General features: G+C 40.5%; 1 protein-coding gene and 1 long non-coding RNA gene across 2 annotated transcripts; both read left to right on the top strand.

Moving 5' to 3' along the window:
* The first annotated feature begins 34199 nt into the window (after window positions 1-34199).
* LOC129180460 (uncharacterized) lies at window positions 34200-61590 on the top strand. Its single transcript, XR_008570153.1, has 4 exons — window positions 34200-34281; window positions 40239-40359; window positions 51628-51721; window positions 60523-61590. It is a non-coding gene; the product is annotated as an uncharacterized LOC129180460 (long non-coding RNA).
* An 83717-nt stretch (window positions 61591-145307) lies between these two features.
* On the top strand, window positions 145308-263599 carry galnt9 (polypeptide N-acetylgalactosaminyltransferase 9). Its single transcript, XM_054773168.1, has 11 exons — window positions 145308-146213; window positions 160633-160813; window positions 170797-170963; window positions 182070-182244; window positions 201477-201674; window positions 218971-219088; window positions 247545-247730; window positions 249996-250133; window positions 252744-252839; window positions 260445-260612; window positions 262753-263599. Exons 1-11 carry the CDS (start codon window positions 145973-145975, stop codon window positions 262897-262899), a joined length of 1815 nt encoding a protein of 604 aa, XP_054629143.1. The 5' UTR covers window positions 145308-145972; the 3' UTR covers window positions 262900-263599.
* The last annotated feature ends 24759 nt before the right edge of the window (window positions 263600-288358 follow it).

Raw genomic sequence — 288358 nt, 5'->3', positions numbered from 1 at the left:
CCCTCCCATGAAAATAACACTTACCACCAGTGTCTACAGAAGTGAGACCACATTCTGTAATATACTTGTCGATGACTGTAGTAAGCAATACCGAATAAGCTGAAGTTGAGATTGCCAAGCAAATCTTCCTTTATGATGTATAACGGAGTCTTAACAGTTCATGTCTCTCGCCAGGTTAAAAAGGGACGGCCCAAAAATAACAAGACAGCACCATGAACTGATAACAATGATGAGCAAGACATAGAGAGTCATCAAGTAACTAACATAGCTGTCTGGCTGACAGCGGGGGTGAAATGACAGATACAAATCCTGCTTTGTTGATCAGCTGACTGGTCACAGTAAGCAGCCTGACAGGATGGCAAGTGAGGGACTGAACAGGAAAACAGAGGCATGCAACAAGGGTCCTGGAGGGACAACTGACAGCGTATGACAGGGAAAATATAAAGTGGAGGTATATCTGACGTGGAAAGGAAAGCTGAGTTAAAATAACCCGTCCTCAAAGAATTTTAAATATGAGAAAAAGGAGTGCATTGTAATTTGAAGACAAGAGCATTTAGGGTTAATACTGTAATAATGAACTGCGGTGTTATTGATGGACATTATGAACATAATATACCAAATAATATACCAAAAGCCTTGCTGCATAACATTCTGTATTACCTTGTGAAGCTGTGTTTTCAGCTTTGCGCGTCCACACATGTTCGTCACGATTGGGGATGTGTTGTGGGACATTGGCACATTTGCATGGAATCCATGCAAGTGCATGGTAATCTTCTCCTCTCGCAACATTAAGAATGAAGCACAGCGGATCCTCACACATTTGCAGTTCAGCATTTATGGCGCCGCACATTTGCAGGTTGTGTATGTTTATGTTAGGGGTGCAACAGTACAGGTAACGCACAGTACGGTCCGTACCTAAGTATTGGAGCTACTGTTTCAGTACGTTTTTTTTTTTATGCATAAAGGGTGATAATTCATTTATTTTTAATAAAGTTTTTTAACTGAAATGCAGGTTAATACTTGCAGCGTGCAGAACCATTCTCATCTCTACTGAACAATGGCAGCACGCTGCATCCTGAGCATTCCTCTCATTTGACAATTGACCAATCTCACCCAGATTCACCTCTCCCAGTCGACCTTAAACGATGTGGATGTGGCACTGCCCGTTCGTTTCCCCATAACACGAGTTTGCGAGCAGCATGTAGCTTAACTCTGCTGCACTGTCAGCTATACGCTAGCTTGCAAAACAGCGGCATGCGCTACGTAACGCGCTGTTCATTAATTGATTGGCTGTGTACGTAAATATGTGCAAACAGGATCTTATCATTGGCTGGAAAGCGTTCGTCCTTGCATTATATGTTGTTCCCGCTGTTTGTCGCCAGTTACTCACGTTGTTGCATTACAAAATGGTACAGAATAAATTATGTGTTTATTTTATTGACAGTTCATGTCGGAATTTATTTTGTGCGGTGCATAGATTTGTTGTGCGCTGAGAAGGCTGGGGCACTGTGCCATTGCGCAGGCGTGCAGCTTAGAGGGAACATCGCTGATACATTTTATAATTTTAACTGCATTTAATAAACATGTGAGGCATATTCAGTGCAGTGTTGCCAACTTGACGACTTTCCAAACCCTCCTGGTGGCATATTTTCTAAAAAGTGACAAACAACAAATCCAGCAGATTTTTCTGGCGTCGTTGGAGAGTTTTCTGGTAGAGAAAATACGTATTGTTCTGCAGTTTCTGTTGTCACTCAGAGTGTTGTGTGCTGAGAGATCCGCCCCACCCCGAAGCAGTAACCAGCGGTCAGTGTGCAGTCAGCTCCCGTGGCACACTGAGAGCGTAGTGGAGCTCTACGCATCCATGAATCACGCGTACGTGAGGTGCGATGTCGCAGGGGTGAATCTCTTCCTGTTTTACAGAGCGGTATCTTAAAATATAAATGCTTCTTAATCTTCATTAAGCTACTACTCATTACATTCAAGCCTCATTCGGTCTTGGCCACTTACCTGTCTGTGCGTCAAAACGTGTGATGGAAGAATGTTGTGTGATAAATTAAACAAGTAGTCCTAACTGCAAGATAAAGGGTGGAGGCTGGAGGCAACCCGGGTGTAATTTTTACGCTGTCTAGATTCTGAGAGGCACTGGTTGAGATAAAATATTGAAATTATTTTATGAAGCGATGGCCAATTTTAAATTAACAAGAAGAATCAGGTTCATTTGTAGTTCTGCACGTAATTAAGGTGTTTTTACTCCCTTTTTGTCTCTCCTACGATGTCATACTTTCTTCCTACAGCATGGAACAACATCATATGCAAATAATATGCTAATTTTCCGATGACATCATCAAGCAACTTTTAAGACAGCCAATATCTACTTTTCTTACTGAGGAGTTAGCAACTGTGATTTAGGGTTTAAAACTGGATTGTGTCATGAGTGAACAATGACAATTAAAGAGAGAAGGGCAGGGTTATGAACATAATCACTTTTATTGCAAATGTTGATCCAATTATCTGTTACATTTTCATGCTAGAATATGAACATATGATTGCTTTGTCAACATTTTGTTTGGTAAGTGGGCTGAATGCCAACTTCAACAAGACTCATCAAACTGCTTTTTTCACTGATTACACGTTCTTCATATTTACGTATTTGCATTCGCTATTTGAAAATACTTAAAATTGCTTTTGCAATCACTCTAGTACTTGCTTCATCGCAAGAAGGTTCCAAGGTCGAACTGGGATCCGAAAACTTCTAGAGTAGGTGTCAAAGGTTTGGACACAACTTCTCATTCAATAACATGGCAAAGTGTCTCCATACTTGTGGCTGCCACTGTATGTTAGCTTAGTTTAAGACCCTGACTTGCCCTCAATCTGGGAATTTGTTGTCCAAATCAAGCCCTTTTGTAGCCCAATTTCAAGATGACCTTCTTACTTTGTAATCACATCTGATTTCTAGTTGGTCGTTGTTTCTAGGGGAACAAGGAGCCATCGACAGCTCCTAATTAGTCAGAGGATGATCTGATGAATTTCTGGAAATGTGTCTTGCACATTAGAAGCCAATAGAAGCACACTAGATTTTATATACTGTTGTTTTATTTCCCGGTCACCGATGCAAAAGAGATTAACAGAAGGTACTAATCACAACACAAGGGAATGTGTGTTTTCTGGCACAGATAATGGCACCAACTATAAGTATAACGCAAGCGTTTTGCTTTGTTTTATATGAATGGTCTAAAAAAGTGACGGCTAAACTGTCACTCTGTCTTCTTTTCCTTTCGGCTTTTCCCTTTAGGGGTCGCCACAGCGAATCAATTGCCTCCATCTAACCCTGTCTTCTGCATCCTCTTCTCTCACACCAACTACCTTCATGTTCTCTTTCACTACATCCATAAACCTCCTCTTTGGTCTTCCTCCAGGCCTCCTGCCTGGCAGTTCAAAACTCAAAACTGTCACTCTGTGACCTTGTGAAAATTTTGCGTTCTTTTATCAAAAGCTGAAATCCTGGTTGGATGGTACGGTATAATGTTGTGCTCGCACTTTTCTGTGTAGAAATTATTAGGTCGTCCTATTCAGTAAAAGGGCAAAATAGACGCTTCAATCCAAGGAAAAGTCTATTCATGCGTCATAATGAAATACACATCATGCAAATTTGCCCTGCGTTACACAGAGTTACATTAAGACAGTCACTAATAGCATAGTGATTCACTTGCCTGCTTTCCATTGTACTTCCCCCTCAGTGACAGTATGAATGGTTGTTTGTTTCTATGTGTGCCCTGCAAATTGACTCATGACAAGTCCAGGGTGCAGTCTGCCTTCCGCCCAAAGACAGATGGGTTAAACTGTGTATGTTTTAATTGCATAATAGACACAATCCCATTTTATCACATACACGGGTAGAGCGGGCTGATTGGGGTACCTCCTGCCCATTCTGCGGCGCTTGTCCGCCGGGCGGGTTTGGGATGTGGCTGTGGACCTGTCTGCTGGCCGTCGCAGCCCGGTGGCTCGCCCGGGGTGGCCTGGATTGTGGGGTGTTTTTGTCTGGTTCGCCTGCCCTTCCCTGGGGTGGGCAATTAGGGCCGGTTGATGCAGGGGCTTGCGCTGCCGGGGTGTCTTGCGGTGCGCCCCTCGGACAGACCTGGACCGTGGCCACTTCTGTGCGCTTGGGGGGTATTTGGCGGTCTGTGCTACTGGTGGCCTGCATGCTGCCGCTTGGCTGCTGTGGGGCCGGGCTGTCTGGTGGGATGGGGCTTGGTCTTGCTCGTGGGGACTGTGAGCAGCGTGCTCACTGTTGCCGGGTCTGCCGAGGGTGTGGCGCTCTGCCGGGCGCTTGGTTGTTTGTCGCCGCCAGTCTTTGTGCTTTGCTGTTGTTGGCGTCGTTGCCTCCGTCGAGTCTGTCTGCGGGCTTGTCGGGAGTGGTGCTTCGGTGTGTGGGTGGTGCACCGTCGGTTCTGGGGGCGAGTGAGTGGTCTGGCTTCCGGTGGCTGGTGGGGTCCGGCGGCTGGTCTCCTGCTGGTCTCGCTGGTTGCTCGGCCTTCCCATCGGCTTGGAGGTGCGGCAATCCCTCTCCGGGGATGGCTTTTCTGGCTTTCCTCCTCGCCTGCTCCTCTGTCTGCCTTGCTGGTAACGTCCTGCCGTTGGGATGGGGCGGCCTGGGGTTTTGTTGCTCCCCAGTGGTCCGCGTTCTCCACGGCTCGGGATCTGGGTTGTGGGTCTGGGACCGCAGGATCCCCTACTCCGCCGCGCCCTGGTCCCCAGCGGGGGATGTCTTACGACGAGGCTTCCGGGTGTCGGGCAGTCGACCACGATGGGTGTGTGTGTGCTTGTGGGCTTTTATTGATTGATTTATTTTTTCTATTTATTTATTTATTTTATGCCTTTTTGTTATTAGTATTATCATTGTGGTTGTTGATATTATTTTGTCCTCTCCGTCATGGTCTTTATAGTCATTACAGACATTTGCTGATGTAGTCCTGTTTGTTTCTGTTGTTTTGTTATTGTTAATTGTTGTTGTTGCTGTTGTCCTTGTCTCTCTGTTTATTGTCCACCTCTAGTCCCCGCACTCCCTCCTCTGTTTTCTTCTCTCTTCTTATCTCGCCCCTCCTGCTCCGTTCCGGACGCTCCAAATTTGCATAACAACAAAACATCAAAGTTAAATAAATTCTGTATAACAGGGGAAGTGTATGTCACACTTTTTCCTGGCAGAGCAAATCTATAAGGGCATTTAGATCAACAATACTACCTGCCGTAATGGCAGGACAGGACAAAAAAAAAAAAAAGCGATGTATCGACATAGAAAATTTATGGATGGATGGATTACATTTAAATCTACATTTCAATTTATATTGAAATTTAAATGCACCAAACATCAAGATTCCACTTTAGGTTGGAGTTGGGGTTGTTGTTTCTTTTTTATGTCCTTTGTTAATTACATCAAATAAAAAAAAAGGAGATTCCACTTTAGGTTCAACTTAGTGGGGATCCTACTCTAGTCTGCATAGTTCAATGTGTATTGCATGTGACTTTTTATAATCATCTATCATGCATCATCAAAGCTCTATTTAAATCAGTGTGAGCCTTAGACACATCTTAGATATATTAAATGTTTGGCATAAAGTCTTTTAATGGTAATGGAATGAATGCAAAGGGTCAATCGTCAACAAAGCTGGTATTTACACAATGACTTCACTTCATTTGAGCATCATTTCATTCCTAAACAAATATATCATTTTAATTCCATCCTTGGGCTCCACGATTTCATAATCATCCAAAAATGAGTGCTGCTGATTTTACAACTGATTAAAAGTATCTTTAATACTGTCCTCACAAAAGACCAGCAATACTTATAGAAAAAAAATAGGGCTATCAAAAATAAAGACGTATTTATACATTTTTATAATCCTGAATGCCCGATCCCAACAACTTATTTATACGTCTTTTCTATACGGAATGTAGCATGCAGAAGGTTACGCACTGGAGGGAAATTTTGACGCATGCACACACATCGCTCAGTTCCAAATGTGAACATTCAAACTAGTTCAAGGTGATATATTTGTAAATAAATTGTTATTTTGATGTAAAACAACCTTTTTGTGTTGTTTATATTGGTATAGTTGAGATATTTCAGCTATCGCACAAGCAAAACATATTTATCTCAAAGTGAAAGTTATGCTTAAAATGTATATTTCCACAAAAAGCTGTTTTTCCTCCCTTTTCCTGTTTTGTTGTTTTCCTGAAATGTATCTATGTAACTGCTGATTACTAAAGAAACACGGGAGTCTAATCTTTCTTTTGGTAGGTTCCATGTTTATGCAGGCATAGAACACAGACAGTTGACAGTAGACATGTGATTAACTTGATAAAAAAATGTAATCGATTGATAGCACTGAAAAAACCCTGTAAAACTGTAAGATTTCAAGATCATTAATAGACAAAACAGTAATCCAATCCCGAGCAACACATGCTCAATTAAGGAATATGTTATAATAGCGCTGTGTTGTTATTTTGAGGGGGATTTTAAAGTTCTTTCTGGAGGTAACAAATAAAACATACTGTAGTTCTTGCACCAACACAAAAAATATATTCCAAAAAACAGTTAAATGAGGTCCACTCCACAGTATTTCCAAGTTTCTTATTGCTGGCAGTGCTATAAGCTGAATGCTCAATAAATCCATCGGTTTGTATTCCCAGTGGCTCTGGCAGCTCCATTAGTCATTTACCAGCATCTTCGGCGTTAGCTGATGGCTGATTCACTCAGTGTTGCTTTAGATAGCTCTGTCAATCTGCAGTGTGATTGTGGCCAGATGCACAGTGGGTTTTACCTTTGAACCTCCAGCTCCTTGATTGTGATAAAATGCTGACACGATGGACTTTTACCCCCTGTGTGTCTCTCTATGATTGTCTCTGAAGTCCAACCTCATGTTTTACTGACTTCTTTCAGAGCCAGATGACCAAATAATTCGTGCTACTTTTAGAGTTTCCATATTTGTATACAAGTGGTTGTCAATTTATGATGCTCCATGTTAAATGATTCATATTTGTCCCAGTGTGAAACGTTTGAAAAGGAAAAATACAAATCAGAGCTGGGCTATGAAGTCGTTTCAAGTTCCACTACAGCCCAAAGTATAGAAAATGGGATTGGATGCTGAAGAGCTGCCAGTTTGGTCTCAGATATTCCAAGTGTCCTTGAACACAGCCCCCCCCCCCCCCCCCCACACACACACACACACACACACACACACACACAAACACACACACACACACACACACCCCCACCCCGCCTGCCAGTGGTGCTCGTTGAATGTCTGACTAAATGGCAGCTCATCGTGTGTCTGGAAAGACACATGAACATAAATTATTTCTGTCTCTTCCTTTGGTTCCTTGTCACACTAAAAGTGAGTGAGTAACTGGTCATTTTTTCAACAGGAGAAGAGATGATACTGAACTTCACGTGCAAGTTTCCCATTTTCTGTTAATACCATCAGTATTGAGATCCTTTAGGGGCGCTCAAGCGTCAAAGCAGACCTAACAATAACATCCCATAACAAGCAACCGTTATGGGTCAGTAGTGTTATTTGTGTTCATGTCTAAATTCCAGAGGTCAGTGAACGCGCCTTAGGCGTTACTAGGTGTGACAGTGACTGTGTAATTAGTGGAAAACAAAGAAGTCCACACTGTGTTTGGTGCACATGTACAAATACTGTATACTGCACCGATGCACATGTCACAGTTTGTCAATAAACATTCTAAGAAGCTGTAGTGTGTCTGTCAGTTTGTATGAACACATATCACGCACTGCATGGTTTAAGATCTCTGCCAACTTTCTCTTTGGAGTTTTTGTGGAGCTCTGGTACAGCATTCTGACTAACGAGAGATTGCATACGCTTTGTGTTTTATCTTTCAACATGCTATTTTGAATAAAAGATATTCAAAATATTGGGCGCTGCATCCATGGTTCATTTAGGACCTCGTTAATCTCATTGGTAAATTGGACATTACATCACATATTCACTGATTGCATATTTCTGCTAATTATCGGGCAAACTGATCAGATTGGCAGAAAGTCTAGTTGGCAGGACATTTGAATAAGGTCCATAGTGCAGTATTTATATTTTAAAATCACATTAACAGGTTTATTTGTTATCGAAATTGGGTTGGCCACTGATGATGGACCTGAGAGAGGGCCATCAGACACCTTTGATGGGCTTAAGGTCAGGTGTTTCAAGTTCTTCCATGCCAAACTCATGGACAAACCTTGCATTGTCCGCCGTCGCATAGTCATGGTGGAAGAAGAAAGGGCGTTCCCCAAATTGATCCAACAAAGTCACTGACTCATCAACAAGATGAGGAACTATTATTACTATCCAGGGGTAACTAAGGGCAGCTTTCTGCTGAACAAAATTGTCAATTTTCTGCAAAAAAAACATGTTTTGACCAATAATCTGCAAATCTGTGCATGCTGAATGGTGACTGTGCAGGGATCCACTGTATATCCATCCCTTCAGACATTTCACTCATGATTCATGCATTCATGATATAAATGATAATCTCACATGGAGTGCTTTCCACTTAACAACAACAATGGCACCCTGCACTCAGAAAGTGTGACCACGAAATAATTAGACTATTTTTAAATGCTAATCGCAGTGAGTAGGAGCTATTCACAGTAAATGATGGCTTAAGGTTTAGCTTGCTACATTCACATGTCCTTGTTCTGTATTCCTGCCTTCTCCTTGTGTTTCTTTTTCCTTAGATCCCCTACTCCCGGCTGGAGGCGGAGCTGCTGGACGCACCTGACTCCTATTACCACCTGCTTATTTATGCCTAGTATTGCCAGCTGTGAGACGACGGATCATTGCACCAACTACCACAAACTCTAGAGCTTTGTCTCGTTAGCTGTTCCGTCTACGCTTGTCCCATTGTGCCTCCAGCAGCTACCTGCCCCTGCCAGGTTAACTTTTTGTTTCTCATGGTGTAACTTTTTGCCATTGCAACGTTTTTGGTCCATTAAAGACTCCTACTACCTCCACTGCCTCTCGCCTCTGCATCTGGTGTCCAGACACACACCTCAACATAACATATCTAAGGACTGCGAGGCTGCTCGGGTTATGTCTTATTTCAATGGGTGTTGAGTTGGTAATCTGTATATGTTGATAATATTGTAAACAATTATTTGATGCAGGCTTGCACATCAAATGCATCTGTTTACAAACTGTTATTTCTGATGAACAAATGAAAAACAAGAACCATGAAATTGTCGGTGGCCTTTTTTAGTTGAAGCGTGATGGTTTTCATAAGGGAGAGCTGTAGGTAGTACTGGTGTTGACCCACTGTTCTTGCTGTGCGTGACCTAAGCACTGATCCAGTACGTGCATACAAAGACGTTACGTTATTTACAAGGCAGGCGTCTATTCTTGAAGAAATGCTGGAAATGTATGTCATCTTTGAGATTTAATGTGCTTTTCATGAGCAATGAAGCCATCATTCCCTCTCAAAATGCACCATCTGTCAAACAGATTACTTTTGCTGCAGCAAGTGAAGTAATTTAATGGCAGTCAGAAAAATGGAGTGAGAGTGGGCTAGACTTGTAGTTTTTAGATAAGCCTTCAAAGTGTGTGAAAAAGACCTCCTCCGCCTTATCTTCCAGTGCTTTGTTCATATGAAGCTGTATTCACAGCTCTATACAAAACCATGCTGGGCCTGCAGGGGGATACAGGTTGCATTGAGATGCCACTTGTTCTACCGAAACAAGAAAAACAGAGGAGATCAAGGTTGCTATCTTCCCTCTACATCCTGTATTGCTGTGACAAGTTTATCTCCAATTTACTGACTTAACTGGCATGACTTGTAATGTAATAGGCAGTACCAAACCTATTTTACCATGGATTGCAATATTCAAATACATTAAAACCCTGATTAGGATGAAACAAAATATTACATTATACGTTACTATTACTGCCTTGTAAACATTTTCTTGGGACTGAATAGGTTCTGTGTTAGCATGAACAATAACCATGATCTTGACAGTACAGCAATATGTGAGGAATTCAGCAGAGGGTCCAAGACGAGCTAATAGACTGGGCGCTCTTTTTGGCTCAAGGGGGAACACTATTCAACATTCACTTTAAGCAGCTGTAGTGCTTCTGCTTTACACCACACATCTAATCAATCTTATTTGGATTGTGGTCTGTCATCTCAGGCACTGAGGAATTGACCACTATGCCGTATATTTGCCTTTTATGATTTGAGCCTTTACTGAAGCACTGATGCACTCTACTGGGGATGAGCCAGATCCTCGTTTTAGACGAGTATCCGTTACGGATAATGCATTTTTGCCGAGTACCAGCATGATACGAGCACAGCTCGTCATTACCTGTAATCGTAATGAAGGAAAATCCTCATTGGGTAACTACTTATACAGTATATTCCCTCTTTACGCTCAGTGATTGGCCAGTCACACACAGCAACCGCCCCTCTCTAGACAGACTCCCTACAGCCCGAGAGAGGAGTACGCGGTGCATTTGACAAGACAGAGTTGAAAACAGCTCTTGTCGCGTTGGTCACCGCCTCCACTCCGGATGTTTTTTTTTTTTTAGGTTTTCCTCAGCTCAGCTAAAGTTACTTGGTAAACTTGTTTTGTTACGTACGCGGTGCATTTGACAAGACAGGGCTGTAATCGGTTCGTGTTGCGTTGGTCACTGCCTGACCGACTGACTGATTATTTCCCTGTTTGCCATCACTGGATGTTGGCATGAGTCACCAACTTCCCACAGAGTCATTAAAAAATAATTCAATAATAAAGTCTGACAGTTGACTTACGCACATACCCAGTACACACATAGCTGAATAATACAACAATAAATATAGCAACCTCTGATCAATCCATGTCAATTTCAGACTTAAAATAATGTACCAGTTTATGCCCCACCCACTCCGAGTACAGATACGGATACGGATTATTCAGATACAGATACAGATAGTGGCGTACTTGCTCATCCCTACAAAAGAGTGACATTATTCCGCTAAAACAGCTGTCTTCAATTAAAACTGAGTAAGGTCTGTTTATGCAGTTTTGTTTACCGCGAAGGTCCGAACCTTATTTTGCCTTACATTGCGTCAAACAGACTAGCTCAACCCTGCACATCACCCAGCAACCAGTCCTTCTCAAATACTGCATACTGGGGGCCAAGCGCTCGACAGCCTCAACTCACCGGTTCGTGACAAATGGAAAATATAAATCACGCAACCGCACAACACTTAAAACTTTTAGCATATCGGTACGCAGAGTGAAATTATGGAACATTGAGGAAGGAAATCAAACATGTACCAATAAGCCAGTTTAAGAAACAGTTATGCGAGTGGTATGGAGGAAGCAGAACGTTGAGAACCACAGTGTCATATCATTTGTGCTGAATTTATTATTATTTAATGAAAACGACAGTGTCTAATTTCTTTTACCCTCAATTCCTACATGTATTATTATTTAATAAGGTAATATCTAACACATATTCTGTATTAATTTACTATGTTTCAGTTTTTAATATGGACACTGTTGAACAGAGGAAGTGAACAACTATTAGGAGTTGCTGAGACTCAAACAAAGGGTAGGAATAAATAAGCTCTGCTTCTTTTTACTCCTTTTCAGACATGCTGAATTGTGACACTATAAGCATGTCTGAAATAAACTAAACCATTTTCATTCAGTGTAAGAACTTTAAACAAAGTAAAACAGACTTAAAAGGCACCGGCATTTCCGTCACAATGGGTGCTGCCACCGGCAACATGGCATCAGGGCATTTTCTTCTTTTGAGGTGTTGGTGGCTGACTGCAAATACGACCCTGTCTGCCTTGATTAAACAAAAGCAGAGGAACACCGTGGAACATCAGTTTGAAATTGCGCGGCACACAGACGTGCTGGCATGTGTGCTTGATGCAAATCTACATGAAATTAACCTTTGTTCTGCATGGCAAGAACATTTTGGAAAAGTCACTGCAATAAAATATCCTGTCAGCTCCTTTAGTTTCACCTCTGAAAGGCCCTTTTTTAAATCCCATTTGAAAATTGTAGTGCATTGCATGTTTATTGAAATGTGCGGTGTCACTAAAGCGATTTGGGGTGGTAGTACAGTACATCCCCCCTTTTCTGGGGGTTACCTACCGGGACCACCAGTGAATGCCCATAAATGCCATAAAAAAATAATATTTTTGACACACGACTCGGCCAGCCCCCAACCTTTCTGCTAGCTTGACATTGGCGATCTTCGATTTTGGATCGACCTTTGTAATAAAAGTGACTGTTGTAGTTAGTACAGGGTCAGGCAAAATGATCTGACACATTTGTAGGTTAAATAAAAGGCAAATAAAGTAAAGAAACAAGAAAGTGTTTTTATTTTCGAAAAGTACATATAATGCCATTCTGTTTCATTATGTTTTAAAAATTAAATCAGTCCAATGGGATCCATTATTGTCCACACACTCAATGCAGATCCAGTAGCTCTGAAGTTGGTAACCCATAACAAGATGGTGTTTCCAGCTGGTACGGGATCATGTCTGCCAAGATTGAAGTGCAAACGGAACGCTCGTTGTGTTGCAGTTACAGATTCGTTTGTTTTGATAAATGTTTCCACAATGAAAGCGCGATGCTCACCAGTCCAATTCATGGCAGCAACTGAAAAAGAAACGAAAAACAATGGCATCATAAAGAAACAAAGCAAAATTGCATTATATGAAAAAAATGGCATTATATGTACTTTTCGAAAATAAAAACACTTTTTTGTTTCTTTACTTTATTTGCCTTTTATTTAACCTGCAAATGTGTCAGACCATTTTGCCTGACCCTGTACATTAAATTCAAAGCTAGAACCCTCTCCATCTCTCTTCAATTGCCATTGCTCACGAGTGACACAATCCAGGTTTAAGCCCTAAATATGCCTCACACACTTATTAAACACATGTTTAGTTTCCAACAGTGGTACATGCATGCTATACATTTCACCTGTATTATTACGTATTTTGAAATGATTACCGACTTACGATGAATGTGTTTTCTGTGAAAAAAAACGGCCTATTTTCAGAGGAAAAAAAAATGTAATTGTTTGTTTTTTGACACAAAATCGCTGTGTGTAGGAGCGAGCAGTAGTTGTCCCCGCTTTCTCCATTTGCTCGTGTAATAATCATATTCAGTATCTGTGTATGTAATGCATACAATACCCAAAGCAACACCTAAGAGACGGGAATAACAAAGGTATACCAATTACATTTAATTTCGGGTCATTTGCATTGTTGCATTTCCGCATATGGACACAAAAATCAGCCACGTATCTCATACTTTCAGACCCCTGGCTTTATGTTGCCGCTGCAATGACTTGCTGAATCTATGCTGTAAATCAGGGGTGCCCATTCCGTTGATTGCGAGCTACCGGTAGATCGTGAAAGTAGTGTTGGTCGATCGCATAAATGTCGCTTTGGAGATGTCACATGACATCAGTCAGTTGACATTAACCTCCCCTGTGGTTCACTGGTGCTCCTCCCACGGCAAAGAAAGTGGTGAGCAGACGTCTCAAGCTACACACGGAGATGCAACTTTCATCTTTATTATTCTGATTACGGATAAAGTAACTCAGGGGTCAGATGTCCATATCTATAACAAAAGTTATCAGTTTATTTGTAACCGCTAAGTATGCAGTAAAAAAGTCAGTTGTTTGATGGCTTTGCTTTGGTGCTGAACTCCACTATAGAAATGCGGGTTTTGTACATTTCCGCCTGTTAAAATGTTATTTCATGAATAACTGGAAAATGTGCCCATTGCAGAAACCTTTTGAATATGTTGCTTTGACTTCGGCTGCATTGTCTTTTGCATAATCATTTTCATTTCTTGTATATCTGTAATGTTTGATAGCACATGCTAGCATTTGCAGTTAGCTAACTTGACGCAAGTGTGTGTATAATGAATGCTGCGTCGCTATTGAGGAATTGAGGAATTGTGTGTAATTATCTTTATTGCCATATAGAATTGAATTGTTAATTGTTGAATGACATCAACTACTTTGATTATCTGTAAGCGTTGAAACTGTGAATGTGAAACACTAATCATTAGTATTTAGTGTAGTAGTTTCAAAGTTTACCAGTTAGCTTTTATTATTATATATATGTTATATGTGTTATAGTAAGAGATACATCATGCCGACTTGTAACTTGTACGCTAAAAAAAATGTGTGCACCCGATATACCGATATTTATATATATTACAGATTTATATATTTCTAAATACATTTTCTATGTGTATAATAGGACGTACATCTTTGGGACTTGGTCATTTTAAAAGTAGCTCGCAGGCTGAAAAAGTGTGAGCACCCCTGCTGTAAATCAATGGAGAGAGACACACAAAACCCTTCAGTGTGCCAAAATATGATGTCTAGCTTGCTCCTTGAATAGCCTAAGGAAGCATAAATTGTACAAAACACACACACAAGTTCATAAATATACTACATAAATACTTATACCCTGACCTCTTCAGAAAAAAATGAAACCAAATCAAATCTCATTCATCTTAAGTTTGTATTCATTTATAAATATGTGATAATACAAGTAAAATGTCCGAAATACATGTACTGTACCACTGTTAGAAATCCCACAATTTTTACATGTTTATGTATTTATGCTTCACTGATAATGTTTCATAATCAAGTTGATTGACACTTTGCACTCTGTTTGGTGTTCCTTGAAGGCACTGTAGTTGTATGTTGTCAGACACAACTGTTTTCCGACCTCAGACCTTGCAGCATGGTGAACATACAGTGGTGTGAAAAAGTGTTTGCCCCCTAAACGTAATAAATGGTTGGGTCACTCGTAGCACCTTACCACCTTACCTGTAATTAGTCTCTTACAGCGCTGTGGAGGAATTCTGGCCCACTCATCTTTGCTGTAATTCAGCCACATTGGAGGGTTTTCCCGCATGAAGCGCCTTTTTAAGGTCATACCTTCAGCATCTCAATCTCAGGATTCAGGTCAGGACGTTGACTAGACTACTCCAAAGTCTTTTGTTTTTCTTCAGCCATTCAGAGGTGGGCTTGCTGGTGTGTTTTGGATCATTGTCCTGCTGCAGAACCCAAGTTGGTTTCATCTTGAGATCACAAAAAAATGACCGGGCAGGATTTTTTGGTAGACGGCGGAATTCATCGTTCCATTTAACATTTAACATTTAACATTTAACCATTTAGCAAGTCTTCCAGATCCTGAAGTAGCAAAACAGCCCCAGACCATCACACTCCCACCACTATATGTTACTCATGGTATGTCGTGGATTATGTAGATGCAGCTGGGAGAAACGCCTTCTCTAGCCAACTATCCGCTAGCGCTAGCCTAACGACCAGGCTAAAGTCTACACCCTGATTCCGATTCCATCTGTTAGAGCATTCTTTAGTGGTGAGGGGGTTGGGTTCTGGGAATTGATCTTATCATTACAACACTCACTTTTATTGCAAGTGATGATCCGAAATCAGAGCATCAACGTCAAGCTAGCAGACGGGTTTGGAAGGAGAGGGAGTGAGCCGTGTTATTTGGGGGTTTTAATTACCATTAACCGAGGGTCCCGGGTCGTAACCCCCGCGAAAAACGGGGATCTACTGTACAACAATTGCTACAGACACAGAATCCTGGGTATGTCTTGAATCAGAAAGTTCCAATATTTGTTAGTAATGTTCGCTCTTAGCAGGTCTGATGGTGATAGTGTTGCTTTGACAGTATAATTGATATATGAATCGAGTGTATATGAATAAATATATGAATTATATAATCTGTTGTGCATTATTTAGAGGGAGAAGGAGATCATTTCAAACATGGGCCATCTTGATCACATGAATATGAATGTGCGTGGTGTTTGCTTGCTAGTATGCCTCAATGCATTGTGTGTGTGTGTAGGTGTGTGTGTGTGTGTGTGTGTGTGTGTGTGTGTGTGTGTGTGTGTGTGTGTGTGCATGAGTGGAAACCACCTGTGTTTCCATAAGAGGTTGTGCTCTTTTTTTCATTGGGAGGCTACAGGGACTGTCAGAGGAAATGCCTCAGTGAGAAGTTAGGTTACAGACGAATAAATGTGTTTTTTTTTGTTCTTTAAACTACATGGCAGTTGGACTGAAAGTGATGAAATAAAATACACTCAATGTCAATACATGGTTAATGGTCAAAAATACTGTCTGAACCTCCAACGGGCTTGGCAGCTTGCATGGATTCAGCCATCATATACGTACATTACTTATGCAATGTATGCTATTTTGTATCCCACAATGAATCTCACATGCTGTAGGCTGCTATACACCATACACCATGAGAGTACCTTGGGGTCTTTAATATTTAAAACCTCAGAATGTGCTTTTCAGTGAAATCATAGCTCGTGAACACCACAAGGACATTTTCATAACACAATATTTTGCACACACTGAGCTTCAGGGAGAAATCTCCTATGAGTTAAACAGCCGAATGTCCCGAATCACTAATATAGATATGTGGAAGCACAGTAGCGCTTATTAAAGTTTGATGCAACACAGAGGTGTTGCAATTTACCTCTCATAAAATTTGCCACAGTTGTGTTTGTGTAGTGACACTGCCGCACAATACTGTACAATGTGCCTAAACTTGTTAAAACCTTGTCCACTTTAACTCCTTCATCTAAAACCTTCCTCCTGCATCCTCTTAGGTTTTCCTGCATTGGTGGAGCTTTTGTTGTTGTACTTGTTTGACTTGCTTTCTAATTATTGTGTTAAATGTATCTAAAATTGTCAAATTTTAAGACCAGTGAAAAAATTGCAAAAATTTACATTATGCACTGTTGGATCTTAAAAGAAAACTGCACTTTAAAAAAAAAAAAATTGCCCATCATCCACAATCCTTGGGTGAGACATGAACACATATGTCTTTCTCTCTCTGTGCGTTCTAAAGATATAAAAACAGATAAAAAGAGACCGCTCAAGTGGTCTTTTTTACGGCATCTAATGGGATCCACCTATGCCACCTATTAAAACACCTCCAACAACGTTTTATGGTTTTATATATATGCTGTGACCATGTAGTAACGGGTACATTCATCATGACATGTAATACCTACAGTATTTTGTGTATTTTGTTCATTACCGGAACTTCCTTTCTCGGCACATTGATTTCACATAGCAGCATAGATACAAACACCTACACCTAGCGTTAACTTAACAAAGTCAAATCTAAAAACGCAATAGCACTGGCGGCATCTCGAATATGTAGCCTTACCTTTTGGTTGTGGTCTGAGGCGCTGCGGGCGAATCTGTGGTTGTTAGCCGGTGTGGTATGGCTAAGTGTCATTGCGCCAGTAATGTAGTTCGATCGGCGTAACAATGTTAATAATAACAATAACAAAGTCACTGTAGCTTGGTTAATATGCACGTCACATTATATGTAAATGAAACATTGTTGCCGCTTTTTGGAGACTTTTTCAGGTGACTTTATTGGCGGAATAAGTAAGTCCTATACGTGCAGTAAGGAGCTGTCTCTTTTTATCAGTTTTTATATCTTTCAAACACACAGAAAAGAGAAAGATGTGTTCATGTCTCACATAAGGATTGTGGATGATGGGCAAAATTCCAAAAAAGTGCTGTTTTCCTTTAAAGGTGATTTCAAAACATTGGAATTTTCTCGTACTTTTTGCATGCTGCATGGGTGCTCGTCTTCCTCCAATTGTACAAAAACATGAATATCACATTAATTAAAGACTCTCACCTGCCTGCAGGTTTGAATGTTTGTCTATGTGTCAGGCCTGCGATTGACTTGTGATCGGTCCAGAATGTTCCCTACTCTTGCTTTAAATCAGCAGAGATACGGACAACATCAAAGTTGCTGAGGAAATAATCTGCAAGGATTACTCTTATTTTCCACCTCTGCAAGTGTCAGAATACCAGGAGTGACAAAGACGGCGATAAGGTATCTTCAGATCATAAGATTATGAAGACCACATTATATACACAAGCAGGTAGGCCCAGTGCCTCATACTTCCCCATATTACCTCCATTATTCTGCAGTGAGATATTACTCTTGCAGTTGCTGGATAAAAGCAGCCATTGCCTTTTGTCAGATCTCAATTTCAGGCCTCACACATGTAGCATCCGAAGACCCTTTTTTGCAGAGGAAAAGGCAAATGCTGCAATTACTGGTCAGTTCTGTTTGTGTGTTCTTGATGCAAAGATTGTCCATCCATGCATCCATCTTTTTCTGCTCATCTGAGGTCGGGTCGCGAGGGCAGCCCAAGCAAGGATGCCCAGACTTCCCTCTCAAGGCGTTCCCAGGCCAGTTGAGAGACAAAGTCTCTCCAACATGGCCCGGGTCTTCCGCAAGGTCTCCTACCGGTCGGACGTGCCCTGAACACCTCCCCAGGTGTTCACTCTCTTCATCGGAGTGTCCAAAACATGTGGCCATAAGTCCGACGACACATCAACCATCAATCATCGCACTGCAGCCCTGGGTGTCCTGGTGCCAAGTGCACATGCTTGAACATGGTGCTCATTATGGACAATCTGTGATGAGTGTAACGGATGCCAGCCTGTGAGGCTGCGCAAGTGTACCTTGGTAAACCTCACTCCCTCTGCCTTAAGAGCTGCGCTGAACATGCGGTCGACAGTCCGGGCTTTTGGCCGTGTGGTCAGCGCTCTTGTCTCCCATTGCGAAGGTCCTGTTTTCGAGCCCCGGTTGCGGGCAGTGCGAAGCAGTACGGGTTACATTGGTGCCGTGGCCTGGATGGGAGTGAGGTTTGAGGGGGTGAGCGTAACGGATGCCAGCCTGTGAGGCTGCCCAAGTGTACGTTGGTAAACCTCACTCCCTCTGCCTTAAGAGCTGCGCTGAACACGCGGTCGACAGTCCGGGCTTTTGGCCGTATGGTCAGGACTCTCGTCTCCCATTGCGAAGGTCCTGTGTTCGATCCCCGGTGTGGGCAGTGCGAAACAGGGCGGGTTACATGAGCATAGAAGTCCAATAACAAAACACTGCCTGGGTTCAGACCAGGGGGACCGTTCCTCCCAATCACGCCTTTCCAGGTCGGCAGAAGAACAAGGGAATCGCCCGAAGGAAGCACTCTTCAGTACTCCTTCTCCCTCTAAGGACTCCAAAAAGGACGGGTATTCTGAACTGTTGTCTGGCACATAAGCGCAAACAACAGTCAGAACCCATCCCCCCCACGGGAAGTCGGAGGGAAATTATCCTCTTGTTCATCTCTGGTGAGAAGATGCATTTTATTTAGGTTTTCTATTTTTGTCATGTTGTTAGATAAATTAATAATAATTGTGAACAGCCCCAGGTGATGTTGTAGTGTAGATGTTTGGAGTTGTCTGACCCCTTAATCACAGAGCCGTTCTGTTTATGATAGTTACGTTTGGCTGAGTGCCAACTGTGCAAGCACTGGTGTACTGTCACTAACTCCCCGTTGTTCAAAAATATACATTTTTATGGCCGTATCAATTACTTGTGGTTTTCCGCCATTCGCTAGTGGTCCCGAAACATAACTGCAATCTGCTTTACTTAAACATCCTTTAGTTTTATGCAGTGTTCCTCACCAGAGCAAGGTGCATCAAGATTATTATATTATTATAAAGCCTATACATTTGAGTCAGGGTTGCAAAATGAACTGGGAGAACTCTTTTTTTCTTTCTTATCAGATTAAAGACTGCATTTGCTACTTGTATTTGAGATACTACATACAACCCATCCTTTTAAGTGGCACTGGTTGTCATTTTAACGCCCACAAAAGAAACATTTCTGTGTACAAAACGCAGAGCTCTTAGGCTATGAGACCTCCTTCAAGTTTTAAGGCTGGAGTGAAGGAGAGATGTGTGTTTGTGTCTGTGGGCAGAGGACGTTATTTTACCTTGGCTCACATCCACAGGCGCCATCAAAAAGCAAACCCCTCACAGCCTGACTCACTGATAATCCATGATGGAAGGCGTTTCAGCCAGTGTGTATATATATGCTGTCACATCCCATTGCTCTGAAAATGTACCACTTCATTCACAACTGCTAACATTTCCTCTTTTAAAATGGTAAGTGGGTGGATGGTTGCTGACTCTTAATCTTAATCTACATCTGCATAGTTGCACTTATTGTGTTGGGCCTTGCAGCTTTAAATAGAGCCAGGGGCTAGGTGAGTATGGCTGGTAATGGCTGGGCATTGATTTATGAGCATAATTACGGGTTATAATCCTTAAAATGAAAAACAGTATTTTTAAAATACCTATTAATATTATCTTAGTCTTGCATTAACGTAGCATCCAATTAATGAAGGTTTGCAGATTACATTTACCAAACTGTTACAGACATTTTGTTTTAGAATCCATTACCTTGGCTTTTGCAGCTTCTGTCTGTGTAGTGTACTTTTATCCCAGTCAATGCCTTGTACGACAGTGCGCTTAAAGGGGCCCTATCTTGCTCATTTCAGGGGCTTTTAAAATGATATTGGATCCCAGTGGGACACTGTAGTAACACTTCTTTTAATAAAATACTTTTAATAAAATCTCAAGTTGTACACAGCCGTCCCTAGTCACACGCTTCGCATTTTGTTGTTATGATCACCTGCTGCGGCGCCATGTTCTCTCTCTCTCTCTCTCGACAGCTGGGCGTGCTACAGGAGTTGGGACAACTGGACACACCTGCATCTAATTGGGCCTCACCCTACTTAGGCTGAGTAGGGGCAGCTGTGAGACGCCGGTACTTTGTTTTCCATGACTGCTCAGACAGCGCACTCGCGGCCCGCCGAATTGCTATTTTTCAAGCCGGCGTCTCGACAGCTGGGAACCTCCAGTTGTCCCTAACCCTTTCACTAAAGTTTTGAGTTTGTTGTATCTTTTCCTGGGGCACCGCAAGCTGCGGACCCCAGCGCTTTGTGTTACATTTTGTCACTGCCTCTGTTCTACTCTGGACATTAAAGAGCTGTCAATTCCTACACCTGCCTCCGCATTGTGTGGTCCACCAAGCACACCACCGTGACATTTAAAAATATATTAAATATCAAAAATATATTAATTAATGAATCACACTGTTTCGGGGAATATGAATATGGCCTATTCTAATTAAACAAAATATATGTATTTATTATTTAAGCAAATTTGACAAATTTTTTGCAGAGATTAAGCATTTTCAAGCATAAAAATGAATAAAAATGAATCTACAGGCCGCACGGTGGTCTAGTGGTGAGCACGTTGGCCAACACAGTAACAGCTTGGAGATCGGGAAGACCTGGGTTCGATTCTCCCCTGGGCATTTCTGTGTGGAGTTTGCATGTTCTCCCCGTGTGCGGGTGGGTTTTCTCCGGGCACTCCAGCTTCCTCCCACATTCCAAAAACATGCATGTTAGGTTAATTGGCGACTCTAAATTGTCCATAGGTATGAATGTGAGTGTGAATGGTTGTTTGTCTATATGTGCCCTGCGATTGGTTGGCGACCAGTCCAAGGTGTACCTCGCCTGTCGCCCGAAGTCAGCTGGGATAGGCTCCAGCATGCCCCCGCGACCCAATGAGGAAGAAGCGGTATAGAAAATGGATGGATGAATCTACAACTATAAGGCATTCAGAAGGCGCATTGAAAGACACTGGGCTGATATGTAGTGTTTTATGTGACTGTAACGTTCGGTGAAACATACAAAGCGCCAGATCAGCGGAACAATAGGCTTTTATTGCATTTGAATTACAGTAGAACCTCGGTTAGCATCCGTCCCGGTTGGCGTGTTTTTCGGTTGACGTCGAAAATTTACACCACAATTTTGCCTCGGTTTGCATGCATACTCTGGTTAGCTTACAATATGGTGTGCGTCTTGTTTTGCTGATAATACACCGCGTGAGCCCAACTGTGTTCTTAATGTATTTTTTCATCACAAAACGTCCTTCCTTGTTAGCATCCTATTAAATAGCTAAACAAAATGGCAACCGGAAACGGAAGTTTTGTTGCCTGTCTATGATGTCATCAGTGGTTGACTCGCAAAAATGTTAACACCAAACCCGTTTTCATGGTTTTACAATTATAGTTTTACATGCATAAAGCAATTCTAAATGCATATAAATGATGACTGAAAGGTATAAATGAACATTTTGGTTACTTTTACCTTCGTTAAAGACGTGACTGTTCAAAGACACGATGTGGCAGCAAGATCAACTACCACCACCTTCCTGTTTTCAGTCCCATCAAGAATCACGTCTTCAATGAAGGTAAAAGTAAACTTAAATGTTTAAATGGTCAGCGCTCTCGCCTCCCATTGTGAAGGTCCTGTGTTCGAGCCCCGGTGCGGGCGGTGTGCGAAACAGGACGGGTTACATGTATTCATCTTTTGAACGCATATTGTTTTGAGAAGCCAAACCCTTTACTTAATTGTCCCCAGCAACTTAGTGGAACTACGTTCTTCATCACGGAAATCTGACCAGAACTTGACTTAGGAGACCAAGTGGGGGGTAAGTCGCTGTTATTGGACTACACTGCTGATGGGGATGTCATACAACGCCAAATCCCTTTAACATTTTTGGCGGGGTATGGGGTGTTGTTTCCTGTCATAGGACACTATTAATGTAACCATATTCAAAAGGTCATAAACAGATTTTCTATGCTCTAACCATGAAAATATTCCATTTATAAATAAGGAATCTTACTTTGTAGAAATGTACCTATCGCGGTGGGGTCTGGAAGCAATTAGCCGCAATAAACAAGGGATTATTGTACACAGTAAATCTGCATTCTTCTCTTTTTTGCCGACATGCTCGGATTCCGCAACCTACTGCCAACCACGCCTACTCTGTTGCGATTGGTCAGAGTTCAAAATTGCAGGTTATTAGATACAATTGGATGAATATTGGTGAATCTGGCATCAAATTGTGCTTTGACCATGAAACAGCTGTCCATGAAGTGGCGAGAACAGAGGGGCAGTGACCGTGATGTTGGTCTTTAGCCTCGCAGTAAACAAAAACTCTTCCCTTTGCGCCCTTACCCTGGTTTAGAGACACAACTCTTACATCTGAAAAAACTATTTCTGGCTGCCATTTTCAAGAAAAAAAAAAAAAAAAAGCGGTACTGAGCAGCAGTTACCAATAACACCCGATAAGTTGCCATACATGGACTTCCTGTCCATGTGAGCAAATGTGAGCAAATCTCGTGAAGTTCTCGTAATTGACCGTTTATGAGATTTAGGAGTGGAGTAAAAAAACGTAACAAGGGATAATTTAAAAACACACCACCCTCATGATATGGTACTTCCACATCATGTAGAACAAGAGTACAACAATTTAAACATACCGTATACATGAGTCTGAAAGGTTGGAAATGTAGGTATGGCCCCTTTAAGTAAACAGACTTTCTGCTTTGTTGGTTTAGCTCTGTAAAATAATCTGCATGCAATTTGGAAAAAACAAACAAGATCTAAATTATGACCATATTGGATTTAAAGACCCATTGCACAGTGAGGTGAACTTCTTTTCCGCTGAGGTATGCAATGCATTCCATTCCCTCACTTGGAGCGTTAGAGCAGCCAAGTCTGTAAATAATAAAACTGTTCTATGCCTTGATGGAACATTTCGGAAGGGTCATTATTGTGTGTGTGTGTTTTTTTTTGCTTTCTGATACTATAAGTGCTCTCAGGGTATCTCACCATGCTTTCAAGACAAATGCCAGAGAAAGATCAATAAACTTTTCCTCTTTAATTCTCAGTCAAGTGTCTAGGATATATGAAGATTGAATAAATGAGCGCTGCATGCAACACTCTCCCTCTGCCCATCATTGATCATAGCTCATCAAAACCTCATTTGGCGAAAGTGTGGTTTCCTCCACACGATCTAAAGTGACTACACGGTCAATTAAGCTGAGAATAAACCTTCATGTGGCTGTTGAGTGTTCTTGTTACGACACCATTGATGACAAGGGACTTTGAATAAGACACAGATGGAACTCGTGTTGATTAATATGTCAGCAGGAGGCTGGAAAACTACTGTATAGCTCTCTCCTTACTTTACGACAGCCTGGAAAGCAGCAGGCAGATTTTAATACAGTCACATCAGAAGATGCAACGGGACATAATCAACATTCCATGTCAATCTTCTCATACTGCATCTTTGATCTTTTTTCAGGCATCACAGTTTATTAGGTGGGTTGTCACCTTTAGTCATACATTTGTTCAATTTTAATGGAAATATGCAGTGTGAGGAGAAGTGTTTGATAAAGTACATTTTAGTAGTCAAATTAACACAAGTTGCCTGGCAATAATATGATGGATGGTATGGGTAGATGTGTTTGAGTTTAATTGAATACATGTGGTGATACTTGCCCGGATTTCAAAAAGGATCAGTCAAGATCTAATGATTAATTTTCTCCCTCCGCATATCCAGAACATCACACCGCTGTGAAATTCCTCACTGAAATGACTGGTGCAACGGAAGCCATACTATCTGTTTTTTTATTTTCCACAGTGGCGAGACCGCTGTGGGCTTCCCAGTTCATTTCTCCTTCGTCCATTCCATACTTCTATCACATTTCTTGTTGATTTACTTTAGGCTGCATAAATGTTTTTATTAATGCAGCACTGCCCCTTGTATGATAAATTGTGGGACATTTCACTGCAAAATAAAAACCTGTTGGTGTAATCAAAAATAGATCATCCTCTCCAGGGTAAATGCAATTAAACTTGTAGCCTCTGAAAGAACCAGTGATGTGTGAAAAACATATTAACTTTCTGCTTTTCATTTCATTTATGTATTTATTTATTCTGAACACTGAGACATTTGTTTATGTTTTAACTTTTGGTGGGCTGCTGTCCCTTCCTGAAGGTTATAATTAATCTACCTTTAACAATTTTCCCCTGACTTTCGTTCATAATTTGACAAAAGTGATTTATTGCTGTTGACTACTAACACAATAAAGTCAAGTTGCATGTAGTAGTATTGTGATTTATTAGCAAAGTAGATGATTAGGAATGTCAATGTAAACAGTATTAACCGGACCAAAAAACTACTGTAAATAGCTAACGGTGCCTAATTTCGGTGCTGAAATTAAGCAAAGATGAAGAACAGAATTCTGAACAACATACAACACAAGTAAGTTGCTATACTAACTTCATTTAGCTCCATTGGTACATGACTCTTGTATGTAGGACTAACTAGAAACAATGTTGTAACGGTGGTCCAACATCACAACAATTGTGTATCAATTATCAATTTCTGCTCCAATTGTGTAGAATGTATTCACTTAAAGTACTGTTTAAAATCTTGCAATTTTTTTCACACACTTGCAGCCTTTATTTCATATTGGTGAATTTATGATATACAGTCAAACCTGTCTTAGCGGCCACCTTTATAGAACGGCCACCTGCCTATAGCGGCCACTGAAAAATCCCCCGCAGAAAATTTACGTGTTATAGACCCTGTGTATAGCCGTCACCTGTCTAACGCAGCCAGCGGCCACCCATTTTGTATCACTTTGTCAATATCTGACCGCATATAGCAGCCAAAATGCCGACTCAAGCAGAAGCTTCATGCACGAAAAAGTTTTGTTTTTTAAGCAATGAAGCCGTCGTGTGTAGACTGCACAATCATTCACAAGATCCACACAAACTGTCAGTTGTTCGACATAAAAAAAAGCCGTTTTCTTTGGAGCTTGTTGCAGACAGTGACACCGTTTATTTCCTGGTGTGAGACAATGTGCACTGGTCAATACTGTAATGCCGCTTGTTGTGGGGAAGGAGAGACTCACGTCGCTGAGGCACTTTAATTGCTTTATTAACAGCGGTTTATTAACCTACAGCAGTAGTTCTTTACAACTTTTATCCGCAGTCCCACAGTGACCTCTACTGGTTAACATTCAAAATGGCCACCAACCTGTCTATAACGGCCACCTGCCTACAGTAATGGCGGTTCTGCAGCCATGGATGTAAGGCAATTTTGGCCAATCAGAAGCGTCAAAGATGACATTTCCATAGGCGGCAAAATAACACACATGGCAAGTAGTGAGAGGAAATACATGTGGCCCGACAGTGAAGTAGAGATACATTTAAGTAGTCTATTTTCAGTGTGTATTTCAGAAGTGTAGTTTATCGATCAAATGTCAGTGCTGAAATAACCCCGTGTGTCTGGCTAATGGCCCTTGTTGATTCACCTCCATGACAGTAGTTATGTAGCACAAAACAGGCATATAAAACAAAGGGAAGCTTTCAGTGTGTAGGTGAAGCAGCTCATTCAAACGCAAACTCAGTTAAACAATGTCCTTGATGTGAAAATTCGCACACCATTCTTCCGAAATAACAACTTGCTTGTCAAAGTTGTCGGATCAGGTAGAGGAGAGTAAAGCAGCAGGAGCAGCAGCATCCTTCGAGGACCATAATGGCACCATTGTTTGTAAATGTGACGCGAATGTTGGAGTGTGTTTACTCTTAAACATGCAAAAGGTCATCTCAGTATCTTGCATCTCAGCAATGTAATGCTTGCCATTGCACACATAAAAATTATTGTTATTGTTATAATTGTTACCCCATCTTACGGTGACACGCCAAAAACTCTTTTTCCGTGTCTGTACACATGTTGAAGCCGGAAAACGCAATGTTTTTCAGGACAACAACATATGTTTAAGTATTGACAAAAACCCAAAACATAATATTTGTATTAATTTTTGTTTTTTTTTCATCTGTATTCGTGTGGACACCATATGCTAAAAGTCAATGCTGGGTGTTTATCACGCTGTGCCTATATTCTCCTTAAAATAAACCAAGAACAGGGGAACAAATTTCATGCCCTCACAAGATGATGTCTTGGAAAAAAATAGTTATCTTTCCATCACCCTCTAAAACGGTATGAGCATGAAAGCACATTACTACCTCTCCAACACACTCCAGCAGTTGTTGTGTCTTGAGGACAAACATCTGTGGATTGGCCCCACAGGAATAACAAGCAATAAGCTAAACAGCCTTGCAATCAACACTGAAAAACTCAAAGCGAATCAGACGGTGCACATGGATAGACTTTCCTCCTGTCAGCACCAAGAATACATCGTTTATCTCCTACCAAACCAATAAAACTAGCCAGTATTAGATGTTAATTTCCCCTTTACTTCAATTGAATCTATATACGAGTAGACAGCAGGTAAGAGAGGAAAATAGAAGGAAAAAGCAACTGAGGACTTACCTCCCACCAAACCCTAGAAGAAGTTAATCTCGACTGCCGTGGGAGTTTTTCATTAGCTACGCAATCTGTTGAAGATGTAAGCTAAGTAATATTTGATGACTGCGGGTTCTGAGCCTCCAGGTCACACTAAGGATAAATATTGGAAGACTTCACTGGACCTACTGCTCCTCTAAAGCTTTAGATCCACCAGACTTTAAAGGTATCTCATACGACAACTTAGCGATAGTCTTTGGGGTCTATTATAAGAATGGATTTGTACTCCCTCATTTTCGCGGTTCATCGGCTCCAGACCCGACCGTGATAAGTGAATATCAGTAGGATTCCTTATTTATAAATGGAATATTTTTGCAGTTAGAGCATAGAAAACATGTTTACGACCTTCTAAATAATTTTTTTTTTACAATATTAAAGCCCTGTAGACATGAAATAACCCTCCTACAGTCACCTTTACACCCGTATTACCCAATTTAATAGACATAATAAGAGAAAATAAGACATAAATAAGACTTGTGCTTGTGTGTGTTGCTATTAACGTGTACAGACGCTCAGGGAGCTGAATGAGGGCAGGACAGGAAGTGACGTCAGGGGTTTAAAGTTTAGTTTTATCTTGCCGTGGATTACAGCCGCAACAGTAGCCCGTTTTTATGAGGCATTACCGAGCCTGTTGTGAGATAATTCAAACCTGAAATAAAAGCCTCTTGCTCCCACGATCAAGTCCGGTTCTTGTGTGTCTCACTGAACATTACAGTAGCATTACTGGCACCTAGTGACCAGTGTTAAACACTACATCTCATTGCAATATATTTCAATGCGTCGTCTGTAGTAATGTACAGTAATGTACCTCCCATACCAGACTCCCATACTCTAAAGTCGATTCTCAAATAACACTTTGATACTTCAGTCATTTGAGGTAATGTATATCATTAACAGGAACACAGTGGAAAGTAACTAACTTATTGAGACCTTGTCTAAATGATGCAGTTGTTCAAATGAATAAATTACTGTGATGCAAAACATGCATGAAGTATTGCCTCAATTTCTTAACATGATGCTCATTAGCCAGACTGGATGAAATGTCCAGGGTTTACTATGCCTCTAGCCCAAAGTAGTGATGTGCGATGATGTGCTGGTTTCTTTTCTGATCCGATACTGAGTAAAATTCAGGCTCATATCGGCGATACTGATCCGATACCAATATTTTGTGCAAAATACACCTAATGTGTCAGTTAAATTTGAAAAAGTAGTGTATATCAAATCATAGTTTGGGTCCTAAAATAAAGAATTTATATTGATATTTTGATCTGAATGGATTTTAGTGCCTAACGATCTGGTATCGGAAGTATCGGTATTTTAGCATCGATCCGCACATCACTAGCCCAAAGTCACCTGGGATAGACCCCATCTGACTTGTTACCCTGAACTGGAAAAGCAGTAGAACATTAATGAATGAATGAATGAATGAACATATGGAAGTTGGCCATGGCAAAGCATACTTTTTTTAAACAACTAAGGTTGTAAGTAAGCCATTACAATGCAATAGAATTGTTTGTTTGGTTATGTTTGTTTGTGAAAAAGTACAAACGCTAAATAGAAAGTAGGCTGGTAATGTGTTTGTAAAGGCCATCAGTGCCTTATAATTAAGTATACTGTATCATGCTTTTGACTTCAGCAGTCGTTTTTATGACAGTCAATCAAAACTAATACAGAAATAGTGCAACACCGCACAGAAACAGTAATATAACTAATTACTTTCACTCAAATAAAATATATTACATTTTACACACACACAGAAACATTATGGGCCACCAGTTGGTGTCATATTTTTACGGAAGCTTTATATGGAAGGGAAAGGTGTGAGTCTGTAACGGCCTTGTGAATTATAATGAACACATGTTAACTGAAAAGTCATCTGCACCGTTGTGTGTTCTTGATCCTTGGTAACTTTTAATTAGCATTTGTCCTTCAAACTGGTGTTCCTCACAGCTTTTAAGGCCCTTAAGCCCCTTGCAAATTATTTATAAAAGACCAGGCAATCATAGTAATTGAATTTGGCCCTGGGCAGTGGGACTAGCCTGACCCAACTGCAGTGTTAATTTTAAATGAGGATAAAAATATTACAGCATGATAAAGGTTGACACTGGAATATGAAAATCATGCTCTTGCTGTTCAAATTTTCTTTTGTTTTAATTTTCATTTTACAATTCCTACATTTTTATGTCATGTATACAACTGGGAATAAATGGCAATAAATACATTTTCTCTGGAATATGTATATAATTGTCTGAGCTTTGGCCACACCAAAAAAATTGTTTCACTTGATAAGCTAATGCTGAACCTTATGTAACCCAGGTTAACAGGATGCTCATAAAGTAAAAACATGTTAATAAAAACAGTAAGGAACACTTTGATTAAAAAGCCAATATACAGTATGAGTCAATATGCTTACGTAATCTTTAAAAATGTGTGTATTATTGAATTTTGTTTTAAAACATGTTAAAAGAATGCAAATTCATTGGTTACCTTTCACATTTGAACTGATATGGTACCAATTTTGTTTCAATTTAAGATATTTATCTCTCAATATGTAATCGTCCAACTGTTTATATTGTAACATCACAGTTGTTTCACAAAATTATTCAATATGAAAACCATTAACTACAATTAAAGGTCAGCTTTAGGTACTCATATTTCTTTCCTTTCCTCTCTGGAAAAATTGTATGATGGGGTTCTATGGAGGGAAAAAGCTTAAAACAAATGAGCAAAAGAGGATGGAGTAAAAATAAATAAAGGTATAATACTTTGCAAATTGAGGTAATACAAACTGCAAATGAAAGTGAAGCAACCATCTTTGCTGTGAAATACATTGACTGTATCTTCGTTCCTTGTGGACTTTTTCAAGAACGGTAGGGGTGGATTGTGGTGATTGAATAGCTTTGTGTGTTGAAGAAGATGACGCTACATGGATTAGCTGTGAAGCCATCCCTACTAAAGCCGACGCTCCAAGGGATAATATAACTTTCAACAGCTCTTTCGTGTTGTCGGTGATGTTTTAATGTGTGTTTAAATGACATCTGCTTTAGTTCTTGTGGTTGTGGTGCTCATCAGGAGCATAGAAAAAAAAATCGCCTCTGTAAATTGTACACTATACCAGACAACACATTACAATAGCTTACTGCTATGTGGCAAATTATATATAATTGCTGGATTGCATGTCAATTACATCTAAAGTGTTGTATATGGAGATTTCAGTCTTTCTTACTTGCTGTTTGTGAAAGTTCCTTTTGTCGCATTTTTTATGCAATCTGCCAAAGTGTTATTGCTGTATACTGTAGTAATTACTGACTAACAAAATACACGCCTATGATTTTCAGTCAATTTTAATTAATTTGTGAATACAAAAATGATGTTTTGGTGTGAAAATATGGCTGTTTGATACATTTCTACTCAACAGAATGCATCCAGGCATCATGTCACATATTAAGTGTCTTCTTCCAGAACATGCTGACATTTGTTAAACATGTAGGTTTTATTGTAGCCATATACTTAAAAAATATTACTTTTTTTCATCTTCTGTAGCTTTAATTTGTCTTCTTGTTGGTGTAAACATCGCTCCCTTCCTCGACCTTTTCCTCTGGCTTTCAATGGGAAAACCCTGCCTTGGTTAGAGTCCGTTTTGGTTTGAGTCGGACATTCTGGAACGGATTAAGGACGCTAACCAAGGCACCACTGTATGTGTCATGTTCTGCTGGAGCTGCTCTGCTGAACCTATCTGATACCTTTTTGGACTCCAGTTTTGTTGATAACCATAAGCTTGCAAGAATTAAACTTCACTCAACTAAAGAGGTCCACTCATTAGATGGGCGCCTCCTGGAGCTGGTTACTCACCAGACCGAGTTACTCTCCTTTCAGCTCTCGGGTAATCATCATGACACCATCTGTTTCGCTATTATTCTATCCCAATCCTGCTGGGTCTCACCTGGCTTAAACTGCAATCCCTCCATTGATTGGGGCAAGACTACAGTTAGCAATCGGAGCTCCTTCTGCCACGCTCATTGTTTAGTCTCTGCGGTACCAGACACGTCGGTAAGACTAAGACTGTGGCGGAGGCAATTGATTTGTCCAGCATGCCCGTTGAATACCATGACATCCATCAAGTATTTAGCAAAGACCGGGCTCAGACCCTGCCCCCGCATCGGCCTTACGACTGTACCATCAACTGCGACTGCGGACGCTCCTTTACCTAAAGCTAAGCTTTGTAACATGTCTAGCCCGGAACAAAAAGCATTGAAAGACTACATCTTGTCTCTGGCCGCTGGCCTCATTCGACCCTCTTATTCGCTAATGGGGGCAAAGTTCTTCATTGTTGAGAAGAAGGGTAAGTCTTTACACTTGTGTATTGATTATCATGGCCTCAACGAACCACAGCAACCTTGCCTACATCAGGACGGCACAAAGACTCCCACCATGCACCATTGGTGCTTTTTTCTGACCCGGTTTGACTTCTCTATCACCGACAGGCCTGGCTCACGCAACACCAAACCCGACGCTCTCTCAAGAATATTCGGCCCTACTAAGGTGGATGACTCTCCAGAGACCATTATACCTGTAGCCCGTGTGGTGGGGGTGCTCCAGTGGGAGGTGGAGAGAACAATGTCTGATGAGGCAGAGCTGGAGTGGAGTTTCCTGAGGGGTGTCCCACACACAAGCTGTTCGTGTCTGCAGAGGTGCCGTATGAGGTTCTGCAGTGGGGACACTCTTCCAAAGTGGTCTGTCACCCGGCGCGTCTGGCACGCCCAGTTTGCGGTCACCTAGAGGTTTTGGTGGCCTTCAGTGACCTCTGAGGTCAAGTAGTTTGTCACAGCCTGCTCCGTCTGTGCCAGGAAAAAGTCCTCTCATTATCTGTCTGCTGGGCTACTGCGGCCGTTGCCCATTGCCCCTCACCCTTGGTCACACATCATATTGGACTTCATCGCTGGCCTCCCAACGTCTCGTTGCAAAAAATTCTTAATGTGGTCGACCACTTCTTGAAGATGACACACTTCATTGCTCTGTCCAAGCTGCCATCATCCCTGGAGACGGCCCAACTGCTGGCAAGACACATGTTCCGCATTCATGGCATACCTCTGGACTTGGTTTCTGACAGGGGCCCCCAGTTTGTTTCTCGGGTGTAGAAGGCCTTGTGGAAAGTGTTGGGCATGTCGTTCAGCTTGTTCTCTGAGGGTACCACCCTCAGACCAACGGCCAGACGGAGCGGGCCAACCAGGACTTGAAAGCCGCACTCACCGAGCAGGTGAGGGTGTTGTGGGCATACTGGGAGATGACTGGACCAGGCCTACAGGTCCTGGATAGCTCTCTCTGTCTGGCAATTGGATTGGGGTTTATGACCCAAAGACAAACTCACTGAAGCCCCCAGCACCTTGCAGAAGGCCCTCCAAACGTTCGAGATGAAATGCGGACCTCTGTCTGAAACCAAGTTAGTGGGTATGCCTTGAATCTGGGAAAGAGATGAGAGAAGCTTAGGCAGGGCGATGAAGTGAGTCATCTTAGAAAAACGATCCACCACTGTCAAGACAACATTGTTCCCTCTGGAACGGGGATGGCCAGTGACTAAGTCCAAAGAGATGTGAGACCATGGCCTGGGTGGGATGGGTAGCGGCTGCAACAGTCCTGCAGGAGGATGATGGGATGCTTTGCGCGGGCGCAGACGGAGCAAGCAACGTATGAGTACGCGGGTATGACTCACGCCCGGATGACATGCGACTTTGGACTCGTGACGCCACTGCAACACCTCAGACCAGAGTTCAACAGGAACGCACAGCTTATCAGGAGGACAGACCTTAGGTATTGAGGTGCGTCCAGCTGCGTCTCCCACCCTTCTCTCCACCTCCCACTTGGGACCTTCAACTACCCAGGCCACAGTTATAACAGTTTCGGGGCTGGTTTCATCAATGGTAGTGCTGTGAATTCTGGAGAGGGCATCAAAGTTGATGCTGCGGGAACCAGGTCTGTAAGTGATTGTGAAATTTAAGCGAGTCCAAAACAGAACCCATTTTGCTTGGCTGGAGTTGAGTCTTTGGGCTGAGCGAATGCACAGGGGTGAAGTTTCATCTGCGCAACGCTAAGAAAGGAATGCTCCCACTCCTGAATCAGATGCGTTGACAAAAAATTCGACAGCAGGGTTAGGATGAAGTGAGAACAGGAGCGCTGGTAAATAATTTTTTGAGCAGCAAAAAGGCTCTTTCCACCTCTGGGGTCTAAATGAAAGGACCCTGAACAGATGTGAGTCTTGTCAGAGGTGCGAATGAATCGCCTGTAGAAATTAGTAAAGTCCAAAAACCTCTGCAAGTGCTTTCTTGATGTAGGAGGACGCCAGTCGGCCACCGCCTGGTTCTTGGCGGGATCGACACGAAGCTGACTTTTCTCCACTATGAGCCCAGAAACGAGATGGAAGAGGAGTGAAACTCGCATTTCTTGGCCTTAACGAATAGACGGTTCTCCAGTAACCATTGTAAGACCAGAAGGACGTGTTGTGTATGTTCATGGAGGTTCCTGGAAAAAAGCAGAATGTCATCCAGGTAACAAAGCAAAAACGATTAATCATGTCGCAGAGTACGTCATTGATAAAACTTTGAAACACCGCCAGGGTGTTAGTGAGACCGAAAGGCATTACGAGATATTCAAAATGACCCATCAGCATGTTAAAGGCGGTTTTCCATTTGTCCCCTTCTTAAGTAAGTCTAGTTTGGAAAAAAAACAGTGGCAAAGTGGAGAGATGCAAAAGCAGAATCCATACGGGGAAGCAGCTACTTGTTTTTGATGGTTATGTCATTACGGCACGATAAGTGTTTTGTCCTTCTCCTCTACAAAGAAAAACACGGCCGCGAGGGAGGATGAGATATAATGCTGAAGGGCCTGTTGGATATGTTGTATAATTTGGAGTTAGGTAGGTGTTGTAAATTCCCTCGTAATTTCATGTTTAGTACAGGCACTGTTCAGGGCAGACTTAATTTGTGTTTTGCACCAGGCACCTTGCAGGGCAACTAAGGGGTCCTCAGTAGGACCACACCCTAGTAATCCAGGCATGTTCGAAAGCCTGTGCTTGTACTCTATATGTCTGTCCGCGTTAGTGACAAAGGTGAGTTAATGTGCTGTTAACGATCGTTCGCGATCGTATTTATACGCAAATTAGGCGGTATCGCCCATTGTTGTGTGTGCGCCTGTCTGTGTACTATGTAGACGTTTTGAAGTGCTAGCTAACCTGTTGGCGCCTATTTTGTAGTGAAGCCAAGTATGTATGTGTGTAAATTAGCATGTGTTCCTCTAAAATAGCGATTTACATTTCTATGTTAATGTTCATTCATTACAGAAACCAGACTTCTTGAGACATCACTCATTACAGATTAACCTGTTGGATGGAAATTGGACTGTAGATAAATGAAGTCCATATAGTTCTGTTGCTGTGTCCAGATTGGGCCTTATCTTTCCTAAATACTAGTTTAAAGTCATGCTATATGACACTTTCTATGCTCTAACTACAAAAACATTTGATTTATAAATAAGGAATCCTACAGTGTGGCAATTCATCACGGTCGGGTCTGGAACGAATTAACCGCAGCAAATGAGGGATTACAGTAATTTAGATTTGATGTACACCAAAACCCAATTTACATCACAGTCTCAGAACAGAACTTATAGATAACCCGAGGACAGCCTGTATAACACATAGATGCTGAGTTCATAATAATTTAGTTACTCTAAGTTACTCAAATTGAATGGCCTTTTTGCCCAGGAAGTAGCAAGTAGTCAGAGTTAATGTCTTAGTCAAGGTATAGCAATAGCTTGACTAAGCTGTGCAGTTAAATGTACCGACGGTGGAAAGTTCCATGAAGCTGAACTGTGAACACAGCAATAGAGTGGCAACCCCAGGAAGGTGTGTTAAAGTAGGCCAATCAGACTGTGGGGATTGGCTGGTTTGAGTTTGAGAGTTACAAAGGAGGCCAATACATACGATGATTACCAGCTATTCTATTCCACTGCTGGCAAAGCCTGCCTGGCACATCTGTCAAATCAGAACCTCAGACCTGGAAGTTATACCACCCCACAGAGTCCTGCTCTAGATATGTCATTAAATAATGTTCAGTGCCTGAAAGACCCCCTGTAATGTAATATACAGAATGTAATGTTAGAATGTAATACACAGTACCTGTAAAGGGGATTAATTATGACAAGGCTTTACTATATCTTTACATTTTAAGTTGAACTCAAAAGTCACTGGTAGTGTAGTGGTACATGGATGATTCATGTACTACCAGCATTGGATCGAATGGGATGTGAGTGTGCATGGTTGTCTGTCTACTGCAGGGGTCACCAACGTTTTTCCTTGTGAGAGCTACTTTTACAAAATGAAAATGGCCAAGAGCTACTCATTTTTGTAACATTTATTTTCAGAGCTTATTTTAAACCCAAACAAAGCGAATATGCTTGTTTTACCAGAACATTAACAAAATGCTGGTGTCCACAACTCACATCTTGTATTTCAGAATGCATTTCTTTCTACTGTTCTTTCATTAGTAACTGAAAACCTGAATGAAAAGCAGGCTTGCGGGCACCTCATGTGGTTGTGGGGCACCACGTTGGTGACCCCTGGTCTACTGTATTTTATTGTATTCCCTTTGCCACTCATTATAAATAGCTGTGTTAGACTCTAGATTCCTTGCCATTCTGAAGAGAATAACCGGTAGAACATTGGATGGATGGAGTAACTCAGAGTATGAACTGAATCCACCAAGCAATACCCATAACTATTCAATAAACAACCAACAAACATGTCTTATCCAAGGGCTTATGCATACTGTAAAGTGAACAATGAAGAGAATGGCTTTATTACGGTGGGAAATGATTAGTTTGTTTTGAATGAAATTATTGTATGGTGTGATACAGTACAAACAATTCACTGTCCATCACTCATCACTATCCATTAGGGCCATCAAAAGCATAAGTTGCTGAAGTGCTTCTTCAAGAAAGTGGTTTATATTACTTCTATCAGTGTCACTGCAGTTTATTCTGCCTGCCAATCAAGTCATTAAAGTGCTATTATAATGGCTTGAACTGGACTTGAGTTCTAAAAAGGGAAAGCAGTGCAGGAGTGCTTTTAATCCCCAGCCTTGATAATGGCCACATGAAGGTGAACACCTGGGTTGCAAAATCATTTTTCAGAAGTCAATAGGAACATTTCTCACATGATATATGTATATTAAATATATCTACAAATATTGGTTCATATGCAAGTAAAATGAGAGGTGGATATATCGAGACACACAGGAGCTTGGTAACGCGGTTGCTAAAGTGTGGGTCAATTAGCCTTGTGCCGTTGTCATGTCAACTGTGTGGAGGTATTGTAAAGAAGAGAAAAACGTATAACATGCCAAGTGCAATCAGTGCGATGCGAATGTCTGAAGGTGCGGTAGCAGCATTGGACAGTTCAACAACACAGATTTGGATACAACATTTGCAAAGGCATTAAAGTAAGGAGTTTTTTCAGGTAACAAGCGCTAAGAAAAATGGTGAGTGGCAGCGTTGCAAAAATGTAAATAATTATTGTATTTGTAGTGCCAGCGCTGGATTGATTGATGTTTATTCCTAATGTATTAACAGGTTAAGTCTCAAAATATTTATAATGCAGGACCTTGATACACGCTGATTAAGAAGATTGATACGCTGTTCAATGCAGTGGCTCATCCTGCACGGCGTACAGGTGCGGGCGCTGTTCTGCCAGTGGATGCTTTTTTCCAACATTGCTGTTGGTTTATTTTAAGGTTAAACTACATTATAAGCAGTGACATGTGATGAGGTCCATGGCTGGTGAGCCACTGACTCCTTTGGAGTTTTTTTTTTTTTTTATGTTAATGCAGTGGAACTTCGATTAAAGTCTAAAATTTACTCCACAATTTTGCCTCGGTTTGCATGCGTTCTCCAGTTAGTGTACAATATGGCACACGTCTTGTCTTGTTATTCATATACTGCATGAGTCCAACTGTGTTCTTAATGTATTTTTTTAAACAAAAAACATCCTTTCTTGTTAGCCTCCTATTAGCGAGCTAAACAAAATTGCAATCGGAACCTCGTTATGTCGCCCGTCTATGATGTCATCAGTGGTTGACTGAAAAATTTTAACACAAAACATGTTTTTAGAGTTTTACAATTATAGTTTTACATACATAAAACAATCGTAAATCCATATACAGTAATCCCTCGCTTATCGCGGTTAACTGGTTGCAGACCCAACCACAATAAGTGAATTTCCTTTTTACACCGCATTGCGCAGGTTACAGGATGACTGCACGGACATAAGAGATGGCCGCCGCTCATCGCACGTAGCGAGCTACCGAGCTGACTATACTGCTCAAAAAAATTAGAGGAACACTTCAAAAACACATCAGATCTAAACTGGGGGAAAAAGGATCTTGAATATCTTTCCTGATAATAAGTGGGTGATGTATTAGTAACAAAATGATGCCACATAATTTGATAGAAATGAAAATGATCACCCTATAGAGGGGGGAAATCAAAGACACCACAAAAATGAAAGTGAAAAAATGATGCAGCAGACTGGTCCATTTTGCCAAAATGTCATTGTAGCAACTCAAAATGATTCTCAGTAGTTTGTGTGGCCCCCACGTGCTTGTACGCATGCCTGACAATGTCGGGGCATGGTCCCAATGAGACTACGGATGGTGTCAGTTTGACAGCTTGACACAGGTTACGCGTGTTTGATCACTCACTTATCAAACCTATTGCTGTTTGACTTTTCTTGCATCTCTGTTTACACTTAGCTAGAGTTTTCCGCCCAGCTTCTCGTCTACGGACTCCAGTGGCATTTTGCTTTTAAAACAACCAATGCGGTTAGTTTGGAGCTCGTTTTTGTTCCACAGGGAAGTGGATATGGGGTACGTACGAGGCACGGCAAGGAAAGGCTAAAATCACAAATCACAAAGGGTAAAATCACTTCTTAAACTCATTCCATAAAAACATGAAATCATTCTAAAATTCCATAAATCATTCCATAAAACAAAAAACAAAGCAAAACAAAAAATAATAATAAAAATGAAGAGTGCAGATAAAATACTTTCAGTTGTCAAATGCACAGTTTAATAGAACTGTTTTCAGCGTTGCCAAAGTTGAGGATTGTCGCACATCTTCTGGAAGACTGTACAGCCTCACCGTGTTTAGTCCTTACTCTGGGCACCGGCAGGAGACCAATTCCTGAGCTTCTCAGAGCCTGAGATGGTTTATATGGCTTTAGCGTGTCAGAGATTTACTTTGGCGCAAGATCATGAAAAGACTTGGACACATGCAAGGCTGTTTTAAACAAAATTGTTCAAGTTTCACTGAACAATTTTGCTTTCTTGTTGTCATTATACTGAGTATGTCTTGTCCTCAAAACACTATTTGTGTGTCATTGTTTAATTAACATAAACACATAGTGTGCCCAGCCTTATGATGGTGATACTACAGTATAGCAGGGGTGTCCTAGCTTGCCAGCTGATTTTAAGTAGCTCACAAAGGGTCAAAGAATATTTGCTTCTAGTCTTAGTAGTTTTTTAGTATAATTTTTCAATTCAGACCTTTATATAATGACAAATGACCACAAAATAGTATAAAGATGATGGACACTCTGTTTGAGTGGAGATCAGTAGTTAACCATTTAATGTTGCCAGTCATAAATACTTTAATACTTTATTGACACTGATACTTGACACTGAATTTATTCTGTTTTAAGTTAAGCAGGACAGATTTCTATCTAATAAATACATTTATTTGTGTTATTTTATTCTGTTAATTTTGTTATCTTGAACTAAAAAATAAATTATTGAACAATTTACAGTAGTTCCCATGTGTTAGTATTACTCCAAAACATGCATCAAATTCAATTCAGGTTTGTGTCAAATATTACAAAAATTGTTTTGCAAAAATAAAGGTAAAAACTTCCCCAAAAAACGATCTGCACAAAAGTTCATTTTTTAATAATTACATATTTGCTAGAGGCCCTTTGAATTGTATAACGGTGGCCTTGGCCAATAGCACACATCATAAATAAATTGAAAAATGTACAATTAATCCATGTGTATCAGTATCAGACGATCTCACTCATGGATGATCGTATCGGAATTGGCAGCATAAAACCCTAATTGAAGCATCCCTAGTTCTTAACGTAAGAAATTGTTTCAAACAAATTGGGGAAGAAGGATGAAGTAAGAAGTCAAAAACTTACCACCTCCACACGGAATGGGAGGGGAACTTTTTTCACTCTATCATGTCGAGCATGCCATGGCTGACTCCATGCACCGTTGTATCTAGTATAGTACTGTAATATGTCATCAATGTAACATGGCTGCACACTGGATTGTCAACAAGGTTTACACATGCAACACACACGAGAAAGGCTTACCTCTGTCAACGGCGTGCTGTCATCCGATGGCACCAAGCCAAAAGAAACACATTCTAATATAGTGCAAACACTGTATAGTTTTATAGTGCAAATCGGTGCTCTTATGGTGGTCAAGTGACCATGGACAGTATTAAGTTGCTCGCTGTTTGTTAATATATCTCCAGATAATATTCCATGTGCCATATAAGGCCCATTATGTTTACTGGGCTTATTCTTGTAGGTATTGATGTTGGTTGAAGTAGGTTTTAAACCAAAACATACAGAAGTACGAAAATACCCCTTGTCATATCTATTGGTATGCCCGAGTGAGGGGTGGGGGAGTGTGTGTGTGTGTGTGTGTGTGTGTGTGTGTGTGTGTGTGTGGGGTGGGGGGTGGGGGGGTAAAGAGAGGGTTTCTCCCTGTTACTTGGTGGGAGTAGGTCCGATCTGAAGCAGGACTGGTTCTAGACATGCACATATGTGGAGGCAGTCAGAAATATGAAGGGGGCATTCTGAATGTGCTTGTATGAATTGGAAAAGCTCCCACTGGGGGAAAACAGCTTTTTATTAACTATTCCCCCAGTTGATTGAACAAATATATTACATAAATATATAAACTTTTGTTTTGAGTTGTCTAACGGGTCGCTTTCTTTGTTTCCTCAAAGTCTTTTCACAGCCCAGGTGGCCCCCGCTCCCCTCCCCTTTGTGGGAGCAAACCATTTTAGGTAGGGGGCCCGATCTGAAGGCTGTTGGAGCTGGAAGTGGAAGTTGGAAGATACATTGCTGGTAACGTGCGCTTGTCTATTTTTATTTAAATTTTGTCCTGTAAATATTTTTTGCATGTACAGACTGTTTCCACTGGACATATTTTTGCACCGCTTTGCACTGTGTGGGACCTTTTGGGTGTAAATAAAACAAAACTCACTCCCGCCAGTATAGACTGAGACATCATCTACAGTTTTTGAGTTAACTCGTGAAATTTTGTGTCAGAAATTGGATGATGGTGAATCAGTAGCATACAGGGCCACACACTCACATACAGGAGCCCATGGCAGCTGAGGTCAATGCAGGTGCGCTGGACTCTGCATTGGAGGAGGAGGACAAGGGTGGCCGCACCCTCTGTGACCTGGGAGGCAGTACAGCCACTGCTCCCCATGAGTATTTTTATGGAAGGCCAGCAGAAAAGAGAGCTAGCAGAGGTGTTGGCAGAACTCAGAGGACTGAGGGTCTCAATTCAATGGCAAGCAGAGAGAGTTCAGGAGGACACACCCCACGCTGGAGCACTGAACACCCTGGGAAGGTGCCAGCGCTTTAAGAAGGTGACTGTTCACGGTGAGCCAGTAACTGCTCTACTAGACTCTGGTAGCTCCTGCTCACTAGTCTGGAGGGATTTAGTGCCAATGGGCCTGGTGGCTTTGTAAGTGTATGGGGACAGACGTTCATACCCGATGGTGGACATTACGGTTGTTGTGGATGAACAACCCGTCGTAATGACTGTGGGAATGGTGGACAATCTGCCTGTGGCAGCCATTTTGGGATGGAAGGAATGAAAGGAATAAATGAACATTTAAGGTTACTTTTACCTTCATTGAAGAGGCAACGATGTGGCAACAAGATCAACCACCACCACCTTTCTGTTTTCAGTCACGTCAAGAATCACGTCTTCATGTATACAAAATCCAGTCCAACTATATAACAAGAAAGGAGAAAAGAAGGCTGTTACTGGATTGGAATTGGCCAATATACAACGTTGCAGTATTGTTATTGGACATGAAGGAATGGTATCGGGTTTTTGAGGTGGAGATGAAAAAGTTGAATCGCTAATTTGGATATTTCTATAGCCAAATGTCTATTTGGATACTTATCTTGTTCATTTATTGCTGCTGCTAAACTTTTTTGCAATCGTTTTTTTATTTTATTTTGTATGCGACATAAGGAATACAATTGAAAAAATATGTAAATATCCACATCATCCATAATCATCAAACAACAGATACATACTGTACATCCTCATGCAAAAATGATGGGACAATGACATCTGTTCATAATTTTAATTCCAAAGAAACAATTGCAAAATGTGTGTGTGCATGTGTGTGTGTATTTTCTCCTGAAATCTGATGAGCAGAGTTGGTTGTTTAATTGCACTGCACAGATATGTGTATATAGCAAGGCCTGGAGGTCAGCGTGGTAAACAATACTCTCTGTGATAAATCCCCATGTCTGTTCTGAGTGTGTGTGTGCCTAGCTCTTTTGATTTATTTCTTCAGAGAGCTTGAGGAGAAGGCAAAGAGAATACACAGATAAATAATTCACAGGGACGTTAACATCAAAGAGGGCCGCGGGGAAACAAAAACACGGCCATTTGGGTCGATGTGCCGTTTTGGATTAAACCAGAAACAGTATATGTGAGTGTTTCATGGAGCCTGGCTTTGCAAAGCAGAGCGATAGAGAGGTTTGTTTTGTGAAAAGGGGGGACTGCTTCAGGTTGTGTGCTAAACACATACATTTACCTGCTCTATTGCACGAGTGATGCATAATCAGTGACACGGAATTGATGATGGCCGGATCTCCTTAAGGAAATCACTACTTGTGCATTGTCTGCTGTTTACGTTTAAAGCCTTTAGGCCCAAATGCATAGACAGCAATCCCTTGTTTATCACAGGTAATTGGTTCCAGAGCTGACCGTCATATGCGAATTTCTGCAAAGTAGGACTCCTTATTAATAAATAGAATATTTTCGTAGTTAGAGCATAAAAAACCTGACCTTTTTTTTAGCATTGTTAGAGCCCTCAAGACATGAACTATCACCGCATAGTCACTTTTATATTCATATGACCCGATATAGTAGACATAATAATAGAAAATTTGACATCTTAGATATAAATAAGACATAACATAGACTCACAAGTTAGCATTGACAGTGTACCTCCTGCGGTGGCCTTTGTCTCATCAAATGTAACTTTACCGAAACTGCTGCTGCGGCTGCTGTTTGTGGTTAAGGAGAGACTCATGATGCACTTCAATTGGTTTATTATTAAAAAGCGGAGAACACATATGCAGTGAACATGCACTCTGCACACTGCTAACACACATCACACACATCACTTCCCAGAATGCACACACAAGTCAGATACTGTATTACACTACATACAGTCAAACCTGTCTTAGCGGCCACCTTTATAGAACGGCCACCTGCCTATAGCAGCCACTGAAAAATCCCCCGCAGCAAATTTACATGTTATAGACCCTGTGTATAGCAGTCACCTGTCCAACGCAGCCAGCGGCCACCCATTTTGTCTCCCTTGGTCAATATCTGACCGCATATAGTGGCCAAATTACCGACTCAAGTAGAAGCTTCATGCACGAAAAAGTTTGGTTTTTCAATCAATGAAGCCGTCGTGTGTAGACTTTAATTACTGAGTCCTAGCTCAGTCACAATCATTCACAAGATCCACACAAACTGTCAGTTGTTCCACATAAAAAAAGCCGTCTTCTTTGGAGCTTGCTATTTCCTGGTCAAACATGTAACTTTAAGAGCATTTGCACCAAAACATTACCGCAAAGTAGGCTGGGAACAGGACGTGCTCCCAGCGACGCTACAATAAAAAAAACATACGCTAGCATGCATGCGGCAGCGGGAGTAAAACTGAGTTCGGTTGTACTTAATTGAAGTATTTTAGAATGTACTCACGTTATTTTTCATCAATCCTCATCCACAAATCCATCAAAGTCCTCATCTTCTGTATTCGACACAAAAAAGCCGTCTTCTTTTCCGTTCGCTACTAGTCCGTTAACTTGTCAGTGTTATTCAGCTCCGAAGCAAAGAAGGAAACTCTCCTGTTGCTTCTGCCAACTTTATTTATTGAACGCGGCCACCAGACAGCAGCTCAGAACACACACACATCTCTCAGCATCTTCTCTCCTTCCTGCTTGCCCACAAGGCAAAGGTTAAACAAGCCCCACTACATAGCTGTCCAGCCAATGCCTGTAACAAGTGACACCGTTTACTTCCTGGTGTGCATTGGTCAATACTGTAATGCCGCTTGTTGTGGGGAAGGAGAGACTCACGTCGCCGATGCACTTTAATGGCTTTATTAACAGCGGAGAACACTGCAGGACTTTACATCCACGCCAACATAAACACACTTCGCAACTCTCTCCAAACTCACAGCTAGCACTGAGCCTAGCTCTCCTGCTCGGGACGCCCACCGTCACTTCCCGTCACTTCCTGATGAACTAAAGCTGCAATGACACTCTGCCGTATAAAAAGTAAAATATTAAAAACAAGCGTAAGACATTACTAGCACAGCTTTGTTCTGTGGGTCGTGGATATAGTCTATCAGTTATTATTAAGCCTCTAGCTTCCTTTTAGTAAGTAAAAACCTTGGCTATGATTGCACTACATTGTCATGTAGACCTATAAAGTACACTTGAAAGAAAAAGAGGTGAATAAATGTATTGCAACTGATGTGAAACTGATGAAGGGTAGGATTAAATAAGCTTTGCTTCTTCCTACTCCTTTTTGGACATGCAAAATTGTGAATTGTACTATGTGATGTGCTACTGTTTTGACTCATGCATGTTCAGGATGAATTAAAACCATGAACCATGATGATAACAAGCCTAGTAGTGCTGTACAACTTTTATCCGCAGTCCGCAGTGCCCTCTACTGGTCAACACTATTATTTTTTTCCCCCATTTTTTTCTTTTTTTTCCTCTACTGGTCAACATTCAAACTGGACGCCAACCTGTCTATAGAGGCCACCTGTCTATAGCGGCCACTTTTGCAGACTCCCTCTAGTGGCTGCTATAGACAAGTTTGACTGTATCATGTCTTCTGAATGCCTAATATTTGTGTTTTTGTTCATTTAGCCATTTTTATGCTTAAAAATACTTAATTTAATCCAATAATACGTAAACTTTCATTACTTATGCATATTTTTTCACTGATAATAGGCCGTAGTCACGAAACAGCAATAATTTATGAATTATTTTAATTTGAAAAACCGTGATAGAGGGAAGCCGCAAAATTCGAACTGCAAAGTGGCAAGGGATGGCTGTAAATATCATATACAGCACAGTACAGTGGATCTGTGAACATTCGCGATTTAGTATTCGTGTATTTTGGTCAGAGATTTTTAGTAAAAAAATTATTACTTTTTTCTCTGAAAAAAGTTTTTTTTCCCCACATCTCATGCACCACAAGAGGAGATAATTTATAACTACGTGATAATAAAGGTAAAATGTACAGCATACACTGTTTGAAAGCCCACAATTTTAACATTTTTCTTTTACAGTTTGTCTTTATGCTTCAATAATATTAATATTAATATTTTTGAGATGTCACACTTTATTCAGTGGTCCTTGAACACACCATAATTTTGAGCTGTGAGACACAAAAGTTTTTTTGAGCTACGGAAGCATTAAGCTTCAACAGTCAATCTGGCATCAAAACTTGCACCGAGGTATTATATTACTTTCGGCCTTCTAAATATGTTTTTTTTTAACATTATTAGAGCCCTCTTGACATGAAATAACACCCGTATAGTCACTTTTACACTTATATTACCCAATATAGTAGACATTATAGAGAAAGTATGACATAAAAGGCACAAATAACATATAATATAGAATCGTGTCAGCAATGGTGTTGGATACTGTATATCACAACATCTTTGACTGTGTCTTCGAAATGCCTTATATTTGTATTTTAGTTCATTTAGCCATTTCTGTGTTTGAGAATACTTAATTAGGCACAACATTTGCAAAATTGGCTTTAATAAGCATATTTTTCTGTCTAATAAAAGGCCAAATTCAACCACTAAACAACGATGATTTAGTAATACATACATTTTTGAAAACGCATCATAGCGTGGAACTGTGAAATTTGAAGCTTGAACTGTGGAGGGATTCCTGTATCCTGCATCAAAGGTCTACAGGTCTTACAGAGTCCCTGAATCTTGAAAAATCTCTGTGGATGTTCACTTACATATTCATTCATGTTGACGTTCTGCTTGACAGCATGCTTGGCAGGCACATGTTTCCCACTCTCCCAGTCATGCCTGATATCGTTTATGAATTTATGAGTATGAATAATGTGTCTTTCAAGATAATAACAGTACTGTATTTGCTCTGAGTAGGATGTGTGAAGCATTTTTTACCATTCAGACTAAATTTGTAGCTGTATAAATCCCATGAGCCCCTGGCAATTTTCAGGGTAATTTCACTTCTTTTATTTGTAGCTCTTAGTCATTAGAAAGGATAGCTACAGTATACACAGTAGTGTTGGTTATGCAAACATCATTGAATGGAAAAGGAGTTCCAGACTACAATGAATGCACATTTTTAGTCAAGTGAGTATTTTATTATCTATGGACATTGTCCAGCTCTAAACAGTAAAATCTTGAAGAGTATATTATTTTACTGAACGGTACTCTACTGCTTGTACAAACTGAGGGAGGGTGTTGCCTAATGTAAATAAGACCTAATATTAATGTGTACATACAGTAATTATTAGGTTGCTTCATAAGCTCAGGTAAAATGGGACATAACACATTTATGCAAATACTTGCGAGTCCTTTAGTTTGGAGACAGCCACGGCTCTCTATACAGTGGAATCTTGGTTAACATCCACCCTGGTCAGCGTGTTTTTCAGTTAACGTCAATTTGCGTACATTTTAGAGTACATTATGGCGCTCGTCTTCTCATGTTAATAATAAACTGCATGAGTTCAACATTGTTCTTGACGTATTTTTTTTTAATCACAAAACATCCCGTTAGCATTCTTAGCTTGATAACAAAATGGCTACTGGAACCGTAAGTCAGCTATGTTGCTCATCTATGATGTCTCAACACAAAACACGTTTTTACAGTTTTACAGTTATAGTGTTAAATGCACAAACAATTCTGAATACACATAAATGACAAATGAAAGGGATAAATGAACTTTTAAGGTTATTTTTACTTACACTGCAGCGAGGTCAACACGTTCTTCATCAACCCCACCTTCCTGTTTTGCCATGAGTTATTTCTTGAATTCAATAGTGTTTCATTACCTTCTTTATCAAAATGCTGGCACTTGCAACTTTCTTTGGCTCCATTTTGGGATATTGTTGAGGTGAGAAACACTATTGAATTAAAGTAATAACTCATGGCAAAAGACGACGGTGGTGTTGGTGAGGAAGGTGTTTATCTTGCTGCCAGATGGTGCTTTTTGGGAACAATCACGTCAAGAATCATGTCTTCCATGAATGTAAAAGTAACCTTAAATTTTCATTTATCCTTATCATTCATCATTACCATTCATCATTTATATGTATAGATACGCATTTCAAATTGCTTTCTGCATGTAGAACTAACTGTAAAAATATAAAAACAGGTTTTGTTTTGACATTTTTGGCTTTCTGGAAAGGATTAATTGGATTGACATTATGTTTTATGGGAAAAATGTATTCGGTTGGCGTCAGTTTCGAGTCATGTCATGCGCATGCCAAAGCACAAGGCAGCACATCAGCCATGGACTGTTAAGGCGATCAGAAGCGTAGACGGCACAGTAACAAACATGGTGGTGAGTAAGGTCCACCAGCGTCTCGGAACAGATTGTATTCAACCTCAGAATTTATAGTGTACAGTACTGTAATCCCTTGTTTATATTATTTACGACCTTATAATTATGGTTTCTAACATTATTAGAGCCCTCTACTAGCTGCTAGCGAAATAGATTTACTTTTCAATAGTTTATTTTACATTTGTACCATGCTTTGAAGTGTACTGTAGTTCATTTATCGGTCAAGACAGAACTCCATTGGTTGTGACGCTATCATTGCTGATATTATTCTTTCTGTCTGGCAAATTGTCCTTGTTTAAAGGGGACCTATTATACAAATTTTCGGGCCTTTGCTTTGAGTTCTGGACTCCTATAGAGCAACTACACACGATAACCCGCACAGAAAGCTTTCTAGGTCTTCCAGACTCTGCGCCTCTTTCTGCAGTGTTTCCTGACTCCCGCCCAAACGGTCGGTGTAATTTATTCCACCCCCAGCCTTCCTCCAGGTACACCTTCCGCCGATCCCACTCCGCTGTGTTTGGTCACACTCCCAAGCACTCCCGAGGACTTCCGGACAGCTGCAAACCCCTTTTGTCCGATTACTTAAACAAAACAAACACAGTTCGGACACTGATAAATTGTTACTTACAGCTTGCTCTTCTGACTCTTCAACACAACCAAGTAATGTTGGAAAGGCGTCGGACTTCAGCAACAGTTTGGCGGATAGTTCAGCTTCGTATTGGCCCATGTTCACAAAACAGTCCAGTCTGAAATTCCGACTGATGAGCATATTTTTCTCTTGCTGGCCGGGAATTAGCAACTTCAACTACGACTGCCTGATGCTTGCCTCTTTAGGCACACCTGAACAAACATTTACTGGGACCCATTGCTTGACGTGCTAACACTGTTAACAGAGTGAAGCAGAGCGGGGGTGATGGGCATGCCAATATAAGGAAGTCCGGGTTGCATTGACATCAATTGAACTCAATGTTAAAAAAAAAAAAAAACTGTAAAATACAGCGTGCAGAGCCGTCCAAAACTCCTTTCGGGGCTCACTTCCAAATGCGCAAACATCATTATCTGATGTGTTGGCATCGTTTAACACGAGAATACAACATTGTAACAGCATTTATAGGTCAGAAAAGAGGAAAAGCATAATAGGTCTCCTTTAAAAAAAAGTCTACATGAGGCAGTTCCTCACCAGACATGAACCTCACCTCACCTCATCTTTTACATTGAAAAATACAATATTTCATTTGCTTTACATTTACATTTTTGTTCACTTCATGTGTAACGAAAAGAATGGAAGTTTTTGAAAAAAATAAAATATCCATAAGCAAATAGGAGTTAAAAAAAATACTGTAACTGTATGTAGCTTGTGCAGTGTTGTGGAAAAAGGAGAAATAGTGTGTTGGCCACACAGTCAGGAGATCATTATTCTCTGCCTCACCTGCCTTTCCTGACCACACTTCACAGGTGTGAATGAGTTATCAGGAATACATATGGAGAAAGGTAGGGTTAAAATAGAACAACAGGCACAAATTGACTTCCAACGACTTGAAAAATTAAATATGAAGCCAGCAGGAATTATCATCCTCTGGCAATGTATTCCAGAACTGCAACTTAGAGTTTCTAGAAGTACAAGATGTCAAGGGATGACAGACATGACCAACGTACAGAAGGCCAAAACATAAAGATTCATAAGTAGTGGTAGTATCAGTGTTGGAGCTGAAGTGATATAAGGTGGTATTATTAGATAAGCCACTTAGACCTTTTCAGCTTTTAGATGAGGTCTAAATAAACTCCTAAACTGGCGGCCAATTTCTACAAAACACATCCATCTAGGAGTTGCACGGGATTCTTCCTGTGCAGCATTCAGGAAAGCCATGATCCTAATGCAGGAAAATGCTCCATCACATAAAGACACTTGATTGCTTGGCTGGTGAGCAATAGTGAACAATGTCTGACTTCCTCACTTGACCTAAATCGTGTTCAGAATTTGTGCACTCTACTCAAATGTCAGCTTTACAGAGAGGGAAGATGATCTGCCTCCTGGAACATTATTTTGGAGGATGTGGCTGCTGCTTCAGCCATTACTGATTATACAGTATATTGTGTGTTTCGTTTTCCACAATTAAGTCTTTATTTCATCATAACATTGTATTCAATCTATTTTGTGGTTAAAAAAGCACAGAGAAAAATGTGTAAGACAAATGCAAACAATAAAAAAATCTGTCAAGAAATGCAGTAATCCCTCATTTGTTGTTAATCGGGATAAGCGAGTACACCACTGTCTGTATCTGTATCTGTATCTGTATCTGTTCACACATCTAAATGATCCGTATCTGTACTCGGAATGGGTGGGGCATAGACCAGAAGTGGGCATGGTTTAACCGGAAATGTGTGGGGGTTAAATCGGTACATTATTTTAAGTCTGAAATTGACATTGACTGATCACAAGTTGCTATTTTTATTGTTTATTATTCAGGTCTATGCGTACTGTGTAATTTTTTCTCGTGTATTTAACGCATACGCATCATGGCACGCTCTCTGTTATGGCGACAGACAGCGGCACAGTGTAGCGCTCCACAGAGACTGATGCTCTTTTATAACTTTATTCTGATCTGAACACCTCAACAGCAGTGCAATTCAAACACAATATATGTATTTCCATCGCTAAACAAACTAAATAAACGTCTCTGGTCCGTTCGTCATTGCAATGACACTTCCTCGTTGTCACAAGACAGAGATGCTTTCATAGACACTTCGAACATCACAACAGCGTCCTTATTATGCGTGTATGTGTGGTCTAAATCGGGTCACCAACAAAGAACCACATGAGTTGCCCGCCAGCCTGTTCTAAAGATAGCTCAAATAGTACCACTTACCTGCGAGCTGCATGTGATTTTTTTTTGGTTGCTATTCTTGTTTAAATCAGTAGTGGTTGCATTATCCGTAACGGATACTCATCTACAAAGAGTATCAAAGAGTAGTATGTCGGTGGAGTTGAGATTGGCATAGGCAGGGGCGCCGCCAGGAATTCTGGGCCCCAAGAAAAATGGGCCGCCAAAAGGCAGCGGGAGCAAAACTGAGTTTATTGAAGTACTTAACAATGTACTCGTGTTATTTTTTGATCAATCCTCATCCACAAATCCATCAAAGTCCTCATCTTCTGTATCCGAAATGAACAGATGGGCAAGTTCTCCATCAAACACGCCAGGTTCCCTCTCGTCATTGTCAGAGTCAGTCTCGTTGCCGTGCGGCTCCTCAGAAATGATGCCGGCTTTTGCGAAAGCTCGAACAACAGTGCAAGCAGACACGTTAGCCCAAGCATCCACAATCCATTCACAAATTGTGGCGTAACTCGAAAGGCGCCGCCTCCCAGTCTTAGTAAAGCTGTGTTGGCCATCTGTCATCCATCGCTTCCACGCCGGTCGCAACTTCACTTTGAACGCCCTGTTTACACCGATGTCCAGCGGTTGGAGTTCCTTCGTCAAGCCTCCCGGAATGATGGCAAGCTCCGAGTTCATTTGCTGCAACTTGGTTTTTCACAGCGGCTGTGAGATGGGCGCGGATGGAGTCACGGATCAACCGGGACGGTGAAGCGTGGAAAAAAACATCCGGTCTCTTTACGTACCCTTCACTCAGCCACGCTCTCATTTTCTCCTTGTCCATCTTGAATTCCCTCGCGGCTGCTCGATTCCCATGTACTGTACCTCCACGTAACTGATAGCTTACAGTTTAAACTGTGCTTTGTAAGCGTGTCTCTTCATAGGTGCCATTTTTGGGGGTCCTTAGCCAAACCGATGTTGTTTGGCACAATGCACATACCGGTACTATATACCTACCGGGGGCGTGCCTTTAGCGTCCTCTTTCACGCACACCCTTCCCCCTTTAACGCAGTCACGTCCGCCTTTCCTCTATATAAGCAGTGTGTCAGCAGGAAATGCTTCCAGTCAGTCAAGAGGAGCGATCATCAAAGTCACACAACAACACTTACAGATTTTGGAACTCAGTGCACACATAAGGCGCGTGGCATTATAAGTTGACCCGTCCATTTTGGAGAAAATGTAAGACTTTTAAGTGCGCCTTATGGTCGTGAAAATACGGTATGTATTGCGCAGTGATAGTGCCAACTATCTTGTGTTTGCCTGTAAGTGTGTTGTACATTGTTATCTGTTTTATACATCAATCAAATGCTAAAATGGGATGTACATCATATTTGAGGTGTTTATAGTTGCCCTAAAAATTGCTAATGCTAATCGCTAACACTAATAGTTAGCATGTTTATGGCCTTCTATACAAGTTAGTGCTGAGTCAGTGCATTTGTTTGAATGCATTTCTTCCATGTTTTATGTCATTGTTTTGTCATTTTACATCCTGTGTAAATCAAATTTTGACATACTTTATTTCTGTATGTTTAGTTATAAAGTGATTCATGTAAATGCTGTAAAATGGAACAGCATAGTCTTTATTTTGAAACTGCTAATTGTCTGCTGTGCTAGCAGTGTTAGCGGGAGCAGAACAACAGTGATAAGAGTGAAGTCATGAAATTCGAACCGTGACATGGCGAGGGATGACTGGATATCCAAGTGCTGGAGAGTAAGCTGCAAACACACGCACACACACACACACACACACACACACACACTGCAAACACACAGCGTTTGCTCTCTGAATTTTTATTTCATTTTTTTACTTAGGAAAAAAAAAATACTTGATTGATGTTTACGAGTGGCTTATGGAGAAATGTCTTGGTACACACTCGCACACATGCATTTAAAACCAGCAAGATTGAAATTAAAATGTTTCTATAAGAATGCAGTTCTTAAATTGGCATGAATTGAATCTGCCACTGTACAGTATGTTTAAAACTGGAAAAATGCCCTTTCTGTTCAATGGCATGTAACTAAAAAAAAGTCAGTTCTTCCTGTCAGCCAATGAGACCCCATCTGGCCCTCCAACCAAGCTCGGTTTGATGCTTGTGTGTTTTGCGTGTGTACGTATGTATTTGTGTGCTATTTTTTCAGTTCCCCAGCACCTGCCAGTCCCATCTGATCCTTCTTGTCCTCCTCCTAGCTCTTAAAAAGTACACACTCAGCAGAAATATAAACTAGGGCTGTCAATCGATTAAAATATTTAATTGTGATTAATCACATTTGGTCCATAGTAAACTTGTAATTAATCACAGAGAGAAAGACTTTTTTTTTTAAATCTTTAGTAAGTGTATTGTTAGGGTTTTGACAGGTAAGAATCCCAGATGCAGAGCCACTCCGCACAGTTTGAGTGCCAAAAATAGAAGTCATTTAATGAACAAAAATTCAATGGTCTCCAATGCAAAATATGATAAAGAACAACAAACTGAGATAGACGGTAAAAGACAGGATAGTAAAAAATGCAAACAGCAACAGGTAAACCAGTAACTGGTCAAAAATACTTAAGCAACTAAGAATGAAAAATAGGAGCCAAAAAGAAATTCTTACATGACCAGGGGCCTCATCTATAAAGCTTGCGTACGAAAATGGGGCCGAAAAGGTGCGTACGCCCAGTATGGTGCCTATAAAAACACAACTTGACGTGAGAATACACACGCCGCTACGCAACCTTTGTAGTTGGCTTACGCACCTTTTGTAGACATGGCAAAAAAGGCGACGCACATTTTAAGTGGGAGGTGAAATCACATGTTAGAAATAAACATGCAATGGAAGCCAGTAAAGATTCATGCATCGTTGCATGTAAACATCACGCCATTATTGACTTAAAAACATTTGTGGAAAGTGTTATTTGACATGGCACTGATGAATATCATTTGTCATTTATCATAAGCACCATTACGCACAAGCATATTGTATCCCGACTAAAAGATATGTGAAAAACACAACGCAGCGCTTGAATACGTCATTTTATTTAGAACTATAATAATATTATGCGTTTGATTAATATTAATCATAACAAACACCAGGTTGTCGATTAAATAATTCTGGTGATTAACTTTACAAGACAGACTGCTAATATGTCCCGTGCTCCGTTTGTCGCTTTTGTTTGGATAATCATCATTGTTTGGCTATCAAAAAAATAAGACAGATTTTCGTTGCATATATCAAGTGTGTCATCAATAACAACATTCACTACCATAATATACCTAATATTTTGAAGGTGTTCATGTCATCAAGTTAAATATTTTTAAACTATCCGTCTGGAATTACAGCAATTCATTTTTGACATAACTTTTGAGTCATTGCGTGTACCTTTAAATTAAACAGATTTTGCTAAATTTATGTTCATCTAAAATGTGGTATGAAGTAGGAAAAATCTAGAAACATGCTTACAAAAAATGGAAATGTGTGCCGTCATGTCCGACCACTTTTTTAAGTTCTGCGCCCTGTTCCACTGACGCTGTTGACAGCAAACAGATTTCCACCTCAGTTTTGGTGAAGTTCCGCTTCTTCGGCTTCTCAGCACTGAGCGAAATGCAATCAAGGGTCATTAAATGTGGACGCTGCATTAATGAGTCACTCTGCATTGACCATTTACGGCGAACTGAAGGCGTGGAGAGGGCGTGACCTGGGTTGGAGTTGCGTACGCCACTTTTTTTAGGTCTGAATATTTTTTTCCATACGCACATTTGGGGTTTCTGGCGTACGCAGACTTTTAGTCAGATTTCTACGCACAATTTTATCGATGAGGCCCCAGGATGGTGTCACAAGGTACTTGGAGGACCGGAGACAAAATGCAAGGCTGGAGAGAGAACAGGAACTACAACAATCAATGGGACTTTGAAATTAATCGCCATTCATCTTATCACTCTTCAAAGAAAATAAGATGGACAAGTTGTGACGCGATCATGTTGTTGACACATGGCTGCATCCACTGGGGGCTTCGCACACCTCAGCCTGCCCCCTGCCCCTGTCGCCCCATAAGTGCTCAAAGCCGGACAGGCCTTGATCCCTCTCCACCCTGGTTCTCCTCACCTCCTGAGCAGCACCCCGGCTAAAACAGCGAGGTGTTCTGCCTGGACACATACCCAGTGATACCCCACACAGGGAGGGGAAGTGTGGAAGGACCTGGGGCCTCATCTATAAAAATGCGCGTGGAATTCTGACTAACGCCAGAAGCCATATGCCAGAAACACAAAATGTGTTTATGCACCAAAAAAATCAGAATTATAAAAAGTGGCGTGCGCATACATTCACACAATTTGTGCTTTATAGATCTCCAAAAGATTTCCACAAAGATCTCCCTCTCCACGCCTCCACTTCACCATAAATGAATGCAGCGTCCATATTTAATGATCCTTGATTGCCTATCGCTCGGTTATTCTGAATCATGGCTGCTGAGAATCCGAAGACAAAGAAGCGGAACCTCACCGAGACAGCGGTGGAAATATAAGTTGGAAAGCAGGTGGCCCGAAAAAACATTTTATTATATTATTTATTACTATAAGGCTATTGAACCCCAAGATGCAGAGAAGGACACAACGGCTGGAGTAACAAAAAAGGGTTTATTACAAAAAGTGACTTCCGTGGACGAAAAAGGCAACACTGGTAGTACAAAAGGTGTGTAGTCCATGAACAAAAGTCCAGGGCAACGCCACTGGAACAAAAGTAACAAAAGTCGCTCCGAGCCAAAACGTGCTGCAGGATAACACACAAGCAAAAAAGCTAAAATTGAAAACGCTGCTGAAAGTCGTGTAGGAGTAACCGTAGCAGAAATACGCTGAGCACGATAATACCCACTACGCAGGTAGGAACAGAAACATGGTCGCAATGAGCACAAGCTAAATGGAAGTCTGGTGGCACAGGTTGCATGGAAGTCCAAAGGAACAATCTGGCGATTAACCACCATTTCCCAATAGCTTATCAACGTGCTGGAGTAATTTGTTGCAAGTGTGTGCAGACAGCTCCGTTTCCGCAGGTCAGTATGTACGACGGCGGAAAGCAGGCAGGCGGCAGCAGAGCGACAACACAGAACATGACAGACACAGCAGCGGCATTACCAACAAGAGTGGCAGCACGTAGCGTCCACTGTCAACGGCAGGAGTATTATTAGTAGCAGTCGTATTATGAACTGATTTTCCGTATTGCTTACAGTGAATCAAAACAAAACAAATTCCCAAAACTACATAACTCATTTGTGGAAAAAGAACATTCTTAATAGTAACTTTACACACATGATGGTTATTGTAATCATTTATTAAGCAGTGAAAGACAATGCAAGTTAATTATCATATTGTATTGATAAACCATTAGTCTTCTCCATTGCATGCTAACATGACTTCACTTTACCACTTAAAATGTGCGTCACCTTTTGCCATGTGTCCAAAAAGTGTGTACACCAGCTACAATGGTGCTGCGCACATTCTCATGTTAGGTTGTGTTCTTATAGATCACATATTTTGCGAGGAAAACGGTGTACACAACTTTTCGGCCCCTTTTTGTGCGTACTCAAGCTTTATAGATGAGGCCCCTGGGCTTACAGCAGCCCGGAAATCGTGTGTGGAATCCGGCCAAAACGGCAAGCGGACATCATAACCTTGGAAGCTCGGGGGCTTGGCTCTGGAGCTCACACTTAACCAAACAGCACAGCGAAATACATCTGTATACGTGTTAGTGAGCACTTCTCCTTTGTTGAGATAATCCATCCACCTTCATAGGTGTGGCACATCATGACACAGGTTAAACAGCTGAAAGGTGTGCCTTAGGCTGGCTACAATAAAGGGCCACTCCAAAATGTGCAGTTTTATTACACAGCACAATGCGAGAGGGCTGAGAATATTAGTCTGTACATATTTATGTGAAGCTACACAGCTGTTTCAATTCAGACTGCTAGAATGCTATGCATTTTGAACATACTTCTTAAAAGTTTACATCCTTCACAACCTTGTAATGATCGTTACAAGGTTACAGCAGCAGTCAAAGCCAGTTATTTTGTAATGGAGAACATTATAGAAGCAACATGAAAGATTATAGAAAGGCAAACCCTTGCCCTTACGTGGACCTCCTGAAATAGTTCCAAATGGAAACAACTTCTCATCATTTTAACAGCTCTCAGTGAACAATCATTGGCTAAACTCCTTTTCTTCATGAAAGTTTCCTGCAGCATTCTGCCCTTGAGGGTGAGGCACACAACTCTACATCTTCTGTGCTTACTGAGCTGGAGCGAAGCATTCAGTCCACAGCTGGGAAAGAGCTGTACAATATACACCTATGATATAAAATGCTAATTTATCCACAAAGGTTCTTTTTAGCAATTATGTCAGTAAGGGCATATCACTTGTGTGGTAAATGTTAAAACCTGAAAGTGATCAAATCCACAGTGAATACAGCTTTAGAAAACTGACAAATCAAGGTTTTGTTGAAAACTATTTGATTATTTCAAAGCACATTCACTCATTAATTTTCTACCGCTTATTCTGTTCAGGGCCACAGGTGAGGTAAAGACTATCCCAATGGACAATTTAGAGTCTCACATGCTGCAAGCTTAAAGCTGTGTCAATACAGTATATGGTGGGCATCTTGCATTTAAATACAGAAAACAGTTCAACAAATCTGAAAGAAAGAAGTTTCACACAATTCAAAGTCAAGAGCAATACCTTTAGTCTTATACAATATCAGAAACTATTCTCAGTCATGTTAATGATTACAATCTTCGTAATACGTCTTGAAACATTTCTATGAGATGGTATGACTCATATACACTGGTATGTTTTATACGCGATAAAAAGAATGTCATTGCGTGAGCAGGTAATGCAGCTGTCCATCATAAAACGATAACATTGACAAGAACACTATGACGGTTCCCAGCATGCACTTTGTGTTCCAGCTGTGTCAGCAGCATTTCATTTTTTCTTTGCTTCAGTGGAGCTGAAGCACAGCTGTGCTACACAGGAGCTGTTAATTTTTGGCATATTGCAACAACATTGACTATGGAATAATTCAGTTTCTTGGGGAAAAAGTGGGGGCGAGATCCTGTCCCAAGTGGAGGAGTTTAAGTACCTCAGGTCTTGTTCGCAAGGGAGGGAAGGATGGAACGCAAGATTGACAGGCAGATTGTTGCGGTGTCTGTAGTGATGCAGACTATGCGTCGGTCCATTGTGGTAAAGAGGGAGCTGAGCCGGTCGATTTATGTTCCTACGTTATGAGCTTTGAGTAGTGACTGAAAGGACAAGGTTGCGGGTATAAGCGGCCAAAATGAGTTTAGGGTGGCTGGGTTCTCTCTTAGAAGTAGGGTGAGAAGCTCTGTCATCCGGAAGAAACTTGCAGTAGAGCCACTACTCCGCTTTGAGAAAAGCCAGGTGAGGTGGCTCGGGCATCAGCATGTTGGAGAGACTATGTTTCTCAACTGGCCTGGAAACGTCTTGGGATGTGCCGGGAGGAACTGTGTGGTTTGTGAGTAGCACACTCTTCTGGTGAATATATATAATAGCAACTGAGCTGAACAAATATCGGCAATACAGGAGGCTTATTAATTACTTACATTTGTAAGATAATCCACGTTTTTTTTACAAATGGAGAGTAGCAATAGACTGACAATAAAATATAAATACACCCTCCTTTTTTATCCAGGCTTACTGAAAATTAAGAAACATTTGAGGTTTAGATCTCGCTGTGTAAAACAGGATACATGATTCATTTGCACTTTTGATGCGTAGAGCTCCACATCATGCTCTCGGAAGCTGACGGTACACTACCAGCTTGTAACTGCCTTTGGGCGGGGTGGACCTGTCAACAGCATCCACTGCTGCTCAGTGAGAACACAAAATGCAGAACAATACATAGTTTCACTTTTGAGTCCCCAAATACCAGAAAACTCCCCAGCGCCACAAAAAGTCTCGAAATTTGTCGCTTTTGAGAAAATATTTTGTCGGAGGGTTGGAATGTTGCCAGATCTAGCGACAAAATTGCCAAGTTGGCAACACTGAATGAGGCTAGTTGACAAACTCTTTTTGGCTTCTAAATTAAGCACACCTGGAAGCTATTATTGGACCAAACCACCTCAGGACTCAACTCAGGGGTGTGAACCCGTCACAGAACGACAAATGAACACATTTATCCTCTACAATGATTGTATTTAAAGAATGTTAAAAGAAATATAAATATGGTATGTTTGTATGATACTTTTGTCAACAGTATTCAACAGTCAACAGTATTGTCAACAGTGTTCATTTTCAAATGTATTTGGCCTGCCAAGTGGTACAGCCCGTGAGGCATATATATGGGGTGGCATTCTTTCTTTTGGCCACTGACTGCTGGGGTGTGAGGAGGACATTACCTGTTCTCCCTAAGGAAGTAAAGTTGTCTTTTCTTTTTTGGGTAAAGTATGTTTGTTATATTAGAGCTTTGGTTTAATCAGATTTAATCAATAATTTCCAAATCCAAACAAAATCACAATTTTTCATAGATTATACTGTGTGGAGTTGAAGACCGTCCACATTGACAAACCTATGGACTCATAATTGTTACTAAAAAAATCATCCAAAATGTGGAAGCACTATGAAAAGGTTAACGATTACTCCAGAAAGTGAAATGCAACTTGTCCGCAGTGTCTTAAACATTTTATCATTTAAAACAGGTAGGGCTGTAAAACCAACTTAATTTTATTTCCCAACAGTGGATTTTAATGCAAGAAATGAGGCCGCTAACAGAGTTTTGGCAAGTTGTCTTTTATTGTTCCTATTCTATGTACACTTTTCTGATGTGTGCAACAGTAATGGGAAACTTGATTCCTTTTACTGAAGTGAGTTCTTATGATTTACTCAATCCACTGAAGTGAATCAAGTACTCAAAGATATAAGGAGCCAAAGAAAGAAAGAGCTAAAGAAAGAGCAGGTGTAATATAAACAAGTGAGAGCGTTATTACAAGGACTGTCAAAAATAGTGCATTAACAGTGGTAACTAATTTATTTACGTTGCATTTTTTAGCATAATTAATGCATACGCATCATAGCAAGCCATGCCTCTCTGTTATGATGACAGACGGTGGCACAGTGTAGCTCCCCACAGAGTCACAGAAAGTCTGCCTCATTTATAACTTTATTTTGGCCTTACCATATCAACAGCAGTGCAATTCCAACACCATGTATGTATCTCCAACTCCAAACAAATATGTCTCTAGTCTGGAACGACACTTCCTCATTGTCACTCTACTATCATGAGATACATTCACGGACACTTAGAACATCACAACTTTATTATGGATGTATGTGTGGTCTCAATAGACAAAAGAAAAGAAAGATAGAAGAAAGAAAAGACAAAGAAAAACAATAAGTGGATATTCTTATCCTGTACAATTTTCTGCCTTTAAGTATGCTCGGAAATCCCAGAAAATGAACTCTAAACTTGAATTCACCTTACGTTACGTGGTGTCTTTGAATGCAACCCCTCATTGCTCATAACACGGATAAAGTGTTATTCAAATGTAGTGGAAAACACAACCACTCTTTGCCTCGTTGAGGCTCTCGCTGTTCATCAAGAATCCATTCCTGCTGAGTTTGAGGAAGTGGAAATTCAAAAGTCTTCTCACAGTTCCCAAACACAGTAAGGATGAAATAATTCAACTACAAAGAACTGACACAGTCAGCGGTAACATCCTCACACTGATTCAGTCAGTAGAGCTGACACGTGCCAGCCTGAAATTTAAGTCACCTGAGTGCCAACTGATGCTTAAAGACGTGAGTCGTCTTGAACTGCAGGATGGTCTGTTGTACAGAAGACAACAGTTCTACAATAAACCAGTTGCGTCTGTGTAGGCTCTCAGTCGTACAGGAGTTGTCCATCGAGGGAAAGGCTTCTTGAGACGTCATCTGTACTTCTGTGAAGAAGGTGTCGGACGTTTCGCTCCTCATCCGAAGAGCTTCGTCAGCGAACTAATAAGTGCTGGTAGCCTAGGCCTTAAATACAGTAAGAGTGGGCGGAATTGGTGTGCCAACACCCTCCTCCTATTGGTTCCTTACACTAAGCCTGGGCGGAGTAGTGGTATAATCCTTTCCTGCTATTAACACCTCCAACAAAAGGGAAGTGTCGCTCCCTGAGTTGGGTATGAACGACTCTGATACTGGCTCGTTAGCATCTATTGTTCTGGCTCGGCTCTGGCTTCACCTCATTTGCAAGACTAAGAGCTGTGGGTTTTGGTCTCAGTAACCTGCTAAACACAGGGTCCAAATTAAACCTCAAACCACCATTCCGATTTAATGATGGGTTCTGTTGTTTGACAAAAATAGCTTCCTTTACTCCTCTTTCAAACCATCTGTTTTCTTTGGCCAAAATCTTTACATCGCTGTCCTGAAAAGAGTGATTGGTTGCTTTAAGGTGTAGATGTACTGCTGATTGCTGATTGCTGATGACGTCTCAAGAAGCCTTTCCCTCAATAGACCTGTTTATTAAAAGTTCCTGACTATGCCCTAGAGTTCCGCCGGCTCGCAGCGGAGAGCGACTAGAACGCTTTGCTGGACGACTTCTCCTTCAACCCCGCCGACCGTATCCAGGAACAGATGATTCCGCTGCAACCCCCCAACAACCTCGACGACCTTGTTGCCCTAGCAGCACGCATTGAGAGGCATCTTCTGGACCGGGAGAAGAGGTTCCAACAACCATGACGCAGCGCTGCCTCTGTCAGCCGCAGTGGCCCCAATGATCTCCACAATGCCCGTCAGATGATATCCAACGTCAGTTCCCCACCAAGACCACCGCTGGAGGAACCCATGCAGCTCGGAGGAAATCATCTCACTCCAGCCAAGAGGAGTCGTCGAATCAGTCTGCGACTTTGCATCTACTGTGGTCGGGCAGACCACTCAATCTCCCAATGCCCCCTCCGCCCTGCCAGCTGTCGCTCTCAAACTCCACACACTCCATGACCCAGCTCCCCTATGGCTGTGCCAACTCAGCAACCGTCTTCTGCAAGTCAGACAGCTTCTCATTTTCAACTATCTGGTGCACTTTTTGGGGAAGACAAAGACTATGTGCACTTATTGACTGGCGCTGATGACAATGTAATTGACAAATCCTTTATTAAGTGTTTTGTCATACCTGTCTGCCTCGATCTGGAGTAGTCAGATCTCTTGATGAAGGTCACCTGGCGAGCATAACCCACCAGACCAATTCTGTCTCTCCATGTGTCCATGTGTCCATGTGTTTTGAGTCCATAAATTTTCTTATCATCCCCTCTTGTTCCGCTCCTATTGTGCTCGGGCTTACCTGGCTTGCTAAAAACAATCCCCACTTAGACTGGTCGAAATCCATTGTCAGTAAATGGAGCATTTTTTGTCACACCCATTGCCTCAGATCTACTTACCCCAGCTCAACGACCCTCTCACAGTGCCGTCCCGGAAGCAATAGATTTGTCCACAGTTCCTTCTGTCTACCACGATCTCCGGGAAGTGTTTACTAAGGACAGTGCTTTGTCTTTACCTCCACACCGTCCTTATTATTGTAGCATAAATCTTCTCCATGGCACCGCACACTTACCGTGCACTTAATGACATCACTATAACGAATAAATACCCTCTTCCACTTGTTGATTTTGTCTTCAATTCTTTCCATGCTGCTAGACATTTCACCATCTAGTAAGAATATGAGAGGGGGATGAATAGAAGACTGCATTAACGCACCCCTAGGACACTTTGAGTATCTTGTGATGCCATTTGGACTTATTAATTCCCCCGCTGTCTTTGAAAGCTTCATCAATGATGTCCTCTGGGATATGCTCGGCCGCTTCGTTTTTGTTTACTTGGACGATATTCTTATTTTTTTCTCCTACGATTGGCCCACACCTACATCAAGAAAGCTCCTTCAAAGGTTCCTGTGCTTTGCTAATTTCTATTGCCACTTCATTTGCAACTTCAGTCGGGTTGCAGAGCCTTTGACTAAGCTTACATCCACTCAGGTACCATTTACCTGGACCCAGAAGCCAACACCTCATTTGTAAGACTCAAGCATTTGTTTACTTCCAGTCCTGTTCTTGTCCATTGTAACCCAGGGTTTTATTCATATTCTATTATATATTACATACATAATTTTATATTTCATATATACACACAGTCTACAGTCGACTCTACAGTCTGCTTATAGTCATTATCAATGTGGACATAAAATAAGTCCTCTCCATTGCGAGACTTTGCATGGTTGGCACGTGACATCATTTACTACAAAGAACACCAAGTTGCTCTAAATGCTGCTCTGAAAAAGGGAGGAGTCAAGGCACCCGACACCCACCGGCACTTGTTAAATCAATTCTGCCGTGGGTACTGGGCTTGATTGCAGAGCTTCAGCTCGTACGAAAGCTGAACCACCCACCTTTGCTGAGTTTATGTTATTGTCACGAACCGAAGAGGATCGGGAAGCCACAAAGACCTTCGTATGAAGCAACACTTGGGAGCCGCACGGCAGAAAGCCGCTAAACACGCTCAGTTTGCATGTGCTGATTTTGATGATGGAGGAGCAGTGACTAACCTAACGAACATTACTCAGCTGCTGTCACGACAACTAGCGGCTGTACAACAGCAGCTGGCGATACACTCCTGATCAAAATCTTAAGACCAGTTGAAAAATTGCTACAATATGCATTTTGCACATTTGGATCTTAATGAGTTTTTAAGCTACAATATGCAAAAGAAAGAAGCGGGAGTGAGACAAAAAACATTTGGAACTTGTAATTTAAACAAAACAAAAAAAAACTGAAATAGGTTGTTTATCACCTGAGACCACAGGCTATGAAAGCCAAAATCTGCTCAAAATTTTCATTTTCTGTCAGGCATTCACAATGTCATGCCCTCCTGATGGCTAAAGCTAAGAAGCCTTCTCTTTTTGAACGTGGTCGAATTGTCGAGCTTCATAAGCAAGGCCAAGTGAGGACGTACCTGTAAAACAGACTTTAACCAAGGAAATAAATTTACCTGACAAGGAAGTGGAAATTCTCACCAATGTGCCAAATGGCATATTGACGAACACAGATGTGGCACTGGACCCTGGCGAGGATGGTGAAGCGACCCAATCTGAGTCATCTGTGGAGCCAGCGTATAGTTCTGCTACTTCCCCTAGAGTCCTAGCAGCTGAGGTTGCACCTAGACGTTCAGGTTGTCAGTGCAAACCACCTAATTGTCTTCAGTATTCAGTCCTAGGAATCACGTTAAATTCAATTGTGCAAAGCCTCTTTCATGGTTTGTCAAATGCTTATACCGAGGTTATTAGGCATGCAGCTATGGCAAATACTGCCACATACAGTAGTTGTTACTCACCATGCAACGAGGACGTGCAGTTCAAGCCGATGGAAGCCGATTTATAATTCAAGCCGATGGAAACAAACTTAACCCTGATGAAGTGGAAACCAGAGGAAAATTATCATCCCAGGAACCTCTGGAAAACATGGAACAGGCTAATGATAACATCGGAACTGACGAAATAAACATTGAGCAATAAACAACTGGATTTGAGGCAAACTTACCTGACTCACCTTTGCAGAAGTTGCTTGCAACAGCAGAAGGAAGACAAAAAAATTGGTTCTGAAGTGACTGTAGAAACCCAAGAAACCAGTCGGTGTACCAAACCAATCTGACAAGTTAACCAGACTAACGTGATGAATCTTAGGAAGAGGATCTCCAATCAGCCACAGCTAGTGTTGAGCCCCCCTGTTGAAGCAAGTAATGATATCTGACAAAGTTTGTGAGAATCTCCGGAGATCTGAACACTCAAGAAGACCACTTCAAAAGTTTGCTTACCCACAATTTGGGATTGCCTTAATCTCTTTTGACAAAACCTTACAAGAGGGATTTAAATGAGCTTTGGTTGAGGCGTATAAAATAATCATATGTTGAGAGAAGCACATGAAGGGACTCTTGTCATTTAAGAAGGGGAGGGTGTAACTCAGCTAAAGAAATAGCAGGTTTAATATTAAAAAATGAGAGCGTTAATAGCCATTGTGTGTTATTTTTTATGTGAATACAAAAGACAAAAAGAAGTGTGATGAGAGGAGGAATCCGAATTGTTTCGTGTTTATCCAAGTTCAGCTGAAAAGAGCCGAGTGGCCGACTTCAGCCAAGTCGTCATTTCCGCCAAAGCAATCAAGAGTGCACTTTGAGAAGTTTCTTCATGTTGTTGCACGCAAATGCACAGAGAAGAAAGTTACGAAATATAGGGAAAGTTACAAAGTTGAAAGCGCCAAAGTTAGTTACCAAAATAGGATTGTATTTCCAAAGTGGACGTGGAGAGGAGCCAGACACTTGTGAGGAGCACCGCTTTGTTGAGCTATTCTTCGTGTCTCGGTGAGCTGGCTCCTAGCATTGTTGCTAGTGTTGTAAATTAGCATTGAACTACCTTGTATTGCGTCACTTGCAGTCGCGTTGTAATGTCTTTATTTATATCTTAGACATAAGAATGTTATTAGAAATTGTGTTACATTTAAATAAGCAACATGCTGTGGAACTTACTTGTTGTGAAGAAGTTGTGCAATGATTATTTAATTTACCAAATTCACAAAATGTATTTTACTGCAAAAGTAAGATTGCCAAGTGTTACTGTGAAATGTGGACTATTGTAATTGTATACTGTTAAACTGAAGCAGTTTAAGCATGTTTTCATGTGCTATTTGTTGTTGATACTCTGAGTATACTGTAACAAAGTAATTTGAATATGTGAGAATATGTGTATTTAAAGCTTTAAACTGATTAGAGAATGGCAGATAATTTACATAGCTGTCATTTATCACACACAGTGTTATTTTGATAATGTGATTTAATAATCTTGTACAACGTAACCTGGAAAAAAACATCTTGTGGTGTATATGGAATGTCATTTCAAGTACATGGAAAAGAACAGTGATGATTTGTGTTGTAAATGCAGGTCAGGTTTTTTTGTGTATTGGACGAAACTACACTCAGAAGATGTTGCACGGGTTCAGTGGTTGGAGAGCCATACCCAGTGACTTGGATCGTCACCTCTATATTGGATTTGGCAAGAGAGATCGGAGAAGATGCCTAATTCATGTGCTGCGTGGAATTGAACCAACCGATTTACAGCCCAAACAAGATCTCACAGGATTTTCTTTCAATGGTATGACTGAAAAATACTTTTGATCGTATTTGGCCAACAGAATTTGTTGACTTTGTGGCATATTGCTGTGGCATAACACTGTGGATTTTCCCGGTGAAACCAGCCTCCAAAAACTTAGTGGAAAGGCTCTTGATGAAGCTTGGTCCATTTCTTTGCATTCATTTACGGGGCAGACCTGACACGTCCAAACGCATCGCTGCAACAGGCCAACCCGCTTAAAGAGATGTCTGCGTATAAATGTCTATTGGATTCTCCATGTGTTTTTTTTTTTTTGCGCATGCGCTCTGTGACACTGATTCGAGTTAATCGGATACATAAAAACTCAAGTTGGTAAAAGGCATTAAGTTTGGCATCACTAGAAAACAAGTCAACATAAGACACAGATAAAGCAGAAACAGAAGGGCACATATATTATAATGTCAACCACAGAAAAACCCACAGTCCAAACAAAGTAAACAGTCCAAACAGGATTCTCTTGATTATCACACTAACTGTGTATCATAAATACGAACAATGTACCACCAAACCAGTTTATCCTTATTCCACTCTGTTTCATTCTGCTTCCTTTTGTGTGTTATGACTCAATATATTCGTTCAGGCTTCATGTATTACACTGAGCCATTGAGATGCTTTACTGGCCATAGACAGCGTCCTAAAATGCCCCGCTGCTGCTGCTGTTACCATGACAACCCAAGGAAAGCCTGGTCAAAAAACACCCCACTTCATTTTTCCTAACCTGCCTAGTGAACATGATCACTTCTGTGAAATCTGCACCTGCAGAGAGCCAGTGTTGATATTTTGGATGTTTTCTGCTGAACACATAGTGGAATTGATTGCAACGGAATCCACCTCCAGCCTTTTATCTAATCAAAAGGGATGGGTATTGATCTTCTTTCAAATGGAGAGTGAAAGGAAGTTTATCAGAACAAAAATAACAATGTTAACCAAGACAACATCATTGTTACTTTTGTATATATGTACTATTCATATACTTGTATGTGTATATATGTATGTATATATATATACTGTGTATATATATATATATATATACTGTATATATATATATATATATATATATATATATATATATATATATATATATATATATATATATATATATATATACATATACATATACATATTTACATACTCCTTCCTGAGCCACCACCTTATCGTGGTAAAGGAGTTTGTGTCTCCCAATGATCCTAGGAGCTAAGTTGTCGGGGCTTTTACGCCTGTCGGTCGCTTTTACGTCCCTGGTAGGGTCACCCATGACAAACCTCGGTGAGTGACCAGACAAAGAGTGGCTCAACAGACCCCAATGAAGATACACAACTTTGGACCAAGATTTCCCCCCTCCCATGAGCTCACCATTCGTGGGAGGGGCCAAAGGGGTTGGTAGCAGAGTGAGCTGGGTGGCGGCCGAAGGCGGTAGCCTTGGCGGTCGAATCCTCAGTTGCAGAAGATAGCTCGTGGCACGTGGAATGTCACATCTCTGGTGGGGAAGGATCCTGAGCTGGTGCGTGGTGTGGAGAAGTTCCGGCTAGATATAGTCCGACTCACCTCAACGCACAGCAAGGGCTCTGGAACCAGTCCTGTTGATAGGGGTTGCTCTTTATTCCAATCTGGCGTTGCCAGCAGTGAGAGGCGGCGGGCAGGTGTGGCAATTCTAGTGCATGGGAGTGGGCAACCAAGCAGTTTACACGTGTTTTGTGCATTTGGAGAAGGCATTCGACCGTGTCCTTGAGGAATTCTGTGGGGAGTGCTCCGGGAATATTGGGTACCGGACCACCTAATTCAGGCGGTTTGTTCCCTGTCTGACTGGTGTCAGAGTTTGGTTTGCATTGCCGGCAATAAGTCGGACCAGTTTCCAGTGAGGGTTGGACTCTGCCAGGGCTGCTCTTTGTCACCAATTTTGTTCATTACTTTTATGAACTGAATTTCTAGGTGCAGCCAGGGTGTTGAGGGGTTCAGGATTGCAGGATTGGGTCTCTGCTTTTTGCAGATTCTGTGGTCCTGTTGGCTTCATCGAGCCGTGACCTTGAAATCTCACTGGATAGGTTTGCAGCTGTGAAGCGGCTGGGGTGAGAATCAGCACCTCCAAGTCCGAGTCCATGGCTCTCAGTTTACAGGTCAGTCTAGGTTTCTACCCTTGCCTATGGTCATAAGCTTTGGGTAGTGACTGAAAGGACAAGATTCCGGGTACAAGCGGACAAAATTTGTTTTCTTCGTAAGGTGGCTGGGATGTCCTTTGGAGATAAGGTGAGAAGCACTGTCATCTGGGAGAAGCTCGGAGTTGAACCGCTGCTCCTCCTCATTGAGCCACATGAGGTGGCTTGGGCATCAGGTCAGGATGCCTCCCAGATGCCTCCATAGGGAGGTGTTCAGGGCACGTTCAAATGGTAGGAGGCTTCGGGGAAGACCCAAGACACATTGGAGAGACTATGTCTCTCAACTGGCCTGGGAACGCCTCGAGATCCGCCGGAAGGAGCTGGACGAAGTAGCTGAGGAGAGGGAAGTCTGGGCTTCCCTGTTTCGGCTGCTGCCCCCGCGACCCGACCTCAGATAAGCGGAAGAAGATGGATGGATGGATATATATACATCCACCCTCATCCACCCCCCATCTCCCCTGGTAGCGTGGGTGGCTGTTCATCTCAAGCTCGGGTCCTCTACCAGAGGCCTGGTAGCTTGAGGGTCCGCTCTTCGGGACGGAGATGTCTGATGTTTCTCCAGGTATCTGCTGGAGCCACTTCTCCAGTGTGGGGGACCCGGCCCCCAGTGCTCCTATGACCACCACTGTTGCGTTCACCTTCCAGGCTCTCTCCAGCTCTTCCTTGAGCCCTTGGTATTTCTCTAGTTTCTCGTGTTCCTTTTTCCTGATATTGCCATCATTGGAGATATCGATCACAATGGCTGTCCTCTGCTGCTTGTCCATGATCATGATGTCCAGTTGGTTGGCCACAACAATCTTATCGGTCTGTATTCGGAAGTCCCACAGGATCTTAGCCCTCTCATTTTCCACCATCTTGGGAGGTGTTTCCCATTGCTATCTAGGGGTCTCCGGTCCACGTTCTGCACAGATGTTTCTGTACACTATACCGGCTACTTGGTTATGGCGTTCCATGTATTCTTTTCTGGGAGTACACTTTAGCTGGGTTTCTCGGCTTCTATTTCTCTTGTATATCTCCTCAGTCTTGATGCCAAGGCTTGGAGTTTTTGTTTGGCAGTTTCCAGAGCCTCAGGTATGGGCATCTGACTGTACGTCTTGGGTACCGCTTTTCTGGTTGCACCTTTCTGGAGGTCTTCATTTGTTTTTTCTTCAGCCATTCAGAGATAGACTTGCTGGTCTTTTGGATCATTGTCCTGCTGCAGAACCCAAGTTGGTTTCAGCTTGAGGTTACGAAAAGATGGCCGGATACTTTCCTTCAGGATTTTTTGGTAGACAGCAAAATTCATGGATCCCTATACCACAGCAAGTCTTCCAGGTCCTGAAGCAGCGAAACAGGCCCAGACCATCACACTACCACCGTCACACTACCATATCCTTGGTATGATTTTTTTTTTTCTAAAATAAGGCGTTGCTTTAATGCTAGATGTAATGGGACATACACCTTCCAAAAAGTTCAACTTTTGTCTTGTCAGACCACAGAGTATTTTCCCAAAGGTCCTGGGGATTATCAAAATGTTTTCTGGCAAAATTGAGATGAGCTGTCTTCGAACTCTGCCATGCAGGTCGTTTTTGCCCAGTGTTTTTCTTATGGTGGAGTCATGAACACTGACCTTAACTGAGGCAATCGAGGCATGCAATTCTTTGGATGTCGTTGTGAGGTCTTTTATTATCTTTTGGATGAGTCGTCGCTGTGCTGAGGGGGTAATTTTGGTTGGCCATCCACTCCTGTTAAGGTTCACCAGTGTTCCATGTTTTCCCCATTTGTGGATAATGGCTCTCACTGTAGTTCGCTGGAGTCCCAAAGCTTTAGCAATGGCTTTATAACAGACTTTTCCAGACGGATAGAGTTCTCTTCGTGTATGCGTGGGTTTTCTCTGGGTACTCCGTTTTCCTCCCACATTCCAAAAACATGCATGTTAGGTTAACTCTAAATTGTCCATAGGTGTGAATGTGAGTGTGAATGGTTGTCTGTATGTGCCCTGCGATTGGCTGGCGACCAGTCCAGGGTGTACCCCGCCTGTTGCCTGAAGTCAGCTCGGATAGGCTCCAGCATACCCCCACGACCCAAATGAAAAGAAGCGGTATAGAAGATGGATGGACTACTGTATATTCTCAGCATGTTCACCAGCCTGTCTAATTGAATGCCAAATCTAAGACTGGAATAGACTCCACAGAACATCTTTTTCTGCTCCATTAATTAATTTATTTATTTATTATTAGCCTGCAATAGATGTGAGATGCAGACTGGAAACCCAATCACCATCTGGTGTGTCAGATGACTGTGGTAGCACTCAGAGACAAGTTTACTAAAATTGTGTCAGAATACTTTGACCTGAATGCAGTAATTCAGGTAAGTATTTTTTTAACTTTTCATCCACCTTGGTATTGTACCTTCAAATAGTTTACCTGGAGTAAGTGTGCATGTGTACAGGTATGCCTCAACCATGAGGCAAACCATTGCATCAACAGTGTGTTTTTTTTCCTGTTGTGGTCTTAAAGCTCCACCAAATCTGTTTGACAGCTCTGAATATGTTGTGACCTTTTCTACAATACCACAGAGAAGAGGCTGCAGCAAGGGTTTGGTTCAGATCAATATTAATCAATTTGTCAGTCTGTTAACTGATCAAAAAAGAAGAACCCAGTGCTCAGAAATAAATGTGGCTTCCAGACGTCTTTAATTTGTTATAATAGGAGGCAGAGGAAGCAAATCTAATTATCTTGCTTTCCGTCTCTGATTCTGCCTGTGTGACAGATACAATTTGAAGCCAAGAGGGGTTATTTAAGGAGGCCCACCGCCTTCTTCTGTTTTATCCTGTCAGCTGGATTCGATTTGGAAATTGGACCGTTGCTAATCAGTTTTACGCTAGTCAAGCTCTCATGTGTTTGTGTCCCTGAACACCCCAAGAATACAAACTACAAGAGCCGCATAAACGAAACATTTTAAAAGGAGTTCCACATAAGCTTTTCACAGTGATGTCTGCTGTTCAATTTGTCAGAGGAGGTCAAAATAATCAAACATATGTTGATACACTGTAGATTTCAAGCTGAGATGAGATGGGATGGCATCACAGTTCTGCCAAAGCCATTTGCAGAACCAATCCCTCAGATCAGCTCTGTAGCCCTTGAATAGTTCCAGTCCTTTTACTTTGAGATGAATAACTGGATTGAGGATGTATGACGTTGTGTAGGGTTTCTTGGCCTGTCACTTCGCCCTTTCAACACACAGGAGCACTGTGGACCTGTGCTGGAGCTGCTGAGCACTGTGCCCATTTATCAAACCCAAAGGTCAGGAGCTAAAACCAATTCACCCACATGCTCCCCTTGTTGCTCCGAAGAGTAATGAACATGTTGGTGGCGGACCAGGAGAAACCCAACTGAGAAGCAGTTCAGAGGGATTTTTTTTAAATAAATGCAATATGGTGGTTCTGTGAAATGATTCATTTCTAGAAGTGAAAGCTGTGGCTTTATTGTGTAGTTATCTTGTCTTTGCTTTTGACTTCGCATCCCCATGAACAAGAGGAGATGAAAGTGAATGGAAAGCAAATATAGCCCCCCTCCTCTGATCGGGTTTGAAGTCAAGAAGCACATATCTGCTGTGAAGTCTGCAGGCTCAAATATTAATCAAAAGAAGAATACAAAAACCTGCATGCTTTGTCGTTACATGAAAGAAACAAATGAATCCTTATGTATTCTTAACTTTAAAAACTACACTCAACAAAAATATAAACGCAACACTTTTTGCTCTCATGAGTTGAAAAACCTCAACTTTTTCAATATACACAAAAGGCCTGTTTCTCTCAAATATAGTTCACAATTCTATAATCGGTGTTAGTAGCACTTCTTTGCCAAGATAATCCACCCACTTCACCCCTTGTGGCATATCAAGATGCTGACTAGACCGCATAATTATTGCACAGGTGTGCCTTAGGCTGGCCACAATAAAAGGCCACTACAAAATGAAATTTGTGAAAAGTGATTTAGACTGATTTGAGAGAAATAGGCCTTTTCATGTATAAGCTATAGTGAATGTGTTCTCTGTATTTAACCCACCCCTCAGGACCTGTGGAATCAAACCCAGATCTTGCGTCATCAAGCTGGTCAATGGAACTGTAAATTAACCTTACATGAATTCAATTCCCTCACAGGATTGGTAAAGTATATATCTATCAATGATTTGTTTGTGGAGGGAAATCGGAACAATCGCAGAAAACCCATGCAGTTGTAGGAAGAACATCAAAACTCCACACACAAAGGCCGAAAAGTTAGGTGTCACCAAGATTAAATGTCATTGGACTACACTGCTCATTAAGAAATTGGTAACATATCAAGGACATTTACTGTATGTGCACTGGTTCATATAGCGGACTTTTGCTGATGCTGGCTTGGGATAAATTCTCTAAATTGAACCACAATTTCCCATGATTAATCTATGATCAATTCACGATGTAGTCGACCTTTCACAAAGAGGCAGTTGTCCGCTCACATCCCTGCAGTGACCCTTAACAGGATAACCCATATACTGTGGAAAATGGATGGATGAATCTAATAGCAATCTTAAAATCCCATAAAACAATGCCGCTTAGGGGCTGTAAGCAATAATCTGGCTGCAAGGGAACTGCTATGATCTTCTGGTGATGTCATGACATTATTGATCACGGGTGAGCCGGAGCCAATCCCAACTGACGAGAGGCAGGTTATACACTGGACTGGTCGCCAGTCAATCACAGGGTACATGAAGACAGGTATTTCGTCATTCGGAGGCCCAAGTCAAACCTAGTTATTGGGGCCAATTATTTATGTATTTTTAATGTTTACTAAATGTGAGTATGTAATTTAGGCCACTTTTTTCCTGTTACAGTTAAATCTGTTAGTTATCAGGTTAAGTTGCTAATTACATAGCCATGTTTATATACCCACCCAAATTATTTTAAATATTGCTTATCATCTACTAAAAAGTATGAATATGACAAAACTATATTTCCTGAGCTAGACAAAGTCTCAATATACTTACATCTTTGTGATGAAAAGTGTCACTCTCAGCTTCATCTCGAAAACTACTGCATCCTCGGCTGACACTCATAGTAGTGGTGCTGATGCCTTTGTGCGTCTACATTGTTTTGATTGTGAAAAAGGTTGACACCTTCAGTAGTTTTGATCAAATCTGTTTGTTTTCCTCTCACCTTCTCCTCTTCTCCGCTCCACTGGGGAAACTCCGCGCCGACGAGGTTGTTTCTCTCCCATCTTCCGGAATCAATTTGCACATTCACAGTAACATGAAATAGTTCAGTGCATGAGAAGGGAGGGGGAGCGGTCGAAATGATCATGATAGATTATACATTTGGATGTAGTTTTAAGCCCGTGAATTAAGACTAACATTCTCATATATACTTTAAATCTAAGAAAAAAAAATCAATTATCAGTTTTTACGAGACGTTTGGGGGTCCCTGGAAATTGTGAGGCCCTTGGCGATTGCCTGTGTTTGCTTAATGTTAAGTCCACCCAGGCGCATTCATAGCTTTCAGTATAACATGCATGTTTTTAGACTGTGGGTAGAGAACACATGCATGAATTTGAACGCAGAACCTCCTGACTGTGAGGAAAGGTAGCGGTTCTAACCACACTGCCACTCTGTCAATGAATTGGATCTTCTTCCAACAACAACAAAAAAAACCCTCTGATATTACAGATGAGTGTTTGGTCTGAAGAACAATAGCTGCACGAACGAGCTGCACAATATTTATGACTCACCCTGAATCTTTTGAGGAATGACGATTCTGTCAGCATTGTTGCGGAATAGTATTAGTGTTAATGACTGACACACAATGACCTGTTTTTTGTCTGATTCCTCCCACGAATCAAGTTTTTTCTTTAGTGATATCAATTCATTTGTGATGTGTGTCTTTGAGATGTACGCTCTTCTTCAGTCCATCTGCCGTCCCTCAGCTGTCTGCCGTCTATCTGGAGAGTGCCCTGACACTGTCGCCAAAGTCAGCATCCTCCCGTGCACTGAGAATCCAATGACTTTCCCCTCATCCATTATTGAGAGGCCATGCGAGGTGCCTGGAGAGATAAAACGAATTAGCTGGAGGTATTAATAGCTGTCTAAAAATACAGCTGCAGGTCTATTTCAGGGGCTCTCAGGGGAAAGGTGTTGCTGCGGTCTATTGTGTTTGACATTTCTGGATAGTACAATCATGTGAAAGTTTAAATGTCATGCCGAGAGACAACATCATCGTTCAACAAACACCCGTGGGAAACTTAACTATCCACGACTGTGTATACAGTATGTTACTCTTTTCAATTACTCTAATCATCTTATGTTCAATTCTGCTCCACTTGACAGATCCCTGATTAAATTAAAACACCTTTCTCCACTAATAATACCACAATCTCCTGGGCCATCAACTGCCAAATAACCAATTCAGTTGAAGGGAAAATGGAAGATGTCAGAAAAATGTAGGGTCTTACAGTCCAACGAATACAGACACATATCAAATGTAATGATCTAATATTTATATAATATGGATATTTTTTAATGCATTTTGGCCTCTCATCCACACGCACACGGAGGTTTTTGTCCTCATTTTGGAAAATTCCGGCCAGGGTGAAGATTTTTAAAAACTCCGGCTTGAACTTATTCGTGTGGATGGCGAAAACAGAGCTTTTGGCTTGTTGCTGGCAGATGACGTAACAATTACTGTACTTGTATGTGCCGTTATTTCCACATTAGATAAGTATAATTTAATGTGTGCAATGGCTAACATAACATTGTGCTTTCCAGCGTGCTGAAATGACTTTTTGTGTGTATAAGAGTAAACATATGCATACTTTTGCTTTTCAACAAAGGATGCTATACCGCTGCTGTTTTGCTCGCTAAACGGCTTTGACACCCCCGCCAACGATGGCAGTTCGGGACGAGACTCGGTTGGACCTCTAGTTGGACCTCTAGCTGTTATTTTGGACGAATGGCGTGGGAATGCTAGCAGGGCAAGAAGCTTGTGATTGCGTTTGACTGAGCTGCGTCGCTCGCTAATTGAAAGCTTCCCTGTTATATACCGTATGCCTGCCTTGTTCTGCATAACTATTGTTGTGGAGGCAAATAAACAAGGACAATTTGCCAGACACACAATTATTTCAGCAATGACTGGATCACAGCCGATGGAGTTCTTTCTTGAGCGATAAAATGAACTACACTAGCGCTGTAGTGATAATCAACATCTGCTACATTTTGATAAAGAACATGTTTAATCCATTTTCAGTTTTATATTCAATATATTTTGCTGACAAATGTGAAATAACGTACTCAAAAGTATCGCTACTTCGCTAGCAGCCCACATGTAGCTCCTACTGTACATCGCCGTGTTTGTTATCATACGTCTCTGGAAATGACGTCATCTGCGCCTGTGATTGGTTAAAAGCGCCGTAACAGACCGTGGCTGCAGAGCCCCCTTACTTTGGCATGGGCATGGCAGCCTGCATATGGGTATTTGTGTGGATAGGAATATCCACGTCACCGTGTGGACAGAGATTTTTGTGACACCAGAGAGGGGCAGATATGTGTTTTTGAAAATATCCGTATTCGTGTGGACATGGCCTAAATGAGTCATCATTGTCTTTCTCCTGTGTCTGAAAAGGCCTGAGGACCTAGCGTAATTACACTATTTGTTAACCTGTTCAGGAGGGATAGCGTCCTAGCCTTTGTGGATTGATCAGGTATCCTCAGGGTGCTGTTAACACACACTGGAGATGGCAGGAGTGCATCATGCCTGCTGATAAGGGCAGGTACTTCAGGGTGGCAAATGATGAGGAGGATAATGACATTGAACTGCACTGTGATGAGCAGTACTCCCAACTTATGAAGATGTATAAAGCTATGAGCTCACTCACAAGCCATTATGTTGAGACTTGCACTATTCAATTTGATAACCTTTAATTTAAACAGGAGATCTTCTGGAAGTCTTGTTCTTTTTATTAAATGTATCATCTTCAAGTGCTCAGAATGACAGCCTCACCGACACTTTATACACTTTTTGATGACCTCACATTAGCGGTTGAATTGGACAATAACCTCATAGGTGTATTCGGAAAAAAAAGAGAGAAACATGCCGTCCAGACACATATTAAGGAACAGCTACAATTTGTTGTCAGTGGTAGAGCAAAATTCCAAAAGGAGATAAACCAACCATGGTCCAGTAGTTATCTACTGCCGAATCGCCTATTCACATTGTGCATATTTAGGGATAACTTAAATAGAAAGTGGTTTGATGGCGCTCTGAAGTCAATTCACCTAACATGAAGATGCTTTGATAAGCTGTGATGGCGTGTAGCTGCATGTTCTCTAAGTACAATGCTGTATCCTGTATGCCTGTAATTCTATCTCAACGTGTAAAAGAGAGTCTGTTTAATAACTGAGAAAGGCATATTATACTGTTTAGACTATCAAAAATAGGGCTTTTTATGAGTGTGTCCATTGTTACAGTTTTTTCGCCATTCGCTGGGGGTCTTGGAATGTAACGCCCACAAATAGTGGGAATCTGTTGTAAAAAAAAAAAAAAAAAGAAATAGTGTGCACTTTGTCTGATGTGCAGGGTAATATGCTGTATCTCAACTAGTGCTTTTGTTGATTCTGTTAAGGGTCTGAGGAAACCTGTTTATTTTTATTTTTGTTTTCTGAAAAAGGTCGTTCTTTCCGCAGAAAAAAACATCTCATTCACCAAGTTGGTAATAATATATAAATAGAGTGGAACATTGGTTAGCGTTATTAATCCATTTCACAGATCTGCCACATCCAAATGTGGTGTTTGCGTAGTGCATATGTACTGTATGTCTGTGGGAGAGACTGTGTTAGGTTTTGTTTTTCTGCGCATGCGCGCTGTGGCACCCAACTCGAGTGAATTTAGTGAGTGACTCATAAAACTTCAAGTCAGTAAAAGGAATCGAGTTTATCATCACTATTAACCAGGGAGTACATTAACAGAGGTTCCACTGTATGTGATAATACAGGTAACATGTAAAGCGTACATGTACTTTTGTTAAAAAGGCCACGATTTTTACATTTGATGTATTTATGCTTCACAGATATTTTTTCTTCAAGCACTGAGATTTCGCACTCTCACACGATAGTTGCTGTGAGACCCAAAGTACCCATGGGTGTGGCTATTCTGTATACTGCCTATGCATCTCTATATACAGTAGTACCTCGCATAACGTAAACCTCCTTTTACGTCATTTCCGCTGAACGTAAAGAATTTATGTAAAGTGTTTGCATCGTATTAGGTAAGGAATTCCATATAACGTAAAGCGTCAAGTCGGTGCAAGCGACAGAGAGACTAACAGAGTACACTTGGTGACGCCTTCTGACGCTTCACGCTCTCATTGGCTGATTATCGGGGCACCGCCTACGCTCTCATCTCATTGGCTGATTATCGGGGCATTTGTGTGAGAGACATGCTGCTCCCTTTAACTCCCTTCCTCATCGTAGTCGCCCTTAAACTAGTTTGTACGCATTGAAATCTCTTCTTAATTTTTTTACTTTTCTTTGTGTTAAAATTACCGTAGTCATGTGCCCTAAACCAAGTGTAAGTGATAAGAAAAAAAGGGAAAAGTTGTCGATAGAAACCAAGCAGGAAATTATACTCCTGCCTCCACTTGCGTGCTCCTGATCAAGACATCTCGTGAACGGTAAGATTATTTTTGCTTTTCAGTTTTATTCATTTACACTAATCTTATTTATTACCTTATTTTATATTGGAATGTTACTCTACTATGTTTATGCTAACGTTTTCTTATATTTTCCCACCATATTTGGTGGACTTTGAATATTTGGAAGGGCCAAAGGTGGTGAGTTTGGGAAGATCTTGGAACGGATTAGGCTATTTACATGTATTTTACGCTTCGTGTAACATAAAAACCCTATAACATAAACGTTCTCGGAACAGATTATTTACGTTGTAGGGGTGTCTACTGTATAGTACATTTATAGTTTGATATTCCCGTCAATGTGAATCAGGCCTAATTTGCTGGCCATTTTGTTGTCTTCCAAATTGGAAAGGCACACATCTGTGGATATAAAACCCTCACAACTGACAAAACGCATTAAAGACCAATGAGATCGCAATGAACTGCCTGAGGATTGACAGCATTAGGACATGGAACACAAACGGGTATAGCAAATCACAACTTAATGTTCTCAAGAGAAAAGTAGCCTCTATAATTCTTAAATGACTGACATTTGGGACAACGCAATTGAGCAATCTGTGGAGAAGGCCCTTGTTTAGCGAGGTTAACAACAACGCAGCAAAGGCTGAGCTCTAGAGATCTTGAGTGCAGAGTGGGTAGAAGGTGTATCTCACATTGAATGTTTCTTTTACTTTTACCTTTCAATCTTCCTGCCATGCCTGACTATTCTCCTCTGACCCCGAGTCATTAGTAAGGCATTTTTGTTACTGTGGCCAACACTCAAAGTGGATAATTTGGGTTTTTCAGATCATTCTTTCTAAACCCTTGAAGTGGTTCTGCGTACATCGGTAGTTTCTCAATTTATTTTTTAGCTCGTCAGGCTTTTCAGTCACTTTACTCTCCATTCTGATGCTTTTAGCAGATCGCCTTGACCCTACATGCCTAACAACATTTGTGCCATTTGATTGGCTGCTATTTGACTTAATGAAAAGCTGCACATAAATAAAGAGGCCAGTAATTGTATTTTCTCCCATGTATGGTGTGGCTCAATAACTCACATAAAGGGTTTTTATCCCGCCTTGAACATTAGGTGCTAATTATGTTTTTATGCACAGCTAAAGCAATAGCTCAGCTAAGACTTCTCGCAATACTATAATCCCTTGTTTAATGTGGTTAATTGGTTTCAGACCCGATTGTGATAAGTGAATTTTTGCGAAGTAGGATTCCTTATTCAAAAATGGAATATTTTCGTAGATAGAGCTTAGGAAACCTGTTTATGACCTTCTAAATATGTTTTTTAACAATATTAGAGCCCTCTAGACGTGAAATATCACCCCTATAGTCACCTTTACACTGGTGTTACCCGATATAGTAGACATAATAACAGAAAAGAAACCATTTAAGACATAAATAAACCTCGTGGTCCTGTGTGTTGCACTAAATGTGTTTCAGATGTGTGGAGGACAGGAAGTGATGTCGTGGGTTCAGAGTTGAGTTTTAGCTTGGCATGGGTTACGGCGGCAACAGTAGCCCAGGTTATTATGATGATTATGGTATTATTGTTCTGCCTGAGATAAAGATATATATATATATATATAATTGCAAAACTTGCAAAACCATGATAGAGTGAAGTGGCAAAATTCAATCCAAATGTGGCGAGGGACGTTGTATAGTATTTATGGTTGTCTCTTTTTGTCATAGGCATTATTGCCAGCGCGGTATGTAAGGTTTTATCCCAGACAACCCTTGAGGTTATTCACAAAGAACGAACCTGGTTTCATAAAGACATGCTCATAAGATGTTCTCGACTGCTTTAGCTATCCATCTAATACACTAACAACCCTCAAAGAATATCAGAAATAGCTGCAGGGGTATCAGCTTCTCTCTCAGCACTGAGCACTTCTTTATCCTGCCAAAATTCATCCGCTATGCTTTCCTTCTCCCTTAACTAAATCCGTCAGCCCCTTTACAATGTACTGACAGGCCTCCTCATTCAGCATCATTTGATTATCAATTCTCATTCCACCAGCTGTGGCTAAGCTCATTTCAGATTTGGATCCCTCACTTCAAGCAGGCATAGATCACCTGTCACTCTGCAGAGCTCGGTGGCAGACAAGGACAGGAAGCTGTCAGAGGCTTTGGGCAGTCAGCCAATGATCGAAAAATGACTTATTTTGTGTGCTGAAATGTGGATGTATGCCAACATGGCAGACACCAGATGACTGCCACGTTTTCTCTGTGTGGGTGATGCGGGAGGCAAGTATAAAACAAGTCTTGCGTACAAAGCCTCTGTCTGTGTGTGACATTTGATTATCATTTGATTGGAGCGGATATAAAATCACATCGGCGATGAAGCAATAGTTAGTAACAAGCAAGAGTAACACAGCTCAACTGTTGAGCGGCTTTGTTTGCAATCACATCTGAATGTGTGTGCAGTGATTGCCAGAAGTTCTTTGCCACAGGGGACATCTCACTTATAGGATTACCATAGTCATACAACTGGGGAGACATCCAGTATTATCATCATTATGAAACACTTAAGGATAAGTAAAACACAGCTAAACCCACTTCTGCTTTCCCTTGGTAGCTTAAAAAGCACTGAAATCCTCCTTTGCTCTCTAGCCAGTAATGGTGCGATTCAGGATGCATGGACCGAGTGAAGTGAAGTGCTTTTCGTCTCTCAGTCATCCACTTTCACGAGCATGCCACGTCACTCTTTTGGCCTCTCGTTCTCCCTCTCGTCCTCAATTGACAGACAGCTCCTCTGTTGTATTACCCCATACTGTATTTAAGTCTGAGCTGACAGGAGGAACACCTAATTTTACTCCCTGCCTTGACATTAAAACTGCAGCTGTCAACATGAAACAAGCCTGCACAGAGAAAGAACTGCCTGCAAAAATGTTTCAATGAACTCTGAGCCGGCTTGCACCCTGCTGAATAAATACTATTACTACATTAATACAAATAAATACTAGTTGTTTTTTAACACAAACTGGCAGTTGCAAACATACTGTACACTTGCAGTAAGCACCCCATTGAGACATTACTACAATCTTTGTTAATACAGCGGTAGTCATTCCTCGTTTATTGCGGTTGATTGGTTCCAGACCCAACTGAGAAAAGTGGATCTCCACAAAGTCGGATTACTTATTTATAAATGGAACACTTTCGTAATAAGAGCATAGAAAAGCTATTTACGATCTTCTAAATATGGTTTTTAACATTAGTGGAGCCCTCTAGATATGAGCTAACACCCCTATGATCACCTTTGCACTCGTATTACCCATTATAGTAGACATGATAATAGAAAATAAGACATAATAGTTACAACGCCCTGATGTCATCAGCGTTTGACTCTCCAAAATGCTAAAACACAAGACGTTTTTATCTTTTTACATGCATAATTCGAAATGCATATAAATGGCGAATGAAAATGTTAAATAAGCATTTAACATTTCTTTAAACTTAATTGAAGACGTGTTCCGAGACCTGTCCTGTCAAGAATCACATCTTCAATGAAAGTAAAAGTAACCTTAAATGTTTATTTATCCCTTCAGTTCATCATTTATATGCATTTAGAATTGCTTTATGCATGTAAAACTTCGAAAACGTGTTTTGTGGTAACATCTTTGAGAGTCAACTTCCAGTTACGGTTGTCATTTTTTTCGGAAGCTAAGATAATACATTAAGAACGCTTAGTGTTTTATATGTATTTTGAATTGTTTGCTGCAAGTAAACCATATAAAAACATGTTTTGTGTTAACATTTTTGGCTCTTTGTAACAGATTAATTGTATTTACATTATATCTTATGGGAAAATTTGATTTGGATAGAGTCCTTTTCGGTTATCAGACCTTCTGGAATGAATTAATGATGCTAACCAAGGTTCCACTGTATTTTGAAAAAACGTGATAAAGTGAAGCAGCGGAATTCGAAGCGCGATGTGGTGAGGAATGACTGTACCTCGGTTTGGTAGGATTCAGTTTTCTACGAAAATTATTGCCAATAATATATGTTGTTTTTTTGTACACTGTACACGCTCAAACTGCGCGCCTAACAAACTACTTGACTCAGTCGACATTTTCAAATCACAACACACCTGTTCAAAACTGCACATTCCACATTATTATTATTGTGGATGCTCTATTAGAATTATTTTATTGCGTGTAAATTGACCTTGGGTGTTTTGAAAGGAGCCAACAAATACATATGTAAATAATAATAATACCATCATTATTATTATCATTATCATTATTGTTAGACCAAGTGTTAGACCAAGAAACTTTGAGACAGTCTTTTTTTTTTGTATTGAGTATGGTTACAAAATAATCCACCATGGGGCCAAAAAATTTGCAAGTGCCAGAATTTTGTCAGGGTTCCAAGTTGACACAGGTTGCAGAGGGAACAGTTTAAGGGAGACACATTGCAGATAGTGAGCCGTGCCAATGTGTATAATGATGGTTGTAAGTCCTGCTTAAGTTTACAATAGTCAAAGTGAGCAAGTATACAACTTAAACCATCCACTCTTTAAACTTAAGTTTGTAAGTTTAAAAAATAAAAAAAACAAAACAGACTAGAATGAAAGAGCATCCGTGCCACCCTTTCTTCGCATCTCCCCCCACTGATCGCTGTGTTCACCAACAAGAGTCTTCAATAAAGGTAAAAATGATGTTGAATGTTCATTTGTCCATCCATCCATCCATCCATCCATTTTCTATACCGCTTCTCCTCTTTTTAGGGTCGCGAGGGTATGCTGGAGCCTATCCCAGCTGACTTCGGGCGACAGGCGGGGTACACCCTGGACTGGTCGCCAGCCAATCGCAGCATTTCATTTGTCATTTAAATAAATTTTGCATTGTTTTCTGCATGTAAAACCATAATTATTCTTTATAAAATTTATTTTGTGTTCATATTTGTGGGTGTCTGGAACGGATTTATTGGATTGTCTTTATTTCTCATGAGAATAATGTATTCGCTTTTGGTACGATTCTGTTTTCGACAGATTAATAAGGAAAACCGAGGTACCACTGTATATGTTAAGTTTTATTGTGTAATCCTGTGTCTATTTTGTATTCCATCACACTGGTAGGTTTTTATTTATGGGCACAGGAGGTATGCAGCGGGACATTGATTGTGTTTTCTTCCATGGGTGTTTGTGAACAGGGAAGGCACTTCGCTATAGGCAAGCCCTGTTCTCCAGGGTGGGCCATTCTGGATGCACAATAGTGCTTCCCATTTCTTGACTCAGACCTTTTTAGAGACTGAGAACAATCCATAATCCAGCGGCGTAATCTCATCCCCTCTAAACCTAAGCACAACATCCACAAGGCGATGTGTTTCAGGAAGGAATTAGAAAAAGTGCCATTTCCTTGAAAGGCTCTGTGTTGTGATTTCCATGGCGTGCTTGTCACTTTCTCTTCGGAGGCTAGTGGGGGGCAAAGCCAGAGGAAAAACATGTCAACCTCTGACACATTTCCTCCAATGGTGCATGTACAGTAAGATTAACAGAGATTTAAATAATTCAACGTGTTTGGACTGCCAAAGCTACATAATCAGCTTGCAAGCTCAAGCAGTTCGATAGTGTTCAGTAGCATGGGGGGAGACCGATTGCTCTGTCCACATGCATAATTACTGTAAGGAAAGGAGGGGGGTATGCTTTGGGGGAGTGTCCTTTTTAAAGATAGATCCAAGATCATATTTGCAACCATATATTATGTCTACATAGAGGATATTTTTGTGTAATGACAAAAGAGGTCTGAAAGTGGAGTTGCTTCAATGGGATGTTGTCGGTGTTGTGCTATATTCTCAGCACATATGCACACACAAATAAGGCTGAGTGAGATTTATGGCTCCATGTGTTTTGCATTAGTAGAAAGTTACTAATAGATTATCACAGATGGAGTTGTGTATATCCGTATTAGTGAATCAAGCATGATTTACCATACTGTTCTCATTATCCTCTTAACAGCCCACAACAAACTAACATTTTGTGTAATGTGTGGTGAATTATTATCGAAAGCAATCCCTGTTGCAATTTAGCATCTTTGAAAGACATACAGACATGAAACCAAAACAATAAATCAGTGTGTCAGCAAGACGGTTGACCAGTGTGTGTATGACCTTAACCCCTCCTGTACTGCCTATGGCTTGTCCCCTTCCTCCTCCCTAAGTGCAGGGACCCAGATGGCATCAGGCAGCAGGGCGAAGGCCCTTCTGTCTGCTAGATTGACAGCAGCTCTGTGCTGGAGGCTCATTACAAGGCAGCAGTCACAGCAACAGCAATGCAGCCTCCAGATGGTTACAAGCGGCTAAATACAACCAAGTGAAAACACTAGTCTATGTGTGAGCACTTCATGTCATCAATGTGTGGCAGAACAACCCTAATTGTCTCTGGTGTGTTGTCACTGAAATGACAAAACATGAGCGTGTACCACTCATGGTTAGTGTGATTACAAGAAAAACATTTGTAAATATATACTGTACAGTAGAAATAACTAGAAATTACTAAAATAAAATCATTTACTATTTATAATAATACTATTAATCATATTCTATTAATAGTTATACTACATATATATATTAGGGGTGTAACGATTTATTCACTACATCAGTGCATCGATTTATATATCTACGATTCAACTTCATCGATCTGGGTTCTCAAGTTTCCATTCAGGACTTAATATATATCGATCAAACATCGTTTAAAAGGTAATCAATCAATTGAATCGATACAGTAGATGCCCCTACAACGTAAATACAGTAGATGTCCCTACAACGTAAATAATCCGTTCCGAGAACCTTTATGTTATAGGGTTTTTATGTTATACGAAGCGTAAAATAAATAGCCTAATCCGTTCCAAGATCTTGCCAAACTCACCCCTTTGGCCCTTCAAAAGTCCACCAAATATGGTGGGAAAATATAAGAAAACGTTAGCATAAACATAGTAAAGTAACATTCCAATATAAAATAAGGTAATAAATAAGATTAATGTAAATGAATAAAACTGAAAAACAAAAACAATCCTACCGTTCACGAGAAGTCTTGATCAGAAACGCAAGTGGAGGCAGGAAGGAGGAGGAGGACTAGCCTGAGTCGAAACGCAACTCAAAGAGTCTAAGAGTCAGCTGGTCTCACAGACAAACGCACACGCACTACACGATAATGCTGTTTGCAAAATTTTAATTTGTAACTGAACTTAATTGTTTAAGTTAGTTTCAGGGGGACTACGAAGAGGAAGGAGTTTGAAGGGACAAGCCTGTCTCTCACACAGACTCACGTACGTGCTGTATAACTCAGCCAATGAGATGAGAGTGTAGGCGGTGCCCCGATAATCAGCCAATAAGATGAGAGCGTTGGTGGTGCCCCGAAAATCAGCCAATGAGAGTGTGAAGCGTCAGAAGGCGTCACCAAGTGTTAGTCTGAACTTGCACCAACTTGAGGCATTAATAAAGTTGATTGAAAAAAAAAAAAAGACTTGCACTGACTTGACGCTTTACTTTTATATGGAATTTCTTCTGTAATACGAAGCAAAAACTTTACATAAATTCTTTACGTTCAGTGGAATTTATGCAAAAGGAGGTTTATGTTATGCGAGGTGCTACTGTACTAGGAAATGAAGAATTGGATTTGAGCATGTCAGGCTTTATATGGATGTGCTTTTTTTTAGCACTTTTAACGATAAAGATGTTATCCATGTATGTGGTGGTCATGGGAGTGGTAGTTGAACTGTGAAATACAGTTGATTCGCTTCTTCTTCTTTTGGTCAAGTTATTCACTTCATTCAGTATTCATATTTAACTCATCTGGCATAATTTGAAAGTCCTTTTAAGTGACATTTATGGGGACAATATGCAAAATAAGGACGTTTTGTACGCCTCTGAACAATATGGTCCAGTAGCAGTGACGCTTAGTGATGTCATCATCCAGCGTGGCGTGTCCAGGACAATAGGAGAGAGAAATAGGAGGATAGGAGCGAGCACTTCCTGTCCTGCGCTCTTACTTTGGTGGGTTGCACTTCCTGCTGGGAGGAAACGGCAGCAGCTTTACCCCAGGAGGTTTACTTACCTGCTGCTACTACCAATTGTGTTGTTTTCACAGAGCCTTTTCCTCTGTCGCCTTCTGTTTTGTTCCTGTGCAATTGTGAGTGCCTGTACCTGTTCGTGCATCATTAAAAATTTTCATTCGCACACCGCTGCCTCGTTTTCTGCATACTGGGGGTCAAGCTTCCGACACCGCCAGACCCTGACAGAGTAAGAGCACAGGACAGGAAGTGCTCGCTCCTGTCCTGCGGAACATGACAAAACAGTCATCAAATGCACTCTTTAAGTCCTATAAACAATACTGTATATACGGTGCATTTTTTTTGTCAGAGCTCCATTTAATTTGTCAAGAAAACAGACTCCACAGTGACAGGAGAAAACAAGATGTTAAACAAATAAAGTCAATCACTAATTCATTTGAATTGAAATGACAGGGATACAATTATGATTATTGCATTCAAGGACCAAAGAACTACTAAATATTCTGTTTGCATCACGGCTTTTACTTGCAAGCTCAACAGCAACGGCAAAATGTGAAAGATCCTTACAGCTGTGAAATAATCTCAAAAGGCATAAAACACAGTAAGAGATTACATTGCAGCAAATTAGCACTCAGCGCAGCAATCCTGTTGGAGTCCATTTTCAAGAAAGGATGAGCCAACATTAGCGCACTTAAATGAGGCACATGCATCACACTATCATTGAACATTTGGATTCTTTCTACTACTTCACACAAATGTGAGCATTTTTACAAATGTAGGAACACATCATCAGTGCAGATACATTTTCTGACCTCCCTCGGGAAAACTGCAATGTCTGAAACAATACAGATGGTGACGCACACACAAACACACGTTGCAAAAAGTCAAGCTACACTGAACAGCCTGAAAAGCTAAAAATAAACTCATGTCTTTCAGACCAGGAAGTGTATCATTTGTCTCAGACAAAACTGTTCTCAAGGTAAACACAGTAAAAAAAACAAAAAAAAAGTCACATTTCCCATAATGATATATACAGTCATGGAAAAAAACACCCTTGTTTTTTCAGTTTATTGATCCGCTTTAATGCCTGGTACAACTAAAGGTACATTTGTTTGGACAAATATAATGATAACAAATATAGCTCATAAAAGTTTCATTTAAGAGCTGATATCCAACAACCTCCAGGTTTTTCTTGATAATAACCAAAATCACTTAAGTTCTTACTTGAATAGCTACAGTGTAGCATTTACTCTTACTCTTATGAGCTATGTTTGTTGTCATTGTTATATTTGTCCAAACAAAGGTACCTTTAGTTGTATCAGGCATTACAATGAACAAGAAACTGAAGAAACAAGGGTGGTCTAATATTTGTTTCCATGACTGTCTGTCTTTCAAATACTGTAGCTACATGTCACCAAATGATTAGCAGTAGCAGCTACAACGGCTGTCAATATTTTATCATTTTAGTTTAGTTTTAGTTTTTGTTTCAGTTTGTGGAAAGTCTGTCTCAATATCCATGGTTTTAGTCTTAAAATTATTAAGACAATTTATATAACTTTGCCTGTCTGAAAACATTTTCGAGGCCCTTGTGTTGCTTTACAGCACAGGCCCCTAACTGGCGGACCGGCATACTAAGTCCAGATCCAGACCTGGACCTATAGTGAAGGAATTATTTAAGTATTTAAAGTTTTGAACGGGTGATTCTATTTTGACCAGGTGGCTTTTTTAGACTTTACAGTATCGGTTGATCGGTTCAGGAAATCAACTGACCAATTGCATGCGAGTTAAGCCATCCGATATGATACTACTCAGCCAATCAAACGTGTGCATTCCAGGCGCTAAACACAGCAACTCCAAATACAGTAACAGACGATAGACGAGTGAACAATACGAAGAAAGAAGAGAGAAACTAGTGAGACGTGTGAGCTGGTCACAATAGAAAAATAAATACATATGATGCTCTCTAAGAAGAGGAAAGTGAGCAAAAATAGAGCTTTAAACGCAGAATAGACATACTCATTTATGTTCATTCTTCCCTCTGGAAGCACAAAACCAGTTTGCCCCATATACTCAGAGACCGTGGCACTCATAACAAGTGGCAATGTGAAACATCACGATGAGCCAAAGTTTTCCACCAAACATACAGCACAATGCACACTGAAGCGTGAACTGAGGTCTCAGAGCCCAAAATGAAGAATCCACCTGAATCCTGACCCATTCCTTCACTGCCCTGCTAATGAGTATTTCCTCCGACCACCCAACCATGATAAGTGAATTTTCGCAAAGTAGGATTCCTTATTTAGAAATAGAATACAACCCATTTTATAGATTTTACATTTTACTTAAACATGCAGTTTTTTTGACTAATAGGCCATAGTCAACCACGAAACAGCAATGTTTTATTAATTAATCTATTTTGAAAAACCCTGATAGTGTGAAACTGCTAAATTTGTACTGCAGTGTCGAAAGGGACGAGTGAAAATACCTTGACATTATGATTCAAGTAACATTTTTAATAGTTAGAATAATATAACAATTTTATATTAAATTCTATTTTTTCGTTGTACTTTTCTTAAAAGTAATGTTAAAATCTCGTCTCGTCTCGTTCTTGTAGACCCATTTCGTGTTTTGTTTTGTGTCGTGAAGTGAGCGTCTCACGACATCCCTAATAATAACATATCATGATAATGCAATATTTTCTTGAACGTGTCATCTTTCACTCTGTAAAGTTGTGGAATTGCTATTTATGACTGTATTTTCTCACAGGTAATTCGTACTGTTTAATGTTTGTAACATTTCTTGAAATGCTGGCTTTTCAACTGTATTAAAGAAGAGCATTTCTTTGGCGATTATATTAGTATATATTAATGTTAAGCTACACTCTCTGTGAATGCACACCATTTTTTATTTTTTACACACTTTTCCCTGGCAGAGCAAAAATCTGATTAGCATGTAAGGGCATTTAGACCAACAATACTCTCTGCCCCAATGGCTGGACAGGACAAGTTACTTTGCCGATCAAACATCTCAATGAGTGTTGACCGTAGCTTTATTTCCCAGATGGGAAAACTGGGTTTTGGTGGACGAGTTGGTTTTGTTGCCTTTTATGTTGCCACCACTTTCGAACAAATTTGCCATACTGGCCCGTTCGTGTTGATGGGCTCACATTGCTCATTATTAATATTCCCACACGGGGGCTGTGGCGTTTGGTTTGCAATCATCTTTTTTTCTCCTAATTTCTGCTACCTTGCATTACTCCTCACAAGGCTCCACTCATTTGCTGTGTGTATGCTAGCGGCCCCGCCTCCCCCCACTGAGACAAACCGACCGTATGGCTGACACGGATGTCTCACAACGTCTCAAGCCGTTCTGTGAAGCAGCTATGTGCTGAACGAATCCACAGAGTAAACTCTCTTCCTGCCTGTTTGGGGGCGAGAGATGAGGAAAACAGACACGCATGCACATGGCAATACATGGAGACGGGCAAAATTATCGAGCTCATTTTCATTTATTGCATGATAAATTAATTTATTTATTATTGTGAACAAGAAATCTTGTAATGTTTTGATCTCGCAAGATTTTGTAACACGAGCTCTTGTGACTACTTCCTACTCCAATTTGTTTCCAGAAAAAAAGAGTCTTCATAAAATGTAAAAACAGTCAAACCAGGCAGCATCGCAGGAAGAAAATGGTTATTTGTAGAATTGGTCTTTTGGCCCTAATTCTGAGGCATACTGGGAAAACAGCCTGGATAGAAGTGGTGATGTGTTCGGCGTAATAATTCCATTTAGATAATTACCACAATCATGCTGCTTTTGTATAGCGTGAAAAGCAGCTTAGATGACAGTACTTGACCTAGGTCAGTCAATCAGTTCTGAAAATGTTAAAACATGGGTTTAATTGTGGTTGTGATATTCTTCCATGTAAAGCCATTTTGGACTGAGTGATTCACAAAGTCCATATAATAATAATAATGTTCTTTTCAATTGCCCATGCATGTTACAAGGCGCACACACACACACACCAGTGTGTCACTGCATAAAATGGAACCAACACCCGTAAGTCTGTAACTTCATATTCTGTTGTTAAATGAGGTTTTAAAACATGAGATAATGTCTCACATTTTTTATGGCACATGCAAAACAACTTTGTTGTATCTATCCACACACACACATGCGTTAAAGCAGGAGTTTTTGAAAATCTCCACTCTGGCCAGAGTTTTTAATGACATCAACCTGTGTTTGCATGTGGACGAGACACCAAAACGCAGAGGAATATGTGTTTTAAAAATCTATATTTGTGTGGACATGGCCTTATATACCAGTGCGGGCGGTGCATGCTGTACAGACAAACAAGTATTCACAATCACATTTCCTGCTATAGACAATTTAGAGTGTCCAAATATATGTTTTCGGGCTGTAGGAAGACCTCCACACATGTAGGGAGAACATGCAAACTCCACACAGTGATGCTCCAAATGGAGATTCTAATCCTCCCCTGACTGTGAGGCCGACATGCTAACCACTATCACCATCATGATTAAGTTTTTTTGTTTTTTTTTAATGGCATTTTTATTATATAAATAAATATTATCACAGCCTTCTGTGATTGGCTGGTGACCAGTCCAGGGTGTACCCGCCTCAGGCTCGAAGACAGCTGGTATAGGCTCCAGCATACCCTAGTGAGGACACGCAGTACAGAAAATGGATGGATGGATGAATCACAGCCTTTTATTTGGATCATATACATGCTGCCAAGGCTCTTCTTGCAATTTATAGAAAATGTGCCACTGCATGGAAAAATGTGTATTCAGCAATTCTTAATTAATGGAGGCTCTGAGGACCTGTGCTGTGTTATGCATGAGCATAAAATAGGCCTATTAAAATATATGCGAAAGGAATGCTTTACATGTGAACTCGAATTGCCAAACACACACACACTCTTATTCTTTATGGGGCGGCTGAAGATGTTGATTGATGAGGGGTTTCCATCACCTTTCAAATAGGTGAGTGAAGGGTAGTAGTGGCCTCCAAGCGAACTCTTCCTGCCTTGTCATCAGTCATCATGTCAAGGGTTGTTAATGTCTCCCTTTATTGAAAAGTTAACATCCAACCTCAGTTTGTGAGAACACATCTCTGCTATCAACATCAAAGGTCTGTAGGAGGAGACGTGAAATATGACTCTCCTTGGACCAAAGAATAAGTGCTGATGTTTCTTTCAAGTGTGTATTGCTTAGAGATTTTCTCAAAGCATCAACTTCCTCTCTCTTCTTTTTTTTTCTAGCAATCATCTACCCATATTGCGGCATTCTTTCTGCTCATTTTCTTTTACATCCTCATTGTTCCATTGTCTTTTGCTGATTTCTGTCCCCACTTATAAAACTATCGAAATATATTAGCTGGAGACCAGTGTCTGGAGCTTCTGAGACATCCGCAGTGAGTCTAATAACCTAGAATGACCCACATAAACATGATGTGGTATTGATTTCACCCTGGTTGGATGCCCCTCCTCTTCCACCCACACAGTCATAAAAAGTAAACGTGGGAGCCAGCAGCATAGCATATACTGTCTATGAGAAAATAATTTTCCCCTCACAAAACTGAGCTGGAGGTTATGTTGTATGTCTTTACTGTCCAGACAGCACTTTGATTCTTTCATAGACTGTTGCTACTGTGCACATTTCTTATAAATCTCAAGCTTAATGTTCTGTATTCGATAACGCTATATGTAACATAATTTCAGTCAATGATACCATTGTGCTGTCCAGTCACACATCATCATCTGGTGGAGTAATATTGCAGATTTGAAACCGTTACAGATATTACACCTTTAGTTTCAGTTTATTAGCTCAGTGCATTTTCAGTCTAATAGCTTTTCATAGAAGGCCTTCTTGATACACACACAGCACAATCAGAGTGTGCAACAGTTTACATATGACTGAAGGAAAACACTGGAAGAGGCTGCCCGTCTGGCTGGTGGTCTGAGGATGGTATCCTGATGACAGACTGACTGATGCGCCCAACGCCTTGCTGAAAGCCTTCCATACTTGAGACACAAACTGGGGACCCCTGCCGGAGACCAGGTCCAAGGGAATGCAATGGATGTGGATGATGCATCTCACCAACAGTTGGGCCATCTCCAAGGACGACGAAAGCTTGGAGTGTGGGTTGAAGTTTGCCATCTTTGAAAAAAGATCAACTGCCTTGAGAATCACAGTGTTGCCACATGAGGTCACCTTAAAAGAATGTCCCCACTGCAGGACCTTCGACCTTAGCTCAGCAGGCGTGGACAGCTTGTCTGTGGGACAACCCTCGCGAACCTCCACTCCTGCCACAGCATCAGACACCCTTCTCTCCACCTCCTACTGGAGCGACCCAACCACCCGGGCTAGCGGTGCAATAGTCTCTGGGGCAGTTTCCACGTTAACAGGACCAAATATTCTGGAGAGCGAGCCAGGTTTGATGTTGTGTAAGTCGGGTCTGTAGGTTAGAGAGAAGTTAAAGTGGGTAAGGAAGAGGGACCAACGTGCTTGGCGGGAGTTTAGTCTGCGCTGTCCACAAGGTTCTTGTGATCAGTTAGCACCGGGAAAGGGAGAGCCGCACCCTCCAATCAATGCCTCCACCCCTGCAGAGCAAGAACAATGGCCAACAGTTCCATATTTTCCACATCGTAATTCCCCTTCCTGCGGTGAGGCAACGCACAAACATGGGTGAGCTTCTGGACGGCTGGTTAGCGCTGGGAAAGGACCGCTCCCACTCCTGTATCCGACACGTTACCTCAAAAAAAATTTGAAAGCGGGGTTAGAGTAAGAACCGGCGTGCTGGTAAATAATTTCTTGAGCAAAGATAAAGCCGTATCAGCTTCTGGGGTCCATACAACAATTACCTTAGTGGATGTAAGCCTTTATTGCGAACAAAACTTAGCAAATCCCAAGAGCCTCTGCAAGTCCTTCCTTGTTGTAGGAGAAGGCCAATCGACCACAGCCCGGACCTTCGCAGGATCGGCTCTTAACTTGCACTTCTCCATGATGAACCCCAGATACGAAATGGAGGAGTAATGAAATTCCCACTTCTCAGCCTTGAAATAAAAACGGTTCTCCGGCAGCCACTGGAAGACAAGGCGGACGCGATGGACATGTTCGTGCAGGTCTCTAGAAAAAAAATAGAATTTCGTCAAAATAGACAAAACAGAAACAATTTATCATGTCCCTAAGCACGTCATTAATGAGATAGTTAAAAACCAAATGGCATGAGAAGATACTCAAAGTGATCCAGTGGCGTGTTAAAAGCAGTCTTCCACTCATCCCCCTCCTTTATTCTAACCAAATGATAGGTGTTACGGCAATCTAGTTTGGAAAAAAGCTTGCAGAATGTAAAGAAGAGAATGTAGAGTTCATAAGTGGAAGCGGATAATTGTCTTCAAGGCCACCACAGTCAATATATTCTGCTATTCATATTCATATTGAAGAAAAAAAGAAGAAGAAAGAAAAACATGGCTCCCAGAGGCGAGCAGGAGGGCCGAGTGGGATTGGAAGCCAGAGACAACAAAATATAGGCTCTAAACTCCTCTTGTTCAGGGCCTGATACATTGTATAACTTAGTGTTGGGTAAAGAGGCCTCAGGAAGTAATTTAATGGCGCAATCGTAAGGTCGATGTGGAGGACGGGTTTGAGCCCGGTCTTTACTAAAAACCTGATGTAGATCATGGTATTCCACAGGCACATAAATCGATAACCTCCACTACCTGTTTGGGAGATACCGTAGCAGGTACTGCAGAACGTAGACAGTTGGCATGGCAAAAGGTGCTCCAGTTATGAACAGTAGTCTTACCCTAATCAATAGATGGGTTATGACGTTGGATGAGTCACAACTGCCGCGAGGCGCCCATCTAAAGAATGTACCTTTTTAAGAGGCTGGAGCTTAACCTTAGTGAATTTGTGATTTTCCACAAAATTGGAGTCCAAAAAGCTATCATCAGCACTGGAATCGCTCAAAGCCGAGACATGAATATTACTACCCATATACTGTATTACTAATCCAGAAATTGTCCACGTGAGTTGTACCAAACTGCCACCCAAACTGGGTTCAGTGTAGGAGAACCCTGTCCGTGGACCGACCCGGAGTCAACTCAGTTTTGATAGTATCTAGCTGGGCACTTGGAGATCTGATAGTCCGGGTTCCCACAGTATAGACAAAGGCGGAGTTTCCTTCATTGTGAAGGTTCAGCCAAGTGGTTAGTAGGCACCGTTTCCAGAAGGTTGCTGACCTAGTCAATAGCTGCAGGCGTCGATACCATCCGAGTGAATGAGGTAGCAGTAGAGTGGCGATCCTCCTCTGCATGCTCTTTGTCCAGCTCTTGTAGGCTGTTGTCCAATCGTATTAAGTTCATCTAACGTGGCCGTATCACCCCGTATGGCCACTTCCTCCTTAATGCAGCATTTTAGCCCTTTAGCGACGTCATCTCACCTGCTCGGGAAGTCAATAGAATATGCTGCCACTGAGCGTCCTCTTTGCTTGAAGTCCAAAAGGCAGCTACCAGCCTCCCTCCCCTTACTGCGTGGGGAAAAAACTTTCTTCATCTCACTAAGAAAAATCGGAAGTGAAGTACAAACGGCGGGGCGAGCTTTACTAATAGCCACGGCCCACGCGGCAGCTTTGTCGGTTAGCAGGCTCACAATAAAAGCGATCTTAGCTTCATTTAAAGAATAGGTACAGGGCTGCTGATCAAGTACAGTACTAGTGATCATTGGTGGAGAAACTGTTTACATGAGGCTGACTGACTGGAAAAATGCTGGGTGAGGAAAGCTCAACTCACAATGGGCGGCTGAAGCTGTGACCGGCCCCAGAGGAGTGCTACTGGTTGGTCGGCGGAGGTCAGCACAAGCCTGCTACAGGAGTTATTTGCCATCAGAGTATGAAGGGCTTCCATAATCTCTCACAACAACTTGTCATGGCTGCCAACTAAGTCACCCTGGTGAGACAAATCTGAGCAAAAATGTTCTGCCTCTGCGGGGGTCCATGTTTGGCCAGATTGTTCTATTACTAATGGCCAATGGCCTGTAATTGGACCCCAAAGCAGAGACCACAAAAAATGTGTAGTAACAATTTTCAATACCAAAATTGACACTCAAAAGGAGTGGAAAAGGGTAAGTAACAGAAAAGCAAAGTTCAACACAAAACAGGGCAAAGACATAGGGTACAAAAATTACAACTAAGGGAGCTGCTGGAAAAACTAAGCAGAGCTTGCACATGTACTCATGAAAGTCTCAAAGTCTGAAAATGGCCACCAAGCAAGAAACACACATGGTAGCACAACAAGAGGAAGAGGTTGAGCTGGACACAGGCATGGAAGTTGCAACAAGTATCACAGCTTTTCCTGGAGAAGGATGCTCATGCACTTCATAGTTTATAAAATAAATTAGTATTTGAAAACAAAGTTTTTAACAAAAGTAAATTATTGGCATCCACCAAGGGCGTTGAGGGGGTCCAGTTTAGGAGCCTTCAGAGCTTGTCTCTGCTATTTGCGGATGATTTGGCCCAATGGCCACATCAGGCTATGACCTTCAGTGTTTACTATTAGAGGCCATGGTTCTAAGTTGGAAAAAGGTGGATTGCACCCTTTGGGTTGGGAGTGAGGTCTTGCCCCAGGTGGAGGGTTTAAGTACTTCTGGGTCATGTTCATGAGGGAGGAAAGGTTGGAGCATGAGATTGACAGGGGGAATGGCGCAGCATTGGCAGTAATGCAGTCGCTGTATCTGACTGTTGTGGTGAAGAGAGACCTGAAGCAGAAGGCAGAGCCCTCATTTTACCAGTCGATTTACAATACCAGTGAAAAGTTTTAGACCACCCCAATTTTTACAGTTACTTATTGAAATTCAAGTCATTCAAGTCCAGTGAATAGCTTGTAATGGTACAAAGGTAAGTGGTGAAGTGCTGGAGGTTAAAAAAAAAAGGTAAGGTTACCCAAAACTGAAAAATAATGTGTATTTCATAACTATACAAAAAGGTCCGTTTCAGGGACCACAAAATGGGTCAACAATTTAAAGCTGTTCTGCAGAAATGGAGATTGATCAAGCCTTGGCAGTTGGTGCAACTAATTCCTGCAGGTGTTCCAAGTCCTGCAGTACTTACTACCTCCTCTGTCTGCATAAAAACTGTGTTCGGAACACACTGTGGTACTATACCCTCGTGAACATCAGTTGAACAGCGTTGTTGCTCCAAAAATGGCAAGAAAAAACGGAATTGACAATGGAAGAGAGACAGACCATCTTAACACTGAAAAAATGTAGATTTTTCCTCGAGAGAAATTGGAGTGTTGTACAACTTATGACCAATACTGTATGTTCCTACTCTCAAGTATGACCATAAGCTTTGGGTCATGACCTCAAGAATGAAACTGCAGATACAAGCAGCCAAGATGAATTTCTTCCGTAGGGTGGCTAGACTCACCCTCAGATATAGGGTGAGAAGGAGGAGCTCAGAGTAGAACTGCTGGTCCTAGTCATCTAGAAGGCGGCCCCGGAGCAGACCAGTACAGGACACAGTGGTGGGATTATGGGAACGCCGCTGTGTCCTCCCTGTGGAACTGGAAGAGGCGGTCGGGACCAGGAAGTCTGGACTTCCCTACTGAAACTGCTGCCTCCTCGACCTGGACCAAGAAAATGGATGGATCAATTATTCTTTTCTTTTTCTTGTTGTTCCTCATAATAATGAATAACCTATATTAACAAAAACAAACCTACAAAGGAGTCAGAGCCTTACCAGCCATGAACCTCACAGCATGCCACTGATGTCCTGTGTAGTTGAACGGAACAATGGCAACTGAAGTGACCTCCAGATCGCAATAGATTTGCGCAACATTTCACTGTTGATAACAGCGTTGTAATGGTTTAAATAATGAATAAATATTACATAAGTAATTCATTACATCATCCATCACTGGAAAACAGTAGCAACGTCTAGAACGCCATTATTTTTTAACGTCATTACTCACTGATGCTGTTACTCAGAAAAGTGAGGGAACTACAACAGTGACTTTCACCTTTAGATCTTTTTGATACTGTTGTGTAAGTGGGGGTCCTTGAGTAGCCAACACATCACGTTAGCTTTCTGACACATTAGTGCACAGAATGATCTTGTGACCCCTTGCAAAGAGTTCACGGTCGGCATCAACAGTCTTTTTCTACTGTATTGCCTCGTGGAAGGTAAAAGTTTGTCACGGTTATGTGCACGTGGTGGCAGGTTTTGTCAGTCATGTTATTCTGAATCTGTTCAGTAACACTGTTGCTTAGTATGCTGATAGGTCAATGAATATTTTTTAATAGTCATCTTCCAACATTGTGGGGCTAAATGTCAATGTCATGGTGAAAGTTTATATGCATCTCAATGATTACATAAAGTATGTGGATGTCCTGGCTTCTACTTTCCCCGCAAATACAGTAATACACTCATACAATGAAGCAATATTTTTTAAATAACTTTGTCCTGTCCAAATCAAAGCAGCATGGTCCTTATTTGCCACTCAGCGTGACCTTGAACACTAAAATTAAAATGAGAAAGCACCCACTTCATGAGATTCTGACAAATTTCTCTCAGCAAACACTTATTTCTTTGTGCTCTCTCGGAAAGTGTGATGAGTGTCTGCATGACCGACATGTGGGTTGGTCATGCAGACGGATTGGGTGTACTCATGTATAAATAATTCTGTGAAGAATCATTTGGATAATATGTGTTTTGGCAGTACAGAAAAATCAATATGCACCGCAATATACAAAGGTTATTGGCTGTAGTAGAATTCTACATTATAATGATTTGTCAAAGCTCATTTGCAAAAACAGATATCTCGGGTTTATTTTATTTTTCTAATAGAGCCAGTTTCTTTATTGTGCATTCAAGGTAGACCAGAGTTAGATAAGAAATATACAATTGAAGAAATGTCTTTTTGAAAATGAACTTAACGAATACTGGTGGTCCTCGGGTTACAGATGAGTTCCTTCAGTCAAATTTTAGTGTAAGTCAGAACTCATACCTAAATTAACACTGAAGTCACTCAAACTGTACACAGAACAAATGAAGGACATACAATACAGTAATAAAAACAATAAATACAAGACTTAAGTGAAACAGTAATAAAAAAAGGTTAGTTATGACTGTCAATTTCATAAAAACAAATCCTTCAACATGCTCAAGGATACTATAGGATCTCAAAGCTCAAACATATTGACCTAAATTTTTGGATGTGCCCAAAATATGTGTGAATGATCGACTTCCATTGTCCGTCCACAGTGAACGTGAGTCCTCCCTTCCATTTTTTCTATTTTTTGTTAGTTTTCCCATTTTGTTATTATATTGTCCGTATTGTTAGCTTTCTGCTTTTTCAGTGCCTGGTACAATTTTTAGACAGTTATCATCTGAGTATGTTTATAGGCTTCTGTCATGTCATGTTTAGAGTAGGTATCATCCCATCAGGGTTTTATGCTGGCGATTCCAGTACCAATCGTCGATGAATTCAATCGGCCGATACTGATACCGATCACATAGATTAAGGCTGAATCCCAATTGTACCCCTTACCCATCGTCTTATCCTTACCCCTAGGTTTTGCGTGTTCACGAGAATCAAGTGGTGTCCCAATTCTCCTTAAACCGAGGGGTAAGAGGTAAGTGCTAAGGGGTATGTACCCCTTGAAAACGAGTGTGGTCACTGCCCACGCTTGAATTGAAAGGGGAGGTGGAGCCCACAGAGAAGATGGAAGTGCGGAGACCGAAAGAAACATATAAATGTAAGTAATTTCGCATAATTATTGAGTTTCACAGTAACATCACTCATGGTTTGTTATACATGAAATCATTTGATACTCCTACTATACTACTATTACTATTATTATTGTATTTACAATGAGTTAATAGTTGTAGCCCATCATTCATGCATATGTGTCATTCATTCCTGCTGGTAATGCTGATCCAAGTGAAGTCAGCTGCTACACAATACAGCACTCCAGGACCTTTCAAAAGCTACAATCTCAGTATGGAAAAGTCAAATACAACAAAATGCAATTCTGGACTTTCTTACAAAACAATATGAGAGAGAACATCAACAGCACGAGGCCAAAACAGGGAAGTTTTCAAACCTTAAACTGATGCTTAATAAAGTTTCTACATTTGTTGATGACGTTTGTTATATTTTTATTTCTATTTCATATTTATATTTGCTACATTTTCTATTTTTATAAATGCTGTTACAGTGCTGGTTGTAAGCTGTTTATTACAATTGTTTATTGTTGTGCAATAAATGTCACAGTTTGTAAAAATGTGTGCCTTTTATTTAAAAAAGGCATTGTGAGGTAGGCTATATAACATTGAAATAATGTAGACATGTATGCACCTTACTTTATGGAAGGAAACATTTATTATAAACCATTTAATTATCTCATCTGCCTATGTCTCAGCCAGCAAGCGGTGAAGGGTGATGACTTAATAAGAATCAAGTGGTATCCCATTTCTTAGTGGCTTCTTCCCCTTTGCCGTAGGTTTTAAGGGGTAGGGGTAAGACAAGGGGTAAGACGAAGGGAAAGGGCTAAGGGGTAGAATTGAGATTCATCCTAAGTGTAATTTTTTAAATGTACAGTATTTATGATGAGTTCTATTGGCCCATGGTGTCGTGTAAGGGGAAAAAGTTAGGACAATTCCAAGGTCCCCTGACTGCCAGGGGTGCCAAAAAAGAGGTAATTATTAAAAAAAATAAAAAGGGGGGCCGCCCAATATGATTTTTTTGTCATGGGGCCCAGAATTCCTGGTTGCACCCCTGCTATTGGCTATATGATATGAAAAAGGGAACCATAAAATCACCTTCATTTAGACAAAAACATATTTTACTTAGTTTTTCAAGAGAGCCTCACTTGTGAAACTTACAGAGGATGAGATGCCTTCTATAAGGAGAATTTCGATGTGAGAGAACATAGTTTGATGGCATTCTCGCGGTACTTCCAGGTATCACGCATCGGGGCTACACGTGAGAAAGCAGTCGGCAAACCGAGTGTCGTCCACCTCTGAGAGAGGCTGGTCATCTAGTCCGATGAATTATATTATTTTTCAGGTTATTTGATCGGTGGCCAATCAATCGGCGCATCTCTAGTTTAGTGGCTTCTTTTTCATTGTTGTGTTCTTGATATCATTTGCTCTCTTTATCTTCTAGTGTCAACTGTAATTGGGGTCGTACTACAGTATATTAATTTCTATAAACATCCACTGTGCTTGGAGAGGGGCAACAGGCTCATCTGGGCTGAGCTGTATAGAAAAATTGTTTCATGGTTAGTAAGGACAGACTATCTTCCTGTTTATTTAGTTAGAGCGCATGTGTCAAACTAAGGCTCGAGGGCCAAATCGGGCTGGCGCTGCAATTTCATCTGGCTCATGGAACTGTTTGGAAAATAGCATTGAGTTGGTCCGCCTCACGGACCTTATCAAACAAAGTGCTTACAGTGATCTGTGTAATTAAGCTACTCCTCTGGTATAAACTACTCCTCTGGCATTTTAATTTTAAAAGTGGTTTAAAAGTATTTAGCACAAATTTCCCAACCATAATCTTAATAAGGATTCCAGGTTCAGACCAAAAGTAAAAATAATTTAACTCTACACGGCTAAAAACTGCTGCACTTTAACTATTACACCCTGTCTGTACAAAATAACACCTTAAAGAGGCATAAGACAGTCAAAAGTGATCATTTTAACTTCACCAAAGCATCTGCCCATTCCACAGCTGCAAACTCCTTCAGGTTCCACATCTCACAGATTGTGACGTTGCTGTGTTGATATAAAATACTGTAGCTTTTGCCCAGACATTGAGAGAATGACAAAGTGGTCGATCAACAATAACTTTATTGAAACGGACAACCACGCCAAAACAACCATAGTTGCATTGTATATCCGCAGATCGTAAAGTACAAATTTCAAGCAGGAATTAACGGACATGAAAAAATGCACATTTCCCCCACTAACATGTAAAAAAATGTCCATCCACACAAGTGAAGTTTTTTAAAAAAAGTACGTCCACATAAAAACACATTCACCAGCTGTCATGCACAACCTGAAAATGCAACCACAAGGGTGCATTATATGCTATGTTCCAATCCCGGCAATGCAGGATAAAATGTGTGTAGGCTGCTTACTACTAGTTGTCAGTGAGACATTTTCTCAAAGTTTGACCACACTAACTACTATGTTTTGAGCCTGGATTATTGGTGTATGTCCTGTCATGTTGGAAAATTCAAACGAGCATCTGTGTGTGTGCACTGATGATGCATATGAATGTGATTTGTTCACCAATGAGGTTGGTTAAAAGGACAAGAAGGTTTTAAGGTTTTAAATACTTTCAATATACAGATATATACAAGTCTTGAAAATTCCAGGTTAAATAAGAAATATGCAAAGTTGGAAGTGGGGTGGGGGATAATGTCCAGTTCAGCCCACACCCCAAAGTAGGCTTTGAGTTTTGGACCCCTGTGTGATTGAGTTGGACATTCCTGAGTTAGAGTGTCTGATGTCTGGCCCTACGTCTCCCACCAGCAAAAATTAATCTCGATGCCCACTTGTCCCATGTCCTAAACTGTGCCGTTGAGATTCTTACATGGATGTACTGAAAAAGATCCATTAATCTTGGTAAAATATTCATTTTTATCACATCTATGCGTGTGCCAAAATCTATATTGAAAGCTGACCAACCCCTAATACGTATTATTTTACATAATATTATTGATTTGGTCAGAATGTATTTTAAGGACTGTATGATGTTCTTTTGTCCTAGCTATTGGCTATTATCCTTCAGTATTGTCATTAGGTTAAGAAAAGTCCTGTCTGGGTCCTATAAATAGTCCTGTGAATATATGATTATGTCATCTGAAAATCCGTTAATATGTAGCCTATGTGAACACCTTGTCACTCTTTACTTTGCCAAATCATTTGTGCCCGAGGCTCTACAAACAATGCAAACAGTGTCAGACATAGGGGCACCCATACCGAGTTCTGTATTGTAAAGTAAACCTATCATTGGCTTAGCATTGATCTTTTTTTTAATCCCAGTCTCTTCGATGCTTGGTACAACTCCAATTAACATAGTCAAGTCATTCTCTGCGTCAAGGCTTTTGAGCAAACTCAATTATATATCGGGGATGTCTCATGTTATCTCGAGTCCCTTATAAATCCTGTTTGGTTTTCATCCACCAATTCTGGCATGAGCTCTCTCAGTCTCTTTGCAAAAATCAAAGAAGGGGGCATGTCTCCCTTGTTGATTAGTTGAAGGATTCTAACAGCAGATCAATGAGTTATTGTCTGAACATTTTGTTCCATTCACTTGGAAATCATCAGCCATCACTGCCCAGTGACTTATTTTATACTGGTCAGACAGACCAGTTGCACTTTTCTATTTACTCTCTATCACTTACATTCATTAAGACATGATCAGTTCTGGAATATACACCGTGGGATGCAGAGTAAGAAGTATAATCCTTCTCGGAGGGGTGGAGCTCTCTCCACACATCAAGTAGCCCTAGATCAGTTAGTAAGGTTTTAACAATCTCAGATAAGCAACTTGGATATCTCAATTTGTTGGACGAATCCAGTTTGACATTCAGAACCAAGTACAACAATAAGTGTATCTTCAGTTTCCATTGCAATTAACTCAGACAGCAATGGTACATACACATTGAGCAGCTATTATATTATTGTCTAATTTACCTTTATATTTTTTATATATTTATTTTAATCGTAGTGAATTTGTTACCAATATTGCTACCATCCACATAGGACCCTCTTTAAATGTTCTCAAGAAGGTGTTCTCATACAAATTTTTTTTTCAATTTATCATATTCTTGTCGGTGGAGGTGGTTTTCCTGAAAGAATACCATTTGGGATTTAGAGAGTATGTTTTTCCTTTTGATGGGATTATTCAGTCTATTGACATTCATAGACGTAACCCTCACACCTCCAACTTTGGTTATGTTGATCAATGACTCTCACATAATATTGCTTGAACAGTGGCAAAAAATACAAGACAACAGGTACAACAAGTAGTCTTGCTTACTTCAGCGTGGAGTTGTAGGAGTTGTTGGAGTTGGAGATGTCACCTCCATTAATCGGCGCCAGACAAATTTTTCCTCAGCGTCCTTTACTTTGTTGTAGTTTGGGCTTCCGTTATCCCAAAAAATCCTCATCTTGGTCAAGGGTGCCTGCAATCAAATCCCCTCATCTTTGAGGACCCGCTTTGTGGGGTTGTATTACTTTTTCTTCTGTACAATCTATGTTGGGTAATCATGGTATGAGGAGTGGGCCGCACAGTGGTCTAGTGGTTAGCATGTTGGCCAGTCTGGAGATCGGGAAGACCTGGGTTCGATTCTCCCTTGGGCATTTCTGTGTGGAGTTTTTCTGCGTAGCATTTTCTCCGGTTTCCTCCCACATTCCAAAAACATGCATGTTAGGTTAATTGGAGACTCTAAATTGTCCATAGGTATGAATGTGAGTGTGAATGCTTGTTTGTCTATATTTGGTGTACCCCGCCTGTCGCCCGAAGTCAGCTGGGATAGGCTCCAGCATAACCCCGCCACCCTAATGAGGAGAAGCAGCATTGAAAATGGATGGTATGATCAGTGTGTTGTCGTCGGCGTAGTCCAGGTCGGTTAGGTCGTAGGCACTGATCTTGACTCCAGGGAAGTGGAGTCAGATAATCAATAACACAGTTATTCAGGTCTGATGCTGCCACGCAACCCTGGTGGACGCCGGTGGCGATGAGGAACCAGTCCGTCCTGTTGTTGTTTACACGAACACAGCTCTCGGCGCAGCCGTACAGTATTATAAAGAGTCTGAATAGCTTTGTTGGAAGGATGAGAGTGCAGATGATGTTTCACAGTGTGGCGAAACAAGCGTGTTTACTATATTTGATGTTTCCACAGTTATTCCACAATCCTACCACAAATAAATAAATAAAAATAAAGTCTACCAGATTTAGACAACACACATACAAGAGAGACAAATAGTACATTATCGCTTTAATTTTGCACAAAAATCATGTTGTAACTTCTGATTTAGCCCCGGGACTAAGCAATTTTGGGGTAAAATAAAGTGCACATAAATTAATTTCATTCCGATTTATTTGACTTTGCTTTTGTTTTTGTTTTTTTATTACCGGATTCATTTTACTCATCTTAAATATTGAAAATCTAGAAGCAAAAGATTACTCATGTACTGAATTGCATTATTTGTCTCTTAATAAAATGACATGGTTGTATTGATAAAATATGTCCCAGAGTAGATCCACAAAACTTCTAGCAGAACTTTTGTGAGCCACTTTTGTAAGGCGGTCACCCTTACAAAAGCCTTACAGAATGTACTGTACTGTAATGCGTTGTATTTCAAGTCCAATGCTTCACCTCACACCCTTACAGTATTTTTCTTCCCACCTCAGCTGTCCTCCTTCTCCTTTCTGCCTCTGTGGCCGCTTTAATGAGCTCACGGTGAGCTGTGTTTAAGCTCATTAACCTTTGCGAGCTGTGAGTCCCGCAGAGAGGGAAAGTAAGTGATACACAGACTATGATAAAAAGGGGGACATTTTACACTTTAAATATGAAATCCCTAAAATTATCGGCTAAAATACTTGACAGCTCAATTTTTCAAACAGTGCCTCTAAATCTAAATATATAAAAAGTATGAAAAAACGGGATTGTATGTCTGACTAGGACTAACATTGCTGATAAAGTTACTTTTTACAGTTGTGTGTAGCGCTTGTATAAATAAGCCACATGCTGTAATGATCGTAAAGATACTGTCGCCACACAACACACGTTGTGTTTGCATTTACTTTCTCAGCTTATTTGCTGTTTACCATATCTTTGCCACCTTTAATGTAGTTATAATTCACTCTTGAAGGTACCATGTGAATTATGAATGAATTACTGTAATATGCAATGTGAAGGTTTGTGGCCTCTATGGGAATGTCTCTACATATTAGAAGTGGGCGATACTACAAATCTTGGTATTGATTCGATATCAAGTCATTACAAAGCCAGTATCACTGATACCGATGCTTTTGATCATTGGATGATTTTGTGATTTTTGCCTTTAATTTGTTGATCATGATCATGATCATAATCGCAGACCTGCCAACATGTACGTATTTTACACACTCTACACCAGGGCTCACCAACACCAACAAAATCGCGAGCTACTGGTCGATCTTTGAGACTATGCCTGTCGATCACTAGAATATTAGAAAAAAAAATATATTATTACATCAGTGCCCTCCTCTCCCGGAGATTGACCAACAGGCATGCATTTCGAGCACTGAACACGCCCGTACGTCTCACCGCCCTCCAGGCATGCAACCCGCAAGCTACTTCCAGGAACCCAGTCCCCAAAACCCGACCGGAGGTGTCAGCGCACATACACCGGATCGCCTCGCCGCAAAAGCATGTAGTGGTTATGTGAGGGAAAGAGAGTGGCAGAGTGTAGCAATGTGCCTGTGCACACATCAGTAGTTATTGCACGTTAATATGGCTCTGCCTTTGCTCCCTCAAAATTAAGGCACAAATATAACTCCATAGACGTGCACCTCCGAAAAAATCTTCGAGCTGTGGCTCATTATGGCTGCATTGCTTTGACCAGTCTCTCTCTCCTCACCATCGCTCGCCCACGACACTGAGCCAATAAGTCGAGGTGTAGTTTGCTCAAAGAGCCCGCGCCACAAGTTTGACCCAGACGAAGATCCACAAAAATAGGGGTGGCCAAAGTGCGAGTCAGGGGCCATCCCTGGACTTAAGCTCATTTATCATTGCATCACCGCAGAAACAAAATCAAATTTAAAAAACAGCAAAAATGGTAAAAATACAGCAAAGGACACAATGAGAAAAAATTTCAACATTGACACCAACACCCAAAAATAACACAAAGCTTTGTATTGAAGACAAAGCTTTAAATATGTATCACTTTTTACTTTACTTTTTTATGTATAAATAATACATAATAAAAATATCTATAATGTAATATATAATATAATTAATATAATTATTACTGTGGCAGTAACTTTTGATGAAAAAAAATGTATCAAGTCACATCAACAGCGCTAATTAGTGACTGTGGGAACATTGAGTGAAGTTAGGATTGCAATTTATAGTGTCTTTCTCTATAAATATCCCGTGTTACAGACAAGTACGGCCTATATATGAAAAAAAACCTTCTTTAAATTTGGTGGGTGCAGCTCTTATCTAATCCTGACACCTCCAAACTTCCAATTCTGTTTATTACTTTTATGGACTGAATTACTCGGCGCAGCCAGGGCGTTGAGGGGTTCTGGTTTGGTGGCTGCAGGATTGGGTCTCTGCTTTTTGAAGAGGATTTGGTCCTGCTGGCTTCATCGAGCCGTGGCCTTCAACTCTCGCTGGATCGGTTTGCAGCCGAGTGCGAACCGGCTGGGATGAGAATTGCAGCAATTAAACAGAAGGTGTACTGTGATGAGTGTGCTCATTTGCACGGTAAAATAAAAAAAATGAATGTATGGTTTGTCTTTTTTTAATGAAATTTAAAAAAATACATATTATTCCAAGCACACAAGAAGCCTTTAGGATGTCCAGTTACTTCCTATTCAAACTTTGTAGTTTACACTGTCAATGAGGTTGTTTTCTTGAGTGCTGGACGCAGACTTAAGACACTGCTAACTTGATCTTGTTAAATCACATTCAATTTTGCAGTAAACTGTTGGTCTGATGCAGGAATAATATATTGTTATATTGTTCCCCCGTATCAAAAATACAGGAGGTCCTCGGGTTAGGGCGTTCCGAGTTGATATTCGACTCGCTTGAGAACTCGTTACAGCGCACACAGCAGATGAACATGGATAAATACAGTTTGTGCTTCAATCGCAGCTATACTGAGTGGATAACATCGCTTATTAATTAACTTTTTGCACTATATTATGTCTCCCAGGCGTAAGGCAGTCTCTTCTGGAGGAAATGTGCCAAGGAAAGAAAAGCAATCAGCATAGAAGTGAAAACATCATAGAAAGCTCCGGAGAGAGGAAAAACATCGACCAATAGTGGCCGCAGTTTGGGTCTTACTTGTTCAACTGTCGCAACCATCATGAACGATAAAGATCTTTGAGAACGTTAAAGAATTTGCTTGTATGAAAGAGAAAGTAATAGTTGTCGTGACCCCAAGATGCAGAGATGGGAACCCAGTGAAGGTAAAATTATTTTGATATCAAAGTTTGCAGAGCAGAAATGAACCAAACAGGAAGCATAACAAAATAAGAGCCCAGACAAGTTACATAAGGTGGGTGGAGGGAGGGCCCCCTCCAAGTAAATTGAAGATGCTAAGTAGTTACTTGCTCAGTAGCTTGCTGTGCTAGCCGCAGCCTTCTCCTATGTCCCTGCAGTGTTCCCATAGCCTGCACAATGTGGTGTAAACCAAGAATAATAGGAGCGTAAAGGTGACTATAGGGGTGTTATTTTAAGTCCTCAGAGCTCTAATAATGTTAAAAAACATATTTAGAAAGTCATAAATAGGTTTTCTATGCTGTAACATTTTACGGTATTAATATTGAATCCTACTTTGCGGAAATTCACTTATCGCGGCCGGGTCTGGAACAAATTAACAGCGGTGGAGGAAGGATGACTGTAGTTCTTTTTCTTTGGTGGATGGCACTGGAAGCATACCTGTCACCCCTCCTGTTTTTCCCGGAAAACTCCCGTATTTTACCCTTCTTTCTCGTAGCCCCCCGTTTCCAGTAAATGTAATGTATTTTAACTTATGTTAAAAAAAATAATAATATCTCCACCGGTACGGCACGTGAGAATTGTGACGGTATCCATGCAAATTTCTCTTATTTTTTGGAAAATGTCCCTTTCTTTCAAATGGAAATGTTGACAGGTATGACTGGGAGTGCTCTTGTGGTGTCCTACTTTAACACTTCATCAGTTGCAAGCAAAATGTTCCCACTAGAGAGCAAATTGATCAAACAAGTGAATGTCTAACAGTTATGGAACAATAAGGGCTCCTTCCCTCACTCATTCGGGATATGTTATGATATGAGTACATGTTTTTCTGAGGAAGCCTGCTTCTTTCTATCCCCATCTTGCTCACTCTGATTGTCTTTTACAGCCACTGCCCCCAAGGGAAAGCAGCCGTCATATTGTTTCTCCCTCCAGCAGATGCTCTCCTGCCATAATCTGTCTGCCACTGAGCCAATGTTATTAGACGCTGATATTGTGACGGGGTTGGTGGTGGTTGTTTGGCGAGGCGTTACAGCTCAGCACACTTATGCGGTGGCAGAAAAGGTTAAGAGCCGGTGAGACCCGCAGAGAGGATTAGTTTTGTGAGAATTGCTTTTTATTACTGTTAAGGTCATGGCCATATTTAAAATCCATATGAGCGCAGCAACAGTGGATATGTGGCCAGATGGTAGAACTGGTCTCCGAGCTGTTCTGCAAAATCAGTAATGATTTTTATTTCATTAAAGACACACACAAGGCTCCTTATATCAGTCGTACAAAAGAGAATCATACGAACCTTATCAACAATCACGACAGTTTCCTCATAGAGTAGGAAAACAGGCTGCCATTGGCATGTGGTATAATGTTTTGTAAAGGATTACATCATTGTTTGGGCAGTAAGTGGGGAAGCTGAAGACTTGGCCTGCCACCTGGTGTTCATATTTCTAACTGCACCACTGCAGCAGCGTTCAAACAAACCTCACCGAGGTTGCTCCTGAATGAAACATGTATGAATTAGCACCGTCCCTCGATGTGCATAGGAATGAGGAGACGTGTATCCCTGGTAGCTAGCATAGCCACACATCTTCACTGCGCGTAATTTGCCAGGATGCCGTAAGACAGCTGCTTTGTATCTGCAGAGCTGCACTGCTAAAAAGAAGCTGCATTTAGTGTGTGTCATTACTTGGGGATTAGGACTTTTCTTTTATGTCAAAGCATCTCTGAAGAGCCTGGAGTGTGAAGCTGCGTGGGAGCAATCGAGCCTTGTTTCGCATTAAGACGCTACATGTGCTTGGATATTTGCAGCACAGCCACCATGGAGTAAAGTGGCCGCAGTCAAAACAAAAAACATAATGACAAGTCTCAAAAGAGCTAACTTATAGCAAATGACTGAAAAACCTTCAATAATGTCTCAGAGTGAAACTGCAGGAGGCCATCTGCAGTGTCGGTATGATGCAAAATCATATGCCAAATGACATCTTTCCTACCTTACCTAAAAATAAATCAGCAGTAATATTTTGTGTGGTGACTTCTGACTGTGTAAAGTTCTTTTTTTGCTTGTTGTAACACTTTGTTGTCTGGTTTTAGTGCACCAATCAGTATAGTATATGCAAATGCTTTTTAATAAGAAAAAGTTAATGCCATGTGAGAAGGGAGATCGGGCTGCCTGTTTTCAATGGTAATGAAACCGAAGAAAATCAATACTTGATGCTCGGCATATGGAAAACCACAAACAAACCTCAGGATTATTAAGCCTTTGGTTTGGAAACACCAAGCATATATTTAATTGTCAAACCTGTTGAGATGCCAATGAGTTTGTTGTCATTTTATGCTAAATGTTGAAATGTACTGTCTTTTAGCAGATACACAGCATTTATCCGTTTGTTTGCTATACTATAAAATAGTACAGCATATACAGGTAGCAGTATAGCAATAGTATATATAGAGAAAGTCAGTCATACATAACATTTTTGCTACATCTTTTGCATTCCTTTTACGCTCCAGATGTCCAGTGTATAGAGTACACGTGAGATGTTCCAAAATAATGCACCTATATACCTGTCAATACTGGAGTTTTCCCTGGGAAACTCCAGTATTTTGCCCTTCTTTCCCAGCACTCTCCCATTGTACTAGTTTCCCATATTTTAACTTTCATGAAAAAAATCACCCCTCCGGTTCTGCCAGAGCAGCCCAACTTCCGGTCTGCTTCTGGCACTACTCTGGGAAAAATGGTGCAATGCATCGTGTAGCCAGTAAAGTCAGGCCTTCAAAATAAAAGCATGGCAGTATAATTACACAATTATCATCCCAAATGTATGTCAAACAGGCTGTCATGTGCTCTTATTTTGGCGGGCTGTGCCTTCTCCGGGGAGGAAGAGGCAGCTTTGCGCCTTGTGGTCGCGCAGCTGCGGTCAATTAACATTTGTGGCGGTTAAAAGGCCAGCACGGTCGAATGTGCGGCGCTGGTTCATTGTTAATATTGTCATTGTACCTCGTCTCCTTATCGGTGCCGTCACATAAAAGAGTTTACTTACCTGTAGATATGCCTATCGTGTTGTTTTCACACAGAGCTTTTTTCCTCTGTCGCTTTTGGTTTTGTTCCTGTTTTATTCCTGTTTTATTCCTACTTTTATTTGCACTCCACCGCCTCTTCTCTGCATTCTGGGGGCCAAGCTTCCGACAGCTCAGCCCAAACGTGACACAGGCACTCTTTTTTTTTCCTCTCTGCTGGTGCACTTCATTTGGTGGATAGACAAGTTAGAGTACAGAAAACCTGTTTGTTTTTCCCATTATTAGAGCCCTGTACACATTAATAGTAACACCCTCAAAGTCACCTTTACACTTCTATTATTCTTTGTTTGCAGCACGTTGCCAATGCACAGGCTACGGGATCACTGCAGAGACACGAGGCGGCCACTGCTTCAAGCATAGCATACTAGGGAGCTAACTAGTTCGCCCCCAATTTATTTATTCTAAACTTAAGAAAGGGTTTCACACAGAGTGGGGAAGAAGGACAAACTAAGAAGCCCAAACCTTACCTCTTCCACACGGAATGGGAGGATTACTTTTTTCACTCTATCGTATTGGCTGACAACGTGCAGCGTGAATATAATGCAATCTAATGTCATGTCTCATCAACGTTTTGTGTCATTACTGATGCCTAATTACCAGAATACTACATATGACTTGTCTTCCAATTTTTTTTTACTACTGGGAGGGTTACGGCCCTGAGGACCGCTCGTGGATTTCTCGCGCCCTCATTCTGGACCCTCAATTGCTGTCCGAGTTTTACAGTCGCTTCCCAAAGAAGCCAGGTAGGCCGCCAGGTGGCACCCTTCGTTAAGGGAGGGAATACTGTCACATTCCACGTGCCCTTGCTTGTTGCCCCTGTCTCCCGTTTCTTTGTTTTTCCGTCCAGATCCTATGTTCCTGGTTGGAGGCGGAGCTGCTGAACGCACCTGAACTTGAGTGCCTACGCCACTACTTAGATGGACTGCTGACAGCTGGGGAACGCCGGATTATTCCTCTGTACTCCACTCTCCAGCTGTATGCTACCATTAGTCCTGTGTACTTTTTCAGTTTTTCTCATGAGCGTTCAGCAGCATCGGCCTCCAACCAGCATTATTTAGTATTTTGTGTTCCACGGTGTACCTTTTTGTCACCATTGTCTTTTGTTGGAGTCTTATGAAACAGAATAAATTCTGTGCAGTCTTACCTGCCTCCTGCCTCTGCATTCGGGGTTCCAGAACCACGCCTTACCTCCCCGTGACAGATGTAGTGAATGAATGTTCCAAGACCCCGCTTTGGAAAGGCTGACCACATCTCTATATTCCTTTATCCAACATACAGACAACTTCTTAAAAAAGCTCCCCCTATAAGTTCAGCAGTTAAAGTGTGGAATGAAGAAACTGATCAAGTACTTCAGGACTGCTTTGGCTGCACAAACTGGGATGTGTTTAAAACTGCAGCGGGGAGGGAAGATTGTACTGTTGATTTGGATGAATATGCTTCTGCTGTTACTGGCTACATTAACACATGCATAGAGACTGTTACCACCACCAAGTATTACAGAAAATACCCTAACCAAAAACAGTGGATGAACTGTGATGTAAGGGCTAAGCTACGTGCTCGTTCGACTGCATTTATCATGGGCACCGCTGATGACTACAAAAAGGCCAGATATGACCTGAGGAGGTCCATACGAGAGGCCAAAAGACAGTACAGACAGAAGCTGGAGGGCTACTATTCCACCTCAGACCCTCGGCGCATGTGGGCGGGGCTCCAGCACATCACAGACTATCGACAGCAGAGTAGCGTAGCCACGTCCAGCCAAACCACACTTCCAGATGAGCTGAACGAGTTCTACGCCCGCTTTGACACCCAAACTCCTGATGAGCAGAGAGGGTGGCTGAACCTGGGGAGCACACAGGACTCACCTCTCATGGTGACATCAGCTGATGTGCGCAGGGTTCTAAACAAAACAAACCCACGAAAAGCAGCAGGCCCAGACAACATCTCAGGACGTGCACTTCGGGTTTGCTCATCAGAGCTAGCTGATGTGCTTGCTGACATATTTAACCTGTCGCTTGCACAAGCATCTGTACCGACCTGCTTTAAGTCCACCACCATAGCGCCCGTACCCAAGAAGAGCAACGTGACCTGCTTGAATGACTATCGCCCTATAGCACTCACTCCTATTGTTATGAAGTGCTTTGAAAGAATAGTCATGACCCACATCAAAAAGAGCATCCCGGCGGCTACTGTGGACCCTCTACAGTTTGCATATCGCCAGAACCGGTCCACGGATGATGCAGTCAACACTGCCATCCACACAGCCCTTTCTCACCTACAGGGCCAGGACACATATGTCAGAATGCTATTTATAGACTATAGCTCTGCTTTTAATACAGTCAGCCCCCACAAACTCACAAATAAGCTCCTCACACTTGGCCTGTCTCCCTCCCTCTGTAACTGGGTGTTTAACTTTCTCACAGGCAGACCCCAGTCAGTCAGAGTCCACAATCGCACATCCAGCTCAAGAATTGTGAGCACTGGGACCCCACAGGGGTGTGTGCTGAGTCCACTCCTCTACACGCTCTTCACCTACGATTGCGTGGCCTCCCAGAACAACACCAGCATCATTAAATTTGCGGATGACACTACAGTCATCGGCCTGATCACTGGTGGTGTTGAAACGTCATACAGAAGAGAGGTGGCGGACCTCATAGCTTGGTGTCGTGCTAACAATCTCCTTCTCAATACAGATAAGACTAAAGAGATGATCATCGACCCAAGAACAAGGGAAAAGGAGCCACATAGACCCCTGTATATTGATGAGACTGAGGTAGAGAGGGTGAAAACCTTCAAGTTCCTTGGCACACACATCAGCAAGGACCTCACCTGGTCTCACAACACCCAACAAATTATGAAGAAGTCCCAAAGGAGACTGTACTTCCTGAGAAGACTGAGGAAATTTGGCATGTCCACCACAATCCTGAGTTGCTTCTACAGATGCACTATCGAAAGTGTCCTTACCGCCTCCATCACTGTTTGGTACGGTAACTGTACAACACGTGATAGGAAGGCACTCCAGCGGGTAATCAAGACCTCACAGAACATTGTTGGGGCAGCCCTCCCCTCACTGCAAGACATTTATAAATCTAGAGTCCTACGAAGAACACACAACCTCATCAAAGACGGCACACATCCACAACACTCATTATTCACACTCCTACCGTCAGGCAGACGCTACAGGAGTTTGAAGTCCAGGACCACAAGGCTGGCAAACAGCTTTTACCCACAGGCCATCAGGCTTCTCAATGAAGCACTCACACACGCCACACGCAACACAAGCACACACTCATAGCACTTTATTTATTTGTATTATTTATTTGTATTAATGTCTCTTCTGTTTTTGTTGCTTAATTTATTGGTATATATGTTTGTTTCTTATGTTCTTATTCTTTCTTGTGTTTTCTTTCTTTTCTTGGGAGAATGAACAGAATAAGATTTTCATTGCATGGTATAACTGCTGTTTTACCATGCACATGACAATAAAACTCTCTTGAATCTTGAATCGTATCTGCGACCCACTTATGGGTCCCGACCCACCAGCTGAGATTTACTGAATCACTGGTCTAAAGTTTCATACTTTGTTCTTATATGGATGTTTGTGCCACAAAGAAATGTGCAGCTTTCCAAGTTCCATCATTACCAGCATTATTTATTTGGATTATTTTTGATGAATTTATTAAGACTTATTTTATTTTGCTGTTTTTTTATTACTATTTTGTTGAGCCAAAATATGTTCTACTTTTTGTATAACTGACAACAGTATCTGTGTCTTATTATGCACAAACAGTGTTTATCTGTGAAATGTATCCAGTGGCATCCCACCACATGTTCATTCATTCACTGCATGAGCTGTGACCTGACATGAGTTTGCGGGAAGAGCTAATGCCGATATAAGTATCGGTAATGAAGCGCTGGACAATATTGGTAAGAAAGCCAATATTGAGCATCTCTTAGTTCAGTTTCTCACAGAAACTTATTGCCGGCTCTGCCAACTCCAAACACTCCACAGACAGAGATATTTCACAGCTACCTCACAAATACAGCTTATGATCTCATTTATGTCAAGGATGTCGTCCCATTATTCTGAATCACTGTTCTCAGGGTGAAAAATCGACCAGTGTAATGATTTCTGAGAGGTATTGATGCAGTACGCAAATTTAATTCAGTTTTCAATCTTATCTGGGACGTCTGCCCTCTTTCCAGTCTTGGATGTCTTGGCATGTCATTTATATCTAATGAGAAACAAAGCACAAATAAATGTCTTATTTACATTATTGTTTAGAAATGAAAAAGGACACAATTGTCAATAGTTAACAGGATCATTTTCAGTGTCAGGCAATTTTGAAATTATTATTCAGTTTAAGTAATGTACTCTGCTGAAGATGAGCACATTTTAATAGTGTAGCATCCCGGAGGCGGCCAACTCCATTTATATTCCAAACTCGTTACTTTCATTTATTAACCTTGAAGAGCCGTGTTTGTGCAAATTACAAATAAATGGCAAAGAGGAAGCAAATCTTTTCCTGTTTTAATTTACAGTCATAAAGTAAACAGCTCGAGTGTGAAAACATATCCCTACTCCACTGACTAGACACTGACCTGTGAAATGAGGAAGAAAAACACCACCTCCCACTTGCAATCTTGCAGAAAACATGCAATTTAGTGACAATAATTTGTAGTCTTTGTGGGTTTTAATGTCAATAAAATGTCTTGTAATGGAATAGGTTGGGAGGCGAGTAGGGAGGGAGGGGTGGCATCTTCAAAGCTGATGTCAAAGTTTGGGTCCCCAGGGTGCGCTATACGTCACCCAGCTCTGCATCGCCTGCTGGCCTGCGTGCACACACACAGGACAACCTTTTGAAATGTCAGCACAATAAAACCAGTGTATTAAATGTACTCGACCGGGTGGTGTCAAACATCATTAGTTTTAATCCCATTTGTGGTGAAATTGCTCTTGAAAGGTAAAGGGATCTATAAATGTCTGGGGCGCTGGTCGAGGTCGCCGTAAATCTCTCTCTGTGTGCCGGTGCCTCCTCTCCTTCTGGTTTTCAGGTTGGAGTGAGAGTCAACACCATGGAGATGGTGTGTCCAGCTGAGTAATGGAGCTGTGGTGGATTGGGGGAGGTCATGCATTCGTTTGCACAATGCAGTCGTATTCCAGTCACTGGAGCGAAAAAGCAAGTGCAGCGGTGATTCTTGGGTCATCCGGAGATGACCTGTGCTGAAACTGCAGCTTTGCAGGACTTGCGTAATGGTTAATGCCGCTTGTGGTGGAACAAAATTAAACCAAGAGATTAATATTTTCCACCAGTGATAAGGTTCTACAAATCCCGAGCTGCAATGTGAGGACCCTAGAATAAAACAGGCAAGCCTGCAGGTAAATGCGAATTATCTAATTATTGAAATCAAACCAATTTACTATCTTAATTAAATGTGCTTAAAGACTACAGCAAAGAACAAGTATTTAGTAGTCTACAATCCAAGTATGTTCAACTCATCCAGTCAAATACTGTATGGCTTGCATTCGGATCAGTGGAAACAGAGTACTTTTTGTGGCAGGCCATTGTGTTGACAAGGCTGTATTATACTTATTTAGTGGTATTGTGTCTTGTGTTGATTCTCATGCCCCCGCTCATGTAGGCCTTTCAGATGCAGACACCTGAGCTGGGCGGAGCTACTGGACCCCTGCAGCTGTTCCTCATTAGCGCCCTTCATTATGCCAGCCAGCGCTGGATTATTAGCTTTCACTGCTCCTGCTGACCGCACGTTTGTTCGCTGTTGTTGGATTTACCTCTGTTAATGGTCTTCAGCTGCCGTCCTGCAGCCCAGTAGCCCGTCCAGCTCACACGGTAGTACCTCCTGCTGGTATTTATGTCTGTTTTCTCCATGGTGCCTGCCCTATTTTTGCGCCGTCGACCACAGTTCCTGTTTTTCTCCCTTGTTTGGCTTCCCTATTAAAACTGGTTGAACTGCTTGAACTATCCTGTGTCTGCATCCTGGGATTCATCCACACTGCTCACACCCGATGTGACATTATCTGTCTTATCACATATTTATTATTACCAATTACCGATTATTACCAATTTAAAATGAGTGAGATGTGTTTTCTGCTAAAAACGGCATATTTTCTGAGAAAAAAAAATCGATATATTTTTTGACCAAAAATCCACGTTAGCCGGGCTGTGAATGCTGAATTGCAAATGTGCGGGGATCTACTGTAGATTATCACATGAAATTAGGTTTAGCATGAGCAATCCAAATATGAGTATATTCTTGATAACTTCTCTGCAAATAAATGTAGAATTTATGGCATCCATACTATGTTAATTCACATGTAGTTTCAAGGGGATATATACGTGTACTATGGTTTGTTTGGTGGGAGGAATGCTTTAAATATTTGGTCTAGTGATTGATTTGCCTTCAGTTGCACTCCATGACTGTCTCTATATGTGCCCTTGGGTGGCGACCAGTTCAGGTTGTAGTTCAGTCTGCTAAAATGGATAAGTGGTAGATAATAGATGGGGTTTACGCCGCATGGTGGCCGAGTGGATAGCATGTTGGCCACACCGTAAGGGGATCGAGAAGATCTGGGTTCGAATCTCTGTTGGGCATCTCTGTGTGGAGTTTGCATATTCTCCCCATGCGTGTGTGGGTTTTCTCCCACAGTCCAAAAACATGCATGTTAAGTTCATTGGAGACTGTAAATTGTGAATAGTTGTTTGTCTGTACAGTATGTGCCCTGCGATTGGCTGACGACCAGTCCAGGGTGTACCCCGCCTCTCGCCTGAACTCAGCTGGGATAGGTGCCAGCATACTCTAGTGAGGATAAGCGGCATAGGAGATGGATGAATGGAGTTTAGTTGTTTTGTAACTTTCTGAGCTAGATAAATGTTTGGAATAATATGAATCAAGAAGAACGTAATAAAATAGAGTAAAACATAACTCAAAAAAATGTTTAATGTCACTTATTTACTACTGGCTTCAGAGGAGGCACCGGCTGCATATCAAACTATCAATATAAAGTACACTCTACAACAGGGTTAGGGAACCTTTTTGGCTACGAGAGCCATGAAAGCCACATATTTTGAAATGTATTTTCGTGAGAGCCATGTAATATTTTTTTTTACATTGAATACAACCAAATGAGTGCATTTTTAAGCAAGACCAACAATTTTAGAACACTGTATAATAAGTCTCTGAATTTATTATTTTTAATAACATTGTCATACAGAAGCTATCCAATAATACATAAAATATTTCTTACCGTTAATGCACCTTCTGGTGCTGCATGGTTTTGCCCCGTACTCCGTATCTTTCTTTCTTTTAGTTTTGGTGTCTGACCCGAAAAATGTTGTAAGGACAGCTGGCATTGGCTCTGGACACCCGCATTGCGGTAGAAAATTAACGTATGGATTAAAATGCATAAGGAAGTTTTCATTTTGAACGTTACTTTTAACACTGTGATTTCTGTAATGTTTTACTTAAAAATTAAATAGATAAAATAATTTGATCGTGTTAAATGTCTGAGAGCCAGATGCAATCATCAAAACAGCCACTTCTGGCTCCCGAGCCATAGTTTCCCTACCCCTGTTCTACAATATTATTGACCTGTAAGGGATGTGACAGACAGATTTTTTTTGTGGGAAACAAACTCTTTTGTTATTGCTGTATAAAATTTGGTTTCATACTCAAACTGTGATGTCCAAAGGATGGAGAGAAACAAACCTGTGACTAATCTGTGTCTACTCAATGTGCACATACTTCTGCTGTAAACAGATTGTGGCCACATTGAACTGTATGTCTGAACCACTTCCTCTCTATGATAGCATGGAGCTATTTTCCACTTCCTGATTCTATAATGATTGTGGTTTCCTGTATGAAACTTGATTTTCTTTGAGATGATTTCAAGTAAGTGAAAACAGTGTTCATACATGCACTTTGAAAAGCTACTCACAGAAGGAACTGGATTTATTTTTCTGGTATTTTACTATCTGTGATCCATCTTTATGGGGACAGTTTGGGGAGGGCCATTTTATGCCACAGTGTTCATAAAGACAGGGTTAGATTCGTGTGTGGTTGAAGAACTTTGAGAGACCTGATCTCAGCCCCACCAAACATTTTTGGAATGAGTTAGAAAAGACTCACTCCACATCAATGATTTCAGACCTTTTTCAAAATGAATGAATAAAAAATAACACAGACTCCGAAAGTCTTGCTGGCAGGGTGCAACATGTAAATATAGTTATCCCTTGCTACGTCACAGTTCGAGCATTGCGCCTTCACTCTATCGCGTTTTTTCAAAAATGTATTAATTAATAAATGATCGCAGTTTTGTGGTTGAATACTTCCTATTATTGTTAAAAAAAATGCATATTTAAGCAAATTGTAAGTATTTTTGGCCTAAATTAAGCATTTTGAAGCATAAAAATGGCTAAATGAACGAAAATATAAATTCTTTCAGAAGACGTGATATAGTGTATCATGTCACTTGTGTGTGCGTTTCGGGAGCGGGGCGTGGGAAATGACATGTATTGTGTCAGCTAGCGAGAATTGACAGTTGCTGATTGCGCTGATTGTTAGTAGCAACGTCTTTGTTTAGCAGTGAGGAGAGACTAGATACTGGCTTGAGTTGTGGCCGACACTGGCTACTGTTTGAATGTTCACTGCACATATTCAAGAGAGTTTTATTGTCATGTGCATGGTAAAACCAGCAGTTATACTATGCAATGAAAATCTTATTCTGTTCATTCTCCCAAGAAAAGAAAGAAAACACAAGAAAGAATAAGAACATAAGAAACATAAACACATAAACATAAATACCAATAAATTAAGCAACAACAACAGAAGAGACATTAATACAAATAATATACAAATAAATAAATAAATAAATAAATAAATAAAGTGCTATGAGTGTGTGCGTGTGTTGCGTGCGGCGTGTGTGAGTGCTTCGTTGAGAAGCCTGATGGCCTGTGGGTAAAAGCTGTTGTGCAGCCTTGTGGTTCTGGACTTCGAAGTCCTGTGTTCTCTGCTCGTTAATAAAGTGATTGAAGTGCATCTTGAGTCACTCCTTAACCACAAACAGTATTCTACACTGCTCACTAGGTGTCAGTAACACTACATGGATGACAATAGCCACCGCAGGAAGTACACTGTCATTGCTAACGTGTGAGTCTATGTTCTATCTTCTATGTCTCAGACGTTGTATTTTATATTATTATGTCTTATATTATTATGTCTACTATATTGGGTAATAGGAGTGTAAAAGTGACTATGGACTGTTATTTTATGTCTGGAGGGCCCTAATAATGCTTAAAAACTGTATTTCAAAGGTCATAAATAAGTTTGGTATGCTCTAACTACATAAAAATTCCATTTATAAAGAAGAAATCCTACTTTGCAAAATTCACCTATCGTGGTTGGGTCTGGAACCAATTACCAACACGATAAACGAGGGATGACTGTAATAAAAACGGTGGACTATGCTTATGCAAGGGGCATCTGAGTTTCGCTGAAAAAAGCTACATCTTGTCTGCTGAGGAGGAAGAATAGTGCCATTTCATGCTTCAGCTCTCCTTTTAAAGCATCCAAAGCTGATTTGGCTGCAACAACAATTGTCACTGTCACTTCACATTATCCAAACTGCGTGTTGCCCAACGTGAGGTGGGCTGCATCTGCTGCATGCATTGTGGAGTCGAACTCGTCATGCCAGCCTGACAATAATTTGTGTCACATGTAAATCAGAGCAAAATATTGCATTCGGAAGAATAAACTGATCTCTGAAACTGAAGCAGAATCAAAATCAGAAGCAGAATTGGACTGCCGTTGACAATCGTGACGTAGTCACGCTTGAGCGACATATACAGCGGTGGGAAAAAGTGTTTTCCCCCTTGCTGATTTCTTTTATTTTTTTGCATGTGATTGACCCCCCCCCCTCCGGGCAAAAACACTGGGCAAAAGCATGGCAGAGTTCCAAGACGAAAACCACTGCTGAACAATCAGAACATTAAGGCTTGTCTCAATTTTGCCAGAAAACATCTTGATGATACCCAAGACCTTTGGGAAAATGTGGTCTGGTGGCAAAAGTTGAAATTTTTGGATGGTGTGTGTCCCATTACCTCTGGCGTAAAAGCAACGCTGTATATCACAAAAAGCACATCATACCAACATTAAAATATGGTGGTGGTAGTGTGATGGTCTTGGGACGTTTGGCTGTTTCAGGACATGGAAGACATGCTTTGATAAATGTAACCAAGAATTCTGCCTTCTACCAAAAAATCCTGAAGGAGAATGTCCAGCCATCTGTTAAAAAAAACTGCATTTTGTGTTTATTTGTGTTGTCATTGACTAATATTTCAATTTGATGATCTGAAACATTAAAGTGTGAGATACATGCAAAGAAATAAAAAAACAGGAAAAGGGCAAACACTCTTTCACACCACTGTATGTGCGAGGATAATGATGCAGCATATTGGCTGTCGGGTCAGAGAATTTGTCTTGTGTCGAGGGGGAGAAATTTCCCTTATTTCTTTGAAAATGTCCCTTATTTTCGAATGGAAATGTTCACAGGCATGCAATAGTATACCTTGGTTTGGTTTGGTTTGGTTTAGTTTATTTGAACATGAAGGTTACAATGGAATACATCTCATGAATCATTCTTTGACAGTTCCACATGTCCAAAAGGAGTAGGAAGAAGCAAAGCTTATTTAATCCTACCCCCCATCTATTCCACATCTAGTACAGTACATGTTGTTCACTTCCTGCATTCCATGTCATGTTTTCAGGATAACACATAATAGATAACGGTAAGATAGCCCTCCCCCCCCAAAAAAAGAAAGAAGAAAAAAATAATAATATATATATATATATATATATATATATATACACACATACACACATACATATATATATACACATATATATACATACATACATACATACATACACATACATTAATAATAATAATAATAATAATGACAATACTAAATAAATAAATAAAAAAGAACAAAGCTTTTTTTTTTAAACACAACAAAGAAAAGAAAATTATTAAAAAATAAATAAATAAATAAAAGATAAAATAAAATTAAAAAAAAAAAAAAAAAAAAACCTGACAGAACAATCAGGACTCTTCTGCCTTGTATTTAGCAAACATCAACTGCTTGTATTGTTTTTTGAATTTGCTCATCTCTGTACATTGTTTGAGTTCTTTACTCAATCCGTTCCATAATTTAATTCCACACACGGAAATGCTGTGGGTTTTGCTGTGGGTTTACCTTTGTACATGCATGGTTCTTGTACGTGCAACAACAATTAGTTGTTGCCACATTTCCATGTGACAAAGTACATTACGTTGGCATTCATAAAAATAAAAAGCTTATCTCAAGTTTAGTTTCTTCTCTCAAGTTTAGTTGACAAATTTGTGTTTGGGTAACACTCCTTACTTTCGAACATATGTCACCTGGTAGGAGTTATATCAAGATAATGGTTAAAAAGCATGATTTTCCATGCAGAACTACTATTTTATCACTCTAAAACGTACATTTCTTTCAGGCAACACATATGCTACATGTTTTAATGCATCAATTACAATGCTAACTGCACTGATGACTTCAAATCAGATGGGGATGGACAGGTAGAGAGGAGTGGAGATCCGGCAGCAGATTGTGGTAATGTCATTTTTTATCGCCTGCTTGTGTAGTGCTGTTTCGGCTGGATATCGGGTGCAGGAATAGTTGGCATCTTGTTGTGGAACCTGGATGGAGAACCATGCGAAGGAGGTGTGTGTTATATACTGCAAGAGCACTGCAGCAGCTCTTATATCTTTTTACTTACATTTGTCAACACTTCATTTATATTTGTGTTTGTAAAGAAAGCCCGCTTATTTGAACTATCAATCACATGACCTAACTATAACCCATGTTTGTAATAACCAGAGTAAAGAACCCTCAGAGGGAGTTCACACTGTTCTAAAAATATTAATGCAGTCCTTTTTAGCACAACAAAATTGACAAATGCATCCAAGGGGATGGAGCCAAAAAATATTACATTGCAGGAAAGAAACATCTCTGCCAAGGCAAAACATACTCACACCTCCCTGGAATTTAAATTAGATGTGAAGTAATATATTCTGCTGAGTTTGACAAACATCTATCAGAGGTAACGCAGAGAAATGCACACCATTACACCTGATGTCATTTAAAAATAACTCATTCAGAATGCTGTGTCAAATGTATTCAAATTTGACATCATGCTGCCTTTGCACTTGACACTGAATAAAACATTTCTGCTATAGGATGCTTGCTTGTAAGGAATCCAAGCTGTGCCGAAGGATGTGTGGAACACAGCAGATGGAATATAAATGAGGCGTCGTGTATGTGGAGACAATTTGTCTGCCACGTACTCTTCGTATGTATTTATTCAAGTTGATCAATTGTATTATGGGTTTTTACCTTTCCTAAAGAAGGTATGTGTTCACTGGTGTGGCTTTGTCTGTTTATTTATTATGTTTTAATACTTCCTGTCCTCACTTTATGATACAGTAGATCCCCACTTTTTGTGGGGGTTACGTCCAAATGATGTAAATCTGCGAATAGTTGAGGCACCCAATAAAAATGTCTATTTTCTTCCTGACGTTTTTTGGATCAACATTTGCATAAGCGTGCCGTAATTATGAGATTACATTCAGCTCCCAAACCATCCCCTTCTCTCTTCGATATGCCTCACACACTTATTAAATACATTTTAAAGAATAAAATGTGTAGGTACTCATCACTAACTCATGATTATGTGTGATGATGGATGAACAGATGAGCCACGGTGTACAAGTTACATATAACTTTCACTTTTGTGTCTCACAGCAACTGTGATATGTTCAAGGACTGCTGAACAAAGTTTCAAATCTCAGTGCTTGACAATAAACATCAGTGAAGCATAAAGATATAAAAAATTGCGGGCTTTTTAAAAACAGTAGTACCGGCGTACTGTATATTTCACCTGTATTATCACATATTTATGTAGAAAAAACTATTTTCAAAGAAAAAAATCTATAAATACTGTATATATTTTTGACCAGAAAAGCACAAATGTGCTTAGATCCACTGCATATCAACACATATTTTTTGTTGGGTGAATATTCTTCTTAGAATGTTCACATTAAATTTCAAATGACAAAAATTGGTTTACAAAGGACACATTCCAACCCATCCATTAGTTTTCTGCCACTTTATCCTGTTCAGGGAAACAGGGAGCAAATTTTAACATACTTATCAGTGAGTATCAGAATTCAGAAGCTGGTAACAAACCATTTATTTTTACATTGGATGTTATTGGATGTGATTCTCTTGGAGATCAATAAAGTATCCATCCATCCTTCCTTCCTTCCAGATTTCCAGATTTGGCAATGTGTGAAAAATAGCCAAAAGGAAGTAAAGTTGTTTCCAGATTCCCAATTCCTTGTGGATCTAAGTTCACTTGTCAGGGTAATTGTCGACATGGCATTAAAAGCAATTTCACTCGTGAAACCTTATGCATTGGGACCAAGTCCTGGTGTTCTTGTAAAATTGGTCTTTTTATACAAGCTTTTTATATATAGCATCACATAAAACCAGCAGGGCACTTATGGTATTTTTGATGCAGAACTCTGAACTATTCTACCAAACCAGTCAGGCAATCATACATCTACTTAAGTGAGACGACGCAGAGGGATGATTATCATGAAGGGATATTTCAGGACATGCCTTCGTTATCAGCTTTATCAAACACTTTACAGAGAGTCGCTGTCTCAGTCTTTTTTTTTTTTTTTTTAGCATGAACAGCTTTCTGTAACAGCTGGAGGAGTCCTCAGAGACTTGTAGCACAAGCCTGACAGAAGGAATGATGGCAATATCGCTAAAAACATGCCCTCGATGTTATGTATTGTATTCAGACAAGGAATGCCCCATACCTATATATTGTAATAATACTTGGGCATTTGTTTTATGTCGATTTGTAGAAGTCAAAACAAGTATTTTGAGAAGCTCCTGTAAACAATTAGAAGAAAGAGCTGTATCTTAAAATGTGTCTTGTCTTTGCTTTAGCTTATGAACTCCACCCCAGATATATTATCAATATTACTAATCATACATCTTTAGGGCACTAAGAAAGGGCAAAGGGCAAACCTCTCTACATGCCCGAGTATGCATACACACTTAAGAATTATCGGTATCCTGCTATTATGTTCCAAAGTAAACATGTAGTAACCAAATGTAATTGAAATTATTTTGCATAGTTTAATACATACAGTTAATTCATTCACTTCACATACTAATACATTACATAATGCAATACATTACATGCATCAAAAATGTATCATTGTTGTATAGTCTTTGTGGTGCATTAAGTTCCGTTATCAAGGCAACACTGACCTCTGGTGGTAATAATTGGGGCAGCAACTCTGATAAATATGATAAATCATGACCTGTTTGTTTGCTTCACAGTTATGTACGGTGTATTGGCCTAACCAAAGTAAGAATAGCAAGAATAATATGTGTCAGTCACGCATGTGACTACAAGACCAATAAAACTATTATATTATATAAGATATTATATATCATAAAATATTTTATTAATTATTGTATTTTAATTCTAAACTCTGCAATTAAAAGGTATTTTTTTCACTATTGCAAACATGGGGTGTGAAAAATAACATAATGTAGGGTATCAGTACAAGTACCAGATTAAAACGGTGTTGTAGATTTGTATAACCACAGGCAACAACAATAATAATGAATATTATTCTTATACCGTGGATCCGGAAAGTACAGGCTTATTCCAAAATTGAATCGTTTTTTTCTCCTCATGATTCTCCACACGCTATAATGACAACATTTTTTTTTTTTTTTTAACTAAGAAATCACATTTAGTATTCACAGCCTTTGCACAATACTTTACTGATGCACCTTTGCACTTTCACTCATTCCTCTTTGCGGTACCTCTCAAGCTCCATGAAAGTAAAGTGCTGTGAATACTTTATGGATGCACTGTAGCCTATCTACAGTAGTATACAGTACTATATACCCTATCCAACTGCAACCAAACCACATCCAGTTGCAGCAGAGGGCAGTATTTTCCTTTGTATCAGGGCTCCCATCATTTTAAGTCTATCGTTAATGCAGTGTTGTTTGTGCACTTAATCCGTACATTTCCCCTCTAATTCAGTTTACGTTCATCTGAGCTTCGTTCCCAATAAAACGCTAAAACACTACATGGGTTGCTGACAGTTGAAAGCTGCAGTTGAATTAGGAATCACTTGTTAGCAGTGTGTGCTGCTCCTCGTCCTCCTCTCCGCTCCTCATTAGAAAATCCCTAATCTAATTATGTGCACAATTGATCAGTGGACCCATTTCTGCTCTGTCTTCATTAATTGCTAATTGAAAGACATCTAGAAAACCAGTGAAGCTACTCTGTGGGCTGCAAACGATGGAAAATGTTAGAAAACACATGTTCATAAGGTCATAATGATAGCACCAATAATTCTCAGGAAGATATGGTCTGTTATTGCACTTATAAGATGCTTTTATTCCATTTGATTTGATGAATATTAGTTATAATTATGCACTAACATACATATGTATTTCTGCTAAAATGCACATTAATGTCACCATGATTTGGTATGATTATCTTATCGAGGCCTCCTGTCCCCAAAACAAGTCTTCCACATGCTTGTCACCTGATTCAAATAGCCTTGGGTGTCCAGGCATGTGAAGTCTGTCCTTCATCATCGCTGCCCGTCACATGAGGAGGAGATCACCTCTCCTGTCGCATATGTGGTTTCCTATATTAACAAACATTTTAGCATGAAATTTTAAAAACTAGTTTATTCAACTGTCTGTGTGCTGGGTCCTTTTCAGTGGATATTAAATCAGCGATAAAAGCTGTACACCGATTACTCTAGGTCAGGGGTCACCAACGTTTTTCCTTGTGAGAGCTACTTTTACTAAATGAAAATGGCCATTTTTGTAACATTTATTTTCAGAGCTTATTTTAAACCCAAACAAAGCGAATATGCTTGTTTTACCAGAACATGAACAAAATGCTGGTGTCCACAACTCACATTTTGTATTTCAGAATGCATTTCTTTCCACTGTTCTTTCATTATTAACTGAAAACCTGAATGAAAAGCAGGCTTGCGGGCACCTCATGTGGTCGTGGGGGGCTACCTGGTGCCCGAGGGCACCACGTTGGTGACCCCTGCTCTAAAGTGTATCCAGTGTATAGAAAGCCTGCTTATTTGAACTATCAATCACATGATTTACAGCGAACAAAAAAGGTACGCCTCCCTGAAGAGTGTCTGGGAGGCTTTGGTTGCTGCTGCGCAAAAAGTTGATGGTCAAATGATTAAGAAAATGACAGACTCCACGGACGGAAGGCTTTTCCGTGTTATTGAAAAGAAGGGTGACTATTTCGGTCATCAATAGTTGCCTAATAATTGTGCACACAGAGCTATTCTCAACAAAAGCCACAACTTCACTTTCTCTTCCTTAAATATTCCAGTTTGAGGTTTCCTAACATGTGTATTGACCAAGATCACTGTTATTGTTAAATAATAAAACTAATACTCAATAATGCAAATTGCCTAATTCAGTTGCTAGATTAGGTGATGTATTTTCCCCTGCTTCCTTAAGTCGCGTGCTTTCTTGGCAGTGGTTATAGGAATGGTTTCATCCCTATACTTTCTCTGAGTCAAATCAGTTGATGGGTTTGTAAAAGTGGGGGCACGTCTGTTTGACACATCTGTCTCAGAGCCAGGTGGTTATTGAGTTGAATCTTGAGTTCTCCTTGTGGGTTTACTCCGGGTACTCCTCCCACAGTGTAAGGTTAGGGTAATTGGAGACTTTAAATCGCCCCTAGGCGTGAATGTGAATGGTTGTCTATATGTGCCCTGTGATTGTGTGACCCCGAGTCTATCCTGCCTCTCCCCCAAAGTCAGCTGGGACAGGCTTCAGCTCACCTCTGACCCTGAAGGTAAAAAGCAGAAGAAAATGACTGTATGTCAATACTGTAGCTACAACAAAAACCTCAGTGCTGTATTTTCTGACGGCTAACGAATTAAACTCTTCTATTTGATCACATGCTTCAATTATTGGTGATTAAAAACAGCATTTCCCCATATCATACAGTATGTTTCTATGATGATGTAAAGATGCAATGCAAGCAATGCCAGTGTAAGGTAATGCGCAGCAAAAACATTTACTCCAGGAGAACGGCAGGACTAATTACCTCTGTGTGGCTTGAAGTGGAACAGTTGAACAGAGCACCGATTAGAGAGCATCCTCCAGTGCCCATTAATCAAACACACTGGAATTAACTTTCAATTGACTTTCGTACTCACCCGCATTAAAATAGATGCCAGGACTGAAAAATGGAGAAAGCAGAGTTTGTCACACCAGTTTAAAACAGAAATACTTCCATTTCAATTTGCCTTTAAAAGCAAAAAGAGGCAATTTGAAGCACCAGCAGTCATTTTATTTCCTGGGGCTTCTTCACAGTGGACTGCGTAATAAATGATTCAAGGGCCAGGAAGATGCATCTTTACATTTTAGATGCTATGACTATCCAGTAATCCATTTTAGGGTTTCAAGTACTTCAGAATGTCCTGCAGTGGACAGCACAAACAATTGTTATAAAAAAAAAAAAGGTTAATTCATAGCAATTCATAGAAATGGATAAATAACCATTTAGTACTAACCTTTATTGATGACTGTTGTTGGCATATGGAAGATGGCAGAAGAGAAAGGGGAGAAGAGAGAGTTTATTCTTTACTCTTTTCGCAACATTAGCTCCGTTAGCCATCCGTACCTCACTTTCGCACTTTGCTACGAGTTATTTCGTGAATTCAATAGCGTTTCTCACCTTTATCAAAGTGCTGGCTCCAACCCATGGTGGGTTATTTAGCAGTCACATTCAATTCAAGGAATGCTCAGAAAACAAGGGATGACACAAAATGTTTTGGATGAACGGGCTGGGTGATGCTCAATCAACAAGAAACAAACAGCGATTGAATGGATGTGTGGATGCTTTGTTTGGACGTTCGATTCCTCATAATGATACTTGATACTCTTGGCTACAAAAACACGACAGAAACTGAGGCAGTGTACACAATCTGGAACACAATTTAATCAAAATGTCATTGAAAACCTAATTGCATGAAAAATAGAGCGTAAGAAAGTCAAAGTTTGACTGTACTGCCTTTTGTTTGTCTTTTTGTTGTCTTTTGTTCTTTAAGCATTATAGAAATAGGGTTATTGGCTTAAAAACTGTTGAAAAAGTTTGTAAACTCATATTTAACAAAGAGTGAAAATTCATAAAACGGTCAAACATATGTAACGTCTATGAACGAAAAAAAAATACCAGGTACTTGATACACATTCGACAAACAGTAATCCCTCGTTTGGATCCAGACCCAACCGTGATAACTGAATTTCCGCAAAGTAGCATTCCATGTTTATAAATGGAATATTTTTATAGTTAGAGCATAGAAAACCTGTTTACAACCCTCTAAATACCGGTTTTAACATTAATAGAGCCCTGTGGACTTGAAATAACACCCCTATAGTATCTACCTTTACACCCTACCTTTAGGTACGCTCTACGCTACATGCTTTACCCTACCTTTACACTCACATTAGACATAATAACATAAAATAAAACATATTAGATATAAATAAGACGTAACAGACTCACACATTAGTACTGGGAGAGTTCCTTGTTGTTTTTCTCTGGACAGCGCGCTTCCGACAGTGGCTGCTGTCTCATCAATGTAATATCATGAATGACACCACGTCAGGAAGGCTGTAAATCAGTCAGCCTTTTTATTTGAAATAGACAAGGGGCACTATATCTTACAGGCACACGCTCAAAACATAGCATGGACTGTTCAACACTTCCCAGTTCTTCTGGACTTATTTCACAAATGCTAGCTCTAACCAAACATGCAGAATGTCACCGCCCTCTATAGCCCGCACTCTAAAAGCAGCTCAGAACTACACAATACACCCACTGCTAACATTACTGACACTATACTACATATCACGTCTTTAGATGTGTCCTCTGTATGCTTTATATTTGTATTTTCATTAATGTAGCCATTTGTATGGCTCAAGTCATATGTTACATTTTCTTACATATTTATATTTTCTTTTTACTAATAATCAGCCATATTCAACCATGAAACAGCTCTAATTTATGAATTTATTTTGAAAAACAATGATTCAAACCGTGACGTGATGTACACTACTCTATGTCACTTTTAGGATTCTCACGTTTAGCAAACGTCATGTTACTTTGAGACCACAACACAGCCCTTACTCACTATTCTGTATACTATGTTGATGGATTTCTGCTCAGCTCCACTTGGCTTACTGGTTACCATTATTGATCACTATCTGGCAACTGTTCTCATTATGGGTAATGTCGTGGACCAGTATCTTGTTGTGGTGTGACACAAATCAATGAAAAACCAATGCCACAAACACATTCACTTATCTTTTGTGTCACTGTTATTGATATTTTTTAATTGTGTTTCCTGCTCACTGATGAACCATAAAGAAATAAAACACATGAACTATTGCATTACAGTTGTGCTGGCGCATCAACCGCTAAAGAAATATCTTGCGCAACCACGCAGACACACACACGGACCTTGCAGTTCTACACCCAGCCCCTCACTGCCCTCTAATCAGCCATTTGGGAGTGTGTGTGTATTGTAGGATTATGAATGTGAAACAAATGACCCGCAGCTCTTTGCACCTGTGTTGACCTCAGCCGTCGCAATTCCTTGCACCATTCAGCCACCATGTGTGCACACCTTATTCACCTCACAGTCGCTCATTCCCGCCACCTCGCCTTTCCTTCTGCTCCCACGCACATTCCATGTTGGATGGCAGACCTTTATAATTATGTCTGCAAGACACATTCGCACGGCTCTCTATCTTTAATTACAATTGAGCAAAAGGGGACTTTTAACTGCAGGGAGCAGACACACACGTTTGACGTTGTCTGCACTTGGCCTGGTATTTTTTTATGTTTGTTTTTTTTAACAAATGGCAAAATGCTTGTGTGAACATCATGGTGACCACACATCATCATGATCTCTGTGGTATTGATGGGATGTCAAGCTTGTCAAAAGAAGATTGAGAAGGCTTGGATTTAGGGCTGGTTTCCGGGCTGTGGCATTAGGCTGACAATAGCCAGCATGATGCTGTGTTGTGAAAGGGAATTCTAGTTGGATGAGCTGCATGCTTTTGATCCTCTCTGCCAACTTCCACGATGTTCTTTTGCAGAAAACACTGTGTATTTCTCTGAAACAGTTATGCTACACCATAATTTCCAGGCGATAAACCGCTACTTTTTTCTCATGCTTTGAACACTGCAGCTTATACAGCGATGCAGCTAATTTGTAAATAAATGAAAAGAAAACAGATACCGTAAAGCACCGTGTATAAACCGCACTTTTTTTCCACTGGTAAGAAGCAAAAAATCGGGGTGCGGTTTATACACGATGACAGGTCTGTGACCAGACTCGGTACGGGGAGAAATTGACTAGAAGCCCATTTTAGAATAGCCGTCTGTGGGTCAGACAGTTCCTTTGACTTTAGCGCCCTCTGCTGTACAGTTGCTGAAAATGCTTGTGTATGCAATTTCTTTCTAACTTATCTGACGGCTGTCTGTATTTTCACACAGTGAAACGATCTCTATACACACTGAAGCTAACCTAAGCTTCCATTAAAACATTGCAGATGTTGTAAAATACAACACAACGTCAGAGTTTATTCAAATTCACACTGAAGCAATGCAGCGTTATGTGTTATGTACAATACATGGATAACTGATCCGCATGCGCAGAACGCCGCTCTATCACCGCTCGCGTCACCGCTAAACCAACATTCGCTACCGTTAAATCAAGGCTAAAGCAACGCCGGCTTCAGCGGTGCACCGCTAGGACAACGCCCGTGTTTTCTATGACGAGCGTTGTCGAAATTCTGCCCCATCTTTCTACCGTTCAAGGGACGCTACAGCAAAGTTTGGGTGGTGTGACCGGGCCTGTACCCTCTTAAAATGCCATACGATCTTTCACCGCAGCGTTCAAACTCTCCGTCTGCCGGTATGCAGAAGAGTTTGGGAACCGGGCAGCAGGACGGCAGCACGGTGTGGACGAGTCTGTCATCCGGCGTTGGAGAGCGGACATCATCGGCAAGTTGACAGCAAACTTTTCTTACATGAATTCAATTGCAGATGAATTGATGGACGGTAGATTTCTCCTTTCTTCTTCTTTTTGAAATTGCTTAGTACCTTTACGCATGTTGATTTGAGATGAAAGAGTTGGCAAGCACTTAGGAACTAAAAATTTTTTTTTCCCCCGCCGTGAGCCTGAAAATGGGGGTGCGATTAATACACGGGTGCGGTTTATACACGATGATTTACGGTAATGATAACATCAAATAAATATTAATATTTGTCCATTGAACTGTATCATAAATATTTTCTGTGATTCCTGTTTTTAACATTATCTGACGCAAAAATCGCAGAATTTGCAAATTTCCTGATCAACTAAAGGGCAGAAATTTAAGATGAGGCTGTTGTCTTTTCTCTGCTTATTGCACAAATCCAGCCTACCATTTGAGTGCAGTCAGTGAGGACACTGAGTTGGATCATGGCCCCTGTTAGGTTCTGTTGTGTTGCCTGTGTTACCTTGGTGACCCTTTTTCCTTTTTTTTTGTTCCCCATAGATTCTGTGACTTCCTAAGAGGGCGGTGCCACAAGGCGCACCTGTAGCCACTTGGCCATTAGGGGTATTTAGCCACCTGACTGCAGGTGGAGGACGTGCGATTGTACTGCCTTACACGCTACTGGAGACAGTGGAGTTCCGTCATCTAGTTGACTATTGTAGTTCCTGTTCTTGTGTTTTTGTAGACCTGTCGCCCGTCCTCTTAGCGCCTCGTGACACTGTCTTTGTCATGTAAAAATTTTCTTTTGGCTGCTATTTTTTCATTTTTAGTCACTGTAGTATTTTTTGACCAGCTCCGGGCTAACTTACTAACTTCCTAACCTTTTTTTGTCTTAGCTCGACACCTTATAGTCTTTTTGCCACTTTTCTGTGTCATTTCTAAGATAGATTTATATTTACCATCTATAAATAGAGCTAAATGCACTAAATTGCTGTAATACACATTTGGATTTCTTATAATTATTTGCTTTTTTATTTCATCATCAAGCAATGTGGCCAAATAAAGCGAACTCTTTCGGTTTATAAACATACTCCATCATTACGAGAATGTTCAACCCTTCACATGAATATACAGTACCTTGTACAGTTAATCAAGAATTGTCGGTGCATTAATTCCATTTCCATGTGCTCCATTTTCAGTTACTGCATTATAATTCCCCAAGTATTGATGTATTTTTTTCAGAAAACAAAAAGTGTGAAAAACAGAGTGAGATTCATTTCTACTTCAAATGCTTTTGTGTTGGCTACTGTATATAGAAATCCCCTCTGTAGTCGCAATGGTGAATTTTAATGAGATCATTTAAATAGTGTTGTTCTTTGTGTTGGGGGTGCATGTATGTACGCTTTTCGGTGCATTTTAATTCCGATGCTATTTCTTGTGGCTGTTTTTATCGGTAATGAAACCTTTGTGTCACCCAGAAATTGAAAACACAAATTGAAAGGAGGCTCACATCGCAAAAGAATATTTAAACAAGTCAGAAGTGTCAGCATAGTAATGGCTTTTGTGAGAGAAACAGCCCATAGTGAGGTTAAAAATAATCTTTCTGGCATAATGACTAAGTAATATGGATAGTTCATTTATCATTGATTGGATTCTTTGATGCAGGATACATTCACTTGGTTACCGCTTTCATTATTCTATCTAATTACCTGAACAGGTTCACCCATCAAGCATGGGCACTAATGCAATATAATTGCTTCTGCCATAAATCATGAAACACGGAGAGCTTGTGTTCCATTAATATAACGCGAGCGGCAAATCTTATGTTCATATTGATTCGAAAAATCACTCACTTGGACGTTTTGGTATTAGATTTATTCAGTCTACGGTTTGACATTGTGGTTGTTGTTGACTAGATAATTACTACTTTATATCAAGTGATGAGTTATGAGTGCAGCCAAGGTCGAGGACCACATTGTGCCTTAGTGAGGCTGACGCCAAAGTGTGGACAATGTGGACCCTTACATGCAATGTTCCCTCTAATTTGTCAAGTTTCTGGGCATACATACAAATGACCTGAGCATTCCTTTGGACCTCTATGAGCTCTGTCAAACGTGCATACTTGTAGTATCACACCCGTCCAAAACTTGACAACTTGAGGTTGTCCATCGTTCATTCTGTGGTATCAGCACACGGCTGAGCCACTTGGGAGGAGCCACCTGACACACCTGATTGCAATTATTCATCTAGCCTTCTTAAGTAGTACGGTTCTTAAGCAACCTGCTCCTCCCAGCATTGTAGTCCTCTGTGTTTTGCTACCTTCTGGTCATACTTTCCTGCGTTTTGTGAATACCTGTTGTTTCCCTGCCAGGCTACCTCCTGCAGTGTTTCTGTGCTATTGTTAGCAATTAGTTCCTGCTTGGCTCTCAGCAGTGTCCTTTGTTAATCTTTTTTCTCTGCTACCTTTTTCAGCAGCTCCTTTGGTTCATCAGTTTTGTACCTGCTAGTTTACCATGCATAGCAGCGTTTTCGTTGTAATTTTGTCCTTCCCCGCGACTAGGTCCGGGTGGTTTTCTGTTGTACTTTGTATTCTTGTGTTTCTTGTCTTTTCCTACCCCGTGGACACTTTTTGCTAATACATTTTGTTAGATGGACTGTCTCGCCTCTGCTATTGGGATCCAGTATTTTGGGCACAGGCCAAACGTAACAATTGTCAACCTAGACAAAACACACAACCGAGACAAAACAAGCCGTAGAGCTAATGATCTGAATCTTGTTGGAATTGTAATTTGTGTAATTTCATTTTTTTATTTAGTTATGTGTACTTTAATTTTCTTTCTGTTTTGCAACAGCATGTTGTGGCGCTATTTCATCCTGGGAATTCACGTGAAATTGTTGCCATATTTGTTGTATTGGTTTACATTTGTCTAAAAAAAAAAATAGTGAAATAAAATAATAAAAAAATGTGAACCGAAAAAACCCACAATCTTCCGGTCTCTTCGGCAACACTTCTGCGCAAATTCAAAACTCTTCGTAAAACTTCCCGTATCTGGTTATTCCAGCCGTCAAAACAAAAGCTAGTACTAAATGCATGGTTAAGCTACATATGACATTCAGTCCACACTTGCTACTTTTGTTTTGCAGCATGTTTTTCAGAGCAGCTATTTCTCATTCGGAAAAAAACTCACCCAGATTCACTTCTTATAGTCCACCTTAGAAGAACTGCTTTGGCTTGTGTGTGGATGTGGTACCTCCCGTTCGTTTCGCCATAACACAGGTTAGCAAGCAGCCTGCAGCGCTCTTTACTCTGCTGCCCCATTAGCTTTGTGCTAACCTGGAACACGCCGGCATATACTATGTAACACGCTGTTAATGAATTGACTGGATGTGTAAGTAAAAATAAATCTTATTGTTTTGGACAATGTTCGTCCTTGTGTTATGTTACCGCTTGTCACCTGTCACAGAACAAATTAGGTGTTTATTTTATTTGTGATTCATGTTAGATTTTTTGTGCACTGCATAAATTTAGTGTACCCTGAGAACACTGGAGCAGTGTGCGATTGCTTAGAACATTACTTGCATGTACTGTGTAACTCCATTTCTACCAACATTACTGTTCAGTTTGGTACAGAGCAACTTTTCATTGACACAAGGGAGATATAGAACGGTACTGAGGAGCTTGTCTTCAGCACTGGAAGACGAGAATGTCAGTCAATGCGATCCCCCCAAAGGCTGAGCTCTCCCTCACTTCAGTGGCTACGTTTACATGCAGTCAAATAACCCAATCATAACCGGAATATTAGCAATAACCTGGTTGCGCATGGACATGTAAACACCAATAACCCTTCTGAAAAACCGGAATATACTCATATTGCGTTTTTTAAAAACCCAAACATTACCCCTGGGTTACTGCTTTTCTAACCCGAAAATCGGGTCATGTACACGCCTATCGGGATATATGGATCAAAAGGAACATTAATTTGTGTTCTGCACATGTTCTATTCGAAAGGAATCTTGTGCCTTTGGCAGGAACTACTTGTAAACATGACGACACGCAAAACCCCACACTTTTGGAGCGAGGCGGAAACAAGTCACTTCGTTAGTGTGGTGAAAGACAGGAACATTATGTATTTTATTGATGGTTGAAAGTACCGCAATAGCGAACTCTATCAGAAGGTGAGCAAGCAGTTACGCAAAGCAAGGTTTGTACGGACGCATCTTCAAAAGTGTCCGGGAGACTCTGGAGAGAGAGCATGGATTTGGATGGCACAGCTCCTGCTCTATTTCCTATTTCTTCACGTTCTCGCCTTCCATTAATGAAGAAAGTGAGACAGAACAGTGTCAACTGCTGGTGGTGGGTCAGTACCAGCACCAAAACGCAAACAAGGGCATTTATTATCTGCCGTGCCTGTGTTGTTGTTTTTGGAAACAGGAAGAAGAAGCGGAAATGACGTGTATTGCGGAAATTATGTTTTCCGTGCGTCGAGACGTTGGCCATGCAGGGGTTTTTTTTTTTGGAGTGAGTTTCACGTCTCGCATGTAAACGGGTTATTCCGAATGTATCAGAAACCGGAATATTGACTTTAACCAGAATATTGACTGCATGTAAACGTAGTCATTAATTTGTCCATGGAGGAGAAACGCAAACCAAGTCCTCACATTCTCCTGCAGGCTTGTTAGCATTGACCAAGGACTGGGAGTGTGTGTCGACCTACATCAGCGACTCACCTTCCCGCATGAGATTGCACAGACCAACCTGCATTCTGACCTTGTCCTTTTTGAAAGAAAAAGTCTGCGATATGCTGATCTAGGAGTTAAGGCGGAGATACGGAGATGGTAGATTAGGGTGTGTCCGGCTGAAGTCCGGGATTTGTGGAGAGGTCTACCACAAGAAGGTGGGCATTAGAGGGCAGGCCCAGCAAAACGTCAAGACGTTGCCACCACTGCTAGCAGCAACTGACTGTGGCTGAAGCGGGAGGCTGCTAAACTACGCAACACACACCCTGGTTTGATTAGCCAGCAATGGACCTGCCTCTGCTGAGGGTGATAAATGGCTGAAACACCCGATGAAACCGGTGTACACAACTGATGATGTGTTGCATGCGTGAAGATCACAGTCATTGAATACTGCCCCATCAAAAGGCTGTGTGGATATCATTACCAACTCAAAGCAAGTGCTGACCTTGCCGGGACTTTCTGAACTTTAGTCATTCATTCATTCATTCATTCATTTTCTACCATTTCCACCTTCATGGTCACTGGTGAGCTGGCGCTTATCCCAGCTGACTTGAAGCAGGATACCCATTGGACTGGTTGTCAATAACAGGGCGCATACATGTACAGACAAACAACAACAAGGGTACCCTGTTTCATGTACCAACATGTACTCTCTTTTTCTGCACTCTCCTGTGTTGAGGTACCAACCGAAGGGAGGAACTAGACACAATGCAGTGCATTGTTTTCTAGCAAATTGTCCTACCTGTGTGGTAACAGGAACAGAAAGGGGATTGTTGAGATGACTGACAGGTTACACTGTGGGACAGCACAGTGGAAGGGTGGACAACACTGCCTCACAGGAAAGTTCTTTGTTAGAATCTTGGTTTGGGCCTTTGTGTGTGGACTACCACCACTGGTGTGAACGTGACGATGATTCTGGGGTGTCCAACCTTTTCAATGGAGGGCCACATACTGAAAAATGAAAGTGTGCCTGTCCACCTTTTGATATTTTGTAAACCAACACACGTAGATATGCTAAGAAGATAAATATACTTCAAGAAATCGCATCTCAGTTTTGTGATGTCGGTGAAAAAGAGTATTATTAGTATGAACTTTGGTCTTGACTCTTTTTTTTCTCCCCAATTTCAACTGTCTTCGTCATTAATGTGTAAAATTTATTTTTGTAGCATTATGACTTTATTCCCACAACATTTCAACTTTATTCCCATAATATCATAACTTTATCCACAACCCAATTTTCTAAAATTACAACATTACTTTTTGTTTCTTTCCCTTATTACATCTTTAAAAAAACAAAGTATCCTTTCTGATATATTTTAAATCTATTTTCCTCGTAATATTATTTTAGAATTTATTCTGTGATTTTTATTCTGCAACTTTTTTCCTCGTTGGAAGACAGCTTTTTTCTCTTAATATTTTGAAATGTTTTCTTTCTTCATTGTTTCTCATAATATAATGACTTTACAAAACGTCTTTCTTTTAATATTTCAATTTTATGGTACTAAAATTACATTATTTTTCTTCATCTAATGTTATTCTTGTAAAATTACGACTTTTTCTAGTTGGATTAAAATGTTTTTCTCTGACTATTTAGACTTTATTCTTGTAAAATTACTGCAGATTTGTCAATTTTTGCTGCTTTTTAAATTTTTCTTGTTAAATTATACTATATAGTGTACACCCTACTGCTCACCCTGTCATCTTTACTGAAAATGGAGAATGAGTGACACAAAATGGAGTTTTGGAGCTTCAAAACACAAATGTTGGAACTGAGTCTTTTGAAAACATTATTTCTGCATAAACGGAAACAAAACAACAATGGCTGTCTATAGTTGCGGTGCTGTGTTAGTGCTGCTCAAGATAATGGGTTTATAATGCTGCAGAAACAACATGCACATCCACTGCTATCCTGCTGCGACCAGTGGAGCCACATTAGCCCCTTTCACACTGAGATTCTGCTAAACTGGCGAATCAGTGGACCTGGTATTTCATTTGCTGTTTCAATCACGCCCAACCCAGCTTAGGGGAATGTGATGCATGTATTTTTACATATACAGTGGTGTGAAAAGGTGTTTGCCCCCTTCCTGATTTCTATGTTTGTCTCAGTTAAATGTTTCAGATCATCAAAGTAATTAAATATTAGTCAATGACACAACTGAACTTGCCTCAGTTAAGGTCAGTGGTCATGACTCCACCATAAGAAAGACACTGGGCAAAAACGGCCTGCATGGCAGAGTTCCAAGAAGAAAATCACTGCTGAACAAAAAGTTTTGCAAGAAAACATTTTCATTCTCCCCAAGACCTTTGGGAAAATACAAGACAAAAGGTGAACTTTTTGGAAGGTATGTGTCCCATTAGATCAGTAAAATATGGTGGTGGTAGTGTGATGGTCTGGGTCTGTTTCTTGCTTCAGGACATAGAACACTTGCTGTGATTAATGAGACCATTCATTCTGCTGTCGATCAAAAAATCCTGAAGGAGAATGTCCGGCCATCCATTTGTGAAACTGAACACAAACTTAGGTTCTGCAGCAGGACAATGATCCAAAACACACCAGCAAGTCCACCTCTGAATGGCTGAAGAAGAACAAAATGAAGACTTTGGAATGGCCTAGTCAAAGTCCTGACCTGAATCCCATTGAGATGCTGTGGCATGACCTTAAAAAGGCGGTTCATGCTCAAAAACCTTCCAGTATGGCTGAATTACAACAATTCTGCAAAGATGAGTGGGCTAAAATTCCTCCACAGCGCTGTAAGAGACTCATTGCAAGTTATCACAAACGTTTGATTGCAGTTGTTGCTGCTAAGATTGGCCCAACCAGTTATTAGGTTTAGGGGGCAATCACTTTTTCACACAGGGCCATGTAGGTTTGGATTTTTTTCCGCCCTTCATAATAAAACGTTTCATTTAACACTGCATTCTGTGTTCAGTTGTGTTGTAATATTTACATTTGTTTGATGATCTGAAACATTTAAGTGTGACAAACATGCAAGAAATCAGGAAGGAGGCAAACACTTTTTCACACCACTGTATGTTTCCAGAAGATCTCCACTTTTCATGGGGGTTACTTTCCAGAAAAAATCACGAATGGTGAAAAACTGTGAGTAACTGAAATAGATAGGAGTCACAGATAATGCTTGACAAAAAACATCAATGAAGCATAGACATAAACATGGGGAAATTATGGGCTCTTGTTTAACAGTAGCACCTGCACTGCAAAAACTGCCATACTTGAAAGAAGCCCAAATTATATTAAAATGAGACAACTTTTCTTACGTCAAGCAAAAAATTCTGCCAATAGGGTAAGCAAAAGTTGCTTGGCTAGAAATCTAGAAAAAAACTAGAAAAATAAGTCTTAAAATAAGCAAGTTGTTCTTAATCACATAGCTAGATATAAGGAAGATGTTCTTATTATATGGTGAGAAGCAAGCCAAATGCTCTTACAAAAGCCCTAAATTGAGACAAAATTTGCTTTTGAGCCTAGATTTAAACAAAATGCTTTTACATATTCTAGATGTAGGCGTATTATTCTTAGATTTTCCTATAGACAAACAACCATTCATAACTATGGAGTCGACTCTCCACTTAACCTATCATGCATATTGTTGGAATGTGAAAGGAAGCCAGAGCACACAGAGAATACCCACGTGGGGGGAGTGTGCACGTTCCGACGGGGATTTGAAGCAGAGTGGGAATAACATGCTATCCACTCGGCCACCGTGCAGCTAACAGCAGCTTGTCGTCATGTTAGTTATGTTGGTTACTTCAACACAGGTCTTAGGTTTTCAACAAGAATGAAGCAAATTATATGGATGGAACTTTTTTTTTTTTTAAAGAAAAAAAAGGGATTGTATGTAAAATTCACTTAATTTCAGAAAATCTATTGTCATAAACACAGAATTCTTTTTTTGGCAGTTCAGTAGTTTTTAGTTTTATAAACTAGATAAAACTATCGTAATATTTTCTTGAATCAAGTTGAATAATCTTACACATTTAGAGATTAGATCATTTTTTGTAACAAACATCCATGAATTTGCACAGCCCTGAATGCTGAATGCACGGGGATCCAATGTACGTACAATGCCTGTCCTTTTATAACTTGGGAATGGCTCCAGCTTCCCCGACATCCAGAACAGAATAGCTAATATAGAAATAAATAGATGGATGGTTGGAAGACGGAAATATGGGTTATGCTGAGTAATATGATTTCACACATTGAGCGTTCCGTGCAACACTGCAATACGGTACAGCGGTACACCAAACGGAACTGTACCTAGGTGAAAATGTAATCCATAGACTACAGGAAAAAATAAAATAAAAAAGTTGTCAACGTTTTCCCAGAGATGCACACTAAATATTCCAGTCTGCAGGGTTATGATTCTAATTTAGTTAAGACTTTAAGCAAACCTACAGCTTCTGCAGCAGTGCAGAGGGACTAAGTGGCCAAAGGTGCAATGTGAATGAATTAAGTTGATGCAGACAGAACTGGGGCTTAGCTGTTAGCCTAAGGGTCAATGTGATAATGTATGAACTTAGCGCTGGCAGGCAAGCGGACAGCGCTACATTAGTGACCTGAGAGTGTCTTCCGGTGGTCAGTGGTTTATTCAGGTAGTGACACAGCAAGTCTGTATGTCAGGTGATCAGGGACAAGTGTTAATTATTTGCAACACTACATGAGTACCACTGTTCCTGCCGACATCCGATTTGTCAGATGCAGTTATGCTCTACCTGGTCACAACGACCTTCAAGTAGTTTGAACTAAATTAGATCATTTGTGTTTATTCAAAAACATTATGCATATAAGCTACTGTGAACAGACACTGAAGAGGCACAATTCGCTCCATGGGAAGCAAAACAACTATGTGTATTTTTCATTCAATTTGCCATGCCCAATGGAGTGACATGCTTCAGTAATTAGGTCTGCAGTTGAGTTTTTGCATCCTCTTCGGGGGTAAATAAAGGAAGGGAAAAACAGGGAAAACAAAATTATATACCATACCTGTCAATGTTTGCATTTGAAAATCAAGGACATTTTTGGGAAGATCAGAGAAATTGGTTGGTGGGAAGACTCGGACTGCGTTCAATCGGGGATACCATCACCATTGTTATCTGCTGTACTTATTTTAAGTTAAAATACGGGACATTTTTTGGAAATCTTAACTGGGAGGGCGATGGGAAAGAGGGGAAAAATACAAGAGTTTCCCAAGGAAAACTGGAGGGTTGAAAGGTACTGTATGTTTTGTAGTCACCCATCCATTCATTTTGTATACCACCCGTCCTCATTATGGTCATGGGTGAGCCGAAGCCTATCCCAGCTGACTTCAGGTGAAAGCTGGACCACACCCTGGACTGGTCACAAGTCAATCACAGGGAACAAATACAGTGCACACATTCACAGTCTCATTCATACCGTCAATAAGTGGGTACTGAACCCATACTGCTTGCGTGACAGTCAGTCGTGGGCCAGCCAGTTTCACAAATACGAAATGTAAATGTAACACTGATTTGTTATGAGCATACTGTATGAGCCATTTCCCTTGAGACCCTACATCTTCTAATATAGTCGCCTATAACTGTGGTGTGTAGTTAAGACACCTGTTTTGAACTGCTAATAACTTTACAGTTCAGAGGATTTTCCTGTTAGTCATTTCCGCCCTTGTTTACCTCTTTTGTCCACAGCCGTTCTTATTATGTGTTTGTATTGTGTCCTGTTTTCCATGTATCGTGACCTTTTCTTGGCAGACCCACCTGCATTGTTTGCCACGCTCAGCTGCTTGCTTGATCTCAAGCCTTCTGTGCCAAGACACCCTCCGGAGTTTGCAGCTAGACCAGTTTCCCTGCCTTGACTACCTCTGCTCCATGCTCATCATAAACTCAGTCAACAACCCGCTTTTATCTCAGAGTCAGCATCCACTGTCTGCTTTCGCTATACAATGTAAGGCTTAACTACTTTACAGTATTTCCCAATGAACACACAACCAGTGAAAATAACTGATAAAGGTATTATTTTATCGTTAATAGCAGCTTACATAAGCACATTCACTCTGCCTGGATGTGTCACCTTCTGTGAACCAAACATTGAGGGGACAGCATCAAATTCACCATATACAAAAAAACTACCCCAAAAGCATTTACTACCTGGTGTCAGACTAACCCCAAATTATCACACCTTTTTTCAAATGCAAGCTCCTATTGGAGTTCACTGTGGTATAAAAACAGAATGGAATGAGTGCAGGATTAGAATGTTTGACTGACACACAGGGGCATGTGATGCACAGTATGTGTCCTCCCCCTGAATGTGTTCAAATGGCTCATGTGGAATCAGCTCGTGAGATAACTAAGTGATAGCTGGCAGTGACCCAGGTTAATATGGCTAAAACCCTTGAGTGCCAGTGTCTGCATTCTCACAAGCAAGCAGGGTGCTGAATGCAGAAATTCAGAATCTTCAGAGAGTCTTTCACAGGGATCAGTGAGTCTGTAGCTGCTGCATAAGCTGCTCAGATGAGGCCCTGCAGCTGATGTGGTTGGAACAGTCACTTCCCCCATATTCAGGCGTTTTCTGCAGACCTCAAATCAAATCCATATCATTTGTAATGGAACTCACATGCTGCAGGATCCCAATTAAACCATGCTCAAAGGCAAAGGTTCTCCGAATAAAAAGGGGAAAGGCATGAGAGCTGCAAGACCAGAGAGGAAATGAATAGTCCACCATCATTAAAACACAAAGGGTGCATGATGCAAAAGAAAGTGTTTCATCAGAATTCTGACTGTGACTCACTTGGTGTGTATTATTCACTCACTTTCCAACATTGAGCACACATAATTACTGATACTTAGTATGTAAAGGCTGAACATTTCAGTCCTATTGACCATCTTTAATTCCCTTCTTTGAAAGAAACGATGAGACCATGCTCTTCGTACACAGCACAATACAAGAGCGCACCCCTCCTACACAGTTCTCACGCTGAAAAATAAAAGCTCTTGAATAAAGTCTGGCTTTATTGAAGTCACCTATGCCTTGCTGGTACCAGATGTTCCCTTAAGAGGTCTGTGCTTTCTCAAAAAGGTCACAGTTGTCTTCTGATTAGAATGATGCAACAAACAAATCAAAGGCTTTAAATCTGAGATCCCAGTGTGGGTGGGAAGTGGGATCAAAGTACTTTGGGCAGCTCGCAGTAAGTCTGCTTCTGCATGATGAAATAAAAATAAACATTCTGCAAATATACATGATTTCCTTGAGCATAATTCATGTGGAAACCTGTATTGAAACTTTCAAGCCCGTGAGGAGAAACTAATTTGGAATTGTATGCTGACTGTTACCGTCACAATTACAGAACACATATAGCAACTTCGAGGCTGAACTCAGCCGGCTGAAAAGTGAGCTTTTATTTGTTTATTTTATGTATTTATGTCAACGGCTAATGTGTTTTTTTTTTTTTAACAGTTTTTAACAAACATTATTACAATCCCTCAACATCATGCAAATGTGCCCCCTAGGGGTTTGCAGCCCTATAGGTGATGAAATCAGAGCCAACACTTGGTGAATGTCTGTATGGCATTGCCATGTCATCATTGCTGCATCATTATTGCTTTTCTTTCATCCTTTACTACTTCGGAACTAAAATGTCTTTGGACTGGAAAAAATAATAGCTCGTCTGACATGAATGAGGTGCACATTTTCCACTTTAATTTAGATTTTGATCCTTTTTGAAATAGCTCAGAGATGCACACACTTATGCTACTGTGTATCAAAAGCCTCACTGTGCTGAGAGGGTCACACATCCACATTTAATGTTAGTAAGCAACAAAAAAAAGTTACTTTTCACACGCTCTCGTGGGTCTAGGATGCAACACAGTGCAATTTCAGTACTGACTTCTTTGGCATTTCTCAGGATCCACATGCAAATTTTCTGGGATTTTTGGTCTTATTATTCTTCTTATTGCGCTTGCTTTACCATATGTAATGTTCTTGATGGGTAATTTTACTAAAATATTGTTAAATTAAAACTACCATGTTAGTCGAAACCAAGCATAATTATTATCTTTTTTTATACTGCTCTTGTATTGGATATCATTACCATGATTGTGCATTTCGAGCAGTGATTCCCAACCACTGCTCTGCGGCACACTACTTGTGCCCTGAGGTCTCATCAGGGAACGAACCAGTTTCACTAAATTAGTCTGAAAATGATTATTTATTTACGACAAAAAACGTATCTTTGTTCATCTATCTATGCCAGCGATGCATAGTGACAGGCAGAATAATTAAATTCTCTTCCACTAGATGGGAGAAGGTAAATAATTAACTTGTGTATCCATTTTTGTTTCGTGGTGTGCCGTGATATTTTTCTAATGCAAAATATATGCCTTGGCTCAATAGTAGGCGTGTCACGAGATCTTGTATCACCAGTCCAGTTGGCATATTATCCAAATGACAACTTATACATATGCCACACTGTGTCCGAGTGGTTAGCATGTCGGCTTGCATGTTCCATGCGTGCATGTCTGTGTTTTCTCTGGGTACTTCGGCTTTCTCCCAAATCCCCAAAACATGTTAGGTTAATTGGAGACTGTAAATTGTCCATATGTGTGAATGGTCGTTTGTCTATTCAGGATGCGTACCCACACTCGGTATCATAACGTAATTAGTAGTAGTGGTAACAGACCAGAAAACAAAGTAGGTAACAGTGTCTCATTTTGGTGCTAAATAAATAGTTAATATTAATTAGTGGCACTGAAATGAGGCAATGGTTAGGTATAGTAACTCCTACACACTTTTCTCCATCGCTGTCCACACGAGCAACACAACACTTCATTATCATTATCCACCAATCACACTAGCGGCGAGGTGCATTCCCGAAATTCACCGAAATTCTGAGCAACACAAGCAGGTTGCTGAATTAATACACAACTCTTGTATGTAGGATTATCTCGCAAATGTTGTAACGGCAGTTCAGCATCACCACAACTGTGTGTCAATGATTTATTTCTGCTGCGGAATGTGTACACTTAAAGCAAAAGCACTTAAAGTAAAATGTTGCGATTTTTTTGCATATATATTTTGGATGTTATTTCACAATGGTGACTTATTGAATTATTTAAATGACTATTCTGTTCAATTTGCTGCCCTGCGATTTGCTGGGTGTACCCCGCCTCGTGCTTTAAGTCAGTCGGGATAGGCGCCAGCATACCCCTGTGACCCTAACTAGGGTAAGCGGCATGGAAAACGGATGGATGGATGTTCAATTTGCATGTCACAAAATACAGTGAAATTGGGGCGGCATGGCTCAGGTGGTAAAGTGGTCGTCTCCCAACCTGAAGCTTGCAGGTTCGATCCTCCGTCCTCCCGTGATCATGTCGAAGTGTCCTTGGGCAACATACTGAACCCCCAGTTGCTCCTGATGCTGCGTCTCAGTAGGTAAATGTAAAAAAGGTAAAAACAGTGTCGAAGTGCTTTGAGTGCCTTGGAGGTGGAAAAGTATGATACAAGTGAAAGAGCAGACCATTTAAAATTAAAATACATTTTTGGGGGGACAAAATTTGTATTTGTTATCTTTTTTGTACTGGTACAGTACTGGTTCGGACACCTTTTAAGCACTGGCACCGTTTCAAAAGTACGGGATAATATGTAAACAATAGCCAACCCAATGTTATCTGTATGCGACCTGTGATTGATTGGCAACCAGTTACCCTGCCTCTCACCCGAAGTCAGCTGGGATAGGCTCCTGCTTACCTATGGCCCGAATGAGTTCAAGCAGTATAGAAAAAATAATGAATAAATGAATGAAATTGCAAAAAATGTTTATCATTTATTTGTGTTTGCCAGCGTGTTCACACATTCAAATGTTTTTAGGAATGGAATGTGAGGTAAGATGCAATCAATCTCCACATGGTGGTCGAAATATCAACATTTCTGACGCAGCTTTTACACATCAGCAGCTAATAGACGGAGAAGGCTGAGCTGCCATGTGTAACCACGCACTTTCTGCCGTTTATTCTGTGCTTTAAGCCCAAGTCAGCTCATGACTATTCATGGTCGAGCCTGTGCACGTCAGGACGCAGCACATCGAGCTGGGAGGCTGCGTGGAGGAGAGACAACATGCCACACTGGCCCGGCTGCATCTCTCCCATCGTTGCTTTTAGGGCGAATTGGCTTCTATAAGGGGACAAGGATCACAAGAAAGCATTGCAACAGCAAAGGATAAGACATGTCTCCTTTTTGTACTGTCATTTTTATTTGAAAGCATGCATGCACGTATCGGAGCTAAGCTGCTCGGCTTTATATTTGCACACACGGACGTATCGAGTGACAGCAGGACCATGTTATTGTTGTCTTTCTCCTGGACGATGGACGATACATATCGGGACTAACCGAGTGGCGACTTGTCACGGTACGGGGGAGATGCTTGGGAACCGCCGTGGGCTGTTTGAGATGATAAACGTGTCCCAGCTGTAAGCTCTACAACAAGAACCACTGCTGCTTCCCCGGAACCGATAGCATCCAACCTTCGAGTCCGCTTGTTCACTTCGTGATGCTCCGAGTGAGCTGACCGTGGTGCTGAACGGATCTGCCCGAAACGCGTTGACCTTTTCTCGCGTGGAAAGTCACCCTCCACGAAGACCCTGCTAGGTGGCCGAGAGGACCACCACACATGAACTATTTGGACTATTTAGGGTCACTTTCATGGCTGTGGCACGCAAAATCAAAACTTTGCTGACCGTCAACATCCTTGTGTTCGTGGGCATCATCCTGTTCTCGGTCTACTGCAGGATTCAGGACCGCTCCGAAGAGCTCGTTCAGATTGGACGCGCTTCCGAGCAGAGGCTGCGGGCCAGACATGGCAAAGTTACCAACTTGGTGGACAGGCAATCTATTCTCCAGCGGCTGGAGAGGCTGGAAGATGTGGTCTACAATCAGCTGAACGGTATGAATTAATAACTCGAGTCATGTATATGATGTTATAATGCCTCATGTTCTTGGTAAAGCTGGGGGATTCTTTATTTAATTGCTTTAAAGCATAGATTGTTTGGAAGCTAATGAAGCAGGATGATGCACAATAGTGCAATAATTGATTCATGCACTTCATGTTAATAGATTCGACTAATGTAATATTTAACAATCAAATATGACACATAACCAAGTTGCTGTGAAATTCTCATAATTTTTTATATACCTGTAGTTTAGTTCAATAGTTTGGGGTAGTTTCTAGCAGCATTTCATTGTTGTAATAAAAAATGCACCGTGAGGGACACTGAGACCAGTTATTATGATCACACCGAGGAACATTGGTATCTGTGATATCAGTTTTTGATCAGTTGATCATACCCGTGTTTGCAATGCAACGCTTAGGGCACAAATACTGATGTATATCACCACTCTACACCTTGGATGCAGGTTGTGACCTGTTGTTGTAGTTTGTACTGCCAGCCAGTAGAGGGTACAAAAATCTCAACAGCCCCCTACTTAAAATTGTCTCCCTCACACTGAAACAACTGAAAGGCACACAACACAACACGGCTGTTAGTCTTAAATGATAAATACTATATAATATATAGCGACATACAAACACCATAAAACAAAATAGAGAAAGCATGCTGGAGTCACACAAATGCTGGTTAATGATTAAAAGCTAATGCAAAAGAAAAATGACACACATGCCAAAACACATACAAATCCCCAACATAACTGCATAGAAATGCTGAAAGTTCACAGAACAAACCGAAAGTTTGCCGGGCTACCAGGGCAGCCAAACCTATGCTATGCTAACATTAGCTACGTAAATCGGTTGCTCAATGGCATGTGACCTCAATAAGCGGCCCGTGGCCTGCCAAAGCTTTTCATTTGGCCCACCAAACATCACCCAAATAATGTCAACCATTCAGTCTAACTAGAGAAGTGCTCGTTCATGCAGTACTTCGTCCGCTCTGCAGTGGGCGACAGCAGCGTGTGCTTGTCACAATGCAGCAGCAATAGAAGAAGATGGATAGCATTTACACAAATATGCCACTGTCAACTCTTAAAAAAGAAGAGTAGACACTGAAAATTGGACTTTTAACAGCAACTGGACTACAAAACTTCCAAAAATGCATTGGGGAAGCTGACATTGTTTCGAAGGAATACAACCTCCGGAGGCACTTTCAGACAATAAATCCCTCATCCCCCCTTGGTCACAATTATTGACGGGTGGGGTGAGTCTGGATTTTTAAATTTGGACCTGTGCAAAACTTTGGAATTTAGGGGATTGCTGCAGTACAGGTACACTGACAAATGCTAAAAATGCATATATAATACATACTGTATATAATATCTCCATAGAAATCCTTCTTTCAATTATTATTTTTTTTAACAATACGGGGCTCTTACAGTGTCTGCCAAGAAAAATTCTGGCCCTTGGACAAATGTAATTGAGGATCCCTGCTCTATGGTAATGTAAAATATTATGGCCAAGTGTTTAACAAAGATTAAAAAAACAATGTACCATTTCATTCTGGCACTTCAAAAGTCAGCCAACTTTCTTCTGGGCATCCTGCTCATGTCTTTAAAGATGGGCATCCCTCAGGTCTGGCTCCCCTTGTAGCCTGGCATCCATTTTGTCCTGTGAACCCTGGATCATTTCTCTCATGCACTTGTTTATGAGATTTGTGTGTTTTTTGGCATTTGCAGCATTTTCCTGTTTGTTTTACGGTGTTTTTTTGTTGTTATTGTTTTGCACCAGTTCTGTCTGCGCATTTACACCATAGAAACCTCTTAAATTAAAGCTGAAAGTCTACATAGAGTGATGATTATTGATGATTGATGATATGATGATTGATGATCCAAATCCATAGTGGTGGTAAATAAAGGCAAAGTCATACACAAATCTGCTGCTGTCCAACGCATATATCACAAACTACTGAACTGCATATATGCATTAATCACATATTGTACACTATATTGAGTCCAAAAAAAATCCCTGCAGGTGCAAATGAATAAAATATGACTGTTGATCGATTAGTCTTAATTACCTATTGTAATTTTCCATTGACAGTGTTGGTGTTTACTCAAGAGTGCTCACCAGCTGGAAACATTAACTCACTGTCACAATTGCTGTGGGATTTGTCTTCAGCTGTTTAATAGCAAACTTCATCATATTCGCTATCCACAGGTCATTCGCTGCCCCTTTGTTTAAATTGTGCATAGACCACAAATTGTCTTCCATGGCCAGTGGGAATAGCCATAGTGAGAGGAGGACTCAGCATGCCAGTGACTATTAACATGTCCAGCAGCGATATGAAGTAATTACCCATTCTCTCTGTTGTTTATTGCCTTCCAATGGCATGCCACGGGAGTTACACCAAGGTCCAATTAGATTTGAAGGACAGAAAGAAGTCTTGGAATTGTACTTCTTGTTTTCCTCCTGTAGGGTGACCAGACTTCCAACAAGAAAACAACAGTCAACGTTTGTCAGCAGCACATTTTGCTGCACAAAGTATCAACATAAAGGTTATCAGCTGCCAAGCTTAGCCGTGGACGCCACCGCCTTTTGCTAATCAGATGAAAAGGTTTTAAGCTTGTTAACAAGCTTAGGAAGCAGTGTTTTGACCTTAACTAGTGCATTAAGCCCAGCAGGTATCCCCTCACTGGTACCTGTTGAAGCTCATTGTTACTGTACACAAAAAAGATTAACTGCTGTTAGCAATTGTAAGATAGTGAGGTCTCGTTTTTGGAACTATCCGGTTTTGGCTTTTTTGGAACAATGTTCTGTTTGTTTTTCAGTTGGCGGTATTACCTGGCATAGTCAGCATGTCTTGCCCTTCAGTCAGCTCTCCCCGTGACAGCTGTGTCTAAATTGCTAACTGGATGGAGTGTATTTAGTTCTTAAAAAGAAAAAAAATTAAAATCTCGTGTCCTTGTCATGTGTTGCTGATGAGTCAATGTTGTCTTGTCTATTCAAGTTAGAATGTTAAGAATGTTTGAAAATTTGAGCTATTGCCTTTGTCACTGGTAATTTTCCTGCAGTTGGGCATACCTGCATCTACCCTTTATTTGGGCAATATCTTGGTGAATAATGCATTGATGTTAATGACAGAAATTAGGATTGTCTGGCCTTTGCAGAGGTCTGCTCTCTACTGCATTTTATCTTAACAGTGCACTTCCGCTAATCTATTTTCCCCTGAACTCTATTGAACTTTTAACAGAATAATATGACACAATCATTAGCAGAGTTGGGCAAATTAGTTAGATTAATTAGTTATAGTTACTTTACCAAAAAAGTAATTGAATTAGTATCACAATTACACCTTCCAAAATGTAATTACTTACCAGGGAAGGTATAACAGCAATTAATTGGTTCCACACCCGACCGTGATAATTGAAGTTCTGAAAAGTAGAATTCCTTATTTATAAATCAAATATTTTTGCAGTTAGAGCATAGAAAACCTGTTTACGGCGTTCCAAATAAGGGTTTTAACATTATTAGAGATTTATATTTGAGACATGAATAAAGTTTGTGCGTGTGGACAGGAAGTAACGGCAGGGGTTAAGAATTGAGTTTTATCTTGGAGTGGATTACGCCCGCAACAGTAGCCTATGTTATTTTATGATAATTATTATGTTATTATTTTTGTGCCTGTTGTGTGAATTCAAACCTGCAATTAAAGCCTGTTGCTCTGGTGATCAATTCTGATGCTTGTGTGCCTCACCGAGCATTACAGTAACATTACTGACACCACTGACACCTAGTGACCAGTGTCGAATACTACATAGCATCACATTTTTTAATGCATCTTCTGAACGCATTATATTTGTATCACTGGTCTACAAGCAAAGTGCTTCCGGAACAAAAGTAGTGAAACTTTTCTTGGTTTACGTCACTAATAAAAAGCAAGTCAGAAGTGCAGATTGGCTATAGTTTCCAAGATACAGTATTGGATCAAAATAGGAAATTTATGCAAAATAAGTCAAAAACAGTAGTTTATCAGAACGTACAGTGTGTCTGCAAGCAACCAGTTCTATCTGAAAGCCTGTCTGCACATTTTTAAGCAAAAATGCGTAAATCTAAATAGAATCTCTATAGAAATATACAATAGAAGTACCGATATGAGTTGAAAACAAATAACAGATATTTTAATGGCTTCCCATCACAGCACTGTAATGATTCATCAGCTGCCTCTGTCCACCAGGAGCCTCCCTCTGGGCTCTGGGTTCCTCTGGCTCCCTCTCCCCTGGCAGCCATATCCAATGAAATGCATTGCTGGGACAAAATGCATGATGGGCAGCCGTTAAAATAGTTGTTTTTTTTTATTTTAAACTTGTATTGGAACTTGTATTGTATATGTCTTATCTACCTTTTGAGTGTTAATTTGCTGTGTGATGATTTTAGCGTTCTTTGTAAAATGAGACCGTGAGTCATACTCTTATAATGTAATAATGACCTCCTGCGATTTCCAATAAGCACGCTGTGAGTTTTTTCATAGCTCATGATTGGCTCCTGTCAAATAAAGAGCTACCTGGTCCTCATGGATTTGTGCGTGCCATAATATGCCATTTTATGATGTGGCATGTGTAGGGTGGGGCTTATATATGTACAAATCTGTTTTTCTCTCTAAATTTAAAAGGTGTGTCTTATCCACCGGAAATTATGGTAATAATGCCACCAACTTGATATATTTGTTTTCTGGTGGTCTTATACTGTTGGGCATATAAACTCAGATGACAACAACTCGTCATAGGTCAACTCGTCACTCAAAGCCCTCCAAAAATAAGCCTTTTGGAATCAGTCAGCAGATGTGCCTCCATTCTCTTTGTACCTCCAGACCAGAGCTAGATGTGCCATTGTTTGGGCACAGAGTTACACTACTGCTCTTGTCATCAGCCATGCATGTCACTCTCTGGCTTTCTTCCCGTCTGAAGGTGCTGATAGGATGGGCCCAGCTGCAGAACCTGATATGCTTCTTATCTATAAAGCCCAATTCCAGCAAAGAAACCCATGCTGTTTCTATTCCAACCATGTCATTGCATGATGAGAAATGTCGTAGTATCCTCTCCTCCGTACTGATGCACACATGATGCTGACTGTATCTTAATGATCCAAACCACTATGTGCAAGCACACTCTGTGTGTAACTTGTGACTGTAGGGGCATCACATTATAGCGCAAAAAAGGCTGGAGGGAGCAAGATGGAATCACATATATTCCAATAAAGATATGTAGATGAGGCGCTGCTCGACAAAACAGTGTCAGAAGCAGATAAGAATCAATTCTCTTCAGCCTTGAAGAATCAGGATAATGAATTCGGCGACTCACCTGACAATCAGCAGTCATCCACTCACAGTAATAGAACATGTTCGGCTGGAGAGAGAGTGTTGCCATTTTTGGCACTGTTTGCCCAAAGTCATACAAAGTCTCATACTACTGTTTAATCATCACATCTTGAAGTGGCATAGAGGCCCTTTTGACAAAGTGGCTTGATGATACTATTTGATCATACTCACCTCCTGATCACACTCTGCAGTTTGATTGAACGTGCAGTAATGCTCAAGCGATTCGTAGTGAACTTTGGAAAAGGTTTACGCATGGGTCCGAAGACCCATTTAATTTCAGTATGGATCCTGATTAGCTGATCTGTATTACATATATAATGTTAGGGGACCACCAGCAAATGGGAGAAAAACCCAAGTAGTTGAGACGCACATAAAACACATGGCTCGCTTCTCCCCCTCCAAATCCTCCTGCTAACTTGACGGTGACCTTGTCCTCCAATTCTGGATCAACATTTGCAATAAAAGTGACTTGTAATTATTAGATTAGATTCAACTGCAGAACTCGCCCCTTCTCTCTTCATTTGCCATTGTTCACTCGCTACACCATCCATGTTTAAGGCCTAAATACGCGTCATACACTTTATACACATTTAAAGCATAAAATCTTAGGTACTCACCAATAATGCATGATTGATCCACACTGCTTTCCTGTAGAAATTAAAGTAACGACTTACGATAATATATTAATTTGTGTTCACCTTGCAGCAAGTTTTCAGCCTGGCTTGACTGTTGACGCTCGTGCTCCGTAGACAAACTTTTGCATCTCAACACACAACTATGGCGCGTTCAAGAACCACCGAACAAAGTGTGAAATCTCAACGCTTGACGAAAAAAAAAATCATTGAAGCAATAAAGACGTAAGCGTGTAAAAACTGTGGGCTTTTTTTTAACAGTGGTACATGCATGCTGTACTTTTTACTGCTTTTTACTGCTGTTATCGAGTACCTGTGAATTATTATAAAATATATACTTCACAATTTAACATGTCATTTTTTAATCATAATTACTATAAATTATTACTGACTTATGTTGAATGAGATGTGTTTTCTGTGGAATAAAAAATAAACATATTTTATTTTTAACCATAAATCGCAAATTTGTGGGGCCATCAATGCTGAATTGCAAATGTGCGGGGATGGATTGTATATACTATATGTGTGTGTGTGTGTGTGTGTGTGTGTGTGTGTGTTTGTACGAGGTGGGAATGAAGGTGTGCAATCTACTGACCAGTGTTACGATTGTTTAGCGTAGGTAGAGGTCTGCACTCGGGCATGCTTTACTGCACACCCATTAATCGAGCACCTGGATTGCAAGATATTTGATTGTGCAATGAAAGATTATCATGTGGCTTGACAACATTTCGCTGAGTTGTTTTTCCTTTTCACCCTGCTGTCTCATGGCAGTGCGAGAATTAATAGAGATTTTCTCTCTAAATACATCATTGATTTGTTTGCTTTAAATCCCCCTTGAACTTCTTATTTCCATGTTTGAATTCTGCTCACGCCCTGAAGAATTCAGCCGCATCACTTGGACACACATAGAACTGCTTCAAAGTGCTCGTGACACCAAACAAATGTTTGAAAATAATCAATTAAACAAAATAACAGCATTCACTTAATAAAACGTTTTTCTCATACTGCTGTCATCTGCCAGTAGAGGCCCCCCAGTGAGTTTTCTGAACTGCCGCCATCTTGACTCATCAAAACACAGCCATGGACGCACAGCAAAGCGAAGAATGAGAAATATTCACAACAATAACACAATAACAACATTGCTATTGTGTTGTGATGAGTAGTTATGAATACATTGTTACTACATACATGTATACATTAGTTTTTGCAATATTTACAGAATAAGCATCTGGCACTATATCTGTTTCGAAAGCCAGAACTGCCTTTGCCATTGAGTGGCTGGCATAAGCACATAAAAAATCGGCCACAACAGGTATGCTGTTTGATTAGCAATGATTAACACTGACAGATCTATGCAGAGACTGCAAGATAAAAGACGAGTGACAGCGGCCTCTGTTTAACTAGCCTTGAATGTTATTATTCTACGATTCGTAAAATATATCTAGTAAAATAAAAAGTGCATTTACTTTACTTTACATGCTTTTCCATGGTCGAACTTCTTCTATTCTTCTATCTTCTATTCCGCCCACTCTAACTGTATTTAAGGCCTGGGCTACCAGCACTTGTTAGTTCGCTGACGAAGCTCTTCGGATGAGGAGTGAAACGTCCGACACCTTCTTCACAGAAGTACAGATGACGTCTCAAGAAGCCTTTCCCTCGTTCTTCTATTGTGGTTTCACACACAGATCCAGGTCTGAGTCGAGAAAAGATAGTCGGAGACAGCTGATGGTAGAAGCAGTTTACATTTTATCAGTATCCGCTTTACAGTGGAAGATAAAAACAATGTAAAGCTAAAAACAAAATGCAATAAACAGGAATAAAAACAAAACAAAGCAGCAATGTTTAAAAAATTAGACATTAAATACAGATTTAAACAGGTGGGTTTTGAGTTGTTTTTTTGAAGGTGGGAAAGTCAGAGTAGGCACGGAGTGGTTGGTGCAGTGAACTCCAGAGGATGGGGGCGGCGATGGAAAAGGCTCTATCTCCCCAGGTTCGGAGCTTGGTCCTACAGGGGAAGGTCAGGAGGTTGGAGTCAGAGGAGCGTGAGGCAACGTGAGGGATTCTGTCGATGGAGCAGGACCATGAGGTTTGGAGGGGGCCAGATTGTGGAGAGCTTTGAAAGTGATCAGGAGGACTTTGAAATGGATGCGTTGAGGGACGATGAGCCAGTGGAGCTTGATGTGATGTGTTCACAGGAGCGGGTGGAGGTGAGGAGGTGGGCAGTGGAGTTTTGGATGTACTGTAGTCTGTTGAGGATTTTGAATGGTGTACCATAGAGAATGCTATTACAGTAGTCAATTGTGGATGTGATAAAGGCGTGGATGAGGATTTCAGCGGCATAGAACGTGAGTGATTGACGCAGTCGGGCTATGTTCTTAAGATGGAAAAATGTGGTCCGGGTTATTTGTTTCACATGTGGTTCAAATGAGAGAGTAGAGACTGGGAGGATGCCAAGATTGCGGGTGGAGTGAGAGTGGCGTTGTCCAAATTGAGGCAGAAGTCTTGAAGGGATTTTGTGATGTTGTTGGGACCAATGATGATTATGTCTGTTTTGTCACTGTTAAGTTTGAGAAAGGTGTGTTCAATCCAGGTTTTGATATCAGTTGGTAAGGGTGGAGTGGATGTCGGAGTTGATGGAGGTGGTAGAGATGTATAGTTGTGTGTCGTCAGCACAACTGTGAAAACGTAGGCCATGGCGACGGATAATGTTGCCAATTGGGAGGATGTAGAGGATGAAGCGGAGAGGACCAAGCACCGAATCTCTTTGTGATAAAGGGGCTATGGAGGAGGAGCAACAGAAATAAGGGTTGTGTGGAAAAGTGTTGAGTAGCAATTCCCATTCAGTAAGGTTGTAAAAATGGGAGTAAGACGCTCTCTATAGCAGTGGTTCTCAGCTGGTTTGGCTGCGGGACCCACCATCACCCCTTAATGACAAATGGAGAGCCACATTGCTGAAATTTTTCAATTCAAATTTTTCACATATATTCTATTTAATGGAAAAACATTTTGAACGACGTCGTTCAAAAATAACACAGAACCAACAGGAAGACTCCAGTTGAAGCACTGTAAAACTGAACATACAAAATAAAGCAAGTCAATTTGAAATTAAATAAGATACAAAAATTTGGGTCGTGACCGCAAGACTGAGATTGCGGATACAAGTGGCCGAAATGAGTTTCCTGACTCACCCTATGAGATGGTGAGGGTGGAGAGGGTGAGGCGCTGAGAGTAGAGTCGTTGTTCCTTCACATCAAGAGGTGCCAGTGGAGGTGGCTCTGGCATCTGGTCTGGATGCCTGCTGGACGATAGAACTGGAAGAGATGGCTGGAGACTGGGAAGTTTGGACTTTCTTATTGGGGCTAATGCCCCCACGACTTGGACCCAATACAAAATAATTTCTCTGTGACATTAAACATAAATTAAATGCATTTAAAAAATGTGCTATATACGTGCTAGCAATTAGCATAAGTGATTTTACATGCCGATTTTGAATACATGAATACCTCATATTCCCCTTAAGCAGCTAATATATAGTAAGCATATATAATAAGCATAAAATACTTACAGGTAAATCGTCGCTCAACAAGAAACAGGTCTTGCACATTCAACATATTAAAGGCACTAGCATACTAACAAACTTTGTTAGTTGTCTTCTATGAAAACAGGTTTCAAATAGCACTACAGAGAGTTGTCACCACCTTAAGGAGTATTAATAGACGACACCCCACTGCATAAAACAATCTCCCACCCAGTAAAAAACCCGCGACCCACTCTCCTGTTTTCAGTGGGTCGTGGGAGCCACCTGTTGAGAACCACTGGTCTAATCAATGATACAGAAAATATGTGGAAAATCTAAACACAGTCGTTAAAAATACAAACGTACGAGTATGTTGAAGATTTTAGTGGCTGATAAATGAATGTTCACATATGTACAGGTACTTGACAAGGACATAACAAGATGCTTTCATAGTAAGTGCCTCTCAGGTACATTGCTAAGTTCTTGATCTTTACAGTTGTGTTTGTTGGTTTACCCGCATTGCATTTTTTTTTTTTTTTTAAAGGAGTAAGGTTTTATGAAAACATTTAGATAAAAAAGCTTCCTGGCATTTCCTGATACTAAATCAAACTAAGAGATACAAAAGATGTTATAATGAAGCTTTATTTTTACCTCCTTTGCTGTAGGGCTGTTGTAAAGCTAGACAGACCCAGTGTTGATTTTTGAGAGTACAGTATTAGATTTTCAACCTCTTGTACCTCCCATCCTATAATGGATTTTCTTGACAGTGAAAAAAAGAGGGCAGGGGGTAGCTAAATAACACAGCAAACAAAAAAAACAAAGCTGCCGTGCAATGTTCCGCTTCCAAGTCTCATGCAGAGACATATTGGCCCTCCCCTCGCAATCCTCCGGCTCTGTGTTGTTTTGTGACATGGCTGCAATGCCAGATGGTTGCACTATGACGTGAGCCCCATCTATAATTGTCAAAATGCCACCACTTTGACTGGTGCAGGGGATGTTGAGTCCCTCTCATGGGAGAAGCCCATTTTCCATTCAGCTCAATTACAAACATTCTGCAGCACATGGGTTTAAGGCTGACCAAAATGTGGACAGAGCATTTGTGCTGTATATGTTATTTACTTTCTGTGTGTGTGTCCATTTGTTGGCATGGGAAAGAAAGCCTGTTCAATATTTTTGTGGAAACACATGACAGTATCCTGGTTTACGCAAAACAATTCCACAGACCTCTGTAGAGCAGCAAAGCAGGGGGAAATACAGAACAAGAATCCTAGATAAACATTATCTTGTCATAATTGTGGCAATAAACTACATAAATGTGTTTACTTTTTATCATATAGCGTTTTATTAAAGCGTTAGAGAGCGTTATGAAGTAAGGAATTCGACTGTGGGACTAAATGTCCTAGTCCATATCCCCTTTCAAAAATGTCACAGCATCAAAATGACGTCTCTTCAAAGTTATTGTCATGATGAGTCACCTTAATGGGAGCAGAGAGGTATTTTAAGTTTGACATATAAAATCCCATAATTAATTCTGTCAGACTGAGGCAGGCTAATGTGTTGGGGGGATGGCCAAGGACTCGGAGTCATCACAGAGAGGCAGATAAGATCTGGAGACTCTGTGGTTTTAAAGAATCTGCATGGATCAAGCACCAACCTATTGCCTTGCTTATTTGCTGTCATGCTGGTGCTCCACACTGCCTCTACAATGCCATATGATCGCTGTTCCATTAGGGCAGATGGATTAAAGGTTTACTCTTTAATCCACAACAGTATCAACACTGTATGACAGTTCAAGCTTAAAAGCATTGTTGTTCGGTAATTTCCCTTTACCAGAAAGCTGTCAAGTCTGCAAAAACTCTACCAAAAGCCTTATGTTTAACAATAGTCACAGGCCTCATTTTTAAAATTGAATTGTTCATCCAGTTGAAACAACTGGAGTTGTTCCCTGTGCCTCATTGTTTGAAAAGTTGAGACAAGATTTCTACTTGTCGATCTGTAACCACTTTTTGTGGAGTGCCAGATCCATCCCATTATTTTGTGTGCCCAGCTGTATCTGAAGATTTTAGGCTCTTCTACTGCTGTCTGAGTAATGTAAGATAGCTAGTCCAAATTTTACAAGACCCTCTGGCTGCCCTGTAGACAGTTTTTTTTCCTCAAAGATGTGTCTAATATTGTTGGACCATTCAACCTAAAGTTGATAAATGCTTCTACACTGCAAATTAGAGAGAGTTAAAATCATATTTCTATACATGTTAGATAATTTGAGATGAGACTGAGGTGGAGAGGGTGAAAACCTTCAAGTTCCTTGGCACATACATCAGCGAGGACCTCACCTGGTCTCACAACACCCAACAAATTATCAAGAAGCCCCAAAGGAGACTGTACTTCCTGAGAAGACTGAGGAAATTTGGCATGTCCACCACAATCCTGAGTTGCTTCTATAGATCAAAAGTGTCCTTAGCGCCTCCATCACTGTTTGGTACGGTAACTGTACAACACGTGATAGGAAGGCACTCCAGTGGGTGAAAAAAAAACCTCACAGAACATTGTTGGGGCAGCCCTCCCCTCACTGCAAGACATTTATAAAACTAGAGTCCTACGCAGAACAAACAACCTCATCAAGGACAGCACACATCCACAACACTCATTATTCACACTCCTACCGTCAGGCAGACGCTACAGGAGTTTGAAGTCCAGGACCACAAGGCTGGCAAACAGCTTTTACCCACAGGCCATCAGGCTTCTCAACGAAGCACTCACACACGCCGCACGCAACACACACTCATATCACTTTATTTATTTATTCATTCATTCATTCATTGGTATTCATGTCTCTTCTGTTGTTGTTGCTTAATTTATTGGCACACATGTTTCTTATGTTCTTATTCATTTTCTTGTTTTCTTTCTTTTTGGGAGAATGAACAGAACAAGAATTTCATTGCATAGCAGAACTACCTGTTTTACTGTGCATATGACAATAAAACTCTTGAATGTCCCTGGTTTTAAGGGCTATTTACTCATTGGCTGTATAGTAAAGCCTTAATTTTAGAATGAGTTGTCTAGTTTAGTTTAGAAATGTTAAAATCGAGCAAATAAATCTCAAAATAAGTTATTTTGGTTTTCCCAACAAATAAAATCTTATTTAAAGATTCCACAACATTCACAGGATGCTTCATTTAAGAACTGCTAAACAACAATGTTTTAACATCCAGTTTATTAAACAGAAAGGTAATGGCATACTGCAAACAATTTTTGATGACCAATACAGGCTAAATGACTAAATTACAGCTTTGTAAGGCAAGTTGGTATACTGGTTAAAGCACGATTACTATATGACAACAGTACTACTGCGCTTACTTTACTGGCCTGCCTGTTCTTTTTTATAATTTATTTAAAAGTTTTCATGCATGTTTTTTAAATGCCTAAATGGGCTAGGTACCTCTTATTCATTAGAATTGCTGTCTTTGTACACTACTGTTAAATCACTGGGGTCATGTGACCAGTTTGTCCTGCATTGTCCCAGGTTCAGAATAAAAATCAGGGGACACAAAGCATTTGCGGTTGCTGGTCCCAGGCTATTGAACTCTCTCCCCTCTACAAATTAAAACTGCTACATCTGCGGAGTGTTTTATTTAATGGTTTATTTGCTTGTATCGAATTTATTATTTTTCCTATAACCTGTTATATGGTCCTATTTTGGCTTATCTAGTTTGTTTTTAAAGATTTATTTTTCCTGAACCTGTGCAGGGCTTTGGGGTAGTATGAACTGTTTGTTTTTAATGCGCTTTATAAATAAACCTTTAGGTTGACTTTTGCTCAGTTCATTTGCAATATTTTAATGCATGCATGGTACAGGCCTATCACGTGTAATTCTTGTCCATATAAACGACTGCTGTTAACTGTGTGTGTGTGCCCTATATGCAGTTTTTAAGTGCCCTTGGTTTTTTTTTAGGTTTTTCAACCCTACAGTATATATATTTTCTTATTTTATTTATTCTGAGAGCATAACATTTTGAGACCCATTTAAAATGCAATGCCTCTGGCTTAGTTTTCCTCGTAATATGGAAATGATCATGTATAATATGTTGCTGAAATGAAACATTATTTATATGTCAATATATAGACAATACATATGTAAAACACAAATTCAGACTAAAGGTTACTGTCTCTTTCAGTTCACTTCAATTCAATTCATGGATATCAAGAATATAAAACTTCTGCTATTTAGAAGGTATACATATTTGAAAAGGTTCATTCATGCCATTGACTCGCTGTGGCGACCGGTGACAGGGAAAAGCCAAGTGGAAAAAAAAAACAAAACATAAAACATGTTTTAAAAGGTAGCTCTCTCGACCGTCGAATACTGTATACTGTATGTTCATATTGTATATTTCATTACAACATCACTGATCATCCTCTGTGCTGATTTGACAACGTCACAATATTATGCCTCATATCATTTTTATGTCATCCTCCTCGTGCAAATATCCCAGGCAATCAGGGATAATCAGAACCATAATCCATCTGTCAGTAATGTGTCTCTTACTTATAGCTCTGTCTTCATATGACAGCTGTGCATCAGTCAGTTACTCATCCATTGGTTGTTCCCTCAATGACCGCATTGGCTTATAACATGGTGTCTCTCAGCTTCTCCTCTGCCGTGCAACTCTGTCATGTCCTTGTGTATGTGGGTGTTTTGCAGCTCTGTCATTGACAGACAGCGTAATGATTGCCCTCCGGATGGGGCATTGTTGTATTGGAGCTGCTACTGCGGTATCTCCGCGCTGTCATCAAATGTCGATCAGCTGCCATCGTCCGTGCCCTCTCCGCTTACCTATATCTGCCTGCTCTGTTTGCATCTGCCTCTGATCCACTGTGTCATTTTCTTGGCAGGTTTAGCGAAGCCCATGGGGCTGGTGGAGGGTCCCGGAGGACTTGGTCAGGGAGGAGTCGCTGCCTCTCTTGGGGAGGACAGCCGTGACGCTGAAGGGAAATACGAAGAGTACGGCTACAATGCTCAACTCAGTGACAGGATCTCCCTGGACAGAAGCATCCCTGACTACAGGCCTAAAAAGTATGTCCATTGTCCATCTCTTACCATTCTGTGGACTGTGAGCTTTCCCAACATCTACAGCTTAATAGTTGCTCTTCCCAAAGGCAGCGTTGCTAACTGGAGGCCAGCTTGATTCCATCAGCAGTTAATGGGCTCGGTTATTGTGAAGACACGTGAAGAGGAGAAGTTTCTGCAAAGCACACAGAGTTCTGTCTTTCCTCTTTTTCATCTTCATGATGGCCATTGTTTTCATATTTTAGAGACATCAAGTTGTATTGGAATACACAGCTAAAACTGTGTTGTGCATTGTTTAATTCAAGACACGGTGTATGTAACAAAGTAATCTTCTTTACAAAAACCCTTCTGGCTGCAGGAGGGTTGTTGATGGAATGTTTTGAAAGTCCCATGAATCTATATTAAACCCAAAAATGCAAATTGACCCTTGTAATGCAAAATAGAAAAGAGTTCCTTTGAGACGGTCTGGCACAGCGGGTGGTTTATGGCAATAATTACGCTCCCCTCAGCTTCTCATTGGGACTGTGTGTGTGTGTGTGTGTGTGCAAAATTACCCCAAACTGTCCGATTTGCAAATTACCGTATGCAAGAACTCAGTAGTTTACTGCAGACATAATCCCAAGCTTTACATTGGCATTTTTGTTCCTTAAGGCCACATTTATGCCAACTACAGATGCGAGATATTGGCTTTGATATCCGATATACCAATATTGTCCAACGCTTCATTACCGATGCCAATATAGGCAACAGGTATTCCCTCAAATTAATGTTAGGTCACATATTGTGTAATGAATGAACGCATTATCCTTCTTTTGCTGTGATTCCACTGGATGGATTTCACAAATAAACACTGTGTCAAATACTGTCAAAAAGCCAAATACTGCAATATGGAATGTAAGTTATAGAAAAGTGCCATATTTATTTTACACATTTTGCCTCAACAACAACAAAAAGACCAATAGTCAACTAAAATAACACGTTCTCCTTCTATCAACAAGTAAGATAGTTTAGTCTTAATAAATTCACAAATCAGAATCCAAATGAACAATGCTGGCAATGATACCTTTTGGAAAGCTGCACATTTCTCTGTGCCACAAACATCCACATAAGATCACAGTAAAGTAACTCTATAAGAAACTCTGGACTAATACATCAGTGAAATTACAAACTGGGCTCATTCAGCATGAACGAAACATTAAATTGGAAGTATTAAAGGGAGACACATTACTTCCCCCTCGGTTAACCAGCGCTGTCATAGCAAATTGTAGCTTTACAATTCAAAGGTGAAACTAGGAAATAATTCCAGACTGCAGTCATAATGAGCTAGTAAGCTTGTTCCTGTGAGGAACAATGTCATCTCTCCCAGCAGAAAAAACAATACCGATATGAACTGATATCCAATTTTTATGCCAGCCAGCCGATACTTTAGGTTGGCTGATATTTTTGGACATCCAAATATAAAATTTTTCCACGGAGCTCACTTTTTCTTGGCCCTGCGCATACTGTAAAAGAAAACAAAAAAACATTGTAAATGAGATATATTATTAGATAGATACAACCATGGCCAAAAATACTGACATGTCGAAGATTGGAATATTTTTGGCCAAGGCTGTAGAAATTCGGCTGATTTGGGTGTATTCTATACAGGCATGACTGTGCAGTGTGTATATATATGTATGTATGTACTGTATATATGTATAAACGTCAAAATTTGCTTTGTTGCCTACAACACAAAGCTATGTGTTATAGAATCCCTCTCCATCCTTAAATTTTTACTATGGGACTCTTGGTGGAAAAAGTGTGGATACAGTAGATACAGTAGCATATGTAAGATACAGTAGCATATGTAAGATACAGTAGCATATTGGCCACCCCAAGCTGTAAAAGTATACATGTTTGCATGTACTTGACACGGACACTGCATTGGAGGTACAGTAGGACTGTTTGTCTGTGTATTTTATATCTAATACAGTGTAGTGATTTTATCGTAAATTTCTGTCCACTAGCTCAAAGGGCTGACACATAGACACCTACTGTCAAAATTTGAGTGTTCAATTAACCCAGCATGCATGTTTTTGGACTGTTGGCGAGAGGTGGAGTAAGTGGAGAAAGTCTGTGCAATCATAGGAAGAACAACACACTAAGGATTAGTGTGTCCTACTTGTGTCTGCCATCTCCTACTAGCCTTAGCCTAAAAGACATCTTAAAACCTATTAGCCCACTGTGAGAGAAATGGCAAGACAATGAAATTTGTCATATATAAGAAACACAGTGGTCTGTCGAAAACAGGTCATTTTAGAGTAAATTAATATTTTATTCTATCTTAAGCTATGGTGGGACTGAATGGCATTTGTGGCATTCAGTGTCATAGAACAATGAAAGTGTGGGATGTGACAATGAGAGGGAATCTGACATCCAAGAGAGACTTCTGAGCGCTTTAGATGCAGTAACAACAATGCATTTCATCCCCACAGTTTTATTCTAAGGAGAAAAAACAGTCAAGACTGAAGGTGGGAGGAGTGTGAGTAAAAAGAAGCTTGTTAATTAATAAAGTCAGCAGAGAGTATATGTGCAATGGAAGGGGTTTTAGGAAATTGTTTTTTCATTGACTTGACAAAAAATGGGTTTTCAGACACAAGGGAAGAGTGGCTTCGGGATTTGTTGAAGTAGCAGCTGCTTCGGCTATTAAATGTCATCTATTTTTTCTGTTTAGTAGTAGGTACACTGCTGGGTCTACATTCTGCAGGCTGTTCTTCCGACTATAACTGCCCTTGTTTGAGGTAATGCTGTACTATATAAGTACTGTACGGTATACAGTGGGGGATGTAATTATTCGAGCCTCTGCTGATTTTGGAAGTTATCCCCATTGTAAAGACATGACCAATTCATGGTTATGGTTATGGTTTATTTCAAACATGCTTACAGTTTAAATTGACATGCTTCATGTTACAATTCACAATTCCACATGTGTGAAAAGGAGTAGGAAAAAGCAAAGCTTATTTAATCCTACCCCTCTCAATTTCAATTGCTCATACATTTGTTCACTTGCTGTATTCAACATGCACTAATTCACTATTTACATGATTCTTCCATACAATAAAAGCAGTTGTTTGTGAAGAAAGAAAATGTTTTTCCCTTTTCATTGTTGTCCGGATCTATACCATTCTCCAATCCAATTGTTTGTGGTCTTTATAGCTAAAGGGTTCCACTTCCAGGTGTCCCTGTCCCTCCGTCTTTCGTGTTCTACTGTGAATGTCCTTGAATGTAGATACATGGGTTTCTATTTCAAGTACTTCTTGTTGAACAGTCTCTTGCAACGTGGTATTGATGTCAATGTCAACCTTCCAATTGTCAACCCTTGTCACTTGACCTGGGGTAATTCCGAGCCCTGTGACCTTGTTCATTCGTACATTCTGATCCATCTCATCAATTGTATTTTTCATTTGCTTCATGATATTTTGCTTTGCTTCTTTCGCTTCCTCAAGAGTGGCGCGCAAAGCAGCATTATCACCTGTTAGTGCTTTTATATCATCCTGTAGTACCTTACTATCATTGCGTAGTGCTCTATTATCCTTAGTGGGGGTTTTAACCTCCTTAAGAGCAGCATGCAAGGCAGCATTATCACCTTATAATACCTTGATATCATTTCGTAGTTCCATGATAATCTTGCGCAGTGTTCTATTTTCCTCCTTAAGGTTTATGACTTCATCATGGATGTCAGAGAAGCTCTTTTTGAGGATGTTGTTCTGTGATTGTACATTTCTAATCTGTGTTAGCAGGTCTCTCAGATCTAGCCTTAGTTGTACAACAGATTGGGACTGTAGCGCTGTCAGCTCCTCCCTCATTGCTTGAAATAACTTCGTGTTTGCCATCTGGACATAAACGTGATGTTGAACCCCAATTTATATTCATCAAGGCGTCCTCTAATGTCAAATACACCTTATTCGTCAGCCAGGATGGCCCTGTTTCTGATTTTGGACACAGATTTCCAAGACTGGTGTCATTTTGCTTTTTGTTTGGCATTGTTGCTTGGCAACCGCTTTGAATAGCAGTTAGCCGGTTAGCTTGGCTTGCTAGTAACTGTCAGCACTTGTAACTGATTTATTTCAAATAATCTGTACCTCTCGCCTGTTGAGCGTGTCAGCAATCTGTTCTGTCCCGAAGTGTAGTCAGCAAAGCACCAAAATAGTTCAACTCTAGCAACGACCGCAGACCTCTTGCCACGTATGTCTTTTCCAGTCAACAACAACAACAAATGATAATAATAATAATTACGGGGCTGGCTGAACTGGGTAGGTTACATTGATGCTGTGACCCAGATAAGAGTGAGGTTTAGTGAGGCGAGAGTAATGGATGCTAGCTGGTGCAGCTGTCCCAAAGTATGCTGGTAAACCTTGTTCCTTGATGCCTTAAGAGTCGCGCTGGACATTGAGTTGACAGTTTGGGCTTTTAGCTCGCTGGCTAGTGCTCTTGACTCTTATTCTGCTTACCCTCTTTCGAGTTCGGGCAGGACGCGGGGATGGCTGGACCAGGCGGGTTACATTTGTACAGCCTCACTGATCAGACGCGATTTATTCACCACTGATTCAGTTTCTGTTTTGCTGCTAACAGCATGGTAAAGTTCATATTTGTATTTAAATGGTACTGTAGCAACCCCTGCAGATCAGTATGTGTGTATGCAACAAATACGATGTAATCTTACAGTAGAGTTGGGGCTTTACTGTCTTTACAACAGATCTTTGTCGATGATTTTGAAGGATCTTTGTGATTGGTAGTTCAGTTCTAATTCTGATCAATGACTATTCCCCACTAGCGACAGGTGGCTCCAGAACTTCAGCTGTGAGGTTAAATGTAGGACCAACATGCCACCTGTCTAATGGCCTTTTAATAGATAAGTCGATGGAGCCATGACTGAATGATCTCTGCGGTCTCAGCAGAACCAATTCCACATAATTGTACTCTTATCACAAAAAATGTAATCCTAAAATCATTGCAGACTTGCTTGCTTTTCTCTTTTGCCCTTCACGTCTGGGCAAGACACCATCAGGGACTTAAATAGGCTCTATTTGCTGTCCTTGGGCCGTGGCCTTGGTGCAATAATGGCTCTGGGAGGAAAAAAAGAATTTTGGCAGGAAAGCAAGTAACATTATTAATGCTCATAGAACAAATAGAACTCATAGTAGTCATACATAGGAAGATACATTTCAGTCTTGCATCCCTTTGGGGATGCATTGTTAGACTCCTTCTCTCTATCTTGACCTGCGACATTAAATAAACGTAAATAATTATGTACACTCCTTTAATGTGAAATTATCTCAGTGTGGTAGGCTGATAACCAGTCAGACAATGAAGGATGCTGAGGAAAGAGGCCCAGAAGGATATGGATTAGATTGGAAGGTATCTTCTTCTCAGAAGCTCCTGTTACTCTTTCTATTGCTCCTGCTTATCCCTGCAATAGTCTTTAGAGAGGCTACGGTAAATTATCATTCTTCACTGGGCATACTGCATTGGCTTAGTTAAATGTTCAATTTCACAGGTTATAAATGTATAGCTTTTGGGAAAAAGCCAAAATGAGCGTCTGGGACTGCAAGGTGAAGAAGGAGATGGTATGTTAGAAATATATCTTAAACTGTCGCTCTGTTTCTGTCAAAACTCATTCTTGGTCAAATTATGAGTGCTGGCCAAACTCATTACAAACAGATGAGTCAATAACTCATCGGCTTCACAAGTCTTCCCTACTATTGCAGACAGGCGCAAGTGGAAGCTTGACTGATGCCCTAAATTGGATCCAGTAACTAGAAATGGAACTACTGTGTCAATATATGGTCTAACAACTGCAATCAAGCTTCACACCCTCAAGCAAAAACCCTCCACAAGTCAGGTACCCAGGCAGAGAGGAAAGATATGTACAATTGCACTCATTATTATTCAGTCCCCGTTGTAAATTATGTTTATTTGCAAATTCACAAACTTGCAATAATTTCCAAAACAAAAACAATCAAATAACCTAACACAGCTATATTTCAAAAGGTCATTTTTACTGGAAGATTGTACATGTTGCAACTACTGTAAGTGCAATGTCGTAATGGGGGTTAAATTACTGTATGTTGAGTGCAACTGTATATATTTTGCTTGCTGCAGTAAAACTGTGATTCAGAACAATACCAGCATGAACTCACTGCCAGATTTGTCATTGTATTTATATACTTGGCAGGGCTAAATGAGGCAAGCCATACGGAGAAAGCTGTGCGAGGGAACAAATAGAGTTGCTGTGGGAGAGCATACGTGCATAAAGAAGGATTGGAGAGTATCAATCATGTTTATTCTTTAGAAGAGAGGTTGAAGCCAGGGCTTAAAGTGGAAAGAAATACTGCATCTAAAACATTGTCAAACACGTACAGCTTCTATTGCTGGGTAGATGTGGTTTGATTGATATGAGGACACAAAAGTAACCATAAAACGGTTGATTTTGCTCTTGTTTTCATGAATGAATTAAACATAATAGTTGATAGTTATGCCCTTTTATCAGTACGATGGATTTTGGTGTCATGTTTGAATTATTATCTATCCACAATACAGTGTAAGACTTTGGCAAAGACCAGAATGTAAGTTAAGCACCATGCTGGGATCTACCTGGCACGTAGCCATCCCTCTCCCATCCCATAGTTGCTTGTCACTCATACTGATGTCCCAGTTCAACAGAGCACCTGCAGAGCTGAGATGGCAAACCCGCCTGTGTTAGAAAACAACGTGATCACAGCAGTGTTGAAGCTCAGACTTTGATCAAGAAAGGCGACTTTTATACGCTGAAATATGATCTCACAAATATTCATTGCCAATTTCATTTAAGCAGGAAGTGTCTGGTACTTGTCTTATGAGAAGAAATTAAAAATGCTCTTCAGTCTTGCCTGTAACATCTCTAATTTGTAATTCAAGTGCATATTACCTGCCAAGGGATGATTTTTAAGTTGTGAGAGATCAATTCTGACATCAGTGTGTTGATGCTGCTCTTGCAACTGCCCTTGCATGACTGCATTCTTCTACTAAATGCAAAATGTTGCATGTTCCGAGTCTTGATGTTTACGGAAATACTTTAAGAGCCTGCATTACACTCATAAATGTGTTTATTCTTAAATGTATCACTCTAATTTTCCTGTTCTAATGAGGTGTTACATTACTGAAAACTGCCTTAACACTTGATAGAAACCTCATTATTACTACATAATGACTCAGCACTGCTGAAAAACATGGACAACGTCACAGGCAAGTAAAATGTTTTTGTCAGCTGTTCTGTGAGGAGCCTAATTGGAGCAGTGTGGAAGATTCCAGCTTTGTTGTTGTGTTGCTGGGTGTGTTTTCAGTTTCCACAAAAATCATTGAAAGGCTTTTGGTCTGTCAATACGTTTTTCTTATTTCAAAGTCATAGTGTGTTTGTGTCGAAAACATTGTACTTAGCTGGAAGTGACAGAGAGGGTTGATGCAGTGTGTGAGGAAATGCTGTTGTTTGTGGGAGGAGGTGGCAAAGTACTCAGGACATATGACTACTGTTCGCTTCAATAATTGGCCCTACGTGGGGTCACACTCCAGGCAGCTATAACTACAACGTTAATCCTATATCCAAAAATAAAAGAAAGCATAGAGGCCATTGTAATTTTGAAGAGAGCAAAAATAATGATGCTCAGCTTTGTCTGACACCCTCAGACAGGTATTAACCTTCTGTAGGAGTAGTTCAAACCTAAAGTTACTGAATTGGCCCCCAATATTCACAAAGAATACTTCCTCTGCTAGTGTTAATAACAGCAACAGGAGGTCATGAAACCAAATGCCTCCCTCACTGACAGTGCAACCACAAATAACACAACTAGTAAGTGTGTGCATCGGCTTCCTAGCGCGCCTGTTTTGCGTGTATTTTAGTGTGTAAGCAGGCCGCACGGTGGTGGCCTAGTGGTTAGCATGTTGGCCACACAGTCAGGTAATTGGGAAGATCTGGATTCGAATCGCCGCTTGGGCGTCTCAGTGTGGAGTTTGCATGTTCTGCTCGTGCATGCGCGGGTTTTCTCCGGGTTCTCCAGTTTCCTCCCATTCCAAAAACATGCATGTTAGCTTACTTAGCGACTCTAAATTGTCCATAGGTGTGAGTGTGAATAGTTTTTTGTGCCCTGCAATTGGCTGGCAACCAGTTCCGGGTGTACCCCGCCTCTCGCCCAAAGTCAGCTGGGATAGGTTCCTGCATACCCCCGTGACACTAATTAGGATAAACGGCATAGAAAAAAGCTGGTTGGATGGTTTAGTGTGCAAGCACCTATTTTGATACCCGCATAGTTTGTGTGATAGTTACATTGTGTGTTTCACATGTGTAATTTGTTATTTTTAGTTGCACTGTGAGTGAGGTAGGCATGTGGGTTGTTAAGCTCCTGTTGGTTTGTGATGTGTGAGTAAAAGTGTAAATATCAAGCTGATTCACTGCATAGAAAGAACAGTGTTTGCCTTTGACTACGTTCTGTGCAACTCAAGCTTTACCAATGTAGTGAAACTGAAAATGCGTTTTCTACCAAAACAGGGCCTAATTATGGCGATTTTAAGCACAAAATGTTTTTTTTATTTGGTTTTTACAAATAATATAATAATAATAAATATTTTGACCAAAAATCAGCAAATGTGTGGGGTCGCAAATGTTGAATCATGAATTTGTGAGTATTCACTGTATATAAGCACATAACAACATACTATTGTACTTTACTATTGTACTATTTTACTTTTCTGATGGTTATTTAATCTTTCAATAAAAAAAAATTTAATTGGGATATTGTCATATTTATTTGATCATTGTAGTTTATGTACAGCCATGCTGTTCTGTGTAATTTGGTCTTATATGCCTTTATCAAACAGTCTGCACAAGATGTACAACATATGCATTTTCGATGACAAGAATGAAGAGACACTTTCACTTGCATGATACATGCTAATGCAGTTGTTAAACCAGGTTGAGTGTTGTACAGTGTTGGGGTTTTCAGCGTACCAAATTAGCAAACTTTTGACTTTTCCTCACTGTTATTTGCACAAATTGCACCAGTTGTTAGCTGCAATAGCTGATGTTTTATCTACATTTACCAACAAAAAATTGGTGAGGTAACCCATCATTTGCACACAGCAGACACTACTGTTCTGTTTGCAAAAGACTGAGGTGTGTTGAAATAATTCCTGACACAAACTCATCTTGAGGTTAGAAATGATTCACAATATGGTAAACAATTATTTTGGATGTGCATTTTGTTCACTCAACTGCGTTTGAAGTATTCACTGGTATTACTGTTCACTAGGGGTGTCACAGTTCACGAGATTGGGCCTACAAGAATGAGACAAGACGAGATTTTAACTTTACTTTAAAGAAAAGTACAATGAAAAAATATAAAAAATGTATGACAATATATTGCAATCTACTAATTTATTTTTACTATGTTACCTTGCATTGCTCCTCACAAGGCTATACTCTTCTGCACTGTGTGTATGCCAGTGGCCCGGCCTCCACCCACCGTGACAAAGAGACTGCACGACTGAGAAAAGGTCTTACTCCGTTCATGCCATTGTTCTATGGAATAACCACGCAAGGTGCTGAAATCAATGCACAGAGTGAACCGTCTTCCTGCCTGACGAGAAAAACAGACGCACATGAACATGGCAATATATTGAGGCTAGCAAAATGATCGAGTTCATTTTCATCCATTGTGTGATTTGGTAATTTATTTATTATCATCCCAGGCCCACGAGTTTTTTTTTTCTTTTAATCTCGTGAGCTCTTTGGACACGAGATCTTGTGACACCCCCACTATTCACTACTTTAATTAACATTTGACTGAAATGTATAACACAATATAGAGGAAGCTGATGTCTTAATCAGTGAGACTACTAAACTGAACTCTTTAATCAGAATATTTTATCATGAGTTAAAAGTGGCTCATAATAATAATGATGTAAACTGATGTTCACAGGTGCAAACAGCTGACATATCCAGAGGACCTTCCTCAGATCTCTGTGGTCTTCATCTTTGTGAACGAGGCCTTGTCAGTGATATTGCGCTCCGTCCACAGTGTGGTGAACCACACTCCAGCTCACCTGCTTAAGGAGATCATCCTGGTGGATGACAACAGCGACAGTGGTAAGCACAGTTCAACGACAATCAACTCAATTATTGACTTGGGAACACTAATCAAAATCTTACTAGTCATTGCTGAAATTTTGCTCTGTGGTGTCCTGCTGCTGTCCAATTCCAATGCAACATCAGACTTTCTTATATATACTATCTTATGTTATTGTCCATCAAGCTATCATGTTTTTGTTATTGCAAGTTTGAATATGAGCCATATTAGACAAAAATATGGGCCATATTAGTCTGAAATTATTAGAATGATGATTGATTACCAGGTCACCAGGTCATATCACCACAAAAACATTCAGGCCGGGATGTGCATTTGAATCTTGGTTCCAAACTTTCTATGTGCAACTCTCCCATGGTACCTTACACCTCACCTCACACAGTCCAAAAACATATCTGTTGGGATCATGTAAGACTCTAATGCTGGATTTACACTGCAGTTCTTTATTCCCAATTGCAATGTAGTGTCTGCAGTAATTTCACTTTTCTACTCTCTGTTTATATCTACTTTTAAGTGGCCAGATATTACTAACTTACTGTACAATTACTGAGCAGCAGAAGCAACATGCTTGAGCAACAACGCAGTCGTAAACAAACATTAGAAATTGACATATGGCAAAGCCGAGGTAATTATATTAGCCATGGTTCTCTGAAGTTAATTCAGTGGCTTTAAAGGCAAGTCATCTCAACATTACTGGCATTATTGCAAAATGTGAATCACACCGCAAAAAGTGCACAAAAAGCAGGAGGTTAGAAGGAGAAAAACAATCTTACATATCGAAGAGAGCAGATGTTACCAAGAGAGAGTTCATGCCAATCTGGTATGTTTCTGGTATGTTGATTTGCCATCAAAGGCTGCAGCGTTGACTCCATATCAGGGTTATACAAAGTTATACATCAAGGCGCTGCAATAAGGGAATGGAAGGTCGGCGAGGGGAGAAAGGGCAGGAGGGATCTGGAGGGATCCAGACAGTCTTTGGTGTGTGTGTCCCATGGGGGCGGTCACAATACAATTGTTGTCGTTGTTTCCGGGCTAATGAACGACCGCCCTGCATAACAATAGGTAATTCGCCTGCCTGGTGGCAAAACAGCTCATTAGTGGTCACTCCTACAGTGGAATGAGGTAATCTTTGGGGAAGGTGTGTTATACATGGATGATAGGTAATCGCACAAACATTTTTTGTTTAGAGAGGGCCTTTCTAGTTCTTTCACACCTTCTTTCAAACTTCTTTCAAACCAGCAATTCTCCCTTTCCAAAATTTGGACATCGTTGTCCTCATGGGAATATCCCTTCTATTTATTTTTTAGATGCAATTGAAGTGTTGACTCTGGGCCCTAAGAAACTGCTCTCCTATGTTGTGCCATGCGTTTGTGTAAAGGTTGCTTGGCCTGTCCATTGCACTCCTCACTACACTGCACTGCATAAACAACATTGCTTCTCTGGATTTTGTCTTTGGAGGAACCAGCATTCGTCTGAGGGCGTTGGTAGGTTTGACATTCATCAATATGTTTGAAGTTTGACAAACCAGCCTTGGAGGGGACCACCATATTCCGCCTCCTGTTTCTTTTCTCAATCTTGGTTGTATTGACCCTTCTTCTCCTGGCAGATGTGACAAGGACCCAGTTAGGATACCAACAGGTTTAGATTTATTGTGGTTGTGTTGTTTGGTTGGATGACTACTGTATATAAATTGTTGATTGGCATTCTGATGACCTCTGGCTTACAGTGATGTGGTATATTAAGATATTCTGCATTGACAATCCATGACACTCCATTCATCAAATTTAGATGTTACAAAGCAAATGAGGACACAAATATACAAAAACATATGATTGATATCTGATTCTGAATTGGGCCACATGGGAGAGGAAAAAGAGTCAACTGGGATACGCTCCAGCTATCCTGTGACCTTGAACAGGAGTCTAAACTGTAATGGCAGGATGTATTTGTCAGACCTGAAAATTTATATGCTATTCATGCACTTTTGTTTCTTTGAGTGAGTAACAGGATGGAGAACCCCTGCGGGTGGACTCCTTATGTACAGGCTCCAAAACAACTTCAAAATAGAAAACAGAGATGACAGGACAAGACTCATCCTTTACGAAAAAAATTTCATAGTACTGTTTCCATGGCAATGAGAAACAATCCTTATGCTGTGTGATGCTCAGATCAGGTGATGATGCTCAACTCCACATCCCTTAGGCTTTCATGTTTAGGGGGTGTGGGATGGGGGGCAGTGGCAGTTGTAGCTTCAATGGTGCTCTCTGCTGGACACCCCGCAGCCACTGTTGTGCCCACACAACACAGGGGGACACTAATTCCCCACATACTGTAACTCAACATACTTCATACCAACACTGATTGACAATACACAAAAACACTTCATGGCAAATTTTTTTGGGTGGGATGACGCGTTTTTATCAATGCTACGCGGTGTGCTTGTACATAATGCACATGCCAGAAACCGCCAAGGATTTGGCGGTATTGCGATCACACTATTTCAAATCTGAAGTTTATGTTACAGCCTCACTTTCTTGTTTACATTGACAGAGATGTCGACTTGTGTTGCTAATCTCTCATTGGTTTGGTTTTATGCACTTTATGTGAGCACTGGGGAACGGGGGAGAGGCAACGCTGAGCACAAATAAATATGAATCATTGCGGCACCCTGGGCAAATTGCCCATGTAACCCATATCTAAACCGCCACTAGGGGAGGGACACTGCACTAGATTACACTTGGCCCTCCTTCACTCAACACAGTCAACCTCCTTTAGATTGGCAAAGGAAAAAGGAAACTCCAGGAAGGAAGTTGAAGGAGAAGTCACAGACAGAACTGCTATCCTCACTGGGACCCATGAGAACAAACATAGCCATCATTATACAGTACATTAGTTCACCAAACTTTTTAATCCACTGATTTAATAGACTCATTTCTTTTCACTCTACCATGAAACATTATTTTATTTAACACTGCAGTATATCTGAACCTTGTTAAAGAACACATCTTTGTTTTGAAGTAACTTATTGCCAATTTTTTCTTGCGCTTGATGTTTTCAATGATCACCATTCTGGTGCATCTTCAAGAAAAGGTCAAATTGTCTGTCAGCAGCTTTTGGAGCATTTGTAAGTATAGTAATGATCGTTTGTGCAGATGGGCAAGCTGTGTTTTGGGAGCCTTTCCGCTCTGACATTAGCATGCAGACAAGACTACTTCACTTTTTCTAATGGCTTAGTCTCTACCCGTGCAATTAAACAGAGACATTTATGATAAATCACGCACAGAATACATGTTTGCCACGACACATCAGTTACTGTAGCTTGGACAGCATGTGGCATTTAATAGGATTCAGAAATCAAATTTCCATTGATGAGCGTTTTGGCTGTGTGTGAGTGTATGTGTGTCCAATTATTGTTGCTCACCATGTTTACAAGAAAGAAAAACTTAATGAGTCACACAGCCTTCCATTCCATTAAGAAACGTCACCAAATGAGATCCGTAGAGCATAGATCTGAACAAATATGATGCATGTTTTTTTCATTATTTCACATGTTTTCATATTAAATGATGGAAATCAGCCACTGGAAATTTCAGAGATCTGATTAAATATTTGAATTATTATATAAAAAACATTTTACCTGTGAATTTCAAGAAATCCAAATTTCATTACACAACTTAATACAACAGTACAATATTGTAACCAAAAATGTAACCACTAAAACAAATAATAGTATCAGAATTTGTTCCAAAAGGTCAGACAAACACCGTCAAAATAATAAATGTGACAAACAAATGTGCTAGCTTGATGCTTATTTACATTGAAAATCCCATATACCCTGTGATTGGCTGGCGACCAGTCCAGGGTGTACCCCGCCTGTTGCCCGAACACCTCCAAATATAACAGTTACATACATAGCTAAGAAGCACATTCCACTTAAACAGCTGATAAATAATAAGCATAAACCTACATATACTTACAGGCAAACACTTTCTAAGGCTCAATAACATCTTAATGGCAGTTGACTGCTATGTTAGTGACAGCGGGTTTTAAATTGTACTACAAAACATTTACGCCATCTGTAGGAGTATTAATAGCCTGCATAATTAAATCCCCGACAGAATAAAAGTGCAAGATTATTTGTTTTTTTTTTTTGCCCAGCAAAGACCAGCCACCCATAAAAAACGGGTCCAGGTCGCGACCCACCAGTTGAGAATCTCGGCCTCAGTTAACATAGGTTGCAGAGGGAACAGTTTAACGGAGACACATAACAGATAGTGAGCCGGCTAGTGTGCGTGCAATGATGACTGTACCTGCTGCTGAAGTTTGCAATAAATTTCAAGTGAGCAAGTATACATCTCAGAATAAAACAGTGTCCGCGTGGCTCTTCCATCCCCCCTCCACCTTTTTCTGTGTTTGGTAGTCTTCAGTAGGTGAAGGTGATGTTAAATGTTCATTCATACATGTCATTCTTCGCTTCACATGTATGTCACTTTGTTTTCTGCACGTAAAACTATAATTGTTTCTCTATAAAATGTGTTTTCTGTTCATATTTTTGCGTGTCAGGAACAGATCAATTGATTAGGTGGATTTACATTATTTGAAAAAATTGGATTCAGTTTCATTAAGAACAAATTTAATAACAAAAATGCAAAAATGTGGTGTGTTTGTGTGTGTGTGTGGAATTGAAGCATACAATGCGCCATGCTACTATAGGATTCACTATACCATTTATTATTGTTACATGACGCTACATGATTCTCTTGTTGTCCCAAGAAATAACGATGCTCCATGTGCATTTGCACTATGTATTCACAGGATGATGAATAGTATTTTTATGCTCGCTGTGTAGTATTCTCGGCTCCATAACTCTCTTCCCATGGTTGCACGCCAGTATTTTATTTGCGAGGATTACTCGGAGCCTCATAACGGTTGTCCCAGTAATTATTACACTTTAACAGTTTTAGTACATTTGAGATGTGCTGACTGCTCAGCTAATTGTGAATGCAATGAGAATTAATGAAATTACTCATACATTTAGACGCTAGTGGTGTTTTGCGCCACATGATGCCAGGGAGATCCAGTACTTTACAGGAACATCTTGTGTTTGTAGTTGATCTGATTCTGGCATTGGCATTAAAAGGCTTGCTTAAAGCTTTCTAAAAGTTTGTAACTCTTCTCCCGGCAGCAGAAAAACACGCCTGTCATCCTAACTTCATTTTTGCTCTCACACTGACTGGGGATTAGACTTTTTTTTTTACATTCAGCGTTTGATTTATGTTGCAAGCTACAGTAGCTGTGGATGATGTTCAAAGCCCATGTGTCTTATGCATCCTTATTAATTTCTCCTTCTGAAAGTGGAACACTCAGCAACAACACAAAAAAACAGTCATCTATCCTCAAACGCAGACATCGGTTTGTGCAGCTGGATGGTTATCTGGCAAACTTTATTTTCAGTGATGACAACCAGCCTCATCAACAGGAGTAGTGGCGAGGGCACGGTATAATTCATCAGATGATCTGTCACAAAATCAGTTGATAAATTAGATACTACACACCAACACTTGTGTACAGTGGCAACATTGCTGTATAAGCATAATTATTTGTGTTTGTGAAGAAAAAGAAAACCACATTTCAAAATACCGTGGTGTGAAAAAGTGTCTGCCCCCTTCCTGATTAATTTTTTTCACGTTTGTCTTAAATGTTTCAGATCATCAAAAAATATTTAAGTTAAATATTAGTCAATGACAACACAACTGAGCACAAAATGCAGTTTTGAAATGAAGCTTTTTATTACTAAGGGAGGAAAAAAAAATCCAAGCCTACATGACCCTGTGTGGAAAAACTGATTGCCCCCTCGTTAAAACATAAATTAACTGAGATTAATTGAGATCTATCAGTCATGAAAAGGTTATAAAGCCATTTCTAAAGCTTCGGGACTCGAGCGAACCACAGTTATCCACACTAAATTAGAGCCATTATCCACAAATGGCGAAAACATGGAACACTCATGGTAAACTCTGTGGTAAACTCTGTGGTCTGACCAGAAAAAAGTAGAACTTTTTGAAAGGCGTGTGTGCCATTACATTGGGCATAAAAGTAAAACCGCGTTTCAGAAAAAGAGCATTATACCAACAGTAAAATATGGTTGTGGTAGTGTGATGGTCTGCTGTTTTGCTGCTTCAGGACCTGGAAGACTTGCTGTAATGAATGGAACAATGAATTCTGCAGTCTACCAAAAAATCCTGAAGGAGAATATCCGGCCATCCGAACTCCGGTCAATGAAGGCAAAAGGTCACAAGCTTGAGCAACTCCATAAAAAAACAAATGGCCTTACCATTCAAGGAAATGCACAAAACCCATATTTCACACTATAAGGACTTCAAATCAAATGAAATTAAACTATTATTTCAGGCAAATCAGTTCAAATGAAGGTAACACCAAGACCCTGTTTTCACTGATGAACAAATTTCTCCAACCACTGAACTCCCTACCCCTCCCCCCATCTGTATTCCACTGACAACTGCAATTCAATCATTCATTTTTTACTGAAAAAATCCATAACATTCACCAGCTATTACCCTCTAATGTGTGCCTCCTTCTCCACCGAAACCTCTCTCAAAGTGTCTAACTTTCTCTACTTTTCAACTCCCCAACTTGTCAGAAATCGCCAATCTCATCCGCAAGTCCAAGTCCTCCACTTGTCAGCTTGACCTCACAGTCTTAGTCAAATCCTGCCTTTTCTCCTTGCTTCCTCTCATTTCTGCCATTATTCACGCTTCACTTTCCACTGGAATTGTTCCATCACATTTCAAGACTGCAGTTGTCACCCCAATTAAAAAAAAAAAAAAACCTGGTTCAGACCCGAATAACTACAATAACCTTCATCCTATTTCTAACCTTCCTTTCATTTCAAAAATTCTTGAAAAACTGTCACCTCCCAATTTCGCCTTCACTTAACACATAACTCCCTCTATGAACCTTTCCAGTCTGGTTTCCGCCCACGTCACAGCACAGACGGCCCTCCTCAAAATCACCAATGACCTTCTCGCTGCTTCCGAGTCTGGCTTAGTCTCCATCCTTATCCTTCTTGACCTTGGTGCAGCCTTTGACACCATTTCACACCCCATCCTCCTCAACAGACTTTCATCTATTGTTATCACCCACACCACCGTAGACTGGTTTCACTCATATCTCACAGACCGCACTCAGTTCCTGCAGCTCAAGTCCTTCAAGTTCAACCTATACACTGTCACTACAGGTGTGCCTCAGGGCTATGTCCTGGGGCCCCTTCTTTTCATCATTTACATTCACCCCCTTTGCAATATCTTCTGCAGGTTCAATATCCAGCTCCACTGTTTTGCTGATGACACCTAGCTGTACCTGTCCACTGAACCAAACTCCATACTCCCTCCGTCCTTCCATCACCTCCTGTCTATCTGAAATCAAATCCTGTTTCACCAGAAACTTCCTCAAACTCAATAGTGACAAAACCGATTAATTGGAACAAAATCATGACTCCAAAGTCAACAGTTTCACCCTCACCGTCGACAGCTCCTCCGTCTTCCCCTGTCCTCAGGTAACGAGTCTGGGTGTCATCCTGGATAGTGAACTGTCATTCAAATCCCACATCAACAGTATCACACGCTCTGCTTAGTTTCACCTTCACAACATTAATCGTCTAACGCCCTTCCCTCACTATCCATGTTGCCTCCATCCTTATCCATAGCCTGGTCACTTCTCAAATCGACTACTGCAACTCACTCCTTCTTGGGTTCTCCCAGAAGTCCCTCCATAAACTTCAACTGGTCCAGAACTCCGCTTCCCGGATTTTAACCAGAACCGCCTAATTTCATCACATCACTCCCATCCTACAGCAACTTCACTGGCTCCCAGTCCAGCAGAGACTACAGAACAAACTCCTCTTACACAGCTTCGAGGCCATACACGACCTCAGCCCTCTGTAGCTGACTGACCTCCTCCACACTACCACTCCAGCTCGCTCCCTCAGATCCTCCTCCTCCATTCACCTCATTGTGTCCTCTTCCCACCTCAGGACCATGGCGAGCAGAGCAGCTGAAAGTTCTCAGACTCTGAAACTCATTGTCATCGGGCATCCGAATTATTGACTCACTCCCCGTCTTCATATCAACACTCAAAACTCATCTGTTCAAAATTGCTAAATTGCATACTCCCTCTGACTTGTTTGTGTTCTTTTTATCCTTTGTTTTATTTGTGTCATTGCAGTGTCCTTGGGTTTTTAAAAAGGCGTTTACAAATTAAATGTGTTATTTTTAGTAATAGTAGTACTAGTAGTAGTAGTATTAGTATTATTATTAGATGCTGTGACATGATGCTAAAAAAGCGGTTCATGCTCAAAACAATGTGGCTGAATTACAGTACTTCTGCCAAGAAGTGGGCCAAAATTCCTCCACAGTGCTGTAAGAGACTCATTGCAAGTAAATGCTTGATTGCAGTTGTTGCTGCTATGGGTGGCCCAACCAATTATTATTTCACACAGGGACATGTAGGTTTGGATTTTTTTCCCTCCCTTAATAATAAACACTTTCATTTAAAAACTGCATTTTGTGATCAGTTGTGTTGTCATGGACTAATATTTAAATTTGTTTGATGATCTGAAACCTTTTAAGTGTGATAAAAATGCCCCCAAAAAAAGGAATCAGGAAGGGGGCAAACACTTTTTCACACCACTGTACCTGAATACATGTTTGTTAAAGTTTCCCTTTCAATTTGGTATGAAATTAATATGCAACGATTGCAAGTGGACAAAAGTGAAACTTTGTTCAACCCAGTCAAGGATCCCAACAGCCGGCAGAAATAAAATAGATGTAGGATGAATACTTTCATAGATAAATACTTTACTCATCTCCAAGAGAATTTCACATCTTATCTATTTATCAGCGCTTATGTAACACTTTTAATCAAAATTTGAACCAGAATTAATTACTATAAAATGAATTAACCAATTAATAATGTTCAATATTTCAAGTTAATGAAGATTTAAAAAAAAAAAAGGTGGATGTTTTTAATGTGTGCAGGAGTAGGGGGTACATGGTTTCAATTCAAATGTCTGGAGTTTGGGAACCACTGATGAAATATAAAAGCATGTATTTGTTTCTCAAAATCTGCAGTGGGCATGTATTTTTTGGAGCCAACCTAAAAGCTGTAGTTGAAAGAACCTGGAACTGTTGAAATTTGTCTGTCAAGTTTAAAATTACAGTTCATAATAAAACCAAAACGGTGACAGAATGAGGCAAGTGGGCCAATTGCACTGTTAAAACCATTTCAAATGTGTGTGTCACCAAAAACCACAATCTCTGTTTTGCTTTTGTTTAATTTTAAGAATTTTGCTGCCATCCATGCTTGAACTTCTATACATTTAAGAAGGGGCTGGATGCAGTCAGTGTTGGATTTAAGTGGTATTTATATTTGAAGATCATTAGCAAAGCAGTGGAAACATATGTTGTGATTTACAAAGATGGATCTCATGGGAAGTAAATATAAAGAAAATAGGGTAGGCGCCAAAACGTGTCGTCCACGTCTTCAAAACACGTCCTCTTGAATACCACCTTGAGTCTGGGAAAGAGTAAAAAAAAATCACATAGAGCCAAGTCGGGTGAGTAGGGAGGTTCCAGCACGGAAATGTTCTTCTTGGCCAGGAACTGTCAGATGCTCAGGGCATTGTGAGCAGGCACGTTGTCATGGTGAAGCAGCCACAAGTTGTCCTGCTACAGCTCACCTCTTCTCATGCACTGAACACGGCAAATGCCACAGGATCTCTTTGTAGACGTGCTGAACATCTGGCCTTGTGGCAAGAGCTTACAGTGGACGATGCCCCTCACATGTGGACAACCACTCACACTCATATTCATACCTATGGACAATTTAGAGTCTCCAATTAACCTAACTGATAAAGTGTAAAATAATGTCAATTAGATTTTTTTACATAGTTCTATCAGTATTTACTGAGTAAGTACCAGGTACAGGCTGGATATATGTATAGTTCAGCATGTCAGTATTAGCAAAGGTCACCCATGAATCATCATTGAAATCAACAACCAAAATGCCAAATGATTACCACAGACTACGTAACATGCTTCCTTTACGTCTGTACTGGGACACGTGAGTTTCTTGAACAGTGGCGGGCGGTGCATTTGGTACCTGGGCTTTCAGTGGGGATGTAACAGGTCAGAATGTTTTCATCAACCACCGTGAGGGCTAGTATCGTTTTAAAAAATTATAATAGAAATAGACCATGGCAAGGTTTCGAACCACGGTCACCTATGTTAAACGCAAGTGACATTACTACCCCACCACTACCCCCACGTCAGTCCCGATATCTTCGAAAACATAGTCACCAATACACCTGACTTACATTACTGCTAGTAACTACAGGCATTAGAAACTAATTTTCACCGGTGATCGGAGGAGCCAGTGCAAAATGTGGCGCTCAACCAAATGCATAGAGCATAAATGGAACGGCTCGGTGATTAAGGGTGCGCTACAACATCACCCCTGGAGCAGTTCAGAATCAATATTTATATAATAACATGACAAAAATATCAAACCTTGTAAATAAAATCCATCCACTCACCAGAGATGTCAATTTTTCTTCCTCACTCAGTCATTTTGGACGTAACTTGGCTTCTGGAACAAACAGTTTTGCTTTGCTCAACCGATCAGAGGACGGAAAAATGTCAGGTGAATCAGAAATTTTATTGGTTAAAAAACAACCCCATTGCTTTTAGTGTGTATGTGACATGGGCCATCACTCCTGATTCTGAAGGCTTTGAGCAGATTACTTTGACATAGCAACACATACAAGCTGAAGTCTGATTGGACAAAAAAAAAAAATCTAACATATACATGCACTACTGGAAGCAGTGCAGCCAAAAGACAAGCTACTAAATGAAGATAATAGACTGCTGGGAATATATGAATACAATTTCATGGAACTAATACTAGAATTTAAGTTGTAAATGTAGATGAGTGCTTTTGATAGTGTTTAGGACAGCAGAGAAGGCTTTTCTGGCCTGACCGCACACCACTGCACATGAGTAACCAATTCTGTTTAAACTGTCCTTTTTTAGTGGAGCTGAAATTCAACTTGGATCAGTATGTGAACAAGCGTTACCCAGGCCTCGTCAAGATTGTGAGGAACAGCAAACGTGAGGGTCTGATCCGAGCCAGAATCCATGGCTGGAATGCGGCCACAGCTCCTGTTGTTGGCTTCTTTGATGCCCATGTGGAATTCAACACTGGCTGGTAAGAGAATGTCATGTTTAACACAAGCGGGTCAGAGGTATACCTGTGTCTTTTGTCACCTGTGACTCTGCACTCTGCTTTTTATCTTTCCAGTACAGAGGGATGTCATGTCAAATGTGCATTGTCACTGAAATATGCACTTTAGTCTGCTGCCTACATCTTGATGTGTAGTGCCAGACTGCTGAAGCACTTTTCAGCTGCGTGACCTTATCAGTGAGGCGCTAGTAAGCTTTGCCCATTACAAAATCAATCAATCAGTCAGATTTAGTTGGAACATGCTAAAAGGCACACATAAGATCACCTAAAGATGACAAACACTGAAATGTCAGATCGGATGTGATTAAGGATGCAGCTCACTTGGAGCGTTTTTATATGATTTTACTCAGGCATGTTCTTACAACATCAAATTATTTTTCAGATCAACGTCTACCTGCTACTTCAGTTTACCAGCAACATACTCCTTCATGCACACATACTGCGCTTTATTCAAGCTTGTCATGCTACAAATGTATTGTATCTTGCCTATGTAAGTTGTCTGTGAGGCAGGTAAGAGATGGGATAGAGCAAAGGTCCTCCAAAGACTTACTTTTATTGTGCTTTCAAACAATTCCACAGACAACTATACTGTACATCCAAATGAATTGGTGCGTTGTTCAGTCTTCATCAAGCAATAAGTGCCCTTTAACTGACATATGACAAGACACACAAGATCAAGATCAGATGAGATAGTTCTAAATTGATCCTGAACAGGATAAAGAGTGGGAAATGAATGAATGAATGTAATCAGAGTGGATTTCCGTGTATTAGCAATTCAGCATTCAAGGAAGGCTCTGCAAATTTTGTGGAACTTTCACTTCAATATCTGAACATGAGCAAATCACTTTGCTTGGCTTTGACGCTAAACAAGGACAATGCAGCTGCTTTCTGTCTCACTCTCCGGACAGTAGGTAGTCCAAATCAACCTGGAAAATGTGTATTATTGAATGTAGAACTTCAATTTAAAATGTATTTGTAAGATGATACCTTCTTTTTATTTGGACCTCCTTTCATGTGCAGTACCCTCAACTAACAACCTGACAGACACAATTTGCTACTGAATTCACTTCCTTTCTTTTCCACTGAATGACTCATAAAGTATTCATTGCAGCAGGTGCATATCAATTGTATTGTCACAATATGATCTTTCCAGTGATGCTGGCCGCCTGCCTGTGTTAGCAAGAACATTTTTCAGTTGACATGAAAGTATTCAATTGCAATCTTCACATGCTATGAAAAAACCTCAAACATTCTTTTGTTTCGCAACGTGGCCAATACTGAAATAATGAACAATCTGGCTATCCTAATGAGTTTCTTTGGAGACCAGTAATTTAGTTTGGAAATAACAGCGGATTTGTGCAATTCAATTCAAATATGCAATTCAAATGTGCAATTCAAAACATGCACATTTCACGTGTGCAGGAGAAGTAGATTAATGAGATTTTAAATGTCAGACACATTTAGACATCTCTTCAAACATGAAGTGTTATATGGTGTACAGTATATGAGTAATATGGATGACATATAAAAATCACAAAGGTGAACGTGAGCTTCCTGAGGCGCCAGTGCTAATCTGTGGATCCTGAGACATACAAGACAGTCTTTCTCTTTGAAATACTTGTATATGTTTCTATAAAATGAGTAGACCTATATATAACCAATTGTTAAACAAATGGATGTTGTTTAGAATGTCAAGGTAAGTGAATATGTCAAAATGTATGCAGCTCTTTTGAAAATATGCTATGCTATCTAATAAATAGGTACAGTATGTGACACAAAAGAACCTTTGCAGGAAGCGCAGAGGGCTTGACGAGTGTAAGTAGATTATGGATTAGTATAAATACATTATGAATACACTTAGGGAGCCTGTAATGTACAGTAGGGAAAGTCATTTGATTTCTTGCTGATATTGTAAGTTTACCCCCTGAAAAGGCAAGAATGTCTTTGATGAATGTCTTCTTGGTATCGCTCTAAAAATAAAGGTTATAACTTATTTTGTGTTTGAGAAGTTGACAAGTGAAATAAGTATTTGATCTCCCAATACTGTGACTTAGTACGTGGTGGAGAAATCCTTGTTGGCAAGCACAAAGGTTAGATGTGTCGCATCTGGTCACCAGCCTTGCACATGTCTCAGAAGGAACATGATGTTCCACGCTTCTATTCTTTATAGATATTCTTCAAATTCTAAATGTTTCAAGGCTATCATTTGGATAGCAATCTTATGGCACTTTGTCTTAATGGACGACATGGCTCGGGTCGTAGAGTGGTCATACCCAACTTGACGGTTGCTGGTTCGATTCTCTGTCCTCCCTTGACCATGTTGAGGTATCCTTGGGCATGGTACTGAACCCCCAGTTGATTGTGATGCTGCATCATTACTAGGTAAATGCGGTAACCATCAAAGCGCTTTGAATACTTTGAGGATAGAAAAGTGCCATGCAAGTGAAAGTCCATTTAAGCCACTACCTTTGTTCCCTTGGCCATATGTTTTTGGTCATTGTTATGCTGGAAGACCTATCTGCAATCCATCTCTAGTGTTCCTAGTGAAGTCAGGTGTTTCACATCCAAGATTCTATGGTACAGGACTCAGTTTGTCTTCGAGTCTTCCTGTATCCTTAGCAGAAAAACAGCCCGAAAGCAGAATGCTTCCACCTCCCTGTTTGACAGTAGGGATGGTGTCGTTGGTCTCATATTCAACATTTCTCTGCCTCCAAACGTGAAATCGAGCTGATGACAAACAGCTCAATATTCTCATCTGACCAGACCACATTGTCTCAAGCCTTCTCTGAATCATTCAGCTGTTCATTGGCAGAAGCTTGCACATGTGCCTTCTTGAGCAGAGGGACCCTGAGGGATCTCAATGCATTCCAAAGAAGAAATGTGTTACAATGGTTTCTTCAGTGACCGTGGTCCCATCTCCCTTGAGATCGTGAACAAGCTCCTCCTGTACAATTCTTCACCTTTCTCAGAATCATTCTTATCCGACAATGTGAGATCTTGCATGGAGCTCCAGAGCGAAGGAGACTGACTGGTATCTTGTATTTCTTCCTTCAAAGGTTGTATCTGTCTCACCAAGTTTACTCCTGAAAGCACAGGGAAAATGTGTGTGCTTCATGGGCACATGACCAGTCTGTTGGGGTTCAAATTCTTGCTGGTTGGTCGGGAATAAAATACTTAACTCACTCAAATACAAATCAATGTATAACATTCTTTATTGTTGTTGTTTTTGTGGATTTTTTTGGTGATATTTTGTCCTTCAATGGTATAATAAACTTACTGTTAAAGTTTTAGTCCACCAACTCATACCTACTTTAACACCCAGCATCAGGCAACAGGTTAGTATCCTCATTCAGCATTCAGCACGATGGCCACTGTATGAATTGATTGGGCATAAAAATACTGTTTGAATTTATGTGCATAACTTTTGGTGACATATAGTGTTGTTCTTATTAATATAAGACTTGCATGCTGCTGCTCAGCGCTCAAAACCCATACCATGAAGCTCCAGGCACAGAGTTTTTGTGTTAATGTTAATAGGAAGGGGGTCAGGAGGTCAGAAACACTGTAGTTGAGTTGAGTCATCAGTAATGATGTCTTTTACGCACCATGTAACCAAGCATATGACGTTGTTGCTCTCAAAGGGGCTGTTTACACCTTCCCTTCTCCTTTTATGACTGATTATAATCCTTCATGGGAAATTCAATTTACACTCTGTTGCAGTGTGTATGTTGTGTTCCGCACCACACAGAGGAGCAGTGCACACACATGCAGGCAAGCGAGGAGAAACGTCAGCGCGAGGGTGTGCGCAAATGGCAACTGTGCCCCTGAGCTGAGTTTCACACGTATCTAAGGTCGGGTCACAGGGGCAGCAGCCTAAGACGAGAAGCCCAGACTTTCCTCTTCCCTGCTGCTTCATCCAGCTCCTTCCAGCGGATCCTGAGGTGTTCCCCGGCCAGTTAAGAGACATAGTCTCTCCGATGTGTCCTGTATCTTCCCCAAGTATTCCTACTGGTCGGACATGCTCTGAACACCTCCCCGGGGAGGCGTCCAGGGGGCATCCTGACCAGATTCCCAAGCCCTCTCATCACTCATCACTCTGAGTTTCTCCCGGATGACAGTGCTCCTCACCCCATCTGTAAAGGAGAGCCGAGCCACCCTATGGAGGAAACTAATTTTGGCTGCTTATACAAGTACCCGTGGTCTTGTCATTTCAGTCATTACCGAAAGCTCATGACCACCTATGGTTATGACAGACCACCTCAGAAAACAAAATTGGATTTTGCACGTTTTTGCTGAATAAGACACCCAGAATGTACATGAATAACTGTACAACATGAATGACTACTAGTATGTGAATGTCCCTCCTAGTTTGCTTACCAGGCGACGTCCTCGACGTGTTTTGCAATCAAGCAAAAACACAAAAAAGAGACAAACAACATGGCTAAGCACAAAAACATAAAATATAACAAACCACTTTTCTACAGAACTTTGTCCTAGAAGGTTGCTTCTCTGACCTTCTCCATCAAATGAGCACGAACTGCTCTGTTCACTGCTCTGTTTCTGTACACAAACACCTACCAACATTACTTGTCTTCCTGGAGCTGCTGTGACATAGTCCCTATGATTACTGTAATGAACCGGATATCATTAGATAGTGCAGAGTCTCTCACCTCAGAAACCAATGGAATCATTTTGATTACGGTAATTTTAAGGAGTGGTCGAGCATACGTCATTGGTGGTAGTGGTGGAGGAGGAGTTATTGAAAAAAGTACAAATCATCGTCGTCGTTAGACTCTTCTAAAAGAGGTAGTTCAGGGGAAACTACTGAGGTGGAAGGAATTGGTGATGAAGGTGCAGACGAAGGTGTAGGCATTGGTGGCGAGTCACTTGGTGACGACGGTGCAGGAGTAGCAGATCTACGTTTGAAGAAGCTTTCAATGGAAGTTTCTATGGTCTTCCTTTTCTTCTCCTCGTAAATGATACGGTAGCACCATTTTCGAAGGAATTCAAATGACAAAATAGCGCAATTTTCGACAAAATACATGAAAATATAGACCAGTCAGCTTGCGTTCGTATCTCCAAATGTTCGCAAGTCGGATGTTCGTAAGTAGAGAACCCAGTGTACAGTCTTATTAGAATACCCTGCTTTTTAGAGCTTACAATTGTTTTACAAATGCTTGTAAAGGCACACCGCATGACAAAGATCTTGATTTTCTACACCAAAAGCAGACTGGATGAAACACAGCAATTCACTGCTCAATACTCATACCGAATTGGTTTCCATCACACCTTGTCTGTTTTGGTAAATATATCCTTATGGTGTCGATGAGACCGTTACTGTTAATTTAGCTCTGAAGTATAAAGATTAGCATAACAATAGATTCATCAAACAACGAACAGCGGCTCTTTGAACCCCTTAAAAGAAATTATGTGATGGGACTGATCATTGCTGTACTTGGAGGCCATTCAGAGGAAGTCCACCAGCTGCCCAGCAAACTAACAGCACTCACTTTGTATGTGTTGTTGTATCATTGCCTCAGAGTATTACTGATGTTAATTGATATCCCGGTTACCTTCATCTGTTCCCCATCTGCTCTTGCTTCAAAAATGGATGCGCCTTTCATGCCTCGATGTAGACCGTTCACCTTATCATCTCATGCTGCCCCCCTCACAATGCAACTGTTTTACATAACAGGTTGCGTCACAAATCTGTCTTCACCTGTTAGCTTTTGAAAATGTTATCTTTGAGGGAGTCAAAGAAAAGTACAGCAGATTCCTTTGATTTCAGTAGAAGCAGATGGTTGACGGGTAAAAGAATACATACAGCAAAGCAGGGGATGACAGGCACGTTCAAGACTTGTCACTTGTGTGTGTGTGTGTGTGTGTGTGTGCGTGCGTGCTTAAGTGTTTAAGAGTGAATTTCCATAATCTACTGTCTGTGTGCAAGCATTTTGTGCATCTCCTTTATCCCAAAAGTTTCACCCTCTATCTACACAACCTATTTGTCACAATAGAAGGCTTCAGCTATTTATCATAATATGATTATTCACCATGACACATCCAGTGATTAGCAAGATGGATGGTTCCTCGAGATGTTGTGAGTCTCTATCAATGACCTTGTGCACACTGCCTGTGTATATTTGAGCCAGAGAAAATGCTGCCAGCTATCAGCTGCAGTTCTTTGATTCATTGGCATGGCAGTACCCCTGGTGTTCTGTGTATTTGCAGTGGAAATGTTGCCTGTTCACATTACTGTTTAAACTCGCATAACTTTCGGGTGTATAAGGCACTCGGGCACTTGTTTCAAAGTACCTTTCACCTTCTTGGTTTCAGAGAAGTGACAAAGTAGGCAGTTGTGACCAAGATTTCACCATACGGACAATGCACTACATGTACTACATGTGCTGGTTGTTATTTTTGATCACTGTTGTAAACATGGATTTGCTAACTGAACATGATCATAAGCTAATGTGTATGAATGTACAAACAAAAAGTGTGCGTATTCATAGCATCATGTTTTGAAATGCTCCTGATTCATGTTAGTAAGCCTAATACAGTATTCAATTTGGTTCAACAGTATTATTGACCACTAAACATGCTATTTTCCTTAATATAGACCATAATGATCATAGCAAGTGTATTAACAGGAGATCTATGGCGTCACTTCACTTTCAAATGTAGGAGGGCGAAAACTACATGGAAACAAGCGTAAAAATCGAAACTGAAAAGGTAAAAATAATATTGTGGGGAATAAAATTATTATTGTGGACACATAAAAAAAACTGAGAGGGCGCACACAATTAAAATGCTCGCTCATGTTTGCAAAATCACCTCTCACTTTGTTTTCCACGCTCACTTCTGTTCTCTGCGCTCTCGATTCTGTTTTCTGCTCGCTCTCAGTTTTATGTTCTCCTTGCTCTCGATTCTTCACTGACCTACGCTTCATTCCAATTTAACTGAGAATGACGAGACAATCAACGATCGCTGCCCAGGACCTTGGTTCAATGGTGTGTTTCACTGCACTTTATTTTGATAAGCATGCACCAGAATTGCCTGTCTGCCTTGCTGGCACTTGCGTGTGTCTGACCAGATACGCGACACATCTTATGTTGACTCATTTTGTTTCTTATTATCGGGAGAATGAACAATAGCCCGTAAAATGTGTCGTCAATTAACGACAGCTTGTCACATGCTAAGCCTATCTATGCCAGCGTGTGTGATCGCTCACGTTTCAATCTCATTCCACTTTCTGGCATTTTTGTTCACATGCCTGGCTGGCAGCATCTAACTACCTTGTTTTTGAGCTACAATTGGCTATTACGTTCATGGGATGCATCAATCATCATCATCATCAAAAATCCTAGGGGAAACCCTGTACTTGACGTCTTCAATAGTGTACACATGTTTTGCTCCGCTACGTCTTCCTGCCCCGCCTCAAGGACGACCTGGCAAAATTCTCTGACGATTGGGACAATCACCCAATACACACAGATGAAGATTTAACACCAAACCAGCTGTGGGTCACGAGTCATATGAAAACCTCCACCGACGAGCCACAGAATCCCGAACAGGTACAAATGGAATAGTTAAAAAAAAAATAAAAATATGAGCATTAAAGTCGTTTCTAAACACTTCCGCTTACTGTATGAATTGTGTTGTGTAATGTTTTTGCTGCTTGTTGAGGCCAGTAACAACTGGGAAGATGTTGGGATTCCACAGAAGTTACGCTTTGGAATTGAAGTCCCAGAGATTTGAAGAAATGGACCATCTCACAGCTACAATCAACCCAAGAAGACAATTACAGTGCTTTTGAAAACATATTTATTTGAATGTTGTACAGTATGTACATCATTTCAGAATGTAAAGGAGATATTTTCCATTGTTGCTTGCTGTTTGCACTAATGCCCCAGTATCGCCCTGTGATTCTGGGGTCATCACAGTTATGGTCCTCTGTCCACTTCCATCTGTTAATACACTAGTATTAAAGCCAAGTAAAGTCAGTAAAATTAAAACATATTTAAAGTAAAATACGTCAAAACCATACAATACCCATTGTTTTATACAGCAGCCAGCCTCCATCCAAGCATAGCATTTTGGGGAACTGCAGACACAGCATTTCAGCACCGACCTTAGTATGAGTGAAGTTGTCACTGATGAGTCAACATTTTTTGCTGCCTTTTACGTATTTAGATACACCACTTAATGTCTCACAAAAATAGTAACCTTACCCAATTTAAATAATAATCTGCTAAAAAAAAAAAAAGGGGTCACATTCATTATACAAACGCATCAATATTTGTGAGTCGATGGAATAAAAGCCCACACTTCTCCAGATGACATGGCTCCATATAGCGCTGATCCTCCAAATGTAGTGTTTGGCTAAAACACAGCGCTAGTGATGTGCGGATCGATAATGAAATATCAAAACTTCCGATAGCTCTTCATACTCTAATATCAATTCTCAAATCAAAATATCAATACTTTGATACTGAGGTCATGTTTGTCTGAAACGTTTCTGCGTCAGATTTAATAAATAACTGGAATTAATTATCCATCCATTTATTTTCTATGCCGCTTATCCTAATTAGGTCACATATAGACAAACATTCATTCACACTCACATTTAGAGTTGCCAATTAACCTAACATGCAAGTTTTTGGGACGTGGGAGGAAACCGGAGTTCCCGGAGAAAACCCACGCACACACGAGGAGAACATGCAAACTCCACACAAAGATACCCAAGCAGAGATTCAAACCCAGGTCTTCCCGATCACCTGACTGTGTGGCCAACATGCTAACCACTCAGTCACCGTGCGGCCTTGAATTAATTATGAAATTAAAATGATTATTATTTAAATTACTAATTTATTTAATGAATACATTTATTGAATGTCTTGTATTTTCTATGCTATATGAAATACGCTACTTTTAAAATGTATCATTTCATGAGCTATGGTGCTGATCTGCTGCCCTCTAATTGTCATTTGTTGACGCACACCTGCCGACACGTGGGAGGAGCTCATGCACACCTGATAGCAATTATCTCTTGGACTATTTAAACCTTGCCTTGCTGCCTACCTGTTGCCAGATTGTCTTATAATGCACACCTGTTTCCTGCTCTTTTTGCCGTGTTATTCCTTGGTTCCTTAGCTTTCAGGTCTATCATTCCCTATATTAGTAAGTACCTGTCTTTTTCTGCTTGCGGTTTCGCAGCAGTGTTTTTTTTTTTGTTGTACTTTGTAATTTTTGATTGGTTTTCAGCAGCTATTTCTGTTTCTGTCATTTTTTTCAGCACTGTTTTTTGTTACCCTTAAATTTTTGCCCCTGCTTAGTTATTATCCTTAGTTATTCCCTTTTCTTGGATATTTTTCCAGCGGCTAGTACCGGAGTTTCTGTTGTACTTTTTATCTGTTGGCATTTTTGGTCTTGTTATATTTTTGGTGAACTTGTGAATAAAATTTTTGTTACACGGACACTTGTCTCTTTGCACCTTGGGATCCTGATTATCAGCTACACCCTGCCGGTGACATATCAGGCACAGTAGGTGAATTTCTATCGGATCAGCATCGACGATACCAGCCTTAATTTTGCCCAGTATCAGATCAGACACGAAATCAGTGGTATCACATCACTAAGACACAGCACTGAACCCAGGTCCCAGGTAGCGATTGGTGATCGACCAGTTGAGTCTTAATCCGTGACGTCATTCTCAGTAAAATTGTTGCTTCCAATTTTACTGCGTAGCTCAGTAAAGAATCGAGAGCGAGGAAAACATAAAACTGAGAGTGAGCAGAAAACAGAAGAAATGTGGAAATCAGAAAGTGGGAGGTGATTTTGCAAAAGTGAGCGAGCATTTTAACTGTGTGAGCCCTCTCACTTTTTTAATGTGTCCACAATAATTATACTCCCACAATGTTATTTTTACCTCTTTAGCTAGTCTAGTTTTTACGTTGCTTTCTATGTACTCCTACATTTCACAGTGAAGTTATGCCATATAGATCCCCTCTTTTCTCCGGGGACAGGTTCCGTGGCCATCAGCGAATGGCAAAAATCCACAAGAAATGCAAAATCCATAAAAATGTCTATTGTTGACCCTCCTGCTAACTTGACGTTGACGTTGTCCTCCGATTTCAGATGAATACCTGCAATAAGAGTGACTTTTGTCATTTATAGATCAGATATTGCTCCAGAACCTTCCCTCATCCCTCTTCAATATGCCTCACATACTGTACTTCACCGCTAATGAATGATAATGTAAGAGGACTGATGAACTGATTGAATCGGAGTCACGGTGTAGAAGTTACTAAGAGGTTTCACTGTTGCGTCTTACAGAAACTATGGTGCGTTCAAGGACCACTGAACAGGCGGACATGTATGCTGTACATTTTACATATCACATATTTGTGTATTGTTTTCTTCAGGAAAAATTGCCTTTTTAAAAATATTTTTTTTAAACAAAAATCTGAGAATTTGCGGGGCTGTGAATGTTGAATCACAAATGTGCGGGGATCTACTCTATTGTTAGTTGACCAGTGTTCTCACTTAGCAAATACAACATGTGGAGTTCTCAGCACTCAACATCTTTGCAGTGTTTGGTCATACTTGTGCTTAACGAAAATATTTTATTTGTGTACTGTATATGGATTTAGTTTTACCTCATCTGCATTGACATTTTTTTTTCGTTTGTAGCTGTGACAGAAGTGGGCCCTGCTTCAAAATGGAGCTATTTTCTTTGCCTCACTTGGCAAATAAACAGGATTAATGACAGGAAATGGGGGAGTGTTGTGATTTGGACCTTCTGTCTGCCACTCTTGAACCCCATGACTGCAGAGGAGAGGCACAAGGAAATTGTTATTTATTGTTTTTTGAAACCCCTGCACAGTTGCAATCTCAGGTTATTAATGATTAATCAGTAATGCGCTCCCTGCCAGGCGATTGCTGGAGATGCTCGTGTGCTGGGTTAGGATGAAATGTATTTTTTAGAAATAAACTATGAATATTGAATGTTAGGTTTCCTGTATTGTAGGTTTTATAAGAATATGTCACACTGGTGAAGTTCTTAATGATACAAATACAACTAATCTGCACCAGGTATATACAGTATATAATGTGTGCGTCTACATGGTACGTTGAAGTCTATAATGGTCTTTAGAATGACAACGGAAACAAAGGAGCTATTCTGAGTGCTTCCTAGTGCACCTTTCCATTTACCTTCAAATCTTATCACCTACATCTTGAACACATTTAGAAATGGAGTGGATTGGAATGTAAAAGTGCATTTCATGTGGCACCATCCCACAATTAATTGATATTCTGCTTTCATACGCTAACTTTCTTTAGATCCTGCTCTTTTTCATGAGAGCAGTGTCACTGTGAATATGCTGTTTGAACGAACCTGCTAGGCAGGAGAGAAGTGTAAGACTCACAATTAGAGCGTCTAATATTTTTCCCTTGGTTAAAGGAACTCAGGTTTTGTTTTTTCTAAAAATATACAACACACAATCACTGCCTTTATGCACCTGTCCATTGGATGTACAGGATACAGGATGAATTATACTCAAATATCCTGTCACATAAATTATTTATATTATCAGTGACAGTGTCAAATGGAAAAAATCTCTTCCTGCATGACTGTTCTGCTACATTTAGCGCACAGCAAAATTAAGGGGGGTCTTATTTTAGTCACCGAGGGCCCTGCTGCTCTTCGGAAATAGCCGTAATGCTGAGCTTTCTTTGATCTTATTATCTGATAACTCCTGACTTCAGATCGAGTCTATACTTGTTAAACATTAATCTTGAGGTCTACTGTGTTTGTGCCGTTACTGTAGCTAGACTGTGGCTGTTTAGTAATAATATCTTCGATAAGAGTGTGCTATCCTTGGAACATTTGCCTGATGTTTTCCACAAAGAGACAATGGATCAAAAGTTGTCCTCCATTAGTATGAAGTGCCTGAATGAAATGGAACCGCAAAGTGAGAGGAACCAGAGTTGTCAGTGTGTGTTCTCAGGTTAGTCGGCACAAAAAGGGAGGCAAATCTGTTGTGTTATGGCGTGAATGTGATTTAGCCTGTTGTGGATGAATAAGCATCTTATTGTGGTGCAGATGAGATGGGAGATACAGGAAGGCAATGAGGCACTCATCTGTTAAAACCGTGTGTGTCCTCCTTTCCAGAGCATATCTAACGTTCCATCATTGTGAGTCTTTGTGGTAGGCAAGTTGCTTGCTGGCTCAGGAGTGTTTTGGATTCTTGAGCATGTTAGGGAATGAATGGAAGATTTGTGCAGACGTCTTGCCAAGTTAACGGAGTGCACTTAGAATTTGTGTGATCTCTGTTAACCGAGGAACATCAAGGCTGTATGGAGATAGGCTAAAGTTTAAAGGAAAGACCCTGACCATGCTTTTGGTATAGTGTCACTTATCTTTTTTTTCAGATAATAGAGTGACACATCACAATAACATCCATTTTGTGATGTTTTCATTGAGTCTACAGTAATGCAAATGGGTTGTAAGTTTCTCTTGGCATCATCAGAGAGTAGAGATGTGCGATTCATGAATGAATTATGAATGGCTCATGAGTGACTCGTTCAAAAATACTTGGGTTTCACTGACTCACGGGTTGTTGACGGTTTCACTGAGTTTCACTGAGTTACGGATGTTGGAAGAAGATTCTGATTTCACTGACTCACAGGTGCTCGGTGAGCATCTACCGTCATGGCCAAAGGTTTTGAGAATGACACAAATATAAATTTCTGCTGCCTCATCTTTTTTATTAGCAATTTGCATATACTCCAGAATGTTATGAAGAGTGATAAGATGAATGGCAATTGATTGCATAGTCTGTTTTAGTCATGAAAATGAACTTAATCCCAAAAACACCATTTCAACTGCAGCCCTGTCACAAAAGGACCATTTTACATTATGTTAGTGATTCTCTGGTTGAGGGCTGAAGATGACGCTGTCTGACTGGAATCTTAAAAGGAGGGTCGTACTTGAAATTGTTGGTTTCCCTCTGTTAACCAAGGAAACAGATGCAGTCATCATTGCTTTGCACAATAAGGGCTATTGTTGGATATTGTAAGGACATTGCTGCTGGTAAGATTGCAACTAAATCAACCATTTATCAGATCATGAAGAACTTTCAGGAGAGAGGTTCAATTGTGAAGAAGGCTTCAGGGCACCCAAGAAAGTTCAGAGAGATCAGGGTACCACCAGTGCATCGCTTGCTCAGGAATGGCAGTAGGCAGGTCTGAGTACATCTGCTGGCACAGTGAGGCAAAAACTTCTGGAAGATGGCCTTGTGTCAAGAAAGGCAGCAAAAAAGCCACTGCTCTCCAGGAAAAATCTTCAGGGACAAACTGGTATTGGCAAAAGGCAGAGGGATTGGGCTCCTGAAGCCTGGGATAAAGTAATTTATTCTGATGATTCTGGCATCTGGAAAAAAGCTTGTCTGAAAACCATCATTCCTGTGTCATGCCAGCAGTAAAGCATCCTGAAATCATCTGTGGGTTTGCTTCTCAGCCAAGGGGGTGGGCTCTCTTACAACTGTGGTTAAGAACACATCCATGAATAAAGAATGGTACCAAAACAAACCTAGAGAGCAACTACTCCCAACCACTCACAAGAGTTTGGTGACAACCAATGCTTTTTCAAGCATGGTGGAGCACCTTGCCATAAGGCAAAGTAATAACTAACTGGCTCGAGGAACAAAACATCAACATTTTGGGTCCATGGCCAGGAAACTCCTCAGACCTTAATCCCTTTGAGGACTTGTGGTCAGCTCTTGTGACAAACAAACAAAGACAAACAAAAGCTTGCAAATTCGGACAAACTCCAAGCATTGATTATGCAAGAATGGGCTGCCATCAGTCAGGATGTGGCCAGAGTGAATTGACAGCATGCCATGGTGAATAGAAAAAAAAGTAAACACTGCAAGAAGTTGGGCATATTTCAGATACATTCCACGATGAACCTAACATGTACTACTGTATAAAGTTTACAGGTGAAGTTCATTTGAGCTTCTTTTTGAATGCACATGTCCAACATGTCAACAGTGAACACACAACTTGTTATCCTTAACTTTTTGTGAGTAGTATATTAACTCTATACATAAACTTAATGTAACTGGTAATAAAAGCCTTCGACCCCGTATGAAAAGCTTGTAATTGTACTTCGGTATCATAGTAACATCTGACAAAATATCTGAAACACTCACTCTAAAACACCGAGGAAGCAAACATTGTGAAAACCAATACTTGTGTCATTCTCAAAGCGTTTGGCCATGACTGTACACTACACAGCTACAGTATCTACACAGCATCTACCAAACTTGTTGGGCACGTGTGAGTTTCTGCCCACTGCTCTGTCACGGTTGACTTGACTGAAAAGATTGCATGCAAGGAGACAAATCAAATACAACCTGCAGTCGGCTGATCAGAGAGAAGTCTAAACATTCATTCTAGGGTGTTGGCTTCTCCTTCTCCTTTCAACTGAAATGAAATGAAGAAAGAACAACAAAGCCTCTCAGTGACACCCTCCATTCATGCAGCCTTCTCTAACGCAAAGCGCAGAGGGAGTCACATTGGGGACGCTAACATGGTGCTTGCTAGCATATCAACATACGGGAGTCATATGAAGATGGTCACTTGGAAGCAGATGGGAAGTCATACGGAAATGGTCACATGGAAGCACAAACAGCTTTCATAAGAACAACAATAATAGTTTCCTAAAGGCGCTGTCACACTTTGACGATTTAGCCAGCGCATGCCCGACGTGATCATTTTGATGGCATACGTTGAACTGTCGACGTTTTTTTCAATTTTGTGCGTATACATACAGTAGCGTATTCATAACGAGTTTGACGTATACATATGACGTATTAGTAACCTATATCGAATGTTTCTATAACTTATAGACAACTTATACCAACAAATGCATAGCATGTTGCCGGCGTTCACAACTTATGCCCAACGCCAGTCTAACCTATGCAAACCGTGCAGCACCGTATGGCCGGCGACGACGTGCCGTAGCCTATAAAAAGGCTGCCACTTGATGACTCAAATCATAACCTCACTAGACGTCGCAGTGTCAACATCAACATCATGCCGAAGAAAATTTCAAAGACCGCTGCCAAGAAGTATCAGGGCAGTGACGGAGAGATCCATCACCACCCACAGCCTCCCCCTCCCACTCTCACTCTGATGCCGATGACGCGGGTTCTAACGCTGCTCAGGCATCGTCAATGGTATCGAAAGCTGCTTCCCCAGTTGCCTCCAGCAGGGATCACCAACCCTTTAGATCACGAGCTACAAGTCGATCTTTGGGACTTTTCTGGTCTATCGCCAGAATATTAGAAAAAAAAAAAGTATTATTACAACAGTGCCCTTCCCTCCCAGAGAGTGGCCAACAGGCAAGCATTTTGACTACTGAACACGCATGTACTCCTTGCCGCTCTTCAGGCACGCAACCCGCAAGCTCCAGCCAGGAGCACAGTCCCCTCGCGCTCACAGATTGAGCGACAAAGAGAGAGAGAGAGTCAGGGCCCCACGATGTGCCTGCTCACGCAACAGTAATTATTGCACGTTGTGGCTCAAAATCAGACTCTGCTACCTCAAAATTAAGGCACAAATATAACTCCATAGATGTGCACCTCCAAAAAACGCTGCTCATTTGGACTGACTGTTGTAACGCAGCCCCTGAACCGCCATCGCTTCGCTCGCCCACGACACTGAGCCAATAAGCCAAATAGATTTGTAGTTTGCTCATAGAGCCCACGCCACAAGCCCGATGCCGACGAAGAGCCACAGAAGTAGGGGTGACCAAAGTGCATCTGCGGACCGTAGCTAATTTGTCATTGCTTCACTGCAGAAACACTTGACGGCCAAGCACACTAGCGCACACGGTAATGCATGGTCGGGTGGATGGGTGGTGAGCTCAAGGAAGACCAAGGAGGATTTGGGTGGAGAAGCCGGTGGAAATCTGCATGAGAATGGCGCAGGATAAGGAAACCTGCCGAAGGACATCTCAGTTCCCCAACAGCAGAAATGCTACAGGTCTGACCTGACCTGACCTGACCTAGTTGGGTATTTTTTGCAAACCTTTATTTGTAACGTTAGTCACAATTATATTTAGTGAGATGATTTTCTTGAAGAGAATGATGTGAGTGATGGACAGTTTACCCTATCAGTGTCTACTTGCTGTACATTGTGTTTGTTTTTTTATACATTGAGCTCCATTTTACGTTTGAGCTGTTAAAAAAACCCAGAAGTTTTAATAAACAAAAATTTGCATAAAACAAACATATTATCCAGTCTCTTGTTGATAGGTGTATTAAAAACTTTAAAATGAGCTTTCAAAGGTACACTTATTATAGATAAAAACGTCTATGTGTGATTAATTGTGATTAATTATGAGTTAACTATGGACAAAGATGTGATTAATCACATTTTTTTATCGTTTGACGGCCCTAGTAATAGCAAACATCTACCAATCAACATTTGTCAGGAGCAGGTGAAAACATAAAAGTCATAATACATAATCTACATCACCTAAATCACCAATCTTGCTTGAATTATGTATTTGGATGAGCATTTTCATATTTTGCTAACATGATGTCATATGGTTCACTACTGGTCTGTTCCCCTGCTACTTCTGTGCCCAACCCCCATGTGATAAGTAGTAGTTTTGCTCGGGGAAGACAAATGGGTCTCACTATTTGAAGAGAAGTAGATGAGGCGAGGGAGCACAGGAATCAGGGTGAACAGAGTCAGTGGGTGGAATGATGCAGAGAAACTAGAAGTGTGGGAGTATCCTTGAGAGACACATTTATCACGGTATGATTGCAGCCTCTTTTTTTAAATTTAGAAGAATATCACATGACGAGCTGAGCGTATGCGTGCTGGCTTTGAAGATATGGTGGATATTATCTCTGAGCATATGAAAGAGTGTACTAATGTAGCCACTGGCAGTGATTTCCCTGTGACTCTGTAACATAAAGACATCAAGACCAGTGTCTTTGCTCTGATGTGGTATTCAGCACAAGCTCCAAAAAAGACAGACAAGCAATGGGAAGCAACAGGAATTAGGGCTGCAACTAATGATTATATTTTTATTGTTTTAATTAGGGCCCGAGCACCAAGCTGCCCCATTGAAACTGCTGTTATTATTATTATTATTACTATTATTATTATTATTATTATTATTATTGTTATTATTACTATCCCAATTCAATTGTATTTTTGTCATAACTCCCTTCCACATGTCAAATTGGCCCTAAGTTTTTTTTATGGTGGGTTAGGTCACCCTCCCACCCATGACTATATATACATTGTCTCAGATGGCGCCCCCTGCTGGATAAATATTATGCATGTTAAACTTCTGCTCGAGATGCCGGGATTGTTTTAAAATTAGGTATACTGGCGGTCGAGTCCTGCGCCCACGTGCCCGCCGACTTGCATGAACCCCGAGTTGCGTGGGGGTGCGAAGGCCCGTTCAACGCTGCTTGCAGCTTTAATTAATCTAGTAATCAGTTAGGCCCTAGACGGACAGTTTTGTTGTAGTATTGCAGTCTGTTCCATGTTGACCATATAAATAAAGCCAAACAAACAATAAATATTTGATATAATTAGATTTTTACATTAGAAATTAATTTTGTATTATTTCTATTTTTGTAAGAAATCAATTTAAGAAACAAAAAAAAATCAGAGGAGCCTCTTGGGAGCCAAAAGAGCCGGCTCTTTTTAGGGAGCCGAGCAAAAAGAAACAGTTCTTTTAAAAAGAACCAAACTTGTCATCAATCACCAAAACAAGGTGGGTTTTTTTTATTCGTTCATGGCACATTCTAAAAATATAATCCCCCCCCCCCCAAAAAAAAGGAACGATCTGCAGTAATTTTACAAGAATAATGTTGTAATATGAAGAAAAATAACATCATCTGTGTAGTATAAAGTTAAAATATTAAAGAAAAAAGAGGTTGCATTTTTAAAGTCAAAACAAAACAACATTGCAAAAAACGTTCTAATGTTACGAGAATAGAGTCAAAATATTACGGGAATAAAGTCATAAGTTTAAATAGTTGGATAATTTGGAAAAAAAAAGAACAACAGAAATGGGAAAAAAACAGCTGTATTTTATCCCTTGGTTGAAAATCTATATCTCTAATAGAGAATTTAATCAGGGAATGCTCGCGGATCAATGTGATCTTGAAGAAGCCACTCTCGTCGTAGTGCTGCTCGAATTATTCCTGCTCCCAGGTCCAACGGGTTCTCAAATAAAAGGTGACAGCATCTCCGAATGAATTATCAGTGAAACAGCGGCGCTTTCATAAATGATTTTAAGATGAAAATCTGGACATAACCAGATTATGAGTTTAGCCTAAGTTACCATGGTGATATAGCGGCTTTAAAAGAGATCTACCTTCATAGTACAGACCTTGCTAACCCACTACACTTGCTTTGCAGTACACCTCCCTGCTCCCTATTCCCAGAAGCAAGCTATGATTTTTTTTCTTTGTTGCTTTGCTTCAGGAGGCCTTAGTCTTGTCTCTAATCTATTCTCACTCTGAAATAAGTGTCACATTTTGACATTTATTTTCCTGTGCTGGAGATTGGAAATGTGGTTTTATTTGTTGACCCGTGGAAAATTCATTTTGCAAGACCTTCACATCATCCACAGTCAAGGGAAATGAATCTGGGCAGTTGTTTTGAATGTTGAATAATGCTGATTTGACAGGCTGCATCACTGCTGAGAAGTGAGCAACCTGCATGTAGGCAGAGAGTGAAATGTGAGATGACATCCTCAGCTGTGTGTAAATACTCATAATTTGGTGAATTCAGTATCACTGCTAATGCCTTTTTTATGTTCACTTTACTTAGACAAATGTTCGCTGTTTTTCTTCACTGATATGCAGAGATTGCACTGGATCAGCCTTTTCTAAATGTTCAGTTTAGTCAAATGTGTGACATAAAGCACAACATCAGTAAAGAACATGCTATTTTTTGGGGATAACATGAAAAAGCTTTATTATTTCATAATAAAAACTCCCCCCATCGGGCTATATCTGGGGGATTGTGGTTATACATTTTTCAAGGTTGCATTGTCATACTTGACTAGATTTAACACAAGTGTTCCATCCAGATTGTAGTCTTGTTGCTTCATAGTCATCTTTAAATTCTAATATTTCCCTTTTTTTCTTTCAAAGGGCTGAACCTATTCTAACCCGAATGAAAGAGGATCAAGCCCGCATCATTTTGCCAGCCATAGACAACATAAAATACAACACCTTTGAGGTGCAGCAGTATGCCAATGCTGCCCACGGCTACAACTGGGGGTTGTGGTGTATGTACATCATCCCTCCACAGGAATGGCTGGACAAGGGCGATGAGACGGCCCCTATCAGGTGAGCACTTCAGCTAGTGAACAGCGTCCATAATAGATGAGGGTGTATGATGAAATATGGATAACCTAAGTTCATGACTTATTCATGCGGGGAGCCATCAAACTAGGGTGCTCTTAGACTGATGTGCCACCCAAACACACAAATAAAACATCCACATGGACAGCTGTCGAATTACTATGATAAATGCCTTGAATCTTATGCAGAATCACAAGGGCACTGAGATGACGCATCATTCATGTACTTGAGTGGCATCCGAGCACCATCTTGGATCATGTTTGCGTACAATAATTTAATTGGTTGTGTGTTCTTTGGAAGAATGAGATTCAATTTTAATTGAATCAAAGATAGCAAGTTAATTGTCTTTTTTATTGCAATAACTGTCATCTGTATTGTTAGTAGTATAATAGTATAATAGTAGTAGTAATCGCTCTTTAAAAAACACCAAAGGTAAAGTAAACACAGTTCTTTCACTTCCCTCATTGCAGCCTCAGATTTGCAGTATGCTTTACTGACAACCCTAAGGGATAGTGGATAATTGTTATTTACTCAAATTGTCTCCATCGGGAACACTGTTAATCCATATGACACTTCCTGCAGACATTTTATTAAAAAAAAAAAAAAATGCTGCCGGACGAATTGAAGCACTTGCTGAGAAACTGCTAATATGTGCAAAGACCTGATTACAAATGAAAAAGGAACAGCGCTAATATAAAGTTGGAATAGGTTGCAGTTGGCATGTGTATATTTTATTGAGATATTAAAAAAAAAAAAAAGGTATTAGACAGTGATGTGTGGTCAGAGGAGGCAGGTGAGGCCGAGACTCTACTGTCATGATGAAACATTTCAAAAATTCTAGTATCATCCATGCACCTATGTTCTGTACCTCTTGTCCTCAAAAAGTAATATTGATAACATGACATACATTTTAACGTTTATCCATTGAACTGTATTATAAATGTATTGTCTGTATGATTTCAATTGTTTTTAACATTTTCTTAAGTTAAAATGACATAATTTTAACATTTCCTGATCATATACACGGCAGAAACCTAAGACGAGGCTGCCGTGAGCGTCTCCTGTTGGCTTAGTGTGCAAGCCTAGCCTACCGTCTGGGTGCACTCAGTGAGTGCACTGAGACGGTTCATGTTTCATGGTCACTTTCTGTTTGTCAGCATGTCGCCAATAATGTTGCAGAATATACAAGTATTATAAATCATGACTTTCTACATCCTGTGTAATGTCTTTAATGCAAGTGTGACATCATTATGCTTACTAATCAAACAATAAAATACACAGCAGTACTCTCCTCATCCTGAAGCGGTGGGGGCATGCATGAGCTGGAAGGTGCTTCTCACTGCCATCCTTCCATAGAGAGGAAAAGTTGTTTTTTTTTTTACAGCAGCAATGCAGCAACAGCTGGAGAGCAGCAAGTCCAATGAATGAAATATATTTTTGTGTTCTGCTGAATGAATTAATGACTCTGACTGCCAGGATGGAGGATAATACAGTCATGGAAAAAAATGGTTAGACCACCCTTGTTTCTTCAGTTTATTGATCCACTTTAATGCCTGGTACAACCAAAGGTATATTTGTTTGGACGAATATAATGATGATAACAAATATAGCTCATAAGAGTTTCATTTAAGAGCTGATATCTTGATGATAACCACAAGTTCTTAATATTGTACTGCCAAAAAAATTAACTCTCATGAGCTATTTTTGTTGTCATTGTTATATATGTACCTTTAGTTGTATCAGGCATTAAAATGAGCAAGAAACTGAAGAAACAAGGGTGGTCTAATCATTTTTTCCATTACTGTATATCCAACGTCACCATGAGATTTTATAAGAAATGATCAGAGCTTTTCCCGGAGAAGGATAGGGCGCATGTACCTCATATACAAATAAAAGGTAAGACCACAAATGTTTTTCAGTTAATGAAAACATAAATAAATGTGACTAAAGCCTGCTTTATACTTTCCGCATTCGCAAGGTCTGTGCTGCCCCGTGCAGACAAATGATGTCATTTTCGCACCCACGCTCCCTCGGGCGGCCCTTTTCATGTGAAAAATTTTCACTCACCGCACCTCTAAAGTTTTCTAACTACGCAGACGGAGGCACGCGGAAAAAAATTGCAAACGAGCAGGAGATCCTCGCTGCTGTAGTACAGAAATAGCGGCAGTCATATGAGGCAGCCTACCCTGACGCACAATAGTTTAAGCGTAAAGAAACACAGAAACAGCTTGTGTTTTAAGTCAAGTTGTTTGTGTTTTATTTTCTTTTGCCGTGTTCAGCATGCCTTTTGTAAGAACATTCTGCTGCCGGGGTGCAAGTCCCTGTAGTGGGAAGAATGACGAGCTGCGATTGTAGCACTCCTGTTCAAAGGAAGGGTGGACCACCTTCCCTTCCTTAATACAATACAATTCCTCTTCTTCAAGAAGCATGTGTCGCCATGTTGGAAGCCAAGTAAACAATGGCAAACTTTTTCCGCTCTAGTTTAGTACAGTGTGCTTTCGATACGCTGCCCCCTGCAGTTTGGGAGCAGACGCCGCACCGAGTATAAAGTCACACACGGTATCGCGATCGGATTTCCGCCGCGGCTCGTTCGAGCGGAAAGTATAACCCAGTCTTTAGAAGTACCTGAAAACATGTGTTGCTTGATATCCTCGCAAAGAGAAACCTGTATCAAAAAAGCCTCCAAAGGAGTCGGTGCCTGTGTCACGAGCCTCACCGCACACAGTATGTAAACCCTTTGAGTGTGCCTTCATTCTGTCATGAAGATTCATGCCCTATTTATTAACACCACACTGATAATAAAGGAAAATGTGGAAATCAGCAAATGTTTGCTTAATTTTGCTCAAAAAGGAACAAAGTAACAAAGCTTCAAATATACTCCTGTAAAGCTCTCTAGGTCAAAGTTAAAGGTCAGGATTAAAAAAGAGGTTAAAATACAAACAAACAAAAAATCAGTTGCCCCTCATTTATTGATTGATTTATTTGATCCTACTGTTTTGAGTCTAATCCTTGTTTATTTGTCATGAAGTGGTCAGAATACGCCATCAAAATGGCAATGGTGTGGACACACGCACCCTTCATATGTCTGGCATCACAATATGCCATGATTTGGTTGCCATGGCAGCAGAGCAGCTCCTTTTTCAACTAGGAGGCACAATAGAGGCAAAAAGTGATGAAGCAGTGGAATGAAGAAGATCATACAATCAGCTCTCCCCACCCGTGATGTTACATCTGGATTAAAACAAAATAACAAAGACCGTAATGCCAAACTTATGGCAGAGGATGATGGTCAATTTTTAATGCTTGTCGGTCAGACTGGCCCAGCAAGTGCTGTCATTGTCAAGCAAAAGATGGAACTATATGAGAGGTCAAGCAAGACCCATCAGAAAGCCACCAAGATATCGGTTTACATCATTTCACATTTTACATCATATTCATGGCGCAAAAGGATTAATGTTACAGTGTGTTTGGTGCATTGCTACTATGTAGAATCAGGGGGAAAAGAAAGCACCTAGTAAATGACAACAATTTAGGTTGTTTCACCTGTGGTATGTCAAAAACATGTCAGTTAATCTGTCTGAAACCATAGGAGCACTTTGGGTGACCACTCAAAAGATTTATCCTCCGCTTAATGTAGGCCGCAGCAGTTGAACAAGCAGTTCTATTCAGTGTCCTCCAGCTTATAAAAGGACACTTAACTGAATACAATACAGAGGAGCTACGGGCAGTGATCGTCGAGTTAATCTGTTTGACTTTACAGACTTGATATCAAACTGAACACTAATGCAAATTACTTTTTTTGGATTTATTCCAGTTGCTGCTATGTGTGTTTAGGGGAACTTCACCTTTAAACACTCGTTAGAAGCACCAGTGACTGGACTCTAGGGTTGGGTATTGTTTACGTAATATCCCATACCAGTGTCAAATTGGTACTTGGAAGCGGTACCTGAACCGAAACTTACAATAAGGAAAACATAGAAATTTTGTACAAAAACAATGCCTTTTTATCACTGCGGAGGTTTGTGACATGCAAGTTGAACAAACTAGTATTTTAAATACTTCAATGGTATACATAAAATTAAAACTAAGTAATAAATTCACCAATATGACATAAATCTTAGTGCTGTCAAGAGATTAAAAAAGATTAGAGATTAATCTGTAATTAATTGATCCAATTTATCTCACCTAAAAATTGCTGAGAATAGCCCTCAACTTGGCTTTGTTCTCACTTCAAGGTATGATGTCCAATTCGTTTTTTTTTGTTAAAATCCAATCTTTTATATGCTTGTTCATATGACCAAAAAAATTCGACTTGTTAATGTGAACACACACGGGAAGTGACACGCATGCGCGAAAGCACAACGCCGCAGGCTTTGCCGTGTGTTTACGGAAGTAAATGTTGCCCCATTTTGTGCTCTCCTTGGCTCTCGTTTGTGGCAATTTCAATGGATTTGTGCAACAGGAGTCAACATTTCCTTAACCAAATGATTAAGATTAAGAAGAACGAGGGAAAGAATTTTCGCGATGGCAGTTTGTGGAGAACTTGCTGCAACGTCTGTTCCGAGGAGCGTGCGGGTGGGTGTCGGAATCAGAAGTGGTAAGACTCTTTTTTAAAGTCATTTTAAGACAAGAAGACAAGAACAACTTTTGCGTACATCGGTGAATACCTAAATCCAAGTCTTGGTAAACATGGCAAAACGCCTTTTGATGACGTATCGGTCAGACATGTGCGACCTCACTGTTCAGACTGCAGTAGATAGCATACATATCGGAATTATGTCTACATCCGAATAGGGCCTGTGTCGCATTTGAAAAAAGACACTGACATGAAAAAATTAGATCCAGGTCACATATGGAGTAAAAAAAATCGAAATTGACCTTAGCCATTGAGGTATTTTTACTTAAATTCATGCATTCATCCTTTAAATCATTGATATATAACAAAAAAGTGGCTTTATAAAGTAATGTATTGTTTTTAATAGATTTCAACAGATTCTAGCCATTTACATTCCACTGTATTTGGGAATAGTCCCAAGTGCCGCCCGCAACCTTTAGTTTTGAACACCAGGGAGTAATACTTCTTTCTCCTTTTTTCAATTACAAAATAAAATAAAATAAAACATCAGGTCCGTACAACGCATTGACACAGTTAGAATACGAGTACTGAACACTGAACCAGCTGACGTCCAGTGATCTCCACAAATTGTCCATCAAAATCTTAAATTTGATTTTCTTTTCGCCGTCTGACATCTTCCTGATTTCAATCGTCATTGTAATCCTGCACGGTGGCTCGTATGATGGGTTTGCAACACAGGTGCTAGCACCTCGTATTCCTCTTTGTTTATTGACCTGCATTTCCGCTTGCTATCCACTTGACAAGAACATTTGTCAGCCTGTTGGTCGCAGACTTGCTCATATGTGATGTGCTCTCTCCGAGTTTAGTTTAGCGAATAGCTTTGCTGTGGCTCAATAAAATGCTGACATCTTCTCTGCTAATGATAGCTGTGTCTGTACTCATGACTGGGTGCTTTGCGTTGATGTGGTAGGCTAAACTGGAGCTTTTTTGGTGGTAAGCAAACTCCTTGTTACAAAGAAGGCATATGACTCAACCCTTATCAACGGTGCGGTTAGAGCGTTTTTGAAATGTAAATTTCCCATTCATTGGACCTCCATGTTCACGTCTCCTTGCCGCACCTTGCACTCACAACTACAATGGGAGCCTAGACAGCTGATGCTAAACAAGCCCAAACACAATAATAGCCAACCAATGTCCACTTCAGGGTGTGATTGACTGTTTTCCATTCCCAACAGCTGAAGCACAAAAAGCCCAACGCCTAAAAACAGATTTTATAGAAAGGCAACTCGCACACAGAAACAGTAAAGTTAGAGATTAAAAATTACATCTACACCATTTTAAAAACACACTAAATATGACTGTAATAAATTAATTAATCACAATTAATGCTTTAATTTGACACCCCTAATAAAACTAAAACGATAAATTGTCATAGTTATCATAGCAAAACCAGCAGTAATCCAGAATACAAGGAATACGCAAAAACACACAAGATTTGACAGTACTTCATTCCGCTGTTTAAGTGCATACATTCTGCACAGCTCCAGGAGAAATTGATAACTGATACAAAATTCTGGTGATAGACTACTGTTATAACCAGTGATGTGCGGTGAGGTCCATTGTAGGCGAGGCACTGACTAATTTGGAGGGTTTTTTATGTTAAAACAGGTTTCTCATCAAGAGAATATCAAGTACAAGAAGAGAATACTGTAATTCATTGTTGTTAAAGAGTTTGTTTTCAAATACTTGTTAGTCCCATTTTGATTTTGATTTTTTTATTAACTGAAAAACATGCAAAATGACGACAAACAGGAACTGGAAGACCATGGGCCAACTCAGTGCACTCACTGAGTGCACTCAGACGGTAGGCAGGGCTTGCGCACTAAGCTGAGAGAATACGCTTGTGGCAGCCTCATCTTGGATTTCTGCCCTGTATTTGATCAGGAAATGCATAAATTCTTTTTTTATTTAAGAAATGGATAAAAAAAAAACCCACACAGAATCAGACAGAAAATACATTTATAAGACAATGAACAAATATTAATATTTATTTTACGTTGCCGCCTACAATGGTAATTGAGCAAGATGAAGTTAGTGTCAAAACCGCTTGTGTTAATACATTGTAATGTTGATGTTCAGAATTCTGGTGTTTGTGAAGGCATCTCGCCGTGACTGTGATTAGTGGGAAATGGGATGGCGTTCCTGATGTGGAGTGCGACAAACACAGAAGACATTATTTGGACAATATTACTTCAGAGCACTTGTTGCAGGTTGCCGAGTCTGCATTAATTTAGCACGGAAATGAGGCACTTAGTTTTTTGTAACACCGAGTTTTAGTACGCATTCCCCACTCTTCCCAAATAACCCATGCTGTGTTTTTGCTCGACACAGGTATATTTTATTTTACACACTGTCAGTTTGGTGAAAAGTATTAATTTCACAGTCAAACTATTTTTTATTGTCCACCTTTCTTAAAATTCACTTAACATTCATGCTTTTAATGATCTTCCCCCTTCTGTGGATAATGGAGCAGGGCAGATATACAGGGTGTTTGGGAACACTTTTTATTTTTTAATTTTTATGAAACAAAATGAATTTAAATACATTATAAAAAGCTCTTGTGAAAATGATTTGTATTGTTTAACCCACTTATACTACACTATTATAAAACAGTAATCGATGATTTACTGTACATCACATTAAAAAGTCCAACCCATCTGCATGTGCGCAGCAGCACAAAGTTGGTCATCAGGTAACAATACCTACAGTATGTCTATCCTATTGTTCCTGTATTAGGAGTGCTGACAATGCAATACATATGTCTATTTACATGTAAACGTTTTTCAATTCAAGTGCATATGCTGTTTGTGGCTATCAAAGTAATCTTTTATTTCAACATTTGTACATACAGTAAGTCAGAAAGGACGAGCCGTGGGCATTGTAGCAGTGCTTCATGTTCTCCAATGGCAGCTGGGTATAAACAGATTGCCTCAAGGGTAAAGTGTGGATTTCTATTGGAAATCATTCCCCCACTTGTTCCGCAAGGTTTCTGTCAATCACCAACAGAAGCTGGGTGGCCATTCAAAGCTTGTACGCTATGGTCTTTCTGGTTGTATGAACACTATCAACAGGAAAGACAGGAAAAACGCTACAAAAGGCACAAAAATGGCCGGCTCGCAATCATTGTAGTGATTATACAGATATTTGTCATGACCAGTGTTCCCTCTAAACTGTGTGCGTGCGCGATCGCGCACTGCTCCCGTGTTCTCTGCGCACAGCAAATCCTTGCTGTGCACCATATACATTTCAACCTGAACTGTAAATGAAATAAACACATAACAATGTATTCTGTACTATTTTGGAATGCAACTCAGTGAGTGATGGGCGACAATAGGCGGCAACAACATATAACACAATGACAAACACTGCCCAGCCAATGATAAAATCCCGTTGGTACATACTGTATTTACTTCCGCAGTCAATCAATTCATTAACAGCATGTTACGTAGTACACTAGGTCCCCAACTTACGAACATCCGACTTGCGACCATTCGGAGATACGAACGCAAGCTGACTGGTCTAGCTACTAGAGCTACTGCCGTGCTTTTATTTTGATGGCTGGATGTACCGGACACAGGACACAGGAAGTGTCCGAGCACATCCGGCCGAGTTTATGTTGCAGAACTTTGTGTTGAGTTCATTTTAATAATTTTATATCGACAAAAGTAAACTTATACCACAAATATAAGTACATGTTCAAGATAAAATAGTACCACAACAGGCTGCTTTAAAACAGCATCCCTCTCTTTTCATGCATTCTCAGTGACAATTACACGTTCGCACATTCTTGCACCTTTAAAAATGAAGGCTTGGACACATACAGAGATACCTGTACATATGCACACTCACAGTACATACGTACTTCCCCACATTACTCACTGAGTTATCCAGGGTGTTATTATGTTGTTAATTTTATTACAGCGACAGTGATATCAGCAGTATGATTATAGTTTTTGCAATTGTGTGCATTACAGTTATTGCCATTCTGTTCATAGTTAATAATTTCATTACTACTATTGCTACTAATATGTATGACTGTTTCAATGCAGGATTATCATTGTGGTTGTTATCATTTTGTCCTTTCCGTCAAGGTCTTTATGGTCGTTACAGACATTTGCTGATGTAGTCCTGTTTGTTTCTGTTGTTTTGTTATTGTTGTCACAGTTGTTGTTGCTGTTGTCCTTGTCTCTGTCTTTTTTGTCCCCCATTTATCCCCGCACTCCTCTCTCTGTTTTCTTTTCTCTTCTTCTCTGGCCGCTCCAAATTTGCATAACAACCAAACATCAAAGTCAAATAAATTCTGTATAACAGGGGAACTGTATCTCACACTTTTCCCTGGCCGAGCAAATCTGTTGCGCACGTAAGGGCAATAAGATCAACAATACTATCTACCCTAATGGCTGGAAAGGACAAAAAAAAAAAATAGCAAATGAAAGTATACCAAATGAACAATATAAATGGTAAACACATTAAATAATAAATATTAAACTAGTGGGTTTTATTTTTTTACAAGACTCAGATGGCTATTTGTATGAGACCATGGCTTGTTTTGTCTTAGGCTGAGAACAAAGAAAACTACATTGTGGAATCCTCCTTGCCGTCTGTTTGAAACCAGTCATATATGTACAAAATATGACAGAATGGAAGTTCTCCGGTTTCTCTGGTTTTGGGCAGGTGCAATACTACAGTGTGCATGTCTGAAGGCACTCAAAGAGGTCCAGGGAATGCTCAGGTTGTTTTTGTTTATGCTCAGATACTTGAAAAATTAGGGGGAACATCGGTCATGACCAATTGCATAGCCAGGGGTGTCCAAACTTTTTCCACCAAGGGCCACATAGTGAAGAATGAAAGGATGCAAGGGCCACGTTGATGTTTTGTAACCCAACACATATAAATACAGTCAAACCTGTCTTAGCGGCCACCTTTATAGAAGGGCCACCTGCCTATAGCAGCCACTGAAAAATCCCCCCCAGCAAATTTACATGTTATACGCCCTGTGTATAGCAGTCACCTGTCCAACGCAGCCAGCAGCCACCCATTTTTTCTCCCTTGGTCAATATCTGACTGCATATAGCAGCCAAATTACCAACTCAAGTAGAAGCTTCATGCACAAAAAAGTTTTGCTTTTCAATCAATGAAGGCGTCGTGTGTAGACTTTAATTACTGAGTCCTAGCTCAGTCACAATCATTCACAAGATCCACACAAACTGTCAGTTGTTCCACATAAAAAAGCCGTCTTCTTTTGAGCTTGCCATTTCCTGGTCAAACATGTAACTTTAAGAGCATTTGCACCAAAACATTACCGCAAAATAGGCTGGGAACAGGACGTGCTCCCAGCGACGCTACAATAAAAAAAAACAAAAAAACATATGCTAGCATGCATGCGGCAGCGGGAGCAAAACTGAGTTCGGTTGTACTTAACTGAAGTATTTTAACAGTTATCAGTTATTATTAAGCCTCTAGCTTCCTTTTAGTAAGTAAAAACCTTGGCTATGATTGCACTACATTGTCATGTAGACCTACAAAGTACACTTGGAAGAACAAGAGGTGAATAAATGTATTGCAACTGATGTGAAACTCATAAGGGGTAGGATTAAATAAGCTTTGCTTCTTCCTACTCCTTTTTGGACATGCAAAATTGTGAATTGTACTATGTGATGTGCTACTGTTTGACTCATGCATGTTCAGGATTAAAACCATGAACCATGATGATAACAAGCCTAGTAGTGCTGTACAACTTTTATCAGCAGTCCGCAGTGCCCTCTACTGGTCAACATTATTATTACTATTATTTTCCCTTTTTTCTTTTTTTTCCACTCCTGGTCAACATTCAAACTGGACACCAACCTGTCTATAGAGGCCACCTGTCTATAGCAGCCACTTTTGCAGACTCCCTCTAGTGGCCGCTATAGACAAGTTTGACTGTACATGTATTCTAAGAAGTTATATATGTATTTCAAGAAAAAACTGCAACTGAATTTTTGTGGTATAGATGAAAAAGCAAACTTCGGTCTTTGCTCCTTTTTTCCCCATTTTTGCTATTTGTTTTTTTTTTTAATTTTCCTAATATTTCAACCTTCTTCTTCAATAATCTTTGTACATTTTCTTTTTGTACTATTGTGATTTTATTCCCATAATATTTTGACTTTATTCCAATAATATTATAACTTTTTCCTCATTCCTAATTCCAAAACGTACAACTTCATTTTGTTTCATTTTTCCATACTATGACTTTTTAAAAATATTATATACACAGTATATATAAACTCTATGTGACTAAAATGACTTTATTTTTCTTCAGAATATTATAGCTTATTATTATTCTTTTTTCTCAATAGAAAACAACTTTTTTCTCTTAATATTTTTTTTTTTATTATTTTCCAACTATTTCAACTTTTTTTTCATAAGGCTTTATAGGTAGAATAAGTGTTTCACATTACGTGCAGTAATGAGCTGTCTCTTTTGATTCGTTTTTATATCTTGAGAATGCACAGAAAAGAGACATGTGTTCGTGTCTCACATAAGGATTGTGGATAATGGGTAAAATAAAATAAAAAAAGTGCATTTTTCCCTTAATTCACATTTTTCTCAATTACTGTTTTATTATACTTAATTGGGGACATCGATATTACTTCTCTCAAATTACCGGGAACTTACTTTAGAGTTTCACTTAGTTTCAAATACTTGATGTTGATGGCCTAGCATGTTTTAAAGTGTCTTGTAAAAGTAAAAGCATCTTTGATGCATAGCACATGCCTCAGTGAGCCATTTTAAAGTGTAGTCAATGAATCATAAAGAGTCAACAACTTTATGATGTCGCTTCTGTTTCAGTACTCTAAAGTAGAAATCAAGATATTTGACTCTACATTGTTTGTGTGTGCGGGTGAGGGTGTAGGGTATTATCTTGTATGGTGAAATTACTCAAGCTAGAATAATATAGCAACCCACTTAAAAAAAAACACACACAGTTGAGTACACTGTATAAATAGAGTGCTTTTTATGGGTCTTTGTCCCAGAGCACTTAAGATGTGACCTGACAGATAATAGTGCTGAAAAGTAAGCCTGGGGACTGCAGTGAGAGTGGGTTACCCTGCTTTTGTGAGGAACACTCGCCAAGACTTGCTATATGGTGACGCTGGGTCTTTTTCAGGTTTTGCTGCTTTTAAAAGCGAGATTATAGTTTTACAAAGGGGAGAGATATGATCAACAATTCTGGATTATTTTAGTAGACTAGGCTGGAAATTAAACTGCGTGTTTTTTTTATTTTTATTTTTTACAAAGGACAATACTAGTCACTAGGGATATACCGGATACACATTTTAGACGAGTATCCGTTATGGATAATGCATTTTTGCCGAGTATGAGCATGAAACGAGTACAGCTCGTCATTGTCCATAATCGTGATGAAGGAAACTCCTCATTGGGTAACTACTACTGTATTCACTTTTCACGCTTTGTGATTGGCCAGTCACACACAGCGACCATCCCTCCCTAGAAAGACTCGCCTGGCAACACATTAATGCCAAAATTGGTGCGCATAAAAATATACTCAGCGTGCATAAAGACCACACTCCTCGTGCTCACGATGTCTGAATTTGCTGCTTCCTGGATGCGCGCACTAACGACTGCTAACGACATGTTTCGTTACGTACGCGGTGCATTTGACAAGACAGAGCTGTAAACGGCTCGTGTTGCGTTGGTCACTGCCTCTTGTTTTGTTTTTTTTCCATCTGCTTGCTTCTAATTTGGCTGGTGGCATAAAGCCAGTTGTAAAACATTGCTTGTAGAAAATGATATGCTGGTATGATGAAGATGGTATGATGCGTATAAATATGAAACCTTGATTGCCTTTACTGCATTTATCACTTTCTGTACCTGTTTTCAAAGTATTCCCAGCAACATTTATATAATCTACATTATATAAATTGATTCTGTACATTTCACAGTTTCACAGTTACATTTATACATACTTTACGAGGGGACATTCAACTCTGCTTGCAGTTTTATGCAAAGTCTCCAAGGGACACATTTAGCCCCCTAATAGAGGTCAACAACGGATATTCCACCAGTGTGAGGCCCTAGAAAACATCATAATTATACATATTATTACCAAATTACTGTATAGGACAGGGTTCGGCTACTTTGACCATCAAAGGAGCCATTTTGCCTTTTCTTCCAATAAAGAAAAATAGTCTGGGGCCACAAAACATTACATAGCTTATAAACTTTCAAAAGTTTTCATCTTTTTTTAATGTTTCCTGTTCCAACAACAGAATTCAACTGAAAGACGTGCAGAGTGTAGGCCTACTTTGAAATAATTTAAACACTGAACTATGTCAGTCTTTTTGAATTCTTCCTATCCATCCATTCTTTTTCTATGCCGCTTATCCTCATTAGGGTCGTGGGGGTATGCTGGAACCTACCTCAGCTGGGAGAGAATCGGTGTACACCCTAGACTGGTCGCCAGCCAATCACACATATCGACAAACAATCATTCAAGCTCACATTCATAATTTAGAGTCGCCAGTTAACCTAACATGTGTAAACCATTTTTACCGTCTGTCATCATGGGGAACGTGAGATCTCTCCCAAACAAGATGGAAGAGCTAACGGCGCTAACCCGGCAGCAGAGGGATTATCGTGAGTGTAGTCTGTGTTTCAGACGTGGCTGACGTGACTCTCGCGTCATCCTGGACGACTTTCAGCTCGTGCGGGTGGACAGGAAAGCTGCAGAAAATGGTAAAGGGAAAGGACGGGGACTTGATGTGTTTGTGAACGAGAAATGTTGTCACCCAGGACATATCAGTGTTAAGGAGCAACACTGCACCATAGACATTGAACTGCTAGCTGTTAGCATTCGGCCCTACTACATCCCATGTTGTGCTCTTGTGATAACGGTGTACATCCCTCCCCTCGGCCGATGCTACCGCTGCTATAGATGAGATCTACACTCTCGTCTATCAGCTGTAGACCCGTCACCCCCAATCCCTATGATTCTTATCTCCAAAGACTTCAACCATGCTTCCCTGTCCTCTGGTCTTCCCAACTTCACCCAGTATAAGAACTTCCACACCAGGACAATAAAACTTTGGATTCATTGTATGCAAATGTCAAGAATGCATACACTTCATCCCCCCTCCCTCCGCTTGGTTGCTCAGGTCACAACCTTGACCACCTGGTTTCTGACTACACCCCTATGGTGAACAGACAGCCACCTGAGAAGAGGGTTGTGAAGGAGTGGTTTGATGAGGCCAACGCTAGGGTCAGAGACTGCTTTGCGACAACAGACTGGGAAGTACTTTGCAGCCACCACGGGGAGGACATTGACAGTCTGACCCACTGCATTATGGACTACATTAACTTCTGTGTGGAGAACACTGCACCCTCCAAGGTGGTACGGTGTTTTCCCAACAACAAGCCCTGGGTGACCGCCAAGATAAAAGCCCTGCTGAACGAGAAGAAGAGGGTTTTTAAATCGGGGGATAAAGAGGAGCTGTGCAGAGTCTAGAAGGTACTTCGGCTGAAAGGAAGCTGGAGCAGCGGCTAGAGCAGATCACCAGGGACGTCTGGAGAAAACTATAGGCCATCTCAGGATATGGAAAAAGAGTGGGGAGAGACCAAGCTAGCGGTGACAAACAGTGAGCAGATGAACTGAACCTGTTTTTCAACAGATTTGATTCTGCCCCCTCATTACACCTCTCTGCCACTCCTTCACACCTCCCCAGGCCAACTTCCCCGTCCTCCACTCAGCCTGCCCTCTTCAACATCAGGTCTCCAGTCCACCTCTCTCACTCACCCTCACTGAGACTCTCGCTACCTACCACACCCATATCCTCCCCCCAGTCATCATCCACCCACCTCTCCTTAACAGTTAATCAGGTTAGGACGGAGCTAAAGAAGATTAAGGCAAGGAAGGCCTGCAGTCCGGACGGGGTCAGCCCCAGACTGCTGAAGAACAGTGCAGGCCAGCTCTGTGAGGTGGTCACGCTTATGTTCAACATGAGCCTCAGTGTGGAGAAAGTCCCGGTACTGTGGAAGACTGCCTGTGTGGTTCCAGTTCCAAATACTGCATGTGCCAGGGAGCCTAACCACTTCAGCCCTGTTGCCTTGATCTCTCACCTGATGAAGACCATGGAGAGGATTCTACTGAGACACCTGCGACCCCGGGTGAGCACACTGATGGACCCCTTGCAGTTTGCTTACCGGCCGGGGATTGGGGTGTACGACGCAGTGATCTACCTGCTTCACAGATCACTGTCTCACCTGGAGAACACTGGGAGTGCTGTGAGGGCCATGTTCTTTGACTTCTCGAGTGCTTTCAACACCATCCAGCCCTCACTGCTAAGGGTGAAGATGGAAGGAGGGGGTTTGCACTTCACTCCGGTGAACATCCAGGTGGTGGGTGGTGAGGTGTTTTGGTCCTCAGGAGGGCTCTCCTCAGGACTTTCTATGACACTGTGGTAGCTTTTGCTATCTTTTATGCTGTGGTCTGCTGGAAAGGAGGCAGCACAGACTTGGACAGGAAGAGAATCAACAAGGTGGTTAGGTGAGCGAGCTCTGTCCTGGACTGTCCACTTGACTCCATAGAGGAGGATGTTAGTCAAGCAAACATACATCATGGACAACACCGCTCACACCCTGCATGACAATGTGGAGTCTCTGAGCAGCTCCTTCAGTGGCAGACTATTACACCCACAATGTAAGAACCGCAGGTCTTTCATCCTAGCAGCCATTAGACAGTACAACACTTACACTACCTGAACATGTTGTACTTATTCTCTGTTTCTCCACTTGCTCTACTCGTCTATTTATCCATTTGCACTACTTAAAGTAATTTCTACTTCCTGAACAGTTTTTGTATAATGTGCTATATACTGTATGTATTTTTTAATTTTCATGTAACTTCCAACTACTACAAATTAACATGTGTGTATATATTTTCTTAACTGTCAACATGTGCAATGTTATTTATTCATTTACAACATCACTTTACTGTTAAATATCTTCAGTGCCTACATTTATTGTACTATTTTACGTATTCGGTAATCTCATACTTTACATACTTGGCTAGGTTTATGTTATAGGTTTATTGTATATCGTTAATATGTTTATAGTAGATTTCTCATAATAGATTGTTTATCTTTCTTGTATAGGTATTTGGTATATTGTCGTTTTTGTATCTCTCTGCTGCTGTAACATCTAAATTAGCTTGTTGTGGAATAAATAAAGTACAATCTAATCTAATCTAATCTAATCTAAACTAATATTATACAGTAGTAGTTCCAAAATTGCTCTCTTACGCCATCTGCAGTTGGATACTTTTCAGAAAAAAAAGTCTTTAAACTGTACATTTTTTGTTGTTTGCTAATTTCTCACCATATATCAAGCACATGGGTGAGCCAGCGTCATTGGCAATGAAGGCAAAGGAATATGTCCAATCAGAATTATAGTCTTTATTTTCTTTCGAGATTTTTCTTTTTGGGGACATATTCATGGGTATGGACTGCGGGGTAGCACTTCCAACAAGACGTCTTTCTCGCATGTCATTGGATACGCTGACCTCCCTCCCCCATGAATTGTCCATCCAATCAGCAGTCATAATGCAGTCTAGATACATTGAGGGACTTCTGATGAGTCGGATAATTTCAAGCTCTTTTTGAAAACGCACATTTCCTCCACTTTGGTGTTAAAAAACTCACTGAGCTAGGCAAAGGAAGCTGCAACAAGAGGTTGAATAGCCGCATGTGGCTCAGGAGCCGCGGGTTGCCGACCCCTTGTATAGGAGGATGCACTGTTACTGTTGTCACAATGTCATCACCTTGTTTTAAATCTCACTACACTTGACATTAGCATAAATCAAACTTTTACTTACAGTCATATTTTCCAGAGCAAAATATCGAGTATTTAAATAACAGAAGAATGAAAGGGACTCAATGACTCAATAAAAGAGTTATGGAACTTGACACTGAATTCAGTGCAAAATTCAGTGCAAAATTATTTAAATTTCTATGTTAAAAACTAGTGCTCAAATATTTGTGATAGACAATTTGACACACATCTAGATACACGTGTTATGATACGATTAAAAAATTATGTAATTTAAAAACAGAACAATTTCATACAGTGTACAAATGATACAATTCGATTCAATACAATTCTATGATTAACATTTCTTGATGTTAAACATTACGTTTTGTAACCAATGGACTTCAGTCCTGCTCTGCAAAACTTACAAATGACTTGTTGAAAATCTTTCCCGGTGACTAGTTAGCACACCTACTATTTACATCCATTGTTATCTTCAGCCATGGTAATCTACGGTGCATGTGTGACGATCATTTTGCTGGCAGCCCAGGCTCTTGCTTTGTTTAAGAGACGTGCTATCAAACGATTGCTTGTCTCACGATACCAGTGCATGTCTCGACAATCTACAATCGATTAATCTAAGCATTTATGGCTGATTCTTATTGATCCAGGAATCCTCTACCGACGCAGCCCTATCCCTCGGTTGTAAAACCGGATATCTGGTCGCATCGGTTTATCGTTCACAACTCAAAAGACAAATTCGAAACAATAAAAAAAGAGAACCCTTCTGTCTTGAGAGAAGATTTTTACCACACTCAACTGTTGACGTCTCTCTTCCAGAACCCCAGCAATGATTGGATGCTCCTTTGTGGTAGATCGTGAATACTTTGGAGAGATTGGTCTGCTAGATCCTGGTATGGAGGTCTATGGAGGGGAGAACATCGAACTTGGCATGAGGGTAAGGTTTGCTTTTCATCAATGCTTCTCAAATAGAGAAGCCGGCCCCCTTGTGGGGATGCGGTGAACTGTCAGGATAGGGGGGACTTGAAATATTAGCGCAAACCTGCCAACTTCTACAAATGTTTTTAACTTGCCATGCATTTTGACCTTTGAATACACTTGTATGCTTCACTGCACTCCAGGTACGCATTTTGTGCTTGCGGGTTTTAGTTCAGTCTGTACAGAATAAATAAATAGTTAAATATCAGGTTCTCAATAGTATTTGTGTCCCTGAGAGGGGCATGATAGAAAATAGTTCAGAACCACTACTTAAAAATCATCTCACTCTTGAAAGAGGCTTTGATGAATAACTTATAATAAAGACAGTGAAGTCTTTTGAAGAGTTTCTGTAAGTGGTTATGGAGAATACAGACCTCCTCCAAACAGTGAATGATAACAGACTCTCAACATGACCTATTAATTTAGATGAATTAAGATTAGATTTTTTAAATTCAATAGTGTTTCTCACCTTCCATATGAAAGTTCTGGCACTTGCAACTTTTTTTGCAGCTATATTCAATATGAAAAAAGCAAATACCCTTTTAACACTACATACTAAATATGCAGTGCTCTTGCCTCATCAGTACACAAAGCTTGTTGAAAGGAAGAAAGGAGACAGACAAGTGGTTCATCATTCTGTGTGTGTTCTATGAACAAATAAACCACCTACACACACATAATAATTATGATTAAAGGACTGGAATCTGTCCATAATGTCCCAAATCTAAAAGAGCCACTATCCCTTTTTCACAGAGGGTTACAAATGTGTGAATGCTTTGTTTGGGCGCTTGTGTGGACTAGTTTGTAAGGCACACTGTCTGGTCGTACGATAACCAAGACATATTTTTTAGTCATAATTTTTGTCAAAAGCCAAATCCTACAAATACCGGTGCCTACGAAAGCCGAGGTTCCACTGTATAAGCTTTGATTATTTTATTGCATTTTTCATGATGGAATCAATTTCATAAAATTTTATGGAATCAAAGTGACACACAAATTTAAGCCAATGAAAGCATCTTTGGTGGATGTAATGACACAAGGTTTTGCATATAAGTAAATCAGTGGGGAAAAATAAAATCCATTCTTAGAACGCGAAATATTTGAATGAACTATATTTTAATGAATAATCCCGCTTTGATTCATTTGAATAAGGTACTGTATATTCACATTTCACATTATGAAAATATTTCCCATGTTGCTTATCCATGAGGGTGCTATCTTAAGAGCCCAAAACCCCAATGGCATCAACAGGAGCTATGATTAAAATGTGAAAAGCTTGAATTTCTTAGATTGAAGTGTAGGCAAAAAAAAAATCCCTTTATGCAAATTTACAGCCAACCCAAAGGCTCTTTTGCTGCTGCTTGGAGTTGAATTTAATGCTTCATGTGAGCCAAAGACTTGGTGAAGAATTGGTTTGTGATTCAACTCATACAAATTCTCCCCAGCCAAGTGGAACCATTTTGACTCTGAACATTTGCTAAGCCTGTCGCAATGAGAAATGCTTGAGAGATAACACCCTTACCTTAAGTCCCTTGTATCCATTTCAGAATCGTTAGATGCCATCCATATGTTCTCTAAAGTATCCGTCACCAGTGAAAAAAACATCTGAATGAGGGCTTCTTTATTTGCAGAGCGCTCTTCCTACAGATTTAATGAAAGTGGTGATGTTTATGATGGTTGATGACCATTTCAGAGTCCATCATTATTCCGCATAGAGTGGAGGTTCCGCTGCATCAATAGGCAAGTTCACACCACCGGAAATAACAATGCAATCAGCCAGCTTTGTGCGTCTTTTTGTGATTGTTAGTGTGCGACTATTATTGTTATAAGTCAATGTGATGTATTATTCGCTAACCACTGGCCTTCCCCCATGGTTTCCAGATTTTTTCACTCAGTCCTTTTATGTAGCTGACAATCTATGCATTTAAATTACACAGAACGGATATCAATTCAGCAAAGGCTGCTAAATTAAGACCAGTGATTGTCAATTACTTTGTCATGCCCCCACTGGGGGACAGAAATGTTTTTGCCCCCTTCCCCTGATTTGAAATACTATTATTTATCTTTACTGTACAGACTGAACTTGCAACTGAAACCAGCGAAATGCAACAAAATGGAGAGCAGTGAAGCGTATTCAAGAGGCAAATTTCATGATGAATACGACAAATTCATACATATTGGCAGTTCTGCACTAATACTGAAAGTCCTCCCTGCCTCTCACGCCCCCCTGACAGTTAACAGCACCCCCCCCCACCCCCCACCCCCCTACAGGTGGGGCCTGCCCCACTATTTGAGAAGGACTGCGTTAGATGTTATTGAACTATGTGGTACGCTACTGTATTTTTTTAGTTTGTGAACGCAAGCACCACTGTAATTTATTTTTAAATATGAATATTTATTGGACACGTTTGATTCATGAAGCCAACATAAAATGCAATTAAATTTTCCCTCCTGTGTGTCCTCCTGTGCAAACATGAAACACACGGCAAAGAAATTGCTCATGTAAGCACATGTACTAGTGTGAACAGATCTACTAGCATCCGAATTTGCTTCAGAATTTAATGGAATAAACGTGCCTCTGACGAGTGCATGGCTTCTCCTATAAGACCAGCATGGTGCAGGCGTCTCATTTTGACATCAGCTGAGAGGTGGTGCCAGCTGGGATATGCTTGATTGACAAGAACAAGTTAAACAATTAGCTGGAGCAGCTCACAATAACTGAGTCTGCACAAACACAATGTGACCACGGGGGGCTGATGAAACACAGGGCCCATACAGAAAGGTTACAAGGTATTCATCATTCACAGTGAGATGCCACTGCTGTTGCTTGTTTGTTGTAAAAACGCCTCCAGGAAAATTGTGCACCGGTGTCTGTGTGAGTAAACAGGATGGTAAGGTTGATGGTTGGTCACATGTAGTGTTTCCACAATGAGTATCCAGTGTTTCAACCATCAAAACTAATGGTAAAGCTACGCTATTTAGGTAGGTTAATAGGTAGACTTCAAACATCCATACAGTGTTTAAACCATTCTTTAAAATGAAACCCAATCAATTGGATTTGGGTGGACAATAAAATAGTTATTTTCTATTAGCTCAATCGATCAATATCTGTCAAAACGAGAACACCCTTCTTGTATGTACTTTATTTATTTATCCCACAGCGGGGAAATTAACTTGTTACAGCAGCAAGCAAGCAAGATACGCAAGTAAAGAGTACAGTGTAAAGAATGCATAGTGACTACAATGGTTCAGGTGGTGCAGGTGTTGTAGAGCCTGACAGCGGTCGGTATGAAGGACCTGCGGAACCTCTCCTTCTTACACCGTGGGTGTAACAGCCTGCTGCTGAAGGATCTGCCCAGGGAAACAACAGTGTCATGTAGCGAGTGAGAGGTGTTGTCCATGATAGATGTCAGCTTAGCCAACATCCTTCCCTCCCCCATTTCCTCCACGGAGTCCAAAGGACTGTCCAGGACAGAGCTCGCTCTTATCAGTCTATTGATCCTGCTCCTGTCCCTGTCTGTGCTGCCCCCTCTCCAGCAGCCCACAGCATAGAAGATGGCTGAGGCCACCACAGAGTCATAAAAGGTCCGTAAGAGAGTCCTGCACACACCAAAGGACCTCAGTCTCCTCAGCAGGTGGAGGCAACTCTGGCCCTTCTTGTAGAGGGCGTGGGTGTTGACGGACCAGTCCAGCTTGTTGTTGTTCTAACCGCTACGTCTCATTTGCAAACAGGAAAAATGAGAAAAAAGGCTAGAAATAGGCGTTAGGACTTCCAACAGAAAGGTTAATGTGACGTTATCCTTTAATGATTCTTGTTGACATAGCATTACATGAGCTCAGGACTTTTGTTTTGTAATTAGCCACACATGTGTGTATTAGTGTTAGTACCCAAGATCAGTCTTGACCTGTCTGAAGACAACTACTGGGGGGCCTTACTGATGTCAGCACTTAATTTCCTGATACCAATATCAACGGATATTGATATAGACAGCAGCACTTCCATCAAACTTATGTCAGCTCACATTATGCTTCTTTTACTGTAATGGCACTGGATGCATTTCACAAATAAATTAAGACAAATGCTGCAATGTAAGTTAAAGAATCTGTGCCATATTTATTTTTAAACAGTCATTAAACAAGTCACAAAATAGTAATTGAATTCACAAATTAGAATCCAATTAAATAAGCTTGGAAAGCTGCACATTTTTATGCACGAACAACCATAGTGCAAGAGCAAGTATCAAACATTGGATGAATATAAACAGTGAAATTATAAACTGGGCTGATTTAGCATTGCTCCTCCGGTTGCTATTTTGCTGGATAACCACAGTATGTGATTCAGAGTGATTCTTCCTGAGGTGTGATATTAGATTAGAAGTATTGAAGGAAAGCGTCTTACACCCCCTGCTCATTACCACTTCTTTATAGTCATTGCAAATTGCATATTTACAATCCGAAAGCGAAACTTTCAAATGATCCCAGACCGAGCTAGCAAGCATGTTGCTCTGCAGAGCACAACACAGTTTTACCACTCGTGCACCAATATCATTATCGGCAGAAAAAACAATCCTGATATGATACAATTTCAAATTTTTATGCCAGTATTGATCAGTTGATATTATCAGACATCCTGATTATGAGCCAGGTGTTTTTAAATATATTTAAATTTATCAGTAAAAACACTGGTATTATGCAGCACAGTGGAAGTGTGTAGCACAACTGGGTTCTTGAATCTTGGCTCTGGCCTCTCTGTGTGGCTTTTGCATGTTCTCCCTGTGCTTGCATGGGTCTTTGTAATTCTCCATCACAGTCCAAAAACAAGCAAGTTAGATTAATTGGAGACAAAAATGTTCATGGATGTGAACGGCTGTTTGTCTCTTAGTCCCGTGGGATTGGGTGGCGGCCAGTCCAGGGTGTACCTCACCTCAGTCAGCTGGGATAGAATCCAGGCCACCCGTGACCCTGAGCAGGATACGTGGTAGAATGACTAAATAAATGGTTATGGTATTTGTGTGTGTGTGTGTGTGTGTGTGTGTGTGTGTGTTTAAACCACGCTACGGCCTCAGCATGATACAATATAAGATAATCATTCAATACTCACATACAGAAAGAAATACTGTTTAACTCCTCTCATGAAATGATTTCTTAATTGCCTCTGAAGTATAGCTTTTTTGTTTTTTTCTTTGATGTGTAATAAATCATTGTCTAAATATATCTGACAGCCAAACCATGATGGCAACCTCATCTGCCAAAAGAAAGGCTAATTTTAATCTTTCTGCGTTTACTTCACACAGTGTGCCCATGTGTCTACTTTGCCACCAGGAAGCAATCCCAACTGTGCTGTGAAATCTCTTATTTTCATAAAATCCTGATTAAAAACATCACTTCTAAGTTGGAAGTTTGATCTCACGTGGTAGTCCGCTTTCCTCGATGATCCGTGCTGAAGGTCGGCACACTTTACCTCCTTTGGCACGATTGGAATAGGTGGGTCAAGGCACGGCACAATAGCGTGCACGTGCACGTGTGAAATGCAGTCACCCTCACAAGTTCTTTATTATAACCAACACAGTTTTCAACAGAAACAAAACACAAAGATGCAAAGTAATGCAACACCACATCACACTCGCTCACCCGCGATGAGATTTAATTAATACGATCACTCCTCTCGCAAGAAATTAATCACATCCGTCACCTTGCGCAAAGAAACTATCAGAGCAATTTGAAATAAGATTGGAAATAGTCCAAAAAGTCAGAGAATTTGCTGTACAGTAATACAGCAGTGTACGAGTGATGTGACAAGCAAGTGCAGACCGATGGGGATGGAAGGAAGAGGGTATCGTGTGAATACGTCCTTAATAAACAAAGAAGCAATGAATCAAATTATTTTTCAAAATTCAAAATCATGTCTTCCCAACCACCTTGACTGGGCCTTGAGGCATTTGGCCCATATCAGTAGTGTGGCAAATGGAGATAATTAAAGTCTATAGCACTTGTACCAGCGAGAGAGGAAAGGGACTTAATTACACATCACTCAGTCCCCTCTGCATCCCTGGCACTGCTTTACATTCAGGATGAATGTCTATTAGTTAGGTACATTTAGCATCTACGTATATCATATTCCATTTCTAATGTGCAATCCAATCACATCATTCTACCTGCTTGATACATTTATTTATTATTTATTTTAAAATGTTGTGAAATTATTGTTGGGTTGTGATCAGGTCACATCTTTAGTCATTGAATAATATTAAAAAATGTATCAAATTGCTTTTGCAATATGCTTATGTTCATTATTCAGCCACACGGAATAAAATGGGTACATTTCGTCAATGGCAGGTATCGTTGCTCGCTCTTTTTTGTGTGCGAAAGTGTAAGCTACTTTTCTGAGACCCTTATGTGGTTCAGTGCAATCAGGCAAGATGTAGTATGGGACATTTTTATTGTGAAGGCCAGAAGTGTGTTGTTTGGCTTGGAGCTCTTGTCGGCTGTAATATGTGATCTTGTGGGACGAAGCTGGGTGTCAATAAAGTTCCCGTTGAGTTCATCGCTATGTCGTCGTCCTTTCATGTTTAGGTTTCACAGTGTCAGCGGCTGTCTTTATATGATGCTGTAACGATCTGATAATTATATTCAGAGTTCTGATGTCTGTGAATGCACCTGGCGTGGATGTGCTTGGTTGAGAATGAGGAAGGAGACGTGTTTTTTTTACACATAGAAAATCAAATATAATATACTGTAAATAGAAAGGATAATTTAAGTGCCTGTGTTTTATTATTGGTGAAATGAAATTGTTACCCATTTAATTTTGAAATTTGTGGGCAATACTTTATTTGTTCTGTTGTTGGATTTTTGAAAAATAGAAGAATATAACATGTTTATGTCTGCATAAAATGATCTTACAAACATTTTATACCACATGAACAATCGAAAGCATAATCCTGAGCAGACATGTTCAATCAGGACAGCTGATGCTGATGAAATTGCGCTGGCCTTGAGCATTTACAATCTGCAGCTTCCTGCAGCGAGATCAGTGACCTTGTGAAGGACAGGAGTGTTGCTCTGAGGCGGCAATAAGCCCCGGCCATCTGTGGACACGAACCACTCTAGCAGCTTCTAAATCACCAGCATGCCCAAGTACATCAAGAAGCAAATGATAGTGGGCGCTGACCATATGTGAGTCACTTCTAACAGGAGGGACATTAAAAAAAGATGAGAACAAATCTTAGGCTATGGACAAATTCATCTATTATATTTAATTGAAAGGTAAGAGACTGAGAGACGTATCAAATATGGGATACGTGCCAAAATTAGAAATGCTGTGTACATCCACAGCATCATTTATTGACCTCGGCATCTCAAACTCCCATGGGAGTATACCATACTACAATGCAGTACTCCCTTTAGTCAAGTATCTCAATGAATATGGTCTCAAGACATTGATAACAGTGAATAGCTCTATCATTTCAAGTTTTGTCCAGATAGAGACCCTTATTATATCAACTTGAGGTCTTGGATCAACGCTTACAGTAGGTGTCTTATTCATGATACACAACAATTTTTTTTTCTCACTACACAACTGAGAAGCAACATGGGTGGAACCATCTGCCCTCCATGGATGCATCATGCAGTAGCATTGGATATTGATCCAGCATTTGTCTTTTTCAATGCCTGCATTATTTAGAGGTCGGATCAATCTGTTGAAGCTTAATGGACTCAATTTTAGTTACACCAATGTTGATTCTTGTTTGTTCTAGCTTGCATCTGTGTCAGGAAAGTCATGCAAGTGATAACAGATTAACAATTAACAAAAAGAACAGTGTCTATGCTTTATTGATAAGACATCACCAAACATTTATTTAAAATCAAACCATGAATGTCAAGTTCTTTAGGACTTTACGCCAGCCTGAAGTTGAAAGGGTCGAGAAGATCGTAGAGGACGCTTTATCAACTCAACTCCAATCGATTTTGTGATGCTTACTTTAACAATATTCGCAAATTTTAATAGAACGATGAAGATATAACTGAAGTGTAGACTTTTAACTTTATTTTAACTATTTTATCTTTAGTTTTACAAAGTTATGGAAATGACCATTTAGTAATTGGAATTTTCAGGTGTTATAGTGTTTTCAGGTGTAAATATAACCTTAATACCTTTAATACTATAGGGGTGGGACTCCCTAGCCATTTCAATATTTGATTTGTTCACGATTCAGAGGGTGGTGATTCAATTTGATTAGACATTAACATTGTAGATCCGTAAGTGTATTATTAAAATACACCCCATTTGTTTCAATCGCTCGACTGTCAGTTTAGAACGAAGATCTTATTCTCACTTCTACTCGAATTGTAAGTAGGACGAGGAGGTGGTCAATCAAAAATCTCCTTATTGCAAAAACAAAACAGGCCTCTCACACAGCCATCCTCCTCCTGACCCGTCAACACACACACACACACACGCACACACACAGGTTGAAAGGTTGCTAGTGTTTTCACTTTTATTAAATTTTTATAACTGTTTCATTTAATTCTTGTATTTAGTGTTTTTTTTGGTATTTTATGTCCTTTTTGATCTTTGCATAAATACCGACTGTAGTCATTTTCTGAAGTATGTCAATTGTAAATGTTTCACCTTTTGCAAATGCGATATTTTGAAAGGTTAGTAATTCAGTAACTTAAGATAAGCACTGCACATACAGCACATGTAGTAGTACAAGTAGTTTGTCCAAGTGGTGTCGTTTGACTTCCGCTGCGGATCAATTTGAGCTGTCCGTCTTTTTGTTTCGTCAGCCTTGTATTGTTGATCCAGACTCACTGTAATTTATGCTTCAGCAAATACAGGTGTGGTAGCAGTTTGTATTTACACAATGAAACACTGACAAAATGTTGGAAATAGCGGTTGCTAAACGTCTTGTGTGTGTCCACATACCCCAGTGTTTACCCCCACTACATACCCTCACTATTTAAGATTCAAGGCCAGCGATAATTATATACTCTAGACCTTGTCAGCTTGCGTTTTACTAATATAAATCTCCACTTCATTATAATCTCATCCAAGAACCCCCCACCTAATGATACTGCCCTCTCTGCAGGCGATATCCACACCATCCAATACAGTAACTTTTAACAAGCCCAGATTGTCTGATCCTCCCCATACCTTCCTATTATTCAATGTACTTCCTCCAAGCATCACTTAATTAGATCATATAATTACTGCTGTCAGATGTCTTTGACTCAGGCTGAAAACTTCGAATGACCTCACCAGGCAGAAGGTATATGAAGGGTACTGACATATGCTGATTTAGCTGCAAAACCAAAGGCAATGACGGAATGGAATTAGTGCTGTATTTTAACATAACTAAACAACAAATGAACATGTTTTAAACACCAGCTACAATACATACAGCATTTCCATTGGCCGCCAGTGTTCAGATGTTTTCTTTGAAAAGAGTCAGGTTAGTAAACTATGAATCATTTGACCACACAGTCGGGAGATCGGGAAGATCTGGGTACGAATCTCCTTTGGGCATCTCTGTGTGGTGTTTGCATGTTCTCCCCATGCGTGGGTGGGTTTTCTCCGGGTACTCCGGTTTCCTCCCGCTTTCCAAAAACATTCATGTTAGGTTAGTTGGAGACTCTAAATTGTCCATAGGTATGAATGTGAATGTGAATGATTGTTTGTCTATATTTGCCCTGCGATTGGCTGGCGACCAGTTGAGGGTGTACCCCACCTCTTGCCTGAAGTCAGCTGGGATAGGCTCCAGCATACCCGCGACCCTAGTGAGGATAAGCGGCATAGAAGATGGATGGATGGATGTAATGTAAAAAGTGGTGGTGCACAAGTATTTTTCAAGCTGATACCGATACATATAACTTCCTCGTTCTCAATACAGATGACTGAGAACTTTTTATCCTGTATCTATTATTTTGAAATTTAGATGTACTGTAGTTTGTGCACACCTGGAGGGAAGAACGACTCCGACAAAGTGTACCCATATATTTGTCTTTACCAAATATTATCACATCACTACTATTAACAAAACATTACAAAAACAGCGGCAGCTCCTAAGTACAAACCATGGCTCCAAGGGATTTACTAGCCGACACAAGCCAGTATCTTCAACAATGCTAAAGTGCTGGTCGTTCAGCACCATCATTTCCATGATGAAATCAAAGATCACTTTAGCCCTCGGGTTGTCTCTGGCAATTTTTTTTGCACTTTTAAAATGCTGCAGCGTTAGGAACAACCCCCGGGCACCGGGTGTCTCAATGATGCTGGCGTTTTAGGTGGCTGCTAAAGTTGAATGTTGTTGAAGCTTGATGTTTTTTTCCCTCATCAAGGAATGTTGGCAGAACATTTGGAGCATTTGACGAAATGTCACCCTTTGAACCAGTGACAAGTCCCACGCAATCGACGGCATGTTTGTTTACAAGTGAGCTCAGAGGAAGTTACGACAGGCCATTTGTAGCACGTCACAAAAAAGAAGCACTTGATTTTCTCATGCTAACCAACCGACCGCATAGTGTGGGTAATCTTACCTCAGTCAAATAGATCAAATCAATCAAATAGAATGAATGATATAGACAACATGAACTGGAGTCGAGCCAAGGAAGCAGAGAGTCACTCTGTATTGTGTTAGTGTGTGTGAAAGACTGAGAGGCACCGCTACTCTCTCTGGCTGTAGCGAGTCTGTCTAGGGAGGGGCGGTCGCTGTGTGTGACTGGCCAATCACAGAGCGTGAAGAGTGAATACATAAGTAGTTACCCAATGAGGATTTTCCTTCATCACTATTACGGATAATGACGAGCCGTACTCATTTCATGCTTGAACTTGGCAAAAATGCATCATCCGTAACAGATACTCATCTAAAACAAGTATCCGCTCATCCCAAGTTGTCAGTTTACCATCACTTCCTGTTTGACATGACGTGGGTGGGTAAACAAACAAGACTTGGGTAAAGTATTTAAGTGCTCCTGTGTCCTGTGACAAAGATGTGAGCTATGTTCCAAAATTGTGGGATATTTGCTGCAGCAGTCTGTTATGCCTTTCATAATGATCAATTAATAAGCAGTGAAGCCCAACACTGCAATAATCTATGCATCTTAATCAATGTTAATGTTGCATATCCTGCTTTGATGATGGAGGTCAACAAAGTCATGCATTTTCTAAACCTCATTTTAGCCATAATTTGTTTTTGTAATTGTGTTAGTGACCCTGAAATTAGGAGAACATATGGAGTGTGAAAGTGTGAACTTACAGATGCAACGAAACAGACCTTAGAGCTGTCAGACAAAAACTTAGTTTTGGTTGACCTGCTTGAAAATGTACAGCACACACCGTAGGAAGAATACACACCATGTGCAGCACACGAATGCAGTGTGTGCCTTGTGCTGAGTAAGCACTGAGGAAAAATAACATTGCTTATCAGTTACCTTTTTGGACTTCATTAAAGAAAACGAAACCTGTCGCCATGGAAGTGAAAATGAACATCATGAAACATCCCAGAGAGAAGACACGCCCACCAATATTGACCGCTCTTTTGGTCCCAACTGCACGACTGTCACGACCATCATTAAGGATGACGATTATTTAATGCTAATGAATGCTGGAAGAGTCATGGATTATGTGCGCTGTTACAAGGAGATTTGGGAAAAGAGGTTATTCTTCCAGAGTCGAAAGGCCTGCAAGACAATCACATGGATAAAAGTAAGGAGTTGTCCCTTTTTATCACTGTTTAATTCTTGTACTTAATCTATTTTATTACTCTATTTATTACAGTAATAACCAACAACCAACCTATACTGCTTGTCTGAATAATGTAAATTCCTTCTTTGGAACATCAGCAAGTACAATCCCAGCAAGAAATGAGATGGTTGATAGACCCTTTGCTTCATCATAAAACGGCAGTGATCTTTGTATTAGCATATCATCATGTTGTTGGACTTCACACGCAATAGATTTGATAACTCAGTTGGTAGCCTGTTATATTCACAGCTTTCTGATTACTTACAGATTAGTCTTTGTGTGAATGGACATTGCAATGCTCTAACACCAAATGTGATGTTAAATAAAGACTGACTGGAGACTGACAAGTCCACAGTGTACCCCACCTATCACCCAAAGTCAGCTGGGATATGCTCCTGCTCACCCTAACCCAAATGAGGACAAGTGTTACCAAAAATGGATGGATCAATGGAAAACCTGAATCCGACTTTGATTTTCATCTTACTTTCTTAACATCTGATATTCAATGACTTCAGTTGACTTTTATTTCAAAGTTGTCCATATGTAAACCAGCTTGACTTGTCTTATCAGTGCAATTGATTAATCAGCACCAACCAGATGGGACAGACATTTTGTTTTATATTATTATGGTAAAATAAGGATACATTTTAAAAGTGACATTTTAAATAGTAATTCTAAGCATCCATTCTTTTTCTTTCTTTTAACCGGGTTCTGGTTGTGGGGGCCGAAGTCTCAGTAGGGAAGACCAGACTTCCCAGTCTCCAACCGCCTCCTGCAGTTCTATCATTCCCAGGCCAGCTGCATGGCATAATCCCTCCAGCATGACCTGTCTACCCTGGGGCCGCATCCCTATCGGGCAGGCCTGGATCTCCTCACCAGGGAGACCTCCTCTTATGTGGAAGAGCATCGGCTCCATTCTGAGCCCCTCCCAGATGACAGAGCTCATCATCCTACTTCTAAGGATCAGTCCAGCCCCCCTGCGGAGAAAACTCATTTCGGCCTACCCACTATCTTGCTCTTTCGGTCACTACCCAAAAGCTGACCATATGACCATATCTGAGGGAGAGTTTTGCCTTCTGGCTTTGCTCTCTTTTGGCTTGTCGATCTCACGCTCCAGCCTTCCTTTACTTGTGAACAAGACCCCAAGATAAGTGAACTCCACGTGAGGGAAAACATCACTCACAACCTGGAAGGTACAATCCACCCCTTTCCAGCTGAGAACCATGGCCTCAGATTTGGAGATTGTTGAGTCCCAGAAGCTTCAAGTTCAGCGCTGTGAACCGCCCCAGTAAACACTAAAGGTCATAGCTCTGGCATTGCAAAGGTTCAGAGTATTATAGAGTAAGCTCAGAGTATTGTAGATTGCACAACCAGCTGACATCCATCATGGACAACACCTCTCACCCGCTACATGACACTGATGTTTCCCTGGGCAGCTCCTTCAGCAGCAGACTGATACACCAACAGTGTAAGAAGGAGAGGTTCCGCAGGTCCTTCATACCGCCCGCTGTCAGGCTCTACAACACCTGCACCACCTGAACCATGTTGTAGTCACTATGCATTCTTTACACTGTACTCTTTACTTGCGTATCTTGCTTGCATGCTGCTGTAACAAGTAAATTTCCCCGCTGTGGGATAAATAAAGTACATACAATACAACCATTCTTCAGTATTTTACTGTACATTACTAAAAAGGACACTACTTTAACTATACCTTGTCTGTACAAAATAACACCTTGAAAAGGCGAAAGAGAGTCAAAAGTGATCGTGAAGAATGTCTGTCCACATAAAAACATATTCACCAGCTGTCATGCGTATTTTGTCCCAGCCTGAAAAAGCAACCGCTGCATTACATTGGTATGTTCCAATCCTGGCACTGCACACGCAGAGAACTGGGATATAATGTTTGTAGGCCTACTTATCCATTTACAGTGGTAATGTGACATTTTGTCATAATCTGACCATATTAAATACTATTTTTGACTTTACTATTTTTTGAGCCTGGATTATTGGGGAAAGTACTGTCATGTTCATCAAACGAGCATCTGTGTGTGTGCACTGATGATGCATATGAGTGTGCTACATTCACCAGTTATGTTGGTTAAAAGGACAAGGTTTCAAGAAGGTATTTAATACTTTCAATATACAGAAATATACATGTGTTGAAAGTTTCAGGATAAATGATAAGAAAGATGCGAAGTTTGTGGGTTTGTTTGAGTGTCCAGTTCAGCCCGCGACACAAGGTTGGCTTTGAGTTTTGGCCCTGTGCGATTGAGTTGACACCCCTGTCCTAAGGCTTCCACCCTCAACACGTTGGCTGTGCCTAGGAATTTTGTTCATAAAAATAATGAACAGAACCGGTGACAAAGGGCAGACTTGTCGGAGGCCAACATTGACCTTGAACAGGCTCGACATCCTGCCGGCAATGCGAACCACGGTCCCGCTTCAGTTGTACAAGGCATGCACGCGCACAGGCACAGACTCAAATGTTATTGTAAATGAAACCTCTGATATTAAAATCTGTCTAGCTGATGTGACGCAGACAGAACAAACACCCAAAATGTTAACAACTTGCAGTGGGAGGTGAACACAGACTCTGGCCAACTAGCAGAACACCATGTTGCATGTCCAGGCATCCATGGAGTGACAGCCAATTACATTTTAGTAGGAAACAGCAGAGCCAATGATGCGGTTGTTGGCGGTCTAAAGGGAAACAGGCTTCATCTTCTGCTTGGTCCTAGTGCTTGACCCGTCTCCATTTAAAGCTGCCTTTTGAAAAAGTGTAGGGACATTTCCTCACAATCACCCCCCACACACACAAAACAGACACACACACCCATCCCCCGTACATTACTCTGTGACCGAGATGAAACACACGTTTCCAGACGTGCACACTTCAGGTGACATAAACAGGAAGATATGAAGCCAGCAAAATTACATCTTTTGAACTTGTGGAGCAAAAGGACAAGGATGTGAGTGTCAATTTTACATTGTGCCCCTGGGACAAACAACTCTCCACGGCTGCCAACACGACTAATCTCTCAAAGCACCTACAATGCCATCACGCTAATGTGAAGCTAACAGCTGATCCCGGTCCCTGAGGCTGTTATGGTGCATTTCAGGTGACATTGTGTTGTAATCCAAAAGTAATGTAACTAGTAGTGTAACTAATTACAGTGTGTAACTGAGTAAAGTAAGGGATTATTCTTTTTTAATAACTGTTTTTTGGAGTAATTATCCCAATAGTGGATACCATCTACCAAGTTCTGATGTAAAACCCAGGTGCCCATCCTCGCCTCATTTTCTATAAGGTTACTCCAAATACCTCCTGATGGTGTGTGTTTGAACATGAACTGTGTCAATTGTGCTTGCATAGTGGAGGTGGACTCTGGTTGACCTAAGGCAACTGTTACATTTTTGGGGTAAGCCTGAGGCTTCTGTTTGTTGCTCCAGGCAAATTTTATTCTGCTTGCCTGGGAGATATGTACGTCTGGTGGGATGAGGTATAACATTAACTTTGCATGACCTCGGCCCACCCTTTCATCATTTCAATCTGGGTTCCAAGCGCCTCAAAGTCTGCTTCTCTCCTGCCCCCTTTTCATGTTGGAACACCACTTGGCAGCATCGCCCTGGCAGACTAGGCGTGGGAGGTAGAGCCCCTATTCAATGCCATCAGTGTTTGAAGACTATCATTTAAATATAATAATAGTATCATATAATAAAATGTCAATACTATCTTTATGTTGTGGTAACCTATCACCAAGTCAATTGTAATGCTTAGAAATGAGCAAGTACACCACTACCTGTACCTGTACCTGTACCTGTATCTGTTCACCCACCTAAATTATCTGTGTCTGTACTCGGAGTGAGCGGGGCATAAACCAGATGTGGACGTGGTTTAACTGGAACTTTGTGGGGCTTATATTGGTACATTATTTTAAGTCTGAAATTGATATGGATTGATCAGACATTGCTATATTTATTGTTAATTATTCAGCTATATGGGTACTGTGTATATGTGTAAGTGATCTGTAACACTATTATTTAGTTATTATTTTAATGATCTGTTTGAAGTTGCTGATTCATGCAGGGAAATAATCTCATAATAATAATCATATAATCTTTAGAATAATCTGGAGGGATAGTCGCTGTGTATCACTGGCCAATCACAGAGCGTGAAGAGTGAATATATAAGTAGTTACCCAACAAGGACTTTCCTTCATCACGATTATGGATAATGACTAGCTGTACTTGTTTCATGCTTCTACTCGGTAAAAATGCAGTATCCGTAACGGATACTCATCTAAAACAAGTATCCAGCTCATTCCTAGTAATTTTTCTTTATGAGCTTTGGCGTTAGCGTCATGAATTCCTTCGAGAAAGTCAGATTCTAACTAGGGATGCTCTGATCGATCGGCCACCGATCAATATCGGCCCATTTCCATAAAAAAACATGTGTGTATGCCGATAAATGCCTTTCAAAGCAGACCACATAAACTGATCGGTGTTCTGCGATTTTGCCAACAAAATGACAAGTCTCATGTAGAGCTTGACACAGGCTATGCCAATCGATGGCAGCATGTTTGATCACTTCCTTGTCAAACCTATTGTCATTCGACTATTCATGCATCTTTGTTTACACGCTTTGCCAACCTGTCACTGACTGTACTTTAAATTGGCGGCTGTTAGCTAGCTAGAATTATCTGCCTAGCTTCTCGTCTTCGGGCTCCAAATGTGACTTTGTACCACCGTGACATTTTGTTTTTAACGCAAACAAGTAATGTGGTTAGTTTGGAGCTTGACTTTGTCCCACAGGGAAGTGGATGTCACGTTCATGGGTGTTGTCATTATACTAATTATGTCTTGTCCTCAAAAACACTATTTCTGTGTGGTTGTTTAATGAACATACTGTAAACAATTATTCAAAGTGAATTTGTCTTTGGGATTAATAAAGTATCTATCTATGTACATAGTGTGTCCAGCCTTATGATGGCGATACTATCACAGAGGTCTCTGATCTCACCAGCTGATTTTGTGTAGCTCACAAAGGGTCAAATAATATTTGCTTAAACTCTTAGTAGTTTTTTATTATAACTGTTGGCTGCAGACTTTATGCCTTTACATAATGACATATGACCACAAAATAGCATAAAGACAATGTTCACGCTGTTTAAGTGCAGATCTGCGCCATAAATAAAGTAGTGTACAACTTAAATTTTGCCAGTCACAAATAAAACACAAACAGTTGACAGCTCTAATAGTGATGAAAGTTGGAGACCCCTACAATCTGGACACATAATTTATTATATTTTAAATTGAGCAGAACATTTCTATTTAATAGTTATTTGTATTATTTTAATCTGTTAATTTTGTAATCTTGAGGTAAAAAATAATTATTTAACAGTTTATTTCCCATGTATTTGTAAAAGAACAAAAATAATTTCACACAAATAAAGGCTGAAAAACACAAGCCGTCCAAACGTTTATTTTTTAATAATTACCTATTTGCCAGGGGCCCTTAGAATTGTCTTTATGGTGCCCCTGCCCAATACCACTCATTATAAATAAATTTAAAACTGTACAGTTAATCTATTTGATCGGTATCGTTATAGGGCGATCTCACTCATGGATGATCGGTATTGGAATAGGCAGCATAAAACCCTGATCACAGTATCCGCAGTATTAATTGCTGCTATGAAATGTAAATATAAGTGTGATCACATGATACTGTTGAATCTACAGTAAATGTGCTGCAGTCCTGTTTCTTGTTCCGTGGATGGAGCTGAGTAATGATGCTAATGGAAATGTGTTTACTGCTGTTAATAGCGTTTATGCTTTTTATAGCTCGTGTGTTCTGTAGCCCCAGGGAGCTTATCACTTAAATGCCCTAGATGCAATCCACTAACTGCAGGAACAGTGACAATTAAATTAAATTAGCAATTACATGATACTACATAAAAATCACATGTGTTAGATGCTTAGTTTTAATGATGCAGACTAGAATTTTATGAGGTGGTCAAAGCCGAATGGACTTGAGAAATGTAGTCCAGAGGTCAACCTGTGTGTGGGATGTCAAAAGGAGCAAGAAAATGAAGGATTTCACACCTTATCCATGTGTCAACATCCCATGGAAACTACTAATGTAGTATACTATTACAGTGGGCAGTGGCAGAGTCACAATGTTTCATTGGGGTGGCCAAGGTGAGACCTTTACTCACATATAGGTGGCAATAAGTTGATACCTGAATTGTCTAGAAGGCCAGTCGGGTAGCTGGAGAGTGACCAAGAGTGGCCACTGCCACCACTGGCAACCCCGTAGCTCCGCCACTGACAGTGGTACTTAAGTCACCAAACATGATCTGTCATCTCAAAGTTGGGATGGTTGATGATATCAACCAACAGATGCTGGGGGAGAAAATGAAGCGCATGCAAGTTGAACCAACGCCAGACTTCTGGGTTATTGCTTACCTGCAGGCCTCAAAATGTCCGCATGTATCGTAAATTCCGGTGTATAAGCCGCACCCATTAAATTTAGAGGAAAAAACAGATTTGTTCTTATAGAAGCCGCACAGGTACAGTATATAAGCCGCACCGGTATATAAGCCACACGTGTCTACGTCATGAAGCGGCATATTGCGGCGCACACGAGTCCGTGAGAAACGCTGAAAAGGGTGGCTTCTCGGCATGTTTTGGCTGTTTCCTGAACTTTTTTTTGCCCTTATGATGGACTATCTTAGTAATAGCATTTTCAGAATTACATATTTAAACCATTAGTAGTCATTCTGAAGTATTGGAGATGTCATGAGATTAGAACATGACTAGACCAAGCATCATGGCAAATGTAGTTTTTAGGCACACATTAGCCGCACCGGTGTATAAGCCGCAGGGTTTAATGTTTGAGAAAAAAAAGTAGTGGCTCATACACCGGAATTTCCGATAATGTGTCTCTGTGCAGACTCTGAGCTTCACAAAAGCCCCACAGGGGACTTTCTTGTCTTTCTTTCTGTTTACAGTGTATATTGGATGATTTCCAGTACAACACTGGTTTCTTCCGAAATAGAGTGGGGTTGGACAAGGACTGTGTGGACACAACTGAACATCTATCCGTCCATTGAGAGACAGGGTACACCTTGGACTACTCACCAGTCAATTGCACTTATGAACAATTTAGAATCTGCAATTACTAACAGTGTGGTAGGAAGCTAGAATCCCCGGAGAAAACACACGCACGCACACGGAAACATGCAAACTCCACACAGAGATGTTCCACAGGGATTTGAACACGTGATCTTCCGTCTGTGAGGCTGACATGCTAACCGATAGGACACTGTACAGCTGCACATGAAAACTGCAAAGACCAAGGAGATGGTTCTGGACTTTAGAAAGGGCAGAACCAGTCCAACTACAGTTAAAATCCATGCTACTGACATGGAGCTTGACAATAAACTGGATAGTATCTGTCACTTGAGGAAACAGAACTTGATCATGAGAAAGTTCAAACCCATTATACTGCATGTGATTTAGCAGTGCATCTTCACTAGCAGATTGATTTCACCAAAGTGTAGGACTGAGCCGAAGCAGCTAGTTTCTTCCAACCGCCATGGGACTCTTTAATATACATTCAAACCTTTTCGTATGATTCTGATTTCACTAAAATGTTTGCCAAAATTTTGCCTCAGTTAGCCATTCATTTGGCAAACCCAAATGAGAATGTTACACAAACTAATCAGTTTGCCGCATCAACAATAAGTTCCATCTTGGTGAAGAAAGAAGAAATCAAGGAAACTAATGTTGCAAATTGGGTGTTAATGAAACCCAGACCACAAACGATTGAAGATTTTGAGAGGTTGTTGGTGGTGTGGATCCTCTCCTCTGCGTCCCCTCTTCTCCTCCCTTTGCGCTCTCCACTGTCTCAACAAACTTCAATAAAAGTAAAATGACGTTCAATTTTCATTTATCCATTTTATTCGTCATTTACAATGATTTCACATTTCACATTCTGCATGTAAAACTATAATTATTGTCTGGAAGGGATTAATTGGATTTATATGATTTCCTATGGGAAACTAATGGATCCTATTGGGATAAATTAGTAAAGAAAACCGAGGTACCACTGTACACAAATACCTTTCACGCTAGTGTGCATTTATCATCACATTTGCCAGTGATGAGCAATCAGAATAGGTAGTCTGAGCCAGCAATCTGCTGAGTGCCACCTGTTTTTCCTCAGAATCACCAGATCAGGGATACTGTCAAGCATCAAAAATAGTCATGTTAGCAAGCACATAATAGTCAAAGACTTCATATATGACATATTCTTTAATAATTTTTAACCACGTTAAGAAATAAACTGCAACCTCCCATTTTCTCGCCGTGTTGAGATTCATTTTGAACTCAACTAATAAATATTATTCTAACACCAAGTGTAATGGCAGTTAAGTTTGAAGTCTCCTAAGTAGTATTATGCTTAGTAGTTAGCCAAAAAAAAACTACCGCATCTGCATTATGATCTCTAGAATTGCAACTGAACCCTGATGTGATCTACTATAACATTGATCTGCAGTAAGATTAATTACTGTTTAAATGCTCTCTTAACGCAGTTCAGCCCTGCACCAACCGGGGTTCGAACCTACATCTGCAAATTCATGCTAAATGAGAGTTACAGTAAGTTAGGCAGCGCTAGGCAATGAGCTGGCCCGGGCTGTCAACTCATTGTCCAGCGTAGCTCTTAAGATGTCAGGGGGTGAAATTCACTAACTTATCGCACAGCCACACCAGCTGGCATCCATTACACTTGGTCAAGACCATATATTAAATATAAGTTTAAATAGACGTGTGTTACACCAGACTTCTGGCACCTCCATTCCAAAAACAGCATTTTTGACTTTGTTCCAAATAGATGCTCTTTTATTGCATTTCAGTTTTGGCTGAAAGGAAATGGTATATCGTCCAGCAGGGCACTGAGTTAACACAATGATTGTAGTATTATGAAATGCTATGCAGTGTTTGGTTCATTTAATAGCCCTTCAAATGAAATGATATGCTACTTTGACTTTTAGGGTTTTATTACAGCTCATTTCTAGAACCTGAAGCCAATGTGGTACATTTAGTTAACTCTCTTAAGCCTACACAGGTCACAACCTGTCTACAGGCTCCGACGGCCGGTCTACGTGCAAAAAACGCAAGAAACGCATGAAGGGCTTGCTGATTTTCGAGCCGTAGAATGGCCGCAGACCTTCTTTGTCATGTCAAACAAACTCGACAGGCACTTACATTTTTTTTCAGGTTGCAAGATAAACTTATGTCCGTACGCCCAACGTGTGTCTTTCGTACCTTTTGCTGGTGTCGGGTTTGGGCAGAACGTCAATTTTTTTGTATATCGCACTTGCGGACTCCCACATACCCCACATACGTAATTTGTGCAGCCAATACCCGTTCAGATATTTCCTATGACCTCCATGGGTGTTGAGTAAGTTGGCCCTGCATTGCCCGTACGGCGAGAGTACATCAATTGCACAAAAACTTGGGTATATGAAGCTGCAGAGATGCATATGGCCATTTGTACACATGTAGTCTCCCAGGCTTTATCTTTCCAACTCTTAGAAAAGGGTGTTATACTGCCCAAACATCCACCTTCTCTGTATCCAAGGACGTACCCACCATCACCTTGGTCTGGACTCCTGTTATGCTGTCTCTCACGAATTAGATAGAGAAGTAAGATGATCTAACAAAAGTGAGTACACCCCTCATGTTGCAGTAACCCATTTAATATATCTCCTCAAGGGACAATACAATAGAAGACGATCTTGAATATAATAGAGTGGTCAGTATACATCTTGTATAGGAGTGTAGATTTACCTTCCTCTGAAAATAACTCAACACACAGCCATCATTGTCTAAATAGCTGACAACACAAGTGAGTACACCTCACTGTGAACAACAAAATTGTGCCCACAGTGTCCATGAGCGGGTGGATGTGAGACACTACTGCCCCTTTCTTCAGATCATTCAGCTTTACCACTATGCAAGCTGTACAATGACTAATTTAAAATATATCCAACGTTCATGTATTGTCCCTTGAGAAGATATACTGTAATGAAATGGTTGCTGAAATGTGAGGGGTCTACTCACTTTTTTGAGATAGTAAATGCTATTAAAATGCATTTCAGTTTTTTAGTGCATTCTGTCTTAAAAGAAATCACCCAGGTCTTGTCTGTTGTGTGTGCAAAACTGAATGACTGCAAGAGAAAATCATGTTTCTGCTTTATTACCAACACAAATCATTTTAAATATGTTACCACAGTACAACTGCACTTCATGGAGACTAAATTGTTGGAAAGAAATCTTCATTTGTTTCAAGAAGTCCAATTAGCTATTAGGTTTGTGACCTTCTGGAAATGGGGGGCAATGAGGGTAATTAAGAAATATTGATTTTCAATTTGCTCTCAGTCTCAGGCAGGCCAACGTCTAACCACACTTACATGCATACACCTTTTCATTTATCAACATGTGCACATATTTTATGATCTATGTTATTTTGTAATTTTTAAAAAATGTAATTCCATTGGTACTGTGCTGTACATAACACGTCACAATGGTGATCCACACAAACCGTGAGTGGGGTGGTGTGGGTGCTGGTGTTGGGGAGTTTTTGTTGCTTTGCTTAAACACCTCAACAGTAGTCGGGAAGCATCTCTCCTGCAATTAGTTGCAATTTATTTACAGATCCAGATTTATTTGCCTATCATATCAGTCACATGGAATGCATCAGGCTATTCATTGGCAATTTTCTTTAATATGATATAACTTCATCTGGAAAGAAAGACCATACAATGTGCACTGATTGGGAAAAGAATATTGAATTGCATAAATAATGTAGTCTGTATTGGAAAAAGTCTGACCATCACTCGTTTGAATGGAACCTCCTTGGGTGTCTACGCTGACAGGATGCAGGGATTGTTGTGTTTTACAGTTTTTTACAGTTGTTTACACACTGAAATTAAAAATGTCACACAATTAATAGGTCTTTACACTCACAAAGTAAAGCACCTGTCCGGAGCTGCACAACAATAAGCACAGATTCAGATAGATAGACAGATAAACTTAATCACTTAAAAATGAAACAAACAAGGCAAGATAGGAGCCATGTTATTTTTTTGTCTTAGATGAAAATGCTTCTGTTTTAGTCATATTTTAGTCAGTCTATGTAATAGTTTCAGTCCAGTTTTAGTCAACGAAAACGTAAAATATTTTAGTATTGGTTTAGTCAATGAAAACTAAAAACATATTAGTCTAGTTTTAGTCAGTTCAGTTTTAGTGAATGCCATGGGATAGGCTCCAGCATACCCCCATGACCCTAGTGAGGACAAGCAGCATAGAAAATGGAGAAAATGAATGGATGGATAATTTATGTAATTTATAAGTTAAGTATTACAAATTGGATGAGGGAAACAACAAAGAGGAGATACAATTACTCTATCTCTGTATCCAAAGTACACCTTCTATATATATATATATCTGTATGGTACACTTTATTGTAAGTGACCAAGTAAAAGCTGCATGACATCACTGACATACCCACAAAGATAACAAAGCAGATAAACTCCACCTGTTCAACAACATATCGCAACATGCTGACAGAACATAAACACACATAAACATGAGCTAAATTATGTGTTCATTTAAAAACATGGGGAACAGCAACAGATCTGAATTGCTAGATTTCCCTCCACATCCATATTTCAAAATTACACTTGCTATCTGGTCAAAAAATCTGGGAATGTTCTATTGTCACGTAACAGTAACACACACACAAGCTAATAAATTGACGCTAGGACAACAAACCTAACGTTAGCCTGAAGTTAGCACTAAGTTTCCGCCAGGATTTACGTGGAAAGCTTTAGGCTGACTATGAAATTAATCACTTTGGCAATGGCAGTGGTACGACTGTTTTTTGAAATCCAAAAGAAATCCAAATTAGAAATAGTGTCTAACTATTGTGTCCCTTGTTGCATGTCCTGTTTGCTCATTCTGGCAGAATGCAAGAGGTTGGTCAGGGTCTCCAAGGGGCTCAGGTGCAGGACAATTTAGGCAGGGATTATGTTGCATGCTATCCTATTTGAGCACTGGTTGTCCAGATTTGGTGATCCTGAAAAGTTTCTATCCGGATCAGACTGATCCAGTCTGATGTTGCGTTGAAAAACCAGCTAAAAAGTAAGAAGAACTATATAAGGAATCCTACTTTGCAGAAATTCACTGATCAGGGTGGGATCTGGAACCAAGTAACCGCAATAAACAAGGGATTGCTGTATCCTCTGTATACATGCACATACATTAGACATTCAGGCCTGTGTAGACATATACACCTGTAAACAAATAACCATTCACACTCACATTCACACCTACTGTATGAGCAATTTAGAGACTCCACTTAACCTAACAAATAGGTTTTTGTATTGTTGGAGAGACAAAATACCTTTAGAAAGCCTGCGCATCGAGGTCCAGGTTAAAATCAAAAACCTCCTGGCTGTGAAGCAGACGTGCGAAGCACATTTCCACTGTGCTGGCTGTGCATCCATTCAATCATTTATTCATTTTCTCATACTTATCAAGTTCAGGGCTGAGCTGCAGCCTATCACAGCTGAGAAGTTCGGACTACACCTTTGACTGGCCGTCAGTCAATCACGGGTCATATTGAGACAAACAGCATTCACGCTCACGTGACACCGTCACTAAGTGGGAACTGACTGCTTGCTTGACGGAAGTCAGCTGAGAGTTCCACTTCCTCTGAATACAAAGCCAGTTAACATTCCACACAGCTAAGCATTTTGGAAAAGGTGAAGGTGAAGAAAGCGTTCATAGATTGTTTTGAACCAAGGTTACCATAGATTATGAACAGTGAAGAAGAGGGGTCAATCAGTCAATGAAGGTTTTAAGCTCAAGTGTATATGTAAGTAATTGATAAACCACTTGCTATTCCATATATTCACCATATATTCACCAAGAGTGTGCTACTCACGAACCACAGTGAGTCACTGAGTTAGTGGGAGCCATAGAATAAGCACAGCATCGTCTGTTATTTGCTGTTCAATTGTGCTAATTTTAAAAAGTTCTCAATAGCCAATGTGTGATGGGAGAACTTTGAGAGGCGCTGGCGGAGATAAAATATTTAAGTTATTTTATTTTGATGAAATGATGGCAATGTTAAATTAACAAACCGAGAATCAAGTTTATCTGTACTTCTTAATTCGTAATTAAGGTGTTTTTACTCACTTTGTTAGTCTCCCCAACGAGATTATGCTTTTTTCCTGCAGCATTTTACAACATCATATGCAAATGATATGCAAATTAGATGAAATCATCTAACAACTTCTAGGACAGCCAATAGCTACTTACTTACTGAAAAGTTGGCAACAGTGCACACCAATTAATTCATCATATTTTTACCAAGCGAGTGTTCTGGTACTCTGTTTTCCTTCAGAGTAAGCAGGTAAATGGTATATTTAATTGGACAATTTTGAAAAGTGAAGCTATCTTAACATCCACCAGCACTAATATTACTGCTACAGGGGTGCAGTTCCTTGTCCCTGTGACTTCATGTTGGGAAATGGCTCATTTAAAGCCAGGAATCTGCACTAGAGGTGTCTTCTTGGGGGACAAAGGTGGTGTCATCGAAATTCAATATCACAGTTCAGCTAATAACTGAAAAGAGCTACTGAGTATGAATAAACCATAAGGCATGTGTGCGCACTGAAGCTCCAAAAATCGCATTTGCAAAACATATAACCTAAAGAAGGTCAACTGAGAACAGGCTGTACTCTCGCCCTGCAAGAGTTTTGTAGCAGTATTCATATATTCTGCCATGCAGGGGACCTCGTTGGGGTTCAGTAAGAAGTTAATGTCTCGTAGCATCTGGTGCGCATTGTGGCGATCATTATGTAGTGACTGTGGGTGGTGGAAACTGTGCAGTTTGTATGAGGGGAAAGCCGAAAATGTGTGCTGTGACATTCTGATACCACTGTGAGTATCAAAATGAGAACAGTCGAGACACTTGTGGCACATATTTCCATTCTCATCCTCTTCCTGAATAGAGGAGCTTTGCACTTCTACAATTCTTATCATGTGCTGCACAAAAGAGAAAAGATGGTGTTACATCCTCATAGCTGCCTGTCTTGGTATTCTTACCATCCACCTAAAGATGGGCGATTTTGGCAAAAATCTAAATCACGATTAACTGAACCTCCAACCTTGATAGGACCAAGAACCTTAATGAGCAACACAAGAAATCACTCACGCATATTTCACTCTTGTGACCGTGCCTTTTCGTCCTGGCGCCGTTCCGCTGTACTGTCGTGTTTTTGTATCATTGTTAAAAAATATTGCTACAGATGAACTGAAGAGTCAAGCAAGCTAGCGATGACACAGGTGACATGGCAGGATGGCAGGAAGGAGATTGATTGACAATGGTCTACAGCCAATCAGGACGCAGAGAACAGTGGGCTGTGCAGAAAGATGAGAGAGGGAAGAGATAAACACTCAACTTCCCACAATGCAGTTCATCTTAAAGGCTCGGCCTGTAACAGCGTTCATGGCGGTAATTTAAAAAAAAAGCACTAAAAAAATTCAGGGAAACAGCGAATCTGTGAAAGATGAACCACAATAGAGCGAGGGAAAACTGTATTTGTAATTGTATTAAATGTCTATTTTGGAGCCTGGGCTACACAAACATTATAGATCCATATACTTAGTCTTTAACCTTTTCTTCACTTCCTTCTGATTTCATTTTGAAATAAGCCATGAACAACAATATTTGCAAACATCAGGAGTGATTCTAATAATGTATACATACATGGCAGTTTAGTACTGTAGATACTCATACTCAATACTGACGTTTGTAGCGTCAACCTCCTCTGTCTTGAACCTACCTTATTAGGAACCCGATTGGTTTATAATTATCAACTCACTTGGCTCTCATTGGCTGTTAATGCAAATTGACACCTGGCTAAACAATTGCTCAAGAACACATTCAAGGACTGCTTAAACATAATAATTTTCTGTATCAAAGCTTTCCTGCATGTTAGTACAGTATTCTTCAGGCAATGAAACAAACCTATTTGTCACTGATATTGATGAACTTTGTAATGCACACAACAAATGCTGTCTTTGTCGATAAAACAACTCAGAGTAATTTGTGAGAAATTCAGTACTCACAATTAGATAACTGCCACGTCAACTCTTGGGCCGTCTGCCGTCCTGCAGAAAGTCATCTCAAACAATCGAAAGAGGTGGGTGGAAGGATCCCAATGTTGATATGACTGATACAGTGGGCCAATCGATCTCAATGTCGAGGTTGTGATAACATAGTGACCTGCAAGGATACAACGCCGTACCGGAGGGTAATTGCAAGGCAGTCCCATTCAAAATTTCTTCTGAATTTGTTTTTTTCTTATACTTCAAGTTCAGGGGTTCTGCAGCCTTTGACTGGTCGCCAGTCAATCACAGGCCACGTTGAGACAAACAACATTCACACTCACGTTATACCGTCACTGAGTGGGAACTGACTGCTTGCTCTGAGAGTTACACTTTTTCTAAATACAAAGCCAGTTAACATTCCACACAGCTAAGCGTGTTGGAAAAGGTGACAGGTTCACTGTCCAAAGAATGTAGATGTTTCTGCACTTACGCTCGACTTACTCTGCACTTACTGTCGACTGTGAAGCTTTTTAAAGTATGAAGGCATTTGCCATCGGTTGGAGCAAAACTGGTAAAAATGATCGGAAAGCCTTCATAGATTGTTTTGAGCCAAGGTCGCCATGGATCGCGAACAGTGAAGAAAAGGGGTCAGTCAGTCAATGAAGGTGTCAGCCCTGGCAAACTTCTGCCTGGTTAAGGATTTTTCATAGCGCTGAAGGAGATTATCTCAAAGGTCCCCAAGTCCCTTTTTAGCATACAGTTAAATGCAAACTCCCATACAGCCTTGAGCATTACAGAAATGTAAATTATGATAATTCTAACTGTAAATGTTTGCTAGTGCTTCTAGTTTAAAGAAGGCGATACCCTTGGCCGTATTGGTCAAAAGCTTTTAGTTCTCACATCCGTTGAAATGACTATAAACTATAAACACAGTAAAAACAATACATAAATAATGACACAAAACAGTAGAAACAGTCAAAACATTGTCCACCTTAACCTGTGTTAAAAGCCACTCCATTAAAAATAAGATTTCAATAAAGATTTAAAATGCTCCAGTGTTTGTGCAGATCAAATGTTCAGGGGCAGGCTATTCCAAACTCTCTGACCTGCGACAGAAAAGGTCCTATTGCCCCTATTGTCACCTTGTTTAAACGGCATAATACCTGCTTACCTATGTACAATAATGTACAGGAAGAAATAACGTTCATCCCAAATGACAATGGAAGCTTGGAGGACAGGACTGAAGAAGTTTTACTTTCAATCCAGTCACGCTTCTTGACACACACACACACACACACACACACACACACACATCACTCAGCAAGGATATCATTTTCGCTAGTACATACCAATTTGCCATGTATGACTTAAATAAAAGTGGGTCCCAGATTGGGACCATTTGAAAACCCCTGCATAAAAACAATTACAGCGCTGTCAAATAATTATATTTTTAACAAGTCTATTTCTTGCTCCTTTCTAGGTGTGGCAGTGTGGCGGCAGTATGGAAGTTCTTCCGTGTGCCAGAGTGGCCCACATCGAGCGCACCAAAAAGCCCTACAACAATGACATTGATTACTATGCCAAGCGCAATGCCCTGCGAGCGGCAGAGGTGTGGATGGATGAATACAAATCTCACGTGTATATGGCCTGGAACATTCCCATGAACGTAAGCATTGCTTTTGTGGTAGGAACTGTGGTAGGCCTCTCTCCAAAGCACCTTGTTTCCTTTTCTTAATTCCACATTCAGACGTGGAGATCAGAAATTATTATTGATCAAAAAATAAATAAATTAAAAACTCATATTCATTCAACTTGAACTTCACACCAATGGCATGTAAAGGCTATGTAAGAGTGTGTCTCCAAATAGACAAATGACAAGAGCCTTGTGTCTAATCAGTGTCATTTTCATACACATCTGTTAGCCTAATTGCTTTCATTGGTCTTTTGAGATTGACTCCGAAAAACAAACTGCCACTATCCTTACTAAGGAGGTTCATACTTAAACCTAATTGCTGCCATTCAGCTACATACAATGGAATGCTTGTCACTGAAGCAAAGACCTCTGAGCGCTGGCCAAAACAACACTGCTGTTCACAAGAAACTAATATTCAATGGTGGAAAGACAGAGAACGAACGTACAATATGTAATGGCCCTACTTCCCTTCTCTTGTGCAATTGGGCAATTGGGCCTGAACCCACTGCCCTCGACTGCACTTATTGTGTTTACACTACAAAGACTTAATGCTATGATTATCCCATCTTCCCTCACTCCCTCCTCGCAAAACATTCATACACTCAATTTTCTATTCCTGTTATCAACAAAGTTACCCGCTGAGAGCACAATAGCAGTGGCGTGGTAGGGCTTGATGAATCACCCCTGCGGATCGTCTCAAATCCAACTTCCAACAACGTCTTGTTTAAATTGAGCGCATTTGTTATCGTTGCTGCATGGTTATCCAAAAAAAAAAAAGAACGCTCATTGTCAGATGTTGAAAGTATTTCTGTGGCTGTTTCGGAAAGTGGCCCATGTGCATGTACTCTGCAAGAACAGTTACTATGCATAGAGTGTGTTTACACACATTGGAATGGAAATTAGAGTGACACCTCGGTTTCGCAACTTTCTTTTGCGCCAGGGTGGGTTGAGTCACTGACGTGTGGGATTGCTTTGTTTGGGAAAGAAATCAATTTTATTGAAAATTGTCATTGGAGACCGTATCGTACAAAAAGTAGGGTGTACAAAAACCGAGGTTTGACTTAGCCAAATAATGTATCAATAACTTAATACAATAAGAACTGAAATTGATTCCACCATACTAATCATGTACAGTCTGTGTGCCATATTTACCGACTCAAATTGAAAAGCAACCGAGTTAGGAGTCATACTTGAACATGTGAAAGTAAAGCGGGCCTTACATCCTCCTACTTGCTGGCTATGTGCAAAAATGGGGAAAATCGCAAGAGGCACGTGCATTGCCTGCATGGATTTTCAAACCCGCAGACAGCAAAGCCCTTAGAAAGAAAATTGGGATGCAAATTATTTTCTGCGTGCACTCAGGAAAACTTTGCACGCTGCCAGGTCGTAAGGATAAGGCAGAGGAGGAGTGTGTGTGACTCTAGTTTAAAAGTACATTGTGTACATTGTCCAGCCACGGCAGTGGCTCCTCCCTCAGCGGGCGACTCCTCCAGCTGTACACTCTGGTTCTCATGACCTCCGTGGATGCATGGCGTGCTGCTCACATAGCGTATCCGACTTTGATGCGCATTGCCCGGCCACAACGGGCAGCTTCTACCGGCCAGCATTCTGGTTCTCCTGACCTCCGTGGACGCACACGGCTGCTCACATAGTGTATCCGACATGATGCACCTTACCCAGCCACGGTGGGCGGTTCTTCCCGCTCTACACTCTGATTCGCCTAGTCACGTTAGCCGTAGGTGCCGTAGGAAGCCAGTATGCCCATCTTGTAATCAAAGTGAGTGGGCTTCACGAGCCTTGTACGATGCCCACACATGGTACCTCCCCAGTGAGTGAAACATACGACTGCCTTACATGAAGCACACATTGCACGCACACGTTGCACGTGGCACTCACAGTCTAAAAGCTGCCAACGGAGGGGGAGCGGCAAGCCTGCGGGTGTCACAAATCACTTGCTCCATAAGTACAACACACTTGCAACGCCGCTGATATCCTACCTCATCCACGTGCTGGCCATGTCCAACAAATTTCCAAAAAATTGCAGCGCCCGTGCATGTGGTAACACATACTTCGGTATGTAAGGCCCGCTTAAAGAACAGTGAAGGTCCCACATGACATGCACACTGATCCTTCCCTCAGTGAAGTGTGTATTGTATCCCGTATTTGCCTTTACCAGCACCCAGAGAAAAGAAAAGTTTTCACTCGTTTAAACATTTGTTTCATCACATCTGTTGACAGAACCCAGGGGTTGATTTTGGGGATGTCTCTGAGCGCTTGGCCTTAAGGAAGAGACTGCAATGTCGAAATTTCCGCTGGTACCTTGAACATGTCTACCCAGAGATGCGGATCTACAACAACACCATCACATACGGAGAGGTGAGAAAGATTTACTACAGTCATGGCCAAAAGGTTTTGGGGATGACACAAACATTAATTTCCAAGTCTGCTGCCTCAGTTTTTATAATGGTAATTTGCATATACTCCAGCCCCACTTAGTCATGAAAATGAACTTAATCACAAAAACACCATTTCCACTGCATTTCAGCCGTGCCACAAAAGGACCAGCTGTCATCATGATAGTGATTCTCTGGTTAACAAAGGTGAGAATGTCGACAAGGGCAAAGGCTGAAGATGACTCTGTCATGCTGGCTGAGTTAGACTGAAAGCTTTGACAGGAGCTTGAAATTTCTGTTTGTCCTCTGTTAACCATGGTTACCTGCAAAGAAACAGGTGTAGTCATCATTGCTTAGCACAAAAAGGGCTTCGAAGGCAAGGATATTGTTGCTGGTAAGATTTATCAGATCATCAAGTACTTCATGGAGAGAGGTTCAAATTTTGTGAAGAAGGCATCAGGGTGCCCAAGAAAGTCTATCAAGTGTCAGGACAGTCTTTGAAAATTGATTCAGCTGCGGGATCGAGGCACCACCAGTGCTTGCTCAGGAATGGCTGAAGGAAGTGTGAGTGCATTTGCTCGCACAGTGAGGCGGAGTCTTTTGTGTCAAGACGGGCAGCAAAAAAGACACTTCTCTTCAGAGAGACAGACTGGTATTGGCCAAAGGTACAGAGATTGGACACCTGAAGAGTGGGATAAGGTCATTTTTTCTGTTGAATCCCCTTTCCGATTGTCTGGGGCATCTGTAAAAAAGCTTGTCCGGAGTACAAAAGGTGTGCGCTACCATCAGTCTTGCATCATGCCAACAGTGAAGCATCCTCAAATCATTCTTCTGCTCTGAGAGCAACTTTTCCAAACCATCCAAAAACAGTTCGTTGACAAACAATGCTTTTTCCATTTTTCCAGCATGATGGAGCACCTTGCCATGAGGCAAAAGTGATAACTTGGAGGCTGAGGGAACAAAACATCTGCATTTTGAGTCCATGGCCAGGAAACTCCTCAGACTTTAATCCCTTTGAGAACTTGTGGTCAGTCCTCAAGAGGCGGCTGGACAAACAAAAACTTGGAAATTCTGACAAACTCAATGCATCAATTTATGCAAGAATGGGATGCCATCGGCAGAAGTGAATTGACAGCATGCCATGGTGAAATGAAAAAGAAGGGTCAACACCGAAAATATTAACTCTTTACCTAAAGTTAATTTGACTGTCAATAAAAGCCTTTGACATGAAATGCTTTTTTAGTACAGTATATCATAGTGACATTTGACAAAAATAACACTGGAGAAGCAAACTTCATGAAAACCAATACTTTTGGCCATGACTTGTAATGAAGGACTCCATTCTAACAGCAATGCAAGAAAGCCTTTTAGATTTTGGTCATACTTACCAGAAAATTTGCTGGTGCAAACTATTTGTGGGGTGCTCATTACTGACAAACATTTGTCCACAGCAAACCTCTGAGGAGATAATTAACATCTCTGTCTCTAAGATGTGATCAAACACATTCTGATAAGTAGAGCTAAGCAGGCACCATCACATCACAGGTACAGTCCCTCATTAAAAATTACTTTCCAAAGACACTGACAGTACATTAATTGTATCTCATTTAATGTACAGGCACTGTATCTTGTTGATATGGCACTCCCAGTGGGATGAGATGCAATTTCTCACAATGAATTTTAATCAAATTGTATTAGTTTTCCATTCCAACTGGATTATTCTGGCTCTCCTGAGCAGAATGGGGAAAGAAAACATGGTAGATGGATGCTATTGGATGCTAGTTGGATTAAAGCACGCCTACATTATTTTGCGTATATTCATGAGGACAGATGAAAATAAATATTCAGTGTCAGAATGCATTACAATTAAACACTCAATTCAACCCTTTATGTCTGCTTTTGTTTCCACTTTCAATAGTTTCAGCTATTGCACTCCCAGACTATAACCATCTAAGTGCCTGTATTTCATATTTGTTGACAATCTAAGTAACTGTTGCCCTGTGCTGTCACAAAGCTGCTGGAATAAAATTGGGTCTCATCTGTCAGCACTTTGCCCGACCATGCTGACTGGACCGACGGGCGAGAACATTACTGACTACTACCCATGATAGATATGTCACAACCATGAAATTAAGCCATAAGCATTCAAATCACTCAGAACAAAAGCTCATGCTCGATGCACAACACCATCTGGAAGTCTGGCAAACAGGCAGAGACAGACACTGGCCACTGCATAATAAAATTCCATCATGACTTGAGGTAGAATGAGTTACTGTTTCGGGACAAAAAGAGGTGCAATGGATTTCGTAGACAAGACATGCATAGAAGAATGTACGTATAATCATTGAACATACAGTATATATATTTTTTCAGTTGAATGACTAATGCAAGTGGACAGGATATATAAAAGTGCATCACTATTGTGCGGACTTCTAGCCCTCACATTGACACAAGTTCAAGCTTAAAATAAGTAATTGTCATTTAAAAGCCACTCCATTTCTATCAGGCGAACAAAATGTGTTCTTTCAAAGTTTTGAATTAATTTGTGATTAAATCTTTCAATTGAATTCACATATTATGTTGTGTCTTTCAGGTGAGGAACAACAAAGCTAGTGGGTATTGTCTGGACCAGGGCTCTGAGGATGATGACAAAGCTATCCTCTATCCATGCCATGGCATGTCCTCCCAGGTCAGAACCACGTCTGGGAGCATACTCTCACTAGGCCAATTGTACCGTGCTTGGGCACATGTCACACCTAAAGCGTGTCACTTTTGGCAAGTGTAAGCGCAATGATCCATGTCGAAGCAAGGCCCCTCCTTTGGCACAATTGGAAGTGGTGGGCCAGGGAACAGCACGATTCCATGCACAAGCGCAACAAAACCAAGTCAGAGAATGACTGAAATGTGATTGCTTCTTGCTGGTTCTTAATGGCAACGGACACGGTTCATAATAGAAATCAAATAGAAAGTAAAAAAAAAAAATCAAAAGTATCCACACACACAAACAAAGCCAAACCCAAAGAATGCTCACTCACCTGCGATGTTTGATTTAATTAATGTGAATGCTCCGTTTGCAATAAATTAACGACAGCCACTACCTTGCACAAAAGAAACAACTTGACTCAAACTAAACTGGAAGTGAGGGAGGATACGAGATTGTTCAAATCAATTAAAACAAATTAAATACCAATTACTTTTTTGCCATTTTTAGTGGGGAGGAGGTGTCACAAAAGCCTATAGATAGATAGATGGATGGATGGATGGATGGGTAGATAGATACTGTAGATACTTTATTTATCTCCAAGAGAAATTCACATTTCCAGCAGTTGTGTAATATGTAGTAAGATACCCTGTAAATGTGAAAGTGACACATGGTGTTTCTTCATTTATTAATTAGTATCAATAATTTATGTGAGTATTGTTATATCAATACCATGGAACCGATATGGCCATCACTAGTCGTAGCATGAAAGCACAGTGTGAGCGTAGCGGGGGTTAGGAGAGAAAGGGGAGAATCGCGCCCAAGTCCAGCACAGTGTAAATGGCCTAGTATTGTTGTTTCTTTTCAATGCAGTGTCAATTATGTTGTGAAGTTGACAGTCAGATGACGATTGTGTTACTCCTGTGTTTATTCCTGCTAAATGTACGTTTTTGTACTTGATCTGAAACAGTTGAATCAAGGCAACTGGACTTCTTCTTCTTGGTTAAAGACGTTATCACCATTAATCCAAAAGTTCTGAATGTCTTGTGCAGCGTTTGCATATTTATGTCACTGCTGGATGTGCTCCCCTGGGGGTGTTCACCATGACTTGAAACTCAATGAATGTCGGTTTAACAGTTTAACTGTGTAATGTCGCTTCCCCATTACTATTAACTTGCCTTAACATTTTTTTAAGATTCCTTGTAGGCAAATATGGCTAAAATGTTTAATGTAAATCCAAATGTCCATAATTTATTTAACAAGCATTTACATAAACATTTCTGTCTCTGGACTGTTTTCATTCAGTAAGCACATTAATTCCAGTCGAGTTGCAATGGATTCAAACACCCCAAATGGCACTCTGCATTGAGTATTTAAATTGTGTTGAATGAATTTGAATAGATGGTAATGGCATGCATGTTTATACTGGTTTTGTCCAGTGCTGGAGCATTAGAGTGAATCTCACTCACCCACCACAGTCACATCCACACAGATTTACACAATGATAATGGAAGCTACCATGCAGGAAACCAATGAACCGACCCATTAGGAGTTTGTCCAGCAACATCAGTGACAGTGTATCTGTGTAAAACCCTCCAATGAGACAACAGGACATGCTGCATTGAAAGGGGAATATTGTTCTAAAATTCATAAACATACAGTGGTGTGAAAAAGTGTTTGCCCCCTTCCTGATTTTTTTTTTTCTTGCATGTTTGTCACACTTAAATGTTTCAGGTCATTAAACATATTTAAATATTAGTCAGTGATAACACAACTGAATACAAAATGCATTTTTTAAAATGAAACCTAAGGGAGAAAAAAAATCCAAATCTACATGGCCCTGTGTGACAGGCACTGTATCCTGTGATTGTCCCCCCGTTAAAACAAAACAATTTAGATTACTTGAGGTCTATCAGTCTGGAAAAGGTTATAAAGCCATGACTAAAGCTTTGGGACTCCAGCAAACCACAGTGAGAGCCATTATCCACAAATGACGAAAACATGAAACAGTGGTGAACCTTCCAGCCAACCAAGAGAGCAGCGACGACTCATCCAAGAGGTCACAAAAGACCCCACAACAACATCCAAAGAACTTCAAGCCTCACTTGCCTCAGTTAAGGTCAGTGTTCATGACTCCACCATAGGAAAGGCACTGAGCAAAAATGGCCTGCATGGCAGAGTTCCAAGATGAAAACCACTGCTGAACAAAAAGAACATTAAGGCTTTGGATTTTTCTTCTCCCTTAATAGTAAAAAGTTTCATTTGAAAACTGCATTTTGTGTGTTGTCATTGACTAATATTTAAATTTGCTTGATGATCTGAAACATTTAAGTGTGACAAACATGCAAAAAAATAAGAAATCACAAAGTGGGTAAACACTTTTCCACATCACTGTATACTGTCATATTTTCAAGTAAACAAAACATATGTTAATTGTTCCTGTAAGATATATTCAATTAAATACTCAATATTACACATTCATTTCAGATGATTATTGTACTTTACATGCAGTATAATCATGTGAAAATGCACTAGCATTGTGCAGAAAACAGGAATATTCTCTCTCTCATGCGCGTGCAAGGTGTCCGGTAATGTGACTCTTGATGCCAAGTCCTTGGGGAAATAAACTATTGGAGAGGAATACTGTGTTTTAGTATCATTAGATTACAGTGATGACCAGGGTGGGACAAATTACATTTTGTTGGGTACAGTGATTTATTTCTTACTGGCATTACGGCTTTCGCATGTGAAACAAATATACTTGCCAGGAATAAATCTCTATTACGCTTTTGGTGAATAGTATTTTTTTCATTTGGTGCCTTTCTTAGCTGAAAGGTTAATCTTGGGAAATGGCTCTTCTTTGTCAGAAGTGTGAACCACTAATGAGAAAAGCCCTAGCTAGTACGACATGTTCTTATTTGGGCCTCCCATTGACTTCATTTTCTCTTCAATGTTCAGAGAGGTGACCAGTCCTATACCTGCGACCCGAGTGAGGACAAGTGGTATAGAAAATGGATGGAAACATGTTCAGAGAGGTTCACGTTGCACATAGACAGGACATTTGCAGGTCAAAACCTAACACTGCGAGTCCATGTCATAATGTGTGCCATAAAGATATTCATGACATCTCGGTGGAGAAAGGTACCAGAAACATGCAACTGTGCAGATTATAATGTACCAACACAGCATCTTACAACAAGAACGACAGTGTTGTACTATTAATGAGCTAATTAAAAAACAGACTTGGTTGACCTTCAAAAAAACAAGTTTCAGCCATTCATGATCCCAGAAAGGCAATGGTGCATTGCATATTGCTGCAGAAGCACAGGTTAATTGGTCTGCATTCATTATTTTATTGCACTATTTTCAATGCATTAGGGTATAAAGTCTGTCAGGCTGAGCTGTAAAGATTGGATTATATTTAAGAACCCAGTCATAATTTACATCATATATTTAATGTGTTTATGACAGCATCAAAATTCAAAAAACTAAAAACGTACCATTCCATCAGGATATCGTATAGAAGCAAACCATTTGTAATGAAGACGTTTAGGTGACCACCGACAAAACAGGTTCACAGAAGTATGTGTCCTAAGTGGTGATGATGATTCCAAATTTTTCACTAATGGGCATTCCAATAAACCAGAGTGACAGTGAACTTGTACTACACTGTTATCCTAGTTGTTCAGTTTGGCCTTCAAGAGAGAACATTTGATTGTATTAAATACAACTAAATGACTCTTAACTCTTAATAACCACCTTTCTCCAAATACAGTATATCCTTGCTTTTCACGGGATTACGTCCACCAGTGAGTAACTGATACACCCATAAAAAAAAGCACTCCTCCTAGCCTGACATTGACATTCTCCTATTTTGGATCAACATTTGCAATAAAAGTGACTGTTTTAATTATTAGATTAAATCCATCTCCAGAACCCTCCCCTTTACCATTTTTCATTTGCGACAGAAGCCTGGTTCAAGCCCAAAATATGCCTCGTACATTTATTAAACGCATTTATAGTATAAAATGTGTAGGGACTCACCACTAATGAATGATAATGTAAGGTGCTCGAAGCTCATGCTTCCGTGGTGAAACAAACTTTTGCGTCTCAGCTAACAACTATGGTGATTTAAGGGCCGCCTGACAAAGCGCGAAATCGCAACGCTTGATGAAAACAAAAAAAGTGGGCTTTCTAACAGTGGTTACATTTTAACTGTATTATCACATTATACATTATTACTGACTTATGATGAATTAGATATGTTTTGCATGGGAAAAAAATCCTAGTTTCGGAGAATACAAAATTAAAATAAACATTTTTTGGAGCAAAAATCTGCGAATATGAATGTAAATGTTGCTGTATATGCCAAATACCCACCACTAAAAATACATTTTTATAACTTTCTGCATGTTAAGACCAGTGGACCATACTTACAAAAGTGGAATGAAGTTTTAAAAATACAATTCAATGCTGCTTCGTCGGGATGTAAACCACATGTAACAAATACACATTTGCACAATGATGCGTAGTTGTGATGTAGTTTTAAATTAAAGATATCAAAAGGTGCAGCAATGTTTGAGACTGATTTGAGAGAGGTTTGCATTTCTGCCTTACAGCAAGAAGGTTCCACGTTCACTTATTCTCCCTATGCTTCCTGAAATTGACATGGATTGATCAGAAGTTGCTATATTTATCGTTTATTATTCAGCTATATGTGTACTGTGTATGTGTGTAAGTGATCTGTTAATTAATTCATTATTTTTTAATGATTTGTGTGAAGTTGGTGATTCGTGCAAACATCCAGTGATGGTAAACAGGAAAATAATCTGTCAGCCTTGTTCACTGTAGTTTTCTCAAAAGCGCCGCATTCAGTACTACGAGCAAAGTTTTCTAACTGACTTTATATCACCATCCAAATTATAAGCAAGCAGATGAAAAACAAAAAAACACAGGCAGTGACCGACGCAACACGAGCTGTTTACAGCTCTGTCTTGTCAAATGCACCGCGTATGTAACGAAACAAGTTTACCAAGTAACTTCAGATATGAGCTGAGCTGAGGAAAACCTAAACCAAACCTGTCCGGAATGGAGGCAGTGACCAACGCCACATGAGCCATTTTCAATTTTATCTTGTCAAATTCACTGCGTACTCTCTCTGGCTGTATGGAGTCTGTCTCGGGAGGGGCGGTCGCTGTGTGTGACTGGCCAAACAGAGCATGAAGAGTGAATACGTAAGTAGTTACCCAATGAGGATTTTCCTTCATCACGATTACGGTTAATGACAAGCTGTACTCGTTTCATGCTCGTACTCGGCAAAAATGCATTATCCATAAGGGATGATCCAGATACTTGTTTTAGACGAGTACCCAGATCATCCCGAGTAACTACCCTGTGTTGTAACAGATGAGAAAGAGAGTACTCGTGTCTACCTCCATATCATTGGCATATCATTGTTCACAGAGGATCACTACTATAAATAATAAACGCAATCCCTAAAACTCTATCCTTGCCATCACTGAGGCCTTTCTTTGAATGGATTAAACACGGAGGGCTCGTGTTTATCACAGGTGGAGTCTACAACACAAAGAGCTGCATGCGGTTTTATGCAAGGTAGTACAAACATACAGTATTGTAGAGAATGGATTGTGTTGCAGATTGTTGCATCAGGTGTATTCATCCGTTGCTCTTATCTAAAGTGACACCCAAGTGAGGAATAACACTCCATACTGTTGTATTATAGTCACAGAACCTTGGTATCAACTATTCAACAAGATCCATCTGAAGGAGTTTATGTAAGAAGTGGAAAAGGGTCTGCATTGTGTGTGCTGTTCTCTTCATAGAGACATGATTTTAAGAGATTCTTCTTGAAAGAGAGATGTCAGCCCTTCTACCTTGCAACATAAATGATAATGATGGTAATAGGGAGTTGTTAGCATGTTGGCCACACAATCAGTAGATCTGGAAGATCTGGGTTCAAAACTCCAACTGGGCATCTCTGTGCGGAGTTTGCATGTTCTCCCCGTGCTTGCGTGGGTTTTCTCCGTGTACTCCGGTTTCCTCCCACATTCCAAAAACATGCATGTTAGGTTAATTGGCGACTTGTCCATAGGTATGAATGTGAGTGTGAATGATTGTTTGTCTATATAGACTCTCTCTACCCCTCTTGTATTCAGCTGCCCACTTATGGACAGTTGACAGTTTAAAGCTGAACCATCATTCCCTAATGGAGCAACCATGTCAGCGTGAGCATCTTTGGGGGATAACCCCTTTTTCTGCAGATATTTGATAGCACCAGAGTGAATTAGCTATCTACTGTGGCTTTATCTGAAAGCAAACTATGTAGTTAGTATCAGGAAATGTTGAATTTAATGTCCACCAAATTGCATTGCTGCGGCATACTCTTCTTAGTCAGCCTATAAACCTTTCATGTTTGGAGATCATTGAGAGCCAGTGGTGGTCATTGAATCGTACAGCCATGAGGTTCCAAGCTTCATTGATTAGCATTGTAAAGGTCAATGAAGTGAATCATTTAGGTTAGGGATGCTCCGGTCAGGGCTTTATGCTGCCAATTCCGATACCGATCATCCATGAGTGAAATTAGCCTATTCGGATCAGATGGATTAATTACATGTTTTAATTTTTATTTATGATGAGTGCTGTTATCCAGGGGTGCTGTATAAGGGGGGAAAGTCAGCAGAATTTCAAAAAATATGTAATTCCTAATCAAATAAATAACTAATTAATAAGGGTGAGGGGGCAACGCAATTTTTTTTCATGAGGCTCAGAATTCCTGGATGCCCATATGTGGGCTCCAAGTGAGAGAGCAGTTGGCAAACTCGATGTCTTCCACCGCTGAGAAAGGCTGCTCATCTCGTTTGATGAATTCAATTATTTTTCGTGTTATTTGCTTAGCCTTCAGACGGTTACGCACATACGGGCGAGCATTGTCCATTGACCGCGTTAGCTGCTGTTTCACTGATGATCGCACCATGAGCCTCGAAAACTCACCATACTCCGTCAAGTGTTTGGTCTTTAAAGGCCGTAATAAATGAAAGCTTTTTAATGAGCTACCCCCGCAAGATATTTTTCATGGCATGTGTTGGCAGGTAAGTTCCACATGGCAGACACATTAGATTTTTTTTTTGGCATGCCTGCGGAGTGTGAAGGAAAGTGGGAGGAGGACGCTGCCCAAGACACTACACTGCACGCAGGGATCGCTACAGGCTAGAGGCTGCAATAGTACGAGCCTTTGTTTAAAGGGATTTATCTGCCAATGCCAATGACATTCGTTTTTGCCAAAATACCGATCGGTGGCCAATCGATCGGCGCATCCCTAATTTAGATTCCTTCTTCTTCAGTTTTGACTCTATGATGTAATTGTGTATATTTTGATCATCAACAGACAATAAACATAAGAACTGACGTTTGAAACCACCGATCATATATTTAATTTCCCGCTCACGCTTTTCTACATCTCACGCTGTATCTGTTTCATGTTTCTCGATGGTCACATTTTCTTTTTCTTGATGTGATTGGTGTCAAAGTACTTGAACATAGCAATGAAACACATTTCTTATCTCTTGGTTCCAGCTTGCCCGCTACTCTACTGATGGGCTTCTTCAGCTTGGACCACTGGGGTCAACCACCTTCCTGCCTGACACAAAATGCCTTGTTGATGATGGCAGAGGGCGCATTCCCAGTTTGAAAAAATGTGATGCTGTTTCCAGGATTTCCCAGAGGCTTTGGGACTTCACACAGGTAGATTAAATGGAGCGACTACACAGTATTTACAGGGATGTTTGGGCCTGGTTCACTTAGAGTTGTCCAGTAAAAACATGTATAACAACCTGATCGAACAGAGTTCAATTGTGTCAGCTCACAAGGATGGACACTTGATGAATGATACACTAAGCTTCCTCCACATCTTTATTTCAGCCGGATGTTGGGATCCTTCCCTTTGAATGGGTTGAACTTGAGCTTCACTTTTGTCCACTTGCAAATGCTATGATTAAATCTGCATATTAATTTGATACCAAATTGAAAGGGAAAGTTGAACAAACACGATAAAGCAGTATCCAAAGTCCAAAATACATACAAGCAGCGATAAAGCCTCATTTTCAGGGGAATCATCCTAACACGCACATTGACAGGTTTTCACAGTGCGGGGATTAGTACACCAATGCAAATTAAACCTTCAAGATTAAACAATGTCAATACACAATATAGTCATCAAATTTACTTACTTATTCATATAAGTCACACAGAGCAATGAAAGAACTTCATGCCGTGTCTCCTTCCTTCTTTCCGCTATGATGGTGCGCTCGCAATTGTGAGTGTTAAGTGCTAATTGTTTTTCATTTTTATTCACGTACCCCTATAACAAGTGGCATACCCCTGGGGGTAGGCGTACCTGGTGGCAAACTTCGCAATTTTGCTGCCTGAGGCGAACATAGCCAGTGGCGCTCTTCATATGTTCTTTTAACACAAAAAAGCAGAAAAGGCAGCCTCAAAGGCCCCTACCAATATACAACCTCACACTAAACTAATACGGCATGAACAGAATGAGAGAATAAAGTTTCAAATATAAAACCAGTGTATGTCAAAATGCCAGATACTTACTTTTGAACAAAAACAACCCAGATATCATCACAACAGATGTGTGTGTGTGTTTCACAGAGAACGAGAAGAGACTGTCTGTGTGTGTGTGTATGTATTGAGGGTGAAGATGAACAATTGCAATGTAACAAAAGTAATTACTAAACAATGTATGCCAACAGCCATAAAGTGTCAGGATGAAGGCATGGAAAAGGGGAGAAATCAGTAGTTTGCAAAGATGACTTATGTTCATGTGTGTGTGAGAGAGAGATAGAAACGGAGAGTTTGTGTTCAAAGAGAGAGGGGGTGTTCATGTGTGTCAGAGAGAGATTTTTTTTAGACTGTGAAGCAACTAAAGTGTAGAGTGCTTCAAAATATGCATGTCTAAATAATTACCATTTCATTAATACAGTTTCACACACTCATACCCCCCTTACACACACATGACACCCCCCCCCTTGAAAACACAAAATCTCCCTGTTTCTGTCTCTCTGTTTCACAGACAGTGAAGAGAAGTCAAATTGAGGTTTTTCATATTTGTACCAATACATGACGTGGATGCTCATTATCTTGTTGAAGTACATCCGTATTGTTGTCCATACTTGTCATTGCATAAATGCCAAAGAAAGAACGTCCTGCTTGTTGCTGTTACTTCTCACTGGACTTCACACATAGGTGAGGTGTCGCAGCCCAAAACTCAGCATCATCCCGTAGCAGACTGGAACTCCGCTCACAGCCCACGATAGTTAGAGCCTGATGTGTATATAAACGCATAAATGTGCCACTGATTTTAGCGCATGCGCAAAACAGGTGGGGGTATAAATTTTATTGGGGTCCATATTTTATCCTGGTATTTGTCAGGCCTCAAAAAATATCTGAGGCAATATATTTTTTGGCATCCTCTCGCTGTTTCCTTTTCTCGGACCCGCTCTGGTAAATTTGCTTCATTTTAAGTAGCTTCACACTTAGCTTCTCATAAAGGCGCATTACTGCCATCATCATGGAACAGTCCATTGTAGTGTGGGGGAGAGCCTATTTTCACCAAATTGACCAAAATGTTGCAAATTTGTGGGTCACGAATGCTGAATGTGTGGGGATTCACTGTACATGTTGTGTTCACATTTATCTCATTTGTCATTTCTCCATATCTTCCATTTGTGATTGATGAGCTGTTGTCTGAAGTCATAATAACAACAAGCTTGGTGACTGGTTTTGTGAATTACACTCCCCATCTGTATTTGTGCAATATTACAATGCCTGCAAGTGTTTTACATGTCTATGTTTTTGTTTCTTTTAAACACAGAACGGTCCAATTATCAGTAGGGACACAGGTCGATGCTTGGAAGTGGAAATGTCCAAAGATTCCAACTTTGGCCTTCGCTTGGTGGTGCAGAGATGCTCAGGTCAGAAGTGGATCATAAGAAACTGGATTAAACATCCCAGACACTAACTCGTGGGGAGGAATCACAAGGTTCAGTTGAGTGTGGAGCAGGTGTGTGACACCACTGCACGACTGGGCTGTGCCTCAGGCCACAGAGCTTTCAGACATTGAGACAAAAAAAAAAAAAAATGAACATGATCCAGTCATGTGCTCTTCCCTGACGTTACCCTTGAGAAGGCCCACATTACTGGAGCGACATGTAGAGATAAGTGTACAATTATACATAAGTGAAACTTAAAATGATTTCATTTCTATTGTAAAGCTATTTGTTCTTTGTAAATGACTGCGTGTGTTCCATTGTGTGTGTTCATTTTGATGAGATCATCTGAGCAAATCAAATAATATAGCTGTAAATTGTAACGTACCACATCGAAATGATTATTTTGGAATTCTGAAATGTTCCTCTGCCATATTGTGCTACCCTGATACTGTATGATAAATAATAGGCTTCAAAGGATTATTATCACATCAGGAGGTACAGGATTTCACCTTGTATGTTTAACAGTATTGCTCACTCTGGAAAGGAGCAATTGTGTGCCTTTTTTCGTCATTTGTTTAATCTGACCAGGGAATGTCTGTCCCGGAAGCATGTACAAAGTTTGGAAGTTAATATATGAAACAATGTATGAAACAATCAAAAGATAGTAATATACTGTAAAGAGTGAAGGATTTGATCTGACAGGATAATAAAATCATTTTTATGATGAAATGCCTCACTTGGACTTGGCAAAAAAGTCACTTATTTTAAAAACTGAAATACATTGTTAGAAATGATTGGTGCTTGATATTACAAGGTTATGGATGTGTAAAAAAAAAAAAAAAAAAAAAAAAAAAAAGCTATCTCTGGTGTTTTTGAAAAACACCACTTTGCTTTTCTCACGAGTTTCTCAAAGTTGTGATGTTTATTTTCTCGCCCTTTGCATTCTGTTTTTAAAAGTTTTACACCCTATGGGCCTGATCTACTAAAGGTTGGATGTGTATAAAAACACGTGCAAACTTGATTGCGTGCGCAGTGCTGATCTTGTAACTGGGTGCAACTAGGATAGCGTCTGACAAACCATTTTGGAGATCGGGAAGACCTGGGCATTTCTGTGTGGAGTTTGCATGTTCTCCCCGTGTGCGTGTGGGTTTTCTCCGGGCACTCCGGCTTCCTCCCACATTCCTAAAAACATGCAGGTGAGGTTAATTGGCGACTCTAAATTGTCCATAGGTATGAATGTGAGTGTGAATGGTTGTTTGTCTATATGTGCCCTGCCATTGGCTGGCGACCAGTCCAGGGTGTACCCCGCCTGTCGCCCGAATTCAGCTGGGATAGGCTCCAGCATGCCCCCGCGACCCTAATGAGGATGGAGCAGTATAGAAAATGGATGGATGGATGGATATGCGAATGAAATCATTGTGCATACGCAATGTGATCAAATCTCAAACCTGTTTGCGGTCAGTATTTTTGTGTCTTTTTTTTTAGCATGTATGAAAGGCAGGTGAAAACTGGCACGTTATGCATGGCGACGGTTATTGTGGGAAGACGGAGGCAACATAGACATTTCATCTCTACAGTGATGCCATTTTAGAGCTGCCGGAAGGGCAGATTGGAACCATTCACAAAAAGGAGCCATGCCATATCTGTTATGAAAAAAATGCATTTTCTGCATTTTTTGTGTCTGGATCATTCCAGCGCACCACCACATTAGCTTCGAGTGTAATAACGAGCCATGCGCCCCTGCCGTGTCCCTTAGTGCAAAACACTTGGCTATGCAGCTATCTAAGTAACGTGTAAGTAAATAACGCTATAAAAGTACATTTCCACATGATTATCATAACCTAATAAATTGTAAATTCCATCATGTAATAATGTTAAACATGTACTTACACGACATTTTGTAGTGTAAAACATGTATATTAAACGACAAAATACCGTTATGTATTGGCATGTTGGCAATGTGGCGACGACCCCGAAGATGCAGAGAGCAGTATCCAAATGCAGGCAAAAGTATTTCTTTAATAATTGTAGCAGAGCAGGGCAAGAATCTGGCTACAAGGGGCAATAACATTCACAATGCTCCACCAACTAAGGGCGCGCACCAGGGGCCTCTTGCACAAAACGACAACGGATTAAGCCGGGATATCTTGGTTATCCTGGCTCAATTTATCCTTGATCCGGTTGCACAAAAGTGGGATAGTGGAAAGTGGGATATGTTCTGACATAAGTTACCATGGAGATTTATTCTGTGGCGTTAGCCTGTTCCAGACCAGGCTAAGGTTCTATTTCATCTCATCCCTTATCTCAGTCACCAGTCACCATAAATGGAAACCAATAATTATTCCATTGGCCACTACACATTGTTATCACATTTATCATCATTCAGTTCTGTCATTGAACATAAAGGGTTTTAGATGATGTTGCAATCATCTATTTTTGCAAAAATGCAAAAATAAAGATCATTTATTAGTTAATTTACACATACTATATATAAAATACAAATACACACCTACAAGATAAAAGAGTTATACGGTCTGATGGAGTTACAGTATATTTACACAATTTCACTCACATCTGCAGTCAATTTCACCTACAATTTCAACAAATTCATAATCACAGTGTGACTACATTTTCGGAGATGTTAATTGTGTTGGTTGTGGATGTGTACTACAGTACCCAGAAGCCTCAGCGCTCGAGGGGAAACCGGAAGTCTACACGCTGTTCAAGCTACGAGCGAGTAATGGTGATATGCTAATAATGCAAAGAGTACATAGGTATTACTGAACACCGCTGTTGTTGATTTGTTAAACAAGCAACGAGCATAACATTAAATAACTATTTGGAATTATGATGGTTTCAGTGGAGCAGTGAGTGTATATTTGTGCACTACTTACACACAAAGTGTTGCAGATAACCTCTGCAATACTTTGCCACACTTTCTCTCTTCGTTTTATGACTGTGGCAGTCTTTCCTTTCTTTTTTATTTGCTCTTTTGCCTCCTTGAAGAGTTCCTCTTCCGTCAGGGGAAAGTACCCACTCTTGTTGCCATGGTGAATCGGTGACTCTGTGATCGATAGGCGGGGTCTATTGAAGGAAGCCGCGTATACGCACTGATCCAGGATTGGTTTGGTTTCGCCTGGCTTGATTAATCAGTATCTATTCATCCTGGCTTGGGCTCTGTGCAACCAATTAAGCCTTGACGCTCTTGTTTTGGTTTTGTTTTGTTTTGGGCTCAGCTCAGTCATTTATCCTGGATGTCCGAATTCCACTTTTGTGCAATAGGCCCTTGAACTAAATAGGAGATAACAGCAGCAGGTGCGAGAGAAAAATGTAAAACATGAAAACACGGAACGGACCAAAACAGGAAGTCAACACAAAATAAGGGTACAAGACAGGAACGGAGGCATAAAAAGGGAACATAAATGAACTGTCATGCAGGCACACAAACAGAGTGTGACAAATAGCATTTTAATGATGACGCAAAGCTGAGTTCACCAGTATGTTATTTGCATCTTCCACAAAGAACTCCAACTCCATGGTTTCAAACCTCTTTTTTTAATTATTTTTTTACGACCACACTTTTCTCCCAAACTCTCCATGGTGACACACAAAGTCAACCAGGACCAATATTGGCAGCAGCTGTTACCTCAAACTGATGCTAAGTCACATCTGGTGTAATGAATGAACACATGATGCTTCTTTTACTGTAATGCCACTGGATGCATTTCACAAATCAACACTGCAAAATAAGAAACATACTGCAATATGCAATACAAGTTATGGAAAAAGTAGAATATATAAACATTCTGTTTCAAAAGAAGTAATTAAAGGAGGATGCTTTACTTCCCACTCTTGTAAACAGCGCTTTCATTGTGAAATTACGCTACTTTTCTAAGACCCTTATTTTGTTAGACACCATCTGACAAACGTGCAGCGTTTTTATTGTGAAGGCCGGAAGTGTGCTGTTTGTCTTTGGGCTCTTAACGGCTGTGTGTTGCCGTTCTTTCATCATGTTGAGCTTGCACAAGGTTAGCCGACATCTTATTAAGACCTTTGGTTACAAATATTTTGCAATCCAAAGGCAAACTTCATTATAATTCCACACAGCAGACATGCTACCTGTGATAGCGAGCCTGTTGCTGTTTGTGCAGCATGTCATCAGCACGTCAATATCATTATTGGCAGAAAAACCATTACCGATATGAACCAATCAGACCGACTAGACATCATTAAGTACATGCAGTTGTTTAGTTTGCTCACACAATTTAGCACTCGCTATTTGGGATCTTAGTGTATCAGACTCTAGGAGTGTTGTTTAGTTTTGTTTATAAGCAACCAAAACGATGGTAAAATGGCTTTACCTAAAAGATGCAACATTACAGCAATGCCATCCTTAAAGTATACTTAATAAAACAATTAAATCCATCGTATTTGTTAAGATTAATTCAGATTGTTTATATCTAAAATACCGCTGTACAGTTTTGCTGCTAAATGAAAAGTTTGCATTTTACATTTTCTTTTCAGAAGCAATAAAATAACACTGTTTTACAACTCGATACTTGACAACTGTTATGTTATTTAGCACAGACACATAACACATTTGTGTTTTCACAGTTGGCGCTCTGTGTGATCAAACAGATTCCATTTGGGTACATCTACTATACATCTCACATACTAGCACAATGAACCCCTTTGTTCACAGCTGGAGCAATAATCTGTTGGCATCTGAAAATATCATTGGCAAAAATTACTAATCCATTGTGTAAAATGAATGACCTATTTTAGAATAATTACTGGCTTCATAAGAAATGTAAACATGAGAGGCACTAAGGCACTACATTTGCAACATGCCATTTTTGTTTTTTTTATACATTTCTTTCTTCATTTATAATACAGGTAGCAGAATCTACGCAAATGCATTGGGTTGCATTCATAGTCTTTCCAAACAACTCCCCAGTCCACTCCAATTGCAGGAATGCTCTTCATGGTCTTCCTCACTGAGGATTTTTCCAACTTGCATGCGCCCCTTTTAATTTGCAGCTTCTCCACCCTGAGATATCGCCTGCACTTGCAAACATTTCATGCTTCTTTGCGTCAAAGCATGTCATATAAGCAATGCATCATCTCCATGTCCTTTAAGTGAAGACCGCTCCAGCCTTCCCAGAGTAATATGTTATTCTGGTCTCTGGTTTACAAACATAGCGAGTCTCATAATGGTTGCGTCAAGACAAAGCCTGAACCAGGAAATTATTGCTCTTGCGATATTGGTTTCTCTTGACGCCCAAAGAGCAGAAATACTCCCGCTGAACACATTCAGCGAATCTGTGCCACAGAGGCCTATTTGGTGAGTGAATATCGAAGACTCCGAGGAACTGTTGTGCAGAGTGCACGATACAGATATTTTTAGATGATATGTATTGTACTTGTGGTGATGACTGATGATGGCTCAATATCAGAAATCCCTAAACAAAATGAACTTTGAAAATTGCCTTTAATTTGGCAGAGTTGGGTTATCTGTCGGAGTTTTATTTGGTTTGGTTTGGTTTAATTTTATTTCAACATGCATGCAGGTTACAATGGAATACATCTCATTAATCATTTCATCAGTTCCACATGTCCGAAAGGAGCAGGAAGAAGCAAAGCTTATTTAATCCTACCCCCTAATCCATTCCAGATCTTGTACAGTACATATTATTCACTTCTTGCATTCCATGTAATATTATTCCATATAATAATCAGTGTAATAATACATAAATAATAAAAAACAAACCAAACATGACAGAACAATAAATATAATAATCAATGTTAATAATCAATGTCATAATAAATAAGTAAGATGAAGGCAAGTAAAATAAAGCAAGTTCAAGACTCTTCTGCTTTATATTTAGCAAACATCAACTGCTTGTATTGTTTTTTGAATTCGCTCATCTTGGTGCACTGTTTGAGTTCCTTGCTCAATACGTTCCATAATTTCATTCCGCATACTGAAATGCTGTGGGTTTTCAGCGTAGTTCTCGCATATAAATGTTTTAAGTTACATTTTTTTCTAAGATCATATTTCTCCAGTCTCATAGAGAAATACTGTATGATGTTATACTTTATGCATTATTTTAGCAGTTTGAAAATTTACTAAATCAGCAAATTTCAATATCTCATTATGAATTATCCCCACCGATCTTTTTTGCAGTACAGTGAGTAAGTGAAGATTGTTTTTAAAATTATTGTCGCATATCTCCACACAATAAGTTAGACATGGTTGGCGACCAGTCCAGGGTGTACCTGCCTGTCGCCCGAAGTCAGCTGGGATTGGCTCCAGCATGCCCCCACGACCCTAAAGAGGAGAAGCGGCATAGAAAATGGATGTATGGATGGTAATACCAAAGAACAGTAAAGAGTGTGGAGTGATTTTTGATCAAGAACATATTTTGCTTTATTCAGTATTGAAGTATTTCTCGTCACCTTTTGTTGTATTTTTTTGATAAAAGATTTCCAATTTTCGTCTACTATGATCCCCAGAAATTAATTTTCTCTTTCAGTGTCCACTCCTTCAATTTGTATTTGATCGTACGTATCCTTTCTGTTATTTCCAAATAGCATTATTTGGCCTCCCTTTATTCACTGTGACCTTATTCAGACAAGCCTCTTAATTTCAATGGCAGGCTTTGTAATAACTAGAGCTGTCTGATAACATTGGTAGGCCAATATTGGCATTAAAAATTAGATATCAGCAGGGTTGGCCAGGAGTCTCGAGCGTCGATGGGAACTGGGACTAGAGTTCCGATTTTCCTGGGATCGTAAAATGTTTTTAATTTCAATTCTTAGTTTTGATGACCAGTCCACCGACTAGAAGAACCCGGGGCGAACCAAACAAGAAGAAGCGGCTCAAAAGTTTGGCTTAACTTCATAAAAAAGAGCGATACTGCAAATATTGCAACACAATATCATGCAAAGGATGGTGTACAACCAACATGATTAAACACCTCCAGATTCATGCTGTAGAAATAACAGAGTGCCCGTCTTTGACGCGCTACATCAGACTTCCTCTAAGATGTCGGAATCAGAGAAGTCACAACCATAAATGACTGTCTCATGTCAGTGTCAGTGAAGGTTTCAAGATGCCTGCTGATGTTGTGTTTCGGTGTTCGGTGTAAATAAAGAATGGGAGCCATGGCAGCGGGATGCAAGTTTGTTCATGTACACACAGCACGTCTCATTTAGCAAGTCAAGAGACTTCTCAACCCTTACACAACACGCTCCCACCTTAAAAATAAGAGAACTGCGCACAAAATCCTGTTTATTTGTCACTAAATAAGAGTGTCATAAAAAGTAGCTTACACCAACATTAAGACAGCAAACAAAGTATGCTAGTTCTAATACAGTAGCTGAACTCAAAAACCCAGCTAAGATTAGCCCGTGTACTTTTAAGAGACAAACCTTTTACAAGTTGTTTGTTTGATATTCTGCACCCAGGTTAGTGCATGTTTAAGTGCCTGCAGCATCACACACACACACTCACGCATAAACAACTAACAGCATATGTGCACATGTTTTTGCATGAGCTTTTCAAAAGTAAACATCTTTTGTGAAAGTCTGCTCATATGGAAATAAACTTCATAACATCTATATTCAAGTTAGATAGATAAATGACTAGATAGATAGATAGACAGCTAGATAGATAAAGAGATCTGCTCAGTCTTTCGGTGGAGCAGAGCCGTGACAACTGCATGGTGCTGTGCATTAGATGATGCTGGCTGTCCATGATGGAAAGGCGCCTCCTCAGTGTCCTTTGCTCTGCCACAGATGTTAGGCTGTCCAGATCAGTGCCAATGACAGAGCCTGCCTTCCTCACCAGTTTGTCCAGGCGTGTGGCATCCTTCTTCTTAAGTCTGCTCCCCCCAGCACACTACCGCACACAGGAGGGCACCACAGTCTGGTAGAATATCTGTAGCAGCTTCTTGCATTTGTTGAAGGACACCAGCCTTCTGAGGAAGTACAGACGCCTCTGCCCTTTCCTGCACAGACCATCTATGCTGGCAGTCCAGTCCAATTTATCATCCAGATGCACTCCCAGGTATTTGTAGGTGTGAACCACCTCCACACGGTCACCTTTAATGAGAACAGGTTTTGGGTGTGCCCTGTTTCTCCTAAAGTCTGCCACCATTTCCCTGGTCTTGGTGGTGTTGAGGTGTAGGTGGTGTGAGTCACACCAGTTGAGTCCTGGATCAGTTTTCTATACTCATCTTCTGGCCATTCCATGATGGCTGTTTCGTCTGCATACTTCTGTACATGGCATAGCCCAGAGTTGTACTGAAAGTCGGACGTGTACAGGGTAAACAGAACAGGAGAGAGCGCAGTTCCCTGCGGTGCTCCCGTGCTGCTGGTCAGAGTGTCGGACCTGCAGTTACTCAGTCGCACCTACTGAAGTCTGCCAGTCAGGTAGTCTTCTCCCATCCATGTCAGTTTGTCCCTGAGGAACTGAGGTTGGATGGTGTTGAAGGCACTGGAGAAATCCAAAAATGTAATCCTCGCAGCACCACTGCCTGTGTCCAGGTGAGGGAGACATCGGTGGAGTAACAAGATGATGGCATCCTCAACTCCCACTTTCTCCGGGTATGCAAACTGCAGAGGATGGAGTGTGTGGTGGGTCTGTGGCCTCAGGTGAGGCCACACTCAGGTTTCATGGTCTTCATCACATGCAATGTCAGGGCTACCGGCCTGAAGTCATTCAGCTCACGAGGGTGTGGTCTCTTTGGGACTGGAACGATGCAGGACGTCTTCCACAGCTGTGAAACCTTCCCCAACACCAAGCTCAAGTTGGCGATGCACTATAGAGGGTCTCCAAGCTCCCACACGCAGGATTTCAGTAGTCAAGGTGGCACTCCATTCGGAACTGCTGCTTTGCTGGGGCACAGCCTCCTTATCTCAAGTTTACGGACCACTTTTAATTAATTTAAGGGAGCGCGTTTGGAAACACAAAACATTGTAACACGGAACGCCGTAAACCTAGGACCACCTATGTATAGGATCTATGTTTTTGCTGTGACACATCTGTAGTCTTGCTCTCAGCATCATTCAGGGTTACACTGTTCTCTCCTCCACTGTTTTAGCCCCTCTACTTTCCCTCGGCTGACACACATATCATCCATTATCCAGTTACTCTCCGAGGGGAGAACAGGTAACACAGAGATTGGGGCTTGAATCCACAATTACAATACCCATTGCTAGTATAAATTTAAGCATCAAATTCATGTCTCATACATTATGTGCGCACTCACAACAACCAACTGAGCCCCCTATGAGCCTTAAAGGGAAGTCTGTGTTAACAGTTTCTATTTCCCTTGAAGAGGACAGCAAAGTGACAATGACTGATGACTGGTATAAAATGCGAGGCTAGGGGTGGGGAATGATGTTGAGGTTTGAGGAGGGGTTGCATGGACAAGGACAACGCATCCGTCTCTTGAGCAGGGGAGCCACGTTAGCACTCATTGTGATGCTGACAACACCCTTTTTTTTTAACGCCTGGGCCACTGCCAAGAGGTAGAGGTGACTTCATTACTCAGAGCGCTGCAGGCTGGCTGGCTGGGTAGCATCTGGTGGAACTGTTTCAAAAGCCACCACTTCTATTGCGAGGCCATGCCAAAGCTAATTCTCTGCCCGAGAGGATATTGTAAATTCTGTATTTAAGAACTGACTGAGTCTGTTTGGAAAGCAGAGGACTAAACAGCTATTTAGACTAAAATGCATGCAGACATTGGAGTCTTCATAAACACAAAACCCATTCACACTTTTTAGCCAGTAAAATAAACATAGCAATTCAGGCCCATGTATAATCCTTTCAGTCCCCAAATGGGGAATTGAATAAATACTGTATGTCATATCGGTGTAAAGGGTACAGAGACACAGTGGTTGTAAGTGAACAATATAAGACGCGCAAAAATGACTGTCAAACTCATGAAACGGAGCAACAGTAAGTAAAATAATTAATAATTTGCAATATATAAGTGATTATTATAGTATGCAAGAAAGGAATTATGGAGAATTTAGAGATGGTTGTTTTGTGAAATGTGGTACTGTCATAAAAAGTTTATATGTACACGTGTTATATTTGTCTCCCACCGTATCCATGCGCACCGTCCTCTGTGCATTTTTGTGTATGTGATGAAGACGCTCGCGGTCTTGCCATTTTTCTTCTGCCACGGAGCGCCACGGCCATCTTGTTTACGTATGTGAACATGCGACAGTGCGCAGGGATACGGCGGGAGCCAAATATAACGACGAGCGTTTTGTGAGGTCTGATCTTTTTGAGGAGGCATTTTTGTGACGCAAATGTATTACTCTTTTGAATGCATATTGTTTTAAGAAGCCAAACTCTTTACTTAAATGACCCCAGCAACTAAGCGGAACTATGTTCCTCGTCACGGATCTCCAACCAAAAGTGGACTCACGGGACCAATTGGAGGGGTAAGTCACTGTTGCTGTAGTACACTGCTGATGGGGATGTCATACAACCTCATGTCAAAAAATCCAAAGTATCTCTTTAATAATAAAAAGTCGAATTTAAAAACTGCATGCGGTGTTCAGTTGTGTTGTCATTGACTAATATTTCAATGTGTTGATGATCTCAAACATTTCAGTGTGACAGACATGCAAGAAAATAAGAAAGCAGGAAAGGGGCAAACACTTTTTCACACCACTGTACATGGACTTGGAATTATTTTATTTCTCAAGGGGCATATCAGTGCAGGAGAACAAAGTTGAAAGTAAGATGTTGAACAAATGTAATTTACAGACCAACATCAACATGCATGCTTTTAAAGCATTTAAATGCAATATTTAATACAATTTCAGCTCTGTTTTGGTTTGTATTGAATATATTTGTCTGTGAAGCTGCTAGAACACAATAATGTCACTTTATATTTGCAATGCGGTTTAGATCTTGGTTTTATTTACGCTTTGCACTATGACTACGTACTTAAAGAAGGTCAAAGGGCAAATCCTAACATGTTTTTTTTCTAGGTGCTCAACCTGACACATCTTACAACCGATACTAAAATTCTGAGTGGTCATTTCTGTTAATCCAGTGGTGACCTTCTCTGCTCGCCTAGACACTAACAGAAGCACTGACCTACATTTACAATGGAAATTCTCGTATTTGTCCCATAAAATTTCAATTTACTTGCACAGTACATGTATGTACAGTGGTGTGAAAAAGTGTTTGCCCATCCTGATTTCTTTTTTTTTTTTTTTTGCATGTTTGTCATACTTAAATCAGACCAAAACTCTGGAATACAAGATGGATTTTGTTGATCAGCCTCTTCGGTGAGTATGATGTATTTTTTATTTTATTTGATGTATTAGTATGATGTATTTTATTTTGTATTTTATTTACATGTTTTATGTTTTGGCATGTTATTAGATAAATATTGATTCTGACCTGCTCCAGATGATTTTGTAGTGTAGAGGTTTGGAGTTGTCTGACGCATGTTACTTTTGGTCCAGCGCCAAATGTACAGGCATCTAGCTACGTAATGGTTGAAGTTACTTGCAGAAATGTAACTTGGGCGTACAAACTTGATGCGTGATGATATATTTGAATATAAAGGATTGTCAAGTGCTCATCTATGATGGCTTCAGGTGGACCATAATCTTTCTGTTGTGTTTTCTATTTTGTGTTTCCCTGTTTCTGTATGTGTTTTCTCTGGGTACTCTGGCGTCCTCCCACACCTCAAAAACATGCATGTTTGCTTAAATGGAGATTCTAAATTGCCCAAAGGTGTGAAATGTGAGTGTTAATCTATATGTGCCCTGTGATTGACTGGCGACCAGTCCAAGGTGTATCACAATCTAGCTAACCCATGAAAAATGGATAAATAAGAAGATATTCACAATCGTTGTTTAATCGTCTTCTTTAAACTTCACCACAATAAGTGAATTTCTGCAAAGTAAGAGTCCTTATTTATAAATCGAAGATTTTTGTAGAGCATAGAAAACCTGTTTACGACCTTCTTAATATAGTTTTTAACATTATTAGAGCCCTCTAGACAAGAGATAAAACCCCTCAAGTCACCCAATATAGTAGGCCAAACATGCGTAAAATTTGCTTAAAAATGCATAATTTGGACTAATGTGCCTTTGTTAACCGCGAAACAGCAAGGAACCACAGTATGGGTTTTTAATGAATATATGTGAAAAAAGCGTGACAGAGTGAAGCCATGAAATTCAAAGCAAGGGAGGACTGTATTAAATTACCAGTACACTGTTTTCTCTGACAAACTTTTGCTTCAATCTTTTTAAGCCCACTAAACAAACGAAGGCTTATTCTGTATTCATCACAGCCTAAAGGCATCTTCACACCTCATTGGTTTACAGCAGTTATTTTCAATTCTGGAGCTGTCTCCTCCGCATTTCAGCAGCTTTGAGTACGTGGGACAGCTGCAGTCCAAACAAATGGTGCAGAGACCTTGCTGAGGGCGGGTTCCTCTTAGTTTCCAAATCAGCCTGGAGCTTCATGTGGAGAACGAAGGTGATCTGACTAGCTACAGTGAATGGAGCCAAGATAAAGCTGTACAAGCTTGCTTGACTGGATTTGCTATTTTGGCTTGGGAAATAAAATCAAGCAATACAAAATCTCGCTTAAAATGGAACATGATGAATGAAAATCAGGGTATTGTTTAGTAAAGACTGTATCTTTTGCATCCTCAGTTATCACTCACACCAGTAACCAACACTTCCACATGTGCACACACAGTATTAGCTTGGTGCTGACTGTACAGTGCGAAGTAAGAGCAACACTGCGCCTAATTGTGTCTTGGAGCTACTGCGCTCACATCTCTGGAGATCTCATTATAAGATCCACAAGCTGTTCAGGCACGTAGCAGTTCCCTCACGCTTACATACCATCATCTTGGACAACTGTCGGAGATCTCTTTTGCCACCCCAATGAAGTATTGACAGAATAAAGCATGTATTGTTTATAAGGAAATTGTACAGAGATGCAGATTGGCAAAGGAGAAAACTGCAATTTGAACTTGGCCTTGGAGATCTCTGCCTATGAATCATGTGCTTCAATTTCTTTTTATACAGAAGTTTTCCCCCTATATTGAATAGAATTGCCAGATGAATTATAAATTTGCAGAACTACTATTTGTTAATTCATGTAATAAAGATAGATATTGTGGCATTTACAAATGCAACTCAGCTGCTACGGATGATTTAAAAAATCCAATGAATAGTGAATGTATTTTCAGTTAATTAACGTTGTTCCAAGAGTTACACAATTAGAGCAATCTCAGTAAAATGTTACTGCATTGCACAGAACAAATTGACTGTCTTCTTTGCAGCGCTACTTAGACATACAATTCGTAAACCAACAACATCTAAAAAAAAAATGCAACAAAGACATTGAGGTCAAACAGTCAAACTTTGTGTGTGATGTCATGCAAGCCTTCGATATGCAGTGGATCCCCTTGCACATTTTGGATTAGGGTTAGAGTCACAGCCTCGCAAATTTGCAGATTTTTAATTCAAAAATATTTTTTTACTTTTATATTTCTCCATAAATAGGCTTGTTTTCCACAGAAAGCATATCTCATTCACCCTGAGTCCATAATAATTGATAATCACAATAAGCTTTCTTCATCGTGTATGTTATCACAGTAGGAAAATGACTGCGATCTAACATCACTATCTACAAAAAATAGTTAGACCGTATTTTCTCGACTATATGTGACACTTTCTTTCATAGTTTGGCTGGTCCTGTGACATATAGTCAGGCGCAACTTACATATTGCTGCAACACTTAGGGTTTGGGGGGGCTGGTCAGGTGCAGTGGGGTAGCCTGGCTTGTGGGATGCTTTTGTCTGGTTCGCCTGCCATTCCCTGGGGTGCCCCGTTGGGGCCTGTTGATGCCGGGGCTGCTTGCGCTGGGGGGGCGGCTTGCGGTGCTTCCCTTGGTCTGACATGGGCCACGGGCACCTCTGCGCTCTTGGGGCGGATTTGACAGTCTCCGGGGGGGGGGGTGCCGGTACTATGGATGGCCCGCGTGCCACCGCGGGGGCTTGTAGTTGATACGCTGTGGTGGCTGCTGGGGCGCCGGGCTTTCTGGTGGGCTGTGGCTTGGTCCTGCTTGTGGGTACCGTGGGCCTGGATGACAGGCGGGGGGGGAGGGCGTGTGCCCTGGGGCCGGGCCTGCTGGGGGGTGGGGTGTGCTCTGTCGGGCGCTTGGGCATTTTTCGCCATTTTTTTCCGGCGTGGGCGTGCTACTTTGTCTCTGGCAGGTGCTCGCCTGCCTCTGTGGGGTGTGATCTCTCGCTGGTTTCAAGGGTTGGCTGCCCTCCGGCCCCCCGGCGCCCTGTCTTTGGTTGGGATGGCCTCTCTGCGGCCCCTTGCTGGTCTTCCCAGGGGAGAGGGCTGTCTGGGTTGCCTCTTGGGGGGCTGATCTTTGTGCTGCCTGCCCCTGTGGGCCTGGTGGCTTTCTGGCGGTGGGGGCTCGTCCTGGCTATTTGGGGCCGGGCTCTCTGGACGGTGCATTCTCAGTGACAATTACACGATCACACACTCTTGCACCTTTTATATATATATGAAGACTTGCACACATACAGAGATACCTGTACACACGTGCATATGCACACTCACAGTACATATGTACTTCACCACATTACTCACTGAGTTAACCAGAGTGTTATTATGTTGTTGGTTTTATTACAGCGACAGTGATATCGGCAATATGATTATAGTTTTTACAATGTAATGCATTACAGTTATTGTCATTCTGATCACTATCATAGTTAATAATTTCATTATTACTATTACTGTATGTGTGACTGTTTCAATGCAGTATTGTCATTGTGGTTGTTGATATTATTTTGTCCTTTCCGTCACGGTCTTTATAGTCGTCACAGACATTTGCTGATGTAGTCCTGTTTGTTTCTGTTGTTCTGTTATTGTTGTCACAATTGTTGTTGTTGCTGTTGTCCTTTTCTCTCTTTTTTTTCCCTCGCACGGCCCCCCCTGTTTTCTTTTCTCTTCTTTTCTGTCCCCTCCTGCTCCGGTCCGGCCGCAGGGGAAGTGTATACCACTTTTCCCTGGTGAGAATTCTATCTGCCTTAAAGGCTGGACAGGACAGAGGAAAGAAAAAAAAAAAGGAATTGTTCTGCACAAATAGTGGTAATGTTTTTGTCTATCTGCTGTGCTGCTGTGTGACATTTTTAATTTTTCTTTGTGACGCCGTGACTGAGACTGTGTTTTGAGTGATGACCTTCCGTGATTTCCGATGGGTTTGACAAGCTGAATGTGTGCTCTGTTCTTACTCTGCTTAAATCCGTGTTTTTCAACCTTTTTTGCGCCAAGGCACATTTTTTTTATTGAAAAAACCCCGAGGCACACCACCAGTCGAAAATGCTACCAAATGAACTCTGTAGCCTACAATGACAATATAAAGTTGTTCTCATCACAGTGTCAGTGTAGGAATCAAATAAACAAAAATAATAAGTATTTTAGAATCATTCACATTTCTACTCACTCAGTGTGAAACATGGCCTGTTTGGATGAACACAGAGCTAATATCCTGGCAGGAATCGAAAAGACACACACAATGCTCTTCCTCAACAACTCAGTCTCTTTTGGAGATGGTGTTTAAGCTTGCTTGTGACCTGAACATTGTTGGATAGCTTTTCACCACACACCAAGCACAAAGTAGTCGTTTCCTTGCATTTCCAGTGAAAGTAAATCCAAATGAAAGACAGCAAGTATTGCCTCGCGCAAGAGATTTTGCTTCAGTTATCCGTCTTTGCTTTCTTTTGACCTCCACTCATACGTGGGCCTTCATCTGGGTCCGAATTTTTTCCAGGGTGCAGTTCAGAGTTAGCATCTTTCCTTTTCAAGAACTTCTCCATCACTGTTTGGCTCGCCACAATGCCACTGTCATCGCCATCTGACATCCATGCATTGATTCTTTTGCCTGTACAAAGCAGTTAGCTACCTGCTGCCACCTACTGATATCGAAGTGTATTACATGGCTACTCTGCCGATCACTACAAGACAGCACAGACACTCGGCAACTGCACATTATTTGCGGATAATAATTAGATGAAATTGGATACTTTCCCACGGCACACCAGACAATCCCTCACGGCACACTAGTGTGCTACGACACAGTGGTTGAAAAACACTGGCTTAAATAAATAAAGCACTATCTCTTCCTCACTGACTCGGGAGCACCACAATATGCAGAAAATTATGCAAAAATAATTACAAATGACAAATTAATGGACAACTGAACATTTAACATCACATTTATCTTGTTTTGCAAAGAGGGAGGGGAAGGAGAGGAAATTATGCTTGGAGGGCAAACGTTTCTTTTTCAATGTTATTACACAAATGTTGCACAAAAAAATCTATACAGATCTATGCTTGGAGGGAAATCCCTTTTTTTTTTTTTACTGTCATTGCCCTCATGGGGTAGTAAAAGGCTTTTTAACACGCACAGTTTTCCATTATAAAACAAATCCACAAACATACAGTATACCTGTATATGTACATATGTAATGGAGAAGTTAACATTTATCATCGCTTACCTAATTTTGCAAAGAGGGAAAGGGTGGAGAGGACATTATGCTTGGAAGGGAATCATTTTTAAAAAATGTTACTACACTCATGTTGCACAAATAAAATCTGTGCAGATAAGTCTGTTAAAGGCTTTTAACATGCACCGTTTACATTTAAATAACAATGCCACAAGCATGACATACAGTATGAAATTCATTTTACCTGTAGTGAAATTCCCATATTTTGCCCTTCTTTTCCATCTTCCTCCCGTTTAAATAGTTTCCTGTAAATATTGCGTATTTTAACTTTTGTATGCAATAGGATACATAGAGCCCAATAAGCTGCATCAATGTTTCTTTATTTCAGTGTTTTCTGACTGTAGTGGGACTATTTGGAGAAATGGAATTGCTCAATGCAATGCTTTAGGTTGTATGCCAACTAAATGTGCCTTCAGCCACTGAATTCCTTACCAGCTTCATCACAGGTGAAATGTGTACATGCAGTATTAACACTCGCTAGCTGTAATCAGGCCGTGTGTCTGTACTGTGGCTGAAGTAAATACACACAACAGAAGTATACATGGATAAAAACCACCACAAAATGGATAAACTTAAAACACTGAGTACTTTTAAGTCAAAAACTGAACCCAACAAGCTCAACGAGCAGGCATATGCTGTGAAGTGCTCCCACATGAAGGAAGAGAAACACATCAAGAGTCACTAATGAAATACAGCCAATTTTTAGTGTCGAGGATTATTTGGCTTGCTGTTTGTGTCACTTTGCTAAGACTCTGTCAGGGGTCCCTAGTGTGAGGATGTTTGAGGTTTTGTGCTTTTACCAAGTAATGTGTAAGTGAGCAGCTTCCAAAAATTTATAGCATGGGGCCGAAGGGCCATTTGTTGTCTGCAGCTTGATTTTTAGTGGCGTGTGGTGCATTGTAGAAATAAAATTTAACCAAAAAACCCTGCAAAAATGGGGGAAATGCAGCAAAAAAGTAAAATGTAAAGAGAAGGAGAAGTGTTGGCACTAATAACTAGTAATTAAACAAAACTTCGTCTTTAAATATCTACAAAGATATTTTTTATATACTTTACAAAATAAAAAAAAAAAAATACATACAAATATATGTAAGTGGCCCTTCACATCATTCGATATTTGGTGGGAAAAGTTTGGACACCCCTGATTTATGGTCTTTGTTGTAGACAATGCATGTCATATTGTCTTTGATAACATTCTCTCAAGTGAAAAATCACACATGGTAATCATATATCATATAAATCCTACCTTGGTGTGTATATTTACCACACTGGAGACATATCCTCTGTTAAAAGACCAGCGAAGAGGTGCAGCATCTGTTTGCAGCTCTGTGAGGACAAAACATGAAATACTGCTGATACCCGATATAGTTTAAAAAAAGCACTACAGAAGCAGATGAGAATGAACATGTGCAAAAGTGGTTTCATTTTGATTCTGACCTTTCTAAGGCGCCCAAGGAGAAGCTGGGGGATCACCACAGTGATTAGGATTCATCGCGTGTGGATTGAATATTTGAACATATTACATGGTTGTAGAGCCAATATTTGTCTGGACAGTTCACTCAAAACTACAAATGTCATGCCAATTATAGCGACAGCCGATACATCAGCAATTGCCGTGATTACTAAAATTCCAAGGGGCTTTTGTTCCAAATCTATCTGCAGTAATCTCCTCTGTTTTTCTATCTCAACATGACCGGTTGAGCCAGGTGGCTCTGAGTTACGGGTTTGTTCAAGGTTTACATGATACTTGCTCATGCGAGTTTCATTTGGTTTTCCTTTTTTTGTATCATGGACTTGCTTTACAGATGTGGATGAAATGTTGGCACCATCCATCCATCCATTTTCTATACCGCTTCTCCTCATTAGGGTCGCGGGGTATGCTGGAGCCTATCCCAGCTGATACACCCTGGACTGCTCGCCAGCCCATCGCAGGGCATATGTAGACAAACAACCATTCACACTCACATTCATACCTATGGACAATTTAGAGTCCATGTCCAGAGTGCATGTTTTTGGAATGTGGGAGGAAACCGGAGGACCCAGAGAAAACCCACAAAAGCCATGCACACACAGGTAGAACGTGCAAACTCCACACAGAAATGCCCAACAGAGATTCAAACCCAGCTCTTCCCGATCTCCAGACTGTGACTGTGTGGCCAACATGCTAACCACTAGACCATCGTGCGGCCCATGTTGCTACCATTTAATGGAAAATGAAAAAGCCACAATGGTCACTGAAAGTTCTCAAAAATGTACAAAAGTAAGAATTTGATTAAAAAATACTTGAATTTGCCAAATGCTTATTGAGGAGCTACAGAGCTTCTTGGAGACAATGAAGCACAGAGAGAAAAGAAAGCCATACTTACTGTGAAACATGGAGGAGACTTGATTATGTCCTAAAGCTGCTGATGCATCCGACACAGGGTATCTTTAACCTGCGCAGGGGTACAATGAAATCTCAAGACTATTAAAGCTTGGTCTCAGCCACAGGTCAAAGGTCCACCAATAGGACAATGATCCAAAACACACAACCAAAAACACTCAAGAACGGCTACAAGGGCGAAACTCTGGACTATTCTGAAGTGGCCTTCTATGAACCCTCATTTAAGCTCTGTGGAAAGAGCTGAAATTTACAGTCTGGAGAAGGCACCCGTCAAACCTGAGGGAGGTGAAGCAGTTTGCTCATGAAGAGTGGGCCAAAATACCACAGCGCTCATTGAGAGTTACAAGAATAAAATAATTACAATAATTGCTTGAAAGATTGTGCAACAAAATATTTGATCTTTTTTAAACGTGTACATAATTTCATGTGACTTTTAATAGTGCCATCTTCTTACAAACGACGTGATCTACCTTTTTAGGGGTACCATCATTTTTGTCCAGGCCAGTTCCATGTTTTTTATTTTTATTTTCTTGAGGCACAATTGAAAAGCAATGTGTGATTTCTATGTGTAAATTTTTTTGTAAATTGTTCTGTTACCACTTTTGCCATTTTCTAATTACTGTAGTTTCCAGACTATAAGGCGCACTGGTATGTAAGCCACAACCACTAAATTTAAAGACAAAAATAGATTTGTACATATATAGGCCGCACCTGTCTATAAGCCACAGGTAACATGGGATATTTAGTGTACGGAAAGATGTTACACGGTGTAATGGAAATCTTATATTTTACTATTAGGACCAATTGATTTTAACAAATAGTATTTTTCAGGCTGATTTGCTAGAAGAACAAACAGTGCTTTGTTCTAACTATTTGCTCATGGCTTGAGACCGACAGTCTCCAAAAACAAGTTTCACCAATTGCGTTTCCATGTCAACAGGTTCTGATTAACCCGGAATACATCATTGCACCGGATAAAGTCCTGATAACGTTTGCATAACTATGCTTCTCTCCTGTCCTTCGGGAGGGCACTTGCGACAGATTACTACGGGTCATTTTCACCTGTTTTCCTCTTCTGCAGAATAAAAAAGACTAAATTCCTTGTTGAGCAGTTTAGTTCTTCTCTCCTATGGTGCTAACAGGAATTTTCCACCACAACAGCAAGATTTTTCGAAACTTTTGATTCAATAAATGCTTTTTTCCCCAAACACTGCCAAACCTTAACATGGCTAGTTACACAGTAGCCTACCAGAAAAGTCATTCATCGCCGTCCTCCTCCTCCTGGGAACTAAAACCACTAAAGTCATCTTCAATCAAACAGCCTCAAATTGTCCCGATTTAAAATCTACATTTTGTGACATGCAAAAATGTATCACAAATACAATGAAATATACTGTATAATACAAAATGTTGACACTAACGGCCGCACGGAGGCCTAGTGGTTAGCATGTTGGCCACTCTGGGTTCGAATCTTTGTTTGGGTATCTCTGTGTGGAGTTTGCATGTTTTCCCATGCATGGTTTTCTCCAGGTACTCCGCTTAGGTTATGTTAGGTTAATTGGAGACTCTAAATTGTCCATAGGTATGAATGTGAGTGTGAATGATTGTTTGTCCTGCGACTAACTGGCGACCAGTCCAGAGCGTACCCCGCCTCTCGCCCAAAGTCACTTGAGATAGGCTCCAGCATAGTCGCGACCCTAGTGAGGATAAGTGGCATAGAAGATGGATGGATGGTGACACTTACATTTCAGCTGCTGTGATGTACAACACCTCAGTGTGCACTAAACACATTTTGCTGCATCCAAAGCATGTACTTTGACCAAACACTAACAAAACACTATGTCTCGTTAACGTAAGTGGCACACAATGTAACTAAAATTGTGGACGACTATATGCAAATAAGCTGATGTCTGCCTTGACACACAATGTGATCTTCATTGTATTTGTGTGTTATTTCATAAAAATTCGGACCATAAAGAAACTGACAATAATTGATTAAAAATCTATTTGTACTGATCTAGTTTTTCTAATCAATACACTTTGGGGAGCAATTGTTTTACATTATGCTTCTTCGGCAGGTGATGTGTGTTACTCATGCGCTAACTAACAATGCTTTGAAGAAACACAGTTTTGAGTCTCGACGGAGTTTGACGGAGGGTCCCTCCACGAGTTCTGTGTTAAGTGTAACATAATTTGAATCATGGTTATTGAATGATGAATAAAAATAATTTATTTACAATACGGCACAATAGTGCACAAAATCATGCTACTTTTACTGTTTATGTGTAAGAAAAACTAAAAAAAAAGGTGAGGCACTTTCATATATCCACAAAACAATACAAATATAACACCAGTGAACAGTAAAAAGTGTGGAGTAATTTGTGGTCCAGAACGTGTTTTACTTAATTCAATATTGAAGTGCTTCTTGACACTTTGTATATATAAACGACTTGACGAATGTATGCTTAAAAGTACAATAGTCTTATTTTGTCCAGCCACTAGGCTGAAGCCAATCTCTGAGCTGCAAGTGACAGCAGCCACCCTCTCCAAAGGTCTGACTTAACCTCAATAATCAGAATGCCGGCTGCAGTTTCAAACGGACCCAAAGATGCCATCTATTTGCATAGGTTGTCAGTCAGCAAAAAACTACTGATGCAGGTCATGTGTAGACGCTGGGAAAATGGGAGAGGCTAATTGAATTGTCAGACAAGCTCTGCTTTGCCATATAATACAATGTGTTCATTGGCTGCCCTCCAGGCCTCTAATAACACGGATGAATGGAATCAATCAGACCTTATAGTAAGGTCGTAATAGGATATTCACACATTCGTGTATTTTGGGGAACAAGGGGATATAAATGCACAACTGATGCAGAACAACCGTCTGAAAAAGGAAACAGCTTTCTAAACTGTGTTTATTTATTTATTTTTATTCAGTATACTACGATTGAAAAGCTTCCAGGACCCATTCAAGCCAAAATACACTTACCAGCCACAACTTTAGGTACACCTGGACAATCTAATGAGATCCAAAAGAGATGGATTATAGGCTAACCATATTTTGATTACCAAAATGAGATACTCAAACGGTACTGGAAGTTTATTGAAAGTTGTCTTATAATTACAATTAGGGATGCGCGGATCAGGGTTTTATGCTACCAATTCCGGTACCGATCATTCGTGAGTGAAATTGGCCGATACCAATTACATGGATTAACTGTGCATTTTTCAGTTTATTTATGATGAGTGTTATTGACCAGGGGCGTCATATAAGGGGGAAAAGAAAATTCCATGGTCCCCTGACTGTCAGGGGGCCCCAAAATAGGTAATTATTAAACAATAAAAAGAAAGCAATAGAAAGAACGCGAGATCCCTGGATAGACCTTTGGTGAGGGTGACTGGCCCTCGGGATCACCAAACCTGATCTGCCTCCTTACCAACACAAACACGTTCTGGATAGGACATCATGGCTAGGACACATAGGTCATCATGGAATTTCACCGAACCCTCTTGGGGGCAATCCTGAATCATAAATGTGAGTAAATTTGTTTATATTTTGTCCAGCAGAAACCTTTCCTCATACGGTGGCTGAAATTCCATGTGATTACATGCCAAAGAAATAGGAGGGATTTTGGTATAACGACGACAACTTAGGCAGTTAGGGACGCATAGACATTCAGACGTCATTTCCTTAAGTGCAGGAGTCCGGGACTTATCTTGTTTAAGTCTGCCTGGGAACTCTGGACAGAGACAGGGTCCTTTTGCGTAAGACATTAAGTGTTGTTGTCATGGTGGGGAAGACGTTCCTGGCCTGGGAATTAGATCGTCGTAATGGGATCAAATAATAGGCGTGCAGATGGTGTTGCATGCAGTTTGGCGCAGAAATGCACAGAAAACATGGGGAAGAAAGCCTAGACTATACTCAAGTGTGAGTGAATCACTTTGCTTTTCCAAGTAAGGGAAGTTTGAGCGAACATCAACACACTGAACCCTGATAAAAAATGGCTTTTTCGCAGAGCTACTCTTATCTTTAGCCTTTGATGAGAGCAGCCAGGTGTGACGTCGTCTGACAGCAACAGCTTTGATTTAGTGATTTCCTTTTGATTTTAGTGTTTTCAGGAAATTATCTTTGGTATTTTTTTCTTTATACTCTGTGGTCACTACTTGTCCAGCCTTCACACTGCATTAAACAAACAAAAACATAAAAATGAGTAAGTTAAAATGAGCATGTTAACCTCCCCAGCATTTTGGCTCTAAAAGCCCCTGAAATGAGCAGGATGGGGCCCCTTTAAACACAGGTCACCTGACATCACACTGCTATTTGTTTTCTCATGTGCATATTTGGAAAGCTAGCTATTAAACAAATTCGTACATGTGCTCTGCTATCTGTGTATCAAAACCAAAACAAAAAAAAACTTTTTTTTTTAGTATTTGTTTGCAAACCCAAAAGGAAAAAAAGGATAATTAACGCTTTTTGTTTTTGTTTGTTTGTTTTTTTATGCACATTTGGAAAATGGAAAAAACGGTGTTTTGTGTTTTTAAGTTTTGGTTTTATTTTGAAAAATTAATGAACAAATTATACACGGATTAGGCTTGTCACTTTTTAGCATTCCTGTTATGGAAAATGAAATTGAAATACTACCAATTGGCATTTCATGTCCTTGAAAAATATACACTGTGTGCTGTCTATTGCCGCCTATCTGCTGTCTGTTGCAGCACACTGCTGAGCTACCTGGGAGGAGCCACTTGACACACCTGTTTGCAATTACCCATCATGCCTTCATAAGCTGCACTGTGGACTGCAGAGATGCCAGATTGTTACCTGCTCCTCCCAGCATTGTAGTTTTCCTTGTGCTTAGAGACTGGGCATCTTTTTCCTCACTTTTTGTCAGTACTCGTTTGTTCCATGCTCGGCTTTCTCCTGTAGTGGTTTGTGCTATTGTTAGCCACTAGTTCCTGCTTGGTTCTCAGCAGGGTTTTCTGTTACCTTTTTAGGAGCTCCTTTAGTTCTCAAGTTTTTCCCTGCTATTTTTCTGTGCTCAACAGCATTTTTCGTTTTTCTGGTATACTTTGTATTTTTGTGTTTCCTGTTTCTTCTACTGTGTGGACACCTTCTGTTCATACATTTTTGTTACATGGACTGTCTCACCTCTGCATTTGGGATCCAGTACTCTTGGCTTTAGCCAATCGTCACATAGTTAGTGCATAGACAACATGTTCACCACTGACTAAATACTCCTATTATTCTTTCTTTACACCACATTGTTAATGCGCAGGATACGGGATCACTGCATAGCAACCTAGCGAGCTAACTAGTTAGCCTCCAATTTATTTATTCTAAACTTAAGGGTTTCAAATGGAGTGGGGAAGAAAGACAAAATAAAAAGACAGAAACTTACCATTTCCACACGGAATAGGAGGAGAACATTTTTTTTTCCATTCTCAAATTGGACATGCCATGGCTGACTACATGCAGCATGACAACGTGTAATGTCATGTCTCATCAATATTTTTGTGTCATTACTGACACCTAGTGGCCAGAATACATGTATTTCAATCTGTTTTGACTAACAATGGGCCATAGTCAACCACGAAACAGCAATCATTTATTAATTTAATTTTTGAAAAACCAAATAGCAGGAGAGTTGAGCGATATTTGAACTGTGATGTAGCGAGGGACGACTTTTAAAATTATATTGGAACCAGTGAGGAACGATAGTAAATTTCTTTTATTAAAATATTCCATAAATCTTAAGTTAGGTGCAGGGTAAATCTGCATTCTTCTCCTTGGCTGAAACGCTCAGATTGCTTCCCGACCATGCCTATTCTGTTGCACACCCCACCGCTGCATAGAGACACACCCTTCTCAACCGCTGCTAATGATTATCAGCAAACAATAAAAAAGAATTTGATATTGGAGAAATTGACAGAAAGCTGTGTTTTTGGCACAAAACAGCTGTCCTTGACGTGGTGAGAACAGAGGAGCAGTGACCGTGAGGTAGGTCTTTATCTCCCTGAAAACAAAAAAATCTTCCCATTGCTGCTTCACTTTGATTTGGATCCACAATTCGTACATCCAAAAAAATACTTTCTGGCTGCTATTTTCAAGAAAATGCAATAAATGGTACTGAGCAGCGGCCACCGATTACTGCTTTGCACCCGGCAAGTTGTCATCCATGGACTTCCTAAAGTCCATGGATCTTCTCGTACTCGACTGTTCACAAGATTTCGGAGTGGCATAAATATGAAACCAGGGATAATTTCAATACACACCAACCTCATGATATGAAACTTCCACATCATGTTGAACAAGACTACACCATTTTAAACATGCATACGTTGGAAATGTAGGATAGGGCCCCTTTTAAATGCCACTTGCAGATGTGACTGATCTTATTCTTTGAAATATGCATTCTACTGTGAGCACTTGCTTTTCTTCACTGTTTGGTACACCGACATTGTTGGCATTCACTGAACTGTTGCAGAGGAACATGTTATTAAGAATATAAATTTTCTTGCTTCA

The sequence above is a fragment of the Dunckerocampus dactyliophorus genome, chromosome 4, assembly GCF_027744805.1.
Source record: "Dunckerocampus dactyliophorus isolate RoL2022-P2 chromosome 4, RoL_Ddac_1.1, whole genome shotgun sequence".
In the NCBI taxonomy this organism is placed as follows: domain Eukaryota; kingdom Metazoa; phylum Chordata; class Actinopteri; order Syngnathiformes; family Syngnathidae; genus Dunckerocampus; species Dunckerocampus dactyliophorus.
This window is presented reverse-complemented; position numbering and strand designations above follow the sequence as displayed.

Coding starts and splice junctions, on each gene's coding strand:
- galnt9 (XM_054773168.1), top strand. CDS start 145,973: ATGGCTGTGGCACGCAAAATCAAAACTTTGCTGACCGTCAACATCCTT. Junction 250,134..252,743: donor ACACCATCACATACGGAGAG/GTGAGAAAGATT, acceptor TGTGTCTTTCAG/GTGAGGAACAACAAAGCTAG. Junction 252,840..260,444: donor GCCATGGCATGTCCTCCCAG/GTCAGAACCACG, acceptor TCTTGGTTCCAG/CTTGCCCGCTACTCTACTGA.